Below are 288,358 nucleotides of genomic sequence, written 5' to 3' on the forward strand. Positions count from 1 at the left end.
AATCACGCGAGACACAGGAAGAGCAGTGAACTGAGACACTGGGAGCTTAAAACATAGACTTATTTAATTTTTTGCAGAAACATTTCTCATGTCGGGGCTTCAATACAAGACGGACATTATGAGCAGCATGGAGGTATTTGGATGTTTTTTGGTGTGTCTTTTTGGACGAAGAAAAGTGAGCACCATTCACAACCATTATATGGACAAATACTGCTGCGTGGACCCCCCCGTAACTCAGAGAAGCCTCGGATGACTCTGAAACTTCTCACAGCTCTTAGTCGACATGAGGGTGAGTAGATAATGAGTGAAATTTGAATTTTGGGTGAACTATCCCTTTAACCCTACAACCCTGAGAGAAGATTAGAAAATAACCAGCAGATATTGAAATGAACTAATGCTAAAATGTACTCTGGGTTGGCCACTGTATCAGCTTGGAGGTGGCTGCACCAGCTTCTCCACTTGAATTCCAATACAAGATATAAATACAGTAAATGATGCAAAGCCTGCGGAGCTGGTTCAGGCAGACAACTCAAGCTCAAGGGGGCAGTTGTCGGTCTGAGAAGTGAAGCTCACTTCCGCGTTTAAAAACTGCAATCCCCTCGGCTTCCTCTGGGGGCTGGTGTCAGAAGGGAGCATTCCCCATAGACCCCCATGTTAAAATCGCCGACTTTACATCCTCAATAAACATGATCAAAGCCTGGTACCATTATGTTTTTTGGTCTCAACCAATAGTTTCTACCCCCGCACACACTCTGAGGGGGGGGGATTTTTTAAAAACTCTACCGTTTTACTGTTATTAGGTTAAAATTCTGGCCAATTAGGGCGCGGAAACGTTGAGTGACAGGTCTGAGCAGCTCCGTGGACAGCTGCTTCGAGGCCAGTGGGCGGGTTCTCAGCCGGCCAATCCAACATGGCGCTGTTCAGGCCGCCATATTGGAGTCACAAAAACGACTCCCCACAACCAATGGGTGACGTCACGGACGCTACGTCCATTCTTTTTACAGTCTATGATCCAGCTGCGCCCATCCTGATCAGCCCTCCTCATCCAAATAGGGCGGGTTATTTAAACCCTCCAGTTTACCTGCTCATCCCTGGCTATGCTGCTGCCCATGAGGTTTTACAAACCCACCTCCTCCCCAGCATCCACCTGTGGGCTCTGTCTCTATGATCCCCTGCTTCATTCAGGGAAGGAATAACTGACGCCAAACCTGCTGCAGCCATGCTCAAGGATATGCTAACTATGCTGTGATTCAGCTTGCTATGCTTACACTCAATAAATGATTTGTTCTCATTTCAGAGTTGTCTGACTGAAAGCTCAAAGGTTTTTATCATAACAACATCCTCTGCCCTTAGACCCTCACGTCCACTGAGGAAAAACTCCCAAGAAAAAGTTGTAGAAACTTTTTCATAAGCCTTTTTTGGCTTCCACCTCTCCTGCACAACGTTTCATTTACAGTTTTTCTCAATTGCTAAAACACTAAACCCTGTTGTCTGAACCAAATGCTCAGTTGTCTGAACCCACTGATTGAACCAGTCTCTCTTTTGGCAAAACCATCAGCACTTTTCACCTGTTTAGACACATCTTACCAACACATTTTCACTGTGATGCACCTGTGTTGCAAAATGCTGAGCACAGGTGGCAAAAGTCAAACACAAGTAAAGCACAAGTTTCACCGGTTGAACACAACAACTCAAAATGGATAACACTTGTGTCCAATGATGTGAGGGAACAAATATAAACCAGTTCAGGATGAAGTCCTGTGGCCTGATCCAGTACAGAGAAATGATGCTGTGGCTGAGTTGTGCACTTCTCATTTCTATATTTTTGTACTTTATTTTTACGTAGGCTTACTGCATACAAGTACTAAATGCACAAGATTTCTGTTTGTTTTTGTATTGTACAAGTGCTACATGTAAATGCACAGGATTTCTGGTTTTTGTACTTTTTGTTTTACTATGTATAAGTGCTAAATGCACAGGTTTTTTGTTTTGCAAGAGGAGAAGATGAGAGACGACAGGGTGAAGGAAGAAAGGATGAGGGAGGGAGAGATGAACTGGGAAGAAAGAAGAAGGAAGGAAAAGGGGATGAAATGGACGTGGGGAGGGAAGGAGGAGGGTGAAAGAAAGGGAAGGAGAGAAGTGCTACAGTGTAAATGCACAGGTTTTTTGTTTTGCAACATGCATTTAGCTACAGTGAACGATAAACATTTATTTCTACAGCTTCATGTCCTGAGCGTTGTGTTTTCTATTTTTCTACGTAGTGTTTAGTGACTGCTCAGTAGTGTTTTTAATTTTGATTGTCTCGGGGCACGATTTGACAACAGAGTTCAGTTTGGAGCACAGATTGAACTGTTTTGAGGTGAAGGTTTGGTTTTGCAAGAGGTTTGTGTTCACAGTTTAGAGAAAAGGAGAGCAGCTTTCAAGAAATGCGTCTTAGCGATCGAGAAAAACTATTTTCATTGTTTATGCAGGTTATATAATGCGCAAATAAAAAGGTAAGTAAAGTAAGTAAGTTATTGCACAGAGCAGATATCATCCTCCTATTGTAATCTGAATACTAAATATTTGTTCATTACTAGTTTATTGTTATTTAAGCCAGTGGTTCCCAACCTGGGGGGCGGGACCCCCCTGGGGGGGCGCCAAAGATCCAGGGGGGTCGCGAAGCCCTCTTGATTTTAAGGGGTTTCATAATTTTAATGTAATTAAAATGTTAAATAATTGAGTAGGCTAAACATTTAATTCATATATGTGACAAAATCAACTAAATTCAAGGGCCACATTAAACATTTATTAGTGTATTTAAATAGATAAACAAATAAATGATAGGCCTATATCAATAGATGATTGAATATCAACAGTTTTAAAACATTAAATACATAATATACAGCAGGGCAATATCAGTCACAACAAATACTACTGATAATAGTATTTTTGGTTACAGAAGTTAATACATTTATAATTGATCAAAAAGCTAAGCTAGCAGCAAAAAAAAAAGAATAAAACTGCTGATCTTCCTATAAAGTTATGCAGGGAATGTCATCATCTGTAGCGAGTATGAGCTGACTGATTGAATTAATAAAAAAATACAAACACAATATTTCAGTTTAGCATTGGCTGATACATCAACTTGTTTAATCAAATAGGCCTACTGGCTAGCATGCTACATTATGTTCAGCATGCTTCTTTACTTGTACTTTTAAAAACACAAATGGTTTAAAAGTACAAGTTCTGAAGAAATATGTTGTAATCATACACAGGTTCTCCTGTTTGTTCCATGCTGTTATTAAATTACTGAAATATAATAAAGTATTTCATGTAAAAGAAGTTATGATGTTCCTTATTTTATTTTATTTTATTTTAATGGGGGGGGGTTACCAAAGTTTACAATGGTAAAAATATTGTCCCTTAAGAAAAAGGTTGGGAACCACTGATTTAAGCCATCTCCTTATAAGCAGCGGTTCCATTGAACAGGCTATACCTACTCCAGCTTTAAGAGAGAGAGGGTGAATGGGTGAGTGAGGTAATACAGAGAGAGAGAGAGAGAGAGAGGGAGAGAGAGGGAGAGAGAGAGAGAGAGAGGTTGCACATGTGAAAACAGAGAGGAAGTGAGTGGAGCAGCAGAGCTGAAACCAACGGACACCTCCTCCAGCAGCATCTGAACATGCAGCCACCACCCAGGAAGGTAAGACACACACACAGCTGACACTACAACTAATGCATGTTATGCACCGTGCTGCCACATAGAGATTTATTTATTAGTAAGGTTCAACTTCATCCACATCCTGCAAGAAGTGTTGAAATGAGTTGTGTTTCAGTGTGCGACGGCCCCCTATACACTCGATGTGCTGACATATACTCTATCTGTGAGAGACTGTCACTTTCAGCGAAACAGAACCGATCCGTCCAGTCAGATGTGAACTGAACTTTTCGTGCAGGTCATGTTAGTTAATAATGTTATTAATCATCTGACTTACTTGGATATTTCACTTTTAGATGGCAGGAGTGTGGCAGGAGCGTGGTGTGTTACACATATCTGAACTAGCCCAGTCAGTCAGAGTTAGACTTCATATCATCACTATCTCTGTTTTTCTCATGACATGACATGTGTCTGAGCTGCAGAAAGCTGATGGTTGTGAAACAGTTTAGAGAAGCTATAACCAGTGATGCTTCTCTAATGGTAACTGTTATATAATATATTGTATGATGATATTTAATCATTATACATTACAATAGGCCTATATAAGCTTTTCTATTCAAACATCATTAGTAACACACTGCAAAAACTCAAAATCTTTCCAAGAATATTTGTCTTATTTCTTGTCCAAATGTCTCATTTCTAGTCAAAACTAATCTCTTTCCACTTAAAATAAGACTCATCACCTAAAAATCAACTTGTTTTTAGATCATTTTCACTTGTTTCAAACTAATTTTCACTCGAAATAAGTAGAAAAATCTGCCAGTGAAGCAAGTTTTTTTGTGCTTGTAATAAGAAAGAAAAACTTGCTCCACTATCAGATTATTTCAAGTGAAAATATGCTTGAAAGATGTAAAAACTGTCTAAAAACAATCTACTTTTAATGTGATGAGTCTTATTTTAAGTAGAATGAGATTTGTTTTGACTGGAAGGAGACAAATATTCTTGGTAAGATTTTGAGTTTTTGCAGTGCATTAGAAATGACACCATGAAAGATATTTGGATCATAATACAGATGTTTTTAGTTTGAGGAGTTATTACATACTTTGCTTTCTGAGCACAACAGTTTTTAGCCTTAAAGGGATACATAGTTCAACATTTTTGGCAAATTGGCCTATTGCCATAACCCCTATAGTTTTAGGAGTAGGTTTGTTACCTTTAATTGTTGTAATAGCTGTTTTTAACGTTACGAGTTTGAGTTGTTTTCGAGGCAAATGCAGAGACTGCTTACTGAAAAACTGCCAAAAAACGGAAAGGTGCATCAGAGGTTTTGCATGAATTTCCCTCTAAAACAACTCTGTCTGGTAACGTTGTGTTATTATCTCATAGCGTGGTGAATGTGCAGGTCACAACTTGTCCACCAGAGCGTTTTGGAGAGTGAAATAGGTTTTACCTGAAAAAAAAATACACAGTTCCATTGTTCACTATAATATAATTTTTTCCAGCCCTTCAAAGTGCAGGAAAAACACAGTTTTTATTTGGACCGAACCAACTGCTGATCGGCGGGCGCTAACCCTGGGCGGAGGGATACGTGAGTTGGTTAGGTCCAAATAAAAACTGTGTTTTTCCTGCACTTTGAAGGGCTGGAAAAAATTATATTATAGTGAACAATGGAACTGTGTATTTTTTTTCAGGTAAAACCTCTTTTAGGCCGTGAAAATAGGCCGTTTCTTTGGGTCTGTTCACAACACTGTATGTTGTAAATCTCTGGGCAGGGCTATTATGGGCTGGCGTTGCTAACGGGAGGAGTGCAGAGAGTCTTCTACTGCAATTAAAGTACTTAGGGGCTATTTGTAGAGCATACAACCCCACTTTAAAAAAAATGCTACTATCCCTTTAAGCTGCATGACCTGTGTGTGTGTGTATGAGTTAGCGTGTGGAACTCAAACTCATGTCAGTGGTGTAGTTGACTGTGTAAATGTGACTGCGTGCAGGTGAAGGAGAGCCAGCAGGTGAAGCTGGTGTTCTCTGAGCAGCTCAGTAAGCTGCAAACCAAACACCATCAGGACACCGACCTGCTGGAGGAGATCAGGTAGCGCACTCTGTGTGTGTGAGATGCTCCCAGGGCCGTTGTATAGGGGAGAAAGGTGATGATAACTCTAGGGGCCCAGCGCCCAGTGGGGCCCATAAAAAACCCCAGTAGTCTAATCTTTGTATGACTGATTTATTCTGCGTAAGACCCTGACTAATACTCATAGTACACTGTAAAAACTCAACATCTTTCCAACAATTTTTGTCTTATTTCTTGTCCAAATGTCTCATTTCTAGTCAAAACTAATCTCTTTCCACTTAAAATAAGACTCATAACCTAAAAAATTAACTTGTTTTTAGATCATTTTCTCTTGTTTCAAACACATTTTCACTTGAAATAAGTAGAAAAATCTGCCAGTGAAAACATGTTTTTGTGCTTGTAATAAGAAAGAAAAACTTGCTCCACTATCAGATTTTTTCTACTTATTCCAAGTGAAAATCTGCTTGAAAGAAGTAAAAAGTGTCTAAAAACAAGCTACTTTTAATATGATGTGTCTTATTTTAAGTATAATGAGATTTGTTTTGACTAGAAATTACATTTTGACTAGAAATAAGACAAATATTCTTGCTAAGATACTTGAGTTTTTGTAATGTGTAATGCTGCATTAGCATCAAAACAAAGTAGGCTAAATAATACATGATAATACATACGTAGTCTAAGAAAAAAAAAACTGGAAAAGTTAGGGGGAGGGGCCCACCTTAATATTCTTTAAGGGGGCCCAGAATTCCTAGCAACGGCCCTGGATGCTCCACACCGACCGCTGCAGCCAGAGAGATCAATACAGAAATTGAGGATAAAAGCGTGTTATTAAGTTCCATGTGTGTTGTTGTGTTTTTGTGTTGTTGTGCTGTTGTGTTGTCCCTCAGGTCCTTCAGTAAGCAGCGGGCAGCTATAGAGAAGGAGTACGGTCAGGTGAGTGAACAGAATCTATTCTAGTCCACCCCATCAGTTCTGTTTCTGTCATTTTTTACTGGAAGTGCTGGTGGTGACGTAGCTATTGATCTGATCCCAGCTCAGCTCAGCGTCATGTGACTCTAACAGAGCTCTCTTTGCTCCGCTCTCATGAGATGATCCAAGTCTCCACCTTTTCAGGAAAGCTCTAGTTTTTGCACCATGGTGGAGAATGTGTTGTATGTGTGTGTGTGTGTGTGTGTGTGTGTGTGTGCATACCCAACTTCGTGGGAAATAACAACAAGGAGAGTGTGGTGTTTCCAAATGTGTACGGTGGCCCTGACAGCTCAGTGCACCACTGCATCTTGTATCAAAGCATAATTATGAAAACAAATAACATACTACCAGTAAATATTCAAGCATGTTTTTTTCTGGGAGAATTAAGGGGGATATAATCTGAGGGGGGAACTGAACCTAAAACATCTGTATGCACGGCACGCACAACTTTAAAAACCTTTTGCATTTCAATATGTGGAGTGAAACTGTGGAACAGACTATAGCGGAGGAGCTCAGACAATGTCCAACCATGGGCAGATTCAAACAGCGGTACAAACAGATGGTATTTACAAGGTACAGGGAAGAAGAGACAAACATTAAAGGGACAGTAGCATTTTTTTAAAGTGGGGTTGTATGATCTACAAATAGCCCCTAAGTAGCCTACTTTAATTGCAGTAGCCTGGGCCCACCCACTTGTACAACTGGCCCATCCAAAATGACAGGGTGAACATAACTTTAGTTAATCTAAGGTTTAATTATTTATTTATTTTTATTTCAGATAACTTTACCACAGGTTTAAATGTGTCAGCATCTGGTGATTTTCATAGTCTAATAAACGCGACTCATCTGAGTTCACCTCCGGTCGGTCAGGCAGCGGCCGTAGAAACCACTCGCCCTCTCGTTGTATTTCAGAGGAGAGGCACAGAGCCGCTCTGCCTCTTCTGGTGTGTGTGTGTGTGTGTGTGTGTGTGTGTGTGTTCTTACTTACTACGTTGTGAGGACCGGAAAGAGTTTTTAACCAACAGAGTGAGGACATTTTTGGGGAAGTGAGGACATTTTGGCCGGTCCTCACTTTTTCCAAGGGCTGTTTGAGGGTTAAGACTTTAGGTTATAATTATTATATTAGGTTAAGAGTAATGGTTAAGGTTAGGCATTTGTTTTGGATGGTTAAGGTTAGGGTAAGGGGCTGAGGAATATATTATGTCAATGAGTGTCCTCACAAAGATAGCATTACAAGGATGTGTGTGTGTGTGTGTGTGTGTGTGTGTGTGTGTGTGTGTGTGTGTGTGTGTGTGTGTGTGTGTGTGTGTGTGTGTGTGTGTGTGTGTGTGTGTGTCTGTGTGTGTGTCTGTGTGTGTGTGGGTGGCTGTTTACGCATGCGCAGTTTGTCCGCCAAGGGAGGCAGAGGCTACGCTGCCTCATTGCGTAACTCTACTGAGTGTGAGCAGCACGTACGTTCACGTTGCTTTCGTGAATTGTAAACAAACAGACGCCCCCTCGGTTTTAGCGTCCAGCAGTTTAGCGGCTAATTCAACAGCAGTGATGGAGGATAACTCTACCGGAGAGACTCAACAACTTAATGAGCTTCATATGAGGAATAAACGGCAGCTTTTACCTGACGGAGACGAACCATAGACTGTAAAAGAGACCGACGCCTGAGCTACGGTAGCTAACAGCTAGCAGCTAACAGCTAACAGCTAACAGTTAGCAGGTTTTACCTACTTTTTCCTCCCTCCCTCCCTCCCTTCCTTTCTTATACACGCACACACACGGCCCAGGTTGTCTGTCATATCTGTTGTAAACCTTGTAATAACAGCTTGTTGAGTGCAGTTAACGGTTTGAGTGTGGATTCATTGTTAACGTTTTGTTGTGTAATGTAGCCTAAGTGGTGTTGGTCCAATATGGCGTCCTGATGAGTTGGGTTTTAATAACAGCTGATAACGTGACTGTGTAGATGGCGTGGATTGTGATGAGAAGGTGTTGCACATACAGTATTTTAAGACTTCTCAGTGCAAACCATTGTGCAAAACCTGTTTGTTGTGACTTTTTATAAGATGATTTGCCGAATTCTTCTTCCATTCCTGTCTGCAGCCTTTTGTCTCAATGTTAAAGGGGAACTAAACCCCTCAGTTTTGGATGACGTGCTCTAAGCTTGAAATTCAAAAAATGCCTTGATTATGGGCGGGACTCCAGGAGCACTCTCCGATCCCCCCTCCCCCTTGCGCCCCATTCACACCCGCGAAATCACACAAAAGAGAAAAAAAAGTAATAAACACACATCGACACTTCTGCTAGCGCTAACGAGCTACTAACGAGCGACTCTAACAGCACTAGTAGCGCGGACACTACTAGGAGAGGACGCCAGAGCCGTGACACAGCATCTACAGCTGATCCGCCGGCTCGTTAGCGGCTCGTTAGCGCCGGCTGCGGCCGCACGATTCCCGTTCAGGCAGCTGTTAGCAGCCGTTAGCCGCAGCAGAGCAGCTAGAGTGCCTAGCAACCGTTAGCGGCAGGCAGCAGCCGGTGCTGATTGGTCGGGGAGCTGGTGGCCGGTGACGAAAGCTGCCTCCAAAACGTCATCTGCCTCCATCTCAGCCAATAGAAAAATTAGATTGTAATAGCCGTGTTTCAACCCATAGAGGGCAGTCACTCTACATTTTTACTACAAAATACACCAAATTGAAATATTTTGACTAAAATGTCAAAAGTTGGACCAGAATCAACTGACAACACTACCTTATACCCAAATACATTTGTTTTCAGCAGAAAAAAGTGGTTTAGGGGTTTAGTTCCTCTTTAACGATGGCAAAATGTCCAGATATTTTATTAGGCCTACTTTATGAAAATAAATGTCTGTGAGTTAAAAAGAAGTGGGCTACGCATTTCTGATTTGATTTGGCTTTTCGTGTATTTGGTTAAACACATATAAGTAACAGGAGAGACAGTGAGAGAGGGAGAGAGAGAGGTCCGCTGGGTGAGCTAGATTAACTTTTAACGGGAGAGAGAGCGGCGCACCGCGCTGTCAAAGCTCATCTCAGCAGAAATGGTGTGTGCTTTCAAGGCAATTTAGACACGAACGAGTCATTCAGGAATAATTTCCAACTCTATGTATGTTAGTGTTATTTTTTATTAAGTAGTGGCCCATCCAAAATTACTGTGGCCCGTCCAAAATTGAAATCCTGGCGCCGCGCCTGGCTCAAACTGTAGGTATATTAGACTATAACCTATTATATATTTCACTTTTATCACCGCTGAAAGAAGCAGGGTCATGGTTGTGACCTCAACCATGGTTGATGAGAGCAGAAATGTTGTTGTTGTAGTGAAAATGGGCGAGCTCGTGAACACGCGAATTCACACAAAATGGTCACGAGTCAAAAAGAGCGTCAAACCGCGTATCTCGCGTTTGGTCGCGCGTCAAAACTCGAGCGAAAAAAAAGCGTTCCTAGACTACAAGCCTACAAGCAATGAAATAGACGAAGACGCGATGGTCCCGTCGCCGAAAAAAAATCGTGTGTATTGCGTCGCAAAAAAAAAGTCGCGTCTAATCACGTCTTTTGCGTTACGGCCTTTTACACCGCGGACGTAACGAATAAACGGTTACGGTGGGAACGAATAACATAGAACAGGACCAGACGTGGCGTTGTTTCCTCTTTTCACCGACAGCTCCACTCTCCCTCACTTACACTAACTACTGTTATTGTTGAGGCAGAGAATTGGGATTTGTAGTTTTTGACCAATCGCAGGTTGTGCTCTTTCCCGCTCACACATGTATTTTTTTTTAGGGGCAAATGCGAGTGAAATGCTCGCCCATGGTGGGCATAAGAAAATTTAAGACCTAATTCAACAAATTTAAGACATTTTAAGACCTAAAATTTAGATTTTAAAATTTTAGACTTTTTAAGACCCCGCGGATACCCTGTTATTTCATATAAAAGTTTAAGTGCATACATATTTTATGATGCTGTGTATTATATATTATATATTTAAGACCATCTTAGAATTTTCTAATAAATTTAATACTTTTTAAGGCCTTAATTTTAGATACATGAATTTAAGACTTTTTAAGGATCCGCGGATACCCTGAGAAGTTGTGCGCTCGCAGCAGGACAGATAATCAGATGGATAATCGGTACAGTTAATAATTTCACTTAATGTGGCCATGAATAAATTAATTTCGATGTTTCGCCTGTTATTGTTGCCCAAACGCAAATCTTGAATAGGTCTCCACTGTTGCTTGTAGGCAGCCACAGCACTTAAAAAACCCACTGTAACCTATTTTCATACGCACACCAGCCTCGCTTTCAATAAAACACACACTCGCATTCCATAATTGCGATCAGTGAAATATATGAAAACAATAAGTAAGTAGTAACGTTCCCAACACTGGTTAGGAGTATGTCACATACAAAGCCCCAGTATGTTGTTGCATCAACAACAACAGTGTGTTGTGTGGTTGATGCATGTTTCAGGGTTGTGATGTGATGTGATTTGGTGACCTGTGTTTCAGGCTCTTCAGAGGTTAGCGGTTCAGTACCAGAAGAGGGACTGGCAGAGGGGCAACACGGATACTATCACGTCTGGGTAACTCCACACACACACACACACACACACACACACACACACACACACACACACACACACACACACACACACACACACACACACACACACACACACACACACACACACACACACACATACACACACATGCAGCTATCTCACACTGCAAAAACTCAAATATCTCACCAAGAATATTTGTCTTATTTCTAGTCAAAACTAATCTCATTCTACTTAAAATAAGACTCATCACATTAAAAAGCAGCTTGTTTTTAGACACTTTTTACTTCTTTCAAGCAGATTTTTACTTGAAATAAGTAGAAAAATCTGATAGTGGAGCAAGTTTTTCTTTCTTATTACGAGCACAAAAAACATGCTTTCACTGGCAGATTTTTCTACTTATTTCAAGTGAAAATTTATTTGAAACAAATGAAAATGATCTAAAAACAAGTTAACTTTTAGGTGACAAGTCTTATTTTAAGTGGAAAGAGATTAGTTTGGACTAGAAATGAGACATTTTGACCAGAAATAAGACAAATATTCTTGGAAAGATTTTGAGTTTTTGCAGTGTACCAGCTGTTGAGTTCCATTTGTGACGCGGATGTGCCCACTTGTGTCGTCTGAACATGGAATTACTCCTTCATGTCTGTTCTGCTTTGAACTGTAGGCCATGTCAGTACAGTCTTGACAAACATTCGGCCACATGTTCAGTTTTCATAGATAGTGCACATGTGCACACGTTTGGCACAAAGGAACCCCCATAGTTTCTGTTTCACTTCTTTCAGGCTGATTTCTGCATGTACAAAACATTTAACACAGTCTGCATTTCCATCAGGCATCTCAGCTAAACAGTTCATTTCATCCCCAAAACTGTTTCTCACAACATCATACATATCTCATAATTTGTTTTTGTTTTTGTTTTGTGTGTTTTATGGCAAGAATGTTGCTCAGGGACAGATTACTAGAATAATTAGATATTAAGTGAGGGGCAGGCAATATAAGATGTATCTTCTCCCTGCTCCCTTCCAACCAATGAAAGAAATGTTGTGATGGCATTGTCAAATTGTGAAATTGCTTTGGTTGGGATAGAAAGAAAGAAAGAAAGAAAGAAAGAAAGAAAGAAAGAAGCTCATTCATCCACAACACTAGCGAAAAGTCTCACTCAGGAAACAAACACTGTCACTCTTAGCACGCTGAACTACAAAATACTAGTGAGCATTACATAGAATACATTTTATATTTGAAGTTTGAATGATTATCTTTTTAGATAAATCAGTATTTTATTATAAAATACGATCTTTGCACTTTGAGTGTTCTAAATGATTGTAATAAGAATGAATCAGGAATGCAGCAATTGACTTCAAGAACATTTGTGACCCGTTCTATCAAAATGAGTCGGATGTCGCAACGTTCTATTTTTAGATAATCAGCTGATAACGTGGAAAACCCATAGAAAATCAAAAAAATTTTTTTACCCTAATTTCAAAGCAATGACATTCAAAAACAATCTCCCAAAGTTTCACAGTCCAGATAATTGAGAAAAGGCACGTAAATGATGATTAAAGTTGACTTGCAACTTAAACCCTCTGTAACTGTAACTGTTTTCTTGTCTGTAACAACATCTCTGTCCCGTCTGTCCGTCCTGGGTGAGGGATCCCTCCTCTGTTGCTCACTCTGAGGTTTCTCCGATTTTTCCCTGTTAAAAGGGTTTTCTATGGAGTTTTTCCTCAGTGGATGTGAGGGTCTAAGGACAGAGGATGTTGTTACGATGCCATGTAAAGCCCTTTGAGACAAACTGTTTGTAAAAACGGGCTATACAAATAAAATTGCCTTGCCTTGCCCTTGCCTTGCCTCTGAAAATGAGCGTTGCTTCGGTGCAAAACATGAAATATCTCCTGAACCGTTCATGATAGAGACGAGCTGTGAACTGCATCTGAATCGCGGGATTCTCCGCTTTCCGATGGTCATTGAATGGTGCCTCTATGACGAGAAGGGACAGGTACAGAAACAGATGCTAAACCGAACGTAGCATCGACGCTAACAGAGCGTAGCATCGATGCTAAACCGAACGTACACGCTTGCACATGTTTTACAAAATGTCAACAAAACATGACAACTTCTGAACCGTTTATGATAGAAACAAGCTGTAAAAAGCATCTGAATTGTGAGACTCCCTGCTTTCCGAGGGTCATTGAATGGTGCATCTATGACAACAAGGGGCCGTATAGGGTGTGTGTAATCACGTGGTACAGGAACAGATGCCAGAGTAACTGGTGAAAACATAACTGCAATTTTCTCAGGTTTTAGAACAGAATAAGAGAGTAGGAGATCGTAATTCAAATGGCCACATCTCGAAAACCATCAAATGTATGACTTTGACTAGGGTATCATTTTAAAGCTTATTTTCTAATCTTTCCATTGATACCAAAATCTCAACTTTGAAATTTGGGTCACTGTGACTCATTTTGATGGATCGGGTCACATTTATGTAAACATGATCTCTAGAATGATTCCTGCTAAATACAACAGGTTGTGTTCAGCCAGCCGTCAGCTAATGTTGCAGGGATGCCTACTCTTGTTCTTGCAAGTTGAGAGTTCACATTTTCATGTCACACATGTGCCTTTAATCCCCCCCCTGCCCACTACACCATACAATACAATACAATACAATACAATACAATACAATACAATACAATACAATACAATACATATTTATTTATATAGCACATTTAAAAATACAATCCAGGTTGTCCAAAGTGCTGTACAATAAAACACACAAGCAAAACTAGTGGCAATAAAACTAGATGGGATACAGATAGTAATACACAAGACACATAGTAATGTAGCTACAATAAAACATGCAATAAAACAAGTGAGTGAAGACATAAAACTAAAATGCCAAGGAAAAGAGATGAGTTTTTAAAAGAGATTTAAAGTGCTTGAGTGTTTGTGCAGTCCTAATATGCAGAGGTAGGCTGTGTGCGTGCCATAATGAGTATTGTGAAGGTGCATGGATTTGCACTGTTAGTTTCCACAGGTAATGCCCTTTGTTTTTCCAGGAGTGTGTTTTGTGTGTGGCGGTCGGTGGTGGATGCGACGGCTCAGACTGCTGCATCACGACTCGCCGCTGCAGAGGAGTATCGCCGCCTGACGGCTCAAGCCTTCAGGAGCTTCCGCAACGCAAAGGACATCCGAGCTAAGAGAGTGAGAGAACCACACAAACACACACAGGAAGTCGTCTTTGCAGCTCACCGCACTATGATGACATACAGTAACTACAAGTGTGTGTGTGTGTGTGTGTGTGTGTGTGTGTGTGTGTGTGTGTGTGTGTGTGTGTGTGTGTGTGTGGCAGGGCCTGGAGCAGCTGCAGAAGGTCCAGAGTGAGGTGGTGGACGCTCTGCGGGAGCTGCACACCATCAAGAAGACTTACCACCAACTCAGCCATATCGCCAATGTTGCCAGAGAGAAAGTTGCTGACACACAGGCCAGGTAGGTGTGTGTGTGTGTGTGTTAAAGGGATAATTCACCCAAAATTGAAATTTCACTCATTATCTCCTCCCCCTCATGTGGACTAAGGGCTGGGAGAAGAGTCCTCCGTGGCTTCTCTGAGTTACAGGGGGTCTCGGCGTAGCAGTGCATGTCCATATGACGGTTGCAAATGGATACCAACTGTCTTGGTAACAAAAAGACACACCAAAAAACATCCAGATACCTCCATGCTGCTCGTATGTAATGTCCGTCTTGTATTGAAGCCCCGAAATGCGAAATTGTCCCGAAAAAAATTAAACAAGTCTATTTTTCAAGCTTGTTTGTAGCGGAAGCTCCTCTTCCTGGTTCATCAAATTTGGACGAACCAGGGTCTGTCCTCTTCCCAGTTCGTCCAAATTTGACAAGACAAGACAGTTGGTATCCATTGACAACCGTCATATGGACATGCACTGCTACGCCGAGACCCCCTGTAACTCAGAGAAGCCACGGAGGACTCTGAAACTTCTCCCAGCCCTTAGTCCACATGAGGGGGAGGAGATAATGAGCGAAATTTCAATTTTGGGTGAGCTATCCCTTTAAAGAGAAACATCAGAAAACATCAGAAAAGGCTTAGTAATGTCTCTACATACATTTTGCATGTAGTAGCAATATTCATGTTGATTGTTGAAGAGTCTGATGAGTGAAATCACATGGAACTTAAAAGCACACACTGCAAAAACTCAAAATCTTACCAAGAACATTTGTCTTATTTCTAGTCAAAACTAATCTCTTTCCACTTAAAATAAGACTCATCACATTAAAAAGCAGCTTGTTTTTAGACACTTGTTACTTTTTTCAAGCATATTTTTACTTGAAATAAGTAGAAAAATCTGACAGTGGATCAAGTTTTTCTTTCTTATTACAAGCACAAAAAACTTGCTTTGACTGGCAGATTTTTCTACTTATTTCAAGTGAAAATTAGTTTGAAACAAGTGAAAATTATCTAAAAACAAGTTCATTTTTAGATGATGAGTCTTATTTTAAGTGGAAAGAGATTAGTTTGGACTAGAAATGAGACATTTGGACAAGAAATAAGACAAATATTCTTGGAAAGATTTTGAGTTTTTGCAGTGCACTGTTCTGAATTCATGATTTTCACAAAGATTTGAAGAACATATGATTACATAGGATTAAAATGTATATGATATGGGTCTAAAGGTCTCTCAGAAACAATAGCACCACTACACTCTGAATTATAAACGTTGTTCTTGATGGAAACCTGTGATGTGTCAGGTGTTGAAGCAGGAAACATGTGTATGTTTTACTTTTCAGAGCCAGAAAGAGTGAACATGGGATCTTCCACTTTAAAACTGGACTACAGAAGATGACCGCTAAGGTATGGAGCATCATATCATATCATATAGCACATTTGAGCAGTAAAATGAGGTGAACTGTGTGTGTGTGTGTGTGTGTGTGTGTGTGTGTGTGTGTGTGTGTGTGTGTGTGTGTGTGTGTGTGTGTGTGTGTGTGTGTGTATCTGTGTAGATGCATGTGTGTGTTTTTGCTGTGTTTTTGTATTACAGTTTTCTACGACCGCTATGAACCCATTTGTCAGTACTTGAAACACTTTTTCAAAACTTTTAACACCAGTGTAACTAAACACAGACACACATTTCCAAAATACAGTAGCCTAATACACTAACACAACTCACCAAATCTACCAAAAACACTGACACATGTTGTCTTCAACAGACACATGTAGTCAGTCACAGCACAGTGTCATAAAAACACTGACAACTGGTGGAACAACACAAACTCAATCACTTTACATGTGTCAGCTCTACTGTTTTACAATAGACAGGTTATTGTATTGATCATAAACTGATGTTTGTGCTGTAGTTTGTTCTGAACTCCTCTTCATTTTTTTTATTTGTTAGGCATGAATTTTGTTCCTTTTTTCTAACACTCAGTACAAAAAGTGAACGACCCATCTCAGAGCAGCTTTGAAGAATGTAAAGTTTATGAAAGAACAAGACAGGATTTGCAGTAAACACTCCTACTACTGTATTATAGTATTTGCAAATGAGAATGAGTAAGTAAAGAAAAAACAGTACAGTGGCCGTCATTCACTATTGCATGAGCGCAATCAACTGTTTTTCAAAAGCAATGGAACATAATACAGGTCATGAATTAGTTTCAGTCTACAATGTGAACTGCTGTTCACTTCAGCCTTTAGGTTTGGCTTTGAACATGAGGTTTTCTGATTTGACAAACAGTGTGAAAGTAATTGAAAATTTTTACCAGTTAACATCTACTGTTTTGGCCTTAGTTGAGCTTGTGTGTAAAAGAAGTTAAAACTAATTTTAAATGGGTTGAATGTATGTATTTGTGTCAAACAAACAAGAAATGTGTTTATTGTATATATGTTTTCTTGTTTTTATTGTTGTTAGTATATATTGCTTAGGTTTTTAGGATGAATTATTATTATTATTAACATTATTTTAAATGCTGCTATGGGTATCTGGGAATGCCTCAAATGGAAATTTTGTTGTATGATATACAATGACAATAAAGCATCTTAATCTATGCTGCCCTGCTAAGCCAGACCACAGTAACTACGCGAAAATTCCAAATTGAGTTTTTTGTGAAATTGAACTTGTCAATAAATGTTTTATCTTGTGTAAAATTTTTAGCGGTCAATTTTGCTCAGTTTTAGAGATATGAGGTATGAAAAATTGCAGTAACTACAAAATCACTCTTGAAACTGAGCCAGACCGCAGTAACTACAGTTACTGCACTCTGCCTCTTTTTCCCTGTACTTCAGCTGCAGTTACTGCGCTCTATTACACACCGCTAGCCTGTTACGGTAGCTAGCTAACATTAGCTTTGGCAGGTTAGCACAAGCACATAACACCTTAGCTAAACACTGGACATAAATGTTAGCTCACTAAAGTTTGTACTGTCAAATTATTAATCATTGTTGAGGTGGCCAAAGTTAGTAATTAAGTAATGAAAGCTGGAAGAAAACAACAACATTGTAGTTACTGCACTTTGCCTCAGCAGCTGTCTATCTGTCTAAGGAAACCTGGCACCAGAGCACAGTATCTGCTTTTTAGGGGTAAAATGTAAAATATGTGGTCATATATTTAATTGCATGAATATTACTTCATGAAAACCTGTCAAATCTGTGTATTTTCACTAATCTACCTACAACACATTTGGAAGACAAATCAAAAAACTTTAAAGCCATTTTTCTCAGTTTCACTGTTTGCGTAGTTACTGCGGTCTGGCTTAGTAGGGCAGAATAGCCCACAGGCTGATGTTGTGCTAATGTAACGGATGTGCACTCACTCACCCATAAAGGACGTGCTAACCAACTTGCCAAGCGGTTGTCAACCTCTTGGTGAAGCAGTTAGCATCGTCGAACCCCAGGGTAGGGTTTGAACCCCAACTAGGGCAGGCCGTGAGAAACACAACGCAGAGGGCCAGATAGATTACAAACATCGGCTACACTAACTGTGTGAAGAGTTTTGAAAAAGTGTTTTAAGTATTGAAAAAAGTGATTGTAAAAAAAAAAAAACTGTAACAGCTGTACAGCACACATTTAAACAGTGAAATGAGGTGACCTGTATGTGTGTGTGTGTGTGTGTGTGTGTGTGTGTGTGTGTATGTGTGTGTATGAGATGTGTGTTTTTGTGGTAGTGGCCTACAATTCTCTTATTTATCATGTGTGCAGCTCACAGCTCGGCTGAAAGAATGTGATGACCATTTGACTGAAGTTCGGAATGAATATCTCCTGTCTCTAGTGGCAGTGAATGCCCATCAGCAGCATTACTATACCAACAGCTTACCACACATCCTGGAGGTAACACACACACACACGCTGACCACATCATTTGCTGATGTCCTGTCTGTGGACAGTGTTTCTCTTTCTGGAGCGTCTTTGTAATTAAGTTGTGTTGTGTTCCACTTGTGTTAGTATTAAATGGTAAATGGTAAATGGTAAATGGACTTTATATAGCGCTTTTCTAGTCACTTGGACCACTCAAAGCGCTTTACAATATAATGGTCGCATTCACCCTTTCACACACATTCAGACAGCACTGTCCGCAGACAGGCTTGCGGTTAATGGACAACCCGCTCTACCTCCTGAGCCACAGCCGCCCTAAATCTCTGGGGTTGTATGATCTACAAATAGATCCAAACTCATTTCTGTTAGCATCATTGACTGCGTTTACATGCACTTCAGTACCCCGGTTTTAATCGGGTTTTTTAAGTACCCCGATTATTGATCAAATTCGGGGTATGGTGTTTACATGGACTTAGAGAAACCCGGTTATTCAGTATCCCTGTATACATGATAAATACAGTATCCTGGTTTCTGATTACTGCGTAGGCTATATGCGTGTTGTTTACAACAGGAAGCGCAACTACCAGGAAATATGCAGGTCAGAAAATTTACAAATTAAAAATGCTGCCATGTTATATAACTTAATAAAAGAAAGGTAAATTCAATGCAGACTGATCGGTTCATTGTAAAACATGCATTTATTGACGTAAAAGTGGTGATTTCTGTACACACGTGAGGCTACAGAGCCTCCAGGCAGCTGGCTGAGCAGCTTTCAGATATCGGGTACTGTGTTTACATGCTCCAGTATCCTGGTTTCTTTCGGAGTTCTCCAGGCAGCAAAATCGGGATATGAGCTTATCCCGATTTCTGGAATCGGGAAATGGTGTTTACATGCGCAAACACAAAAACGGGGTACTTAAAAAATCCGATTAAAATCGGGATACTGAAGTGCATGTAAACGCAGTCACTGTCTTAATGTTTAGAACAGAGGAAAGTCATCCTGACTCATCAGTTCCAAAGGGAGAGAAAGGTTGCATTTATCAAATTATCAGAAATAAATTGGCAGCATAGGAAACTTCAGGACAGGTAGTAAAAGTTGGGTTTAAAGGGATAGTAGCATTTTTTTTAAAAAGTGGGGTTGTATGATCTACAAATAGCCCCTAAGTACTTTAATTGCAGTAGAAGACTCTCTGCACTCCTCCCGTTAGCAACGCCAGCCCATAATAGCCCTGCCCAGAGATTTACAACATACAGTGTTTTGAACAGACCCAAAGAAACGGCCTATTTTCACGGCCTAAAAGAGGTTTTACCTGAAAAAAAATACACAGTTCCATTGTTCACTATAATATAATTTTTTCCAGCCCTTCAAAGTGCAGGAAAAATGCAGTTTTTATTTGGACCTAACCAACTCACGTATCCCTCCGCCCAGGGTTAGCGCCCGCCGATCAGCAGTTGGTTAGGTCCAAATAAAAACTGCATTTTCAGATCATACAACCCCACTTTAAAAAAAAAATGCTACTATCCCTTTAAGATTCACTTTTCTTGTTGAAGCTGGCTCAATTCCTAGCTTTCATGCCCCACCGCTCAACCCAGTGAGCTATACAGCCCCCCAGAGTTGATTTCCTAGTGGGAGGGGTAGTGCATGTACATTTACATTTTATTAGGGTACATCTGTACACATCTGTACAGTCAAATACTCACACCACCCTGCCCTGCCCTAACCTCTGTCTTCACAAAGCTGCTCTACAGGAACCATGTCCATCTCTCCTAACTGCTCTGACATTTGTCTTCCTCAGCAAATGGATGGAAATATTTATGATGATCTCAGAAGTCACTTCCTCCTTCTGTGTGGGACGGAGCTGAACACCTGCGTGTCCACACAGAAACTGTACAGCAACATATGGGACAGTGTAGCCAAGGTACGTGTGCAGAGACTCCTGTCTGGTGCTACTTACAGTATATAAATGTAAAATGAGTGACACATTTTCAAATACAGAGCCACTCGTGCTCAGATATTGTCTGCACTGCAAGAACTCAAAATCTTACCAAGAATATTTGTCTTATTTTTAGTCAAAATGTCATTTCTAGTCAAGACAAATCTCATTATACTTAAAATAAGACTCATCACATTAAAAAGTAGCTTTTTTTTAGACACTTTTTACTTCTTTCAAGCAGATTTTCAATCTGACAGTGGAGCAAGATTTTCTTCCTTATTACAAGGACAAAAACTTGCTTTCACTGGCAGATTTTTCTACTTATTTCAAGTGAAAATGAGTTTGAAACAAGTGAAAACTGTCTAAAAACAAGTTAATTTTTAGGTGATGAGTCTTATTTTAAGTGGAAGGAGATTAGTTTTGACTAGAAATGAGACATTTTGACAAGAAATAAGACAAATATTCTTGGAAAGATGTTGAGTTTTTGCAGTGTGACAATGTGCCTATAGGTCATGTATGCTGCAGATGATTATGACCCATGGTTATGTTTGGTTGTTGGGTGACATCGGGTGGTCGTAATGATTATGACAGGAGCAAATAGAAATGGCACAAGCCCCAGTAAAAATGAGCTTTGCCCAGCATAAATGTCACATAGGTGGTACACTTTAATGCTTAAAGGGATAGTTCAACATTTTGGCAAATTGGCCCATTGCCATAATCCCTATACAGTAGTCATAGCAGTAGGTTCGTTACCTTTATTTGTCGGTGTGAGCTACTTTTAGAACGGCCGAGCAGAGCGGCGAGCTGCTCAGGCTCATGGGATTTCTTGGTTTCCCTCATCAAACTCATCAAATACACAATCCAACAACTCCACAACGCTCTGGTGGACAAGTTGTGAGCTGCACATTTATTTATTTATTTATTTATTTAAAGGTTTAAAGATCAGGGACATTGCACATTAATAAAAACATTTAAACAAATGTAAACGTGGCAGAATTAGCCAAAAGGCTATTTTACATCTGTTGTCCCTGGACTGGTGTTAATACTCACCCTAAAAAAAAAAATGGTTTGATTATCATTCACCACGCTATGAGATAATAACAGAACGTTACCAGACAGAGTTGTTTTAGAGGTAAATTCATGCAAAACAGCTGATGCGTGTTGCCTTCAGGGACAGTTTTTCATCAACAGTCTCTGTATTTCCCTCTAAAACAACTCTGTGTGGTAACGTTGTGTTATTATCTCATAGCGTGGTGAATGTGCAGCTCACAACTTGTCCACCAGAGCGCTGTGGAGTTGTTGGATTGTGTATTTGATGAGTTTGATGAGGGAAACCAAGAAATCCCATGAGTCTCCGTAGCGTAGCTCTGAGCAGCTCACGGCTCTGCTCCACCGTTCTAAAAACAGCTTGCACCGACAATTAAAGGTAACGAACCTACTGCTATGACTATAGGGATTATGGCAATGGGCTAATTTGCCAAAATGTTGAACTATCCCTTTAAAGAAGAATAATAAGTTCAGACTGAGCTGTGCCCCAGTAGGACTCATAGTTGTTTTTGACACTGTTATGTCTGGGTCATCGTCATGCTGCAGAATAAATGTGGGACCGGTCAGAGGCTTCTCAGAATAAAATGCATGATGGATAAGAATGGAAACGTCTGAAGTGGTTAAAACTTTTGCACAGTACTGTATATCTTTTCCAAATCCTAACCAAGCCATGACCAGATTCCTTCTTTTAGACCTAAAATGTTAGGAAAATACACCCCCCGAGTTGAATTTGCCCGGAATTGTCCTTTAACAGTGATTGGCTGTTGTGTTGTCAGGTGACCAGAGAGAAAAACATCAAGCAGTTCCTACAAGAATCTGCTTCCTTCAGCAAAATGACCGACTTCACCTTCCAACCTGCTCCACATGACAAGGTGTGTGTCTGTGTGTGTGTGTGTGTGTGTGTGTGTGTGTGTGTGTGTGTGTGTGTGTGTGTGTGTGAGTGTTGTATTTCATAGTGAACCATTATTTAAAGGGATAGTTCACCCAAAAATTCAAATTTCACTCATTATCTACTCACCCTCATGTCGACTAAGAGCTGTGAGAATTTTCAGAGTCCTCCGTTCCTTCTCTGAGTTACGGGGGGGGGGGGTCCGCGCAGCAGTATTTGTCCATATAATGGCTGTCAATGGATACCAACTTTCTTCGTCCAAAAAGACACACCAAAAAACATCCAAATACCTCCATACTGCTCGTCTGTAATGTCCCTCTTGTATTGAAGCCCCGACATGAGAAATTGTTCCGCCGGTCAGTGCAAATCTCAACCCCGGACACAGGAAGAGCAGTGAACTGAGACACTGGGAGCTTCCGCTACAAACAAGCTTAAAATATAGACTTATTTAATTTTTTTCGACAATTCCTCATGTCGGGGCTTCAATACAAGAGGGACATTACAGACGAGCAGTATGGAGGTATTTGGATGTTTTTTGGTGTGTCTTTTTGGACGAAGAAAGTTGGTATCCATACACAAATACTGCTGCGCGGACCCCTCCGTAACTCAGAGAAGGAACGGAGGACTCTGAAAATTCTCACAGCTCTTAGTCGACATGAGGGTGAGTAGATAATGAGTGAAATTTGAATTTTGGGTGAACTATCCCTTTAAAGAAAACATAAACTTTTCATATCAACTTCTACCTCTGTGTACACACATTTCTGTTTCAGTCTGCTTTCACAGTCACAACACAACCAAAGCATAATGCAGTCACACACAGACAGTCTGATAGCTGCAGTGTGTGTGTGTGTGTGTGTGTGTGTGTGTGTGTGTGTGTGTGTGTGTGTGTGTGTGTGTGTGTGTGTGTGTGTGTGTGTGTGTGTGTGTGTGTGTGTGTGTGTGTGTGTGTGTGTGTGTGTGTGTGTAGGTGTGTTCTCTGCAGGAGGTGTGTTGTTCATCGGAGACCGACGGCTGTCTGGTTAAAGAGGCCAAAAAATGGGCAACGAAAGCAGCCAAAGACTTTAAGATCCTCACCCACGGAGAGAGGGTGAGACTGCTCAGAGTCACTTCCTGTTTACGTACATCACCCTGACAACCGTTTCATTTCATTATCAAGATGAGTGTTTGTGGCCTAAATATCCGTTATTTATTGACACTCTACATTATCTTCTTCTACGTTACTTCTTCACATGTAAAATTCTCAGCTGGACAATTCCTCCATCAGATATTTAGAGTGACATTACATTAACATAACTTAACATATTACATTAGCTACATTAAAGGGGACATATTATGGAAATATCACTTTTTGAAGGCTCTCTAACAAATATTTGGGTGTTTGTCTTAACCATTTTCAGACTCCCTATAGGTTGAAATCCATGTGGTTTTATGAACTGTTCCCTCAGTTGTCTTCCAATGATGTAACTAGTTTTTGAATCTGCATAACCCCACCCCTACTTGGTACCAGTAGAAGGGGCGGGGCAAGCAGTGGTTCATTAGCATTTAAAGGGACAGACACTAAGGCCCCGTCCAGACGAATCCGTTTTTTTCGAATCCGGATAACTACTTTATCGGATCGGCCTCGCGTCTACACGGATACGGCGTTTTCAGGGGGTGAAAACGATATTTTTTGAAAACGGGTCCCAGAGTGGGAAAATTTGAAAACGCCGCCCCAGCGTTTTCGTCTGGACGGCCAATACGGATTTATTCTGAAACGATGATGTCATACCCCCCACCTCTCTACCTGTAACCTGAGACACACACGCACACACACACACACCGCTACAGCAGCTACACACTATGGACGTAACAACAACAACGGCCGACTACCGTCGGGACGCTCAGACACTGCGCGCCTGTTTAATCATCACTGATCGTCATATTTGCTCTGACACGACTCCCTGTCAACATTTAATCCCATGTTTTAGTTTACGTAATACAGCGGGGACTTTTTCTTCTGTTGAATTTCAGCGGGGACTTCCCGTCTTCTCTGTCTTAAGTGTTTATGTTTGGCAGCGCTGCAGCGCCACACACACACACACACACGCCTCAGGAGGATGTACTACAGCGTTTTGGGTCGTTTTCAGTGGATCCGTGTGGACGCAGATATTTCTGAAAACGATGCCGTGTTTACGGAGATATTTTTCAAAACGATTAAGAAAAAGATCGGATTCGGTGAAGCCGCGTATTCGTCTGGACGGGGCCTGAAAGCAGAGAGGATGAAAAGAGCTGTGATGTTTCATCCTTGGGGGATTTTGACCAAAGTATGTGACAGACATGTCTTTAAGACACCTGGGGACTATTTTAATCTGTGGAAAGGAGCAGAATATGTCTCCTTTAAAGTTTATCAGATGAGACTGTTTAATCAGCAGTTCTTTAAGAGCAAAAATGATGTGCTGTGTCACATGAAGAGCTTTATGTGTTGTGTGTGTGTTTGTATGTGTGTGTGTGTGTGTGTGTGTGTCATTCCAGGCTCTGCAGATGTTGGAGAGTCGGCTCAAGCTGTTGTCAGGGGAGACGGAGCTCAGAGTTGAGCAGAAGATAGCAGAGGTGCAGGACAGTGTCCGGAAAGCCAGGGTATCATCATGTTTTCTACATTTTCCATCGTGTTTTCCTCCTCCTCTCATCTATAGATGAAAAATGTGTGATCACAAAAAAGTGTTTTTGAATGTCTCCATTCCCGTGTGGTATTGTGATTTCAGAAGCAAACCAAAACTTCACATTTTCTTAATTTATGCATACGGGCTTCACACATTGCTCCATGAAAAATGATACAAAATCGGCTTTCCTATGTGCCAGCACATCTTTACCACACATCACACCTGAAGACATGTGAAAATCACATGTGAGGTTTGTACTAGGGCCCGACCGATTTATCGGCGAGCCGATTAAATCGGCCGATTATAGCCCATTTGAGAATAATCGGTAATCGGCCAAAACTCGCCGATTGTCGCCGATATTTTCAGAAATAAAATGCAGGGAATAAGACTTGGTTTTACTTTGAAATTGTTCCCCCATTTAAAAAGATCCCCGACATTAGGCTATTTATCCTGTAGAGGGCGCATCCTCTCTCTCCACTATCCACTAACCACCTCACAGCAGAGTGACTGAGCAGGACATGCTTGCCTTTTCTTTTCTTTTTTGCCGCGGTCGGGTGAATTAATTAATGCTCGTGACTCCGGCCGTGTTGGGTCCGAGATTCAACAAGCTGGTCGGGTTTTACCGTAGGCTAATTACAGGCAGTATGCCCGTTTATCATAAATAATGAACACAGTACCTAGATGAGGTGGGTGAGTGACTGAGCTGACTGAGGTTGTAACACGGGGGGGAGGAGGGGCGGCGGTGCGGGTCTCTGACTGCAGCGGGACAATCATGTCTCTGCTCCGTGAGACTGTGAGACTGACCGCCTGTGGGACCGGGGCTCGCGGCAGCAACCGCTAATGGTTGAAAACAGCGGTGATACGTGCTTCCACGTCGGAGTCAACAAACCAGAAACGTCTCGAACAACATTGGAAAAAGTCGCTAAAAAAAAAAAAAAGAGAGAGAGAGAGAGCGAGAGAGAGAGAGAGAGAGAGAGAGAGAGAGAGAGAGACCACCGTGCCGTGTAAAAACAACAACAACAAAAAAGTGTCACGTGTCATGACTTCCTGTATCTGGCCCTTCAAATTAAAAGCCTACAGCCTTTCACAGTTGTTGTTGTTGCTTTTTCCTGCAACCAATTGACCAAGGAAATTTTGGCAGCCCTATATATTATATAATTTATGTAGATATATTACTTAAATTAATAACATTTTAAAACTTTATATAAAAAAAAATAATCGGCCGATTAATCGGTTATCGGATTTTTTTCCCCCTAATAATCGTAATCGGCATCGGGCCCAAAAAAAATCCATATCGGTCGGGCCCTAGTTTGTACATTTGAATTTCATCTTGTTTTTCTATAAAGGACAGACCCAGACCCAGTCCCCTCTGGACCCAGACCAATGACCTATAAAATGATACATTATTACATTTTGTCAGAGTGTTTCTATATCTTTTCAAGATTTGCAGCACTGGTAACATAACAATTCTCACCCAATCACTGTGACTAAAGACACAGAGGAGAGACAGGAGAAGTAATGGGGAAAAGGGGAAATTTCACTTTCTAAGTCAGTTTCTCTGAGTTTAAACATTTTGTTTTCAAAAACTGTCCGTTATGTATAGCCCCAGTATGTAACTTATTTGTCTTTTTATTTGCAAAAATCCAACATGTCTTTCATAAATCCGTATTTCACTGAAGTGGAATCACAGCCGCATACAGATGAAAGCTTTCTGGTTCCTTAGAATGAGTTGTTACAAGTCGTTACAAATACATAAGTGGGCGACGCACCGAACCGAGGCGGCCATGTTGCATCGTGACCGTAGGTAACCACGGAAACGGCCTGTTAAAACCGTCACCACTGTGTAGTGTGAGGAAGGACGGAGGCACTGGTGTTGCATTCAGGTGCATTCAGGCAGACGGCCGTAGACAAACCAACCGGATGTCATTTTACTCCACCAGAGAAAGACGGTAAAACAATACCACATCACCATGACAACATATTGTCAGGCCTGTATTGTTTTGCCTCGTGCTGGCGGACCACTTGTTTATCCTGTTACATGCAGCGTCTGTTGTCTGTCTGACGTCTGCCCCATTTCACCTGAATGCAACATAAAGAATACGTTCAGATATGCAACCGCACCGCTAGATGGGGGGAATTCCTACATATTATACCTTTAAAATATTACAAAAGGCATTTTAAGGTTTTTTCTTTCACATATAAACTTGCACAGAAACGTCTTTGTTCTGTGCACCTGTGTGTGTGTGTGTGTGTGTGTGTGTGTGTGTGTGTGTGTGTGTGTGTGTGTGTGTGTGTGTGTGTGTGTGTGTGTGTGTGTGTGTGTGTGTGTGTGTCCTGTCTCAGCTGAACAGGGTGAAGGCTGAGGCCCGTCTGGCTTTGCTCTCACTCCGAGTCACAGGAACTGACCTGTGGCTCCACGACGCCATGAACCAAGCAGAGGAGGAGCTGGAGAGAGAGAGGAGGCTCAGCGAGCAGAGGAGGTCCACCGAGGACTTCTCAGTATGCTGACACACACACACACACACACACACACACACACACAGGGCCGTTGTATAGGGGAGAAAGGTGATGATAACTCTAGGGGCCCAGCGCCCAGTGGGGCCCATAAAAAACCCCAGTAGTCTAATATTTGTATGACTGATTTATTCTGCGTAAGACCCTGACTAATACTCATAGTACACTGTAAAAACTCAACATCTTTCCAAGAATATTTGTCTTATGTCTTGTCCAAATGTCTCATTTCTAGTCAAAACTAATCTCTTTCCACTTAAAATAAGACTCATCGCCTAAAAATTAACTTGTTTTTAGATCATTTTCACTTATATTCACAATAAATAGAAAAATCTGCCAGTGAAAGTAAGTTTTTTGTGCTTGTAATAAGGAAGAAAAACTTGCTCCACTATCAGATTTTTTCTACTTATTCCAAGTGAAAATCTGCTTGAAAGAAGTAAAAAGTGTCTAAAAACAAGCTACTTTTAATATGATGTGTCTTATTTTAAGTAGAATGAGATTTGTTTTGACTAGAAATGACATTTTGACTAGAAATAAGACAAATATTCTTGGTAAGATACTTGAGTTTTTGCAGTGTAATGCTGCATTAGCATCAAAACAAAGAAGGCTAAATAAAAAACAATAATAGGTACATACGTAGTCTAAGAAAAAAAAAGGAAAAGTTAGGGGGAGGGGCCCACTTTAGTATTCTTTAAGGGGGCCCAGAATTCCTAGCAACGGCCCTGCACACACACACAACACATTCTGCCTGGCCTTTGCTTTGTTCCTCTGTGTTTACTGGGTTTGTTGTGTGTCTTCAGGAGGACGAGTTTGAGCTGACTGACTTTGAGGACTACAATGACGAGAATGGAGACATCTTCATAGACCCAGTGTCAGCCTCAGGAGTGTGTGTCTATCCTACAGCCTGCAGAGTCGTCTACAGCTATCAGGTGCTGCAAACTATATACTTATTGTATATAGTTATTATTGGTCATATTTGCAAAGTATTGGAGCTGAAAGAAGATGTACACTGCAAAAAATCTTACCAAGAATATTTGTCTTATTTTTAGTCAAAATGTCATTTCTAGTCAAAATAAATCTCATTATACTTAAAATAAGACTCATCACATTAAAAAGCAGCTTGTTTTTAGACACTTTTTCCTTCTTTCAAGCAGATTTTCACTTAAAATAATCTGACAGTGGAGCAAGTTTTTCTTCCTTATTACAAGCTCAAAAAAAACCTCTTTTCACTGGCAGATTTTTCTACTTATTTCAAGTAAAAATTTGTTTGAAACAAGTGAAAATGATCTAAAAACAAGTACATTTTTAGGTGATGAGTCTTATTTTAAGTGGAAAGAGATTAGTTTTGACTAGAAATGAGATACTTTGACAAGAAAGAAGACACATATTCTTGGAAAGATTTTGAGTTTTTGCAGTGTACTGAGACACTGGGTGTTGATAATAATAATAACAGGAGACAGTTGATACCTAAAGAGGAACTATGCAAGTCCGGTCTCTTCTCCGCCTTTTTTGCTAACCCTCCTCCTGCTCATGTGCATTTGTTTACAACGAAGCCGGGGAGAAATCAATCTATAGTGCGGTACATAACGTTATATCAGTCAATCAATCAATCAGGCTTTATTTGTATAGCACTTTTCATGCCCATGGCAGCTCAAAGTGCTTCACATGTTAAAAACAAGCAGTATAGGGGACACATATTGGGACGACATAGGGAACACATGTTAGAGAGACATACATAAATTCGCAAACACATACACATTCACACAATAATTATAGAACATTGGATTTTATCAGGGAAACGCTATCTAATACTCACTCATTTGCAGTGGGGAAAACACTAGATAAAATGAAGTAAAATAAATAAAATTGAGAAGAGGAGAAAGACACTAGGTAAAATGAAGTAAAATAGATAGAATGAGAAGATAAGAGAGATACTAGATAAAATGAGGTAAAATAGATTTTACGTTTAGGAAATGCGATTGAATTAATTTCAATAAAATGAAATTAACTTTCTATCTCATAATTATGACTTTTAATGTCATATTTTATATCCATCATGCTCTGTTCATGTTTTTATTTTATGTTTTTCCTTTTTCTTGTTTATTTTATTTACTTACGTAGTTGGGCTTACACATTTATGATCTGAATCTTGTGCATAGAGACACTTTAGGAGTAGATGAGACTGTGATCCAGCAGCACTGTTGATTAAAACTGTTGCTGTGTGTGTGTGTGTGTCGTAGTTGTGCTACTGCGCGCAATGGCACAGGCTGCACTTGTCAAATTTGTCCCGATTGCTTTTAAATCTCCCCCCACACGCTTGGCCACTTAATCCATGCTGCACACTACGTTCCGCCGGCAAAACGTCACCAAAGTGTGTGCGTAACCAAGCGCACTGAGCCAGGTGTGGAGGAATGGGACAGGCCCTTAGTCTGACCTGCTGGTGTGATCTGGTGTCATTTCCTTCAGGCCAGCCAATCGGATGAGCTGTCAATCAAGGAAGGGGAGGAGTTACAGGTGATTGAAGATGGAGACATGGAGGACTGGCTGAAGGTATCTGCTGCTTTGATCCTTGGTAGACTGTGTGTGTGTGTGTGTGTGTGTGTTTTCCAGTCTCACACCTGTGTGTCCATGGCTACGCAGGTGTGTAACGCCTGTGGACAGGTGGGCTACGTTCCTGAGCGTTACGTGCAGTTCCTGTGTCTACCAGCAGAGGAGGCTGCTCAGCTGGACGGCTCCTTCAGCTCCACGTCGTCCACTGGGAATAAAGAGAGGACAGGGGGCCGAGGTAAACAGTGTTAGAGAGAGAAAGAGACACTGCTGTACCAGAATATACATATATTTTATGAAATCAAGGCTTGTTTACAGTTATTAAAGGGATAGTTCAACATTTTGGCAAATTGGTGCATTGCCATAATCCCTATAGTCATAGCAGTAGGTTCGTTACCTTTAATTGTCGGTGTAAGCTATTTTTAGAACGGCGGAGCAGAGCCGTGAGCTGCTCAGAGCTACGCTACGGAGGCTCATTATGGGATTTCTTGGATTCCTTCATCAAACTCATCAAATACACAATCCAACAACTCCACAACGCTCTGGTGGACAAGTTGTGAGCTGCACATTCACCACGCTATGAGATAATAACACAACGTTACCACACAGAGTTGTTTTAGAGGGAAATTCATGCAAAACAGCTGATGCACGTTGCCTTCAGGGACAGTTTTTCATCAAGCAGTCTCTGCATTTCCCTCTAAAACAACTCTGTCTGGTAACGTTGTGTTATTATCTCATAGCGTGGTGAATGTGGGCCCCTCCCCCTAACTTTTCCTTTTTTTTTCTTAGACTACGTATGTATTATCGTTTTTTATTTAGCCTACTTTGTTTTGATGCTAATGCAGCATTACACTGCAAAAACTCAAGTATCTTAGCAAGAATATTTGTCTTATTTCTGGTCAAAATGTCATTTCTAGTCAAAACAAATCTCACATCATATTAAAAGTAGCTTGTTTTTAGATACTTTTTTACGCCTTTCAAGCAGATTTTCACTTGGAAAAAGTAGAAAAAATCTGATAGTGGAGCAAGTTTTTCTTCCTTATTACAAGCACAAAAAACTTACTTTCACTGGCAGATTTTTCTACTTATTTCAAGTCAAAATTAGTTTGAAACAAGTGAAAATTATCTAAAAACAAGTACATTTTTAGGTAAGAGATTAGTTTTGACTAGAAATGAGACATTTGGACAAGAAATAAGACAAATATTCTTGGAAAGATGTTGAGTTTTTACAGTGTACTATGAGTATTAGTCAGGGTCTTACACAGAATAAATCAGTCATACAAAGATTAGACTACTGGGGTTTTTTATGGGCCCCACTGGGCGCTGGGCCCCTAGAGTTATCATCACCTTTCTCCCCTAGACAACGGCCCTGATTACCACTCAGAAGTACACTAAAATCCCATAGCGGTTGACTCACACTTTGCAAAGTACAAAGTAAATAACACACCTTGTCTATGATACTCATGTGATTTAGATGTGATGTGTTTCAGGTCTAGCCAGAGCTCTGTACACCTACCAGGCCCAGAGTGCAGAGGAGCTGTCCTTCCAGGAGGGGGCGCTCATACACCTGCTCCGCTGTCAGCAAGGAGAGGTGCAGTAGATGTCTGTATCATGGATGTTTCTCACAATTTGAGTCCTAATTGTTGTTTTTTTTCTGTAATGGAAACAGGCAATAGTATACACAATGTATACAGTGACAGTACACTAACCAAAACAGACAAACAGAAAACAAAGGACAGAACAAACCTGACGACGTAATAAAACAGGACCAAAACAGGACAGAAAAAAAACAACAAAAAGGGATGTAAAACTACTAAAATTAAGTTAACAGCAACTACTTAATATACATTTACTCAAAAGTAAGTTTTTCCCATTTTTTTGTTATGCATTTCCACCTTATCTTGATTTGTTGCGATTATTATTTTCCAAAAGAAATTGGCGACACACTGTATTTCTAAAATAAACCAAGTTCAAAAATGTTTTTGTTTGGGTCTTAAATATAAATATTTTCCCCAAAAGAATGATCGTGTTTACAATCTGCTGTCCTAATTGTTTTAATAATTGGTTTTCTGGATGTGAACTTTGGACCTGGAGGTGAATATGGCTCAATAATGATATATACCCAGGGGGCTAAATCCCAGTTTTTTGGAAAACAGACACAGAGCGTTGTAAAAGGTTTTACAGCAGAAATGATATCTAGGAACTTCAAGGATTAAAACCTGGGTGGACAACCCGGTCAACTAGCTGCTGGAAAGCTACAGGGGCCAAAACCCCTTTCTGGGGTCATTTTGCTGGCGAAATGATGTAAATGCAAATATTTAGGTACTACAATGGCATAAATAGTCATACAACTATAAGATTTGGCAGAGAGTATCTTGACACATAGGGGGAGGCAGGAAAAAAAGATTCTGGGGTTTGTTGCAACTCAATTTTAAGATATCACCCTCAACATCCCAAAAAAGACAACAAAAAAAAGTACTGTTCGCCTGACAAATTCTCATGAAAATTATTATTTTTCAGCACTTTATGGAGAATATCTATGCTTAACATGTATATAGAAAACTTCCGTAATTCATAAGCTTCCATTTGAGTCCCAGATAGCCTTTCTATCTCCAAAGCCCCACTTGCTGTGGCCAACGGTCTTCTCTATCTGTCTGTTCACTTTGGGGAGACTAGAAATAGAATGGTTTCTGATCATGCCAGTTAACATGGAGTTTTTCACAATAGGTGTTGCATTGTTTGGAGACAGCCTGTAGCTTTCCAGTAGCTAGTAGAAAGGCTATCTTGGACTCAAATGGAAGCTTATGAATTAAGGAAGTTTTCTATATATATGTTAAACATAGATATTCTCCATAAAGTGCTGAAAAATCATAATTTTCATGAGAATTTGTCAGGCGAACAGTACTTTTTTTTGTCTTTTTTGGGATGTTGAGGGTTATATCTTAAAATTGAGTTGCAACAAACCCCAGAATCTTTTTTTCATGCCTCCCCCTATGTGTCAAGATACTCTCTGCCAAATGTTATAGTTGTATGACTATTTATGCCATTGTAGTACCTAAATATTTGCATTCATAGTTAGTTTAGTCTCACAGAGAATATCTATGACCCTTTGATTCTGACCTCACCTGTCAAACTCACAGCTGCTGTGTCACCGTACCCAGCAGCTCCACCACAGGTCAACGCTGTCAGGAGTAGATGGGTACGGGGTGTGGCTCTTCTCAGCTGTCAGTCACATCTCCACAGCCTTCATCAGAGAATGGAGTTTGCTGAGAAAGAGAGAAAACTCCAGTAGGTGTTTAGATGATTGAGAAGGAGCAGGGGGATTTATGAAGTCAGGATTTTCCTCTGATGTTTTCATGATGCTGTGAGACAAACTTTGTTTGTAAAAAAATGTCTATACAAATAAGATTTAAAAAGAAAATTGAAAGGCTCGCACACCACAGGGCTCCAAAATGCAGTCCATTTATTCACAGGAGAAGTGTAACGTTTCGAGCGACAACTGCTCTTCGTCAGACACACAGAATCCACATAGACGCCATCTTAAGTATCATGTGGTAGTCATGTGACAACTAGAAAACAGGAAGCAGATACCGGTACATACACGAAAACTAACATTTAGCATGGAAAAATGTTAGAAAGTGCTAAAGAAAAAATATATAACAGCATCCAATAGTAGTACAGAGTCCTGTTATATTTTAGTGTTTTTAAACATCAATAGAATTACTTCCTGAAAACACACACAAGTAAATAAACTGTGTTGTGTAAGTACACATGCGCCCATACCAATGAAAACACCATAGATGTAGGTCATACCAGCCGCAACGTAGAAATCTCATAACATTTTTCAAATACAATACATAGTAGGAAAGTAGGAAAAGTTTTCTATTTTCTTTTTTTTTCTTTTTAATTCTTGCCCGTCTTTGGCTCAGCACCTGCCCAAAGTTCTTGGCACGGATGTGTGTGTGTTTTTTTCTTTTTATTGATATACAAATAAGATTGCCTTGCCTTGCCTGTGCACCACGTTTCAGGTGGATGACGGTTTCTGGGAGGGAGAGCTGAACGGACGGACCGGGGTCTTCCCATCGCTGGTGGTGGAGCTGGTGCATGATGAAGGCAGAGAGGAGGAGGAGGAGAAGCAGGAGGAGGAGGAGGTGAAGGTCCAGCCCCTCCCCCTCCCCCTCCCCACCACAGCCACAGCCACGCCCCTCCTCTCCCCTCCTGTCCCAGCCCCCCCCTCTCCTGGCTGCAGCTCCCCACCCGCCTGCGTGGAGGACCGGCCTGCAGACAGCACAGCAGGTGAGACAGTTGTCCATCCATCAGAGCTGAGGTGCTCATCACTTGTTAAAGGGATAGTTCAACATTTTGGCAAATTGGCCCATTGCCATAATCCCTATAGTCATAGCAGTAGGTTTCCCTCATCAAACTCATCAAATACACAATCCAACAACTCCAAAAGGCTGTCGTGGACAAGTTGTGACCTGCACATTCACCACGCTATGAGATAATAACACAATGTCACCAGACAGAGTTGTTTTAGAGGGAAATACATGCAAAACCGCTGATGCGCGTTGCCTTCAGGGACAGTTTTTCATCAACAGTCTCTGAATTTCCCTCTAAAACAACTCTGTGTGGTAACGTTGTGTTATTATCTCATAGCGTGGTGAATGTGCAGGTCACAACTTGTCCACCAGAGCGTTGTGGAGTTGTCGGATTGTGTATTTGATGAGTTTGATGAGGGAAACCAAGAAATTCCATGAGCCTCCGTAGCGTAGCTCTGAGCAGCTCACGGCTCTGCTCCACCGTTCTAAAAATAGCTTGCACCGACAATTAAAGGTAACGAACCTACTGCTATGACTATAGGGATTATGGCAATGGGCCAATTTGCCAAAATGTTGAACTATCCCTTTAATAATGACTGACGGTGTGTGGTTGTGTCTCTGATCAGACGCTGGAGGAGGCAGCCACAAGTCTCCAGACCTCTGCAGCAGTCGACTGAGACCGGTATGTAACAGCAGCGTTTACTGTACAACACCCACTACAGGATGTGTGTGTTTGGTTAAAGGAATAGTTCACCCAAAATTGAAATTTCTCATTACTCAATATCTCCTCCCCCTCATGTGGACTAAGGGCTGGGAGAAGTTTCAGAGTCCTCCGTGGCTTCTCTGAGTTACAGGGGGTCTCGGCGTAGCAGTGCATGTCCATATAACGGTTGCAAATGGATACCAACTGTCTTCGTAACAAAAAGACACACCAAAAAACAAGTCCAAATCGCGCGAGATTTGGACGGACCAGGAAGAGGAGCTTCGAGAAGCTTCCACTACAAAACAAGCTTGAAATATAGACTTATTTAATTTTTTTCGGGACAATTTCGCATTTCAGGGCTTCAATACAAGACGGACATTACATAGGAGCAGCATGGAGGTATTTGGATGTTTTTTGGTGTGTCTTTTTGTTACGAAGACAATTGGTATCCATTTACAACCGTTATATGGACATGCACTGCTACGCCGAGACCCCCTGTAACTCAGAGAAGCCACGGAGGACTCTGAAACTTCTCCCAGCCCTTAGTCCACATGAGGGGGAGGAGATAATGAGATGAGGAATTTCAATTTTGGGTCAACTATCCCTTTAACACCTCTCTCTCTCTCCTCCATCTGTTCTGTTCCAGTGTCGAGCCCCTCCACCTCCTCCAGCTCAGAAGCCTTTACCTCAGCCCTGAGGCACCTTCATGCAGACACACACACACACACACACCTTAAAGGGGAATTGCTGTTTTTTTTTACAATCTGGACCTTATTTCTAGCATAAAATCCGATCATTTACTCACTCAGATAACTTTGGTGTCATTACAAGTCGTTCCAACGAAATGAGCTCCAGCCGAGAGCCGCGTATTTAAGCAATATATCACTCCAGGCCGTGGTCTATGCTCATTCTACCACTCTAAGGGGCGTTGTTAGAGTGGTATAATGAGCATATACCACGGCCTGGAGTGATATATTGCTTTTATAAAACGGTTACCAATAAAGGCAATATGAAAGAGGGATACGCAGTCAATTTCATGTAGTTTTATTCAACCAGAAATACATATTATCCAATAAAATAGCCTCACTGTGGAAAAACTAGTCCCACCTCTCCAGACGTTAGCTCCAAGTAGCTCTGCATCTGGTCTTTTCTTCTGTCACTTCTCAGTCCCCTCTACCATTGTTAACCCTCTGGAGGTGAACCCTTTAACACCTAAGCCTCAAATGTCCGCCTGGACCTTTTTTTTGCTTATTTAACTATAAAAGGCCCTGAGAATGTCCTGTGAGTAAGTGCTTTTGCCCCTTTTTTCAGAACACTTGGAACTTTCAATGTTAGGCAGTTATTTGTCATTCACTACATGTTAAAACAGTGTTTTAGCTGTTTTAAATGAAGAAAAACCAAAAAAACGGAATTTGATTTTACAGATTTACTCATAAAAAAAACAGTGAAATTGGACAGATTGAACAGATATTGCATATTAAAATTTAAATTATAACTATATAAAACATATTTACAACATTTCTTTTTTAGATTTTGAATCTCAATGTGTACAAACAGAAAAACATGATAACTATATACAGGCGTTTTTTCCCCCTCAACTCTCTCCTCACTTGCTGCCTTCACTTTTCAGTTTCCTGATGGAACAGCCAGTAACAGTTCCTGTCTGGCTGCAGACACAGGCCCACATTGCAGGCCTCGCACATCCAGGCAGCGCTCCTGTGGCACAGTCTGCACCAGAGTCCTGCACCGGGTCGGATCCCCGCGGGTATCCGACGGGTACCCCGCAAAAACGGTGTTCAACGGGTGGATAAGCTGTCTTGTGAAAATTCACGGGTCGGGCACGGGCGGAACTCAAATGAACGCGGGTGGGTACGCGGGTGTATGTGTCGGCCTACAGAGGAAAACTCAGCGCAGCTGCATGAACCAGCGTAGCAAATCTTTTTTTTTTTTATCACTCACGGCAACAACAGAGCAGCATCTTGATGTAAATAAACGATCTTTGGCCGCTCGTGTGACCGCTCACAGCTTTCCCTGGAGTTTAGCCTGTCATGGCTTGACTGCTCAGCTTCTGGGTAAAAGCTACAAACACACCGATGGGATCAATGTAAAGGCTGAAGTGTCCTGCTTTCATTAAAAAAAGAATTACGTCGCTATCATTCTCTGTTCTGGAAATAGCCGCGAAAGAGTACGGCTCCCCCCTCTCTCTTTTCTTTTCTTTTTTCTTTTTTCTAAAGAGTGCAGCTGTACCCCTGTTATCGCCGGTGATGACGGCGATCTAACGGGCAGCGGGTCTTAATGTTGACGGGCGGGTCGGATCCGGGTTGTATTCAGAAAAAATCACGGGTGACGGGTCGGGACACGGGCTTAAAAACCAACGGGTTGGGCGGGCGCGGGTTTCCAAAATTGGACCCGTGCAGGACTCTGGTCTGCAGCGGCGTCGCCCCATGCTGCCTTTCTGCGATTTAGACAGCCCGCTGCCTGTGGGTACAGGGAGGTGTCGCTGGCCTCGGGTCTTCTGAGGCTCGCGCTTCGGAGGAACTCCCAGGAGGTGGGCAGCAAGCTCCTCCTGGAAGCCCTGGCGTGTCAGGGGCTTCTGCTGCCTGCCAGATGAAAGCTCCTTGTGGATCACGAAGGAGTTGGTGACCGAGATGTCGACCATGTGCTGGAAAATGGCCGTGGTCCGCCTCCTGGTCTTATGGTGGACCGAGTTTGTGCTAATCATCTGGTCAGAGGCGTCCACACCCCCCATGTACCTGTTGTACTCTGTGACAGTGGTGGGGCGGGGGACAGGGATCTTCTGTTGTGGCCCTTCTCTTGCCTTGCACCAGCGCTGCACGGTGTCTCCACTGTAGACCGGGTGGATGGTGGAGCACAGGGAAACCTCGCGCGTGTCCATCCACTTCACGAACAGAAGATCCCTGTCCCTGATCCACCTGATGCTTCCACGCGGGGATTTTCTGGTGAGGCTGTTCTCCAGCGTAGTAGGGACCCCGACCCTTCCCTGCCTGTATGTCCCACAGGCTCCGAAGCCTGAAGAGGAGGGGACTGGTATAAGACAATGTACTCAGTCCCCAGGTACTCTTTCTTGACCAGTCCAGCCACAACGTCAAATGACAGCCCCTTCCCTGATGCCATGCTGGACTTGCCTGTGTAGAGGCTGAAGTCAAGTGTGTAGCCGTTGGAATCCGCAAGCACAACAAACTTCAGCCCCCACTTCGTTGGCTTGGCCTTCATATATTGCTTGATGTTAAGCCTGGCCTTAGTTGCAACCATCCTCTCATCAACTGCAAGGTGCTGTCTCGGATGGTAGATTGCCTTGCACCTCATGCTGGTGAACTCCATGAGAGGTCTGACCCGGTGGAGGCGGTCATAGTCTTCGGTGCCCTTCTTGTCATCATTCACCTGGTCTTTCGCTGGGTCACTCATATGAATATTCGACAACATGGCCATGAAGCGGTCTCGGGGCAGGATGGTGCCGGGGAATGGCACATGGAAAACAGTTTCCTTGCGCCAAAAGTCACTCATTTTTGGCAGACGCAGAACTGACATGTAGAGCAACATGGAAATATTTCACTCCAGAGGAACTTTCTCCCTTTCTCCAGATTTCTGGCTGCATTTTTGTTTGTGTTTTCACACAGTAGCTGGAAAACTTCAGCATCAAAAAAGTGGCCAAAAATTTCTGATGGGGATGGGTTTCCCACATTGAGGGGGGGCTGGACACCAGGGGTGCACTTGGGAGTGAACCTTAAGCCTGCCACACACATAAAGATTTTATAAATCTCAACCGATTTATTATCTGTGAGAGACCCCACACATGAAGATAAAAAATCTGTGATTGAACAGTTTTGATCGTATTGTGTGTGGTGTGCTGCGATATTCCAAACACAACACACCACACACATTAAGATTTTTCAGAATCTTGACCCTCTGGTCAGAAAACAATCCGGCATCAGCAGCGATACCAGGGGTGTCGTTGTAGCTACTCTTTCAGGTCTATTTCCGGAATGGACAATGAGAGCGACGTAATTTTTTTTTAATGAAAGCGGGACACTTCAGCCTTTACAACGATCCCATCTGTGTGTGTCTGTGTGTCTGTGGCTCCGGACACCGAGCAGTCAAGCGGCTGTCCAATAGGGAGCCGTGCTGTCACATGACAGTTTAAACATGGCTGCTGTATTGCTGGCTGTTGCCGGCTACGAGCGCTACTGTCTTTGCTATCGGCTATCAGGAAACCTCCCGTGTATGTGTGAATGTCTGTGTGAACCTCATGTAACACCAGGGCTGCACCGTGGCTCTCTGTGGGGTTGCCGGTGTTGTGTGGAGAAGTGGCTTGTTGCCGCGAGCAACATGCAGAGCTCGGCCAGCAGAGCTCTTCTCCGCACAACACCGGCTCTCCACACACAAGATGACTTTTGATTGAAACGGCCACCGAAGTCGGCCCCGATAATCGTAAATATTGAACATGTTTAATATTTACGATTATCGGCACCGAACGTTTTCCGAGCCGATTGTCGGGGGGATTTTGACTCTTAACACACCACACACTACAAGAGAATCTTATAAGATAATCTTAAGACCTTAAGATAATCGGGCGGTGTCTGTCCGTGGTCGGAAGGGGGAAAATCGGGGCAAAATCAGCCCGATTATCTTTATGTGTGTGGCAGGCTTTAGTGGCTGTGGGACTCCATCATCAGGCTCTGCCTCACTCTTCCATCGTGCTGGATGTGGTGAGCGACTACGGTCTCCAGCAGCATCCCCATGGCCTCTTCCTCTCTCTCTTCCTCTTCCTCTCTCCTCATTTGATGGCTGCTCCTCATCACAAGACAAACTGAAAGTAGTGGAGAAAAATATTCAGCTATCACACTCACTGTATAGTACAAATAAGGCATGGTACATGTGTAAATAAACACACACACACACACAAATCACGACATGAACTAGCCTACACTATGCTAAAAGAAAAGTCACCTAGCAAAAGATACTTCGTCATGCCCACAAATAAAGTAGAAATACACATACACTGTAATCGTACTGACTTAGGACATTGTTCTAAAAAAGACACCACACAATACAAGAGTTGATTTACACATATAATAACGGGACAAAGTAAAAACTAAATACTATCGATCTTCACTCTGGATGAATGAAGCTCTCTCATCCAGAAATTCAAGCGGTCTGACATTACCTTTCTTCTCCAGAAGTTGCTCCCTCAGCTCCATTGCTCTCCAATCCATCTCTGAACCTCAGAGGGAGGGTTATTACTCGTGAGGATCGTCTTCCATTCATGTTTTTGTTTATATTTCGCCGCTCTGCTCCTATCACTGCTGTTTGTTTACTTCTGCCAACTCTCTGCACCGTCTCTCTGTGTGTGTGCGGGGGAGGGAGACAAAGGGGCGGAGTCGCGGGCTTTCTGCAACAGCGGGAATGAGATTACTGTAATAACGACATGTTGGCTGTAAAGCGCAACCTCTCAGCTTTCAGAAGCCGACACGTTCGGGATAAAAGGGTTAAACATGTGAAGTCAACTACTTTAGTCCATTTTTTAACATCGTAAAAACATCAACTGTCTTTTGCTACGGACTGCAACAGTCCGTTGTCATGGATACATGACAACAACTTCCATTCATACCAGTCATACGTGCCTGACGCGGAGTGATAGCCTACGCTGTGATAAGGCTTTAGAATAGTAGCCGTGGTATATGCTCATTATACCACGGTTAACAACCAATCAGATCGCCGGATTTCACCTTTCCGTTTTATAAATCCGTATAATGGAGTCTACAGGGCAGCAGAATGCAGCCTCTAAATAACACATTATCTGCAGAGAAACTCGTTCATTTCACCAATATTTAGTTCTGATAGGCTAGTGCTATTCCCCTCTGAGTCCGGGGTTAGCTGTTATCAACATCCGGGGTCTGTAGGTTGACCTACTGACCTCTGACCTGGATGATGTCATCTCAGATTATGATAATGATTCCACTTCAGCATTCAGGTCCATTTTTATCTCAACTAGCCGGAGCTTTAGTGAGTCCAGGTTGAGGAGAGGAAGCCTGTGGAAGCTGAACTTCATCCAGCTGCTCATTTTGTTCTGACAAGTCGGAAACACGCAGAAACCAACCGTAGCATTAGCGGTAGCAACAAGCTCAGAGATGACATCATCCAGGTCAGAGGTCAGTAGGTCAACCTACAGACCCCGGATGTTGATAACAGCTAACCCCGGACTCAGAGGGGAATAGCACTAGCCTATCAGAACTAAATATTGGTGAAATGAAGGAGTTTCTCTGCAGATAATGTGTTATTTAGAGGCTGCATTCTGCTGCTCTGTAGACTCACATTATACGGATATACGCGCCTCTCAGCTGGAGCTCATTTCGGCGGACCGACTTGTAATGACACCAAAGTTATCTGGGTGAGTAAATAAATATTTTATGCTAGAAATAAGGTCCAGATTGTAAAAAAAAACAGCAATTCCCCTTTAATGTGTCATTGTTGTGCGGTATTTAAAAGGAGTGGTCAAACACACAGCAGAGACCAAGGTTAAATGGTGTGAGTTACTGAGACAGTATGAAGTATGAACAGATTCAGATTCAGTGTTGTCATTTTCTTTCAGCTGACACGACACTACTACTGAATAGAAAATATGAAAAAAATACAAAATGTACACTACAACCCTTCTGTATTTTACTGAGATGTCAGTGTGTTGATAAAATTGTTTCATTTTGAAATCTTCTCTGAATAAATGTTTAATCATTGTTCTTCAGTGTGATGGCGGACTGGAAACCGTTGTCTTACTATAGAATAAATGATGCTGCATCTGAATGCAGGAAGAAGAAGGAGAGGTCCTGTTTGGATTTATACACAGCACCACCTGTCAAACACACAGAGAAATATAGAGAGATGCTCATTGTAGTCAGTGTATCAGCTGCAGATGGTCTTAGTCAGCAGCTACACATGGGAATCAGTTTTATTAACCCATGACAGTACATTGCAAAAACTCAAAATCAATTATTTCTTGTGAAAATGTCTCATTTCTAGTCAAAACTAATCTCTTTCCACTTAAAATAAGACTCATTACCTAAAAATTAACTTGTTTTTAGATCATTTTCACTTGTTTCAAACTAATTTTCACTTGAAATACTGTAAGTAGAAAAATCTGCCAGTGAAAGCAAGTTTTTTTGTGCTTGTAATAAGAAAGAAAAACTTGCTCCACTATCTCCTATGATTTCAAGTTAATATATGCGAAATTGTTCCGCCGGTCAGTGCAAATCACGTGAGATTTGCACTGACACAGGAAGAGCAGTGAACTGAGACATTGGGAGCTTCCGCTACAAACAAGCTTGAAAAATAGACTTATTTAAATTTTTTCGGAACAATTTCTCATGTCGGGGGTTCAATACAAGAGGGACATTACAGACGAGCAGCATGGAGGTATTTGGATGTTTTTTGGTGTGTCTTTTTGGACGAAGAAAGTTGGTATCCATTGACAACCATTATATGTACAAATACTGCTGCGCGGCCCCCCCGTAACTCAGAGAAGGAACGGAGGACTCTGAAAATTCTCACAGCTTTTAGTCGACATGAGGGTGAGTAGATAATGAGTGAAATTTGAATTTTGGGTGAACTATCCCTTTAAGCCTCCAGATTGCAGAAAAAAAAAAACTTTCAATAAACACGTCCTTATTTATTTTGATGAAAATACAGTTCTAAGAAACCATAAGGAGCAACCACTGTCTCAAAGTGTCATTTTTAAAATAATAATAAAACAATTCACAGTAGCCTATTACTGTAATTTGTCTATTCAGTCAAACATTTACATTATTGACCTGCATGTTTGTATTTATAATAAATGACGGCATTCCACTGACTCTGGCTCAGTTTCCCAGGAAGTGATGCTGATCTCTGACCTGTGGCTGGTGGCTGATGCAGCTAGGACTCTCCCGGGCCCGAGGCTGGAATGTAAACCAGCGCAGGAAGGACTCAAAACAAATACAGATGCCATGGTTACAGTCTCCCTGCAGACACACAGCCAACTGTATGTACTTAGATTACATAGAAATGTTGCCCTCAGTGTGTGTGTGTGTGTGTGTGTGTGTGTGATATCATGACTGTAACCTCTGAGGGGACAGGCTGAGATCCAATGACAGTATAAAACATGAGGCTTGAGAGTGAGCTTTAAAAATCTTTTTAATGTTGTCATCAATCCAATGAACTTTAAGACAACCTCTTTGATGTTATACCAGGAACAGACTTTGTCCGGGGTTCATTTTCACCGTGTTCAGTAGAGATGCTCATGTCCCCATCATGCATCACACTAGACTAGACTGTTTAAGTACTGGTATGGTTTTGTAAGTTATTCATTTCATTTTATAAAATACAAGTGCTACTTTTTGATAGTGTTTGTGCACATATAGACAAAGTTCCTGTAGTAACTGTGTAGTGAATTACAGTTGGGGTTTTTTTTTTTTTAGGATGTTGAGATTCTTTAGTTTGACCTTTTTCACTTTGTCCCTCAGATGTATCTATATGGGGAAATATGAATTCAGTTGGTGCACAGTACAGTACCTGTGACTTATCCCACAATGCTATTATAGAGTCATGTCATGTCTTATATTTAATTTAAAAAACAAAACGAGAAGTATGACTTTGTGCAATGACTTTATCCCACACTGCAAAAACTCAAAATCTTTCCAAGAATATTTGTCTTATTTCCTGTCAAAATGTCTCATTTCTAGTCAAAACTCATCCCTTCCACTTAAAATAAGACTCATCACCTAAAAAAAGAACTTGTTTTTAGATCATTTTCACTTGTTTCAAACACATTTTCACTTGAAATAAGTAGAAAAATCTGCCAGTGAAAGGAAGTTTTTTGTGTTTGTAATAAGAAAGAAAAACCTGCCCCACTAACAGATTATTTTAAGTGAAAATCTGCTTGAAAGAAGGAAAAACTGTCTAAAAACAAGCTGCTTTTAATATGATGTGTCTTATTTTAAGTATAATGATATTTGTTCTGACTAGAAATGACATTTTGACTAAAAATAAGACAAATATTCTTGGTCATGTCATGTCTTATATTTAATTTAAAAAACAAAACAAGAAGTATGACTTTGTGCAATGACTTCTTCGACATTGAGTATGACTCAGCTTTAATCATGAACATGAGCAGTCAGACAAACATACAAGCTTTCAACAAAAAAAAACAACCTGACACACTCAACATAATCATCATCAGACTTTAAAAGAGTGGACAAACCTCTGCAGTCCACCACAGTCATTCACTGCAGAGTGAGCAGTCTTACCGGGCTCTACTGTTATTAAAGCATATAACACTCATCAGCTGATGGAGAAGCTCTGCAGATTAGACTTTAAAATACCCCATTATACTTGAAAATACACATCAGATTTTAAAATGCATGATTTATAAGTTTCACAGCTTGAGTTGGATGAACAGCCGGTGTTTCACAGTCTCCTGCCACACAGAGACAGAGCATGAGCAGAGAGAGGTGGTGTTAAAGGGAAAGTAGCATTTTTTTTTAAAGTGGGGTTGTATGATCTACAAATAGCCCCTAAGTACTTTAATTGCAGTAGAAGACTCTCTGCACTCCTCCCGGTAGCAACGCCAGCCCATAATAGCCCTGCCCAGAGATTTACAACATACAGTGTTGTGAACAGACCCAAAGAAACGGCCTATTTTCACGGCCTAAAAGAGGTTTTACCTGAAAAAAAATTCACAGTTCCATTGTATAATATCATTTTTATATAATTATATATTTGATATAATTTTTTCCAGCCCTTCAAAGTGCAGGAAAAACACAGTTTTTATTTGGACCTAACCAACTGCTGATCGGCGGGCGCTAACCCTGGGCGGAGGGATACATGAGTTGGTTAGGTCCAAATAAAAACTGTGTTTTTCCTGCACTTTGAAGGGCTGGAAAAAATTATATTATAGTGAACAATGGAACTGTGTATTTTTTTTCAGGTAAAACCTCTTTTAGGCCGTGAAAATAGGCCGTTTCTTTGGGTCCGTTCACAACACTGTATGTTGTAAATCTCTGGGCAGGGCTATTATGGGCTGGCGTTGCTAACGGGAGGAGTGCAGAGAGTCTTCTACTGCAATTAAAGTACTTAGGGGCTATTTGGAGATCATACAACCACACTTTAAAAAAAAATGCTACTATCCCTTTAAGAACAACATGAATATATGAATGAATATGTATCAATATCACAACTGCACTAAACTGATAAGACAGTCTGTCTGGGCTGAGCTGGTTGTGTAGTGTATTACCCAGTGGAAGCACCTGATTACATTAGTACAAGAACTTATTCTACTGATATTATGTGTATTAACAGAGCAGTTAAAACAGCTGGTGGGAACCAGAGAGGGATGTAGCACTGAGCTCCTACGGTGGCCCTGAGGACTCAATACACTGCAGGAGTACTACAAATGGCGAATATATCCATTCCAAGTGCATCCCACACTGCAAAAACTCAAAATCTTTCCAAGAATATTTGTCTTATTTCTTGTCAAAATGTCTCATTTCTAGTCAAAACTAATCTCTTTCCACTTAAAATAAGACTCATCACCTAAAAAAGAACTTGTTTTTAGATCATTTTCACTTGTTTCACTTGAAATAAGTAGAAAAATCTGCCAGTGAAAGGAAGTTTTTTGTGTTTGTAATAAGAAAGAAAAACTTGCCCCACTAACAGATTATTTTAAGTGAAAATCTGCTTGAAAGAAGGAAAAAGTGTCTAAAAACAAGCTACTTTTAATATGATGTGTCTTATTTTAAGTACAATGATATTTTGTTTTGACTAGAAATTACATTTTGACTAAAAATAAGACAAATATTCTTGGTAAGATATTTGATATTTTGCAGTGCAGCCAGCCTGTTTATTCACTGGAAACACTTCTGTTGTGTTGTACATGTAAGTATTATAGTATTAGCAACAACACGTGGAGTCAAACTCATGAGGGTTGTATGTGTTTTGTCTGTGTGGAGCTGAGAGCCACCGTATCACTCTCACAGTAGAAGCAAAATGAAGCACACACTGTCACCAGAAAGAGAGTGAGGAGAATTACAAATTAAATGACAAATGTTTGATACAGATGTAAACACACTGAACTGCAAGTTGTCAGTCGTAAGCTGGGAAAATGACACATTTACATGCAGCAAACACGTTAAAACGGATCATTTTAGTCATCCTTTTATTTCCTGCAATCGAAACGTGAAAACAAAATGAAACAGTGATTGTGGCCTATTGTTTTACCACTGATGTGCTTATACTAAACACACTGGTGAGGGAGGTGAAGACCTGCCATCAGGGTCAGGGGTTAGCTCCTTTAATCAGCTGCCTGAGAATCTGAACATGAAGCTAACTGATGCTACAACACAGAGGAGGCTAGAGAAGATACGATTGTGCATGACTCATCTTTAATGTTTTCTCACCGGAGTTATAATTCCTTGTGTCAGCTAAACAAAACAAATAAATACAAACTAATAATTTGCCATTTTAGTCTACTTGCCAGCCCATAGGGCCCCATTGTGAACCCGGAAATGTTGAGTACCCCAAAGTTTTATGTTAGAAATAGATAGTATGGGTCCCCAGTATTCAGAAACTGCCGGATGCTAATTTATATATATTGGGCAATTAGCATAACTGACATAATTAGAATAAATTAGCATAATTGCCTATATGGGCAATATTTCAACAAAATTGACTTGGCTGATCTGGGCAATATTGGAGTGGTTTTAGGGGTTATTGATGATGCTGAATCCATTTCTGACATTTTCAAAATTCAAAATGGCTGTCTAAACCGGAAGTGACCAGATTTTAACCGCCAGTGGGCCGATTTTGATGGATTTCAAAATCTGGTCACTTCCGGTTTAGACAGCCATTTTGAATTTTGAAAATGTCAGAAATGGATTCAGCATCATCAATAACCCCTAAAACCACACTAATATTGCCCAGATCAGCCAAGTCAATTTTGTTGAAATATTGCCCACATAGGCAATTATGCTAATTTATGTCAATTATGCTAATTGTCCAATATATATAAGTTTGCATCCAGCAGTTTCTGAATACTGGGGACCCATACTATCTATTTCTAACATAAAACTTTGGGGTACTCAACATTTCCGGGTACTTATTGTTGGCAAGTAGACTATTTGCACAAACCTTTGCAAACAACTGCAGTGTGGGGTTAGATTAGATATAATCACTGAACTGGTATATTTTTTTGGTCCAGCTGCTGTGAAGTGTCTTTATGCCTCTAGTGTTCATATTAATTGACAATCAGGATGATCAATAGGTGAGATTAAAGATGAGATCTGATGGTACAAACCTCAGTGCATCATAAAACTATAAACACTCATTATTTTTAGTGCAGCAGTAAATGAATGATCACACAGCTCAAATGTAATCAGTCCAAACCTACGTAGGTGTTCACTAATAAGCAACTATGGACTATTGGTTGACCACTGGTCATCTACCAATTATCAATATTTTACTACATTTAAAAAATACATTGTGCATAATGTTTTTTCAATAACAATATATTCCTTCATCTTACCCTGAAATGTGCCTTCAGATAATGGCTGTTATTGTTACTGTCTTACAATGAAGTAAAGCTTTATCCATTTTAAATAGCAAAATATTTTTGAATGACATAGTGTTGGGACTACTGAGACTGTGACTGAGGATGTGGCTGAAGAAGCAGCTGGTTCTTCAGTGTGTCCCAGACCTGTGAGTGTGGTCTGAATGATCAGAACCTTAAAGGGGAATTGCCGTTTTTTACAATCTGGACCTTATTTCTAGCATAAAATACGATATAATAATACATTTACTCACCCAGATAACTTTGGTGTCATTACAAGTCGTTCCGATGAAATTATCTCCAGCCGAGAGCCGCGTATATCCGTATAATGCGAGTCTACAGGCAGCCTCTAAATAACACATTATCTGCAGAGAAACTCCTTCATTTCACCAATATTTTGTTACACACTAAAAAATGTTGGGTTATCTCTGTAACCCAATTTATGAGTTATTGGTGTTGAGTTAAATTTTTGGGTTTTTCCAGAGTTTAACCCATTTTCAGGGTTAGAGGGCTATGAATTTAACCCAATTCCTGGGTTGTGCAAGTAATTGGGTTATTTTTCAGTGAGTAACCCATTTGTTGGGTTGGGTTGGGTAATTCTGTGACTTAACCGGCTGGTTCATTTGAAAAATGCTGTCCGCGCACTACAACATTGGGTTATTTTTAACCCAACTATTGGGTCGAGCAAGTGCTTTATACACGACCCAATAGTTGGGTTAAAAATAACCCAACGTTGTAGTTAGCATAACCCAACTCTTGGGTTGAATATTCAACTTGGGTTAATTTTTAACCCAACTGTTTTTAGTGTGTATGAAAGGCTAGTGCTATTCCCCTCTGAGTCCGGGGTTAGCTGTTATCAACATCCGGGGTCTGTAGGTTGACCTACTGACCTCTGACCTGGATGATGTCATCTCTGAGCGCCGCCCGGCTCATTCTGATAATAATCATTCCGCTTCGGCATTCGGGTCCATTTTTGTCTCAACTAGCCGGAGCTTTAGTGAGTCCAGGTTGAGGAGAGGAAGCCTGTGGAAGCTGAACTTCATCCAGCTGCTCATTTTGTTCTGACAAGTCAGAAACACGCAGAAACCAACCATAGCATTAGTGGTAGCAACAAGCTCAGAGATGACATCATCCAGGTCAGAGGTCAGTAGGTCAACCTACAGACCCCGGATGTTGATAACAGCTAACCCCGGACTCAGAGGGGAATAGCACTAGCCTATCAGAACTAAATATTGGTGAAATGAAGGAGTTTCTCTGCAGATAATGTGTTATTTAGAGGCTGCATTCTGCATTCAGTTATCTGGGTGAGTAAATTATTGTATTTTATGCTAGAAATAAGGTCCAGATTGTAAAAAAAAAAACGCCAATTCCCCTTTAAATGTGTCCTCACTGCGCCCTGCTGCATTTACACCTGAGCTCAGGGCTGACCTTGTGATCACATCACCTGAGACAGATGCTAACAGCAGGTCTGAACAGGGATTATAGTCAACCTGATGGTGGAGATGGAGGAATCAGCAGGATTCGTCTTCTGGGAAGCTAAAATTGCCAGTGGAGATGTTTTACCCCCAGAGCAGTGGACAGCTAAACATGACATGAGTAGGGATGTCACGATTAAAATTTTTCTTGGTACGATTATTGTCAGAGAAATAATCACGATGTTAGTTACAATTATCACGATTATTATTCTAACTAATTTCACGACACTATGAATGTGTAAAATCAAATATAGTCCAAATATAACTACATTACTCATTGTTTACACAAAATATTTCAAGTGTCTATTAATATATGACCAATTATTAACCCCCCAGGGGAAGCGTTTGAAATATTCAGGTAATAAACTGTCATCTATACCAAATAAAGCGTTTATTTTAATCGTTTTTTGTTTTGTTTTGGGGGTTTTTTAAAATACAAATGGCACACTAACATTTAAATTCCTACCAATTCAATGTTACGTTAAATAAATGGACCAGTTTCTGTGCATTTACCTTTGCTTTGGCGCCACATCTGCCGATAAGGTTCCAACATCAAATTTTTGTGAAAGTAACGGTATTTAGGAATCTTTACGATTAATTAATTGTGGCGTTTAATACCGCGATTAATTGTGAAAACAAGTAATCGTGACATCCCTAGACATGAGGTGTGTGTAATAATAGGTGTGTGTAATTTGTGTTTAAATGGATCAGAGACCAGAGTTGTGGTCAGTCAGTCGTTGAACCAGCCAGTTAGTGCCAGTGCGATATATTCACAGCTGTGGTTAAATACAAAGACAACGTTTCCATCATTTTCTCATATAATAGTCCAGTTTGAAAATGTGGGCACTGCAAAAACTCTACATCTTTCCAAGAATATTTGTCTTATTTCTTGTCCAAATGTCTCATTTCTTGTCAAAACTAATCTCTTTCCACTTAAAATAAGACTCATCACCTAAAAATTCACTTGTTTTTAGATAATTTCCACCAAATTTTCACTTGAAATAAGTAGAAAAATCTGCCAGTGAAAGTAAGTTTTTTGTGCTTTCTTAATAAGAAAGAAAAACTTGCTCCACTGTCAGATTTTTCTACTTATTTCAAGTGAAAATCTGCTTGAAAGAAGTAAAAAGTGTCTAAAAACAAGCTGCTTTTAATGTGATGAGTCTTATTTTAAGTAGAATGAGATTTATTTTGACTAGAAATAAGACAAATATTCTCGGTATGATTTTGAATTTTTGCAGTGGGAGAGTTCATTTCTCAGTCTGAAGTACGGACTATCTCCTTTTCCTCCTCCTCCTCCTCCTCCTTCTCCTCCGTCCTTCGCTCTCCTTCCTCTTCCTCCGTCACTTTGCAGTCTCTAATGTCTTCCATTTGCACCATGTCCTCCTTGTCTGCTGCAGCGGCGCTCTCTGCCCTCGGAGTAACTTGGACCGGACTAACTCGGTCTTTTCTCTCGTCCTCCACCGCCACCATAGTGGAGACAGAGAACTCTCTCTTGCTGTCGGGACTGGCCTTGACGATGGTCATGCTGCTCACTCTGCCCTCTACGGGTGAGGAGGGGGACAGCGGGCCGGAGGGGGACACGGGTAAGCTGCTCAGTCTGTCTTTATTAGAGAGCTGATCAGAGGGAGAGGACAGGGCAGACCCTTTAGACCCCTCGCTGGGTGAGACTGCGGGTGTTTTAAGGATGCCTTTCCTCTTCACCTCCGCTGTCGTGGTTCTCTTCTCTCCCTGTGGTGGACTTGAAACCACTGTGGACATCCCAGACATCACACTTCCTGACTCCAAAGTCAGCTGAGGTGAACTTCTGAGGGACAGCAGGTGTTGGTCAGCTGGAGAAGCAGCGAGACTTTGAGACCTGGTGTCAAGTTTGGGACTAGGACTAAGAGCAGCAGGGGAGCGAGTTTGTAACGGACTGGCAGTTTTTGACGACGGGACTGGGACGGTGGATTGGACGATGGACGCCGCTCGGCCTGATGGGAGTTTGGGGCTCGGAGTGGGAGTGGGAGTGAGGCCACGGGAGGAGGAAGAGGAAGCGGCCTCTGATGGGATGGGAGAGGTTTTTAACGAAGAAGATGGAGACTTCGGGCTCTTCATTTGGAACGAAGACGACGGAGAAGAAGACGAATCTAAACTTATTAAAGCCAGGCTAGCACCACCAAAACTAGGGTCCAGGTCTGAGCTGGAGCTGGGGTTGGGGTTGGGGTCTGGGTTGGGGTTGGGGTTGGGGGGGGTCTGGATGACGGGAACATCTGCAGCAGAGCAGGATGGAGCAGCGGGAGCAGCAGGAGAGAAACCGGGAAGGGAACCGCCGGGCACGGGGGGGAAGATCGGTGTGGAGGTCTGCTGAGGTTCTGGATCAAAAGCCTCCATTATTAAGACTTCTTGATCCCCGACATGTGGGAGCGAGCTGGGGGGGGCGGTGAGGGCAGTGGAAGGGGCCGCTGCAGTCCCAGGGGATCCTTCAGGACCAGGACCAGGACTAGAAGAAGCATGGGTCTGTTTCTCGTAGCCTGCTGCTGCTGTCGTCTTCTTGGGCTCATCAGGTCTCGGTGAAGCGGACTTTAACTGGCTCTTTGAGGGTTCGGTCTCGGGTCTAAAACCACGTTCAGATGTCTCGGTCTGAACCCGTTCCTCTGGCACCACGGGCGGCGGCTTCTGGATAGAGAACTTGACCCCCCCTCCCCCGGTGGTGGTCTCCCTTATCGCCCCCTCTACTGCTCTAACGCCGACCGGGTCGCTGCCCCGCCTCAGACCAAATATGGTCATGCTCTTCCTCCGTTTCCCCACCACGGGCGGGGCGGCGACCCCGTTGGCGTTCTCCGTGGGGGGTCGTACGTCCTTGAACATGCTCCTCAGGTTGTACCCGCCCCCCCCCTCCTTAGTCTGGTCCTCGCTGTCCTGTGATTGGTCCAGCTGGTCTGAGCTGACCATTGGGTTGGGACTTCCTCCTCCAGGCGGTTTCTTATCGGTGTGAGTCACCCGAAACCTGGAGAACACAGGAGGAGACACAGAGGATTCAACATAGCTTTCGTATCCCAGCAGCATGCTCTGTAGGGGGGTTGTTTAAAGCAATGGTTCTTAAAGGGATAGTTCACCCAAAATTGAAATTTCTGGGAGAAGTGTCAGAGTCCTCCGTGGCTTCTCTGAGTTACAGGGGGTCTCGGCGTAGCAGTGCATGTCCATATAACGGTTGCAAATGGATACCAACTGTCTTGGTAACAAAAAGACACACCAAAAAACATCCAAATACCTCCATGCTGCTTGTATGTGATGTCGAACTAGGGTCTGTCCTCTTCCCAGTTCGTCCAAATTTGACGAAACGGGAAGAGGAGCTTCGAGAAGCTTCCGCTACAAAACAAGCTTGAAATATAGACTTGTTTGATTTTTTTCGGGACAATTTCGCATTTCGGGGCTTCAATATAAGACGGACATTACATACGAGCAGCATGGAGGTATTTGGATGTTTTTTGGTGTGTCTTTTTGTTACGAAGACAGTTGGTATCCATTTGCAACCGTTATATGGAAATTTAAATTTTGGGTGAACTATCCCTTTAAAGTGGGGTCAAGTTGTCCTTGAGAAGGTTCAAGGGGGTCCCCAACTTTTCCTTGAAATTTTACCCCTTTTTTTCTAGAATTTGAAAACGTTATTGTTTTTTTTAGTTTTTTTTTTTTTAGAAATGTTACCACTTTTTGTAGAATTTTTTTAAAAACCTTTTTTATTTTTTTATTTTTTTAAGTATATTTTTTGCCTTTTATTTCATAGCACATAGTAGAGATAGACAGGAAAGGGGGAGGCAGAGAGAGGGGGAATGACATGCAGGAAAGGTCTGCCCAACGCAGAATTCAAACTGGGAACGCCTGCATTGAGGACTGTAGCCTCTACATGGGGCAGCTGCACCACGCACCGCCCCTATTTATTTATTTTTTTAAATTTAAACATTTTTGGAGAAACTGTGCCACTTTTTTTCCAGAAATATCTCTACAATATTTCCCACCATTGGCCCTAATTTGAAGTAACATTCTTCAGTCCACAAATTTGTGCATTGCTGGTGTTTGCTTCAACATTTTGTCCAATGGGGGTCCATGGTCTAATAATTTGTGTCAGTTTATTGGTCCTTGATGTAAAAAGTGTGAGAAGCGCTGGTTTAAACTGGTTCTGCTCTTACCGGCCCACAGAGAACACGGTCTGTTCTCCAGGTCTGAGTTTGGACCGGGGGGTCCGGCTCTGTCTGCGGCCCTTCTTAGACCGGACCTGAGCACAGAGGTGGCAGGAGGTGAGGTCAGCGCCGGAGTGGACGGTGTGATGATGAGGAGGAACACCACCAATAGACTCCTTACGCAACCTGGAAGTGCACATTATCATCATCATCATCATCATCATCGTTATAGCACAAATACTGCAGATTCTCAAGGTTTCACCGTGACAATTTGAACTAATAGTCTACTTGCCAGCCCATAGGGCCCCATCGTGAACCCGGAAATGTTGAGTACCCCAAAGTTTTATGTTAGAAATAGATAGTATGGGTCCCCAGTATTCAGAAACTGCCGGATGCTAACTTATATATATTGGGCAATTAGCATAACAGACATAATTAGCATAAATTAGCATAATTGCCTATATGGGCAATATTTCAACAAAATTGACTTGGCTGATCTGGGCAATATTGGAGTGGTTTTTAGGGGCTATTGATGATGCTGAATCCATTTCTGACGTTTTCAAAATTCAAAATGGCTGTCTAAACCGGAAGTGACCAGATTTTAACCGCCAGTGGGACGATTTTGATGGATTTCAAAATCTGGTCACTTCCGGTTTAGACAGCCATTTTGAAAATGTCAGAAATGGATTCAGCATCATCAATAACCCCTAAAACCACTCCATTATTGCCCAGATCAGCCAAGCAGTTGTTGAAATATTGCCCATAGCAATTATGCTAATTTATGCTAATTATGTCAATTATGCTAATTGTTCACTATATACAAGTTAGCATCCGGCAGTTTCTGAATACTGGGGACCCATTCTATCTATTTCTAACATAAAACTTTGGGGTACTCAACATTTCCGGGTACACATTGTAGACTATAACCCTTTACATGGAAATGTACATGGCCTCACATGTAATCCCATAGGTTTTGTATGCAATCTCAACTGTGTCACATGAAATCTCATAGGTTTCACATTCAAATCTTCAAATTTACCTGGGGTCATGACGCACACAGATATTGCGGCTTCCCAACATCTCATTGAAGGCTTCCATGTTAGCTGGAGGAGAGCAACACAACTGACATTAGAGCCACTCATCTGTGAACTGCACAAACTCATGTACACACTGATCTCATCTGATTCAGCTAACAGTGATATCAAACACAGAAGCAGGACAATAAACCACAACATGAGAGCATGTGCCACCTAACCTGACCTAAATTAAACAATTAACATGAACAGAAATCCTAAAGACTGTTCCTCGCAAAATGGGAGAAAGAACTAAATATAGAAATATCAGAGGAGGACTGGCGTTCTATGTGGAGTGCACAGCGTTCATCTACAAGTTCAAAGAAGTGGAGAATATTTGGCTGGAAGAACTTGATTCGTTTTTTCATTACACCTCTTATAAAAAGCAAATTCTCTCAATCACAAGAACAGTGCGGAGACATGAACGCAGATCATTCCCATATATTTTGGCTATGCCCAAAAATTCAAAGATCCTGGGATACACAATCCCTAACAATGTGACGGTCCTCTATTTCTGTGTCCTAAATGAAAATGTGGTTATTAAAAAAGACTGGTAGCTGTGTAAAATACTGTTGATGGCTTGTAAAAAAAAAAGTTATAACAAAATGCTGGTACAAAAAAGAACCTCCAAGCTTTAACCAATGGATGGACAAAGTGAAGGAAATGTGTTTAATGGAAAAGATGACTTCCTCTCTCCGATCTAGAGGAGCAACCAGGAAATGGCAGAAATGGAACTGCTTTTATCAAAACAATTGAGGATGCTACACACGAACAAGTAAAGACACTGGACATTATATATAGTAGGTCTTTCAACTGAGGAGCCCCCATGTTTTCGTTTGTGTTTTTGTTTTATTGTCTTGACAGTCTGTTGTCAACTTGTTTTTCTCTGAAAATACTAAATAAAAAGTATTAAAAAAAAGAAGACTGTTCAGCCTCTTTATATTATCACCTTCATTTTCAATGATGCACTTGAGGATCTGCTCCACTGTGTCCTGGTTCTCCTCATCCTCATCTGAAAAGCAAAGAGAAACAAATCCAAGTCTTATATATGATATAGACTACCACCGAGCAGCCAGGTGAGAGAGCTGGTGCACCCGTTGAAGATTTCTAAACTGATGAATAATGTTGAAATCAGTAGAAACAGAAGAGGAAGCGCTGCAGCAGCTGCTGTTTATTACAGAAACCACAACATCCTCTCAGCCAAATATGACAAAACCCCAGTTACAGTCAAAGGTCTGGGTTGTTGTTGTTAACTAACCCACTCAGATATTCCAACCAGATGGTTCCTGTCATCCACCACTCTGCACGATTCTTTTGCTCATATGATTATTTTTAACACAGCAGCCTGTTTCCTACACTGAGAGCTATTTGCCTTCATATAATGTAGATGGAATGAAACTGTTGCTCTTCCTCCAGACTGTCAATGAAACTTGCACTACACTGCAAAAACTCAACATCTTTCCAAGAATATTTGTCTTATTTCTTGTCCAAATGTCTCATTTCTAGTCAAAACTAATCTCTTTCCACTTGAAATAAGACTCATCACCTAAAAATTAACTTGTTTTTAGATCATTTTCACTTGTTTCAAACTAATTTTCACTTGAAATAAGTAGAAAAATCTGCCAGTGAAAGGAAGTTTTTTGTGCTTGTAATAAGAAAGAAAAACTTGATCCACTATCAGATTATTTTAAGTGAAAATATGCTTGAGAGACGTAAAAAGTGTCTAAAAACAAGCTACTTTTTATGTGATGAGTCTTATTTTAAGTATAATGAGATTTGTTTTGACTAGAAATTGCATTTTGACTAGAAATAAGACAAATATTCTTGCTAAGATTTTGAGTTTTTGCAGTGTACACTTCTTGTTTCTGTTTTTGTTCTATAATAGTGTCATGTTAATTGTCTTTTCTAGTAGTTTTTATGTCTGTTGGTTTCTGTTGGATACATGTGTTTGTTGTATGTGTTTTTTTCCTGCTTTTATGAATGATGTTGTTATGTTCTTGTGTTCATTTTAACGGCTTTTAACACCTTGCCAGGAGGACTACAGTCTGAAACTAGCCGTTGGCTAACACTGGCACCTTTACATTTTATTATGTTCATTGATGTGCATTGTCCTCCTTAGATCTTTCATCCCTGTTCTTCTAGTGTTTCCTCGTGCTTGTGTTCTGATTTGATTTATTTATTAAGTTAAAACAGTGCAAGGAGGGAACGAAGCCTGGAAGGTTTGTACAAAGTTCCACTCCCATCATCGAAGAATTACATGGAACTCAAGATAAACAATGAGTTCTGTGCCTGTGGTTTGCTGTAGCTTGAGTTGTATGTAGCTACACGCCAGTCCCTCTGTGGCTGTTTGTGTTGGAGGACTAATGCTGCATTCAAGACAACTCGGAAGTCGGAAAAAAAACGAGCTCCGAGTTGTAAAAAATGAATTGAACGGCGTCGAACTCGGAAATTACAGGTCGGGAACTCGGGTATCATATCAGAGCTCTGACTTTCCGACTTTACGTCACGACAACATCAAAACATGGCGTCATGCCCTCGTCTTAAACGGTTAGAATTTAGACATTTTTATTTATTTGTTGAGGTTTTAATGCATATTTTTGTGTATTATTGCAGTAGCCTAGATGAAATACGTTTATATTAAGCTGTGATTGTTGTATGGTGTGAAATTGTGTTCCTGGTATGTGAGGGAAATAAGGTTTAACTGTTATCAAGGCTGTAACATTATATGTGCACTCATCTGCAGCGTCTCCTCTCCTCCAAAATAAACATCATTTACTGCTGCAGTGATTTTTCCTGTTCAGCGATGAGCCACAATAATACACCAAACTTCCTTCAGGTATCCATGTTTTTTCTCTTCCGAGTTCCTGCAGCGCGAACGCAATGACGTCGGAAGTCGGAAATTTTCGAGTTGGGAATCCTGACCTCCGAGTTGTTGTGAACGCAGCATTAGCATCGGGCTGATACCTCACTAAACACTGGATGACATCACCAGGGTTGTAATTCTATATCAAAGTTCTCCAGAGGTGGACCAGGGTTTAGATAGGTGACCACAGGCTGATTATCACCCTGAAACCATAGTGAACTGGGATATTCTTGTTTCTGAACCCACCGTCTGTATTTTCTCCGAGCTTCTCCTCCTCCTGCTCGTCGTCGTCCATGTCTCCGGTCCGGCAGCGGTAGCCCTTCTTCTTCAGCAGGTGACAGAAGAGGAAGCCCAACAGTCCGGTGATGAAGAAGAGGAAGACCACCACGAAGATCATATAGGGTGGAGGATGATCCCCCACCCCGGAGGCATCTAATTCAGTCATAGTGTGGCTTTAACCTGAGATAAAGAGACAGTTAGCCTTCATTAATGCATGAGGGCAAGGGACTGTCATTGTTATGTTCAATGTTTATGAGTAATGTTCATTTGTTATCTTAGTCGTGACTTAGGAGTTCAGATATTAGAAAGCTGCATGTCAAACAGTTAAAACAGGTGTCAAACTGATAAAAATGAACATTACTCATAAACATTGAACATAACAGTGACAGTCCCTTGCTCTCATGAGAAATGGACATGAATTCAGAAATTTGTAACAATTTTGTAAATTTTTATAGGGTAATGCACACACTGTTTGAAAAAAAGAAAAATAATAATGGTGCGTTCCAGGCAACCCGTAACTCGTATTTTTCCGACCTGTTCCTATGGTTACCCGTTAGAACGTAGGGTGACATCAGGTAAATTGGGCCATCAGGTAAAATGAGCCAGTTAAGGTTTGAGCCTCCTAGCTTTTTAAGTTTTAACAGGCAATGGCTGTAAATGATTTCAAATTGTTGCTACAACTGTACTTGAAAAAAAACAATTGATTTGAGTCTCTGGTTGCTGTTGTGGATGGGACAGTGCTTTATATCCAGCCTGCTGAGGAGAAGTGTGCGAAAAGTGGCCTGGCAAACACATTTCACTTGAAACTGATAAGGTTGATAACTCCGTAAAAAAACAGATCTACAATAAAAAATGTGATTTATAATACACATTGTGATTCCCCCCATTGGATAGAATGCAAAATTCTTGCTAAGCTTACTTATTTTTAATTTAAATGCATTTTTTGTGGGTGGCTCAATTTACCTTAATGCATCATGGTAAATTGAGCCATGCATTTCAGCTAAAATGGGCCACATACAAAACACAGTCTCACACTGAAGTTACACAGAAATTGAAGGTGCAAAACATGTTCAAAGTTAGATATATATCCAAGGTTGGTCAGTGCCACTCATGGTGCCATTAGCACTGTGGGGGAAAAAATGGCATCTATAATGCCACACACACACATACACACACAGTAAAAGAGCCTATAACATAGTCAGTTAACAAAGAGCATATCAACAACATGATCATGTAATTTTAAAATGCATTTTAAGATTAAAAAATGTCTTCAACCTCTTATGTATTCACTGTTAATGTTAAGTTTAGTGTTGTAGTTTAGTAGTAGTGTCAATTAATTATTAAAATTTTAATGATTTCTGCTAAAATTACTGTGTTGTTCTCTCTTGGCCCATTTTACCTGAACATTCATCGTACCTCGAGAGGGAACATCCCGATACTTTAACTCTCATAATTCCAAAATAATTATACTTTTTAATTTTTTTTTCACACAGAAACATTTAAGAGACCTATGTCGATTTTTAAAAATATCAATGGATTTCATGCATAGCGTTTTTGATGGTCTTATTGATTGTTTACCAAAAAGTGGCCCATTTTACCTGACTTCACCCTACAGTCAAACTCGTAACTTCCCACCTGTGAACTGGTACTAGATCGATCTACTCCCAGTTCCCAGTTCGTAACTTGTAACTTGCCTGGAACGCTACAAACTCGTAACTGGTGACTTGAAGTCGTGACTTACGGGTTAAAAAGCCTGCCTGGAACGCACCATAAGTTGTCTATCTTGGTTGCCTAGCAACGGATATTGTTATTTTTTGTAAAGTATGTGTGTGTATATGAATGTGAAGCATTACTATAAAGTATTTTGAACTGTGTGTCTGGCTGGTTATATAATAGTATATATGGCTATATAAATGCAGTTCATTTACCATTTTTGCATTAGAATGAATGGAGGTCAAAATGACTTCTTGGAGGTAAAATCACTCTTTTTTTCGTTCTCTTTTGTACTAGAATCATGAAAACGCATAAGATGATGTAGAACACACTTTTAGGAAAAGTCATCGACTGGGAGACATAGGGTTTTTACACAAACAGAGTTACATGCATTTTAAGAAGCGAGAGAGGTCAAAATGACCTCACGGCGGTTCTAGTGTTAACACCTTTCTCCACATGCATCTCCACTGGCCACTTGTGATCAGATCTAACGTTCTGCATGTCAGATAAACAGGTATGATGTAGGCTATGTTGTTTGTGAGAGGGAGGGGAGGGGGGCAGTGTGCAGAGCTGTCTGTATGTCGTCAACTTGTACTCAGACTTGCACTAAGCCATTAGCTACAAACGTGCACTCAGACTGGAATATGAAGTGAAGCGCTCCGTGTTGCAGCTTTACATCATCACAACAACATGAGCATTGATGGATATTTCCAACCACAGCCCGAGGAAACACCATGAAGCCGTCGCCCTGTAGGCTCAGCACCCACAGGCAGCCAGACCTGGCAGTAGGTAGACAGGGAGCTCAGCATTTAGACCCCCGGGACCAAAGACATGTAGGCCCTGGAGACATGGACTGGAGTGTCACCTCGCTGGCAGAAGGGGAGGAACAGGTGTGAGATACAGTTGGGCTCCCCTCCACACACAGAAAGGCCTCTGGAACTATAATCCTGGAGAAGGAATGGACTCTTGGGGGACTTCATTTAAGTCTAGACTTAAAGCAGAAGTAAGTGATCCGGTCATTTTGGCTAATGCTGCGTTCCAGGCAGGCTTTTGAAACCGTAAATTACAGCTTCAAGTCACGACTTACAACTTTGTAGCGTTCCAGGCAACCCACTCGTGTTTTTCCGACCTGTTTTAGCTGTGAAAGTCACTATAACGGCCACTCGTAACTTCTGACCCGTGAACTCGTACCAGATCGAACTGGTACCACTTCACAGGTCGGAAAAACACCAGTTACGAGTTGCCTTGAACGCACCATAACAGTCCTCGTCCCTACGTCACCACATTCACGGCGTCCCTTGGCTGCACACACAGCCCTTTATGCCGTTCTCTCTCCTCATTGGATAAAGGTTGTAGGATACAAGGAAAGTTTTCTCCTGGGCTCAGAGCAGAGCAGAGTGACTGACAGACCCGTGTTTCAGACCAAACACTCTGTAGAAGTGATTGCTGTCGGAAGATAGAACTATTTAAGACTTATATTAACACAAATATATCACTTACTTCTGCTTCCTTTATGACAGGGCTTTTAGTTAGGGCTGGTTCAGGTTCAGGTAGCTCTGAACCATTTTATAGCTACGCTGCTATAGGCTTAGACTGCTGGGGGACACATCTGCTTACACAGAGCCCTCTCCTTTCCCCTCCTCTCCTCTCCTCTCCTCTCTTCTCTTCTCTTCTCTTCTCTTCTCTTCTCTTCTCTTCTCTTCTCTTCTCTTCTCTTCTCTTCTCTTCTCTTCTCTTCTCTTCGCTTCTCTCTTCTCAGTACATCTTTGAACTGTCATTTTCTGTTGCACTATGTAGTTTGGCCTTGGTGTCTTTCACTCTCTCCGTGTTTCCATAGATCCACCGGAGCTCCATCTCTCTGCACCAGCCGCTGCCTGCATCGCCCCCTACCCCCCCTTTTCCCCTGCTGTTACAGTTTTTCTCGATTGCTAAGACACATTTCTCGAAAGCTTCTCTCATTTTCTCTAAACTGTGAACACAAACCCCAATTTTCAAGCTACATTCACAAAACCTCAGACTCCTCTTGCAAAACCAAACTTTCACCTCAAAACAGTTCAATCTGTGCCCAAAACTGAACTATGTTGTCAAGTCGTGCCCCAAGTCTAGTACAGTATGTATATTCCCTCACATCACTGGACACAAGTGTGATCAATGTTGAGTTGTTGTGTTCAACCGGTGAAACTTGTGCTTTAGTTGTGTTTGACTTTTGCCACCTGTGCTCAGCATTTTGCAACACAGGTGCATCACAATGAAAATGTGTTGCTAAGTTGTGTCTAAACAGGTGAAAAGTGCTGATGGTTTTGCCAAAAGAGAGACTGGTTCAATCAGTGGGTTCAGACAACTGAGCGTTTGGTTCAGACAACAGGGTTTAGTGTTTTAGCAATTGAGAAAAACTGTAAACCGGCCTGCCCTCCCTTCCCATGAACCAGTCTGCCATTCAGTCCTCCCATTGAGCTGGTCTGCTCTCCCTGCCTCCTTGCCAACATTTCCATGTTTCCCTCATTCTGTGACATAAACTGTAAACTGTTTTCTTGTCTGTAACAACATCTCTGTCCCGTCTGTCCGTCCTGGGTGAGGGATCCCTCCTCTGTTGCTCACCCTGAGGTTTCTCCTGGTTTTCCCTGTTAAAAGGGTTTTCTATGGAGTTTTTCCTCAGTGGATGTGAGGGTCTAAGGACAGAGGATGTTGTTGTGATGCCATGTAAAGCCCTTTCAGACAAACTGTTGGTAAAAACGGGCTATACAAATAAAATGGCCTTGCCTTCAGTGCCCATGTGGACAATGATGGAGAAACCTGTAGGGGTGTGACTGGGAGAACTGGGCTCCCTGGTCTGAACCAGAGAGGAGCTTTGTTATGGACTTCTGTGTTAGTCACAGTCTGTCAATAACAAACACCATGTGCAAACATAAGGAGGCTCATAAGTGGACTTGGTACCGACCCCCCTCCACTCAACACCTTACACCTACAACAACTAGACAGCTACGTTTGGCTGCAGCTGATGCTGCCTATACACCAGAGAAATGCCCCCCTCCAGTGGTTATATTTATCACTGCTCTGAAATGCATTCATATGTTTTGTCTCAGAGGAAAAACTGAATTCCTTTTTTTAACCTTCCCTCTACATAATGGTTGGTTGGTACACATTAATCTGAACGACGGCAGTAGCCTATTATTGTGAAGAACAAAATCATAACACTGAGACAGTCAGAGACAGTTTAAAGGGATAGTTCAACATTTTTGGCAGATTGGCCCATTGCCATAATCCCTATAGTCATACTAGTAGGTTTGTTACCTTTAATTGTCGGTGCAAGCTATTTTTAGAACGGCGGAGCAGAGCCGTGAGCTGCTCAGAGCTACGCTACAGAGGCACATGGGATTTCTTGGTTTCCCTCATCAAACTCATCAAATACACAATCCAACAACTCCACAACGCTCTGGTGGACAAGTTGTGACCTGCACATTCACCACGCTATGAGATAATAACACAACGTTACCACACAGAGTTGTTGTAGAGGTAAATACATGCAAAACCGCTGATGCACGTTGCCTTCAGGGACAGTTTTTCAGCAAGCAGTCTCTGTATTTACCCTGTATTTACCTCGAAAACGGCTCTGTTTCGTAACGTTGTGTTATTATCTCATAGCGTGGTGAATGTGCAGCTCACAACTTGTCCACCAGAGCGTTGTGGAGTTGTTGGATTGTGTATTTGATGAGTTTGATGAGGGAAACCAAGAAATTCCTTTAGCCTCCGACCGTAGTATACTTATAATGGACCTGAGTCTGTAATAAAAGATTATCTATCTATCTATAGCTCTGAGCAGCTCACGGCTCTGCTCCGCCGTTCTAAAAATAGCTTGCACCGACAATTAAAGCTAACGAACCTACTGCTATGACTATAGGGATTATGGTGATGGGCCAATTTGCCAAAATGTTGAACTATCCCTTTAACACCTGAAATCTTCAACAGAATACTGTAAAATATGACTGAGAGTTTGACTCCTTTATACCGGCTCAGTGACTCATACTGTGTACATGCACATGCACACACATGTAGCCATGAGGCCAATACATTATCATTGCCAAATGCATAATTATATTCTGCATCATGAATAATCAAATCAAAAATAATAAATCTGAGATTCCTCATAAACAACAATCACAACAAGCGCACAAATAACAAACAAATGAGACAAAAATCTTATAAATGCTTAATATCGCCTTATCTTCAATAAAAGATTACGTAAAGATTCAGGTGACATTAAAGCTTTGACATTAAGGTTTTTCATGCCATATGCTCATTATCCAATCAGAACATTACCCAACCAGTTTGTCTCGTTTGATATTTGGGGGCCTGAGCACTAAAATGTGAGCACCCTATTGAAACTGAATTATTTTGGAGCCTAAACACATTCAAAAACAAACTTTGCACACATGTCAGTGCTGCGGAACATTTGCATGTGATAGGAGTCTGGTGCATGGGCAGGGCAAAGTGGCTGTAGAGCTATAGAGGCCCCCTCCCACCCCTCCCACCCCATACTGTCCTATAGGCATGACCTTGGTGGACAAAATGCATCATTGTTACATATATAACATGTCAAGATGCACAAAAAGACTTTTGCAACCTTCCACTGGGAAGTTAGTTGGCCATTGTCTTTCATTTTAGCTTTGATTCTGTGATTGAAGGATGTAGTTGTTTAACATCTGTTCGTGGTTGTCTTTTTTTTTTTTAACTTTACACATCTTCATTGTTGTTTTGTGTTTGTGGCCAGTTTTTATCTTAAAGGGATAGTAGCATTTTTTTTAAAGTGGGGTTGTATGATCTCCAAATAGCCCCTAAGTACTTTAATTGCAGTAGAAGACTCTCTGCACTCCTCCCGTTAGCAACGCCAGCCCATAAAAACTGTGTTTTTCCTGCACTTTGAAGGGCTGGAAAAAATTATATTATAGCGAACAATGGAACTGTGTATTTATTTTCAGGTAAAACCTCTTTTAGGCCGTGAAAATAGGCCGTTTCTTTGGGTCTGTTCACAACACTGTATGTTGTAAATCTCTGGGCAGGGCTATTATGGGCTGGCGTTGCTAACGGGAGGAGTGCAGAGAGTCTTCTACTGCAATTAAAGTACTTAGGGGCTATTTGTAGATCATACAACCCCACTTTAAAAAAAATGCTACTATCCCTTTAAGATCATTTAATTAAAAAAAAAAAAAAAAGCTTCCAAACTAATCAGCAAGACAGGATCAACAACATGCCCACGACTAAATCCTGGAGAATGACTGCACCATATAGCCTACCCCACACCCCAAACATGAACACAGCTACAGGTAGCTAGCTGAGCTGTAGTATGTAGTTAGCTGATAACTTTTCATTAGTTGCTGCTCTCTGTTACCACTGGTTTTTACATCAACAGTTCACCTCTTTTGGCCAGTGACAGTAGTTTGCAGCAGGGACCATTAGAGTTTAGCTTCAGGTTCATTTTTTTAATAACATACAACAGTATATCTACTATTATATCAGAGGTAGAGAATCATTATTTGCATTTTTTTATTCTCCTTTTTTGTAATAATAACCATCAGACACTGACCATGCATGTACCTGTGCGGCTAATTTTATATCTAAGACCTGCTTTACTGTAATGTGTGCATACAAGTTCATACTGTAGATTCAAGTAATTATACTCCACTTAATGCATGAGTCTTCCATCATTAACTCTGTATGAACACCTCTGTGTGTGTGTGTGTGTGTGTGTGTGTGTGTGTGTGTGTGTGTGTGTGTGTGTGTGTGTGTGTGTGTGTGTGTGTGTGTGTGTGTGTGGTCCTTACCTGTGTCCTGTCATCAGTAAACCTGTCCACCAACACGTCTGAAGGCTGCAGTCAGAGCAAACGGAGGAGCTGTTGAGATGTAGATGATAAACAATGTGAAAATGTGCGTGTTGGATAAGAGGCTCGACACACACCGAGTGGGCCCCCCTTCTTGGCCCCCTCTTGGCCCCCCCTTCTTGGCCCCACCTCTTCTGTCTATCTCTGGGCCGGGAGGGGGAGGGGGGGGGCACAAGTCAATGTCACTCTGCTCTTCCTCATTAAATGAAGAAATACACATGAATCTGTGATCCTGCAGGAGGCTATAAATATGATTCAGGCAAATACACACACATACACACACACACACACACACACACACACACACACACACCACACACACACACACACACACACACACAGCTACCAAGCTAACATTTAGCTGCTTATCAGCTCGGCCCTTACAGTGGCTTATCAGCATCACAGCTCACACACACACATGAGTGTGTACACTTACACATGCACATGCATGTGCGCAATTTGCGCATGCGCGCACACACACACACACACAGACTTCTACAAAGTCTAAGTTTGTGAGAACACTCTTCCCTCCCTAACCCTGATCTTAAAGGGATAGTATCATTTTTTTAAAGTGGGGTTGTATGATCTACAAATAGCCCCTAAGTACTTTAATTGCAGTAGAAGACTCTCTGTACTCCTCCCGTTAGCAACGCCAGCCCATAATAGCCCTGCCCAGAGATTTACAACATACAGTGTTGTGAATGGACCCAAAGAAACGGCCTATTTTCACGGCCTAAAAGAGGTTTTACCTGAAATATTCATATATATTTACATCATTGGCACTTTACATCACAATATTCTTATTTCATGCACACCTGCAGTAGTAGTATTTATATTATTTATACTATTATTATCTATATAATATTTTTACACCATAGTCACTTTACCTATCAATACTTTTATATCAGGCCACCTTATATCCTTACATCCTCAGTACTTGTTTTGCACATTGCCTGGTTGAAGGTTGATTTGTTTTATTGTTTATTGTGTCTAGATTTTCTCTCTGTTCAGTTGTGTTGTGTTTTTTTGTTTTTTAGCCCTCTCTACTGTCTTTTCTTAACTAAATTTCCCCGTTGTGGGATGAATAATGTACTAATCTAATCTAATCTAATCTAACATGGGATGGAATGCATGGTGACTGATTGAGCTGACTGAGCCACACTCTGGTCATTAGTGGAACTGCAGCTTTTGTCAATGGTTGGTTGTGCATCCCCCAGCGCCAAACACTAAACAGCTCATTGTTATTAACAATCATTGTGACTTCCAGTATTATATTTTGGATAATAATTCACAGAGTTATTCAGCTCTGCATCAGCTGGAGAAGTGACAACGATGATTTATGCATTAAGGCATTTAGGCATTGGCCTCTCTCTGTGTACTCCAGTTTCCTCCACAGTCCAAAGACATGCTCATGTGATAGATGTGATAGAGTGGTGACCTGTCCAGGGTGCACCCCTCTATCGCCCTGTGTCAGCTGGGATGTGCTCCAGACCCCTCATGAGCCTGTGTGGAGAGCCAATGAAAGAATAGATATTATAAGGCCTTGACCTCATGCTGTAAAGGACATTGAGGTAACGCAGGTCTTGACTTTTCATGAGCTTTTACATTTTTAATAGGGTTGTCACGATTCTCCAAATCCTCGATTCGATTTGATTTTCGATTTTAGGGTCACGATTCGATTCAATTCTCGATTTTTTTTCTTTCTCTTACAGCACAGAGGCCTATGCCATTTTCAGACTAGTCTAGTCTACGATCATTGGTTTTATTCATCAAATTTTGTACAGTAAATCTTATTTTAAAAGATGGGCTACATACAGCCTAAGTGATGCAATTTCCATAATGTATCACATCAGGCACTAATGGTCACATTTAAATAATTTATTTACAATATAAAGGTAACAACAAAATAAATGAGAGGTCACAGAGGGTGCATGCCATCAAGTGAGTGACTCTTTTTGGTTACAGCAGTGCACTACTTTTAAAATGACAATGTGCAACAAAACAAAATAAATAAATAAAAAATATGTCCAAAGTCATGGAACAATTAGAGCCTTAACCAGCGTCGGCCATTTGGCCCCAAATTTTACCAAGAAAGCCCCCAAAAATCATGATCCAGGGGCAAAAATTGCCCCCAAGGTTTCGAAACAATTAAAATACATTTATATCTGTACATTATCAGAATTTTATTTTCATTAAATCACCGTCGCGTCTTATTCTCCTGATGTCGGCTTAATGTAATGTAAACGAGATTGCGCTGATACGGAGAGTAATGTGACAGACAGCGGGGCAGAGCTGCAGCTGCAGCTGCCGTGCTGTGATTGGACCTGACCAGATCTCCCGAAAGCCCCCGCAAATAATACATCCACAAAAAGTTAAGTGACAAGTTGCACCTTTTCGTCGGGGATCGTCGATCCTCTCTTTGACTCCGATGCTCGAGACCATGACGTAATCTTGATCGATTTCGATAAAAAATCTAAATCGTGACACCCCTAATTTTTAACATTCTAACTCATGCAGTATGTCCAGAAGGTTCATGATGAAGGAAGGACAGTACAGACACTGCGGTTGATTGGTCTATTTCAGGCTCTCACCACCTAACCACTGCTGTGGACAGATGCCACAGTGTCACAGCTCCTTTAACCGTGAGCAGAACCTTCACTGGGTTGTTTTAACCTCAGCTTCACTGTCACATCATTCGCCTGATGTTGATGTGTAAACATTGTGCTGCTGTCGTATCACTGCACTGCACTGCACCTCCTGGAATAACATGTCAGAACAACATTCACTGGCTAAAGGGATAGTTCAACATTTTGGCAAATTGGCCCATTGCCATAATCCCTATAGTCATAGCAGTAGGTTCATTACCTTTAATTGTCGGTGCAAGCTATTTTTAGAACGGCGGAGCAGAGCCGTGAGCTGCTCAGAGCTACGCTACGGAGGCTCATTATGGGATTTCTTGGTTTCCCTCATCAAACTCATCAAATACACAATCCAAAAACTCCACAACGCTCTGGTGGACAAGTTGTGAGCTGCACATTCACCACGCTATGAGATAATAACACAACGTTACCACACAGAGTTGTTTTAGAGGGAAATACAGAGACTGTTGATGAAAAACTGTCCCTGAAGGCAACGTGCATCAGCGGTTTTGCATGAATTTCCCTCTAAAACAACTCTGTGTGGTAACGTTGTGTTATTATCTCATAGCGTGGTGAATGTGCAGCTCACAACTTGTCCACCAGAGCGTTGTGGAGTTTTTGGATTGTGTATTTGATGAGTTTGATGAGAGAAACCAAGAAATCCCATAATGAGCCTCCGTAGCGTAGCCCTGAGCAGCTCACGGCTCTGCTCCGCCGTTCTAAAAATAGCTTGCACCGACAATTAAAGGTAACGAACCTACTGCTATGACTACAGGGATTATGGCAATGGGCCAATTTGCCAAAAATGTTGAACTATCTCTTTAATGCCTTTAAATAACCCTGCAGTCATACTCAATCATAGTAAAACTATTTCCTGTTTTCTTTGAGAGGGTAAGGGGTCAGGCTCTCATTCACACACACACACCCAAGTGTACACACACATGCGTGCACTTGTACAGCAAATACACATGCACAGAACTTGTCAACTTTGCTCTTTGCAAAACATGATGTGCAGCTGAGCAACATAATAAACAGTGCAACATAAAACTAGCCTCTATTGTCCTGCACAACATTGCTACCAAGTGCCCAGTGTAAAAAAAAGTTTTACTATTTGACTATTTTTATATCATAGTTTTTGGATAAAGGTATGACAATCCAACTAAAAGTGAAAAACGTTCAATTCAAGACTGGATAATGTCATGTAACAACTTGGATCATGGCTCTCCATAGAAAAGAGTGGAGTTCAGGACATAGTTAAAACCACCACATATAGTCTTCTGCAGGCTGAAGCAGGGCCGTTGTATAGGGGAGAAAGGTGATGATAATTCTAGGGGCCCAGCGCCCAGTGGGGCCCATAAAAAACCCCAGTAGTCTAATCTTTGTATGACTGATTTATTCTGCATAAGACCCTGACTAATACTCATAGTACACTGTAAAAACTCAACATCTTTCCAAGAATATTTGTCTTATTTCTTGTCCAAATGTCTAATTTCTAGTCAAAACTAATCTCTTTCCACTTAAAATAAGACTCATTACCTAAAAATGAACTTGTTTTTAGATCATTTTCACTCGTTTCAAACAAATTTTCACTTGAAATAAGTAGAAAAATCTGCCAGTGAAAGCATGTTTTTTGTGCTTGTAATAAGAAAGAAAAACTTGCTCCACTATCAGATTTTTTCTACTTATTCCAAGTGAAAATCTGCTTGAAATAAGTAAAAAAAAGTGTCTGAAAACAAGCTACTTTTAATATGATGTGTCTTATTTTAAGTATAATGAGATTTGTTTTGACTAGAAATTACATTTTGACTAGAAATAAGACAAATATTCTTGGTAAGATACTTGAGTTTTTGCAGTGTAATGCTGCTTTAGCATCAAAACAAAGAAGGCTAAATAAAAAATGATAATACATACGTAGTCTAAGAAAAAAAAAGGAAAAGTTAGGGGGAGGGGCCCACTTTAGTATTCTTCCAGAATTCCTAGCAACAGCCCTGGCTGAAGATAGATATAAATGAGCTTCCATGCAATATGTAAACTCAATACAGCCCTATATGCCTCTGATATGTTGTTGTATTATATTTGTTTCTAATGCGCTGCAGTGCATGACAGCCTGAAAACTACAGTGAGTGAAAAGTGCAGACACCTGCAGACAGACACGGTCTCCCGCTTTGTCCTTTAAACACACTGAGCTACAAGAGGCAAGGCAGCCGAGAGAAGCAGAGAGATGACTCAGCATCATCATGACCTCAACACAAACTCCTCCCTGTGACGTGTGTGTGCGTGCAGCGTGCCTGCTGCTTTAAGACTGCAGTAGTGTGTTGTCTCATAAAAAATAAAGAGTGAGTGAGATGCAGTGAGGTGGGAGGGGGAGGTGTGCAGTGGTGTGGCGAGGTCTGGAGCAGAAGATCATTATGAAATGAATGAAGTCGATGCAGATTAGACATCAACACTGTCCAACTGACAGCTGCTACACAATGATGCATGTCCCTTCCTCTGTCCACACAGGACAGCTGCTGTTCTCTCACCTAGCAGGACAGTAGCTTCTGCTGTAGACCTTGTAGTCCTTTTGAAAAGCTGGTTTGTTACATTATCTGGCAAGTTGCAGTTTGACAAATGTCCCAAAGACTTAAAGGGATATTCCGGCGTAAGTTTAACCCATGGTCCAACGCACCGTAACACCGAGTTAGACCCCCCCTCGAGAGATGAAGTCTGCTAACCGCTAGCTTCTCTAGTTGTAGCAGTGGCGTGCACGGGGCTAAAGTGCCCCCTGGGAGCCAAAACGCGCGTTAAAGTGCCCTCATGGCAGCGAAAACGTGTGCTAAAGTGCCCTCTAGGAGCCAAAACGTGTGATAAAGTGCCCTCTAGGAGCCAAAACGTGTGCTAAAGTGCCCTCTAGGAGCCAAAACGTGTGCTAAAGTGCCCTCTTGGAAGCCAAAACACGTGTTAAAGTGCCCTCTTGGGAGCCAAAACGTGTGCTAAAGTGCCCTCTAGGAGCCAAAACACGTGTTAAAGTGCCCTCTTGGGAGCCAAAACACGTGTTAAAGTGCTCTCTAGTAGCCAAAACGTGTGCTAAAGTGCTCTCTTGGGAGCCAAAACACATGTTAAAACAGGCCAAATAGACGTTTTTTAGTCTTAAGGTATTGATATTATAAAACAGGCCGAATCGACAAATCAATTTTTTTTTTCGGCGGCCTGTGGTCGCCGGCCAAACGCACCATGTCGCTACAGTCTCACTCTTGTCAGCCCTGAAAGTGCCCTCTAGGAGCCACATCTAGGACCCAAAACATGCGCTAAAGTGCCCTCTTGGGAGCCAAAACACGTGTTAAAACAGGCCAAATCGACGTTAAAAAAGGCCAAACACACACTCTAGTCATTTTCTGAAACTTGGCAGCCCTGAAAGTGTCCTCTAGGAGCCAAAACGCGTGCTAAAGTGGCCTCTTAAGTGGCGAGGACGCACTATTATGTGCCCTTTTTTTTTCCTTTTCGCCCCTGCCCTTCAAAAAGTCTTTGCACGCCACTGAGTTGTAGCAACTTGGGCAATGACCGCACCATAACAAACAGCGCAGGATACAGATCCACTATCCACCGATCAAAAAGCCACTTATAGCCACAAATAATGCTCAGAACAGCACCAAACGTTACCAACAGTACAAACAGGGTCTGGTGGTCACTGCCTGTCGGTGGCCACTGAAACCAGATGTTTGTGCTGAAACCAGATGTCTGTGCTGCCAGTCGGCCTCGGTGTGTGTTGTCAGTGCCTTGACTCTGTGCTGGACATGGAAAGTTGCTGCATAACGTAACGTTATAACTGGAGCAGAGTGGGTGAGTTGTTTTCGTCTCTTTTCAATAGAAACCAGGCTAAGCTAACAGATGTTTGATGCCTCGTATTATGGGCTGGGACCCTGTTTGTACTGTTGATAACGTTTGGTGCTGTTCTGAGCATTATTTGAGGCTATAAGTGGCTTTTTGATCGGTGGCTAGTGGATCCGTATACTGCGCTGTTTGTTATGGTGCGGTCATTGCCCAAGTTGCTACAACTAGAGAAGCTAGCGGTTAGCAGACTTCATCTCTCGAGGGGGGGTCTAACTCGGTGTTACGGTGCGTTGGACCATGGGTTAAATTTACGCCGGAATATCCCTTTAATGCATGGATAAAAGATATATTCAACATGGGACAAATATGGTAGTCAGATTATTAGATTTTTTAAATACAGAATGACAAAGCCTATTTCAAAATAAAATATTTCAGAAATGACTTTTGAATGTTATCCACATTCATGATGTATAAATTTCACTGCTATGTTGATGACACCAAACTACTGAATTCTTGCCGTTCCCACCAGACAACTCCACTGTCTCTAAGTAGATCTCAGCCTGTTTCTCTGATATATCCAGGTGGATGAAGGAAAGGAAGCACCTTCTACACCTCTCAAAGACTGGACTCTAGCTGTCCTGACCAGTGTCTCTCCATCATATATATTGAAACCCATCAAGTCTCTCTTCAAAAAGATAGTTAAGATTCTGGACAGGAAAATTTTTATGGATGTTTGCCTCATTTTCAAAGTTTTAAATGCACTCACCCCCCCCCCCTCCACCACCACTGAATAAATTCATTCAGAAAAAAAATAATGAAGGACGAAGAACCAGAGCCTTAACAAGAGGTGATTGTAATGTACCGAGGCGTAGAACAACATTTTGTCAAATGGTTGTTTCTGTAAGAGGAACACAGTCCTGGAACAAGTTACCACCACACATCAGAAACTGTGACAACTACTTACTCTTTAAAAAAAATCTCAAACATTGGTTAATTAAGCAATATTACCCGAGAGGGTGTGCTTTAACGTCATTTGAGTGCTCAAATTACGTTAAAGCACACCCTCTCGGGTAATATTGCGATTATACAACAATTACCAACAAAATAAAGCGTATAATTAAATAAATATTCATGTTGATGGACGTTTTGCTCTCAAAATTTAAAGTTTTTTGCGAGTGTGCTTCCCGTTCCCATGGAAATAAATGGGGTCTGACTATTCACTATATGAATTGCAATCTTGTTACTGCTGTATAAAAAGCCAAAATGTAATGGTCAATACATATTTTGCTTGAATGGCTTTGGAAACCTGTGTGTCACACTGCACATTGTGTTTATGCATAGTGCATACACATCATTTATATATGTGGCACACGGACACGAGCCTAACAAGTAAAAGTCACTCTCACCTTGCGATTTCTGAATCTGCTCCTTCTACTTAAAGGGATAGTTCACCCAAAATTGAAATTTCCTTCTGCCTTCTCTGAGTTAGGGGGGGGGGGTCCGTGCAGCAGTATTTGTCCATATAATGGTTGTGAATGGATACCACTTTTCTTCGTCCAAAAAGACACACCAAAAAACATCCAAATACCTCCATACTGCTCGTCTGTAATGTCCCTCTGGTATTGAAGCCCCGACATGAGAAATTGTTCCGCCGGTCAGTGCAAATCACGAGAGATTTGCACTGACACAGGAAGAGCAGTGAACTGAGACACTGGGAGCTTCCGCTACAAAACAAGCTGAAAATATAGATATTTAATTTTTTTCTGAACAATTTCTCATGTCGGGGCTTCAATACAAGAGGGACATTACAGACGAGCAGCATGGAGGTATTTGGATGTTTTTTGGTGTGTCTTTTTGGATGAAGAAAAGTGGTATCCATTCACAACCATTATATGGACAAATACTGCTGTGCGGACCCCCCCGGTGCGGAGATGAGGATGAGTAGATAATGAGTGAAATTTGAAACTCTCCTAGTCCTCCTCCTGTACTGAACCTTTAGTGATGTCCATCGCTGCAGGGCCCAGGGCTTGCTTTGGATAAAAGCGTTAGACAGATTCTGGGAATTTTCAAAGTTGGAAATTTTCCATGGGAATTAACGGGAATATATGGGAATAAATCCAAAATTTACAAAATTCAAGGTTGGCCCTTAACATGGAACTTAAATATAGTAGTTGGGGGAAATATATTGTAGCATAATCTTGGCTAAAACAACCAGATTTAATGCAAGTACTTGAATATCTATGTTATGCCTCAATCACATGCAGCAAAATCTGTTGAAATGTCATGTTTTTTATAGGGCTGACCCAAAAAAATCGAAGCTTCGAAGCTTCGTTCGTTGCCATGGTAATCGATCATGAAGTCCGTGATCGATTGTTTTTTTGTTTTTTTTCTTTTTTTCTTTTTGACACCAGTTCTCATCGGTAATTGTTACATTAAAATGAGTAGGCTACTTGGCACCTGCCTGATTTTGGAAATATGCAGTGTTTGTTTACCATTACTTTCATTATTTCCGCTACGATTTTCCGCCCCTTTGCAACCCTAGACAGATATGAATGCAAATATAAAGAAGCATCTAGTAACCTCCAAGAGTGTAAGAGTGTATTGTACCTCATAATTAAACTGGCTTTTTTCACTGTTGACAGTTTGAACCAAATCCTCCACTGTTGTGACTGGCATCAAAATTGACATTTAGCTACTGTAATAGTTTTTCCCCACACAGTCTTTTTCTTTTTTTTTTTCTTTTTTTACAGTTAAACTCCTATTCACTGTTGACTTATCTGCATGCCTGATAGGTCTACAAGGAAGTGACTTTATGAGCATTTAAGGGGAAACTTGAAAAGATGCAGTAGCCTAACAGCTGTAGAATCTGATATTCTAAAGTGTTTATCTTCACCAACTAACTTCAACCATTTCCTCTAAAAGATGAAGAAAAGTATGAAATAAAATGACCATTTGCATATCGGCCAATACTGATGATTTGCAAAATCAAATCCCTCACAATATGACGTTGTAAGATAACACCATGTTAGAAGTCTGTTCACTCTATAGCCTTCAGCCACACTGTTTCTTATCATATCAGTGCTGTAAGTCTATGATTCACTAATCCATTTGACTTGATGGAGCTCCTGTCTGTGGTGTATTAAATACTCAGGCAGTCAGAAATCTTCAGGGGCTCAAATCAACAGAGTGTGAGTGAGTGTGTCTTTGTGGTTTTCTGGCTTCTTTTTGCTTATAGTTTCCTCTCAGTGTGGTCGGAGAATAAACCGTAGCATTATTATCATTTCTGTCCTTATCCACTTGCACACTCAGAGTGACAGAGTGATATTAATTTCACTGTTTTCCTGATACAGTCTTAAAGATGTGGTTGGATGTAAGCCTACAGATGAATTATGGGGAAATGTGCATATAGATACATGATGCACAGGCTAATATGTAGCCTATACAGTCGCTAGTGTTCATATGTTTTAGGTAATATTTTGTGAGATGAACAGACTAGATTAATTCATAGAAGTGCAGCCTCTGCTTGTTTTTCTGTTTTACAGCACTACATGATAAATGTTTGACTAACTTCCCATGGGAAGGCTGGGAACTCCCGAACTGCAGTTTTCCCTCGACTAAAGCTCTTGTCTAGGCTACTCTGGGCCACATTAGTAGCTACAGGACAGGAAACATCCCTGACCATGACAACTGTGATACCCACAGTCTCGACCAAGGTCATTAAAGGCCTCGTGCTGTCAGCCACACCAACCGGTTCATCTGAACTTGATGCCTACGCTGGGGAAAATGAAGCAGACACAGGGCCGTTGCTAGGAATTCTGGGCCCCCTTAAAGAATACTAAAGTGGGCCCCTCCCCCTAACTTTTCCTTTTTTTTTTCTTAGACTACGAATGTATCATTGTTTTTTATTTAGCCTTCTTTGTTTTGATGCTAATGCAGCATTACACTGCAAAAACTCAAGTATCTTAGCAAGAATATTTGTCTTATTTCTAGTCAAAATGTCATTTCTAGTCAAAACAAATCTCATTATTATACTTAAAATAAGACACATCATATTAAAAGTAGCTTGTTTTTAGACACTTTTTACTTCTTTCAAGCAGATTTTCACTTGGAATAAGTAGAAAAAATCTGATAGTGGAGCAAGTTTTTCTTCCTTATTACAAACACAAAAAACTTACTTTCACTGGCAGATTTTTCTATTTATTGTGAATTTAAGTGAAAATGTATCTAAAAACAAGTTAATTTTTAGGTAATGAGTCTTATTTTAAGTGGAAAGAGATTAGTTTTGACTAGAAATGAGACATTTGGACAAGAAATAAGACAAATATTCTTGGAAAGATGTTGAGTTTTTACAGTGTACTATGAGTATTAGTCAGGGTCTTACGCGGAATAAATCAGTCATACAAAGATTAGACTACTGGGGTTTTTTATGGGCCCCACTGGGCGCTGGGCCCCTACAGTTATCATCACCTTTCTCCCCTATACAACGGCCCTGCCTATAGTTTAATGGAATGTAGCCTATTTTAACTTGGACTTGGCTGAAAACAGTGGATATGTTTCTATTAATGTCTGAAGTTAATTAAACAACACTACAATAAGGCGGTGTAAAATGTAAAATAACTTCTCCTTATACAGGCTCTTAGAATAATAACCTGGGTCGTGTTCATTCAGCTGCGCCCCTGTAGACCAGAGTGTGTCAGGTAGCAGCCTGTAGGCTATAGGCCATCAGGTCTGTGTCTGTCCCATCATCAGCTGCTGAAGCGCTGATTCACTGCATCGTCCTCCACACCCAGCCAGTAGCTATAACATCATCATCTTCATCATCTTCAGCCCCTACACTAGGCTAGCAGCTACTTAGTACAGCGACCACACCGCACAGCACAGCACACCACACCGCAGCGCTCCTCGTCCTTGATCCACGTCCTTTAAACTCACTCTGAAACCGTCTATGAAGGTTAAAGCCTCACTATAGAAATAGCGAATCCACACACACACACACACACACACACACACACACACACACACACACACACACACACACACACACACACACACACACGGAACTACAAACATCTGGGCGGGCACTCACCTTCAGTCCCGCAGGAACAGGGCTGGGTCCTCCGCGGTGGTCCCGCTGCTGCTGCTGCTGGGATGCTGCTGCTGCTGCTGCTGCTGCTCCATCTCTTGATCCGGCTGCAGCTCAGCTCAGCTCAGGCCGGGCAGGAGGATCAGGACCAGGAGGACCAGGATGCGGCTGTGAGCTGAGAGGAGAGGAGAGGAGAGGAGAAGAGGACAGGCTGACAGGAAGCAGGCGCATCGCTCTCTCCGCTCTCTGCTCCCGCTGCAGCAACTTTGACTTTAACCTGTGTGTGTCTACCCAGAGAGTCAGCTGACCGGCGCCACCGGCTTCACTTGGAAACACTGCAAATGCTTTCATCTATAACTAGGCTATAGGCAGTGGTGTATAGCCTACCCACTGAAAATACATATATTTCAGTAGCCTATAGGCTACCCTACAACAAAACTATCTAACTAAAGTAGCCTATAGCCTAATGTCAATGGTTCTCAGGAGGGTTGACAGGGTTAAAGGGAGTCCCCAACTTTTTTCAGTTCAGTTTTTCAGAAATTTGTATCACTTTTTAAATTATTGTTTGATTATTATTATTATTAGGCCTATTATTATTTTTATTTTTTATTTTTTTAAAGACATTTTTACAACTTTTCCTAGAATTTTTTTGAGATTTATTTTCAGTTCAGTTCAAATTCAGTTTCAGTTTCCACTTTTTTGGAGAAATTGTAGGCTACCACTTTTTTCTAGAAATGTTTCAACTTTTTTGGAGAAATTGTAGGCTACCACTTTTTTCTAGAAATGTTTTAACTTTTTTGGAGAAATTGTAGGCTACCACTTTTTTCTAGTTCTGTTTCAACTGTTTTGGAGAAATTGTACCACTTTTTTCCAGAAATTTCTCTGTCGTAAGTAAAAGAAAATGTTATGTCAAAATGTAAAAAGCAAAAGAAAAGATTATGATGAAGATCTAACTAAAGTAGCCTAGCCTAATGTCAATGGTTCTCAGGAGGGTTGACAGGGTTAAAGGGAGTCCCCAACTTTTTTCAGTTCAGTTTTTCAGAAATTTTTATCACTTTTTAAATTATTGTTTGATTATTATTATTTATTAGGCCTATTATTTTTTTATTTTATTTTTACAACTTTTCCTAGAATTTTTTTGAGAATTTTTTTCAGTTCAGTTTCCACTTTTTTGGAGAAATTGTAGGCTACCACTTTTTTTTTTTTTAAGTATATTTTTTTGGCTTTTTATGCCTTTATTTGATAGCCACAGTAGAGATAGACAGGAAAGGGGGAGGCAGAGAGAGGGGGAATGACATGCAGGAAAGGTCTGCCCGACGCAGGATTCGAACCGAGTCAGGCTGCATTGAGGACTATAGCCTCTTCATGGGGCGGCCGCCTTAACCACTGCGCCACGCACAGCCCCGGCTACCACTTTTTTCTAGAAATGTTTCCACTTTTTTGGAGAAATTGTAGGCTAGCCTACCATTTTTTTCTAGAAATGATTCAACTTTTTTCCAGAAATTTCTCTGTCATAAGTAAAAGAAAAAATGTAAAAAATGCCAAAATGTAAAAAGCAAAAGAAAAGAAAAGATTATGATGAAGATTTTATTCTGTGGGTATTGGGGGCGGGACTATATAAGCTTTTGCTTCTCCCGCTTTCCCTTTCGGCCATGTGTATTGTATTATTTGAACTAAGATGTTGTGTGATGATGGTGATGATTTAATTGACATGCCCGAAATAAACAAATAAATAAATATAATCTTTAAAAAAAAATGTAGGCCTATGCCTAATTTAGACGTAGGCTACATTGATTGTTTGTGTATTTCTAGCGTTTGCTTCAAATTTTGTCCAATGGGGGTCCGTGGTCTAATTTGTGTCAATTTGGGGCTTGACTAGTGATACAAGTATGAACAGATTACCCACCTAAAAGCAGTAGCCTATAGCCTACCCACTACAAAAAATTAGACTACACCACTGTCTATATTGGCTACAGTACATATATAGCCTATATTTTTTTCTCTAGCTTGCCTTTCACTTTTTCTACAAGACAAAAGTCTTTCATGTGAAGCTGTGTTCCACCAGGATAATATATTTTTATTTTAAATTAGTTGTTAAAATGCAGCAGTTGATTTGCAGTAGGAGCTACACCTCTGCCTTTCCTTAAATGTCCTCCTAGCTGTCCTCATGTTTTGTATGCTGTGAGTAACAAGATTTCAGGAGTAGAGTCATCTGAAATGGGTTGAGGACATCGATTCCTTTTAGACAAATGGTCCAGCAAATCATTCAGTCAGATAAGAGCGTCCAGGCTGAGACCTGGCTGAGACGCTGCTTCAGTCTGTCACCACTGTGTGGCTGTGCCAACTCAGTATAGCCTGTCCCTTTCCACAACAACCCAATTGGCCACTAATTTAATGCCTAGAGTTCCACCTAGTTGCCTTTAGCCCTGGTCACCTGACTTATTAATTGGCCTTTCTTCATTTGATCAACACCTACTACCAACTATTTCTTATTGTAGAGTCATAAACACTTGGAATTTTCACAGAAAATACAAGACACCAACTGAGGCATTAATGCCAACTAATAAGCTTTATTTTAAAACCAGGTGCTCCTCTCACCCCTCCAGGTTACCGGTTTGTTGAGCTACAGCTCTTAGCTCCATATGCAGAGATCCTCTTGGCTGTGTGGTTGGCCTAATAATGTGATATTTTCAAACAGTCGTGCTAGATTAACATGTCTTCACTCTGGTAATAAAAATATTATTTTTCTTATCCTCAACACTTCCTAGCTCTCAGACGGTTACACAACAAATAAGGCTGAACAGAAGGTCATAAATGGTCATATCAGGTGATTTTGTTGCAGGCCTTACTACACCATTTATTAATGTGCAATAAAGTGCATGTATTTTTAAGATGATCATTATCATCATAATACCACAAGTAGCCTATTGATTCTTTTTCATCATTTACCTTATTTGTTCAATTTTACTGATGCGGTCTGAAGTGGCCGTTTAATTTTGAAAAGCCGAACCGGAAGTGTTCTGACCAGGTAGCTAACAGCTAGCCCGGCTGCAGTTGCTTCAACAACACAACAGCTGTTGAATTATCTGTGTTTTTCTGGATGTGTCGAGGTTGACACGTTGGTGTCTAGCTGTCAGGTGGTTAACTAGAGTTGGAGCCCAGCTCAAACGAAGGCAGGCAGCTTCAAACTAAAACTGTCCTGACGTTTATCTGCTTGTTAAATTCGTAGCCTCGCCCACCAGCTAACGCTAACAGCTAGCAGCTAGCAGCTAGCAGCTAGCCTTATGAGACAAGCTCTCCGTCAAGACCAGTTTGGGAGCAAGAACTAGCACAATTACCAGTTCACCTAAAGTAATGCAGCTGAGGTATGTTACTGTCTTATCTATTAATCAGTTTTTACAGTTAATGTAGCTGTGTTGCGGATTTAATGGCAATGCTAACAGGCTGCAGCAATGCTAGTAACGGTAGTCGAGTGAGGTTATCTTACTTCCGCTTTCGTCTATATGTCTTTACACAGCTAGAGAAAATATTAATTATCTCCCGCTTATGGGATGCATGACAGTTTGTTATATTGACAAAAACAAAAAAAAACGTATCTGTGCAAAGGCATTTGGAAAAAAATCTCCACGTAGCTAAGTGATAACGTGTTAGTACGAGAAACAAGTGTCACTGCTGGCTGCTAATTAGCTTCAGTGCTCAGCTGGTGCTAACTGCTAACCTCACAGTCTTGTGACTTGTTGTTTATGTCAGGTCAGGTGCTGTGGAAACAGCAACAGCACAATATAATATAACATCGGATCTCTAAACGTTGCAGCGATTTCTACAAATGATTACAGCTTAACACATTTTACATTGTAAATTAAGTGAATCAGGGAGAATAACTTTAACAAATGTTGAGAGATTATTTTTGAACCGACTTCTTGAGCTAAACTGCTGTTGTTGGTGTTGTTGTTTTTTTTACATCGTCGATAATAGACTAATGATCTGCCTTTCCCTAAGGTGCAGATTGATCTCAAATATATGTTTTCAAAATCAAAATAGTTAGTCCGCATTTCTATAAGCAAGTTTTGTAGTTTTGATTGCTTTATCAGTCATTTCAATATAGAGCCCATTTGATTGGAATAATCTCCCTCCTTCTTTGCGTTATATTACCTCTTTTCATTGTTTCAGGAGGTCACTATATTTATATCTTAAAACAAATTGCTCATGTTTTTAGTGAATTACTTAATTGATTCATTCATTCATTGTTATTCTTTCTTTCTCCATTTTGTTATTTCGTTATTCCTACTATGTTATTGAATATTTCTATTCTGTTTGTTAAATTTATGGGGGTAGCGGTGGTATGTGGGAGTGTGTGAGCAGGATGTCTGTATTTGTTGTATTGTTATTGTTATGTATGTCTACAATGTAATGTAGTGTATTCATGGGTTGCAGTGACGTCACGTCGAAGGGACCGCCGCCATATTTGTGTCCGATTTGACAGGTCTCCCCATATGACAGCATGCAAACCGCAGGATGGAAATGACAGTTTCTTAACAAAATGACCGGGTTTCATACATCCTGTCTGGATTTATATCTCTATAACAACAGACAAACTCTATATTATCCCACTTATTACACAGTTTATGAATTAATTAATTAATTTGAGACGTAATGTTGATCAAAGTCCTTAGTCCGGTCACTTCTCCACTGTTTGCTCCTCCCCCTCCTCCTGTCGACTAGTGTGTAGTTGTTTTCAACGAGCTTTTGATAATCACTCAGTAGATTGATGAATTATCATGTAAATGTTACGATGTGCGCATTTATGTCGTCCTGTCTGTCATAAGAGATTACGATACGGCACTAGTGTCACGGACTCGCGGCGGCACAGACACAGCTGGTCACAGCTGTGACACTGCGCTGGTCCGTCCGCTCTGTCCGCTCTGATCGCAGGTTTGATTCCAGCAGCGGTGAGGGAGGCAGAGAGCCTCCACTCTCCCTCTAACAAGCTACAAGTCATTTTTCTAACATCACAATTAGTCTGAAGCTGGTAAAACTGAAACACAAGGTAAACATCCTTGATAGTTCTTCTGCCCTGCTCTGCTGATCAGAGCGGCGTCCCTAGCAACGACCCGTTTTACTTAGCAACGGTCTGTTATACAGAAATAAAAGACCCTAAATGCAGAATCAATGAGTAATTAATAAGAAAGTAATCAAAATGCAGAATTCAATATATCCATGTTATTAAAAATGCTGCCACTGATAGACTACCTGCAGTCAACCATTTATTCCGCCTATAACTTTACGTCTTTTGGGATGGAATAAAACTGCAGTCCGGGTTTTTTTTGGCGACTGCTATCACAGTCAACAGCACAATATAATCCTGGCATCTTTCAAATAATGTCAATTTTCGGTCTCTTGCTGATTTCCTCCTATACTACTCCACTTGTTCTGGTAACGTGACGCTGTGATCTGTGCCCAGATCGCCCTGATTCGGACACAAATATGGCGGCGCAGAAACACAGTGACGTCATGTGAATCTAATGAATTGTTGATGTTGTGTGTTCTATATATATGTTTGTTCAGGGACCCCCTTGAAAATGAGTTGCTACATCTCAAGGGGCTATCCTTTAAAGCAGATATCAGTGGAATGTTTTTGTTAATGTAAGTCCTAAATAGTCCTATTTTCCGTCAGCAATCACTTACATGAAGTATTTCAGCCTAAACACGAGTCTCTCCGTCACTCTGCTCTGCTGTAACCCGAGGAGAAAATTTTCCTTGTGGGATACAAGTGTTATCCAATGAGGGGAGAGAACGGCATGAAGGGCTGTGTGTGCAGCCAAGGGATGCGCGTGAATGTGGTGACGTAGCACGAGGACCAATTGATGCCTGACAAGGGCGGGGGCAAGGGGGCAGTTGTTGGTCTGAGAAGTGAAGCTCACTTCCGCGTTCAAAAAACTGCAATCCCCTCGGATTCCTCTGGGGGCTGGTGTCAGAAGGGAGCATTCCCCATAGACCCCCATGTTAAAATCGCCGACTTTACATCCTCAGTAAACATGTTAAAAGCCTGGTGTCAGAACGTTTTTTCGTCTCAATCGATAGTTTCTACCCCCGCACACACTCTGAGGGGGGTGAATTTTTTTTTAACTCTACCGTTTTACTGTTATTAGGTTAAAATTCTGGCCAATTAGGGCGCGGAAACGTTGAGTGACAGGTCCGAGCAGCTCCGTGGGCAGCTGCTTCGAGGCCAGTGGGCGGGGTCTCGGCCGGCCAATCCAACATGGCGCTGTTCAGGCCGCCATATTTGAGTCACAAAAACGACTCCCCAAAACCAATGGGTGACGTCACGGACGCTACGTCCATTCTTTTTACAGTCTATGGGCGGGGGCTGCTAACTCATGGTGCGTTCAAGGAAACTCGTACTTTGTGTTTTTCCTTCCTGTGAAGTCATACCAGTTCGATCTGGTACGAGTTCACGGGTCGGAAGTTACGAGTGGCCGTTATAGGGAACTTTCACAGACAACAGGACGGTAAAAACACGAGCTACGGGTTACCTGGAACGCTACCAAGTCGTAGTTGTGACTTGAAGCTGTAACTTACGGTTTCAAAAGCCTGCCTTGAACACAGCATTAGCCGAAACGGCCGTGCCACTGATATCTGCTTTAATACATTCAAATACATCCTGACAAAATTATCTAGTCTTTGCCCCTAAAATTTGAGACGGTGCAAGTAAATTTTTCATCTACTTGCACACGTGCAACCAGTCCAGTATATTGTATTTTTTTTTAGACATTGGTGAAACGTGGAAGGGGCAACTCAAAGAATCTGGAATCTGTCATTCCAGGTGGCAGGAAAATGTGTGTGAGGATCATGAATAAAAAGAAAATGTAAATATGATTGTACATTTTCTGCTTGCGCCCCTAACATTTTAAAGGGATAGTAGCATTTTTTAAAAGTGGGGTTGTATGCTCTACAAATAGCCCCTAAGTACTTTAATTGCAGTAGAAGACTCTCTGCACTCCTCCCGTTAGCAACACTAGCCCATAATAGCCCTGCCCAGAGATTTACAACATACAGTGTTGTGAATGGACCCAAAGAAACGGCCTATTTTCGCGGCCTAAAAGAGGTTTTACCTGAAAAAAAATACACAGTTCCATTGTTCGCTGCCCCTCAAAGTGCAGGAAAACACAGTTTTTATTTGGACCTAACCAACTCACGTATCCCTCCGCCCAGGGTTAGCGCCCGCCGATCAGCAGTTGGTTAGGTCCAAATAAAAACTGTGTTTTTCCTGCACTTTGAAGGGCTGGAAAAAATTATATTATAGCGAACAATGGAGCTGTGTATTTTTTTTTCAGGTAAAACCTCTTTTAGGCCGTGAAAATAGGCCGTTTCTTTGGGTCTGTTCACAACACTGTATGTTGTAAATCTCTGGGCAGGGCTATTATGGGCTGGCGTTGCTAACGGGAGGAGTGCAGAGAGTCTTCTACTGCAATTAATGTACTTAGGGGCTATTTGTAGATCATACAACCCCACTTTTAAAAAAATGCTACTATCCCTTTAAATGGAGGCATTTTGCCCCTAAAATTTGAGACGGTGTGCAACATGTGCAACCAATATATTGTATTTTTTTTAGGGCTGTCAAACGATTAATTTTTTTAATCGCGATTAATCGCATTTTTTCCATAGTTAACTCGCGATTAATCTCTATTAAAAATATTAGGCTATATATGGCGCTTTGGACTTTCAACACTCCAAAGTGTTATAATCTCTAGACAAACAACTTTTAGACCAGACCTAGTAGGCCTACCTAATCATAACACATGATGCATGAAACTGGCACAGAATTGAAACGAATTGCATCCAGTGGAAATTGCCCTTTACTTTGCTACGTCTCTGCCTGGCCATGTGCATTTGTTGACAAGCGATGCCGTCAAAAAAATCAATACATCGCCACGTGCATTTGTTGACAACCGATGTCAAAAAAATCAATACATGGCCATGTGCATTTGTTGACAACAAAGCCGTCAAAAAATCAATGGATAGAGCTGTGGATATATGTTAGACTGTGTATATTTGTGTAGCAACCAACTTGAAGGTGCCTTACCGCCACCTACTGGACTGGAGGTCCCACACTCCAGTCCTCCAGTCCAGCAGACAGAGGACAAAATGGGCCGCGATTAACCGCGATTAAAAAATTTAATCGCGTTAATTTTTTTAATTAATCTAATCGCGATTAACGCGTTAACTCTGACAGCCCTAATTTTTTTTAAACAATGGTGAAACGTGGAAGGGGCAACTCAAAGAATCTGAAATCTGTCATTACAGGTGTCAGGGAAATGTGTGTGAGGATCATGAATTAAAAGAAAAACCCTGAAACCCTGGAGCTTTTTAAATCACTTTTAAAGACTCACCTCTTTTCTCTGGCCTTCAACTCACCCTGACACCCTGGCTTTTTATGTTTATCTTTTAGTATAGCTTTTATTTGTTTTATCTTATCTTAGTAACTGTTTTTACTGCCCTATTTTACTGCTAATCTATGTTTGATGATTTATGTAGTTTTATTTATATTGCTAGCACCTGTACGTTGTGCAGCACTTTGGGCAACTAAGGTTGTTTTTAAATGTGCTATAGAAATAAACTTTGAGTTGAGTTGAGAAAATTTGAATATGATTGTAAATGCTCTGCTTGCACCTCTAACATTTTAAGTTAGGGGGCCACTGTGCTCCTAGTGAATAAAGTCAGTCAGGATAGCCCTGATAGGATATTTAAAGGGGTAACTTCTGCTCTAAAACCAGTGAGACAACACATGAGCCTTTCTTGACTTTCACACATGCAGGAAATCAATGTGTTACTCATTTGATCCCGTTGCCTCTGTCCTGACTGATGATGTTGCTCCGTCTTTGCTCTGTCTTGTGCTGTGCAGGGGTGTCCGTTGTTGTTGAACCATGATGGCAGGTTCCCAGTGGGAACTTCCCCCGGAGCTATGTTGCCGGCCAATGGCCTTTGTGGCTCTGACCGGTCTGGATGTGGTGTACAACGCTGTTCACCGAGCCATCTGGGATGCCTTCTGCGCTAACCGTCGAGCAGATAGAGTACCCATCTCTTTCAAGGTGCTCCCAGGAGACCACGAGTACCCCAAGTGTCGCACCAAGGTGAGTGGAGTAGAGATGTCACAATTACTCGTCTTCACAGTTAATCGTGGTATTAAAAGCCACAATTAATTAATTAATCGTAAAGATTCCTAAATACCGTCACTTCCCAAAAAAGATGATGTCGGAACCATATCGGTGCACCAAAATAAAGGTAAATGCTTAGATACTGGTCCATTTAACTAACGTAACACTGAATTGTAGGAAATTAAATGTTAGCCTGTCAAACAAAAAACGATTAAAATAAACGTAAACATTTGGTATAGATGACAATTTATTTCAAACACTTACCCTGGGGGATTAATAATTGGTCCTATATTAATAGATACATTAAATATTTAGTGTAAACAATGAGTAATGTAATTATATTTGGACTATTTTTGATTTTACACATTCATAGTGTTGTGAAATTGATAAATGCATAATACACTGCAAAAACTCAAAATCTTTCCAAGAATATTTGTCTTATTTCTTGTCAAAATGTCTCATTTCTAGTCAAAACGAATCTCTTTCCACTAAAAATTAACTTGTTTTTAGATAATTTTCACATGTTTCAAACAAATTTTCACTTGAAATAAGTAGAAAAATCTGTAAAAAAAAGTGTCTAAAAACAAGCTACTTTTTAATGTATAAACGATGTATGTGTATGTATATGTATAAATATACATATTTTAGGTATAATGAGATTTGTTTTGACTAGATATAAGACAAATATTCTTGTTAAGATTTTGAGTTTTTGCAGTGTAATCGTGATAATCGTAACACCGTGATTATTAATCTGACAATAATCGCACCAAGAAGATGTATAATCGTGACATCCCTAGAGTGGAGGATAGAGAGAGTGCATCAGATGTTCAGTACAGTACAAAAAGCAGTAAGGATAGTAAATAATGTTGGCTTTTATGATCATACCAATGTATTATTTATAAGGTCAAAAGCACTTAAATGCATGGACTTGGTAGACCAGAAAGCAGCGTTAGCCATGTACAAATCCAGAAATAACCTGCTTCCTTCCAACATACAGTCCATGTTCAGAGAGAGAGAGGGGGGGTTACGCCCTCAGAAACAAACTAAACTGGAAACAGCCCGTCTACAATACAGTTATGAAAAAGCAGGTGCATTTCTGTTTGTGACTAAAATACAGTAAGAATGTTCTAATATTTAAAATAAAGGTACAAAGACATGATGATAGCTAAATACACACTCTTCAGTAACCAAGCAATGGAGAGCATTGAGTATTATAATTATCACTACTTAAAGAAAAGATAGATGTATGTATGTTTGTAGCTATGTATGTGAATGTATAATAGACCTATTCATGTATGTGTGTGTAGGTGTATATGAGATACATATGTTTGTACGTAGGTGTGTATGAATTGAATTGAATTTATATTTATTTACGTGTCGTGCACCAATTAAGGCGCCCAGCCTATCAGGGCTTAGCTACAAGACACATTATCATCATAATTAGACACCAAACAAGATCATCAGAGCACAGACAAAACAAAACAAAAACCACATGGAATTCACATAAATAATTCACTTTTTCTTTTTGACCAGGCAGTTTTTATGAAAGTAGCTCTAGTAAAGACTTCTTTTCTGAAGAACCATTCCAACTTTACCTCATCATCAACCCAAAACAACTCAGGTTTCACATTTTGCATTTTCTGAAACAAAAACTGCCTGGCTTCATCATATAACGGACAATGAAACACAAAATGCAGTTCATCCTCAATTACATTTAAATTTAAATTTAATGTATATGCTTCTTGGTTTGATTGATATGTAAGAAAAGGGGGGGCTATATATAAGCTGAGGCTTCTGCCCCTACCCTTTGGTTGTGACCAGAGTTTATACTCTTGGAATGACCAATAAAAAAAAATCATGCATTTATTATGTCAGTGATACAGTCAAAGGTCAAAGGTCAAAGGTCTCTTTATTGTCATACAACACATGTTAAAAACATGGGATGAACAAAATTGCGATGCCCTGGTCCCGTGCCAGCCCACTAAGATAAATAAAAATAAATAGAAGTACAATAAATAAAAAACTGTCTATAATAAATGCTGTCTTTTCCCTGAGTGTTTGGTAACAGATGTGTCCTCTGTGTGTCCTTCTCCCAGCGAACGTCCTATGAGTGGTACATCCCCAAAGGCATCCTGAAGACAGGCTGGATGAACAAACATCTGAACCTGGTACCTGCTCTGGTGGTTCTCTTCTATGAGCTGGACTGGGACGACCCGCAGTGGAAGGAGAAGCAGTCTGAATGTGCCACGAAAGTAGAGATAGTCAGGTGGGTTTTGAGTGAGAGAGCCAATAACTTTGCAGCACACTTCACAGTTTCATTGCCCTGGGAAACCTTGTCCATTTCCACTCAGTAACTTTAAATAAATGGCAGGTCATGTTGCTTTGATGGAAGACTACGGTGTGTTTTCAAACCTTGTTCATGGAGTTTGTACTGAAAGCTTTCCTGAGAGCCATCATAGCTGGAATAAACAGACTGGGTTATAGTATATACACCCGATGCTCTTCTATAAGAAAGACAACCACAGTGACTTTTATCTGCAGTTTTGTATCTGTTTGTCTTCAGGACCAGTCTTCAGGGCAGAAACACCAAGGTGGCTGTGGTTCTAATCCAGAAGAAAACTCCCCTGCCTCCAGGTAAAGCCTTAAAGGGATAGTATCTTTTTTTTAAAAGTGGGGTTGTATGATCTACAAATAGCCCCTAAGTCAGGGGTCTTCAACGTTTTCCAGGCCAAGGACCCCCAAACTGATGGAGAGATGGAGCGGGGACCCCCTACTTATATATATATTGTATAATTGTGTTTTATATTTAACTGGTCCTGTAGTGCCATACAGGGCCGTTGTCCTGTATAGGGGAAAAAGGTGATGATAATTCTAGGGCCCCAGCACCCAGTAGGGCCCACAAAAACCCCAGTAGTCTAATCTTTGTATGACTGAATTATTCTGCATAAGACCCTGACTAATACTCATAGTAATGCTGCATTAGCATCAAAACAAAGTAGGCTAAATAAAAAATGATAATACAAACGTAGTCTATGAAAAAAAGTGGAAAAGTCAGGGGGCAGGGGCCCACTTTAGTATTCTTTAAGGGGGCCCAGAATTCCTAGCAACGGCCCTGTTGCCATATGCTAAAAGTACCATATTCTGGACTATAAATCACGCTTTTTTTTAGGAGTTTGGCTGGTCATGGGACTCCTATATTTCAAAGGGACTTACATAAAAAATATATGCCATGTCATCTATGATCACAACCTAACCAACTGCTGATCGGCGGCGCTAACCCTGGGCGGAGGGATACGTGAGTTGGTTAGGTCCAAATAAAAACTGTGTTTTTCCTGCACTTTGAAGGGCTGGAAAAAATTATATTATAGTGAACAATGGAACTGTGTTTTTTTTTTCAGGTAAAACCTCTTTTAGGCCGTGAAAATAGGCCGTTTCTTTGGGTCTGTTCACAACACTGTATGTTGTAAATCTCTGGGCTGGGCTATTATGCAGGGATGCAAACAGCGCGCCGAAAAGCGAAACTCGCTTTTTTCATGACCAATTAGGTGACTTGTGTGAATCGTTCAGATCCGAAGAGTTTTTGTTTTGAGGGGGGGGGGGGTCTCAGTGTCTCAGCTGGGGTCAGTAAAATGTTTCTCTAACAGGCTGACAGTGACAATCACGTGAAACTGAGGCGAACTCATTCATGGTCTCTGATTATACTGATAACAGCCGACCTCCAATGTAGAGCGCTCGTTAAAGCGGCGCGTATCCGCGTGCAGTCGGTGCCACGGCGACGCCGTTTTTTTCCCCCCATGCATGTCCGTGGAGTGGAGCTGTGCGCCGCAGACATGCACGGTTCCCTACGTTGCTGTGTCAGGCAGGTGTTCCCACGGAGCTCTGCCCCGTTTAAGAGGTGAAGGAAGCCCTGAGTGGAAAGACGTCGCCTCCTAGATTGTGTTCAATTAAAGTGAAACTAACACATTATATATCTGTCCATTACACACTGAATGAAACATCCCATGTCTTTATTTATTCAATTTATTTTAATAGTAATAATTATGACTAACATTCAGTGAAGACCTAAAATTCAGTATCTCCAAAATGGAAATATTGCAAAGGATTTTTCTTTTTTTTTTTTTTAAGCATTTTTAATATAGAAATGTTGGCCTTCTGAAAACTATGTCCATCTATATGCACTCAATACTTGGTTGGGGTTGAATTACTGGAAATTGACTTTTCCATGATATTATAATGTAATAATTTGTTAATGGTGAGCACCCCCCCCCCCCCCCCCCACCAGACAATTCCTCTCTTTTTTGGTCCTGACCCGTTTGCATCCCTGATTATGGGCTGGCGTTGCTAACGGGAGGAGTGCAGAGGGTCTTCTACTGCAATTAAAGTACCTAGGGGCTATTTGTAGAAAAAATGCTACTATCCCTTTAAACTAGACTGCATGTTTGCTGCGTCTGCTCCTGGTTTCTTTGCCATGCTAAACCATCAGTGCTCTCTCTTCCACAGGAGAGGACCTGGTTGCTTCAGAGAGAGCATCAGCCCTTTGTAATGCTTGTGATCTGTCTGGCAAGAGTCTGTTTGTGCTGCCTCACACCGACCACCTGGTGGGCTACATTATAAGGTAATATTCAACCAACTAAATACAACATGGTTCCCAATGGGGCAGTAAGACGGGGATATAGGCCTGGTACTTTAACTCCACTGGTTCCACTGAGACGTCTGTCTGTTGCCCTCCAGGTTGGAGAATGCCTTCTACGAACACGCTCAGACATACTACTACACCGAGATCCGTCGCGTCAAGTCGCACAAGGAGTTCCTTAACAAGACGACACATCAGGTAGGTAGTGTGCAATACAGCTACACATTCTGACTAAACCTATGCTAATCAATCAATGCAGCATAACCCACGTTGTACAAATCATCTAAGCATGAAAAACCAAACTGTGACATGTCTGATCCCTCTCTGTGTTCCCAGCTGCTGTTCGTCAGGCACCAGTTTAAAATCGCTTTCTTCAGTGAGCTGAAACAGGACACGCAGAACGCTCTCAAGTGAGTGAGGCCACAGATTCAGGAGTTCTTTCATTCTGCTGACGTTTTGCTCTCATCTCCTCCTTGTAGGACCATAGACAGTAGTAGTTTTCAGCCAGCTTTCAGGGGACCTGTAAAGAAAAGGTTGGGGCAAATGAAAACCATGAAGCAGTGAGACAGTGAATAGAGGATTAGAAAATCTTCACAAATGTGCCGTGCCGTGCCAAACCGTACCACCGCTGCACTAGTGGAAAAGCAGCATTAGTTCCTCCAATATTAGGCTGTCTTTACACTGCACGGTTCAAGTGGCCCAATCTGATAAACACCAGATTTCAGGTTTTCCTACCGGCAAAAACTGAACCGAGCCGATAAGAAATCAAGAGAGGAAAAACAAACAATGTACACAAATGTGTCCAAGAGGCTGTCCGACGGAGGATCGAACGGTGGTACAACTGTCACCGTCGCTGTCAGCTGCTCATCTCACAGCAGCTCCGCTCCACGCAGCCACTTCACTAACTTTATTTAGCAAGGACAGACGTTCACTTCGTAAGTGACGTGTTGGATATGAACTCTGAACACCAGACTCACCTTCATTTAAAAATATTATGGAATCATAACGTGACAATCTCCTGTATTAAAAAAAAATCACTAGTTTATTTCCAGCGAGTTGTTTCATGCAAGCACAGCAGGTGTAAATGCAGATTATCAGATATGGGTCACTTCTGATAGAACATGTAAATAAAAAAATCAGATATAGGCAACAAATCAGAATTGGGCATCAAGGCCTGCAGTGTAAAGACAACCTTAGAGATGGGAATCGAGAAGCAGTTCCAGTTGAGAGTCTCATTCAATCCATCAACATTATTTTTCATTTTTGCTTATCAGTTACCTTATGTAAGCCTTCCACTTCCCATGCCTCGCAGAACAATGCCATTATAACAATAACGTACTCCACAAAGTCGAGACAGAAGTGGTCCAAATGGTAGCCTAGTTTCACACAAAATGACACTATCGGTGCAATTTGCAATGTCTGTGGCTCTACGATCTGTTACTAACTGCTCCATTCACTGAAGGAGGATGAGCGGGTCTGTGAGGAGCAGTAACTCACTGTAACTCACTCAACTGAGTGAAATTTTTAGCAGTGGCACTGGCAATATATCAGACCACCTGAATGGCTGTAGAAGAAACACTGTGTCAGTCCATCATTACATTACACTGCAGCATCCGTTCCAGTTAGTGACAGAGTCAGAGAGACAGACCAGTGCCCAGTGGGGGAGGGCAAAGGGAAACCAAATAACCATAATAAAATTAGCCTTGTAGACATTGAAAACCTGTATAGGCCTAATTCTTTCTACACAGAAAACCCACAGGAATCAATAAAGAATTGCATCGATACTCAGAAAAATGTATCATGTAGTATACTATAGTTGGAAAAACTAAAACGCATAATTTGTATACTGTTCTACTGAATTTGGGTTGCAAATACATTTATTTTCATAATGTCAGATTTTTTGCCATGATCAGTCCCCAATAGTGTATGAAACAAGCTGCACTGAAAACTGATTTATTCCTGTTATTAACAGGTCTTTTTTATTTATTCATTTTCCAGACAAAATGCAACCAATGTTTTCTTCTACCACAACTTATCACATTGTCAAAGTGTTAGAGAGGTAGACATAAAAATAATAATAATCATAAACCAGTTCTTAAGTATGAGCTTACACATGTGGGTGTTTATTTCCACAGGTATTACAGAACTGCATACAGTCTTGTCCATGAGCTTCGAGCCCATGAGACCAACATGTTGGAGATTAAAACTATGGCTGGGTTCATCAACTATAAGGTATGTTTCTGGACTCACTGGGTGTGACAGTACAATACTGTCTTATATACTTAAGCAGATGTTTTAAAAGGGTTTGTCTACCTTGATCACTGATTTAATTCTCCACCTTTAAATACACAAAGTAACCCTTAATGTTATGGAGCGGACATGTGTATTCTGGGTAGTGCAGTAACCTCTACATGTCCATTCAGTGATGTCTGTCCAGACTTTGTACTGAGAGGTTGAATGAACCACAGTTCTTAGTTGTCACTGAGAATAAACAAGCAAAAATGTAACTACAGTATATAACACTTATCCTTTTGTCTTTCTCTCCTTTTTTTCTGTCTCTTCAGATCTGTCGTCTGTGTTTCCAGCACAACACTCCCTTGGATGCCATAGCTCAGTTCAGGAAGCACATTGACCTGTGTAAAAAGAAGATCGGCAGTGCTGAGCTGGCTTTTGAGCACGCTGCATGGATGTCTAAACAGTAAGATACACAGACGGTCATCTCACTATATATAGATTCATACCTGTGTTCATTCATGAATCACATGAGTATGATGAAGATCTGTGCACATATTTTTTTTTGCACAAACCAATTTCTGTCTTGTTGACAGTGAGCACAGGTCATGTTCTAAACCACCACTTAGATTACTATTAGTTTCCTCTGTACTGTTTGGAGGAATTAAAGAGGATGAAAAACCCACTGAGCCCTTTATTAGGGACAGCTGTACACCTGCTTATTTGTGCAGATATCCAGTCAGTCTGTTGGCATGGAGTGACCACTCTACAACTGTGTACTGCTGAGTGTCAGAGTGAAGAACACATCCAAACTTAACGTGGATGAACAACAACAATAACAGAAGCATGTCAGGTTCAGTGACTACGGCTGTCTTTATACTGCACGGTTCAAGTGGCCCAATTCCGATTTTTTCCTCTCAAGTGGCTCAGATCGGATCTGTAACATGAATGTGTAAACGGGACAAATGCGCATTGAATCGGATGTTGTCAGATCAGATTCAGGCCCCGTTATATGTGGAAATGAATCAATGCCAATGCGTCTGCAGTCTAAACAGACAGATCGGATCTTTCCTGGCAATGTGCGTGTCATACGTCATCAATGATAATATTGTAAAGCACTTTGAGTGGTCCAAGTGACTAGAAAAGCGCTATATAGGGTTGCAAAATTCCGGAACTTTTCAAAGTTGGAAACTTTCCATGGGAATTTATGGGAATTAATGGGAATATATGGGAATAAACAGGAATAAATCCGAAATTTACAAAATTGAAGGTTGGCCCTTAACAGGGAACTTAAATATAGTTGGGGGAAATATATTGTAGCATAATCCTGGCTAAAACAACCAGATTTAATGCAAGTACACTTGAATATCTAGGCTATTCCTCAATCACATGCACACAGCACACTGCTTACTTTTTTTTATTTGGGGGGGGGGGTATTTTACTAAACATTCATATGTTTTTGTTGTTCAGGAAAATAATTGATTGTTCATACAAAGTTCTGCTCACAAATAAATCAGTTGAAATGTTTTTTAATTGTATTATTTTGCATGGATGTCTGCTTATGACAAAACTAAATATTTGCATTTATGTTTCAGATATGATACAGTTTGTTTAAATGACCCCCAATTTCCAGTTAATTCCCAATAATTCCCATAAATTCCCATAATTCCCATGGCAAGTTTCCAATTTGGAATATTTCCAAAATTCCCCAGTTTAACTTCCCATGGAAAGTTTCTGGAAATTTTCTGGAAATTTACTGGAAATTTTCCGCCCTTTGCAACCCTAGCGCTATATAAGTGCAAGTCCATTTACCATTTAACCTCTGTAGCCTGTGATTGACACGTGGGGCTGACCTGGACTACCGTGGCCAGCTGTGGCCAGCTGTGGCCAGCTGTGGTCAGCAGTGTTTCATTTTTGTGGTGTCCGCGCGTCTGTTTTTCCCCCCTCACTAGTTCTTGTTTCCATATAGGCCTACAATAACATTCATTTCTATGCGGATCGATACGAGGGCAAGCGAGGGAGTGTGAAAAAAGAGAGCGCGCAAGGTTAAAAACCAGATTTCACGTTTTCCTATCGGTACAAACTGAACCGAGCCGATAAGAAATCAAGAGAGGAAAAACAAACAATGTACACAAATGTGTCCAAGAGGTTGTCCCGTCCTCACTACGTGAGCGACGGAGGATCGAATGGTGGCACAACGTTACTGTTACTGTCAGCTGCTCATCTCACAGCAGCTCCGCTCCACGCAGCCACTTCACTAACTTTATTTTATAACGTTCACTTTGTAAGTGACGTGTTGGATATAAACTCTGAACACCAGACTCACCTTCGTTTAAAAATATTATGGAATCATAACATGACAATCTCCTGTATTAAAATAAAAATCACTAGTTTATTTCCAGCGGGTTGTTTCGTGCAGGCACAGCAGGTGTAAATGCAGATATCAGATATGGGTCACTTCTGATAGAACATGTAAATAGACCGTCAAAAAAATCGGATATAGGCAACAAATCGCAATTGGGCATCAAGGCCTGCAGTGTAAAGACAGCCGTACATCATGATAGACCACGTGTCTCCACTTTCTCCCACTGCATAAGAATGAAGCCAAAACATCCCAGACATGTACAAAGCCAACTTGCACTGGTGATGAAGCATACTGTAGGTAGGACGTATCAACTCTCCGATATTTCCTCACTCATGCCCCCCCCCCCCCCCCCCCCCGTCTCCTCCTCTGTCAGGTTTCAGTCTTTTGGGGAGTTGTTTGATGAAGCCATCAAACTGGGTCTGACAGCCATCCAGACCCAGAACCCGGGTTTCTACTACCAGCAGGCGGCCTGCTACAGCCAGGAGAGGAAGCAGATGGCTCAGCAGCTCTGTCAGGTGAGGAAAAAACAGACACGGAGCGTTGTAAAAGGTTTGACAGCAGAAATGATATCTAGGAACTTCAAGGATTAAAACCTGGGTGGACAACCTGGTCAACTAGCTGCTGGAAAGCTACAGGGGCCAAAACCCCTTTCTGGGGTCATTTTGCTGGCGAAATGATGTAAATGCAAATATTTAGGTACTACAATGACATAAATAGTCATACAACTATAAAATTTGGCAGAGAGTATCTTGACACCTAGGGGGAGGCAGGAAAAAAAGATTCTGGGGTTTGTTGCAACTCAATTTTAAGATGTTCGCCAAGATGTTCGCCTCTCATGAAAATTATTATTTTTCAGCACTTTATGGAGAATATCTATGCTTAACATGTATATGCTTCCATTTGAGTCCAAAGCCGTGTTTCCACTGCAGGAGTTCCTGGTAAAGGGAGGGGGTAGGAACTTCTACAGGAACCGTCCTCTCACTCGGCCCTCTCAGTGGCCGTGTTTCCACTGCAGAGTAGGACCCCGCGGCCACGTCATGAGTTTCGATCGCTGCTTAATCGCTGTGCGACAGTTTCGACCGTGACGTCACCCAGGCAGGTCACAAGCACATGCACAAAAATCATAACAACAACGGAGAAGAAGGATGGAAGGAGCTGAGGCGGTAGGCGCGTTTCTGGTTTGTGTGTTTGTGCGCATGGCGGTTGATTGTAATCCTGCTTGAGTTTTTTTTTTTTTTTTTTTAACTTTTCACGGCATTGTTTCACGGCGTGATGGATCCCCAGTGTGTCGAAGTGCGCTGATATTTTCATTTCGCCGCGATGACTCAAACCCCCTCTGAATCTCCTCGGTGCCGTAGACTGCATCAATGTCTGCACCTCATCGTCGGCCCATTTGTGTACATCTTCCTGCTGTTTCCTTGTTGTTTACAGCGGTGTCTGCTGGGCTAATGCCCCTTCTGCTCCCCCTTTTTAAAATGCCGGTTGTTTTGGTGCTTTCTGGTAGCGTCAGAGCCTAGCTGCTCTAGCTTTAGCCAATCAGTGCCGGGTTAACCTCGAGCCCCACCCAGGAGCTTTTCAGGGCCCAACGGAGTACCTACCCTGGAGTAGGTTCTCCGTTGGCCCCCGTAAAAGTTCCTGTAAATGGCCCTGTGGGGGAGGTTCCTGCAGTGGAAACACGCACCAACGGGGCTGGCCCCGTAAAATTACCCCCAAGTTCCTGCAGTGGAAACGCGCCTCAAGATAGCCTTTCTACCAGCTACTGGAAAGCTACAGGCTGTCTCCAAACAATGCAACACCTATTGTGAAAAACTCCATGTTAACTGACATGATCAGAAACCATTCTATTTCTGGTCTCCCCAAAGTGAACAGATAGATAGAGAAGACCGTCGGCCACAGCAAGTGGGGCTTTTGAGATAGAAAGGCTATCATGGACTCAAATGGAAGCTTATGAATTAAGGAAATTTTCTATATACATGTTAGGCATAGATATTCTCCATAAAGTGCTGAAAAATAATAATTTTCATGAGAATTTGTCAGGCAAACAGTACTTTTTTTTGTCTTTTTTGGGATGTTGAGGGTGATATCTTAAAATCGAGTCGCAACAAACCCCAGAATCTTTTTTTCCTGCCTCCCCCTATGTGTCAAGATACTCTCTGCCAAATCTTATAGTTGTATGACTATTTATGCCATTGTAGTACCTAAATATTTGCATTTACATAATTTCACCAGCAAAATGTTAATATTTACCACTTTAAGACTGACATGGAGGACAGATACTTTTTTAAAACACAAACTGAATGACGAAGCCAATGATCTCTGGTTCTAGACTGGAGCGGGCTACCCCTCCCCCGACCCACTGGACACCCAGAGTGGAGGACTGGACTTCTATGGGCAGAGACCGTGGAGACAAGGACACCAGAGTATGTTTGATTGTCTTTTTCTTTTCTTTTTTTCCCTCTTTTTTTTTTTTTTTGAGGAGGAAGGAAGTAGGGGAGGAAGAAGGGAAAGGAGAAGAGGAAGGAAGGGAAAGGAAAGGAAAGGAAGAAGAAAGGGAAATCAAATCAAGCAGCTTCTCTCTTTTTACTCTTTTGTGATTGCTTATTTCTTTTATTAATAAATAACAAATTGTACATTTTAAATATTTGTTGTAACAGGGTAGGCGTAATAAGCTGCTTCAGCCTTTTCGGTCCAAATTTTCTTTTTCTGTTTACTTATTATTTACTCTGATTGATGTTATTTTTCTTTATTTACTTTTTTCTTTCTGGTTTGTTACTTTTCTTTTAATGACATGTATTGGCCGAAATAAACTAAACTAAACTAAAAAAAAACAACAACTAAAGAGTAGGAGCAGCATAGATTCTCTGTCTAGTGAAGGAGGAGCGGTTCTTCTCAGCATCATGAGCAGCATGGAGTCACATTAGGAATGTCTGAGTAAGACCTTTTGCTCTTTGTGCTTCAGGTATTGATCCTCCAGATGCAGAGAAGGAGAAGACTGGGATTCTGGCCTTGCAGATTAAAGAGAGAGATGTCCCTCATTCTGTAAGTTCACACACCCAATAAACACACAGCTTTCATTGTTCCACTGCTCAAAGGCAGAACAGGGTTCTTACGGGTCCTTAAAAAGTCTTAAAAGTCATTGAATTCATTAATCTAAAAACAAGGCCTTAATTGGCATTAAAATGTCTTAAATCAATTTTTCAAAAGTCTTAAAAATGTTAACACATGGTAAGTGGGATTTTATGGTTGTAATTGGTCTCAAATCTCAAAATAATTGGTAACATTTTGACATAGAGAAGTTAGTGGCGGCCGTCAACTCTAAATCTCTCACCGCCACCAGCTCCAGAGTCAGTGTTTTCTTTTGTTTTTCTGGACTTTTTATACATTTATTTAGAAAGGACAGCTGGAAAGAGACACAATCCAATGTTCATGTAGCAGTCACTTTACCTTGGATCACAGAGGAAAGTGGGTAAAATTGTCCCTAACCCTATGTAATTGATGTGGTGTTTTTTTCTTTTCTTTTTTCTGCATTTGTGTTTATTATGAAGTCGGTCTTAAATTTCATTTCAAGTGGCTTTAAAAAAGTCTTAAAAAGTCTTAAATTTAACTTGGCTTAAGCTGTAGGAACCCTGCAGAAGTCACCAAAACTATTACAACTAACATGTGTACCATGAATTTGAGCCCACTCTGGGTCATAAAATCAGTGTAATAACTCATCTATCAGACGATGTAGGCCAAACTTTGTGCAAAATTCTATTTTTGATTAAATCCGGGATGAAAGTGTGTTTTTTTTTTTCACATTGGATAATGCAGGCGCACGGATTATACGTCAGCCTGCTCACGATTCACCAAACGTCTGAGACACACACACCGAGCTCGGCCTCAAGCTTTGAATACCCCGCCCGCTTGATAACGACCAATCAAATTCGTTTTCTCGGTGCGACAAACAGGACAAACGGCCATTTCTGTACACCTTTATAATAATATTCTGTTAATTGGTGATGCCAAAGTCAAAGGTTTTGCTGCTGGTACCAATGGTGATAATAGATGCTACTTATCTTCCACATTGAGATTCTAAATATTAGTAGTCAGGCAACAAACCCAGCCCAGAGTGTGTAGTACAACTGTGTTCATTCTGACAGGAAAGATTGATCAGTGAGGTGATGTGTTTTTCTCCTGTGAAATGGTTTAAACAATGTTCCAAGCACCAGATGGAAAAAAAAAAGAAGTAGCAAATGACGGAGAAAAAGGAGCTGTTGCATCGGTTCGACCAACGTAATATCGTTCCATTCATTCATCTCCACATAGTAGTGCTCTTTCGCCGTTATTGATGTTCACAGACACAGCCGAGCGCGCATCCATGACAGTAGTACACCCCCCCGCCACAGTCTCCGCACAAACCTGTGGGAAACACTAACTGGGTCTCCAATCCAATCCAATCCAATTTTTTGAATTGAAATTTGTTTATTTCGGTCATACAACACCAACATCAAAATCAACCATTTTGTGTGAGCAGTTTAGCCAAAACATATTATACACAATTGCAAACACACACACACACACAAAAAAGAAAATATCATACAGTGACTGAAAAGGGAATAGGCTGAAGCCCGAGGCTTATATTTGCCTATCCTTTACACTCTATGAAATCAAATTACCTAGAATGTCAGCAGTCCAAAATAATAAGATGAAAGTAATCATTACTGTATTTTATAATTTTTCATTATTTTACATTTCAAGGCTTTCTTAAAACTCAACAAAGAACTACATGTCTTCAACTCATCACTGAGCTTATTCCACATTTTAACTCCCAAGACTGAAACACATTTGTATTTTATATTAGTTCTCACTTTACACATTTCAAAAATCAATAACCCTCTTAAATTATAGTTTCCTTTTTTTCTTAATTTAAATAACTGAAGGATTCAAACTGGAAGGCTGTTGTTCTTTACTCGAAAAATGATTTCCATTGTCTTTATGAACACAATATCTGAAAATTTTAATGCATTAGATCTTAAAAATAGTGGCTTGGTAGGTTTTATTTATATAGCACGATTTAAACGAACACAAGGTTTCCAAAGTGCTGCACAACAAGATAAAAATACAATAAGTAACACAACAGAAGCACAATAAAACAATGGACTTCCAAATGTATCGAATTTAAGAGCGGATTTTGTGAAAATGCGCAAAACGCGAAGGCGAATGTATGCCCGTTTCCATTCATTATTGTTTTGCAACTATTGGGAGAGGAGGAGTGCGCCGTGAGATTACGTCATAAGAGAGCGTGAATGTATCCATGACAACAGTTGACACTCAGCTGACTAAAATACGCTGACTAACGCTGACTAATCCACACACCCCCCCCAATGTGTAAAAACTTGTATGTGCATTTACTGCCTTTTTTTTTTTTGAATTTCCGGCGTTTCCATCCAAGTATTTATTCGCAATTTTTGAAAATGCGAATAAAAAAAGGTGGATGGAAACGCAACTACTGGTGTCGGTCCTGCGACTGTAATGTATTAAAACCCGATGGTCTTTCTGCTCCTACAGGAACTGATAATAGCACTGCTCAGTAACGCTGTGGCCCAGTTTAAGAAGTACAAGTGTCCCCGGATGAAGAGTCACCTCAGTGAGTATCGCCGTGCTCTCCTCATCTCTCTGCAGAGCCTTTAATGCTTCCAGTGCAGCTCATCTACAACAAAGAGAGAGAGGGATGATGACATGTACAGTACAGGCCAAAAGTTTGGACACACCTTCTCATTCAATGTGTTTCCTTTATTCTCACTGAAGGCACCAAAACTATGAATGAACACATGTGGAATTAACAAAAAAGTGTGAAATAACTGAAAACACGTCTTTTCTTCTTTGTCACCACCAATTCTAGTTTCTTCACAGTAGCCCCCCTTTGCTCTGATTACTGCTTTGCACACTCTTGGCATTCTCTTGATGAGCTTCAAGAGGTGAACCTGACCTGAAAATGGTTTTCACTTCACAGGTGGTGTTGCCTTGTCAGGGTTCATTAGTGGAATTTCAGTGAGTATGGCTGTTTTCCAAACCGCATACTACCGTACTGCCTACTACATACTGCGTTATATGTACTGTATACTGCATACTGAATGTGGGATTCAGTATACTACTTCAGCAGACCGACACCGTTATCATCGCAGTATGCAGTATACGAGTTTCCCAGAATGCATTTCACAGCAACCGGTAGCAGTAGCTGTAAACAGGCTAAAAGCTGTTTTATTTCCCGCTCTAGCGCTGTAATTATGTAACTTTATTAAGTTTTAATATTTTTTCATGCGAGAAAGTAACTGTTACGATCCCAAATATACGGCCAGTTGATCCAAATGACGGCTGTTTAGAAGTTTGCTCCGATGTTTTTCGGAGAAGTGAAGCTCTGCAGCGACCGGGACATCACAGAGGCAGCAGCCGGTCTGGAGAGCTGCTCGGCCGGCCAACCTCCGTCCTCATCCCGGGGGAGAAAACCATCGCTAATTAACTTACCCGCAGATTTTTAGAGGTTTACCACCGGCTGGTTAAGTTATTTTTAGGAGATAAATGTTGGTCTCATTAATGAAATCTCAATTGTGGCAGTAGCATTAGTTTGTTTGAATGTAAAGTGAAGCTTCCTGTGTGTAAGCAGCGCTGCCTCGGGGCTCTGGAGCCTAATGTTATGTACAGAAATCACCACATTTACAAAAGATTAATAAATATTTTACAATGAACCGATCAGTCTGCATTAAGTTTTATTTTATTAAACTATAGTTACGGTACACGGCTACACTACCGTCTTTGGTTACGCTCTGGTTACGGTTAGGACGTCAGGGGAGCATTGCATTGTGGGATACAGTACGCGATGTAGACTGGTCAGATGCATACTGGAGATATTTTCCGAATCAGTACGACATCCGGGAACTTTTCGCATACTGCAGATTTTGCTTTTGTTCGCATACTGCATACTACATACTACATTTTGGCCAAATCAGTACGTACTAGCAGTATAGTATGTGGTTTCGAATACAGCCAATCTCCAATGTAAATAGTCATGAAAATAAAGGAAATGCATTGAGTGTGTCCAAACTTTTGGCCTGTACTGTATTTTTTGGCATCCCAGCAGTGAATGCTGTGGGATCCCTGTTGTTCTATTCTTTCTTGTTATGCAGCAAAAACTACAAGAGCAAAAACTCACAAAAATGAGTAGAAATGGGATTGACCACAGAGGTGGTAGTGGCCAGTTCATTATGCACAGACTTTGTGGTCATCTAGATGGTTAAATAATATGATGGATCTCTGGTTTCAGTGGTGCAGATGGGAGAGGAGTACTACCACGCTAAAGACTACACCAAAGCCCTGAAGTAAGAAAAACACTCTTCTCAACTTTGTGGACATGTTTAGAGGAACACCAGTGTCATAATCTCTGACTACAGTTACTGCTAACTCTGTGTAGTTAATTAACCAGTCTGTTTAGTAGTAGTTTAATTCAAAATTTCAAACTTTAACAAAATCATAGATTCATTACAGTGGAATATTTCAAGCTTTTTTTGTGTATGTTTATATCTCTTTTGAAAATCTAAGATCCACTATCTAAGAATATGTGAATATATTTTTTTGAGTTTGATTAAATTACCGTCTTTCTAAATTACATCCTTACTGTATAAATCCCAGATATTTCTTTGTTGTGCAAAGTAGTGAAACTTTCTTTTTGTGTATGACATTAGGCTGCTGGACTATGTGATGTGTGACTATCGAACAGAGCGTTGGTGGGGGCTCCTGACAGCCATACTGACCACAGCTCTGCGCTGTGCTTATCTCATGGCCAGTGTTAAAGACTACATTATATACTGCATGGAGCTCCTAGGCAGAGGTAAGCAACAATACAAGGCTACATTCAAACACTTGAGCCATCGCTGAACCCCCCTAACTGTCCTCCACCTGCTTTAGGTCCACCTCTGCAGTATTCTCAGTTCGTTTAAATTGAAATGCTCATTGACTTACATGACCTTATACGACCCGGTGCAGTGGTTCTCAAACTTTTTCACATCAAGGACCCTAAATTGACACGAATTAGACCACGGAGCAAACACCATTTGTTCCGAGACTGAATAAAGTTTTCTACATTCAAATTAGGGCCAATGGCGTGGATTTTTGGAAATATTATGGAGACATTTCTGGAAAAAAGTGGTACAATTTCTCCAAAAACCTTCAAACATTTTCTAGGAAGAAGTGGTAAAATTCTCCCCAAAAAAAAGGAAAAAAAAAAAAACTAACAAAAAAAGTTTAAAATTTTCTAGAAAAGAGTGGTAACATTTCTAAAAAAAAAAGTTTTAAAAAAAAGTTTTAAAAAAATCTAGAAAAAGTGGTAAAATTCTCAAAAAAATAAGTTTAAAGAAATCTAATATATATATATTCTCAAAGAAAAAAAAGTTTAACAATTCTAGAAAAATTGGTAAAATTTCAAGAAAAAGTTGGGGACCCTCTTCAACCCTCTCAAGGACCCCTGGGGGTCCCCGGACCCCACGTTGAGAACCACTGACCTAGTGTGACCTTATGTCCCAGGTGTGATAACAACAACAGAAAATAATTGTTTTGTTTATTGTGAAAAATATTCATTTTTTGATAGTCTTAATTTTTCGATTTTCAAAACTGTACAGCTCCACAAATGAAATTTAAGAAGTCAAAACCCATGCACAACAGCAGTTAGTTAGGGTTAACCTACAAATCTTTTGCCATATCTAATCTGTCTAATTTCAGAATAATAGTATGATTTTGTGGCTGTTGTGCTGTATGCTACACAGACCTATAAGACCTACACAGACTTTGAAGTGACTGTGCTGCTAGAACACATCATCACATGATTTGCTATCTCAGTCTGTGTGACCACTAACAGATCGTATGTATCCATTACACAACTGGAGAATCAGAATGGATAGCTGGTTAGTAAACTCAAATTGAAATTTATTTAGCACCATATCATGCAGAAGCAGTTCAGAATGCTTTACATAGAGATAGGACAACATATTACATTTATTTTTATTAGTAACGGGAAGAGTCTAGGCCTCTGTATGGGAATGGATGTGGACCACGAGTGAGATAATGTTGAGAGCCACTGATACACACCTTTAAATTGTTAACTGGAGGAACCATGTCTGCTGCTGCTGTAGATCTGCTGGACAATGACTCATCACATGAAGTTCTGTTCTAACCCTGTTAAAGGGATAATTCACCCAAAATTCCCCAAAATTGCACTCATTATCTCCCCCCCCTCATGTGGACTAAGGGCTGGGAGAAGTTTCAGAGTCCTCCGTGGCTTCTCTGAGTTACAGGGGGTCTCGGCGTAGCAGTGCATGTCCATATAACGGTTGCAAATGGATACCAACTGTCTTCGTAACAAAAAGACACACCAAAAAACATCCAAATACCTCCATGCTGCTCGTATGTAATGTCCGTCTTGTATTGAAGCCCCGACATGAGAAATTAAAATTAAATAAGTCTATATTTTAAGCTTGTTTTGTAGCGGAAGCTCCCAGCACTGCTCTTCCTGGTCCGTCCAAATCTCGCACGATTTGCATCGACACCCAGTTCACGGTTCCGCAAATTGCGCGAGATTCCGGCAGAGCAACACTGACAATCTTAAAATATAGACTTATTAAATTTTTTTTGGAACAATTTCTCATGTCGGGGCTTCAATACAAGAGGGACATTACATACGAGCAGCATGGAGGTATTTGGATGTTTTTTGGTGTGTCTTTTTGGACGAAGAAAAGTGAGCTCCGTTTGCAACCGTCATATGGACATTAGGGGTGGGAGAAAAAATCGATTCACATAAATATCGCAATATCTTTTTTGACGATTTTTAAATCGATTTTTTTTTCAAAAATCGATTTTTTTTTTTGAAAAAACATTTTTTTTTTTTAAATTTTAAAATATTGTGCAATGTGCATTTGTTAGCCTTTTTTACATACAGAGAGTCCAGGTTTTGAAAAGGGTTTAAGTTCACTTTATAATGGAGTATGTTAATTTCTAGGCTCCTACAGTATATGTGTGCAGATAAATGTTAAAAATGCTAAAGACTAAAAATAGAGAGAATCGGCAATATCGTAGAATCGCAATTTAAATCGAATCGCCATCCAAAAAATCGTAGAAGAATCAAATCGGGAGAAAAGCATATTGTCCCAGCCCTAATGGACATGCACTGCTACGCCGAGACCCCCTGTAACTCAGAGAAGCCACAGAGGACTCTGAAACTTCTCCCAGCCCTTAGTCCACATGAGGGGGAGGAGATAATGAGGGACATTTTAATTTTGGGTGAACTATCCCTTTAAATACAATTAGCATGTATCACGTGTCCTCCAAGTATTTGACAATTGACTATATTGCAACTTTCCTGTCCATTAGCCATCACTGGGAAACAGCCCAATGTAATAATGATATCTTTATGTTGTCTTGTAGCTTCAACGCTGAAGGAGGATCAGAAGGGGAGGATCGAGAAGAACCTCATCAAAGTCCTGACGGTGAGAAGATAAAACATGTGTTCAGTTGGTCATAAAATACATGAGGTTAATTCAGGGTATCCGCGGGGTCTTGAAAAGTATTAAAAGGTGATAAATCAATTTTGGGAAAAGTAAGACCCTTAAAAAGTATTAAAAAGTCTTTTCATGACTTTATAAAGTCTTAAATTTTCAAGGTATTTTTTCTGAATTAGCTGTCCAAGAGTTTGAGTCTTAAAAAACACTGTGAAAAGTGTGTGAATTTATTCATTTTATTAAAAACCAAAGATGAACATAAAACGGTACATAAAAAAGAAAAGAAGATTGTTGTTTTTGTTTTTTGAGAGTGGAGCAATGTTTTTTGATAAACTTTGCCTTTGATTTATTATCCTAGCCTATTTTGAATTCTGTTGTATCATAGTGGTCTATAGTCTTTATCACAAACTAAAACTGTTACGTTAAAAGTGCCACTGATGTAAATGGTTACAGCTTGAAGTGGCGGGGGGTATTGAAAAATATTGAGAAGGTCTTGGAAAAAGTCTTGAAAAGGTTTTAAAATTAACTTCAAGATTCCTGTACAGTATAAACCCTGTAATTAAAACCAATCTAGGCAACACAACACAGCCGAGATGAGGCTGAATCTGCAGATGTTGTATAATATGCTCGTTGTCTCCTATTGTGAATTAAAATGTGTTTCCTCTCCTCTGTCAGAACGAGGTTCCCGACCCCGAGCCCGACTGCGATCTGGCTTCAGTCACTGCAGCCCGGTCTCTGTGGAACGACCGCGTGTCTTTAGCCGGATCAAACGAGTTCACCATAGAAGTACAGGACTACATCCCTTTTAGTAAGTATTCACACACTCACTCAAAGAAACAAACTGTTCACATTCTTGTAGGGGTGGGCGATATGGGAAAAATATCATATCACGATTTTTTTAAAATAAAGTCACGATTTCGATTATATCACCATCTTAAATCGAAAAAAAGAAAAACAGACAATTTAGGCCAAAGAACCTTTCTAAGCAGATTTTAATCTAAATAGTTGCAGTTTTGCCAACATTCGTAAACATAGTACTAAAAGATAAACAACTAAAGTAAAGTGCACTCTTGCAACATGAAAGGTAGCTTTCAATAAACATGAAAGTAAAATATCAATGAAGACATTACTGCTTTATTCAACACATTCATTTTAACAGGATTTAAGTAGGCGGCTGTAAACACTAAATAGCTGATTGAAAAGGGTCAAATAAAAATGCAAGCTAAAGTAAAAACTGTGGTTATCTCTTTTAGCAAACTTTGCAAAGGACCTTTGTTTGCACTTTGTCATTTGGGGAAAAGCGACTGTAAAAAAGCTGAACCAATTCCATATAGGCTACAGCGTTTCCCACAGGATTTTAAGGTGGGGGTCGGGGGGTCGGACTATCCGACAGGGGGTGGGGGGTAATTGGAACACTGTACAATTAGCGCGATATACTACTGTAGCGCATCAGCATAGAACTGCAATTCATAGAATGACGATCCCTACGATCTCTTCACTTTGGCAGATCATCTACACGCTCTAATCCTTCACGATCTAATATCGTCATATCGCCCACCCCTACATTCTTGTGTAAATTTCACAGTTGTGTATGTATCAAGTTTGGAAAAGATAACTAGGGTGTGTGTCTTCTTTCCTGTCTTACCTCCGCCCCCAGTCCAGTGTAAGGCCAAGTTCTGCGCTCCCAGTTTCCATGTCGACCAGCCCATCCAGCTCCAAGTCTTCCTCCGAGCTGACTGTCCTCACCCCGTGTCTCTGAACAAGCTGTCCATCAGCCTCAGTAACCAGGTACACACACTCACACTAGGGGTTGCACAGACTAGTCGACTTCACTGCTCCACAATGACGTTTTGAGCTTGACGTCGACTAGTCGCTGATCATGTGACAGTACGAGAGTAGCGGCTTGAAACAACAGCTGAGTGCGCTGAATGAAAAAAATACAAGTGCCGTTGTCAAGCTGGATAGAACCAGATCGTACCAGACAGGAAGTCGGGCACAGAAAAGGCGAGAGAATCCGGTCAATTTTCAAAATAAAATAAAATGATGATTAAGTTTGCTTGTCCGTCTATAAATATTTGTCAGTTGCGTCTGCACAAAGACACACATCCATCCATACAGCGCTAGAGACAGACCTGTGTGTGTGTGTGAAAAAAAAAAACTCCGCTCATATCGACAGCACAACAACAACCAACAACAGCAGCAACCAACCAGGAAAAACAAAAAGTGTGAGTGAAACTGTGAGTGAGCAGGACTGTGATGGTGACGAGGCCTGTGTGTCGTTTTCCTCTCTAACTGTTTAACGAACAGTAGCTACAGTACTATCTTTTGCACTTGTATAGGAGTGTATGTTACAAAAAAACAAACTGATTTACAGTTTGTTGTTTATAAAGCTGCTGTTCTGTGGACTCATTTCTGTGCATGAGCGTCAGTCAGTGAATACAGATTGTTGCAGAGCATTTCCCTCCTCCTGTGATTTTAGTTATGATGGGAAAAATATGAATGACTTCATCAGCGACTAGTCGACGTCGACTCGACTTTCATAACGTTAGAGTCGACTTTAAAAAATCTGAAGTCATGCAACCCCTAACAAACACGAGTCAGTACACACCCAGGCCCTGGAACTGGAACTGGAAGTGGTAACAAAATGATCATGTGTGTGTGTGTGTGTGTAGGAGTACAACCAGTGGTGTGTGGTGGAGTCGTCGGCGCAGGAGAGCATGACCTTGTTGCCAGGGGTAACCAAATGCTACAACTTTAGCTTCGTAGCAAAGACTGAAGACGTTGGCAAGAAGATTGAGGTAGGTGTGTGTGTGTGTGTGAGACAGAGAGAGAGAGAGAGAGATAATTTCTCCCTGTGTTTGTGTGTCCAGATTATTCAAATATTTTTATTGATTTTCACATTATAGAGGGAAAGCAAAAAATAAATAAATGAAGTATACAAATAACAATAATGCAATAGATAATAATAGTAATGCTGATAATTGAAAATTAATGAAAAATCAGGAGAATAAAACAGATGTTACTCTGAAGTAGTCATATAAACACGCATATATATATGTATGCATACACATAACTACAGAGTAATGTATAGACACAGAAACATAAAAATAACGACCCCAGATAATGCAGTCAATGGGTTGGGACTGATAACTTTATTACACATGTATGAAAATGTATCAAATATATTTGTCCAAAATAGATCTAGTTTCGGGCAAAACCAAAACATGTGACTGAGGCTAGCTGGGTCTTGCCTGCATCTGATGCAAGTTGGGTCTAAGCCAGGGTAGAGTTTGGCTAGCTTACTCGCAGATAAATGTAGCCTGTGCAGTATGGAGCCATTTCCCTGACATTAAACGTTTGCATTGAAAACAGAATGTGGCATTGTAATAAAAGTTGTATTGACACTGAAACAAGTATTGGCATTGAAAAATGTTGGAACACAGGCATAAAAAATACAATATTTTATTTGGATTTAAAAAAAAATATATTATCATGTAGTTTTCAATGTCAGTCTTCAGATTTCTTCTTCATGTCCATCTTTTTCAGTGTGTTTTTTTACACTGCATTTTCCCCCCAGTCTCACTGGTTTTCAGTTTCAATTTTTATTTTTTTTCTGTTTCAATGTTCTTTTTTTCAAAGCCAAGTTACTGTCAGGGTTTTGGCGTGGAGGGGGGGGGTCTGAGGGGAGGGGCTAGGGACGCATGGAGAAGAAATCTGAAGACTGACACTGAAAATTACATGATAATATATTTTTAAAAAATCTAAATAAAATATTGTATTTTTTATGCCTGTGTTCCAACATTTTTCAATGTCGATACTTGTTTCAGTGTCAATATAACTTTTATTACAATGCCAAATTGTATTTTCAATGCCAAAAATTTTTATTACAATGCCAAATTCTGTTTTCAATGCCAACTTTTAATGTCAGGGAAATAGCTCCATAGTGCAGAACCTTAAATTGCAGCAGCCCATGCCGGATACAAATTGAGGAAGAGTGTACCAATGTAATTGCTGCATGCCAGTTTACGTCTGAAATGGTGGTTGTGTGTGTGTCCAGATGACAGGTATTGAGTTGATGCTGGGCCGGGACAACGGCCGCTGTGTGTTTCTGAGCTGGAGAGGGGCGGGTGGAGATGCAGCCTCTACCCATGAGGCCTTGCAGGCCAGCAGGTCGTCACGCCGCTGGGGCCGAGGCGTGGACACGCAGCCCGATCTGGACTGGGACGGCCTGATCATGCAGCACAGCACCATGTGAGGCCTGGTCCAGACACATCACATCACCTCCCGGCAGTGTTGTTGTCGTTAACGATGACTAGGGTTGCAAAGGGGCGGAAAATTTCCAGTAAATTTCCAGAAACTTTCCATGGGAAGTTAAGCTGGGGAGTTTTGGAAATATTCCAAATTGGAAACGTTCCATGGGAATTATTGGGAATTTATGGCAATAATTGGGAATTTATGGGGATTAACTGGAAATTGGGGGTAATTTAAACAAACTATCATATCCAAACATAAATGTAAATATATAGTTTTGTCATAAGCAGACAGCCATGCAATACGATTAAAAAACATGACATTTCAACAGATTTATTTGTGAGTAGAACTTTTATCAAGTTTTAATTCTTGTATGAACAATCACTTCTTTTACTGAACAACAAAAACATGAATAGTGAGTAAAATATTACTTACTTGTTTGTTTTAGCCAAGATTATGCTACAATATATTTTCCCCAACTATATTTAAGTTCCCTGTTCCCAACCTTCAATTTAGTAAATTTCGTCTTTTTTTCCGTTTATTCCCATTTATTCCCATAAATTCCCGTTAATTCCCATAAATTCCCGTTAATTCCCATGGAAAGTTTCCAACTTTGGAAATTCCTGGAATTTTGCAACCCTAACAATGACAAAATATTTCGTTGACACCCCTTTTTTTTCATGCCGATAACGAGACGGTGACGAGATAAACATCATGGCTCTCTGATGACGAAAACATGACGAGACGTGTGTGAGTTTTCGTTGACGAGACGAGAACGGACGTAAATGTTAGTGGCAGCAGGGCTGTGATCGCCTCTAAATTTCATATTGTGGATTGTCGTCATTACTCTAAGCTTCACACGATTTAGCTAACGTCACTCTAACGTCACTCGATGAGAAGATACATGGACGTATTTTAAATATAATCCAGCAGAAATGCACTACTGTTACCACTTTATCTGTGTGTAGGCTAATGCATAATCCATAGACCAGAAAGTATTTGCCATTGGGTGGAAACATTATGAGTAAAACTATTCCTTTATTGAATTAATTTGTTAAAAGACTTTCTTTTTTTTCTTTTTTTTACTAAAACTGACTAAAACCTTTTTGAGTTTTCGTCGACTAAAACTAGACTAAAACTATCACATATAGAAATGACTAAAATTGACCAAACTAATAAGTATTTTCGTCAAAAAGACTAAGACTAAATCTAAAATGCCTGTTCCGCTTACATCATCGCTGCCCTGCTGTCACCGGTGTGAGATGTTGATGTGTTTTTGTGTCTTTGTGTGTTCAGGATCATCTCCAGAGTCCCAAAGATCTCCGTTCAGCTGAGTCACCAGCCTCCTGCCCTCAACAATGAGATGTACTGGATCAACCTCACTGTCCAATCACACGAGGAGAGTGTGGCCAAAGACGTCAAACTGACAGCTGGCCTCAAACCAGGTACACTGATAGAAGCACAGCTACCCAAACAATGTCAGATCTTTAAGGCCCCCACATAGTTTGGCGGAGCCTCCACAGACGTCCACGTGGACTCGAAGTGGACGTCCACTCAAAGTAGGGCTGTCAATGAATATTCTAAATTCAAATATATATTTGAATATAAAAAAAACCCAGAGATTCGAATGTGAAAATTGATATTCGAATATTAAATAAACCATAGGAAAAAAATGAGGGGGGGAACTCTCTTTTTTCTCTCCTTTCATCAGCTCCAAACTCACTCTTCTGCACTGCGATTAGCTACGAACCACGACGTGGTTTTCAACACAGCTGTCATTTAACTCATATGTCAGAATAACAAAAGTGGGGGGCGGAGGGGCGGGGGAGTCCTGGCCGAAGTTGATACAAAGTATAGCAGTTTACATCCGCCCCGGAGTAAAAAAACCTATAGCCTACTAGTTACGTATGTCTTGTATTAGTTTGTAGTCCAGTCATTTTATGAAAAAAGGTTGAACAAATTGCAACAGAAGCAAACTCATCTGATTTTGTATCCTCAACATGTCCTGAGTGAGGGAAAAAAAGCCCAGAAGAATCCCATTAGGGGAAAGTTTAGAAAAAGACCCAAATATATCCCATTTATACTCCTATTAATTATTTTTCTCACGTGAATAGGGTACATTTTTAACCTTTAGATATCTCCATGAAAATTACTGAGTTGATTATAACCTGTACAAGTCTTCATATCTCACTTCATACTTACCAAAATAATGAGGTTTATCAGATTGAACTAATACTTTCAGGGCATTAGCAGTTAGGGATGTCACGATTACTTGTTTTCACAATTAATCGTGGTATTAAACGCCACAATTAATTGATCGTAAAGATTCCTAAATACCGTTACTTTCTGAAAAAGATTATGTTGGAACCATATCAGCAGATGTGGCGCCAAAGTAAAGGTAAATGCACAGATACTGGTCCATTTATCTAAAGTAACACTGAATTAGTAGGAATTTAAATGATAGTGTGTCATTTGTATTGTGAAAAAATCATTTAATATAGGTGACAATTAATGACACTTCCCCCAGTGGATTAATAACTGGTCCTATATTAAGAGATTAGTCATGTAATTATATTTTGACTATATTTGATTTTACACATTCATAGTGTTGTGAAATTTATTGATGCTTATAAAACGTAAAGGTGAAATCCGGCGATCTGATTGGTTGTTAACCGTGGTATAATGAGCATATACCACGGCTACTATTCTAAAGCCTTATCACAGCGTAGGCTATCACTCCGCGTCAGGCACGTATGACTGGTATGAATGGAAGTTGTTGTCATGTATCCATGACAACGGACTGTTGCAGTCCGTAGCAAAAGACAGTTGATGTTTTTACGATGTTAAAAAACGGACTAAAGTAGTTGAATCCACATGTTTAAGGTGAACTTTAACCTCTGGGGAGGGTTAACAATGGTAGAGGGGACTGAGCAGTGACTTTCATCTGAAAAAAAGCGGAGGAAAAGACGAGATGCAGAGCTAACTAGGAGCTAACGTCTGGAGAGGTGGGACTATTTTTTTCACAGTGAGGCTATTTTATTGGATAATATGTATTTCTGGTTGAATAAAACTACATGAAATTGATTGCGTATCCCTCTTTCATTTTGCCTTTATTGGTAACCGTTTTATAAAAGCAATATATCACTCCAGTCCGTGGTATATGCTCATTATACCACTCTAAGGGGGTTGTCGTCCCTCCGCTTCCGTCGGGCCGAACAACGCCCCTTAGCCGTGGTATAATGAGCATATACCACGGACTGGAGTGATATATTGCTTAAATAATAATCGTGATAATCGTAACACCGTGATTATTTCTCTGACAATAATCGTACCAAGAAAATCTATAATCGTGACATCCCTATTAGCAGTATTAACAGTGTTTAACATAACTACTGTATATAATATAGGCTGTTAGTGTGGTGGTTCCAGATGTAGGGCATGACATCAGTGACAGGATGTGATTTCATGTTGGTCTTGTCTTGTGTTCAGGCCAGGATGCTAATCTCAGCCAGACCACACACGTGACCCTGGACGGCTCAACGGTGTGTGATGACAGTGCACCTGCTCTGCTGCCCGACGTCCTGCTGGGAGACCTGAAACCAGGCCAGAAGGTACACACACACACACACACACACAATCATTGTTCTTCTGACACTTGTATACAACCAGGGGCGGACTGGCCCCAAAAAAAAGAAGCCCGAATCATATTCTCGCCACGAACCCGGCTCGAACCAGCGCATGCTCACTTATTAGCAGAGCCGGCCGAAGGCATAAGCGAACTAAGCCCCTGCTTGGGGCCCCGTGCCATTGGGGGGCCCCCAAAGGGCAAGTTACTTTACTGATGGCCACTTTACTTTACGTTATAGTCCACTTTTCATTAAAGCGCCGCCCACTTTCAGACATGGCCCCCAGACAAAGCCCATTTATTGCAAGTGCCAACAAGTAGCCTAGGTAACAACACAGTTAACTTACTGTAAATTTAAACATACAACATTACAAATAAGGATTGCACATTTGCTCCTTCTGAAAATTACCTGAGACCAAAGAATATAAAATATCAAGCCAAACAGGTTAACAATATAACATTTCTAAAAAAATAAATGTAAATAATACAATTATACACACAAGACTTGGCATGAAAAACAAATGATGTTTTCTATTATTAAAATTCTGATTAAAAATTGGGTGAGGTCTTTATTTAGGCAGAGTTTTTGCCTCAAGCTATTTTTGTAATCAAGTTAATCGAGTAACTCGATGAATCGTTTCAGCCCTAATATTTACCTTTTATTTCATTTTTACCATCATTAAACAGCTTTGGACTAATTGTGATGTTAGATAAACCACTTGTAACTTGTTACAGAGAGAGTGGAGGCTCTTTCTACATCTCGTCTCAGTGAAAAACGCGTCCCCCTGTAAACCTGTAATCTCTTGTTTATGACAGATAACGACTAGACATTGTAACATGTATGTAATAATCCATCAATCCACTGATTGATTGATTATGAAAGGCTTTGCTGAAAACAAATTCTCCGGACTTGCAGATTCGCTAAATGATGCAATTTATAAATCGATAAAAGTCCTATTTTGATCAACATTATGTTTCAAATTAATTATTTTACTCGTAAACCCCAACAGGATGTATGGAACCCCTCCTGTCGGGGTTTATTGCTCCATAACAATTAAACATTATGCCTTACTTAAATTGATATCCACTGTTCTTCTGCCGTCCGTCATGGCCGTCATATTTTGCGCGAGTGGAACACGACGTCACGTGCAAAGGGTCAATAGTCTCAGAGAGAGAGAGAAACACTGCTGTAAAAATGTCATTATTGTGAATGGATAGGGCCAGACAGCGCTCAGTAGCATTAACCAACATTAACAGTCTGCCCCTGTGTACAACGCAGCATTTCATGTACTCTACCTGTATTAATGTGCCCACAGTCAGGGCCGTTGCTAGGAATTCTGGGCCCCCTTAAAGAATACTAAAGTGGGCCCCTCCCCCCTAACTTTTCCTTTTTTTTTTCTTAGACTACGTATGTATTATCGTTTTTTATTTAGCCTACTTTGTTTTGATGCTAATGCAGCATTACACTGCAAAAACTCAAGTATCTTAGCAAGAATATTTGTCTTATTTCTAGTCAAAATGTCATTTCTAGTCAAAACAAATCTCATTATACTTAAAATAAGACACATCATATTAAAAGTAGCTTGTTTTTAGACACTTTTTACTTCTTTCAAGCTGATTTTCACTTGGAATAAGTAGAATAAATCTGATAGTGGAACAAGTTTTTCTTCCTTATTACAAGCACAAAAAACTTACTTTCACTGGCAGATTTTTCTACTTATTGTGAATTTAAGTGAAAATGATCTAAAAACAAGTTAATTTTTAGGTAATGAGTCTTATTTTAAGTGGAAAGAGATTAGTTTTGACTAGAAATGAGACATTTGGACAAGAAATAAGACAAATATTCTTGGAAAGATGTTGAGTTTTTACAGTGTACTATGAGTATTAGTCAGGGTCTTACGCAGAATAAATCAGTCATACAAAGATTAGACTACTGGGGTTTTTTATGGGCCCCACTGGGCGCTGGGCCCCTAGAGTTATCATCACCTTTCTCCCCTATACGGCCCTGCCCACAGTACAAAGTTGCAACTCATTTTGTGTGTGTGTGTGTGTGTGTGTGTGTGTGTGTGTGCTTGTGTCTAGCTGGAGAAAAGTGTGTATGTGAAGTGTGTGTCGACCGGGCCGAGGGTGTTCCTGTTCCACGTGGCCTACAGCATCGACACCACCGTGGAAGGACGACAGATTGTCTGCAAATGTCACAAGGTAGTAGAAGTTTTGTTTGTGTTTGTCATAACTCACAAAGTCATACCCATGGTAACATAGAACAACAGAGATTTATTGAATCCAAAAGGCCGATAGTTGACCTCTGTGTGACATCATGCTCCATAAACACTCTAGTGGTAATTCAGTGAGACTGTTGTGACTCCTGCAGCTCGTTTGTTTGTTTGGCAGCACTTCTCTCACCCGCTCCTCTCTTCTTGCTCTGTTCTCTTCCAGGATGAGACTGCTGCAATAGAGACAGTCGTCCCGTTTGAGGTGTCTGTCAAGTTTGTGTCCACCAAGGTGAGTTGTTGTCAGAGGTGGGTAGAGTAGCCAAAAACTGTACTCAAGTAAGAGTATAGTTACTTTAAACATTTACTTGAGTAAGAGTAGAAAGTACTTGGTGAAAAAGCTACTCAAGTACTGAGTAACTGCTGAGTAACCTCTGATTTGTTCGTTTAATGATCAGCGCGTAAATGTAGGCCTAATCAAATACACAAAAATATAATAGCAATGACAAAATTCAGATAGCTTATTGCTAAATAAAAACATTTAACAACTAAGTCAATAGCCTAAATGACATTTTTTTTTACAAAGTAACATAAATTAAGACAAATTCAGCCACAATAACTTACATAGGCCTATCTATGAAAGATCTATGAACTGTCCATAAGCTCTTTGTGTGGGTGTTTGTCTGTGTGACCCCGTGTGTGTGTGTGTGTGTGTGTGTGTGTGGGCGTTTCTCAAATTTGGCAAACGTCGCGAGTGGCTACATCTAATTGGTGAAACGCAGTCATGTGACAGAGGCTCGGACGTATCTCCATTAAAACATAAACAAACAATTTGCACACTGGATCGATAAGAAAAAGTAGCGAGTAGCGACCGGAATGTAGCTCAATGTAACGGAGTAAAAGTACCGCTTCTTGTGAAGAAATATACTCAAGTAAAAGTAACAAGTATGCTGCATTGAAACTACTCTTAGAAGTACAATTTATCCAAAAAGTTACTCAAGTAAATGTAATGGAGTAAATGTAGCGCGTTACTACCCACCTCTGGTTGTTGTCAGCATTTCTTCAGCTTTGTCCCTCAGAAGGAATGGACGGGACAAAGCAGGGGAATGTGGAAAATGTTCAGATTGCTGGTGTTGGTGTGTGCCAGTGGAACACAGTGAGTTTAACATACATACGTTTCTGGGTATGTGTGTGATTCCAGTTTGAGCCTCTGGACCGAGTAGCAGTGGACATTCCCTTCCTGTTGATGACGGACGTCTTCTCCTCGTCTCCCTGGCCTCTGGTGTTGGCCTCGTCCTCTCTGCAGCTCCTCACCATGACCAGCAACAACACCGCACCGCTGCAGTCCCAGCTGCAGGAAGGTACACAGCACTTTGACTTCATTATTATTATTAGTTTATTTAGGGGACATTGTGCAATGACATTAATCATTTACAGAAAATGAGAAGATGGTTGCACCAGATTTAGCTCACAGCTAATTTCCATCTGCAGTCCCAACATGTAACATATAACAAACAGACAAGAAACACAGACCACAAACTACTATACAAGACTGATACACAAATAGACAGTAGACAGCACATAGACAATACAAAAACAACCGTTTCCACATCTAAAAAGACCAGATCAAATGCAACACACCTGAGAGAGGTGTACCCTATCCTATATGATCAATGGAGAGAAAAGCTAAGTCTTACAAGATACAGAATATATATAAAACATTTTAGAGTTCCATAGTTCATATTCCATAAGGTTTTAAGATAATTTCATGGATTGGGTGCATTGAGAAATACAAAAAAAATACTACAAAACCTTTTACTGTCATACTGGTACCATGACTACAACAGCTGTGTGTGTGTGTGTGTGTGTGTGTGTGTGTGTGTGTGTGTGTGTGTGTGTGTGTGTGTGTGTGTGTGTGTGTGTGTGTGTGTGTGTGTGTGTGTGTGTGTGTGTGTGTGTGTGTGTGTGTGTGTGTGTGTGTGTGTGTGTGTGTGTGTGTGTGTGTGTGTGTGTGTGTGTGTGTGTGTGTGTGTTCAGTGGTTTTGCAGACGGGGGAATGTGCCAGTGAGTGTTTCTGTCTGCGATGTCCACCACTGACCAACAGCAACACCACAGTGGCTACAGGACAGTACTTGATATCATGGAGGAGGTATGCAAACTGTACAGTGCTGTTGAATGTTTTGTTTCAATTCAATCAAAAAAAAGAAAAGACAGAAAAGTAGGTATAAAAAATCAAAATCAAAAATACATAAAAATCAATCTGAATATATTTCATGGATGCGCATCGCTAGAAACGCATCAAACACGTTAACGCATATAAGACAGCATCACCCTGATATGTTAAAGACAAAGACAAGTTGTGTGCAACAACTTGTCCCATTGCTGCTTTTAAGCCTCCTGACATGAACACAGACACCAGAAACATCACCAAAGCACCTGGCATCTAACCTAAATGAACTGTATAAACCAACGTTTCTTGTTTTGTTTTTATGATAGTTGTCAGTTGTCAAGTGCAAGTTTTTTTCCTCTAGAATTAATGAATTTAGTATTTCTTTTTTTACTTTTATAACACAAGATGGTTTTTAGTTTTACGGTAACACCCCTACAAACTAGTCGTTATATTTTATTGTTGGGGTGACAGCCACATCTCTATTTGTTCTGTATTTTACTAAAGCAAATTGATCGTACTCCAAAAGTCACACAGTAGAATTAGTCATTTGAATCCAGTAGAGGTCACCAGATTGACCTGCATCTTGTGTTCACTAGTTGATTAAACCAAAGTCTTGTTTTCTCCTTGGATTGGTGTTGCCAGGAAGCCGTCCAGTGCCGACAGTCCTCTCATCCAGACCATAGTCACTCTACCTCATGTCATCCTGGAGCCTGTTCCCCTCTACATCCACGCTGGTCAGTATCTTCACATCACACATCTAAAGGAGAATAGAATAGTCAGTGTTTCTTTTTTTAATAATCAGATTTCATTTTATTTTCTGAATTTACAACAATGCTCAACTAAGCATACATCATCAAGTATTGGTCTGAGCTAGGGGAGAAAGTGAATAATCACAATTCAAATAAAGTAGAATATGAAAAGAAAAGATTAAAACAAGTTTAAAGGGAAAAAAAAGGGGGGGGGGGGGGTGCAAAAAGCAACAGCACTTGTACCCTTTTAGGAAATATTTCTTCCTCATCGGTCTGCTCAGTCGCGTCTTTCTAAGCCAATGTTTCCCCTCTGGATATGGATTTCACTTAGATCCTTAGGCAAGTAATCCATTAGAGGCCGCCATATATCCTTAAAAGTGTCATTATTTCCTTTTAATTTGGCACTTAGTCTTTCCATAGGAAAAACTCTAAAAATTTCTTTGTACCACTGAGTTACAGTGGGCGGTTTTTCACTAATGCAATTAAATAATATACATTTCCTGGCCAAAAATAAAAGTATATTGAGTAATATTGATCTTTTCACATCCATAACTCTATTCAAAGGTGGCAGCCCCAATAGAAATTGGCCCGGATCTTTACATATGCTGTGTTTAAATATTGCAGTCACTTCCTTAGATACACATACGTAACCCGAACTTTGATATTTTTGGACAGCTCCAGAAGCAGTGTATATATGTCCCACTTGTTAACTTACATTTAAGGCATAATGGTGATCTATTAGGGATATTCAGTGTTTCTATACATTTCACCTTTACCAGTCAGTTGTTTTATGTGTGATGATCTATGTCTGCTGTAGATTTGCCATCGTTTGGTCGGGTCAGAGAGTCTCTTCCAGTCCGTTACCACATAGAGAACAGGACCGCTCTGGTGCAGGAGGTGGAGATGGCCGTCGAACCTTCTGATGCCTTCATGTTCTCTGGACTCAAACAGGTACAGCTGTGCTTTCTGTAAAGTGGCAGTAGACGATAGAAGAGCAAAGACTTTCATTTTACACAATTTAGGCCCGATCCTTTTGGAAATGAGAACATCATCAGGGAGATTAGAAATTCATCATGAATACAATAATTACAATATTCCATTTTGGACATCACGCAAGCCTTATGCTGCACTCACATGGAATCAGACAGATGGCCACAGCCCCGCCTACTTCCCATTATAGCACACCTGGGGCCGTATTCACAAAGAATCTTAAGGTTAAAAGTAGCTCCTAAGGGCCGAATTTAGGAGCAACTCCTAAAAAAAGTGGGCGTGTCAGTCTTAAATTTAGGACTCCTTTTTGTCGGTGTTTTTTTTTTTTTTTGGGTCATCACCAACATTTTCGCTATAAAACGGGAGTAGTGACGGTGACGGACTGTCTAATATAGGCGTCACAACGGTCGGACCGAGGTAACTGCGACTGCTACGATGCAGTCGTGCTGATGTGAGCCAAAAATATTTTTAAAAGGTTGGTGGGTACGCTAGACACACACATCAGTTAGTAGTAATAGCTCATGTGATAAGGCTGCTCCCCCAGTAAACCAAACTTATTGTTAGTCTGGGTTCAAATCCTGCTATAGGCCACAAATGTGGGTAATGCATTTTCTTTTCTCATCATTATTATGATCACCATATAATATTAGGGCTGTCAACGAATGTGAAAATTAATATTAAAATGTGGGAAGAAAAAAAAACCAGCGGCTGCTTTGCGAGTGGACGCACTGACCCTCATTGCATTTGCACAGCGTCACACTGCAGAAAGTGAGACGCGACAAAAACTGTAGCAGAAAGATGCAGATGGCAGAGAGAAAGACAGAAAGTTCAGAGCCCAACTCGGCAGCAGAGAGAGTGGTGTGGACTCGAAGCAATCTGAAAAGCCCCGTCGCACCTGACGGCAAGAAAAAAAAAAAAAAGTGGAGCGGAGCGGCCGGCGGCGAGGAGGAGGAGAAGGAGGAGGGAGGGAGGGGAGGGGAGGGGAGGGGGGGCGCCGCCGGCACTCAACAACCAATCACCGTGTTGAGCGCCTCGAATTCGTGCACGAGAATTGACGTAATCCATAGCAACGGGGCGTCACCAGGGGCGTGACTCTTAGTTTGCTCTTAGTGATTTATCCTTAGTAAGAGTAGGTCTCAGCGGCTTTGTGAATAGCTTTTAAGAAAAAACTCCTACGTAAAAACTTTTAGTGCGAGTTAGGAGCACTCCTAGCGGTAAGATAAAAGGCTTTGTGAATACGGCCCCTGATTTGCAGCAATAGCCCTGCCAACTTTCCGTTAAGTCCCACCCACTTCCCCCCATTATAGAAGACAGTAATCCTACGTCACGTAAAAGGCCACGCCCCCTCGCCGGTGAAAACAAAGACAAGAAGTCCTCAGTGTGTTCCATAGGCGCTAATACAAAAAAACCACAATGCCAAAGAGTTGTTGTGTGGTATATTGTTCGTTTAACAACTTAAAAAAAACCTAACTTAACTCATTGAGTGCCAACCACGTAATTTCTCGTTTTTCGTTCCCATGCGTTGAGTGCCAAAAACGAAATTTTTCGTTTTTTGCTTTTTTTTAAAATTATGAAAATAGACACTTTAATACACATTATATGTAAATTTGGGGACTCTACGACGAGGAGAACTGAAATAGATGACGATCAAAGTCACATGACAGCTCATGATCTGGAAGTTTTTATCATAACTCAGCTTCTGCAAACGGAGTTCTGCATGCAGATGCAGCGCAGCTGCGCCGCTGCTGCTCCGCTCTCACCCGCGAGGCTGCAGCAGCTGGGAGCTGAACCAGGAAGCTCTCAGCCCACTGTCCCGCCCGGTCTTCATCTGGAGCAACACCGTGTCCTCCCCAAAGTCCTCCCGCGGTAAAATCTGATGGTCTCTGGACCAAAGCAGACCGGCACCACCGACCCGTACCACAGACGGACCGCGACCACCGGCGGGACCGGTGTTCGCGAGCCGCTGTGGCCGGCAGAGCCTCACGTTCCGCGGCGAGAGGCTGTGACACGGCACGGTGCGTCTGTGTTATTGCTGTTTAGTGGCGCCCCCCCCGCCCCCGATGGTGGTTTTGTGAATAGAACAACAATTGTTGTATATATTTATCTTATACGAGCCCTTTGATCCAGAAATGCGAGTGTCAGAAGAGCGACAGACACAAACAGCGCACCTTTCATAAAAGACGCTCTATCTCCTTTTCTAGAAAAAAAGGAGGGATTTTGGTGAAACCCAGCCATGTTTAGCTTGACTTTTCTCAGGAACGGAGGCACGTAGAAACAAACGGTTTGTGGCCATTTGAAGGATAAAGTTAAACCTTTCAAATGAGCTACAGTATGTGTTGGTGGCAATAATATAGAATACACTATGGCTCTAAAATAAAAAGTCAAATATGGTCTAATTTGCCGGTACACTTGACTAAAACTTTGGAAAGGAGCGCGGCACTCAATGAGTTAAGATTTTCCCTACTCCCCTTAACTCATTGAGTGCCGCGCTCCTTTCCAAAGTTTTAGTCAAGTGTACCGGCAAATTAGACCATATTTGACTTTTTATTTTAGAGCCATAGTGTATTCTATATTATTGCCACCAACACATACTGTAGCTCATTTGAAAGGTTTAACTTTATCCTTCAAATGGCCACAAACCGTTTGTTTCTACGTGCCTCCGTTCCTGAGAAAAGTCAAGCTAAACATGGCTGGGTTTCACCAAAATCCCTCCTTTTTTTCTAGAAAAGGAGATAGAGCGTCTTTTCTGAAAGGTGCGCTGTTTGTGTCTGTCGCTCTTCTCACACTCGCATTTCTGGATCAAAGGGCTCGTATAAGATAAATATACACAACAATTGTTGTTCTATTCACAAAACCACCATCGGGGGCGGGGGGGGCGCCACTAAACAGCAATAACACAGACGCACCGTGCCGTGTCACAGCCTCTCGCCGCGGAACGTGAGGCTCTGCCGGCCACAGCGGCTCGGGAACACCGGTCCCGCCGGTGGTCACGGTCCTTCTGTGGTACGGGTCGGTGGTGCCGGTCTGCTTTGGTCCAGAGACCATCAGATTTTTACCGCGGGAGGACTTTGGGGAGGACACGGTGTTGCTCCAGATGAAGACCGGGCGAGACAGTGGGCTGAGAGCTTCCTGGTTCAGCTCCCAGCTGCTGCAGCCTCGCGGGTGAGAGCGGAGCAGCAGCGGAGCAGCTGCTGCATCTGCATGCAGAACTCCGTTTGCAGAAGCTGAGTTATGATAAAAACTTCCAGATCATGAGCTGTCATGTGACTTTGATCGTCATCTATTTCAGTTCTCCTCGTCGTAGAGTCCCCAAATTTACATATAATGTGTATTAAAGTGTCTATTTTCATAATTTAAAAAAAAAGCAAAAAAAGAAAAATTTCGTTTTTGGCACTCAACGCATGGGAACGAAAAACGAGAAATTACGTGGTTGGCACTCAATGAGTTAAGAGAGTGGGACAGGAAGAGATTTATGGCTTCAGGCCTTTTAGCAGTAGCCCCGCCCACTTTCCGTTATAACCCCGCCCAGTTCCGGGTATAGCCCACTTTCTGTTACAACTCCTCCCACTTTCCCGTTATGACCGGCCCACTTTTAGGTATATCCACGCTCACTTCCCTTTATAGATTTTACGGCGAACAACAAAAAACAAAGTGAATATTGCGACTGCTGCTGCTGTTTTGTGACGTGGCTCTAGTATTGAACGCTGCTCTCTGATTGGTCCATGGCTGCACAGGTGCGTCTGCGTATCCTCCCCGGCTCGGAGCAGCAGATGCTGTATAACTACTACCCTCTGATGGCCGGCTACCAAACACTGCCCCAGCTCAACATCAGCCTGCCCCGCTGCCCGGCCTCTAACACACACACACTACGACGCTTCCTGCCACAACGCATCTTTGTCAAGGTAACACACACACACACACACACACACAGAAAGGCATCAGAAAGGGTCAGACTGAAGTTTGTGTTTTGTTTCTCTTCAGCCTCAGGGTCGACAGCCGGACGACGAGTCGATCGCTGCAGCTTGACGAGAACACAGACTGTGGATATGAGAAAAGAAAGCAGCGTTGTGTAACTCGTTCTAGTTGTACGATTCCTTACAGATGACAACATTAATTAACATTATTTGTTTTACATTGTTCTGGAAACCATTTGTGGACCATCGTCTGTTTGTTTGTAGTGTTTCTGTTCAGAGTGAATGATGTGAGCAGGAGGCACTATGAGGTTCATGTAACAACACAAATCTTGTGTGAACTGAATGGACATGTGGGTAGAGTGTAATACATTAAAAACGGATGTGATGAAGGCTGAATTAAAGTGAAGTGACAGATTGTCTGTGATTTATTGACATTATACACAGATGTTTCAGTGGAAAGATGGCGTCACACAAATCCAAACAATGGAGGTTAGCAATCACAACATTTCTTTGGTACTTATTACTCTTACTTGAATACATTTCCAGGACAAATATTTTTTACTTTTACTCGAGTTAATTTCTAGGAAGGCTGAAAAGTACTCGTTACTTTCAGGTCTGCTCTTTTTTTTCTCTCTTTTTCCTAAAATCCTATTGGACACAAGCTGTGTTTGTCAAAGAAGGAAACCCTAACCCCTAAAAGCAGCACATCAGGTGGTTTCAAAGAGTTAATTTTCAGAAACAAGAGTTAAAAGCTCCTTAAATTCATTTAGAAACAATTATAGTAATTCATTGATGTGAAAAATAAGAAATTTACTCTTACTTAAAGTAAATCTAAAAGCATGTACTTTTGGATACTTAAGTATAGTATAAGGGTTTCTGCAGGTACCAGCAAATCTAATTTAATGCTTTTTAATGCCATTTCAAACATTTTTAATGCCTGTGACTGCAAATACTATACGTGTGTGCGTACATACACTTACCTATATACACATACACACACCCAATTACTTGGTTCTGCATGTTTATCGTGCCCCGACTGCAATTTTCTGGCCTATCACAGATTTTTAAAAAGCCTGACCTGCCGATTCCGATTTTTGCCGATAGCGATAGATAAAAAAAAAGAAAAAGAAAGAGTCAACAGTAGCCTGCCAGCACCTAAAAATATTAATTTAGGAAATTCTCCATTTCTTCACCCACGTTTAATTTTACTGTAGATTAACTGTAATCCCCCTATTTTTCTGCTCTTTGTCCTCTATAGGGATGTAATGATATCAAGATCTCACTGTATGAATCAATCTATTTTTTATCTATTTTTTAATGCCTTTGAGAATCGAATTTAATTCCTTTTAATGCCATTTAAGGCCTTAATTTCAGCAAAATATATTTGATGACTTATAATGCTTTTTAATGACCCACGGAAACCCTGCTTTAAAAGCAAGTACTTTTTTACTCTTACTGGAGTAACACGTCGACTGAGCTACTTTTACTTGTAACAGAGTAAATTTTGACCAGTAGTATTTGTACTCTTACTCAAATACTGGGGTGGAGTACTCTGTCCAAGTAGAGCAGACACCACCAGGCTGGCCACGACACTTTGACTTTGTCTTTAATACAGCAAGTGTGACACCTGAATTCATCCATTATTGCTACTGGTCAGCACAGGTGTCGCTCCGTAACCATGGTAACACAGGTCTTACAGTAGGTCAGTCAGGCTTCATTTTTGTTAAACTTGGTTAAGACTGGACCAACATTATAGAACAGGTGGACTGGATCAAAATTATACAGATTTTAAAATCCCTTTTTGCTATTCAGGATCACCTGGTAATCCTTCTTACTTTTGGACCAGTCTGATCCAGATAAGATTGGTACCAAATCCAGTTTATGACACACTGAAGGCTACTAGGTCTGTAAACAGCAGGTAGATCATCAGCAGCATTATTAATATTGTTTATTTTACCAGTTTGAAATTTATTTAATTAAAGCACATTTTGTTCCTGAAAACCACCTTGAATCCACCGGCTGCTGGGATCAGAATAATCCTGATTTTTTTTGGATCAAAGTTATCCTGATCCTACTAAAAGGTTTTGAACAACACAAACTGAGAGTTTGATCCAGATTAAAACCAAGAATACATGATTTTATCCGATCTCAAAATCCATTTTTGGTTTTGAACAACCCAAACTCAAACTCCAACAACCCATTTTCAAGATTTGATCTAATCCATTGTCCAAAATCTGATTAGGTTACCTTGACAACTGGTCACAAGTGTGTGAGCTGTGATCAACCTTCAACCATTTTACTAGGTTATACATCTTTGTACTTGTACACATAGTATATGGTATATCTGTTTTTTTGGGGCATTGGTATTGTATTAAATAGAATTATTGTAGGCCTATTGTTTGAACTGTTCTCTAAAAGCAATAGTGGACTAAAATTATAGATTTGGAATAAATCCATTGTAAGAATGAAATTAAAAACTATATAACATCCCTAAAGGTGTTATCGGAGGAAAACCAGTCCATAAATGAGTTGTATGAAACAATGTCAGAGTCTCTTGCTCTTTGAGTTTACAGTCCTATGTTCTTAAACACGCTCGATGCACTATGTTGAAATGTCAACCCCTGAAATTATTATTTTAATTTTATTTTCTTTTATTTGACCTGTTTGATATGTTATAAGCTTGTACTGTTTTAAATGCAAGCAAATGTTTTTTCCTCAAATGAGTTCAAATTGGAATGTATGACATTGTGAATTTGAAATAAAGCTTTGACAAAAAAAAAAAAAAAAAAACCTACGTTCCGGCCCACTGGCCAATCAGACACAACTCTCGGTGAGCCACTCTCGTAACTATCGCGATAGTTCGTTTGAACTGCATTAAACCAAAGTGGCGGTCAGTTATGGTTGTGTGTTGACGGAAGACTTTTCACCACAGACGAGGTAAAATGATTCATTCGTTGACATTATCCGCTTTATAATGATAGAAAATGTCTAGAAGCTGCTGTGTGTTGCTACTTCTAAGTCACTAGAAGGAACATTCAACTGTCAGCGGCTCTGAAGCGTCAGTAACGTCGACGGTGACGGTGACGGTTAGTTAGTTAGTTAACGTTAGTCTGTTGATGTTGTTGTCGGCCGGGGCGGCTGGGGGGGCTCTGGGTCTGGGGCTGGGGCTGGTGGACGTCTCAGTGATTTATCCACAGGAGACAGTGTTCTCCAACAACATATCACGCTTCTGTACATCCATGTCTCATACCGTGATGCTCCTGTCCCCGGTGGGAGACGCCTGAGGTTCGGCAGTTCACTGACACCGGTCCGTTTAACGTTACAGCCGTTGAGTCACTGAAGTCCAGCCAGCCCAGTAGCCCACACGTTGTTTTAAGGTGCGCGCATATACGGCACATTACGGCAAGAGCCAGAAAGTGCCCGTAAAATGAAAGCAACGCCCCCGAAACGTCTGATGTTGCATTTCAAAATAAAAGCCAGCCTTTCAAAATAAAAGCCTTTAACACTGCATTTATGTACATTTACAGTATCATTAAAAAAAAAACTGCTAGTTACTACTGTACCATTCCACTCCAGACTGATAGTACTCGACCTCAGGATAACACCCAGTAAAAATCAGACCAATCTGATGTGGAATTTCAGAATAAAAGCCCTCTGAACTTTAATATTTTTAAGAGCTTTGTGTACATTTACAGTATCATTTAATTCAACATCAGATCGCCCTGATTTTTTCTGGGTGTCATCTTCAGGTCGAGTACTATCAGTCTGAAGTGGAATGGTACAGTAATAACTAGTAGTTTAAAAAAAAATGATACTGTAAATATACATAAAATACTTAAAAATATGCAAGTTCAGTGGGCTCTTATTCTGAAATTCCACATCAGATTGGTCTGATTTTTTTCTGGGTATCATCTTCAGGTCGAGTACTATCAGTCTGAAGTGGAATGGTACAGTAATAACTAGCAGTTTTTCTTAAAATAATACTGTAAATGTACACAAAATACTTCAAAAACATTAAAGTTCAGAGGGCTTTTATTCTGAAATTCCACATCAGATTGGTCTGATTATTTCTGGGTGTTATCCTGAGGTCGAGTACTATCAGTCTGGAGTGGAATGGTACAGTAATAACTAGCAGTTTTTCTTAAAATAATACTTTAAATGTACACAAATGCAGTGTTAAAGGCTTTTATTTTGAAATGCAACATCAGACGTTTCGGGGGCGTTGCTTTCATTTTACGGGCACTTTCTGGCTCTTGCCGTAATGTGCCGTATATGCGCGCACCTTAAAACAACGTGTGGGCTGCCTTGACCAAGGATTTCAAAGTGTGGGCTGGCTGGACTTCAGTGTTGAGTCTGTTTGTGGGACCTCCATTAACCTAACGTTAACACCTATTGAACCGACACTGGTGTGAGAGCTCATAAGTATGAGCTTACAAGCAACTGAGAAGAGATACTATTTTAAAACACAATACAAATGTTGATTGTTTAAACAACAAACAAACAACTGTCTTTGAAAGCAGTAACTTAGTTCATACAAAGTGTAAAGTCTGGTCATGTTGTGAGTGACAGTAATAGCTACTACTGACTATCTGTCAGAATAAGAGCCCAACTCAAATGGAATTTGTATGGTCAATACTGATATTAAAGCACAGTTTGACTGCCTTCACATTGTTGTCATTGCACTGTCTCAAATTTTAGGGGCAAAACTTCATGCCTGATCATTGAAGGAAAGTCTGTATCCCTGTCCAGGCTCCGTGCTGACACCTCTGACCACCACTGATGCATAGATGCAGTTGTTAGAAGTGGTCTGCATTGAGGGTTGTAGGCTAACAGTTGTTAACCTTGTGTGGTTGGTTGCCACAACAAACCACACAAATGAATAGCAGTGGGCAGTGGGCAGTCTGTCTGCACACACACAACCTCATGCACACCCTCTGATGTTGAACTGTGTCAGACTCACAGACTCACAGAGGTCCAAATAAAAACTGTGTTTTTCCTGCACTTTGAAGGGCTGGAAAAAATTATATTATAGCGAACAATGGAACTGTGTATTTTTTTCCAGGTAAAACCTCTTTTAGGCCGTGAAAATAGGCCGTTTCTTTGGGTCTGTTCACGACACTGTATGTTGTAAATCTCTGGGCAGGGCTATTATGGGCTGGCGTTGCTAACGGGAGGAGTGCAGAGTCTTCTACTGCAATTAAAGTACTTAGGGGCTATTTGGAGATCATACAACCACACTTTAAAAAAAATGCTACTATCCCTTTAAGGCTGCAACAAACGATTATTTTCATTATCGATAAATCCGTCATTAATTTGAACGATTAATCAATTAGTTGTTTGGTCAATAAAATGTTGAGAAATATCAATCAGTGTTTACTGTTTCTCAAACCACCAGATGACGTCCTCAAATGTCTTGTTTCGTCCACAAACCAAACAGAGACTCAGTTTATTGTCATAAAGGAACAAAGAAACCAGAAATATTCACATTTAAGAAGCTGCCTGCAATCAGAGAATTTGGACTTTTTATTCTTAAAAAACGACTCAAACCAATTATTTGATTATCAAAATAGTTGACGATTAATTTAACAATCGATTATTGTTCGATTAATTGATTAATCTGATTCATTTTGAGGGACCTCGCATAGCACACCATTCCACCAATAAGCAGTATGAAGCTGCTGCATGTGGGTACAGTGTTGGATAGGGATGTCACGATTACTTGTTTTCACAATTAATCGTGGTATTAAACGCCACAATTAATTAATCGTAAAGATTCCTAAATACCGTCACTTTCACAAAAAGATGATGTTAGAACCATATCAACAGATGTGCAGCAAAAATAAAGGTAAATGCACAGATACTGGTCCATTTAACTAACATAACATTGAATTGGTAGGAATTTAAATGTTAGCGTGTCATTTTTAATAAAAAAAAAAACTAAACTAAACAAAAAACGATAAAAATAAACGTAAACAATTGGTATAGATGACAATTTATGACCTGAATATTTCAAACATTTCACCTGGGGATTAAGAATTGGTCATATATTAATAGGATACTTGAAATATTTTGTGTAAACAATGAGTAATGTAGTTATATTTTGACTATATAAGTACATTTTTACACATTCATAGTGTTGTGAAATTAATTAATGCATAATAATCGTGATAATCGTAATACTGTGATTATTTCTCTGACAATAAATGTACCAAGAAAATGTATAATGGTGACATCCCTAGTGTTGGATATGTAGTGAGGCAGGCTGCAGTCAACATGGTGCTTGAATCATGAAGCAGATTTCACTAACGCCTTCCCTGAAAACAAAGTCATCTATAATGCTAGATTAACACTGATACTGTCAAATGTTTGAAAGATAAAAGACCAAAAAGCTCAATATTGAATTGTGACACTGAAATATTTTCTGACTTAATTTTTTGATACAGAAAAAAACAAAAAAAAATTAAATAGGCTACAGAAAGATTTCTTCTTTTTTTTTCAAATAATTATTTGCTGAACTTAAACTTTGTGATCCACTGTTGGTGTTGGCAAGTTTTTATTCAGCCATGCTTACCCTTGTTCATTTTACATCAACAGAACAGTTGTACAGTTACAATATGTTGGGAAGTTGCAATAAATACAATGCAATATGAACTATCCCTTTCCTTTTCCCTCCAGATGTCGGCCGAGGAGCAGATCCAGCGGCTGCAGAGGCAGCTGAAGGAGAGGGAGGAGCAGGTCCAGCAGGCGGCTCAGGCCGGTTTAGACCTGCTCAACCAGCACATGGAGCTGCAGAGCAGACTGGACGAGCAGAGAATAGAGATGACCAATGCACTTGAGGTATGACTCAGCTGACACAAAGCACAGCCCGAGTCACACATTTTCACTCTGACTTGTAGACAGGGTATCCGCGGGTTCTTGAAAAGTATTAAAAGGTGATAAGTCAATTTTTGGAAAATTAAGACCCTTAAAAAGTATTAAAAAGTCTTTTCACGACATTATAAAGTCTTAAATTTTGAAGGTATCCGAGTAGCGAAATGGTACTCGGATACCGCCCAAGCCAAGCGAATACTCGGGTACTCGGATATCGGCTACAGCCCTACAAGAAACAAAAACTTTTTTATAAACTTTGCCTTTGATTTATTATCCCAGCCTATTTTGAATAATCATCATAGCGGTCTAGTCTTTATCACAAACTAAAACTGTTAAGTTAAAAGTGCCACTGATGTAAATGGTTACAGCTTGAAGTGGCGGTGAGGTCTTGAAAAATATTGATAAGGTCTTGAAAAAGTCTTAAAAAGGTGTTAGAATTAACTTCAAGATTCCTGTATAAACCCTTGTAGAGCAATTACCATGCAAAAATGTTCTGTTCCTGGGTTTAAAGGGATAGTTGAACATTTTGGCAAATTGCTCCATTGCCCTTTAATTGTCGGTGCAAGCTATTTTTAGAACGGCGGGGCAGAGCCGTGAGCTGCTCAGAGCTACGCTACTAATGGAGGCTCATGGGATTTCTTGGTTTCCCCTCATTAATCTCATCAAATACACAATCCAACAACTCCACAACGCTCTGGTGGACAAGTTGTGAGCTGCACATTCACCACGCTATGAGATAATAAGAAATCCCATAATGAGCCTCCGTAGCGTAGCTCTGAGCAACTCACCGCTCTGCTCCACCGTTCTAAAAACAGCTTGCTCCGACAATTAAAGGTAACAAACCTACTGCTAAGACTATAGGGATTATGGCAATGGGCCAATTTGCCAAAATGTCGAACTATCCTTTTAAGATATGAAATTCTGAGTCAACAGTCTATGTAAGAACTACTTCTTCAGGATAAAACTTCTCATGATCAGATCTGTGGATTGTCCAGACAGACTAGAGCTTTAAACTACCAGCAGAACTGAGATCAGCCCCAACTGTAAGCACTTTTAAATCCAGGTTAAAAACATTTCTCTTTTCACGTGCTTATAGCTGAGAACTTAAAACTTTATCTTTTTTTTTTCTTTTACTTTTATTTGCTCTTGCTTTTAACTCTGTTTTTAGTGTTTTGTTTGTTTTTATTCTGTCTTATGCTTCTTTTTTTAATGTTTTGTCTTTATGTAAAGCACATTGAGTTGCCTTGGTATGAAATGCGCTATATAAATAAAGATGCCTTGCCTTGCCTTAAACCACCTGTCCTGGTGTCCCCTCACAGGCCCTGGAACAGGAGAAGTACTCGCTGCAGAAAGAAGTGCAGCTGAAGACGCGGATGCTGGAGTCACTGCAGTCGGACCGTGAGTGTGTGAAGAGCCAGCAGAGGCAGCAGCTGCAGGAGCAGCAGGAACATCTGGAGAGGAGCCACAGCACGGCTCTCAGTGAGCTCCACAACAAGGTCGACTCTCCTGGGCTCTACTGGCTTCTACTGTGCTAGAAACAAACCTAACAGTGCTGTCTTAAAGGGATAGTAGCATTTTTTTTTTAAAGTAATCGTTCAAATTAATGACGGATTAATCGATAATGAAAATAATCGTTTGTTGCAGCCTTAAAGGGATAGTATCATTTTTTTTTAAAGTGGGGTTGTATGATCTACAAATAGCCCCTAAGTACTTTAATTGCAGTAGAAGACTCTCTGCACTCCTCCCGTTAGCAACGCCAGCCCATAATAGCCCTGCCCAGAGATTTACAACATACAGTGTTGTGAACAGACCCAAAGAAACGGCCTATTTTCACGGCCTAAAAGAGGTTTTACCTGGAAAAAAATACACAGTTCCATTGTTCGCTATAATATAATTTTTTCCAGCCCTTCAAAGTTCAGGAAAAACACAGTTTTTATTTGGACCTAACCAACTGCTGATCGGTGGGTGCTAACCCTGGGCGGAGGGATACGTGAGTTGGTTAGGTCCAAATAAAAACTGTGTTTTTCCTGCACTTTGAGGGGCTGGAAAAAATTATATTATAGTGAACAATGGAACTGTGTATTTTTTTTCAGGTAAAACCTCTTTTAGGCCGTGAAAATAGGCCGTTTCTTTGGGTCTGTTCACAACACTGTATGTTGTAAATCTCTGGGCAGGGCTATTATGGGCTGGCGTTGCTAACGGGAGGAGTGCAGAGAGTCTTCTACTGCAATTAAAGTACTTAGGGGCTATTTGGAGATCATACAACCCCACTTTTAAAAAAAATGCTACTATCCCTTTAATAAGGTAAAATAATCATGTGATGTGTTTGCTCTCAGATGCTCAGGTTGCAGTCGGCTCTGGATGAATCTGAGCTCAGGGAGAAGCAGCTGAAACACAAACTGGAGGTGCAGACGGAAACGCTGAATAACAAAATGGAAGAGCTGCAAGCGCTGAACGAACACACACAAGTATCCATGACGTCTGAGGTGATCGAGGTGCAGTTGAAGATTGCGGATCTGGAGAGCATTAAGGTAGGGGACTAAATAACTGTTCATCTGGCACATGGGAGATGGACTGGACTATACTATACTTGGTACATTCACCCATCAGGTGGAGCCTGAGCAGCCAGGATCTAGGACAGTGTTACTCATTGCGCGGCTCGCGAGCCACATGCGGCTCGTCAAGCTATAATTGGTGGCTCGCTTGGTAGCTTCCTATGTAACACAGCCAATACATTTTTTCAAATGTGCTACATAAACCAGGGTTCTTACACATCCTTAAAAAATCTTAAAAAGCATTGAATTCATTCATCTAAAAACAAGGCCTTAATTGGCATTAAAATGTCTTAAATCAATTTTTCAAAAGTCTTAAAAATGTTAACACTTGGTAAGTGATATTTTATGGTTGTAATTAGTCTCAAATCTCAAAATAATTGGTAACATTCAGACATAGAGAAGTTAGTGGCGGCCGTCAACTCTAAATTTCTCACCGCCTCCAGCTCCCGAGTCAGTGTTTTTTTTTTTTTTTCAGACTTTTTATGCATTTATTTAGAAAGGACAGCTGGAAAGAGACACAATCCAATGTTCATGTAGCAGTCACTTTACCTTGGATCACATAGGAAAGTGGGTTAAATTGTCCCTATAACCCTATGTAATTGATGTGGGGTTTTTCTTTTTTTTTCTGCATTTGTGTTTATTATGAAGTCAGTCTTAAATTTAATTTCAAGTGGCTTTAAAAAAGTCTTAAAAAGTCTTAAATTTAACTTGGCTTAAGATGTAGGAACCCTGATAAACATACAACACTGCACTACAAAAACGCAAACATCCGAATCTACTTCTCCCTTCACCCAAATAATGAAGGTGAAAGGAAGTATTTTAAGCCTTAATGGTGATCCCTAAAGGGGGCATTGTCAAACCTGGCAACGCAGCCGGCAGGCCATGTGGCATTGTTTACAACACTTGACTGCAGCGCACGTTTGCAGGCAGGCTACGTATAGCTCCGCTAGCCAGCGTGATGGACCGTTTTAACAAGAAAAAGGACAAAAACCAGCACGAAGACACCAGAAAGGGGATGAAGGCAAACGGTGTAGGCTACCCAGTAAGAAACGAAAAAATAGGAAGCACAAGATGAGCACAGAAAATTTCAAGACAAGTGGGCAGACAAATTTTTATTTGTTCGGCATGAACCCTCTGTGTTTAATATGCAACAAACCCTCACTGTGATTGACAACAAACTACATTAAGAAAGTCAAGGACATGCATGGCCAGCTTCCCCTCATCCCAGTATTAAGGTAAATATGGTCTAAAATGAAAATGTATTGGCTGTGTTGTTTCTTTTTTGGTGGGATGTCCAATTTATATGTAGAAATGCACATTTGCAAAAGTGACTTAGTATGTTGTCGCAAAAGTGGCTCTCCCCTTGATTTTGCACTGCCAATGTAGGATCGAGGATCGACCCACCATCTTTTGGGTGCATGGCCTGCTCTGCCTCCTGAGCCCTGGGACACCTGCTTTCCTCCCAGCAGCAGCAGATAACACGTAGCCTCTGTGTGACAGGTGGAGCTGGAGCAGACGCTGCAGGAGAGTCAGTACAGAGAGCAGCAGCTGGAGCTGACCACCAGCAGCCTGCAGCGGCAGCTGGAGCAAACCACAGAGGAGAAGGAGGACAGGGAGAAAGAGGCCGTCAACTGCTTCAATTCCTTAGAGGTAAATCTGTACAAGAAGAAATACATGCTAGTTTTTTTTTATTGAAGTATCTTCAAAATACAAACATTAAAGGCACATTGGTAATAGATAAATGCACAGTGCTGAATCAGATATCTTGATCAATTAAGAACAAAAAGAAAAAGAAAAGAGAACGTGAAGGTCTCAGTCCACAATAGTAAATAAGTCCAGCAAAGAAAATAACCGTAGGGCATCAATCAATCAATCAATCAATTTGTTTATTTCGGGCATGTCAATTTAAATCATCATCATCACACTTTATCTTAGTTCAAATAATACAATACACATGGCCGAAAGGGAAAGCGGGAGAAGCAAAAGCTTATCTAGTCCTGCCCCCATTACCCACAGAATAAAAATCTTTATCATAATCTTTTCTTTTGCTTTCTTCTTTTTTTTCTTTACATTTTGATATAACATTCTTTTACTTTTGACATAACATGTTGGCAGCAGGTAGTATACAGAGCTGAAGTTTAGCTCTAGACAGTACATACAGATTACGTGTGTGTTTGCACATGTGTCCATATTTGTCCGTCATGAGTGAACAACAGTCTCATCTTGTAGCCTGGCATTTTTGCTTTTCATGTAATGCAAAGATTTTTTTATACATTCTGAGTTTGTTTATCCATCCATTGAAGTGGGGTTTCACTTTGAGGTCTTACATCTGTTGATGAAATGTTTTCCAAGGGAAATTAAAATGTTCACCAAAAAGTCCAAGTTCTTTTCCTTTAACTGTAGTCCAACCTTGATTGACATCCAATTTAATGGGGGCAAAATAATGTGTTTAGATAACAGCCAGTTTTGAAATGAAGTCCAAAATTGTACAACATAGTCGCATTCAAAAAAAAAAAAGTTCTACTGTTTCGATATCATTCTCACAAAAACCACACATACCTATTATTATCCAAATTAAATCTAGTATGTAGGAAGTGGTTTGATGGATAAATGTCATTCAGTATTTTAAATGTGATCTCTTTTGTTTTCTGAGGGACAGGATAAGACAAATATCACTTTCTTTTTCTTTTTTTTTTATACTTATATTTTTTATTAGTTTTTATTTCAGGAATAGTCAAACATGACAATATCACAGTACATTCAAATGAGAAATAACATAGCCAGGCAATTGGGTCACTTGAGGGCAATCAACAAATACATTTTTTGTTCTACTCAGTTCAAACAGTACGTGTCCCTTGGAAAGTATCTGGCGGTTATACTCCACATCAAACAGAGCATTAGCAAGACAATAAAACAAAAGTAGAAAGGAGGGGGAGGTCACGAAGGACCCTCCTCGTTCGTCAAGAACGGCATCCGTTTTTCCCATCTTGCGTAGCACAGGTCTCTTTTTAGCCTGAGCAGGAAGGTTAGTCTCTCCATCTGGTGAATTTCTTTGATAACCTCTAACCAGTTAGAGGTTGTGGGTGGGTCTGACTGCAGCCACTTACGGGTAATAGATTTTTTTGCTGCTGCAGACATTATTCTTAAGAGGTATTTATCATTTTCTGCCATCCCGTCAGGTAAATCACTTAAAGGGATAGTTCACCCTAGAATGATATTTCGCTCATTATCTACTCACCCTCATGTGGACTAAGGGCTGGGAGAAGTTTCAGAGTCCTCCGTCCCTTCTCTGAGTTACAGGGGGTCTCGGCGTAGCAGTGCATGTCCATATAACGGTTGTAAAGGGACACCAGAGCTCTTCGTAAAAAAACACACACAAAAAAACATCCAAATACCTCCATGATGCTCGTATGTAATGTCCGTCTTGTGCTGAAGCCCCAAATTGCGTAATTGTCCCGAAAAAAATTAAATAAGTCTATATTTTAAGCTTGTTTGTAGCGGAAGCTTCTCGAAGCTCCTCTTCCTGGTCCGTCCAAATCTCGCGTGATTTGCGCCGGCGTCAGTGCGGTTACTGCGAATCACGCGAGATTTGGACGGACCAGGAAGAGGAGCTTCGAGAAGCTTCTGCTACAAACAAGCTTGAAATATAGACTTATTTAATTTTTTTCGGGACAATTACGCAATTTGGGGCTTCAGCACAAGACGGACATTACATACGAGCAGCATGGAGGTATTTGGATGTTTTTTTGTGTGTGTTTTTTTACGAAGAGCTCTGGTGTCCCTTTGCAACCGTCATATGGACATGCACTGCTACGCCGAGACCCCCTGTAACTCAGAGAAGCCACGGAGGACTCTGAAACTTCTTCCAGCCCTTAGTCCACATGAGGGTGAGTAGATAATGAGCGAAATATCATTCTAGGGTGAACTATCCCTTTAAAAAAAGAGTTGTAAATGGTAGAGGAATCTGTTGTCCCAGTATCTGTTGTATGGTTTTCACAATATCGTCCCAAAAAGGCCATAGTCCTGGGCAACTCCAAAAGATGTGATAGTGGTTTGCCTCGTCATTTCCACATTTCCTCCAGCATGTGTGAACCGTTGTTACTGAGTAAAATATCACTTTCTAATCGTTCTTGCTTCCACAACATTGTAATCTTTCAAAATATATTTTCTTTTTAGTTGACAAGGGTAATACTGTTCAGTTAAGATATTTCTAAAAAATACATGGTAGTGGTGTCTAGATCTTCTCCTTGTTTCTGTTTCATGCTCATCATGTTGTGTATCTGTCACTCCGCAGAAATCCCGCGAGGTGAACCGGGACCTTCAGGTGCAGTTGGACCAGGCTCTGCAGCAGGCCCAGGACCCCAACAGCAAAGGGAACTCCCTGTTTGCTGAGGTAGATACTAGACACACTGTCATGCATCAACATTTTTTGGGATGCAAGGTAAAGAAACGACAGGCAGAAACCACCAGTATGCATCTGTATCTGTTTCAGCTGGAGGATAAACGTGTCGCGATGGAGAGACAGCTGATCAGCATGAAGGTCCAGTGTCAGTCCCTGCAGAAGCAACATGCCTTCAGCAAGCAGCAGCTGCAGCGCATGAAGGTACCGAGTGTCACAGAGAAGAACTGGGGTCCGTTTCAGAAAAGCAGGCTCAACAAAACTCTGAGTCAAATCCCGAGCTCAGGGTTGATTGAGCCTGAGCTGGAAAATTCTGAGTTTTCGGTTTCGGAACAGCTGATTAGTTCAATCAACCCAGAGTATGTTGAGTCCGAGGGAGGCGTGAATTTCACTCCGACCCAACTGGAGAGTTTAATGACGGTGCATATGGAGTATGAACACATTGAAAAACATCAGATTCAGCCGAAACCGCGTGAGCTGACGTGGGGAAAAGAGTGCAGTGTGTTCTCTAAAGCAGCGGTTCTCAACGTGGGGTCCGGGGACCCCTAGGGGTCCTTGAGAGATTTGAAGGGGGTCCCCGATTTTTTCTTGAAACTTTACCACTTTTTCTAGATTTTTTTTTTTTTACTTTTTGTTTTAGAATTGTTACCGCTTTTTTCTAGAAAATTTTTACTTTTTTATTTTGAACATTTTTTACGAGAAATTTTACCACTTTTTTCTAGAAGTTTTTTTTTTATTTTACCACTTTTTCTAGATTTTTTAAAAACGTTTTTGTTTTAGAAATTTTACCACTTTTTCTAGAAAATTTTTACATTTTTATTTTGAACATTTTTTACGAGAAATTTTACAACTTTTTTCTAGAGGAAGTTTTTCTTTTTAAATTTTACCACTTTTTCTAGATTTTTTTTTACACTTTTTTGTTTTAGAAATTTTACTGCTTTTTTCTATAATTTTTTTATTTTATTTTATTTTTAATTTTTACCACTTCTTCCTAGAAATGTTTAAATGTTTGTGGAGAAATTGGACCACTTTTTTCCAGAAATTTCTCTCTAATATTTCCAAAAATTCACACCATTGGCCCTAATTTAAAAGTATAAAAAAGTAATGTTCTTCAGTTTCAGAACAAATATTTGTGTATTTCTGGTGTTTACTTCCAAATTTGGTCCAATGGGGGTCCGTGGTCTAATTTGTCTCAATTTAGGGGTCCTTGATGTACAAAAGGTTGAGAACCACTGCTCTAAAGAACTCTGACAATGGGACAAAAACACATTGACGGAGGAGAAAATGCCGTGTTGTTACGTAGCTCACTCGCTAGCGCATGTGCCTTTCACGCAGTCAGCCCGTGTTCGAACCCAAGGTATAACCATGGACTCTGGTTGGCAATGCATTTTCTCATGATTATATAAAAAACTGGCCTATGTGGTTGTGAAATCTGAGGCCTCTTAAAAACGTCCATTTTAATTTGATAGCTCTATTGGTTTGTTCAGCCATACTTCAAATCAAACAGTAGCCTAAGACATTTAGTTTACTTCATTCTTGTATTATTTGGCGATCGGTTCATTTAATTGATGAATAGTTGGACACCGAGGAGGTTTGCTTCACAGCACATGTTAGCGTAGCGACTGACTCAGCATTACGCTGATCCTGCTCTCTGAAACGGAAAACTCTGAGTTTCCCTCATCTCACACTGCAAAAACTCAAAATCTTTCCAAGAATATTTGTCTTATTTCTAGTCAAAATGTCTGGTTTCTAGTCAAAACTAATCTCTTTCACTTAAAATAAGACTCATCACCTAAAAATTTACTTGTTTTTAGATAATTTTCACTTGTTTCCAACTAATTTTCACTTGAAATAAGTAGAAAAATCTGCCAGTGAAAGCAAGTTTTTTGTGCTTGTAATAAGAAAGACAAACTTGCTCCACTATCAGATTTTTTTTTTTAGGTGAAAATAGGCTTGAAAGTTGTAAAAAGTGTCTAAAAACAAGTTACTTTTTAAATGTGATGAGTCTTTTTAAGTAGAATGAGATTTGTTTTGACTAGAAATAAGACAAATATTCTTGATAAGATTTTGAGTTTTTGCAGTGCAGGCTCAACATACTCAGAGTTTCCACTAATCTCGCTTTCTGAAACGGACCCCTGGACATGTGCAATCCTTACACACACACAGGTGCTGTGGTTTGTTCATAACTGAGTGTTAAATGGTGCCGGTCTAGGTTCAGATCGCCACCCTGATGCAGCTGCAGGGCTCCCGGGCCGACCCGGCTCAGCTGGAGAGACTCCAGTCCATGCTGTCAGAGAGGAACGCAGAGATCCAGAATCTGATGAGTAAACTACAGAGACTGGAGAAGGTGGAGGTGAGAACTGATTCACCTTTTTTTTTTCTCATAAAACAAACAAGCAAATAAAATTCCAAATCATAGTCTACTTGCCAACAATGAGTACCCGGAAATGTTGAGTACGCCACAGTTTTATGTTAGAAATATATAGTATGGGTCCCCAGTATTCAGAAACTGCCGGATACTAACTTATATTTATACCATGGTCTGGGTGAATCCTCGATTCTGATTGGCTGCTGGGTGTCCATTAAAAAGTGATAATGGACACCCATAAAGATGTTCCGGTAAAATAGCCTGATTACGTTCTAAATATTACTGCGCTGGCTCAAACGCTTGTTAGTAACCACGGCAACGGACACTCGGACCAAAACAACTTTTTTTCAGCGCATCACAGCGCTGGAGTCTGTAAACACACCAGCGGTAAGAAGCACTGGCCGTCTGAAAAACTTTGTGTCACGTAACATTTAAGCCGTCACCTCACCTCCCTTCACTGATCAACTACCAGGCTGTGGCAGAGTCACTGGCTGTAACGTTACGCTGCGGTCACAGTGTCCCTCTTTTTTTCTCTTTTATCGCTGACGAGTTTATTAAATAGTCCGCTCGGCTCAGCCGCTTAAAGAAGTATGATTTTAACGGTAAAAACAACATTTTAACGGTAAAAGCAACATTCAATTACAAGTAATTGATTTAATATGTATTTATCTCGTAAGTGACCATGGTATAAGCGGGATAATGCCCTTCGAGGTGTCCGATTATCAGAGATTAATGGACTTCGCAGAAGCAACCGTCCTCTGCTTCGCGTCGGACGGTTCACGTCTCCGCGTCGTCCATTAATTTCTGATAATGGACACCTCGTCGGGCATTATCCCTTACATATTGGGCAATTAGCATAATTGACATAATTAGCATAAATTAGCATAATTGCTTATATGGGCAATATTTCAACAAAATTGACTTGGCTGATCTGGGCAATATTGGAGTGGTTTTAGGGGTTATTGATGATGCTGAATCCATTTCTGACATTTTCAAAATTCGAAATGGCTGTCTAAACCGGAAGTGACTAGATTTTGAAATCCATCAAAATCGGCCCACTGGTGGTTAAAATCTGGTCACTTCCGGTTTAGCCATTTTTAATTTTGAAAACGTCAGAAATGGATTCAGCATCATCAATAACCCCTAAAACCACTCCAATATTGCCCAGATCAGCCAAGTCAATTTTGTTGAAATATTGCCCATATAGGCAATTATGCTAATTTATGCTAATTGTGTCAATTATGCTAATTGTCCAATATAAGTATATAAGTTAGCATCCGGCAGTTTCTGAATACTGGGGACCCATACTATATATTTCTAACATAAAACTTTGGGGTACTCAACATTTCCGGGTTCACAATGGGGCCCTATGGGCTGGCAAGTCGACTATCAAGCTATCTGCTCTGTGGAAGACGGACGTAGCCTCTGTGTCTAACGTTTTCTGAAGAGCCGTTTTGAGTGGACCATCCCATCATCAAACTCCCAGCTGATACAGAAACGGTCAAAGAGGACAATACAGATGATTATCACACTGTAGAACAACTACTATTATGTCTGTCTGTGTCTGTGTAGATGTTACTGAAGTCTCAGCCGGCCAATCCAGTTCCAGCAGAGAGCAGCGAGGGCCAAGATGAAACCTACTACACCGACCTGCTCAAGATGAAGCTCAACAACACTGTGTGAGTAACGTTAAGCCGTGTCATTCACAGAAACACACCTTCAGTCTGACACAGGCAGGCAGATCAACATCACACACTTCTACATCCTCACTGACTGATGCTACACTGCTCAGTGTTAAAGGGATAGTAGCAGTTTTTTAAAAGTGGGGTTGTATGATCTACAAATAGCCCCTAAGTACTTTAATGGGCTCTATGCACAGCTCCACCACTTCCTGAATTTAACGCCTGGTTCACACCGGACGCCGAAGCGCCGCGACGCGGAGCGGCCGCGGAAATCGCGCGCGAGCCGCGTCCCTCCAGTTCACACCAGACGCTGATTTCTCCGCGGCGGTCGCGAGCGCCTCTGCTCCTCAGCTGTTGTTTACTCACATTCAGAGCTGTGTTTTTTACATCATGGATAAGTAAATAACCTCATATAATTATAACACCGTGTGCTGTGGGTCAAACAACTCCCTGTACTTCACTTCCAAGATTAATTTCACGTCCTCCTTCACTTTACAACAACTCGTCTCTGCCTCTCTCTCTCTCTCTCTTTCTCTCTCTCTTTCCCTGTTTGTTTGTGTGTTTTGACCCCCCCGCCCCCCTGCAGCCAGCCCACTCCGTGTCTCCCTATCCTGTGTGTGTGTGTTTTCATCTCTCTTGTTCTCTGTTGAGTCTGACAAATATAAATACGGTCGCATTTGTCAATCGCTGTATTTTATTTTGAAAAGTGCTTTATTTTGAAAATTGACCGGATTCTCTCGTTGTTTCATGTGTGACTTCCTGCCAAGATTGACGCGATTGCTCGCGGCTCGCGCACAAAATAGAACAGACGCCGAAACGATAAATGCACGGCGCGAGCAATCGCGGCGCTTTGCGGCGCGTCGCGTCTGGTCTGAACTACACAACCTGTTAACTTGGCCGCCGAAGGGACGCGGTCTCCGTTCCGCGGCTATTCGCGGCGCTTCGGCGTCCGGTGTGAACCCGGCGTAAGGCAGGTCCTTCATTTCCTGTCTTACATTATTGGACAAACTGATTAATCCAGGTGTGTCTGAGTAGTCACAATGGTCAGACACACCTGGATGAATCAGTTTGGCACCTTGGCATGATGGTGAGTAGAAAATTGGTGAAAATTGGTGAATTATCGATTTTGGGAGAAGTATCCCTTTAATGTGTGTGTTTGAGGTTGTTTGTAATTTCAGGGTGAATTCTAAAAAGTATTGTCAATTAATTAAAAATGTTAAAGCCTTTTTTTTTTTTTGGTAAAGTCTTGTCAAAAAAGCCCAATTATATCCACCATGAATACAATTGTGAAAGCAAAAAAAGGGGAAAACATCCAAGAGGGGGAGTACTTTTTATAGACAGTCTGTATGCATGGGCTCTTTGGTTCAGAGAAAGTCAGTGTGTGTGTGTGTGTGTGTGTGTGTGTGTCCATCCTCAGCAAGGATGCAGAACGTATGGGAGATGAGCTGTCCCTGCAGAGGATGAAGTCCCTGTCGGAGAGTCAGAGAGCTCTGGAACTGGAGAGGAAACTCTTCTCATCTGAACGGCTGCTCAAACAGGCGAGTGCTCTGACCGTCAGCCAGGCTTCCTTCCTTCCTTTTTTTATTAGACTACGTATGTATTATCATTTGCATTACACTGCAAAAACTCAAGTATCTTACCAAGAATATTTGTCTTATTTCTAGTCAAAATGTAATTTCTAGTCAAAACAAATCTCATTCTACTTAAAATAAGACACATCATATTAAAAGTAGCTTGTTTTTAGACACTTTTTACTCCTTTCAAGCAGATTTTCACTTGGAATAAGTAGAAAAAATCTGATAGTGGAACAAGTTTTTCTTCCTTATTACAAACACAAAAAACATGCTTTCACTGGCAGATTTTTCTACTTATTTCAAGTGAAAATTTGTTTGAAACAAGTGAAAATGATCTAAAAACAAGTTAATTTTTTAGGTTATGAGTCTTATTTTAAGCGGAAAGAGATTAGTTTTGACTAGAAATGAGACATTTGGACAAGAAATAAGACAAATATTCTTAGAAAGATGTTGAGTTTTTACAGTGTACTATGAGTATCAGTCAGGGTCTTACACAGAATAAATCAGTCATACAAAGATTAGACTACTGGGGTTTTTTATGGGCCCCACTGGGCGCTGGGCCCCTAGAGTTATCATCACCTTTCTCCCCTATACAACGGCCCTGCTGCTGACTGTTGTTGAGTCTGTTGCCTCTCTCTGGTCTCTTCTTACTGCGTGTCTGTTGAACAGTTTCTTTGTGTGTGTCTATCTACGTCTGCTGCAGGCTCAGAGCGACAAGATCAAGCTCCAGCTCAGAGTAGAGGAGCTGCAGCACAAGTATGAACCCAGAGGTCAGTAGATAATTAACACTAGAGCCACATGTATCATCATCATATGGCAAGCAGATTTAACATTTAAAAGCTAAGTTTGACTCTCCAGAATTAACATTGTAGATATCAACAACGTCTTTCTGACTAGTCGTAATTAATTACATTTTGAATAGTCAGATTTTTTATTCAAGATATCTGTCATTCAGTTTTGCCGAGTCAAAAAGAACATTTCAGATATCCACAACTACGTTCTTCCTAGGACAAATGACGTCACTTTTGCCGTTCATGTGTATGGGGTTTGTCATTACAGATCTCTACAATTCAGTTGCAGATATCCGCTATGTGAATTACAGATATCTGTAACTGAATTACCACTAGTACGAATTCCAGTTTGAGATATCTTCAATTTGATTCTGACTAGTCATAATTCCAGTTCAAGATATCTTTAATTCACCTCAATTAAAGATATCTAACACGTCCCTTTTCGGATATCTTAAATTAAGTTTTGACTAGGCGAAATGACGTTGTAGATATCTCAAACTGGAATTCGTACTAGTTGTAATTCAGTTACAGATATCCGTTTAATAATAATTCACATAGCGGATATCTGCAACGTCATTTCGCCTAGTCAAAACTTAATTTAAGATATCTGAAAAGGTGACATGTAGATATCTTTAATTGAGGTGAATTAAAGATATCTTAAACTGGAATTATGACTAGTCAGAATCGAATTGTAGATATCTCAAACTGGAATTCGTACTAGTCGTAATTCAGTTACAGATATCTGTAATTCACATGGCGGATATCTGCAACTGAACTGTAGATATCTGTAATGACAAACCCCATACACATGAACGGCAAAAATGACGTCATTTGTCCTAGAAAGAACGTAGCTGTGGATCTGAAATGACAATTGTGGATAGGAAGAATGTAGTTGCAGATATCTGAAATGTTCTTTTTGACTCGGCAAAACTGAATTACAGATATCTGCAACACATATCCAGTCTGGCTTTTAAATAAATGTTAAAATGGCTTGTTGCCATAATCTCAGGACATTTAGAGTCAGTGTACCGACTGAACCAGGATTACTCTCTCTGCAGATGCCAAGAAGAATCCGATACTGAAAAGAAAGAAAGAAAAACTTCCTGTGGACATCACACACTCTACTTCTGAGGACACTGCTGCCCCTAACAAGGAGGAGCAGGCTGTTGCCACGGAGATGGACGTCAAGCATAATCAGACGGCGGCCCCCGAGGCTGACGCTCCTTCTACAGGGAAGGCACTGAGCTCCACGCAAGGTGTGTGTGTGTGTGTGTGTGTGTGTGTGTGATCGTTACATTCCAACATGAACACAGAGCTGAGTGGTGTGAGGATCGTTAATGACGCCTGTGTGTGTGTGTGTGTGTGTGTGTGTGTGTGTGTGTGTGTGTGTGTGTGTGTCAGGCTCAGAGCTGGCTGGGCCGGGGAGGCCAGCTAAGTGTGTGAAGATCAGTGAAGAGGAGCCGGCTGTGATCCCCAACCCCAGGTCAGTACTCACAGCACAGACACACACTGTGGATTCATAGTTGTTTTAGCAGTGAGGTTTTTCTTCTGTAGCTTCCTGTCCTGATAGCTGCTGTTACTGCACAAGCAGAGCATCATCATTTCCCTCCCTAGGCAGCAACAATCTGCTGTCATCATTATCAAGGTCACTGCTGCCTTTATTTGATTTTATTTTATTTTTTGGAATTTGTTCATATTTCCTTTTACAATGCATTTTATAAAAAAAAACTTGTTGTGTTATTATAATAATACAATTAATCAAGTACATCTTGATATAAAAAGAAAAAAACGGGAGAGAGAACAACCATTAGACAGAGGGCCTGTCCCATTCCTCCACACTTGGCTCAGTGCGCTTGGTTACCACACTTTGGTGACGTTTTGCCGGCGGAACGTATATTTGCATATAGTGTGCAGCATGGATTAAGTGGCCAAGCGTGTGGGGGGAGATTTAAAAGCAATCGGGACACACTTGACAAGTGCAGCCTGTGCCGTTGCACACAGCACACTAGCACAACTACTACACACACACACACACACAGCAACAGTTTTAATAACCAGTGCTGCTGGATCAGTCTCATCTCCTCCTAAAGTGTCTCTATGCGCAAGATTCACATCATAAATGTGTAAACCCAACTCTGTAAGTAAATAAAACAAACAAGAAAAACGAAAATATAAAAACATGAACAGAGCATGATGATGGATATAAAATATGACATTAAAAGGTCATAATTATGAGATTAATTCAATCACATTTCCTAAACGTGACTTGTGGCTCTGGGTGACGGCGGACTTCACCGTGGTGCATTGTGGGATTTATACTTGGCCAAACACCGCTGGGATGCGGTCTGACCATAAGTGTGGGTAAAGTGCAAATCAAGCTGCTGCACTTTCGGTCGTTGGAGAAACGGGACACACTGAACACTGACACTAAGAACATGAACGCACACGCCAAGTGGCCAAGTGTGTAAGTGTGATAGAGTGTGCATATTGGGACAGGCCCTGAGAATCAACAATCAGTTTAGATCAACAAGATCTATTCTCAGGGCACCCGCCCCATGTGTTGAGGCTATAGTCCTCACTGCAGGCGGCCCCAGTTCGATTCCCGCGCCCATTTCCTGTCTCTTTCAACTGTCCTATCAAATAAGGGCATGAAAAGCCAAAAATATACTTAAAAAAACAACAAAAAAACAAGATCTATTGGACACTGTGCTAACTGCAGCTACCTGTACTTAATCATTTGCAAAGATGTACAAAGACATTTGCAATTTGATGAAATGAATGAGAAATACAGTTCTGTTGTGAACATTTGCTGAGTGGTTTGGAGGTTTGTCCATGTTGTTTGGAGAATGTCATTTCTGTTTCAGAAAATGAGCCAAACCAGTGGAGAAAACCTGTAAATACTGTACATCATTCCTACTGTAGCTACTCTGATGTTAAGAATGAACCACTCTGCAACTTTGACAGCTGATAACTAGCTTCATAGCACAGGCTGCAGCGTGACAAAAGATACATTTGAACAGTTTGTGTTGACTAAGATTAAAGGGATAGTAGCATTTTTTTTAAAGTGGGGTTGTATGATCTACAAATAGCCCCTAAGTACTTTAATTGCAGTAGAAGACTCTCTGCACTCCTCCCGTTAGCAACGCCAGCCCATAATAGCCCTGCCCAGAGAACTCACGTATCCCTCCGCCCAGGGTTAGCGCCCGCCGATCAGCAGTTGGTTAGGTCCAAATAAAAACTGTGTTTTTCCTGCACTTTGAAGGGCTGGAAAAAATTATATTATAGCGAACAATGGAACTGTGTATTTTTTTTTCACGTAAAACCTCTTTTAGGCCGTGAAAATAGGCCGTTTCTTTGGGTCTGTTCACAACACTGTATGTTGTAAATCTCTGGGCAGGGCTATTATGGGCTGGCGTTGCTAACGGGAGGAGTGCAGAGAGTCTTCTACTGCAATTAAAGTACTTGGGGGCTATTTGTAGATCATACAACCCCACTTTAAAAAAAATGCTACTATCCCTTTAACTAAATGTATATTTATTTGTAGCAAACAAAACACAATAATCAGATCATTAGTATAGCTGACTGCAGTATGTTTATACATTTGGTGTGTGTGTGTGTTGGTCCTTGAAGCTCTCCTGTGACGGACTGTAAAGAGAAGTTGACGGAGGCGAACCAGCCGGAGAACAAACGGGAGGAGAGAGGGAGGAAGGCCAGAGCGGTGGAGATGATCCATGTCCGCTCCAAAGGCAGCAGCATGGAGAGCCAGTGTGCCCAGCAGTAGGCCTCATCTGCAGCACAGCCATGCTCTTTATCTGTACACTGCAAAAACCCAAACTCTTACCAAGAACATTTGTCTTATTTCTAGTCAAAACAAATCTCACTCTACTTAAAATAAGACTCATCACATAAAAAGCAGCTTGTTTTTAGACACTTTTTTACTTATTTCAAGCCTATTTTCACTTGAAATAAGTAGAAAAATCTGATAGTGGAACAAGTTTTTCTTTCTTATTACAAGCACAAAAAACTTGCTTTCACTGGCAGATTTTTCTACTTATTTCAAGTGAAAATTAGTTTGAAACAAGTGAAAATGATGTAAAAATAAGATTATTTTTAGGTGATGAGTCTTATTTTAAGTGGAAAGGGATTAGTTTTGACTAGAAATAAGACAAATATTCTTGGAAAGATTTTGAGTTTTTGCAGTGTATGCTGCTAGGACCTCTGATAGGCTTTATTTTCATTCATGTGTTTACACTTACTGTTGTCTTCTTATTTCACTGTATTATTGCATCTAACACAAAATAAAATATAAAACGATACATGAACATATGAAACAGCGTTTGTTTAATTGTATGCATATTAATATGTTTTCCCTTTTTACTGTGGCAGCAGTTGTTTTATCTCAAAGATCAGTATCATGTGTAACTTGACTACACTTTATCTGTGCGTCCAGTCCTCGTGAAGACAACATCTCAGGAAAAGCTTTAGCCACTTTCTTCAACTCACTTGGACTGGAAATTGATCAGAATTTGATTGTGGAAGGTGAAGTTACTATAACCTCACAAATCATGTTTATAACCAAAATTTCAGAATTCACACTAATGATGACAATTAAAGACAAATATTAGTCAAATAAATGATGCAACTGTGACTCTAGTAGGTGAGGTTGTGACTTGATTGGCTCCTTTCAGTCCGTTTCATACAATATACATTGTTTTCAGGTGAGACACTACAGGCAAAAACATAGGTATTTCATGCACTGATCAGTTTTGAGATTGTGGGCTATTATTATGTCTTCTTTCAGAAAAGTGGAAAGAAATGGTAGAAAATCCACATTAAGGTTTTTATTTCACTTCATTTTGTCTCAGTAGATTTCAACACATAAAGACAGAGGGGTTTGTTGATATATCATTCACAGCCTGATTTATAAAACATTTTATTCCTAAAAACATGGGGAGTTTCGTTTTTTTTTTTCGGGCTGGTGACAGTATTTTCTCATTTACAGAGTGATAAAAAGAGATAACCTAAATCCTCTCTGTACAAACTTCTGACTCTAATATGTCAACAAAATAAAAGAAGAATTTTGAAAGTAGCTTTATCCATTTTTCAGATTTCTGTTCTCAGGGTATCCGCGGGGTCTTGAAAAGTATTAAAAGGTGATAAATCAATTTTGGGAAAAGTAAGACCCTTAAAAAGTATTAAAAAGTCTTTTCTTGACTTTATAAAGTCTTAAATTTTGAAGGTATTTTTTTCTGAATTAGCTGTCCAAGAGTTTGAGTCCTAAAAACATTGTAAAAGTGTGTGAATTTATTCATTTTATCATAAAAACAAAGATGAACCGCTACATAAAAAAGAAAAGAAGATTGTTGTTTTTGTTTTTTGAGAGTGGAGCAATGTTTTTTATTTTTTATTTTTATTTTTTTATAAACTTTGCCTTTGATTTATTATCCCAGCCTATTTTGAATTCTGTTGTATCATAGTGGTCTATAGTCTTTATCACAAACTAAAACTGTTCAGTTAAAAGTGCCACTGATGTAAATGGTTACAGCTTGAAGTGGCCGTGAGGTATTGAAAAATATTGAAAAGGTCTTGAAAAAGTCTTAAAAAGGTTTTAAAATTAACTTCAAGATTCCTGTACAGTATATACCCTGGTTCTGGAAATCCAAATTAGTGCATATTTAATTAGATATTGCCTAATTTACATATTTAAACATATTTCATGGTCATATCTGTTAGTTTAAAATTTTACTTAGTGTCTCACCTTGAACAGTAGATGAATTGTAAGTTACCTTCCATGTACCTCATGCTCATACCCTGTGCCTCATACAACTTGACAATTATTTGCGTCTCCGGACCAGCAGGTGGCGGTAGTGAGACGCTTCTGATTGGTACATTTATACAGTCTATGATTGGTCCACGTCAGAGCGCGTAATGAGACATGCTGCTTCTGATTGGTCCGCGTCAGAGAGCGTAGTGGACGGTGACGGAAGGAAGGAAGCCTGAAAGCAAAATGTTCGAGAGGAGAGCCGTCTGGTCCGTTTGAGAGCAGCATGGATCTATTATTATTATAAAACATCTGGATCTATTATTATAATATAAAACATCTGGATCTATTATTATAATATAAAACATCCGTGTTAGTGACTGAGTGACGATTTCTAATCTGCACACGAGTCAGCGCCTGTCTGACGTCATGAAACAGACAGGTGAGTGTTGTCAAAAGTAAGAAACAGAAAGAAACTGTATGTCATAAACTTGATAATAATAATATTAGGGAAATATGACATACACAAAGCTAAATGTAGTCACTGTAAACCTCTAAACCCTGTGTTGTGGCATCCCAAAGGGAAACGGAACAGTACATGCAAAGTATCTGTGACTCGAATAATAATAATAAAGCTATGAAAACATAGATAGATGATTTGTGCTCTTTATTCTCTGTGTTTATTTAATAGCCTATAGCCTATAGCCTACAGCCTGGCTGTTGTTCAATTGTTTGTTTGAAGATACAGCTAATGGCTCACTTTGAGTTGTTGCTATTAACATATGGTGGTGTAGCCTGGTCCGGTGTGTGTGTGTGTGTGTGTCTCCAGGGCCGGCTCTAGGATGTTGGTGGCCCCTAAACAAGGTTTTTGTTTGTGGCCCTGCACTCTAAGCACAAACACCAAATCACTGGTTAAAACTGAATACAGACGTGTTTATGCCCTCTGAGGTTTGAGGCCATTTTCTCCACTTTTACATATTTTCTTAAATGTATCTTTTTAAGATACTTGCAGATGTAACAATACTCAAGTGTTTTATGTCTAAACATTAGAACCTCCGCTGTAAGCACACTGAGGCCAGTTTGTCCTAGAACACTGTAGAAAGAAATAATTTAGGACAAATGCTGGAAATCTGAGGTCTGCTTTTTGAAACATTTCAAATCCCTTGTGAAAACACTCCTTCAGTCATGAGAATGAACTGTTTTGGTGCTTGAAATAGGATATGAATACAGTAATAGATAAGTGGAGAAAACAAGTCTAAAATGACATTTTGTCAGATTGTTTTTTGAGCACAAATGTTGTCATTCTGCCGTTCTATTTTCACCAAATGTCTCAAATGTGAGATAAAAGAAGCTGAATATTGACTTCACATTACATATAAAGCTCATAGCTGCACGTGCAGACCTCAGGATGTTTAAATGACTTGATGAACCCCGGTACCTTTCTGATCATGTGGCCCCCCACCTAACGGCTGTGGCCCTAAACAACCACATAGAGGGTTTATACCAGGGGCCGGTCCTGTGTGTGTGTGTGTGTGAAAGTGTCTGTGCACCAGGACAGAGGACAGCTGCGCTCACTCAGGTGTCCTCTCGCTTGTCCCCTTGTGTTTCAGTCTCCATGACGACGATGAGCTCCAGCTGGACCAGAGGATCTTCTTCCCCCAGCTGCATCACTCTGGTCCTGGTCCTGATGCTGCTCTGCCTCCACATCAGCATCAGCAGCGGTCAGGGTCACAGGGTGAGTGACCGGCTCATCTCTGAATGAACACATGAGCAGTAGACTTCAAGTCATGATGCAAAGCTCCCTTTGGCATGGAAGTACCTTAGGGTCATACAAATAAATCTATCCTAAGACACAAGTGAGATCACACTTTGTATCCGAAATAAACACGTTTTTAAAATGTCTTTTTTTAATTGAGAAAACGCATGTTAAAAGCACATTACATTTTGGGTCCCGACCACCAGTTGAGAACCACTGATGTAGTGTATAACCTCTCTGTGTGTGTGAACAGTAGCAGGTAGCAGAGAAAACCACATGAAACAGTGATTTTCTTCTTGTGGCTCCACAGTCTGAGGCTGCCTTGACTGTAGTGGAAGACACAGAGGGAGGAGGAGGAGGAGGAGGAGGAGGAGGAGGAGGAGGAGGAGGAGGAGGAGATGAAGAGGAGCAGCTAGATCTAGAGGTGGTCCAACCCACAGACCGATGGCAAACACTGAAACCAGGTAATGTAGTGCAGTGGTTCCCAACCTTTTTTGGCCCCATTTTTGGATGTAGGTACTATCTAATTTGTGAATTAATTCTTTGTAACAAGGGGTAGACAATATAAGTTCGCTTCTTTCTTCGCTTCTTTCTGCCCCCTTTCATTCAAGAGTTACAGTATTGTCACTGTTTATTTTTGTTTTTTGTTTTTATGCTTGATAAATGAATGAATGAAATAAATAAATAAACTAAACTAAATTTTTACATCACAAATTTCTGGTGACCCCGCGTCGCGATCACGGCCGTCAATCAAGATGCGCCAGCTCAGATATTTTTATATGCTGCATCACTGTATTTGAACTGGATTTATATTTGAGAAAAGTGAAAGTAGAATAGAATACAGTTGTTGAAGAAGATTGTGTGTGTGCTGTTTTTAATCATCATTTTAAAAAGAATAATAATTAGAAAAAAGAAACGCGTCGAAGCGTCCTGTTTGGCCCGTAACACAATAAAGGCATTTTAAAACTTTGATACAAGATGAGTGCCTTGGTTTTTTCTCTTTTTTCTACTGACCCAGCCCTTCACCAAAGAGCACCATCTTAACAAAAGAAACTCATAGTTCCAGGCAGCAATCCTGGTCTCCGGCTTTTTAAAAGAATAATAATTAGTTAAAAAATATATTTTTATCAGTCTTTTTTTTTTTTTTTCAATTACTAGACATTTCAGGCGACCCCATTTGAATTCCCGGCGACCCCACGTGGGGTCCCGACTAGGGATGTCACGATTACTTGTTTTCACAATTAATCGTGGTATTAAACGCCACAATTATTTAATCGTAAAGATTCCTAAATACCGTCACTTTCACAAAAATTTGATGTTGGAACCTTATAGATACTGGTCCATTTAACTGACGTAACACTGAATTGGTAGGAATTTAAATGTTAGCGTGTCATTTTTAATTAAAAAAAAGCAAAACAAAACAAAAAATGATTAAAATAAACGTTAACATTTGGTATAGATGACAATTTATGACCCGAATATTTCAAACACTTCCCCTGGGGATTAATAATTGGTGATATATTAATAGATACTTGACATAATTGTGTAAAAAATGTGTAATGTAATTATATTTTGACTATATTTGATTTTACACATTCATAGTGTTGTGAAATTAATTAATGCATAATAATCGTGATAATCGTAACATCGTGATTATTTCTCTGACAATAATCGTACCAATATAATTTATAATCGTGACATCCCTAGTCCCGACCCCAAGGTTGAGAAACACTGATACGTATAGTGGATGCTGTGCTGACAGTAGGTTACAGAGTGTCTGTTGTAGACTGAGCTGTGACCTTTGACCTTTGACCTGGCCGTGTGTGTGTGTGTGTGTGTGTCCTCAGACCAGGCCGTCCCTGCAGGTTCTCATGTCAGACTCAACCTGCAGACGGGTCAAAGGGAGGTCAGACTGGGGGAGGAGCAGCTCAAATACTGGACCCAGGAGCACAGGTAGGTAGGCTACCACTACACTACACGCAGCAGAGAGCTTGTTGTTGTTGATGTGTGGTTTAGGAGCTATGAAAAATGGTTTTATTGGTGTGAAATTCTCAGAATTCTAAATTGGTCGCTCCCACACCTTCAGCTTTGTTGCGCATTCAATGAATGCACAATCCTTACAAGTTGTACCTCGTTGGAAAGGTGACTAATCAGGCTTTCAATCAGTCTAAAAGACAGCACCAACCGGAGTTATTAAAAGGGAGAAATTATCGACTGAAAAAACATTTCCGAACTTTTTTTGAGTAATTTATACAAAAATACTACTTGGAGTTCATTTTTCTCTGAGAAAGAGTGGTTTTATCATCTCGGTTACCTTTTCTTTTGATTCCTGGTGTCAATATTATCAGGAAAAAGTGTGTTAATTTGTCTTTGTATGATGTCTGGTTTAGGAGTTATGAAAATTGGCGTTTTCGACATAAATTCAAAATGGCCCCAAAAAACACCCATGGGACATTAGTTGACCTGGGCAACAAGCAAAAATCTTAAGTAGACATCTTAAGGACCGACTGACCCATGTTCAACTGCTGTTCACATGGAACCCTTCTCCACTTCGGCCTTCAAAGTTCTCGTGTGAATATTTGCTACTACCACCAAGAAAAAAACCACCTAAAAACCCATGTTTCAAAAATGTTTGTCTCGGGGACATTGGGGCCCCTCCTTCCTACTAGACTATGTCCCCTGTTGGCTGAGCTCACAGTGTTGTATGAGCAGTAGGGCTGTCAATCCTCCCCTCAAATCATATTCAAATTTCTAATGCTTCTTATGTTAAATATTCAAAAGTTGATTCCATTTTTTTTTTGATTATATCATTATAATTAGGCCTACGTCCCGTCCACTAGAGGGCACTCCAACCAAATCTGTTATGTAGCATTTGCAACAAGTTTTACCAAATCAGTACAAAACTTCATGAAGGGAAATTGAAATGTTATAAGGCCAGATACATATAGATATGGCCAGAAATGTATAATAAATATATAAATAGATAAGATATAAAGTGCTTAAAGGGATAGTTCACCCAAAATTAAAATTTCACTCATTATCTACTCACCCTCATGTCAACTAGGGTGAAGCCCCGACATGAGAAATTGTTCCGAGAAAAAAAAAAAAAAGTCTATATTTTAAGCTTGTTTGTAGCGGAAGCTCCCAGTGTCTCAGTTCACTGCTCTTCCTGTGTCAGTGCAAATCTTGCGTGATTTGCACTGACACAGGAACAATTTCTCATGTTGGGGCTCCAATACAAGAGGGACATTACAGACAAGCAGTATGGAGGTATTTGGATGTTTTTTGGTGTGTCTTTTTGGACGAAGAAAGTTGGTATCCATTGACAACCATACACAAATACTGCTGCGTGGACCCCCCCGTAACTCAGAGAAGGAACGGGGGAATAATATTGTTATTATTCTTTTTTTTTTTCTTTTACAAATAGGTGCCAGGGCAAACGCACGCTATAGAAAGGCGTTTGTCTGTTTTGGACTTTGATTTGCGTCGTTTCCACACTTGAATCTTCTCATTTAAAAAAAAAAATTGAATTCTATTTGAATAGCGAAGTTTGTTTTGACAGCCCTAATGAGTCTGTCTGTCTGTCTGTCTGTCTGTCTGTCTGTCTGTCTGTCTGTCTGTCTGTCTGTCTGTCTGTCTGTCTGTCCCAGGGACTCCCAGGAAGCAGCAGAGTCCCTCTTCAGTCCTGATGAACTGAAACAGGCCATGAAGAAGATCAAGGAGGACATGAAGCCGGTGAGCTGAGACCCAGACCAGTGTCCATCTGAGACAAACACACACATCACACTAACACACGGTCTCTCTCCTGTGTGTGTAGGACGACGCTGCTGCTGCTGTGGCCTCTAAGTTCCGCCCTCTAGAGGAGTTAAAGAGAGACTTGTCTCAGCTGGAGCTGCTGGTGGAGACAGATGTTCAGGTACACACACACTGCCTGACGTCAGCTGCTCTGATGCCGTACATCTACTAACACTTTGTTTCTCAAATGGGTCTCAAATGATGTATCCCCTTTTTTATCCCATTGCTTTTATTCATTCTTAACTTGGAGGAATTTTTGCTCTTGGTGTTTTTAATTCTTTTTTAGTTTCATGTTTTTTACTTCTTATATTTATTTCATGAACTGCAGCACTTTCTGTCGAGCCGAAGCTGTCTCTTGTTTTATGTGTATGTGTTCTTTTTAAATGTCCTGTTTCTGATTTGATTGTTCGTTTTCTGTTGCTTGTTTAACTCTCGACTGCAAAACTAGTTTACCCTTGGGTATCAATAAAGTAACCTGAACCCTGAACCTGGGGGTACTTGAAAGCACTCCAGGGGGTACGTGAGATTTTAAAAATATATATAATTAAAAAAATATTAATTCAATATTACCAACTCACGTATCCCTCCGCCCAGGGTTAGCGCCCGCCGATCAGCAGTTGGTTAGGTCCAAATAAAAACTGTGTTTTTCCTGCACTTTGAAGGGCTGGAAAAAATTATATTATAGCGAACAATGGAACTGTGTATTTTTTTTCAGGTAAAACCTCTTTTAGGCCGTGAAAATAGGCCGTTTCTTTGGGTCTGTTCACAACACTGTATGTTGTAAATCTCTGGGCAGGGCTATTATGGGCTGGCGTTGCTAACGGGAGGAGTGCAGAGAGTCTTCTACTGCAATTAAAGTACTTGGGGGCTATTTGGAGATCATACAACCACACTTTAAAAAAAAATGCTACTATCTCTTTAAGCGCAGGCTTTATTCACAACACCCTCACTGCTTTAGCGTCAGGGTTTTTTCAGCTGGTCCCAGTCGCAGCAGTTCATTACTCAGTGGAAGCTGATCTGAGTCCAGCACAGGTGCTGATCGGCTGTGGCTGCAGCTATGTGGAACCTAACATACATGTCACTGTGTGGTGTTGTTGTGTAGTAACATGTCACTGTGTGGTGTTGTTGTGTTGTTGTGTAGATAATGAAGCGTCTGCTGGAGCAGTTCAACAGCAGCAACACCACGGCAGAGCAGAGAGTCAGCATCCTCCTGGAGCTGGAGTACATGGTTCACCAGGTAACACAACACACACAACACACACACACACACACACACACACACACACACACAGTGACACACGTAAAGACTGGCACAGGCCCGGCCCCTGGCATAAACCCTCTATGTGGTTGTTTAGGGCCACAGCCGTTAGGTGGGGGGCCACATGATCAGAAAGGTACCGGGGTTCATCAAGTCATTTAAACATCCTGAGGTCTGCACGTGCAGCTATGAGCTTTATATGTAATGTGAAGTCAATATTCAGCTTCTTTTATCTCACATTTGAGACATTTGGTGAAAATAGAACGGCAGAATGACAACATTTGTGCTCAAAAAACAATCTTACAAAATGTCATTTTAGACTTGTTTTCTACACGTATCTATTACTGTATTCATATCCTATTTCAAGCACCAAAACAGTTCATTCTCATGACTGAAGGAGTGTTTTCACAAGGGATTTGACATGTTTCAAAAAGCAGACCTCAAATTTCCAGCATTTGTCCTAAATTATTTCTTTCTACAGTGTTCTAGGACAAACTGGCCTCAGTGTGCTTACAGCGGAGGTTCTAATATTTAGACATAAAACACTTGAGTATTGTTACATCTGCAAGTATCTTAAAAAGATACATTTAAGAAAATATGTAAAAGTGGAGAAAATGGCCTCAAACCTCAGAGGGATAAACACGTCTGTATTCAGTTTTAACCAGTGATTTGGTGTTTGTGCTTAGAGTGCAGGGCCACAAACAAAAACCTTGTTTAGGGGGCCACCAACATCCTAGGGCCGGCCCTGGACTGGCACATCCACACTGAGTAACTTGTGTGTGTGTGTGTGTTAGGTGGACAATGCTCAGACTCTGTGCTCCATGGGGGGTCTCCAGGTGATCCTCGGTGGTCTGAACAGCTCTGATGTCCGACTGCAGGAGAACTCTGCCTTCGTCCTGGGATCAGCTCTGTCCAGGTACAAACACTGTTGACACATCCACATGACGGCTGATCACTGGGCTAACTTCTGTTAGCCTGTCTATGGAGTTTTACATTATATGTTAGCATTAAGCTAGCAGACTTTATGCTTAGTTGTGATGCTGGCTAACATCTAAACATCTCTGACAATATGTTGCCTCAAATACATTGTTGACTTAACTTAGAACAGATGTAGACATCCTTGTTAAGTTTATCCAGGTTTAGTTGGTGTTGTGGTCTACTGCATAACTTTATCCAGAGCAGACACTTCTCTTGGTTGAGATGTGGCTTGGGAAAAAAAAAAAAAAAAAAAATCCCCCCCCGTGGCCCCCAGCCTCTCAGGATACCTAGTGTCAGAGTTGCATGTGCCCCATGAACACCGTTTGACCATTTTAAACTTAAAATGTCAAGAAAAAACATATAAAAACATATGAAAACTGACTAACTGCAATGCATTTCAATGGACGTGGAAGCAGAGAATGTCCGAGTGTATGGGCTAGCTATGCGCACTGTGATTGGCTCATCGCGTTTGGGGGCGTGGCTTAGCCATAGGTCAAATATATACAGAAATACAAGAACACACTTCTCCCATCCAAAGGGACAAGCAGAAAAAAAAAAGAAATTCATAGACATTGTATCATTGACAAAAAACAATCAAAACAAACACACACACAAAAAAATGATAATAAACAAAAACAAAACTTAAGGTGTGTGTGAGAGAACAATCATGTGGTTTTCAGTAATTATAAATGACATATAGGACAAAACCTCATGTTAGTTCCAGCAGGGTTGTAATAGAAGGTTGCCATGATGATGAGGCTGTCGTAGAGCCAGTCTAATCTGGTCTAGCTTCAGGAGTTGTAGTGTATCTCTAACAATGTTTCTAGGAGGGCAGGGCAGCTCCTGGAAGATGACCGTCCTCACGCTGACTACCAAACATGAAACATGGCCCTGAGAGGCTTCGGGTTCATTGTTGGTCTTTTAAAGGGACAACTAAACGAGGAGTTTTGGAAAAGCGAAATGTTTTCAAATTCTTTGACCGGTGCAAGACAGACTCATGTTTTCATTCATCAAGAATTAAAGTCAGAGGTTGGAAGACGATCACATACCGTCGTAGTTCCCACCATAAACGGAGATTCGGCGGCGTTATTCTCATGACTCGCCACGAAACCGAAAGTAAAGAAACGCTGGTCGGCTCGCCCAGCATTTCCACCACCACTAATAATAACAAAATTCCTACCTGTCCTACCTGTCCCACCTGTCCTCCCTGTCCTCCCTGTCCTACCTGTCCCACCTGTCCTACCTGTCCTCCCTGTCCTACCTGTCCCACCTGTCCTACCTGTCCTACCTGTCCTACCTGTCCTGCAGTAACCCGGAGGTGCAGGTGAAAGCTGTGGAGAGTGGAGCTCTGCAGACGCTGCTGACCGTGCTGGCCACCGTTGAGCCGCTCAGAGTGAAGAAGAAGGTAGTCAGTCACACCCTCTGACATCCCAGTCCAGGAGGACAGACCCACTCATAGATATATATACTGACTAGATGCTGTGTTCCTAGGCAACTCTATTGAGTGGAATGCGTCAACGCGGCCGCCATCTTGGTCAGGGGGAAGCCGTGTCTACTTCCTGCACTAGTCAACAGAGGCAGACGTCTATCAACCATTAAAGGGATAGTATCATTTTTTAAAAGTGGGGTTGTATGATCTCCAAATAGCCCCTAAGTACTTTAATTGCAGTAGAAGACTCTCTGCACTCCTCCCGTTAGCAACGCCAGCCCATAATAGCCCTGCCCAGAGATTTACAACATACAGTGTTGTGAACAGACCCAAAGAAACGGCCTATTTTCACGGCCTAAAAGAGTTTTTACCTGAAAAAAAAAATACACAGTTCCATTGTTCGCTATAATATAATTTTTTCCAGCCCTTCAAAGTGCAGGAAAAACACAGTTTTTATTTGGACCTAACCAACTGCTGATCGGCGGGCGCTAACCCTGGGCGGAGGGATACGTGAGTTGGTTAGGTTACACACCCACATGCATAAATACACTGCAAAAACTCAAAATCTTTCCAAGAATATTTGTCTTATTTCTTGTCAAAATGTCTCATTTCTAGTCAAAACTAATCTAATTCTACTTAAAATAAGACTCATCACATAAAAAGTAGCTTGTTTTTAGACACTTTTTACTTATTTCAAGCAGATTTTCACCTGAAATAAGTAAAAAAAAATCTGCCAGTGAAAGTAAGTTTTTTGTGCTTGTAATAAGAAAGAAAAACTTGATCCACTGTCAGATTTTTCTACTTATTTCAAGTGAAAATCTGCTTGAAAGAAGTAAAAAAGTGTCTAAAAACAAGCTACTTTTTATGTGATGAGTCTTATTTTAAGTAGAATTAGATTAGTTTTGAGTAGAAATGACATTTTGACTAGAAATAAGACAAATATTCTTGGTAAGATTTTGAGTTTTTGCAGTGTACACTGAAATTTGTTCTACAAGGGTCCGACCGGGCCTGACTGCTGGTCAGACGTATATTATGTCTATGGTTAGAAACCCCGTATCAAGATGGCGGCACTATTGACGTACACTGAGAAGCAGAAGGCGGCATCTAGTCAGTATATATATATCTATGTGACCCACTCAGCTGACCACTAACGTCCTCTAACGGGACTGTCCCTGCCCCCCCCCCCCCCCCCCTCTCAGGTGCTGTTTGCCGTGGCCTCACTCCTACGTCACTTCCCCTACGCACAGAGCAACTTCCTGTCACACGGCGGGCTGACGGTCCTATCAGAGCTGTTCCAGGCGGATCGAGGCAGAGTTCTGGGAACACGCATCGTCACCATGTTATACGACATGATCAGTGAGAAGGTACAAGACAAAACCTCTTCAGGACTCTAACGCTGAGATGTATATGGGTCATTATCAAAATACGGTGATTTTCCAAGTCAAAAAAGTCAAAGGGACAACGAGGAGTTGTGTTTTCACTAGGGCCGGGACTCGATTAAAAAAATTAATCTAATTAATCAGAGGCTTTGTAATTAATTAATCGCAATTAATCGCATATAAATATTTGACCTGAGCACAGTGAGAAGCATTTTTTTTTTCACATGGATTTTAGTAAACCGTTGAATGACTGAATACATAAGCTTAAGCAACAAAACATTGTTTTTTTTCAAGGTGGTACTTAACCAAGACCAACAGACTAGGGATGCAAATTATCGATTAATGAATTAATGGATATTTGATACATACAGATTAAATGGTCTTTCCTTCCAATACACTATGATGATTACTGTAGTATTTAACCAGGCTACTTAAATCACAGTAGCATAAACTGATTTGTTGAACTCAGCCTGATGTAAACATTAATAAAACTCAGTAACCCAGTGGTTCCCAAACTTTCTCTGCTGGGCCCCCCTTTGGCTGATAAGAAAATTTCCACGCCCCCCCCGCCCCCCTTACTAATAACAACAAAATAACGATAGAGACAAAACGATATATTTATCAAAAATGGAGCCATTAACAAGTGGTAACGGAGATTCATCCACATTAATATGAGACTTTTTTATTGTCGCGGAATTTTTCGTTCTGCCGACGGAGAAACTCCTCGTTGTCCCTTTTTAAAAATTTTAATTCAGTTTTCACAAATGTAATTTAGTGGGAACTATTTATTAGCATGTTGACCATGTTACCAACTATAATGGACAACTAGAATATTTTTCTTTTTTTTTCATCTATCAAACGTATTTAGTTTTTTGTTTTCTGTCAGTATCACCAATGACAAATATCTATAAAAGGCTAATTACACAAAATAGTGTCCAAGCTAGCTCAAAGCCAGCATGAGTCAGCACCTTAAAATCTATAAATTATACTCATTAAACTGTTTTTTTTCCATAAAAATATTTCATTATAGCGCAAATCAAAGTAACACCAATGACACAAAAAAAGAACCACATTGAAAAATGACATTTTAATGTGAAATATCTTACTTTTTACTCATGAAAGAGACACACACAATGTATAGTCTTAAATGGCTCTTTTTCTTCTTTTTCTTTCTGACCTTGGGAGTTCTTTTACATATTCTTAACCTTTCAAAATAATGGTCTGTGATACCAGTAACACCAGTGACACCAAATCCAAGGACAGATATTCTTTTAAAAACATTTTTATTATTAAATAGCCAATTTAGATTTAATTTTATTCATTTATTAAGCCCAGTGTTTGCCCATTATTGACCACTTTTTTTTTTTTTTAAACAAAAAAGAGGAAATATTTTTACACTGTCCAATACCGTTGAACCATGGCAGTGGGACAAGTGTTTTTTTTTAGATACAAAGGAAATTAAAACTGAAAAAAATAAAATAAAACAGTAAATATATAAACTGAAATTATCATCATCATTTAAAATGGTATTGAATTACATAATTTTGGTTTAAAGGGATAGTAGCATTTTTTTTAAAGTGGGGTTGTATGATCTCCAAATAGCCCCTAAGTACTTTAATTGCAGTAGAAGACTCTCTGCACTCCTCCCGTTAGCAACGCCAGCCCATAATAGCCCTGCCCAGAGATTTACAACATACAGTGTTGTGAACAGACCCAAAGAAACGGCCTATTTTCACGGCCTAAAAGAGGTTTTACCTGAAAAAAAAAACACAGTTCCATTGTTCACTATAATATAATTTTTTCCAGCCCTTCAAAGTGCAGGAAAAACACAGTTTTTATTTGGACATAACCAACTGCTGATCGGCGGGCGCTAACCCTGGGCGGAGGGATACGTGAGTTGGTTAGGTCCAAATAAAAACTGTGTTTTTCCTGCACTTTGAAGGGCTGGAAAAAATTATATTATAGTGAACAATGGAACTGTGTATTTTTTTTCAGGTAAAACCTCTTTTAGGCCGTGAAAATAGGCCGTTTCTTTGGGTCTGTTCACAACACTGTATGTTGTAAATCTCTGGGCAGGGCTATTATGGGCTGGCGTTGCTAACGGGAGGAGTGCAGAGAGTCTTCTACTGTAATTAAAGTACTTAGGGGCTATTTGTAGATCATACAACCCCACTTTAAAAAAATGATACTATCCCTTTAATGTGGATGATTTTTTTTAATTTTCAAGCAATTGTGTGTCTGGAAAATGCAGGGACATGTTTTTCACCGTATTTTGAGAATGACCCGTACACTGATCCTGACGCTGGTCTGGTCTGGTGTTGCTAGGAGCTGATCTCTCAGGAGGGTCTGGACCTGGTCCACGACGCCTCGCATGTGGAGCGAGTGCGGCAGTACTCTGAGGTTTCCCTGGACCGGGAGCTGATGGAGAAGGGCTGGTGCAGTCTGGTCCCACAGCTGCTGGAGTCCACAGAGCACGACTACAGAGAGAAGGTGAGAGAAAGGCTGATAATTATTAAAGGGATATTTCAACATTTTGGCAAATTGTTAAGGTGCTGACTCGTGCTGGACTCCCAAAGAAACGGCCTATTTTCGCGGCCTAAAAGAGGTTTTACCTGAAAAAAAAATACACAGTTCCATTGTTCACTATAATATAATTTTTTCCAGCCCTTCAAAGTGCAGGAAAAACACAGTTTTTATTTGGACCTAACCAACTCACGTATCCCTCCGCCCAGGGTTAGCGCCCGCCGATCAGCAGTTGGTTAGGTCCAAATAAAAACTGTGTTTTTCCTGCACTTTGAAGGGCTGGAAAAAATTATATTATAGTGAACAATGGAACTGTGTATTTTTTTTTCAGGTAAAACCTCTTTTAGGCCGTGAAAATAGGCCGTTTCTTTGGGTCTGTTCACAACACTGTATGTTGTAAATCTCTGGGCAGGGCTATTATGGGCTGGCGTTGCTAACGGGAGGAGTGCAGAGAGTCTTCTACTGCAATTAAAGTACTTAGGGGCTATTTGTAGATCATACAACCCCACTTTAAAAAAAATGCTACTATCCCTTTAAAGGTAATGAACCTACCCCTAAAACTATAGGGATTATAGCGATAGGTGAATTTGCCAAAATGTTGAAATATGGCTTTAACACAGATTCTAATCAGCTGCAGTGCTACGGGAACAGTTTTCACTCATCTCATCCTGACTGCTGCTGCTGTTTGTCTCTCAGGCTCTTCGGGCTCTGTTGGCCATGGCCCCGATGTGCTCGGACCGGTACCGCTCCGACAGGTCTCTGCTGGACTCTCTGGTGCTGCTCCGAGACCAGTACCAGGACATGGTCCAGTCGGAGATGATTCTGGGAGAGGAGAACAGCTACTTCATAGAGATGGTTGAACTTATAGATGCACTGCAAATCAAAATGAGAAGAAAATGACCAGAGGAGTGACCACAGTGTGCAAGAGGAGAGCACAGACAGGGCCGTTGTATAGGGGAGAAAGGTGATGATAATTCTAGAAAAAACCCCAGTAGTCTAATCTTTGTATGACTGATTTATTCTGTGTAAGACCCTGACTAATACTCATAGTACACTGTAAAAACTCAACATCTTTCCAAGAATATTTGTCTTATGTCTTGTCCAAATGTCTCATTTCTAGTCAAAACTAATCTCTTTCCACTTAAAATAAGACTCATTACCTAAAAATTAACTTGTTTTTAGATCATTTTCACTTGTTTCAAACTAATTTTCACATGAAATAAGTAGAAAAATCTGCCAGTGAAAACATGTTTTTGTGTTTGTAATAAGGAAGAAAAACTTGTTCCACTATCAGATTTTTTCTACTTATTCCAAGTGAAAATCTGCTTGAAAGAAGTAAAACGTGTCTAAAAACAAGCTACTTTTAATATGATGTGTCTTATTTTAAGTAGAATGAGATTTGTTTTGACTAGAAATAAGACAAATATTCTTGGTAAGACACTTGAGTTTTTGCAGTGTAATGCTGCATTAGCATCAAAACAAGGTAGGCTAAATAAAAAATGATAATACATACGTAGTCTAAGAAAAAAAACTGGAAAAGTTAGGGGGAGGGGCCCACTTTAGTATTCTTTAAGGGGGCCCAGAATTCCTAGCAACGGCCCTGTGCACAGACTGACTGATGGACTGTGGACATGCAACAACCACAGAGGGACAAACCCCTCGGGACGAGAGGGAGACGTGGACTCATCAAGGCAAAGCCCAGGTTTAATTTATAAGATAAAGGAGGCCTCGGAAGTCTTGAATGTGCCTCAACTAAAAGGAATTAAGCCGTTTTAATACTTAATAACTCCTCGTGTCAAAATGGCTGCTCTGAAAACAGAGGGCTCTGTTGTAAAATATTTTATTTTGTTGTGATAATTTAAAAATAAATTTATATTAAAGTGATGTTTAGTCTTTTGGAGTATGAGGCTGAGGAGGAGAGGGGTGATTTTGGCATTGAAAAAAACAATTATGACACTTTTTTTAATTTTTATTATTGGAATGGTTGAACTGGACTGAAAAACAGTTCCACTGGAAAATAAAATACAGGAATTAATCAAAAATTACTGAGCATTTTATTTAGGGTAGGTTTACTACTTTTCCTACCAAGATGTTTCAATGATGATGTGAAAAAAGCGCAATGAATGATGAATGTTTCATGGTCTGTGACACTTCCCAGCAACAAGAGGAACATTTACAATAATGCACAACGTTTTCATCTCTCAGTCTTTTAACTGAATATTTTACTTTTGATATCAACAAACACTGTCTAGAGATAATTTAGGGATGAGTTTTAAGAGTGACCGTCCCTGACATAGCTATAATATCATTCAATTTCAGGAAAAATAAATTACAGAATTTAATTTTGGTCTTAACCTGACTTTCAGAAGACCTTAATTATGTCACTTCCAGCAGAACATGTCACTGGTGGGATGTTCCAAAACTTTTAGAGTGTAGAATGTGTTTGGGTAAAACAGCACTGAGTGAAAACCTGGGGACGGGACTAAAATGTGAATTTTAACCAAAATATAATTAAGTTTTAATTAAAACAATGTTATATAAGTGTAGATATAATATAAAGTCACACTAATATGCAAAAAAAAATGAGATTTTAGAAGGATTTTATTCATTATGCATTGTGGTAAACTATAGCGTTTGGCTCTGGGGACATGCAACAAAAGCTATGTTTCAGTGATTTGAAAGCCTCTTTATAGTAATTAAAAATGATATATCTTTAATTTCTACAGTGATTCATGTGTATGGTGCTTTGTTTATTAATTAAATGCAATTTATATTATATTATTACATGTTTTTATACATTTAATATGCTGGGGACAGAAATGGCACTCTTTTGGTGGAATCGCCCTACAGCTTTTATTCTGACAGGGCCCAACCCGGAAGTACGCACGGACCCGGAAGTACGTACGCGGAACCGGAAGTAAGTGTGTGGTTTCAGGAAGCTGGTGAGATGTAAACAACAGGACACAACACAACAGCGGCTGGGACATGAATGAAGAAAGACTCAGACGGAAAACATTTCTAGACGTGTTTGTTTAATAACAGGCTGGTAGCTGGTGAGTAGTGCGCCTGTTTGGCTACAGTTATTAACATATTAGTTGAGTTAATTAATACTTTAACCCTGTAAGTTATGTCAGAGAACTCTCCTCATAACGTGATAATGTTAATGTGATGACAATGAAGCAGCGACTCTGTTATCTGCAGCCAGGGGTTTTATTGATCTCTTTAACCCTCTATGGTCCGCTGCATTATGATGCCAGTGGGGAAAAAATGTTTGGAGTGTTTTTATGTCTCAAAATAGACTAAATAAACATAATCTAAAGACATTTTTAAAAATTATTTATTTTTGGAAGTTTTTGGGGATTTGTTTCCTGTAGGCAACATTGTACTATTACGGTTCATCATCTACTGTATTAGAAACACCGACCAGTCTCTGTAGACTTTCACCTTCACTGGCCTCATCCTCATCCTCATTCTCATCTTCCTCATCATCATCATAATAGCCTGATGTTTACTTTACTGCATCCAAAATCACATTTATTAAGGATAAAAAACTAAATTATGATGAATTATATGTTTTTGAACATTATATTTACACCTAAACACACACTACCATAGTCTCATAATGCGATATTGATTCCATAATGGTCCACTGTTGCCTAATGGTACGTTGTTGCTTTTGGGCAACAGGTGCATTTTAACAAGTTTCCATTATTTAATAAGTAAATAAATTGCATGGAACTATTAAAAATTAAACTTTACTAATCTATTAGTGTAAATCTATTTTTTTCCAGATGAAAAAGGGCCAGGAAGTTACTGTATGTTTTCAGACCGTTTTAGTGGAGCAAAATGGCAAACCTGTTTCCTTTGAAAAAGTCTGCAAAAAGGGTTTCAGTGGCTTCTTGAAAGTCATGTGATAAATTAAAGCATTGTTATTGGTTCTCTAAGGTCTCCTCTCTTTTTTAAAGTATTACAGCATTAAATGGGATGAATTGTGGAGATGTGACAGGCCAAGAAGTGGTATGTTGCCTGAGGGCAACATGGTACCATAGAGGGTTAAGACAGTCATCAGAGTGTAATTATGTCATGTAGGACAGACAGCATGGTGTAGTTGGCTTGTAAACTGACACATACCGGTAGGCTATCAAGTGTTTTGACAATAGGTGAACATCTTCACAACCTAAAACAGCCGCAGGGTGATGCTCTGTTAACGGTGCACTTTGCATTGCCCAGGTTCAGGTTTAGCTACCTCAGAGATTAAATAAAGTAACTTTTTTAAAAGCCATACATTGAAGGATCCATGTGTCTATGGATTATAAAACACAAAAAAACAAACCAATAGAAATCTTTTTTTTGAATTTTTTGCTTAGGCGTAGATGGCAGCCAAAATTGTGTGTCAGGCTAACCAGAAAAAGAAAAAAAAACTTGCAAATTGCAGTTAACCTCATTGTTTAAGTTGTTAATACAATAATATTCCTCACTTGGGGAAAAAAATCAATTATTTATGAAATACAACTTTTTTTTATCATGTCCCCAAGTTTTGTTCAACCCCATAACAGCATAGCCTACTAATTCCCCGTTTTAAAAATAATGGTTCAGTTCAACATCCTCAGCATTGAAGAAGTGACATCACTCAAGTCTTTAGAAGAACAAACTGTTAAGAAAAGAAAGTGTTAGCATCTTTTCTTACATACAATATATTTCATATTTTTATTGTGAGATTGACATCGTCAAGCTCAGCCTCTCAACTCCATTATAAGTAAATGATAATGTTTAGGAAAAAACAAACAATAGTGTTGAAAAGTATTATAATTTCATGATTTCCTAAAGTAATGTGATGCTACATGCCTTGTATGCCTGTAACAAGAAACACTGTTAGAGGATTCAGTCATTGTTACAGGGTTAAAAGTTTATTATTTTTTATTTTTTTAGTCAGACAACCCAAATTGCACCAAATTCAGAGAATCAGCCACTATCTTAATTTCTGTTTTCCCCAGGACCTTTTCAGATAGGAACACTTGTTTGTCATTGTCCCTTTAACTCCCCCCACATGATACACACTCTCTCTTCATTGGTAGGATTTTGTCATTGTGTGTCTATAATAATAATAATAATAATACACTTTATTTAGCACCTTTCAAAACACAGTTACAAAGTGCTTTATAGAGAGAAGTAAAAATAACACAGTCATCAAAAACATAAAACCAAAAACCTGATCTGCTTTATGGAGTGAGTGAGATAAAACAGTCAGGATAAAAGCATAAAACCACAATCAGCAGTATTGATAATAAAACAAATAGAATAAATGAAATAAAATAAAAAACAATAAAGGTGGCAAAAAACGGAGCGTTTTGTCTAACTTCCTGTCAGCCGATGGAGTTAGCAGTCCCCGCCCTCGTCCCTACGTCACCACATTCAGGCGCATCCCTTGGCTGCACACACAGAGAGGACTGCCCCTTTATGCCGTTCTCTCTCCTCATTGGATAAAGGTTGTAGGATACAAGGAAAGTTTTCTCCTCGGCTTACAGCAGAGCAGAGTGACTGACAGACCCGTGTTTCAGACCAAACACTCTATAGAAGTGATTGCTGTCGGAAGATACAACTATTTAAGACTTAGATTAACATAAATATTCTGCTTACTTCTGCTTTAAAGATGTTGTTTTTATGTTCCATGAAGTGAAGTGTTTTTTTTTTCTCTGAGTAGTGATGGAGCTGTCTCAGAGGGAGCGGCTGTCTGAGCTGGTGGAGGAGCTGACCACGTCGGGACAGCCTCAGCTCCACCAGGACAAGATGAAGGAAATCAAGAAGATCTGCAAGTATGTTCCCCACCCACACAGAGAGCTTAAAGGGATAGTTCAACATTTTGGCAAATTGGCCCATTGCCATAATCCCTATAGTCATAGCAGTAGGTTCGCTACCTTTAATTGTCGGTGCAAGCTATTTTTAGAACGGCGGAGCAGAGCCGCGAGCTGCTCAGAGCTACGCTACGGAGGCTCATTATGGGATTTCTTGGTTTCCCTCATCAAATACACAATCCAACAACTCCACAACGCTCTGGTGGACAAGTTGTGAGCTGCACATTCACCACGCTATGAGATAATAACACAACGTTACCACACAGAGTTGTTTTAGAGGGAAATACAGAGACTGCTTGCTGATAAACTGTCCCTGAAGGCAACGCGCATCAGCGGTTTTGCATGAATTTCCCTCTAAAACAACTCTGTGTGGTAACGTTGTGTTATTATCTCATAGCGTGGTGAATGTGCAGCTCACAACTTGTCCACCAGAGCGTTGTGGAGTTGTTGGATTGTGTATTTGATGAGTTTGATGAGAGAAACCAAGAAATCCCATAATGAGCCTCCGTAGCGTAGCTCTGAGCAGCTCGCCGCTCTGCTCCGCCGTTCTAAAAATAGCTTGCACCGACAATTAAAGGTAATAAACCTACTGCTATGACTATAGGGATTATGGCAATGGGCCAATTTGCCAAAATGTTGAACTATCCCTTTAACTGGACAGAGACTGCTGAGGTGGACTGAGAGCAGGATCGATCTTTTTAAACATATCTGGACAAATTATCTGTCAACAAAAAATGAAAAATTGAAATAAATGAGAATAATATGAAACTACTTGAAGCCACTGCAGCTAACAATATAAAATAGTGGTGAGAGAGAAGTATTATATAAGACAGTGTTATACCAGACAGCACTGATCCACCTTGGTGTTCCTGCACTGCAAAAACTCAACATCTTTCCAAGAATATTTGTCTTATTTCTTGTCAAAATGTCTCATTTCTAGTCAAAACTAATCTCTTTCCACCTAAAATAAGACTCATCACCTAAAAATGAACTTGTTTTTAGATCATTTTTACTTGTTTCAAACTAATTTTCACTTGAAATAAGTAGAAAAATCTGCCAGTGAAAGCATGTTTTTTGTGCTTGTAATAAGAAAGAAAAACTTGCTCCACTATCAGATTTTTCTACTTATTTCAAGTGAAAATCTGCTTGAAAAAAGTAAAAAGTGTCTAAAAACAAGCTACTTTTTGTGTGTGGAGTCTTATTTTAGGTAGAATGAGATTTGTTTTGACTGGAAATGACATTTTGCCTAGAAATAGGCCAAATATTCTTGGTAAGATTTTGAGTTTTTGCAGTGTGATAACCTGACACATTATAAACAAGGATATTAATCATGTGTTTGAAAACCTTTATATAGATAGATTTCTGTATAAACCTCCTGTACGGTGCTGATGCTGGTTCTGACCCCCCCCTCCCTCCCTCAGAGTGTCTAACGACTGCGTAGACCACCTGTACCACCTGGTCATGTCCCAGCTCAACCAGGAGCACTCAGAGATCAGACTGTCGGCCTTCCAGATCGCCAGCGAGCTCTTCTCCAGATCGCACCACTTCAGGACGCTGCTGGTCGACAACTTCCAGGTAAACACACCACAACTGACTAGGGATGTCACGATTACTTGTTTTCACAATTAATCGCGGTATTAATCGCCACAATTAATTAATCGTAAAGATTCCTAAATACCGTCACTTCCCAAATAAGATGATGTTGGAACCCAGATGTGCGCAAAAATAAAGGTGAATGCACCGATACTGGTCCATTTATTTAACGTAGCATTGAATCGGTAGGAATTTAAATGTTAGTGTGTCATTTGTATTAAAAAAAAACAAAAAATGATTAAAATAAATGTAAACATTTGGTATAGATAACAATTTATGACCTGAATATTTCAAACATTTCCCCTGGGGGGCTAATAATTGGTCATATATTCATAGATATTTGAAATATTTTGTGTAAACAGTGAGTAATGTAATTATATTTTGACTATATTTGATTTTACACATTCATAGTGTTGTGAAATTAATTAGCCTAATGCATAATAATCGTGATAATCGTAACATCGTGATTATTTCTCTGACAATAATCGTACCAAGAAAATTAGTAATCGTGACATCCCTACAACTGACCTATGACAGGTGTTTAAAGGTCCAGTGTGCCATAATTGTCAAGGTTTATTGGCTAAATCTGAATATACTACCTATGAATTGTATCAGTGTATAATCGCTATAAAATAAAATGTGTTTGGTTTTCGTAGCCTTATAATTCTTCTTTTATATATATATATATATATGTAGGGGTTTGAGCTTTAGAGAGTGTCGCCATCTTGCGCCGCCATGTTTGTACGGCAGCCTGAATGGAAAATCCAGCCAACCAGAGAAGAGATTTCGCGTTCATAAATAAACCAAAGAAAGAAGAAGGAGGAGGAAACAGCAGACATATTGTAAGATGGTTTAGATCTTCACCTCATCGCTCCATGCTCCTGAAATACTCGTCTCAGTCGTAGCAAACATGTTTTTTTGTCCTCGGAGGCCACCGTCACTTTGCCGACGGGAGGGGGGAGTGCGAATGAGTGAGCGCTGCAATCTAGAATCTGAACACTAGATAAATAACGGTTTTACCCCCATTTTACACACTGGACCTTTTAAAGGGATAGTAGCATTTTTTTTAAAGTGGGGTTGTATGATCTACAAATAGCCCCTAAATACCTTAATTGCAGTAGAAGACTCTCTACACTCCTCCCGTTAGCAACGCCAGCCCATAATAGCCCTGCCCAGAGATTTACAACATACAGTGTTGTGAACAGACCCAAAGAAACGGCCTATTTTAAAACCTAAAAGAGGTTTTACCTGATAAAAAAAATACACAGTTCCATTGTTCGCTATAATATAATTTTTTCCAGCCCCTCAAAGTGCAGGAAAAACTCAGTTTTTATTTGGACCTAACCAACTCACGTATCCCTCCGCCCAGGGTTAGCGCCCGCCGATCAGCAGTTGGTTAGCTCCAAATAAAAACTGTGTTTTTCCTGCACTTTGAAGGGCTGGAAAAAATTATATTATAGCGAACAATGGAACTGTGTATTTTTTTTTTCAGGTAAAACCTCTTTTAGGCCGTGAAAATAGGCCGTTTCTTTGGGTCCATTCACAACACTGTATGTTGTAAATCTCTGGGCAGGGCTATTATGGGCTGGCGTTGCTAACGGGAGGAGTGCAGAGAGTCTTCTACTGCAATTAAAGTACTTAGGGGCTATTTGTAGATCATACAACCCCACTTTTAAAAAAAATGCTACTATCCCTTTAAGTTATCATGTCCAGTCATTAAATTGCAGCTGAGTTGTGGATCTGAAGCTCTGACTGAGTTCAACAGAGCTTTAATGTGTGAGAAATGCTCCTCCTGCAGGACTTCCTGGAGCTGACAGTGGAGACCGACTCAGACCAGCCGCTCCCCCCGCCTAAAGAAGTAGCCAGGAAGCTGAGGTCACTGGCCATCCAGACCGTCCAGTCGTGGCAGAGCTCTTATGGGACGGCATATAAGAAGTTGGCTCTTGGCTACCACTTCCTCAAACAAGTTAAAAAGGTGAGATGAGATACGACTGAATGAGGCCGAAGCAAAACATCCACCTGTTGTTTCAGGTCTCCTCCCTATTTAACCTAAAATAACTTCAGCTATAATAACATGATTTTAAAGTTCCTTTCCAGATACATGTTCAACTCCTCTGTTATGATTAATATTTTAGTTCAACGTGGTTTTCACAGTCAAAAAGTGACAATAAATCAAATTCATCCTTACTTCCTGATTGAGAAATGTGACACAGGCCTTGATCCCCGCTAGTCTGCTGAGAATTCATTATAGGATCAAATATTAAAGCAGACATGAAGGTCCTGTCTTAAGGGAAGCGTATTGCATTCACTTGGAAAAAAAAACAACTAATTTTCTTCCAAGTAATTTATTTTCTGGTTTGTTTTTTTGAATATTTATTTTCTGTTTTTCTAACAAATTCTTTCCACTGTTTTTGGAGTAATTTTTTTCCCCTGTTTTTCGTGGTACTTTTTTTCCTCATGTTTCTCGGAGTGTATAGAGCGTCTCTAAGGACTGATTTCAGAACAAAGGTGACCTTCCAAAACGGATTCAATTGCATGATATGCAAGGCGATTTTCACTATGTTCCCTGTAAATTCAGATTGATATTGAAAGGAGACTACCTGTCATTACAGAAGACCACCTCAGAGAGTCTCACAAAATATCAGAGCGGTCTGATGTGTAGCAGCTTTATTTTGAAACCAGTCCTTACGTTACCTGCATGCAGGGCCGTTGCTAGGAATTCTGGGCCCCCTTAAAGAATACTAAAGTGGGCCCCTCCCCCTAACTTTTCCTTTTTTTTTTTCTTAGACTACGTATGTATTATCGTTTTTTATTTAGCCTACTTTGTTTTGATGCTAATGCAGCATTACACTGCAAAAACTCAAGTATCTTAGCAAGAATATTTGTCTTATTTCTAGTCAAAATGTCATTTCTAGTCAAAACAAATCTCATTATACTTAAAATAAGACACATCATATTAAAAGTAGCTTGTTTTTAGACACTTTTTACTTCTTTCAAGCATATTTTCACTTGGAATAAGTAGAAAAAATCTGATAGTGGAGCAAGTTTTTCTTCCTTATTACAAGCACAAAAAACTTTCTTTCACTGGCAGATTTTTCTATTTATTGTGAATTTAAGTGAAAATGATCTAAAAACAAGTTAATTTTTAGGTAATGAGTCTTATTTTAAGTGGAAAGAGATTAGTTTTGACTAGAAATGAGACATTTGGACAAGAAATAAGACAAATATTCTTGGAAAGATGTTGAGTTTTTACAGTGTACTATGAGTATTAGTCAGGGTCTTACACAGAATAAATCAGTCATACAAAGATTAGACTACTGGGGTTTTTTATGGGCCCCACTGGGCGCTGGGCCCCTAGAGTTATCATCACCTTTCTCCCCTATACAACGGCCCTGCCTGCAGGTGGGAGCTTCTCACGGGATTTTGACATCTTGTTAAGTCATATAAAAAAAAAAAAATTACTCCGAAAAACAGGAGGAAAAACAAATAGACAGAAAAATTGAAAATAATTAGTCGAAAAATTGCCAACGCTATGAGGTGAAGGCCAGTCTTCTCTGCATTAAACCAATACTTCCTGTCTGCATGAACAGTGCTTCCCATGTTGAGTTCCATGTTGTGATGTGAGCCGTGTCCGTGTGGTCAGGTGGACTTCCAGGATGCCGAGGCCCGGACGGTGGCGGAGCGGCGGAGAGAGGAGGAGAGACAGAGGAAGATGGAGAGGATATATAAGGAGAGGGTGGAGGCAGCCTGCAGAGAAATGGAGGGTAAACACCACATCTGTGATCATCAGATACATTTATGCTAAACTGAGGCTTCTCCATGATTCTGTCATCTATTAAAGGGATAGTAGCATTTTTTTTTTTTAAAGTGGGGTTGTGTGATCTACAAATAGCCCCTAAGTACTTTAATTGCAGTAGAAGACTCTCTGCACTCCTCCCGTTAGCAACGCCAGCCCATAATAGCCCTGCCCAGAGATTTACAACATACAGTGTTGTGAACAGACCCAAAGAAACGGCCTATTTTCACGGCCTAAAAGAGGTTTTACCTGAAACAAAAAATACAGTTAGTTCCATTGTTCGCTATAATATAATTTTTTCCAGCCCTTCAAAGTGCAGGAAAAACACAGTTTTTATTTGGATCTAACCAACTCACGTATCCCTCCGCCCAGGGTTAGCGCCCGCCGATCAGCAGTTGGTTAGGTCCAAATAAAAACTGTGTTTTTCCTGCACTTTGAAGCTGGAAAAATATATAATTATATAAAAATGATATTATACAATGGAACTGTGAATTTTTTTTCAGGTAAAACCTCTTTTAGGCCGTGAAAATAGGCCGTTTCTTTGGGTCTGTTCACAACACTGTATGTTGTAAATCTCTGGGCAGGGCTATTATGGGCTGGCGTTGCTAACGGGAGGAGTGCAGAGAGTCTTCTACTGCAATTAAAGTACTTAGGGGCTATTTGTAGATCATACAACCACACTTTAAAAAAAATGCTACTATCCCTTTAAGACCAGACAGTTAAAACATGTGCTGATGGTCCAGGTATTGTGGACCTTAGAGGAACAGGATGAGGGTCCTGGTGTTACAGTGATATGAAAATGATAGACCATGAAGTCACTGTGTTGTTGGTTAAAGTGTAACAGCATCATTATTTACTTCAAAGATTAAATTCTTCATGTTTATGGATACACAACAACTTTTTAGTTTTAACCCTCTATGGTACCATGTTGCCCTCAGGCAACAAACCACTTTCTGGCCTGTCACATCTCCACAATTCATCCCATTTAATGCTGTAATACTTTAAAAAAGAGAGGAGACCTTAGAGAACCAATAACAATGCTTTAATTTATCACATGACTTTCAAGAAGCCACTGAAACCCTTTTTGCAGACTTTTTCAAAGGAAACAGGTTTGCCATTTTGCTCCACTAAAACGGTCTGAAAACATCCAGTAACTTCCTGGCCCTTTTTTCATCTGGAAAAAAATATATTTACACCAATAGATTAGTAAAGTTTAATTTTTAATAGTTCCATTCAATTTATTTACTTATTAAATAATGGAAACTTGTTAAAATGCACCTGTTGCCCCAAAGCAACAACGTACCATTATAGAAAATTGCAACGTTGCCTTGAGGCGACAGTGGACCATTATGGAATCAATATTACATTATGAGACTATGGTAGTGTGTGTTTAGGTGTAAATATAATGTTCAAAAACATATAATTCATCATAATTTAGTTTTTTATCCTTAATAAATGTGATTTTGGATGCAGTAAAGTAAACATCAGGCTATTATGATGATGATGAGGAAGATGAGAATGAGAATGTGGATGAGGATGAGGATGAGGCCAGTGAAGGTGAAAGTCTACAGAGACTGGTCGGTGTTTCTAATACAGTAGATGATGAACCGTAATGGTACAATGTCGCCTACAGGCAACACATCCCAAAAACTTCCAAAAATAAATAATTTTTAAAAATTTCTTTAGATAATGTTTATTTAGTCTATTTTGAGACATAAAAACACTCCAAACATTTTTTTCCCCACTGGCATCATAATGCAGCGGACCATAATGCAATTTCATTTTCACATATTTAAAGTTCAAACACTTTCCACAAGACTTCTGATATAGTAAATCATGTGTGTTTGTCAGAGTCCCAGCAGGAGATTGAGGCCACGCTGACGGAGATGGAGTCGTGCATGAAGCTGCTTTTCCCTGAGTTTGGCCTCTCAGGCTCAAACAGCACAGCCCCAAACCGCAGACCAGCCAACCGCCGTCCTGCAGATGACGAACAGCCCTGCTGCAGCAGAGACCTGGGGGACGACAGGAGAGAGGGAGAGGGAGAGGGAGAGGGGAGCGGCGGGGAAGAAAACACCAGCTGTGGCACAGAAAAGAAGGAAGATGAGAAAGAGAAAGAAATGTCGGAGAAGAGGGGAGGAAAGAGAAGAGAAGACAGAGAAGAGGGAAAGGGGAAGAAGGGGAAGGGGAAGAAGGAGAAAGGTTTTGAAGATGACAGGGAGGAGGATGAGGACAAAGAGAGGAGGAGAGATGGAGAAGAGAAGGGGGAAGGACAGGAGAAGAGAGAGCAGGAAGAAGGTGAAGAGGGAAGTAGTGAAGAAGAGGAGGAGGAGGAGGAGGAGGAGGAGGAGTGTATTGATGAAGACTTATTCATCAGGAACTCGGGGCTCATCTCTCACGCCTACAATCTGGACCTGAACCTCAGTCCTGGTGAGTGGAGCAGCTACACACACAGATACACACTATGATCACTATTAGGAACTTCATTAAAGGGATAGTTCACCCAAAATTGAAATTTCATTATCTCATTATATCTCCTCCCCCTCATGTGGACTAAGGGCTGGGAGAAGTTTCAGAGTCCTCCGTGGCTTCTCTGAGTTACAGGGGGTCTCGGCGTAGCAGTGCATGTCCATATGACGGTTGCAAATGGATACCAACTGTCTTCGTAACAAAAAGACACACCAAAAAACATCCAAAAAACATCCAAATACCTCCATGCTGCTCGTATGTAATGTCCGTCTCGTATTGAAGCCTAGAAATGCGAAATTGTCCAGAAAAAAATTAAATAAGTCTATATTTCTAGCTTGTTTGTAGCGGAAGCTTCTCGAAGCTCCTCTTCCCGGTTCGTCAAATTTGGACGAACCAGGAGGAGGAGCTTCCACTACAAACAAGCTAGAAATATAGATTTATTTAATTTTTTTTTTCGGACAATTTTCGCATTTCGGGGCTTCAATCAGGGCCGTTGCTAGGAATTCTGGGCCCCCTGAAGTGGGCCCCTGCCCCCTGACTTTTCCCCTTTTTTTCATAGACTACCTACCTATGTATTATCATTTCTTATTTAGCCTACTTTGTTTTGATGCTAATGCAGCATTACTACGTATGATCAGTCAGGGTCTTATGCAGAATAATTCAGTCATACAAAGATTAGACTACTGGGGTTTTTGTGGCCCTACTGGGCGCTGGGCCCCTAGAGTTATCATCACCTTTCTCCCCTATACAACGGCCCTGGCTTCAATACAAGAGGGACATTACATACGAGCAGCATGGAGGTATCTGGATGTTTTTTGGTGTGTCTTTTTGTTATGAAGACAGTTGGTATCCATTTGCAACCGTTATATGGACATGCACTGACTCTGAAACTTCTCCCAGCCCTCAGTCCACATGAGGGGGAGGAGATAATGAGTGAAATTTCAATTTTGGGTGAACTATCCCTCTAACGCTCTGTAGTTCCTCAGGTCATGGATCCACTACAGTACATGCTGGAGACTTGACTGACTGATCACATCACACTGACACTTACTCATGTGACATATCTGAGTGACAGACACCTCATGGTTTTGTAGGTCAGAGCTGCTCAGACTTCAGCTCTGTACTAGTGCAGACACAGAAGTCTCTCTGTGGGCGGCATTAGTGGCGTGTTGGAGAGCAGCATGCACACACACACATATGGGGCCGTTCAGATGTAACGTGTAGACGTGCGTCATGTGTGTTCACAACCAAAGTGAAGCCGTAGCGGAGGCAGACGGTGCGTCACGACTGTTTTTACAGTTTTTCTCGATTCCTAAGACACATTTCTCGAAAGCTTCTCTCCTTTTCTCTAAACTGTGAACACAAACCCCAATTTTCAAGCTACATTCACAAAACCTCAGACTCTTCTTGCAAAACCAAACTTTCACCTCAAAACAGTTCAATCTGGTGCCCAAAACTGAACTATGTTGTCAGATCGTGCCCCGAGTCAATCAGAATTAAAACCACTACTGAGCAGTCACTAAACACTACATAGAAAAATAGAAAACACAACGCTCAGCACATTAAGCTGTAGAAATAAATGTTTATTGTTCACTGTAGCTAAATGCATGTTGCAAAACAAAAAACCTGTGCATTTACACTGTAGCACTTCTCTCCTTCCCTTTCTTTCACCCTCCTCCTTCCCTCCCCACGTCCATTTCATCCCCTTTTCCTTCCTTCTTCTTTTGTCTTCCCAGTTCATCCCTCCCTCCCTCCCTCATCCTCTCTTCCTTCACCCTGTCGTCTCTCATCTTCTCCTCTTGCAAAACAAAAAACCTGTGCATTTAGCACTTATACATAGTAAAAAAGAAAAGAAGTACAAAAACCAGAAATCCTGTGCATTTTACACGTAGTACTTGTACAATACAAAAACAAACAGAAATCTTGTGCCTTTAGTACTTGTATGCAGTAAACCTACGTAAAAATAAAGTACAAAAATATAGAAATGAGAAGTGCAGTAACTCAGCCACAGCATCATTTCTCTGTACTGGATCAGACCACAGGACTTCATCCTCAACTGGTTTATATTTGTTCCCTCACATCATTAGACACAAGTGTGATCAATTTTGAGTTGTTGTGTTCAACCGGTGAAACTTGTGCTTTAGTTGTGTTTGACTTTTGCCACCTGTGCTCAGCATTATGCAACACAGGTGCATCACAATGAAAATGTGTTGGTGAGTTGTTAAAGTCTAAACAGGTGAAAAGTGCTGATGGTTTTGCCAAAAGAAGAGACTGATTCAATCAGTGGGTTCAGGAAACTGAGAATTTGGTTCAGACAACAGAGTTTAGTGTTTTAGCAATTGAGAAAAACTGTAATGCATGTCTGCATGTCCAAAATCTCAACTTTTTGGGAGGCAGCAAGCGAACTGCATGTCATGTGATAAGAACCGACCAATCAGCTCTGCTTCTCCTACAGCGACGTGCTACCAGCTCTCAGTGCTGGTCGATGTTGTATCAAATCCCGGTTCCCTGTCCAGCTGTTCCTCTCCTACTGTTTCCCATGGAGCTCTGTCCCCAGATGTAGAATGTGTTTTATAGAAGATAAAACACACATTTCAGCACCACTGACTTGTATCATCAGAACAGACGTGTCCTGTGATTCATATTTAATAGAGGAGGGACAATACCTGACAGTAATCATTTCAGTTATCAGTATGGTAGAGGCTAAAAACAGACTATTTCCATGAAGAGTGAGAAACACTGTGTAAAGAATTAATATATATTATAAAACATGAGTAGTTCTCTGCCATTTTCATTTTGTAACAGTAGCTCTCAGAGGAAAAAAGGTTGGAGACCCCTGATTTAGACCCCTTTAGGCTCTTAAACCAGTGCTCGTCCGTACTGACCCAAGTGTCCTGAAGCTGCGACATGAAAAAGTTGTTTGGAAAAAATGAATTTGATCTGTGTTTTTAGCCTTGTTGTGGCAGTAGCTCCCAGTGGCTCTGTTGTAGATTTGCTGCGAGATGTTCTTCCGTGTTTACATCAAACATCCAATGGTTTACAACGATGAGCGAACATCTCGCAGCAAATCTCGCGCATGTGCACAAACATCAACCACTGGGAGCTACTGCTACAACAACAACTCCAAACCCTTCTTTGGCATGACAGTGAGTAGAAAATTGGTGAATTATCGATTTTGGGTGAAGTATCCCTTTAAGTGCAGAACTTTGTGATACTTGTGCAAACCACTTTTGAGGATAATCAGACTCCTAGACTGCTAAATCTGATTTAAATACAGTAAAATGTTGTAGAACTCTTCACCAGGGATGAGACTTGTTTTTATTAGCCAGCTGTATCAGTAAAATGTTTATTTGTCTTTCCTTTAATTCCGTTTTCCTCTTTCAGGTTTGCATTTGCAGGAGACAGAAGATAATGAGGCAGTGGTTTCCACGGTAATAGACCTCCACAAACTGATAACAACCAAACATCTACCAACCGTGCAGGGCTGGGTTCAGGTCAGTGACCGCACGGAGCTCCCATCTGTTACTATGGTACCAAATGTTCACGTGGAGGCATGTGGTGGGTAGAACAGTCTGAACAGTAAAACACTGATACACTGAAATAATAAATAATACTGTATCAATAATGTTTTTTTACTCACAATATATATATATTATTAGTTTATTTAGGGGACATTGTGCAATGACATTAATCATTTACTGAAAATGAAAAGATGGTTGCACCAGATTTAGCTCACAGCTCATTTCCATCTGCAGTCCCAACATGTAACATATAACAAACAGACAAGAAAACACAGACCACAAACTACTATACAAGAGTGATACACAAATAGACAGTACACAGCACATAGACAATACAAAAACAACAGTTTCCACATCTAAAAAGACCAAAGTGCAACACACCTGAGAGAGGTGTACCCTATCCTATATGATCAATGGAGAGAAAAGCTAAGTCTTACAAGATACAAATATACATAAAACATTTTAGAGTTCCACAATTCATATTCCATAAGATTTTAAGATAATTCCACGGATTGGGTGCATTGAGAAATACTAAGATACATTTTTTTAAGAGACTAACAGTAACAAGTGCCCTGCTTTTAAACATGCTGGCAACTTTGGTTCTCCAGAAGCCATTGTTTTAAAGGGACAACGAGGAGTTTTGTTAAAGTGAAGTGTTTTCTCACTACATTTATGAGCCTCCGCACCGTGAAATTCTTTGACCGGCGCAAGACAGACTCATGTTTTCATTCATCAAGAATTAAAGTCAGAGGTTGGAAGACGATCACATACCGTCGTAGTTCCCACCATAAACGGAGATTCGGCGGCGTTATTCTCATGACTCGCCACGAAACTGAAAGTAAAGAAACGCTGGTCGGCTCGCCCAGCATTTCCACCACCACTAATAATAACAAAATAACCATAGAGACAAAACCATAGATTTATCTACAATGGACCATTAACAAGTGGTAACGGAGATTCATCCACATTAATATGAGACTTTTTATAACCAAATAGAAACTCCTCGTTGTCCCTTTAGATAATGAGAGAAATTTAAATAGTTTGATCTGCTTTTCAGGGTTTCAGGCAGCTTGTTCCATTCTTTGATGGCTGTCCATGAAAAGACAGATTGTGCAAAGGAGGAGTGTCGCATGGGAACAGGGCCGTTGCAGGGCCCCCCTTAAAGAATGCTAAAGTGGGCCCCTCCCCCTAACTTTTCCTTTTTTTTTCTTAGACTACGTATGTATTATCATTTTTTATTTAGCCTTCTTTGTTTTGATGCTAATGCAGCATTACACTGCAAAAACTCAAGTATCTTAGCAAGAATATTTGTCTTATTTCTAGTCAAAATGTCATTTCTAGTCAAAACAAATCTCATTATACTTAAAATAAGACACATCATATTAAAAGTAGCTTGTTTTTAGACACTTTTTACTTCTTTCAAGCAGATTTTCACTTGGAATAAGTAGAAAAAATCTGATAGTGGAGCAAGTTTTTCTTTCTTATTACAAGCACAAAAAACTTACTTTCACTGGCAGATTTTTCTATTTATTGTGAATTTAAGTGAAAATTATCTAAAATTTTTAGGTAATGAGTCTTATTTTAAGTGGAAAGAGATTAGTTTTGACTAGAAATGAGACATTTGGACAAGAAATAAGACAAATATTCTTGGAAAGATGTAGAGTTTTTACAGTGTACTATGAGTATTAGTCAGGGTCTTACACAGAATAAATCAGTCATACAAAGATTAGACTACTGGGGATAATGCAGTCACCCCTGGATACCGATCTTGAGACTCTAATTGTCGACTCGGAGCGGAGCTGTACAAAATTTTTCAGAGGGGGAGGGGCTGCGTTGTGTATTATCTTGTGAACCAGTCGAATATCACAGAATTTGATTAGGTTGTCAAAACTCAAGAGCTTATATTTAGAGAGTATTATATGTTGCAGTGATGGTAATACCGTGGTTTCCTGCCTGTAGAGTGATCTTACAGTGTTTAACACAGTTTTATTTGCCTGTGACCAAGATTATTGATATACAATACTGGATGTAGGATAGAATCATCGCATTTAAATATGTCTTAGCAGCATCTGTTGTCAACGAGTGTCTAATATGGCGAAAATTGGCAATATTACATTTTAAAATACGACACATGTTTTTAGTATGCTTTTATCGTATTGTTGTACACTGGGGGAGGGGGGGGCAAGGGGGGCAGTCGCCCCCCCTAAAGTGCCCCCGGGAGCCAAAACACGCCTTAAAGTGCCCTCTTGGAAGCCAAAACGCATGCTAAAGTGACCTCATGGGGGCCAAAACGTGTGCTAAAGTGCCCTCTAAAAGCCAAAACGTGTGCTAAAGTGCCCTCTTGGAGCCAAAACATGTGCTAAAGTGCCCTCTAAAAGCCAAAACGTGTGCTAAAGTGCCCTCTTGGAGCCAAAACATGTGCTAAAGTGCCCTCTTGGAGCCAAAACGTGTGCTAAAGTGCCCTCTAAAAGCCAAAACGTGTGCTAAAGTGCCCTCTAAAAGCCAAAACGTGTGCTAAAGTGCCCTCTTGGAGCCAAAACGTGTGCTAAAGTACCTTCTAAAAGCCAAAACGCGTGCTAAAGTGACCTTTAAAAGCCAAAACGCGTGCTAAAGTGCCCTTTAAAGGCCAAAAAGCGTGCTAAAGTGCCCTCTAAAAGCCAAAACGTGTGCTAAAGTGCCCTCTTGGAGCCAAAACGTGTGCTAAAGTGCCCTCTTCAGTGGTGAGGACGCGCTATATGTGTGCCCTTTTTTTCGCCCCTGCCGTTCAAAAAGTCTGTGCACGCCACTGCTGCTAACCAATGTGTGTGTGTGTGTGTGTGTGTCCAGGTGTTCACTAAGGCCGGAGCAGACCAGCAGCTACTGAGGAGAGCGCTGGACCTGAAGAGTTCTCTGGAAGCTGCACTGCAGAAACACAAAGAGCTTCACATCGACTACAAGACCAGGCGGCGGCGCAGAGTGGTGAGTTCCTCTCGGTTCCACAGCTCAGGGGAGAGTTTGGTCCCAGTTGAAACAACCAGTGGTAACACAACTGTAGGTTTTCAAACAGGTTCATAAAGGCAAAGCACCTCCTGTATCCCTCGGCTGACTGTCTGAAATGAATAGCACAGACATGTTGTATTTGATGGGTTTAAAACGACACGACAGACATATCACTGTAATCAGCTGTTACCAAAGTGCTCTGAAATGATAAACTCTTCCTGTGTGGACAAAGAGATGTACAGGCCAAAAGTTTGGACACACTCAATGCATTTCCTTTATTTTCATGACTATTTACATTGTAGATTCTCACTGAAATTCCACTAATGAACCTGACAAGGCAACACTGACACCTGTGAAGTGAAAACCATGTTCAGGTCAGGTTGAAGGTTCACCTCTTGAAGCTCATCAAGAGAATGCCAAGAGTGTGCAAAGCAGTAATCAGAGCAAAGGGGGGCTACTTTGAAGAAACTAGAACTGGTGGGGGCAGAGATAGATAGAAGAGGAGGAGGAAGAAAAGAAGAAAGAGAAGACAAAGAAGAAAAGACATGTTTTCAGTTATTTCACACTGTTTTGTTAAAGCAGTTATCAGTGGCACGGCCGTTTCGGCTAATGCTGTGTTCAAGGCAGGCTTTTGAAACCGTAAGTTACAGCTTCAAGTCACAACTACGACTTGGTAGCGTTCCAGGTAACCCGTAGCTCGTGTTTTTACCGTCCTGTTGTCTGTGAAAGTTCCCTATAACGGCCACTCGTAACTTCCGACCCGTGAACTCGTACCAGATCGAACTGGTATGACTTCACAGGAAGGAAAAACACAAAGTACGAGTTTCCTTGAACGCACCATGAGTTAGCAGCCCCCGCCCTTGTCAGGCATCAATTGGTCCTCGTGCTACGTCACCACATTCACGCGCATCCCTTGGCTGCACACACAGCCCTTCATGCCGTTCTCTCCCCTCATTGGATAACACTTGTATCCCACAAGGAAAATTTTCTCCTCGGGTTACAGCAGAGCAGAGTGACGGAGAGACTCGTGTTTAGGCTGAAATACTTCATGTAAGTGATTGCTGACGGAAAATAGGACTATTTAGGACTTATATTAACAAAAACATTCCACTGATATCTGCTTTAATTCCACATGTGTTCATTCATAGTTTTGGTGCCTTCAGTGAGAATAAAGGAAACACATTGAATAAGAAGGTGTGTCCAAACTTTTGGCCTGGACTGTATATTGTCCCTGTTGTCACAGCCTAGTGTTGCATAAAGCTTCAGCATTTCAACTCTAACGGATGAACTATCATCTGTTCATGTCACAACAATACAGCACTAGATAGGCTATAGGACAGGAGTCTGTGCTGTGTTTGGACACTCTTTTCTATACTGTCTTAAAGGTCCAGTGTGTAATAATTGGCGAAGTTTATTGGCAAAATCTGAATATACTACCCGTGAATATATATAAGTGTATAATCGCTATAAAATAACATTTGTTCGGTATTCATAGCCTTATAATTCTTCTTGTATACATATAGCAAGGGTCTTGCTTTAGAGAGTGTCGCCATCTTGCGCTGCCATGTTTGTACGGCAGTCCAAATCATAGGCGGCCTTACCTATGTTTCAACCGTTTCAATTGAAACGGGCCCCAGCCACCAGGGGGGCCCCCAGCTGCCAGCCACCAAGTAAAAGACAGTACAATAATTCATAGGTTTCACCTTATATACACACACACACACACACACACAAACAGCTCTGTCCACCATGCGGTCACACACTCGACCCCTGATCCGCTCTACAACCACTGATGCGCGTGTCATGCCACACCGCGACGGTAATCGCTCCTAATTAATAATACGGCAGGAAATATCAATAACAACGTAGGCTTACCTTTGAAAACGGCCCGCAAACTATCAATAGACCCTCGTTTTCCTTCTCCCAGTATTATTCCTTTTCTCTTAGCGTTTCTAATGTCCTTTTGTTTTTCCTGCTTTCCTCCTGACGTGCGCCCAGTTGCGTAACCTGATGATTGACGTCTGTCAATCACTTTCCTCCTCTTTCCTTTTTTTCCTCGGGTTAAAATGCCTCCAAACAGGCGATCTATGAGTACGTCCTAACTTAACAGAGAAATAAAACACAGCCAGAGCACAACTAAAATGTGATATTATTGGCAGCTTATTTACAGATTGTAATAATGGAGGAGACAGCTGTCTGTCTGCTGCTCCAGCACCGCAGCACCGACAGGATCAGCGCCTGTAGACGTCTGTCTGTCCGCATGTCTCGTCCTTTCCTTGTCTGTGGTCGTGGTGCTGAAATAACGCGGAGCACTTTGCTCTCATTACTTTTGTTGCCAATTTAAATTCAGAATATTGTTAAAGCCTGTAGGTTTTGACTGTGTTAAGATTCCTGTTCATGTCTGAAAATGTACATAATGATTTTGCTTTTTGATGAAAACCAACTTCAGTCCTCGTTTTTTCTGTTAAGTCCTGGTTTCTTGCCCTGATAGTGATTTTAACACTTAATGTGTTGTGCGTACCTGGGATGCATGGATAGTGCGTTTACTGCGTCCTTTCAGGGTTTAAAGCATCAGCGACACATGGGCACATAGCTGGAAAATCATTTTATGTTTAACAGGGTAGGGCCTCATATGAAATATTGAAACGGGCCCCCAGATGTCTAAAGCGGCGTTCACACCGAACGCGATAGACGCGAATATAATCGCGCCAGACGCTTCATTTGCGCCGCTTGGTCATTTTGGATCATTCGCGTCCATCGCCTCATTCGCGCTAGACGCTCCGCCCGTTAATTTGAAAACCGGTCTCAACCCGCTCTCTTTCCACGTCAATCGTGGCTGATATCACCACTGTTGCTGCACTGTACTACTGCTGTACAAGTCTCAGAAACACCAGAAAACCACCGCCGTCCTGTCTGGGTTCACTGTGTGTGTGTGTGTGTGTGTGTGTGTGTGTTTTTTTTTTTTGTCCACTCTGTGTAGAAGACGGCAGCGGTGCCCACACACAGCTCATATACAATCAGCTTCTCCTTCATGTTGTTCTGAGTGTAAACAACCGTACAGAGAAGTGACGTCGTCGGCTTGAACTCGTCGCTGATTGGATGTCACGGCGCGATGCCGCCTGAAAAGTTCAATATTTTCAACTTTATTCGCGCCGCTCTAGACGCTCCAGACGCACTGCTTCATTCGCGCCGCGTCTCATCGCACCAGACGCTCCATTCGCGCCGCCTCCGCCTGAATCGCGTGTCATCGCGCCATTTACATTAATTTTCAATGTAGAGTTGCCGCTCCATTCGCGTCTATCGCGTTCGGTGTGAACGCCGCTTAAGGCTGCCACTGGTCCAAATGGAAAAGACTCATATCACCACATTGTCATATCATATGTCAGAGGAATTGTGTAGCTTCGAAAGAACCCGGCTCCTTTCAGAGGTTTTTGGATTTAAATCTGAGGTCAGATGAAGTCATGTAGAGTTGAATGTGTTTCATGAGTTTTTTAAACACCCTCAGAGAGAAGGAAGTGCTATGTAGCTACATGTGTTTCCATGTCAGTAGTTAGTTGCTGTTAGTATGGAACAAGGCCAGCAGGGGGCAGCAGCCTACAGCACATCACAGGTTGAGCAACATGGCTACAACACACAGACTATGAAGCTGGACTGGGTCTTTATTATTCAATCAAAGAAAACAAAAACATTTTCAATCAAAGAAAAAAAGTGTTTGAATGCATGCTTTTTTTTTTTTTAATCCTAACCCTTTCTGAAAATATTTTTTTTGATTGAAGTGATATTGTTTGGGGATTGAATAATAAAGACACAAATGTCCTATCCATACTATGGCCCAAACACAAAAAAGATTACTTCAAGAAATATATTTTCACTCACTTCAATCAAAAAAACTTTTCAATCAAAGAAAAAAAAGGTGTTCAAATGCAATTTTTCATTCAAACACTTTTTTTCTTTGATTGAAAATGTTTTTTTTTTTGTTTTAAAATATATTTTTTGATTGAATAATAATTTGACACGCCTCTGTACTGTGATGGAGCATTTATAACTGTCTATATTGACTCCATCAGCCTGGACAGGCAGACCACACACACGTCTGATTGGTTTGTTCTAAGTGAATATTTCTCTAGTGGAGCAACACTGAAGCACACGTCAGAGCAAATGACAGTCTTTTATTGTGGAAAAATCAAATATACGAGGAAATCCTAAACTGGATCTTTGTCAGCTACAGAAGATTCAAACAGACTTAACCCACTCCATAGGAATGGATGTGTGGCCACTTCCACATCCGGGTGTCACATTGTACATTCCTGCAGTGTCTTCAGACAGCGAGACCCTTCACTACCTCACCTAAACCCCTTTGTGTAGTGGCACAGTTTCATTTTATTGGACAAAACCAGTCAGTAATCCATCCTGGCAGAGAGTAGACACATGTTTGCAAATGTCTTAGCCCTCTATGGTACCATGTTGACCTCAGGCAACATACCACTTTCTGGCCTGTCACATCTCCACAATTCATCCCATTTAATGCTGTAATACTTTAAAAAAGAGAGGAGACCTTAGAGAACCAATAACAATGCTTTAATTTATCACATGACTTTCAAGAAGCCACTGAAACCCTTTTTTGCAGACTTTTTCAAAGGAAACAGGTTTGCCATTTTGCTCCACTAAAACGGTCTGAAAACATACAGTAACTTCCTGGCCCTTTTTCATCTGGAAAAAAATATATTTACACTAATAGATTAGTAAAGTTTAATTTTTAATAGTTCCATTCAATTTATTTACTTACTAAATAATGGAAACTTGTTAAAATGCACCTGTTGCCCGAAAGCAACAACGTACCATTATAGAAAATTGCAATGTTGCCTTGAGGCGACAGTGGACCATTATGGAATCAATATTGCATTATGAGACTATGGTAGTGTGTGTTTAGGTGTAAATATAATGTTCAAAAACATATAATTCATCATAATTTTGTTTTTTATCCTTAATAAATGTGATTTTGGATGCAATCCCAAAAACTTCCAAAAATAAATAATTTTTAAAAATGTCTTTAGATTATGTTTATTTAGTCTATTTTGAGACATAAAAACACTCCAAACATTTTTTCCCCCACTGGCATCATAATGCAGCGTACCATAGAGGGTTAAAATTGAAAACCATCTCTCATCCGCGCCATCTAGTGACCACAGATACAACTGCATCCCATTCCACAACATACACTTTGAAATGAACCTCTGAAATACACGTTTGCGCAAAAAAAAACAACATGTCGGCCATGTCACTTCATATAGTGTGTTAGTGAGGCTAACGTAATGTAGCTACACCATCTGCAATGCATGCCCAAAATGATCAGTGCAGCCATGTCGCATAATGCATCAGACACAAAGAGAAAAAAAAAAGCTGGAGTGCAAAGGGGGAGAATGTACACATTTATTCACTTTAAAGGGATAGTTCACCCAAAATTCAAATTTCACTCATTATCTCCTCCCCCTCATGTGGACTAAGGGCTGGGAGAAGTTTCAGAGTCCTCCGTTCCTTCTTTGAGTTACAGGGGGTCTCGACGTAGCAGTGCATGTCCATATAACGGTTGTCAATGGATACCAACTTTCTTCGTAACAAAAAGACACACCAAAAAACATCCAAATACCTCCATGCTGCTCGTCTGTAATGTCCCTCTTGTATTGAAGCCCCGACATGAGAAATTGTTCCGCCGGTCAGTGCAAATCACGTGAGATTTCCGCTACAAACAAGCTTAAAACATAGACTTATTTAATTTTTTTCCGAACAGTTTCTCATGTCGGGGCTTCAATACAAGAGGGACATTACAGACGAGCAGCATGGAGGTATTTGGATGTTTTTTGGTGTGTCTTTTTGTTTGGACGAAGAAAGTTGGTATCCATTGACGACCATTATACTGCTGTGCCCCCGTAACTCAGAGAAGGGACGGAGGACTCTGATAATGAGTGAAATTTGAATTTTGGGTGAACTATCCCTTTAATACTACTACTAATGCGGCCCATGCAGGCCTCCACATAACAGCTGATATGTCTGTATCAAGCTCAGCGTTGTCACTCAGCTGCTTGTTTGAGCTCCAGACCAGACAGACCACCCCGCTGGCGTCTCGTGAAAGTTACTTTACTGCTAATTAGAGGAAACACCGGTGCTGAGATATAATATATATTTATATTATATATATTTAAGTGATGCTTTGCTTTGTGTAATTCTCATGATGCCGAGGCTCAGAACAAAGAGAATCCAGAGGCATCTCCAGCAGGCTGCGGCGGCTTCCACTTTTATTAAAGGACCAATGAAAAGGGGGGGCTGCTTTATGAGTTGGAAAAAAAAAAAAAGGACATAAAAGTTGTAGCGTGTAAATCCATCTTTAGCCGAACAGACTAGAGCAGCGGAGTGACAGTGACAGAGCGCCGGGCGTCTCGCTCTGCGTGGTTATCACTGTCAGGGACCAGTTTGCTGCACCAGCAGGCCCAGCACTGCGATAACCACACAACTTACAGCCCCTTTATCATAATTAGCTTTTCCTTTTTAGCCCTAAAAGGCCTTCCATTACCGGGTCTCTCTTCTCTCTCTATCGGGCTGCTTACACACCGATTGGTTTGTGTCTCAACAGGCCTAGTCTGAAGAAAGTCTGAGAATAGGAGGACAGTGTGGAAGATAGAGAGGGGAGAAAACATCCACGTTTTAGAGCTGTGTTGGAAATAGAAATGCACAGGGGTGTTTTTATTCATTGTTCAGTCTGTGGCTCTCAATATACCTACAGCTCTGGAAAAAATGAAGAGACCACTTTCACAAATGTTTCTTAAAAGCATCTCTACATGTATTCAATTTCAATTTCAATTCAATTTATTTGAGGTGGGACAGTGCAAGTTCATGAACGAAACATAAAATCGTAAACAAGCCGGATTGTAGCCACAGGCTAATTTCCATCCGTTGTCCCATACATAGATGTTCCCTGGTACAAAATACAATAAATAAAAACAAAAGCATGTTATAAAATAGCAGCATTCAGTTTACAGTACAATAGATAATAATAATAATACAGATTCGGTGCCGTAGTACGACAGTAGTACAAAAGTGCAACCGTGTCATGGGATAAAGTGCTTAAAAGGTCCTGGTAGTAATGTCTAATTGAGCTGTGTTAGGTCTAAGGATATAAATTGATCACTTGTACTGCTAGAATAACTAAAAGTTATATAATAATATAAGAGCTAATAATATTGAATACACATATGTATGATACGTATGACAGTCATTCTTCTCTTCTCTTTTTTAAACACCAACACAAACACAACTGATTCTACTTAATGAGACTCTGATGAGATCATCACCTGAATCTTATTTTATATAAAAACCACTGCTGGGATTAAACATTGACATTATCCCACAAAAACTGGTTTATAAACTTTTCCTGAGTTAAAATATTCTTGCTGTGTTGTTTAGGAATAAATATGAACATGTTTTCTTTGCATTATTATTATTATTATTATTATTATCATTCAAGGTCTGAAAAGACTTGATATTTCTGTTATTTAGACTACAGTAGTTTAGTCATTAGCCAATAAAAGCTCTAAATGACAATATTTTTTTTTTTCAATTTTGGGAGAAATGTTGTCGGTAGTTGATAGAATAAAACAAAATAAAATTATTTAATTTTACTCAAACACATAGCTATAAATAGTAAAACTTGAGACCATTTTGGGAGTGGTCTCTTCATTTTTTCCATAGCTGTATAAATACTTGGTGTGTCAGTCTGACCAATCCTAGAGATGACACCTGTGCGGGTTGCACTTTGACGATGTTGTGGGTAAAAATCTCAGTGTTAAAGGGATAGTTCACTCAAAATTGAAAACTCATTATCTCCTCCCCCTCATGTGGACTAAGAGCTGGGAGAAGTTTCAGAGTCCTCCGTGGCTTCTCTGAGTTACAGGGGGTCTCGGCGTAGCAGTGCATGTCCATATGACGGTTGCAAATGGATACCAACTGTCTTCGTAACAAAAAGACACACCAAAAAACATCCAAATACCTCCATGCTGCTCGTATGTAATGTCCGTCTTGTATTGAAGCCCCGAAATGCGAAATTGTTCGGAAAAAAATTAAATAAGTCGATTTTTCAAGCTTGTTTGTAGCGGAAGCTCCTCTTCCTGGTCCGTCCAAATCTGAAAAATTTGCGCCGACGTCAGACGAGCAGCATGGAGGTATCTGGATGTTTTTTGGTGTGTCTTTTTGTTACGAAGACAGTTGGTATCCATTTGCAACCGTCATATGGACATGCACTGCTACGCCGAGACCCCCTGTAACTCAGAGAAGCCACGGAGGACTCTGAAACTTCTCCTTTAGCCCTTAGTCCACATGAGGGGGAGGAGATAATGAGTGAAATTTCAATTTTGGGTGAACTATCCCTTTAATGTTCAGGCTGAATTGAGTGTTTTTGACACTTGTGGCTAATCAAAGCCACTGTAGATTTCATTTCGATCTTTATTTGTTCCTTTCATGAAAGTGTACAGTACAATACACTATGATGATAGACACAGACATTGATGATGCTGAATCCATTTCTGACATTTTCAAAATTCAAAATGGCTGTCTAAACCGGAAGTGACCAGATTTTAACCACCAGTGGGCCGATTTTGATGGATTTCAAAATCTGGTCACTTCCGGTTTAGACAGCCATTTTGGATTTTGAAAATGTCAGAAATGGATTCAGCATCATCAATAACCCCTAAAACCACTCCAATATTGCCCAGATCAGCCAAGTCAATTTTGTTGAAATATTGCCCATACAGGCAAATTATGCTAATTTATGCTAATTATGTCTGTTATGCTAATTGTCAAATATATATAAGTTAGCATCCGGCAGTTTCTGAATACTGGGGACCCATACTATATATTTCTAACATAAAACTTTGGGGTACTCAACATTTCCGGGTACTCATTGTTGGCAAGTAGACTATAAGGTGATCTGATCAACTACATTCAGCCACATGAATGATTCCAACTGCTCTTTTCTGCACTAAACATAATGTATGTGTTACCCCACAGTTCTACACAATCAAAAATCTAAATCTAAAATAAGGCAGTATAATTGAACAGCACAATATTCTTGTTGTATTTATCTGGTGAACCTGTTTCTCATGACTACATCTGGAGAAGCAGAACCAGAGTTCAGAATATTTATTTAGTTATTTTATTGGGTTAAACTTATCCATTTAAAAGATGAAGTGATGTGTGCACCAGATTTAGCAGCAGAAGCCACTTTGACTTTCCATCTGATGTCCTCACATAAAACAAAGGACCGACAACTTAGAACAGCATCACACAATGTACAATATCCTAATAGAAGGACAGAAATACTATTTATCAGGTATAAAAATCTGATTCTGGACATATTCAGTATAGTAGCAACAAATCACAGTTCACTCAGCAGATCCTTTGACTTTTGTCACCGGATGGATGGAGTTCCCTTAGTGTCTCAGTGACAGTTGATTTCTGGTGTTTGGAGTGAGATGTGGTTGTTGTAAAACAAATAAAATTCAGTTCTCTATGGCATGATTATTGGAAATGATTAAAATTGTAACATGAACTAAAATACAATATCCAGATCGTCACATTTTCAAAAAGGTAAAACGTGGGGGGAAAGGACCAGTCTACTACAGATCATATAGTCTAGAATATGTTTTTTGAAATCCTGACTCATACAGTACAAAGTGTGAAAAAAGAAAATCACAATATGATTTTCAGCTCTAGTTTGCAGTGTTGTGATATAGTATTTAGTGGAACTTTCTTCTGTCTTCGATCAAGTGGGAGCTTTCTGTTTCTGCAACTTTTAAATATAGTTTCTTCAAGCATGCTGCTGTAGGAATATCCAGCCCCGATGAATCTGTCTGGAGCAGTTTTCAATCCGGCCCCGTGACTGGAGAAACCTGTATGAATCTGTGCAGAGCTGCTGACAGAAAGCATAGGCGTGTGTTTATAGAAGGATGAGACGTGCAGACTTATTAGAACATATCTATTTTTAAGAGTGTATTCAGTCACTCTGGGCTCCATTCAAACAGGCCCAGGCCTTGTTTACTGCTGATAACCCATCTTATCACCGCACAATGGATGTGGCCGCCTGTTTCTCACTGGAGATAAACAAAGAAAGACTATCCCTCTATTTCTCTCCTCTAACACTCCCTCTTTTGTACTCTGTCTCTCTCTCCCATATGTTTTTTCTCTTGCACTAGTTGTCTTTATTTCTCTCCTTCATTCTCTTTACACTCAATTATTCCCTCATTAATGCATGTGGTGCATAAAACAATAGAAATGTGGATATTAAAGGAGTGGAATAAAACAGAAGTATCCTCCACAGTTAAGAGGATTTGAAGCTTATTGAGGTCCGAGTACAAAGGTAGGTAGATGTCCATGTCTTCATTGATTAGCAGCTCTAGGTTCTATATTACTACTGTGACGGTATCAAAGCCTCAGACCACAGAGAGACTCAGCCTTAAAGAGAAACTATGCAGGATTTGGAGCTTAAATATGCTACATTTAGGCATAGTTCAACATTTTTGGCAAATTCGCCTATGCCATAATCCCTAGAGTCATAGGGGTCGGTTAAAAGAATAGTAGCATTATTTTAAAGTGGGGTTGTATGATCTACAAATAGCCCCTAAGTACTTTAATTGCAATAGAAGACTCTCTGCACTCCTCCCGTTAGCAACGCCAGCCCATAATAGCCCTGCCCAGAGATTTACAACATGCAGTGTTGTGAATGGACCCAAAGAAACGGCCTATTTTCACGGCCTAAAAGAGGTTTTACCTGAAAAAAAATACACAGTTCCATTGTTCGCTATAATATAATTTTTTCCAGCCCTTCAAAGTGCAGGAAAAACACAGTTTTTATTTGGACCTAACCAACTCACGTATCCCTCCGCCCAGGGTTAGCGCCCGCCGATCAGCAGTTGGTTAGGTCCAAATAAAAACTGTGTTTTTCCTGCACTTTGAAGGGCTGGAAAAAATTATATTATAGCGAACAATGGAACTGTGTATTTTTTTTCAGGTAAAACCTCTTTTAGGCCATGAAAATAGGCCGTTTCTTTGGGTCTGTTCACAACACTGTATGTTGTAAATGTCTGGGCAGGGCTATTATGGGCTGGCGTTGCTAACGGGAGGAGTGCAGAGAGTCTTCTACTGCAATTAAAGTACTTAGGGGCTATTTAGAGATCATACAACCCCACTTTAAAAAAAATGCTACTATCCCTTTAATTACCTCTAATTGTCGGTGCATGTTGTTTTGAGATCGGCGGGGCAGAGACGCTAGCTGCTCAGCGAACACAATCCAACAACTCCAAAACGCTCTCATGAATAAGTTGTGACCTGCACATTCACCACGCTATGAAATGATAATGTAACATGAGACAAAGTTGTTTTTGAGGCAAAAGCGTAGCCGGAACTACATTCCAGACACGGCTTGCTGGGCGGAGTGATCTCAAAAACACAAGAAGTTCTGAGTATCTGCTTCATGTGTCGTAATGTTACGTGACATTGACCTTGTTCGAGTGTAATGGCACAGAATACATGATCGTACAATAAAGATTGGTCGTCCCAAAAATTATTATTATTTTTTTTTATTAAAAAATAAATACAAATAAATTCTCATATGAGAATTGATTTTTAAAAATTGCCAGCAAAAAATCACGATTAATATAAAAATCGATTTTTTGGCCCAGCCCTAGTTTCCATACCTTCAGATTAATCACAGTTTATCACAGAGTTTGTGTCTTAAAACATTTAAAAGGCACACAGACAGACACACATGTTTTCAGACAGGTCGTGTCCTCCCTGAGGGTAATCTGGGCCTGCATGGCGCTAGGTGAGAATGTATAATAATGCTGTATAATAAGCGTTTTAAACACAGATTGAGACAGGGAGGCTGGGGGGGGGGGGGTGAACTAGATAGTTGAGAATAAGCTCATTGACAGGGAAAGGTTGGGAAAGCTGTGGACTGGCTAATAGACCTGCCACGCTAGGTTAGTGAAATAAAGATGTCACCTTATACATCATATAAGCTGACTGCTCCCCAGGGACGAAGGGCGCGTCTCAGTGTGAGGGTGGGGGGGGTGGAGCGGTATAATGGGGTGAAGCAGCAGAGGAAAGGCTGTGGTGGAGGGAGGGGGGGGGTTGGGAGGAGAGGAGAGGAAAGCTTTTTTGTCATTAGTCTGGGCTCCCTGGGGACCGGGGTGTGTAGTAATGAATAGCGGTGCAAGGTGGTAATAGAGATTTGGGATGTTGTGGCGAATCAAGCTGTGAATAGGTCAGAGTCCCGTGGAAGCTCGAGGCCTAATTAGTTTGTAAATATGTTGGAATCAATCAGAGGCAGCTGACCCGCCGTTACAACGCTGTTTCTGAAAATAATAATGTCGTCTTCAGCGGGGCGGTGACGGAGGCTCACACAAAACCAGAACTCCTCCAAATCCTCCATCCACAACCTGCATCCAAGTTGGTTTCCAAAAAGCTTGATAGATAAGGCAAGGCAAGGCAATTTTATTTGTATAGCCCGTTTTTACAAACAGTTTGTCTCAAAGGGCTTTACATCCCATCATAACAACATCCTCTGTCCTTAGACCCTCACATCCACTGAAGAAAAACTCCATGGAAAACCCTTTTAACAGGGAAAACCAGGAGAAAGCTCAGGGTGAGCAACAATAGATAACTGCTGCAGCTGGAGCTCCTTTCACGAAGACAGCTGATACAAGACCACAACTACAGTTTTTCCAACCTTTGGTCTTTGACATTACTTAAAGGGATAGTAGCAATTTTTTTTTAAAGTGGGGTTGTATGATCTACAAATAGCCCCTAAGTACTTTAATTGCAGTAGAAGACTCTCTGCACTCCTCCCGTTAGCAACGCCAGCCCATAATAGCCCTGCCCAGAGATTTACAACATACAGTGTTGTGAACAGACCCAAAGAAACGGCCTATTTTCACGGCCTAAAAGAAGTTTTACCTGAAAAAAATACACAGTTCCATTGTTCACTATAATATAATTTTTTCCAGCCCTTCAAAGTGCAGGAAAAACTCAGTTTTTATTTGGACCTAACCAACTGCTGATTGGCGGGCGCTAATCCTGGGCGGAGGGATACGTGAGTTGGTTAGGTCCAAATAAAAACTATGTTTTTCCTGCACTTTGAAGGGCTGGAAAAAATTATATTATAGTGAACAATGGAACTGTGTATTTTTTTTCGGGTAAAACCTCTTTTAGGCCGTGAAAATAGGCCGTTTCTTTGGGTCTGTTCACAACACTGTATGTTGTAAATCTCTGGGCAGGGCTATTATGGGCTGGCGTTGCTAACGGGAGGAGTGCAGAGAGTCTTCTACTGCAATTAAAGTACTTAGGGGCTATTTCTAGATCATACAACCCCACTTTAAAAAAATGCTACTATCCCTTTAATGACCCACCCCCCTCTATTAGATAGAATAGAATAGAATCCTTTATTGTCAACATCAACATTGTCACCAACATTCACTGTGAAAATCAGTTTTAGCAGCTCCACATGGCAGCAAGACAGTAAGCAGTAAAAACACAACACATAAATAAAAAAAACAGTATAAAACAATGATATAGATTAGGGATGTCACAATTACTTGTTTTCACAATTAATCGCGGTATTAAATGCCACAATTAATTGATCGCAAAGATTCCTAAATACCGTCACTTTAAAAAAAAAAGGTCGGGCAGACCTTTCCTGCATGTCATTCCCCCTCTCTCTGCCTCCCCCTTTCCTGCATCTATCTCTACTGTGCACTATCAAATAAAGGCAAAAGGCCAAAAAAATATATACTTAAAAAAAAAAGATTAAAATGAACTTAAACATTTGGTATCGATGACACTTCCCCTGGCGGATTAATAATTGGTCATATTTGAATAGATATATTTTATGTATATTTTAACTATATTTGATTTTACACATTCATAGTGTTGTGAAAGTAATTAATGCATAATAATCGTGATAATCGTAACACCGTGATTATTTCTCTGGCAATAATCGTACCAAGAAAATCTGTAATCGTGACGTCCCTAATATAGATAGATGAAGTGAACCTTTACCCTGAAGCTCCACCTGTTCAGGAGGAAATGAGCCAAGTCAGAGGTCACATCTGTCAGTCCAGCTCTTTGCTTTCTGACGTTGGCTGTGTTAAGAGACAGTGGACAGGAACACACAGGACAAACCCACACAGACATTGTGATCTGTAGAAGAACACACTGTGTTGGCTGTAGCGTTGTTGGACATGAGATGTTTTCTGAGTCCCTGATGACATGTCATGGTTGTTGTTCTGTCCCCATCTTCTCACATGGTAAATGTTGCCTAAAAGAAGCCGTTCGGGAGATTTAATACAACCAACAGTGTCCAACACCGGTCAGCAACACACAAATAAACAATGTATCACATGGATCAATACAATAAAAACACCATTAATACTTATCACTCATGAACACATGTCCTGCAAACTGTGAAGTCAGTGAGCCAGGAGCCCTGAAGGAGTCTTTGTTGGTCTCTGTAGATAAATGGACGTTGAGATGTTAATGACTTCATATCAACGACCTCATCAACCACATGATGTCAGACTGGAGCGGTCTGCAACTATCTGGTTCTTGCAGCATCTCTACATGTCTGGGATTAAAAGCAGGACCTGGATTAAAGTCCACCTTTTTCATTTAAAGTTATTAGGGCTCCACCAATATGGATTTTTTTGGGGGCTGATGCTGTTGTCAATATTATGGAATAAAAAAAATCCAATAATTGATATATTGGCAGATTAAATTTTTACATTAAAAAATAAAATAAAACAAAAAGCTGTTTTTGATCCTTTAAATATAGTTTAAAGCAGAAGTAAGCGATATGTTTGTGTTAATATAAGTCTTAAATAGTTGTATCTTCCGACAGCAATCACTTCTATAGAGTGTTTGGTCTGAAACACGGGTCTGTCAGTCACTCTGCTCTGCTCTGAGCCCAGGAGAAAACTTTCCTTGTATCCTACAACCTTTATCCAATGAGGAGAGAGAACGGCATAAAGGGGCAGTCCTCTCTGTGTGTGCAGCCAAGGGATGCGCCTGAATGTGGTGACGTAGGGACGAGGACCAATAGATCCATGACGAGGGCGGGGGCTGCTAACTCCATCTGCTGAAATGCGAAATTGTCCCGAAAAAAATTAAATAAGTCTACAAAACAAGCTTGAAATATAGACTTACTTAATTTTTTTCGGGACAATTTTATCATTTCGGGGCTTCAATACAAGACGGACATTACATACGAGCAGCATGGAGGTATCTGGATGTTTTTTGGTGTGTCTTTTTGTTATGAAGACAGTTGGTATCCATTTGCAACCGTTATATGGACATGCACTGCTACGCCGAGACCCCCTGTAACTCAGAGAAGCCACGGAGGACTCTGAAACTTCTCCCAGCCCTTAGTCCACATGAGGGGGAGGAGATCATGAGGGAAATTTACAATTTTGGGTGAACTATCCCTTTAAGATACGGCGGTATACCTTATTACCGTAGAGTATTACCGCCCAATCCTGGAGAAGCTTATTTTAAGGATGCACCAAGGATCATTCTAGACTCGGTGTGTTAAACTCTGTGTGTGTGTGTGTGTGTGTGTGTGTGGTTGATGTGTGACAGTCTGGACGGTGAGTGTGTGTTTATAAAAGCATGTGTGCATAACATTTCCATTAAGCTAATTGTTCCTCTCTGTGATAATGGCGGTGCTTCAGACGCTCACTTTTCCAAGAAGACATTTTCCATTTCAGCCCTAAACACAGAGTGAAATCATCTAGTGTGTGTGTGTGTGTGTGTGTGTGTGTGTGTGTGTGTGTGTAGCCAGGTGGAGAGCTATATTAACTTGTCAGGGCAGACAATGGAGACATCTTTAAAGGTTTTTTCACCTCCGTGTGTTCTCCCCTCCCCTGCTCTCCTCCTATATAAGTGAGTGAGTGTGTGTGATGGTTAGCACGCCCCTCCCCTCTCTCTGCCATACACCTGACTTATGGCTGTGCAGTAATAATTTGCCAGACCTTGGCAGGCTGAGTGTGCATTAGCATATAAATAGCAGATGCACTGAGTGCCCATCACAGTCGACTACATTTAATTTTTGGTTTATAAGATTGAATGGGTTTTTAAATGCAGTGCCATCAAACTTGCCAAGAGACAAATGAAGTCAGGGGAGCAGTTGTCTGAGGCGGGGCCCTCACATCATTTTTATAAAGGCTAGGAGTCTTATTTCAGGGGGGAGTAGGGGGGCGGTGGAGGCTTTAGAGCCCGGAGAGAAGCACAGACACCTGTGGAAACGGCACAAACCAAACTTTTTCCCTCTGGTTGACACTTTTATTTGGACTCTGCCCTGCAGAAGATGCATTACACCAAAAGAAAGTTGACATCCAAACATTATTATCCTTAATAGGCAGTGGTCCTCTCTCCTGTGTTGGCTGTTGTTGGACAGTCTGAGATGATGGATGGTGTTGGATGTTGTTGGCGTCCATAAAGATGCAGATATTCGGGCATTTAGATGATTGCACAGTGCTCTTCCTACTGGTCTGCTGGACTCATGAAGCAGGCAACTGGAGAACTGCAGCGCAGGACTTAGAATAAGGAAGAGAGATGATATTATCCTGATTACAGCTTCCCTCCACTGGCTCCCGTTATCTTGTTAATAGATTTGAAGTTCCCTGGACTTGTTTTTAAAGCTCTTAATGGTTTGGGACTGGCCTACATTGGAAACTTTCTTATTTGTGTTATGTGAAAGGTGCTTTACAAATAAATGTTACTATTGTTATCATTAGTAGTTGAAATAGAAATTATTGGAAAATGTTTGTTTGTTACATGCAGGTCAATGGCAGATGAATGGAAACAGACATGAACAAACCAGTTTGTGTGAAGGTTTTTATACTATTAATCAGATAGATATACTGTAGTAAACATGAGATGAATCATATGTACATAGGACCTGACGACGGTGTGCATGAACTGAAATAATTGTAGTGAATAATAGTAAGTGTTGTATGTTAGTCTTGTTGTAATTTGTGACAGGGGTGGAACTTATGTACAAGCCAATCGGCTTTGTTCCCTCCTTGCACCATTGATGTGTGCTAATAAATAAACCTAAACCTAAAATAGTGAACCCATGTACCCAGGGGGCAAAATCCCAGTTTTTTGGAAAACAGACACGGAGCGTTGTAAAAGGTTTGACAGCAGAAATGATATCTAGGAACTTCAAGGATTAAAACCTGGGTGGACAACCTGGTCAACTAGCTGCTGGAAAGCTACAGGGGACAAAACCCCTTTCTGGGGTCATTTTGCTGGTGAAATGATGTAAATGCAAATATTTAGGTACTACAATGGCATAAATAGTCATACAACTATAAGATTTGGCAGAGAGTATCTTGACACATAGGGGGAGGCATGAAAAAAAGATTCTGGGGTTTGTTGCAACTCAATTTTAAGATATCACCCTCAACATCCCAAAAAAGACAAAAAAAAAGTACTGTTCGCCTGACAAATTCTCATGAAAATGATTATTTTTCAGCACTTTATGGAGAATATCTATGTTTAACATGAATATAGAAAACTTCCTTAATTCATAAGCTTCCATTTGAGTCCAAGATAGCCTTTCTATCTCCAAAGCCCCACTTGCTGTGGCCAACGGTCTTCTCTATCTATCTGTTCACTTTGGGGAGACCAGAAATACAATGGTTTCTGATCAGGTCAGTTAACATGGAGTTTTTCACAATAGGTGTTGCATTGTTTGGAGACAGCCTGTAGCTTTCCAGTAGCTAGTAGAAAGGCTATCTGGGACTCAAATGGAAGCTTATGAATTAAGGAAGTTTTCTATATACATGTTAGGCATAGATATTCTCCATAAAGTGCTGAAAAATAATCATTTTCATGAGAATTTGTCAGGTGAACAGTAGTTTTTTTTGGGTCTTTTTTGGGATGTTGAGGGTGATATCTTAAAATTGAGTTGCAACAAACCCCAGAATCTTTTTTTCATGCCTCCCCCTATGTGTCAAGATACTCTCTGCCAAATCTTATAGTTGTATGACTATTTATGCCATTGTAGTACCTAAATATTTTCATTTACATAATTTCGCCAGCAAAATGACCCAAGAAAGGGGTTTTGGCCCCTGTAGCTTTCCATACATATAGATACCTAGGAGAGGAACTGGACAGGTCCATTCTTATTCTCATCCTCATTTGTATTGTTGTTGTGGGCATATGAATCTCCCCTAGGGGATGAATATTTTATACATTCATAGATCCACAGTGGAGCCAACAGATCGGTGCTGTGTGCTTGTTGTTCCAGCCTTTAGCAGCATCCCATATTTTATGCTTTGCCATTACAGTAACACATAGCCCTGCTTTACTTAAACAACTTTTTTATTTATTCTGCTCTGTTCAGGAACTATTTTATTTCTATCTGTGCAGGTTTTTAATGTTGAAGTTGGCGATATTTGTTTTGTCTCATTCCTATTACAGTGACACATGGCCCTGCTTCTCTGAGACCATCACTTCTAATTTGTCTGCTAAATCTTGAGTTTCATTTAAAGAAGCAGTTTTTATCTCCTGCGGGTGACTCTGTGTGATTTTCTCCTCGAGAGTAAACTAAAGCTCTGTTTAAATGCAAAGCAGCCCCCCCAATGCAGCCATGTGGGGGAATAGAGGCCATTTTTTAGCCATGATCCCCGTCAGCAAAATGTTTCTGGAGGAAAGCTAATTCTGCTGTGAGACTTACAGCTCTGCCAGGCCGGCAGACAGCACTCGATGCTATCAGGATTAAATTAAGGTGAATTAGAGACAAAGCAGCAGGAAGAGGGGAAAAAGGGATGATGTTAGGGCAGGATTTTCCTCCAGCTGGGTGATCACTTCTTAGTCTGAGGTCATTGATCAGAGCAGAATAAACCAGGCAGGATTAAAGCAGACAAGCACAAAACCTATAGTCTATATCTGTGTGAATGTGAGTGTGTGTGTGTGTACGTGTGCTGAGTGTGAATCCATTGTACTGTGAGGATAAATATGTGCAGTAGAGGAGTCAGGTGATGGAGAAAGTTTGCTGTTGAAAATGTTTCTCCTCAGGATGAGCAACATCTGGATTCAGAGGAACATCTGTAAGAGCAGCTCTGCTTCACATATACTGTAGCTATAACCTCGAATCTACAGTCATTTTAGATTAGATTAGATTTATACATGTGATATAACTGCACCATTTATACAAAAACTACACAAAATTAACTCACTTAAAGGGATAGTTCAACATTTTGGCAAATTGGCCCATTGCCATAATCCCTATAGTCATAGCAGTAGGTTCGTTACCTTTATTTGTCGGTGCAAGCTATTTTTAGAACGGTGGAGCAGAGCGGCGAGCTGCTCAGAGCTACGCTACGGAGGCTCATTATGGGATTTCTTGGTTTCCCTCATCAAACTCATCAAATACACAATCCAACAACTCCACAACGCTCTACCACACAGAGTTGTTTTAGAGGGAAATTCATGCAAAACAGCTGATGCATGTTGCCTTCAGGGACAGTTTTTCATCAACAGTCTCTGTATTTCCCTCTAAAACAACTCTGTGTGGTAACGTTGTGTTATTATCTCATAGCGTGGTGAATGTTCAGGTCACAACTTGTCCACCAGAGCGTTGTGGAGTTGTTGGATTGTGTATTTGATGAGTTTGATGAGGGAAACCAAGACAACAGGAAAAAGCTTGCACACTGATCAAAAATGGGAATGTCCACCAGAGAGATTGACGGATGCAGAAAACGTTTAATGGTCCATCAAAAATAGGACGGATAGATGAATATGAGTCTGGGAAGACATATGAATAAGCCTAAAGAGAATCTAACTTAAGTCATTCCACTGTCCAGAAAAAACAAACAAACAACTGGTGAACATTCAAAGCAACCATCTACACGACCAGGTCGAGCCGTGCTAGTAAGTTCACTGCGAGAAGTTCATGAAGTCTCCAAGCTGTTTGGATAGTTGATGTCAGAGTACACACATCTCCCATAAGACACACTGCACGAGCTGTGCAAGGAGGAATCATCAGAGTAAGACTGAAGACTGCCAGAGACCACCTAGACCAAAACCTGGCCTTTAAAAAAAAAAATGTGCTCGTATGGACAGATGCACAGATGAATCTAGAATTAAATTATTTGAGCTTAGTAACAGGGGAGCGTGCCTATGTTCCCACAGCCCTATGTTCCCACTGGACTCTCTCTACCTATCTGGACTCTAATCTATCTGGCCTGTCTAGCTTCTACCTGGTCTTTTTACTAAACTTAACCAACTCCTTTCTTCATTGCCTAAACCCAACCAATGGTGGGACCAAAGGGCTGTGGGAACATAGGGCCTAATTTTCTCTGACAACAAAAGTTAGAAATGAGGGAACATAGGGCTGTGGGAACATAGGAATGACCCCAGTAAAACAGAGGACATGTTTGGCGTAAACCAAATGCAGCATTTATACCTATACCTACCTTTATTCCGTATGGAGCTTTAACACAAACATCTACCTTTATTCCGTATGGAGCTTTAATACAAACATCTACCTTTATACGGTATGGAGCTTTAACACAAACATCTACCTTTATACCGTATGGAGCTTTAATACAAACATCTACCTTTATACTGTATGGAGCTTTAACACAAACATCTACCTTTATACCGTATGGAGCTTTAACACAAACATCTACCTTTATACCGTATGGAGCTTTAACAAACATCTACCTTTATACCGTATGGAGCTTTAACAAACATCTACCTTTATACCGTATGGAGCTTTAACAAACATCTACCTTTATACTGTATGGAGCTTTAACACAAACATCTACCTTTATACCGTATGGAGCTTTAACACAAACATCTACCTTTATACTGTATGGAGCTTTAATAACATCTACCTTTATACCGTATGGAGCTTTAATAACATCTACCTTTATACCGTATGGAGCTTTAACACAAACATCTACCTTTATACGGTATGGAGCTTTAACACAAACATCTACCTTTATACCGTATGGAGCTTTAATACAAACATCTACCTTTATACCGTATGGAGCTTTAATAACATCTACCTTTATACTGTATGGAGCTTTAACACAAACATCTACCTTTATACTGTATGGAGCTTTAATAACATCTACCTTTATACCGTATGGAGCTTTAACACAAACATCTACCTTTATACTGTATGGAGCTTTAATACAATCATCTACCTTTATACTGTATGGAGCTTTAACACAAACATCTACCTTTATACTGTATGGAGCTTTAATACAAACATCTACCTTTATACCGTATGGAGCTTTTTAAATATCTGAGCAGTAAGTTAGCAGGTGTGCTAACAGGTTGTAATTATTTGTTAAAAACATGTTATTGTTAATGTAGGAGTGAAGGGTTTGCGTTTTGTTTGCCTAACATGAAATATCAGATCCCATCATCTTCAGATTTTATGAATGAAGTCTATAGTTTCTCTCTGAGTCCACCTGTCTGCTCTTTGCCTTTGTCTTTAATGACAACTAATTAGGCATTAATTGTTTAGCTGCTGGTTAACAGAATAGTGGCATTCGTATTATGAGGTGTTTTAATTGCGTGTGTGTGTGTGTGTGTGTGTGTGTGAGAGAGAGAGACAGAGTGGGAGGGGGCTGAGCAATGTTCACTGACTGTCCTGTGTGTGTGAACATCTTTCATTAATCATCTAAGGACTCTGCCTTCGTAAACTAATTCTAACATTTTAATGGGCTTCATCAGCAGGAACACAGCAGCCTCCTATCACACACACACACACACACACACACACACACACACACACACACACACACACACACACACACATAGGTATTACACACTAATGAAAAGAGGCCTTGGGGAATAAGAGGTTAGCTTAACGTTAGGTTTTACTGCTCCTCATAACGCTAATCACTGTGATCATTATGCTGAACTGGACTGGAGAGTGTGTGTGTGTGTGTGTGTGTGTGTGTGTGTGTGTGTGTGTGTGTGTGTGTGTGTGTGTGTGTGTGTGTGTGTCATCATTTCCATAAGCACATTTGTATGTATGACCCCCGTGTGTATAGGAGTGTTGTGTTCTGCATTGTAGCCCAGGCAGTGGCTAACAGCCTGACTGGGAAATTAAAAACCATAAATTCTGCTTAGCGTTGATAGTAGCTCAACAAATGCACACACACACACACACACACACACACACACACACACACACACACAGCCATCCCTATCTCCCTTAAGCCAAGGAGAGAGAAGGACTGACATAGAAGGTGAGTTTAACTACTCTTCTCCTCAGTCTGAGTGTTAGACTTTAACAGATGAGCTGATGTGATACGTGAACCATCGGGATTTATTTGGATTCATGCATACACGACACATTCATTTGAATTATGAAATTGTCTTAAAATAGATCAAGCCTTTATCAAAGTCACAACACAATCTATTAAAACTACTAACACTAAAGTCTGAAGCCAGTCCTGAGGATCAGTTCTGTAACTGATCCAGGATGATGAGTACATGACCCAGTCCCTCCATCACTGGCCTCCTGTGTTTTGGCAAATTGGCCCATTGCCATAATCCCTACAGTCATAGCAGTAGGTTCGTTACCTTTATTTGTTGGTGCAAGCTGTTTTTAGAACGGCGGAGCAGAGCCGTGAGCTGCTCAGACCTACGCTACGGAGGCTCATTATGGGATTTCTTGGAACGTTACGAGACAGTCGAGAGTTGTTTTCGAGGTAAATGCAGACACTGCTTGCTGAAAAACTGTCCCTGAAGGCAACGCGCATCAGCTGTTTTGCATGAATTGACCTCTGGCTAAGCCCCGCCCCCTCCACTCACTCGGACAAACAGTCAACATCCGGTGACAGTTGCTATGGCAACAGCTGTCACAGTAGGAGACATTTCACAGGAGGCAACTGATGATTTATGGAGACTGAAAGATTAAATATCATCTGGAAGTCACCAAAACTTCACTTAGCTTTACTGCTATGGCTGCTGATAGCGACGGGCTAATTTCTGTTAGCCTGTCTATGGAGTTTTACATTATACGTTAGCATTAAGCTAGCGGGCTTTATGCTTAGTTGTGATACTGGCTAACATCCAAACATCTCTGACAATATGTTGCCTCAAATACGTTGTTGACTTAACTTAGAACAGATGTAGACATCCTTGTTAAGTTTATCCAGGTTTAGTTGGTGTTGTGGTCTACTGCATAACTTTATCCAGAGCAGACACTTCTCTCGGTTGAGATGTGGCTTGGGAAAAGGTTAAAAAAAAATCCCCCCCGTGGCCCCCAGCCTCTCAGGATACCTAGTGTCAGAGTTGCATGTACCCCATGAACACCGTTTGACCATTTTAAACTTAAAATGTCAAGAAAAAACATATAAAAACAACTGAAAACTGACTAACTGCAATGCATTTCAATGGACGTGGAAGCAGAGAATGTCCGAGTGTATGGGCTAGCTATGCACACTGTGATTGGCTCATTGCGTTTGGGGGCGTGGCTTAGCCATAGGTCAATTTGCCTCTAAAACAACTCTGTGTGGTAACGTTGTGTTATTATCTCATAGCGTGGTGAATGTGCAGGTCACAACTTGTCCACCAGAGCGTTGTGGAGTTGTTGGATTGTGTATTTGATGAGTTTGATGATGAGGGAAACCAAGAAATCCCATAATGAGCCTCTGTAGCGTAGCTATGAGCAGCTCGCCGCTCTGCTCCGCCATTCTAAAAATAGCTTGCCTTGCACCGACAATTAAAGGTAGCGAACCTACTGCTGTGACTATAGGGATTATGGCAATGGGCCAATTTGCCAAAATGTTGAACTATCCCTTTAAGACAGCTGGACTCCACACTGACTCCATCTCAGGCCACCACAGAGATTTGTGGCTGACCAATAAATATGAAAAAAGTTGTATTATAATATTATATGTTCTTTGATTCATTATATTATTTATATACTATATTTTTTAAGCGTGTGTGCAATTATTACAAGATGAAGAGGGGGGGTCGTATTCAGAACAGAAGGCTTGACCAGATTAAACTTCCCACAGAAGGAGACAACACACAGTCTGTCATTTAATACCATGTTTTATTAAAGTAGAGTAAACCATGTAGACAGGTGTGCTATATAGGTCCAACACTGAGACATTAATCAGTGGTTTATAGTCCAGTCATTTTAAGACAAAAAAGGGGGTCAACGTTGAACAAATTGCAACAGAAGCAAACTCAACTGATTTTGTATCCTCAACATGTCCTGAGTGAGGGAAAAAAAGCCCAGAAGAATCCCATTAGGGGAAAGTTTAGAAAAAGACCCAAATATATCCCATTTATACGCCTATTATTATTTTTCTCATGTGAATAGGGTAAAATTTTTAACCTTTAGATATCTCCATGAAAATTACTGAGTTGATTACTTACATTAAGACAAACAAAAAATGTATTACAAGTTTTGTGAAATTCTTTGTTAACATGAGCAAATTTGCATAAATTTGCATAAATTCCACCGTTTTGACGGCACATGTATATACAGCGGGGAAAATAAGTATTGAACACGTCAACATTTTTCTCAGAAAATATATTTCTAATAGAGCTATTGACATGAAATTTTCACCAGATGTCGGCATCAACCCAAGTAATGCACACATACAAAGAAATCCGAACATTAATGTCCATAAATTAAGTTATGTGTAATAAAGTGAAATGACACAGGGAATAAGTATTGAACACATGAAGAAAAGGAGGGGCAAAAAGGTATGGAAAGACAAGAAAGCAGCTGGAGTTTGTCAGTATTTAGAATGTAATCCTGTCTCCTATCAGTGCAAAGTCATATCTGCTGGTTTAGTCCTGATTGATGCCTTTTAAAAAGGTTTCTCACCACCAAGGTGTCAGACAAGAAGTATTGCATGATAGGTAATAGCAAAGAGCTGTCTAAGAGCTGTCTAAAGACCTACGCAACCAAAGATTTCAGACAGAAGAGACAAAACAATAATCAGAAGGGTTCCCTAACAGTCCAGGACACTGGTGGAGAGCTTCAGAAAGACCTGGAATCAGCAGGTACAGTTGTTCCAGAGAAAACAATAAGTAATGCACTCAACCACCATGGCCTCCATGTCTTGCATGGTGTGCGTGCATGGAGGCCATGGTGGTGGTACCAGCTTGAAAATTGGAATGAGTGACAAGAAATCACTTAAAATTCAAGATGACTGCAATTTTTCAAGAATCCGTCGCTGCAGGAAGCACTATTTTACATGGTAGCCTAAGCGCCCTAGCTCATTAAAGCTACAGTTGGTAAGCTGACGAAAGTGAAAGTAAACTCCGTGACTTGGTCTGAAATTTCAAGACAATACACAGGTCCCTTTATGAACCGATGGAGTCAACTCATTCCAGTTGTCATGCTGGTACCACCACAGCACCTTTATATACATGTGCCGTCAAAACGGTGGAATTTATGCAAATTTATGCAAATTTGCTCATGTTAACAAAGAATTTCAAAAGACTTGTAATACATTTTTTGTTTGTCTTAATGTAAGTAATCAACTCAGTAATTTTCATGGAGATATTTAAAGGTTAAAAATGTTACCCTATTCAGGTGAGAAAAATAATGAATAGGTGTATGAATGGGATATGTTTGGGTCTTTTTCCTAAACTTTCCCCTAATGGGATTCTTCAGGGCTTTTTTTCCCTCACTCAGGACATGTTGAGGAAACAAAATCAGTTGAGTTTGCTTCTGTTGCAATTTGTTCAACCTTTTTTCATCAGATGACTGGACTATTATTGTTTATTATTAATTCTTCCGTTGGATCCATCCACACTGGTCCTACACACCTGCCTCAGTCAGGACAGAGATGTGGAACATTCCTCTCTTTCTTTTTTGATGTAACAACATCAAACACCACATTTTCCCTCATTTTTCCTTCCTCAGATGAAGGCTTCTTCAGACGGAGAGGAGGATGAGGACGACGACGACGATGATGATTTTGATGAGGTTCCAGAGAAAGAGGGATACGAGCCCCACATTCCTGAACATCTCCGAGCAGAGTATGGTGAGTCCGGGTCAGCCCAGACCCACAGACATCTGGATCAACAGTCTGGTTAAGCTACAAAGGAAAGACCTAATCTGTTAAGATGCATACACACACTCTACAAACAAACACACAGTCAGTTCTAAGAGGCGGCCTTCAGCAGCAGGTCAAGTTCCTCTTCTCAGCTGCTTTATTTGGAATCCACGCCCGTTGCTGTCTGTCATAGACTCTCTCCTCTCTGTGTGAAAGGAGCAGAGGTGGGAGAAAGTCCCTATGTTGCAAGTCCAAGTAGAGTCTCAAGTCTTTGCTCTCAAGTCACAAGTCAAGTCCAAGTCCTAAGATTTTTTTTTCGAGTCCCAACCAAGTCCTAAGATTTTTGTTTCGAGTCCCAAACAAATCGATTATAATTAATGATACATAAAGATCATGACCACACCTTGCTTCTTTATTGGTTACATTCAATTTCACTTCACATTCTGCGGAGACGGTGACTCAGGATCGTCGTGTTCCCCCACACACAAGCCGACTTTTGATCCAAATGGTCACAATTGTTGGGGCCAACAATCGTAAATATTGAACATGTTTAATATTTACGATTGTCGCCGCCGACTGTTTTACGGGTCGATTGTCAGGAGAATTTAAATCTTAAAACACCACACACTACAGGAGAATCTCATAAAATAATCTCAAGAGCCAAGATAATCGGGCGATTTTTGTCTTTGGTCAGAAGGGGGAAAATCGGGGCAAAATCAGCCAGATTATCTTTATGTGTGGTAGACATTAGTGTGTTGGCATTAATTATACAGCCAAGACTGATAACAGGACTGGGTTCTATAGGAATGTCTCTGGCTGGCTGCTACAGTAACATTGATGGGACACTTTTTATTTTAATATTTGTGCTGCATGTGACTTGACTTGAATTCAAGTCTTTCCTCTCAAGTCCAAGTAGAGTCTCAAGTCTTTGGCATCAAGTCCCAAGCGAGTCCAAGTCTTTTTTTGATTTGATCAAGCAAGTCTTAAGTCATCAAAATCGGGACTCGAGTCCAAGTCAAGTCTCAAGTCTCGAGTCCAAGTCCACACCTCTGGAAAGGAGTTAGCAGACCTGGGGTCAGTCAGTGAGACCAGATTGGAGGTTTCGGTCAGACACACTTTGACTCACAGAAACATCATCTGTGTTTGAATTCTTTTTATTTTTTAGTTTAGTTTATTTAGATCCCCATTAGCTTTTGCCACAGAGCAGCAGCAGCAGCAGCAGCAGCAGCAGCAGCAGCAGCAGCTTTTCTTCCTGGGGTCTTTTCATCGTAATAAATGACAAATACAAACCATTAACACACAACACATTAATACATAAAACATAAAAATACATACAGAAAACACATACTCAATACAAAAACAAAACATCCAAGACAAACACTTAACATATGTTACCCGCTCCTACATTGAATCACTACACAACAAGGATACCAGGACCCAATTTACAAATATAGGCTATTAATGGTCAAAATTGCGATCAAAATAATAATCTCTTAGTTTCATTTTAAAACTAACCATGTTTCTTTGTTGTATAACATAATTTGGATGGGCATTCCACTCCTTCATAGCTCTATATAAGACTGTACCTTGAGAGAGTGCCCTGCCTTTATTTTTTCATTCAGCCCCACAAAACACTTTCAACATCCCGGCCCACTCAACTGTCCCCACTCACACCTACAAACAAAAAAAGAAGGAAAATACTAAATATCAATTCAGTGACAGAATTCTTAAATGCTTGTACAGCTGAGTATACAAAGGTTACTACCCTGGTTATATTTTTCCAAGGGAAGAAATTGAGCTGTAAGATCCAGGAACATATGAAATGTTGGTGGTAATTCATTTTTCCATAAATAACAATAATCTACATTTCTTTGAGTCTAAATGGCTCAAGTTGATAAGATAAGATCATTTAGTAAGTAAACATGAGGGGATAACTCAAATTCAAGCCCTAAAACAGATTTTGTAAATAAGTGAATCAGATTCCAGAAACTATTTAATTTATCGCACAGCCAGAACATGTGCATGAATGTTCCCTCTTTAATTCTACACCTTAAACAATGTGGGTCAGATACAATTTATGAATGAATTTACAATTTGTTTCTTTGATTTTTTGCTCATAAATGGGAAGTGTGTTCGTTCGCAGATGTTCTGGCAAACGTTTTCATCCAGCTCTGGGTGAGGGATCCCTCCTCTGTTGCTCACCCTGAGCTTTCTCCTGGTTTTCCCTGTTAAAAGGGTTTTCCATGGAGTTTTTCCTCAGTGGATGTGAGGGTCTAAGGACAGAGGATGTTGTTATGATGCCATGTAAAGCCCTTTGAGACAAACTGTTGGTAAAAAAGAAATGGGCTATACAAATAAAATCGCCTTGCCTTGCTTTGCCAGCTTTATTGCAATGTCTGTCTCCCAATTTTTTAAGTAAGGTAGGGAAACTTGAGTGGCATCCTTTCATTAAGGTATCGTCTAACTGAGTTTCTTCCAATCCAGACACTTCAAAGTTGATCTTTTTTAGAGCTGCAACAATTAATCGATTAATCGAACAATAATCGATTACTAAATTAATCGTCAACTATTTTGATAATCGAATAATCGTTTTGAGTAGTTTTTTTGAAGAAAAAAAGTCAAAATTTTCTGATTTCAGCTTCTTAAATGTGAATATTTCTGGTTTCTTTGTTCCTTTATGACAATTAGCTGAATATCTCTTTGGTTTGTGGACAAAACAAGACATTTGAGGACGTCGTCTTGTGGTTTGGGAAACACTGATTGACATTTTTCAACATTTTTTAACATTTTATTGGCCAAACAACTAATCGATTAATCGTTTAAATAATCGACAGATTAATCGATAATGAAAATAATCGTTAGTTGCAGCCCTAATCTTTTTGTCATCAGTGAGTGAATGTAGGAAGCTCTGGATTTGCATATACTTCAAAAAAATCAGAGTTGGGAATGTTATATTCTGCTTTTAGCTCAAGGAATGATTTTAGTTTTTTTCTGAAATAAATCTTTAAACTGTGTTATCCCCGGGTGTGAGAAACAACAATGAGCTGAGCCTTTCAATGGAGACTGATTGTGTCTTTTTCCTGTGTATCTCTGATGGATATTGTCCTGTCAACACATTTGCTACACATGCTTGTCTGCTCTAGTACTGTTCCTGGTATGGATCATGTCTGGCCTGCAGGCAGCACAGCAGCAGGTCAGGGGTTAAATGTCCAGGTCATTAACCACCATGTTATTGCTGCGTCAGCTCCACGGCAACGTGTTTATTGTAAATATCAGATGGATATGAATCCTATTGATATGATTTCCAGGCTGCAGGCGGCCGAGGACGGCGCTGCTCCGTCAGCCACATTCACACCCCGCACCGTCACTCACACACACACTCAGATGTGAAGTTTATGTGTGTGTTTATTTGTCTATGTTAAAGGGATAGTAGCATTTTTTTTAAAGTGGGGTTGTATGATCTACAAATAGCCCCTAAGTACTTTAATTGCAGTAGAAGACTCTCTGCACTCCTCCCGTTAGCAACGCCAGGCCATAATAGCCCTGCCCAGAGATTTACAACATACAGTGTTGTGAACAGACCCAAAGAAACGGCCTATTTTCACGGCCTAAAAGAGGTTTTACCTGAAAAACAAATACACAGTTCCATTGTTCGCTATAATATAATTTTTTCCAGCCCTTCAAAGTGCAGGAAAAACACAGTTTTTATTTGGACCTAACCAACTGCTGATCGGCGGGCGCTAACCCTGGGCGGAGGGATACGTGAGTTGGTTAGGTCCAAATAAAAACTGTGTTTTTCCTGCACTTTGAGGGGCTGGAAAAAATTATATTATAGTGAACAATGGAACTGTGTATTTTTTTCCAGGTAAAACCTCTTTTAGGCCGTGAAAATAGGCCGTTTCTTTGGGTCTGTTCACAACACTGTATGTTGTAAATCTCTGGGCAGGGCTATTATGGGCTGGCGTTGCTAACGGGAGGAGTGCAGAGAGTCTTCTACTGCAATTAAAGTACTTAGGGGCTATTTGTAGATCATACAACCCCACTTTAAAAAAAATGCTACTATCCCTTTAATGACACCGTAACACCACAACATGCTGGCTGTGCTGTTATTGCTGGGTCAGCCATGTTGTTGTCGTTGTTGTGTTGCTCGCCAACAGCCCACTGAGTGATTCTATTCACACTGAGCCTCTTCTTTACCTGGGAGACCCCCCCCCCCCCTCCCTCCATTACTAATCAATTAGACACAAAAGTAATTAGATTGTATCTGATGGGTCCAAAACAGCTGTGTGTGTGTCAGGGTGATTAGTGGGCTAGACCATTACCATCGACAGGGACCATACCAAATTAACAATATAACCTCTGTAATGAGCCCCCATTAGCCCCACACCACATTTAACCCTCCCATCTCCCACACACACACTGAGGGTGGGGTGTTGGGGTGGGGGGGGGTTAATGGCACACAAAGCTAAATAGGCAGATAATACAAGCATAGGGCTGCTTCAAAACTACTAACTAGCTGCAGAGCTCCTACTAGCCTTCTCTGCTCCAGCTGTGAGCAGTGAACACACACATCCACACCAACATCTCGTCTCTGATTAACTCATTACAAACCCTGAAGGAAGAGGTCAGAGCTGTTATTGGCTCATTAGCTGACCAATTACAATTCAAGGCTCTAGAGCTGGCCGATAAATTGATTTTATTGATTAAAAATGAAAATTGAGTTTCACTTTAACTTGGGCCTGGCCCGTTGAAATGATATTTTTGTATATACCAGCACTTTGTGTATTATGTTTAATATGTGTACGAGTAACTGCTGCACAATCAGTGCTAATGGATGATTGTTTACTGATTGGGGCTGATACATAGCAGGTGTGTGAGTAGTACTCTTAACATCTGAGGAAGAGATGGCAGCTCGAAACCTCATGGGTATTTAATACATTTTTTGCACTGGAGCCATATGGTGTTAGTCGCGAGCACAGCCGTGTTCCTGTGGTTGAGAGGCCCAATTGGACAGAAAATGTGCGTTTAGGAATATATCGTATTCGTGTAGTCCAGGCCTTAGAGTGGCCAGAGAACCCAGAGTGCATGTCTTTGGACTGTGGGGAGTTGGGGAACCCATGCAACTTCCACCCAGAACAGGCCCAGGCCTGCACACTAAAAAATGTTGGGTTATCTCTGTATCTCGATTTCTGAGTTATTGGTGTTGAGTTAAATTTTTGGGTTGTTTTTCCAGAGTGTAACCCATTTTCAGGGTTATAGAGCTATGAATTTAACCCAATTCCTGGGTTGTGCAAGTAATTGGTTGGGTAATTCTGTGACTTAACCGGCTGGTTCATTTGAAAAATGCTGTCCGCACACTACAACATTGGGTTATTTTTAACCCAACTATTGGGTCGAGCAAGTGCTTTATACACGACCCAATAGTTGGGTTAAAAATAACCCAATGTTGTAATTAGCATAACCCAACTCTTGGGTTGAATATTCAACCCAAAAGTTGGGTCAAAAAGATTAACCCAACCCATTGGGTTAAAATAACCAAAAAAAGGGGGTTGTCCTTATTATTAGTTAATTTTTAACCCAACTGTTTTTAGTGTGTGGGTCCCAGAACCATGGGAATCTTCTGCTGAGGCAACAGTGCTAACCGCTGCACCGCTGCACCACTGTGCCATGCAGCCACAGCACAATGTGCAGCTGTGAAATGTGATGCCATGCAGTCAGGAAAGTGTCACCATCTGCTCCATCAGTTCCAGATGAAGAAGTGAGGAGCTACTCGACGCTAGTGAGGTGTTCCTAATAAAGTGCTTGGCGAGTGTATATCTCTTCCCTTCTCCTCTTTCCTCCCCTCTGTCCTGTTCTGTCATTCTGATTATCAGTCGTCTTATCCCCATTTCTGCTGTCAGGACACTATCTCTCTCTCTCTCTCAAATTAACATTTTAATTACAGGCCCTGCTTAACCCCCAGAAAATCAATACCTCTTTCCACCTTTCCTCTCTCTTCGCTCTCTCTCCCCTGAACCCTCCTTTCTCTTTTTTCTTCTCCTTGTCTTTGAACCCCTGCCACCTTCCACCCGCCCATTTTCCACATCCGTACACCGCAGTCAGACACCTACAGCTGCACCGCTTTCCTCCCATTGATCAGTGTGTCGTAGCGTCTGTGAAATCCAGACCAACCTCTGCCATTTCCCTGGTTTGTAATGAGCAGGTTGAGTGTGTGTGTCATCATGTGACAGTCAGAGATGGAGGCGTGATAGATGGAGGAGGAGCCAAGGTTCATATCAGCCCTTTAACCATAACCAGGGTTTTTAATGCTGCTTTCAGGTGGCCCTCCGTACTGAAAATAACCACCATTTTTTGTGTTTTTTTCATCCCTTATTTATTAAGTATGTAGTTTAAAGGGACAACGAGGAGTTTTGGAAAAGCGAAGTGTTTCCACACTACATTTATGAGCCTCCGCACCGTGAAATTCTTTGACCGGCGCAAGACAGACTCATGTTTTCATTCATCAAGAATTAAAGTCAGAGGACGATCACATACCGTCGTAGTTCCCACCATAAACGGAGATTCATACGGCGGCGTTATTCTCATGACTCGCCACGAAACCGAAAGTAAAGAAACGCTGGTCGGCTCGCCCAGCATTTCCACCATTAATTAAAATAACAAAATAACCATAGAGACAAAACCATAGATTTATCTAAAATGGACCATTAACAAGTGGTAACGGAGATTCATCCACATTCATATGAGACTTTTTTTATAACCAAATAGAAACTCCTCGTTGTCCCTTTAAATAAATGCACATGTGAATTTATTTTCCCATCTTGAATATTTAAAGGGATAGTTCACCCAAAATTGAAATTTCTCATCTCATTATCTACCCACCCTCATGTGGACTAAGGGCTGGGAGAAGTTTCAGAGTCCTCCGTGGCTTCTCTGAGTTACAGGGGGTCTCGGCGTAGCAGTGCATGTCCATATAACGGTTGCAAATGGATACCAACTGTCTTCGTAACAAAAAGACCAGTGTTGGGTATAGTTACTTTTGAAAGTAGTTAATTAAGTTACAACGTTACCATCAGTTAAAAGTAATCAGTTACGTTACTGCGTTACCTATGAATAAAAGTAACGCGTTAGAGTACTCATGCGTTACCAAAAATTAAAAGCCTTTTGCAGCGCCTCGCACATGCTGCAACTTAACAGACAGACACACAGCCTCTTTTAAATGCACTGAGTCCTGACGAATAGTCATCCAACCAAATTAACTCTACAGGATAACAATAACAGGAAAGACAGTCAGAAATATGCAACATAGCGTGTTTTTTTTTTTTTTTTGATCGCAGAACTGATCAAAATTCAGGAGTTGCCGTGAATCCCTCTCAGCGGCTTCACTGCTCGATCTGTCTGTCAGTTTGAATGGAGGACTCACGTGTGGAGAGGAGGGAGGCTGGCGAGACGTGAACGTCCTGCCTTGTGTGTAATAAAAGTTTTTTAAAAATGCGGTTAAATGTACTGGTATCACACTGCTGCTACGGCAGCTATGGAGTAGAGATCCGGGCTGGACCGGGGGAGAACTGAGCTGCCGCTCGCCAAGAGGGAGCTGCTGAAAGCAGCAAGCACTGAGAGCCGGCCCGGGCTGCTTGTTGCTGCTGGAGAAGCAGCTCCGTACGTGGAGCTGATTCATGGGCCCTTAAATTGGATGTGGATTTTTTTTGCGGTCGATAGAAGCTTATCACCACCGCAGAGTGTTTTTACCGTTATGTTCTTGTCCTTTTCGCCGGCGAATTGAAACGCACACACACAGGCAACGTAGGTCGGCAGGACACAGACGCATCACAGCGCTGCGCCTCGGCTGACACATCCGCAGGTTGCACAGTAGTCTGTCTGACAGAAAGCAGGCTGCAGTCGGGATTTTCCTTTCCTTATCCGGCGAAAAGTAACGGATTACTTTTTTAAAAAAATAACTAAGTTACTGATTGCTCAACTCACGAAACTAACGCGTTACGTTACACGTTACTCGAAAAAAGTAATTAAAGTACTCTAACGCGTTACTTTGTAACGCGTTACCCACAACACTGAAAAAGACACACCAAAAAACATCCAAATACCTCCATGCTGCTCGTATGTAATGTCCGTCTTGTATTGAAGCCCTGAAATGCGAAATTGTCCCGAAAAAAATTAAATAAGTCTATGTTTAAGCTTGTTTTGTAGCGGAAGCTTCTCTTCCTGGTTTGTCAAATTTGGACGAACCAGGGTCCCTCCTCTTCCCAGTTCGTCCAAATTTGACGAAGAGGAGCTTCGAGAAGCTGACTGAATTTCCTTCGGGATAAATAAAGTATCTATCTATCTATCTATCTATCTATCTATCTATCTATCTATCTATCTATCTATCTATCTATCTATCTATCTATCTATCTATCTATCTATCTATCTATCTATCTATCTATCTATCTATCTATCTGAAAGGGCTATCTCAGTTATTCAAACAGTTATCAATGGCTGAAAACTTCTAGTTTATGGAAATATCAAAAAATGAAAATGTCAAAATCCCACCATGTGAAGGGTTTTCCCAGGCCACCACACATAATATGGTAATGCTCTTTCTTTATGTTGGCATTGAGGTCTTTTGGATCCATGCACACATGTGGATCGCCATTGTTTCTGGATTTTCATGGGATTAACCCATTCTGCTGTCTTCCAGTCCTTCCTGCTGTAGCTTGTCCAGTGATGGTGCTGGAACATGAACAACAGGCTGTGCGCTCTGTTTTAGCTGTATCTTGAAGGTGAAAGTTAGGCCCTTGAAAGATGTCTGGATACTGGTTCACTTATGCTTCCACATTAGGTGCGTTTCCATAACCCCTTGAAATGCGCAAAACCTAAATATCGAAATTAAAAACTGGTAATGGAAACACCTACATTTCGAAAAAAAACTCTCAAATATCGCTAAAAAGTTTTTACGCTCTCATGAGGTGGTTTTTGAGACGTATCGATACAAACGTGTATCGCAAAAGTGTAATGGAAACACTTTTTTTGCTTTTCTACACGTCACTGGAGTTGTGTGTGTCCACGCTGTGCTGGTTTATGTAACTTGAGGGGACAAATGAACCACATGTTTGTTGTCATGCATTGCTGACCTGGGCATCGTTTCTCAATAAATTAGAAGCGAGCGGAAATAATGAAAGTAATGGCAAACAAACACTGCATATCTCCAAAATCAGGCAGGTTTCCTACTCATTTTAATGTAACAATTGCCGATGAGAACCGGTGTCAAAAAGGGAAAAAGGAGGAAAAAAAAATTTGATCATGGACTTTCATGATCGATTACCATGGTAACGAACGAAGCTTCGAAGCTTCAAATTTTTTGGGTTAGCCCTACAAAATACTTTTCAATGGAAACACCCGCAAATGGCAATTGCACTTTTTTCGAAGTTTCAGAAATATCGCTTTTATTTTGCGAAAATCATCTGTAATGGAAACGCAGCTAGGCTACTGTTGAATGCATTTCTGTTGCTGAGGTTCCCTCTCTCAGCCAGACCCGGTCTTTGTCATGTTTTTTTGTCACCTAGCAGTGGCTTGTGTGTGTCCCTCTGGAACAGCTGCAAACATACGGCTGTGATCCTTCCCTTTTATCCTCACTTTAAGTCTGCATTTGCCTTTTGTGTCAGTGGGTTGTCCATTCACCTTCAGGGCCCTGACGTCATTCATGCTCACTGACCAAATTAGCCATCAGCCCTGTATCCTGCTTCAAAGTGCTGACAACTCCATTCACAAGCAATGCCTCTGTCCACTCGTCCCGTTCCACTAGTCACACTTACTGTAGTGTTTCCTTCTCTGTAGGCTTGGATTCCTCCTGTGCCACCGTGCCCACAAAGCTGTTACAGAGAGAAACCATTCACTTGGTGGGTCTATACCTTTAGTGAAGCATTGCTTTGCAAGGTGACTTTGTCCTTTAGTTGCAGGCTTTTCCATAAGCTGGGCATTGTTGGAGTGCAGGTCTCGTGCCATACCATTTACACTGACATATTTGCTATATATAGAACATGGCTGTTGCTCCTCAGAACTGCGTCAGACTGGAGCTAGTGAAGGCATAGTAGGCTACTGCCTGACAGGTGGAAGATAGGACCCATGTGTTTTTGTTGGTTTCACTTCCACAACTGTCATCGGTAATCAGCTGTGTGTGTGTTACTAGAGAGAAGCTTGTCCTATCACGGTGAGACAAATGGATGATGTGACCATTTATGGTGTGAACAGGCTTGGGGAGTAACGGATTACATGTAACTGTAATCCGTTACAGTACGGGGAAAGAACACGTAATCAGATAAAAACGGGGATTACAGGTATAATACTCAGAAAATTAGAATATCGTGAAAAAGTTCATTCATTTAAGTAATTCAACTTCAGTGTTTCCCCCAGAATTTCAGAATCCCCAAATTTGTTAGTTAAGGTGGTGTCTGTCTGACCTGTAGACGGGGAGGGCGGGGGGCGCGGATCTATTGACGGGGGGGGGGGCTGGAGCGGATCGATCGTCGGGGGAGGGACGCACCGCGCCGTGCCGTATTAAGTTTCGCTTTCAACACGCGCTGCTGTTATGCATGCGCGCTTCTCTGTGGTGTGTAAGAGGATGCGGCCATAGTCCGACGGGGGGGGGGGGGGGGGGGGCGGCGGGGGCGGCGAAGGCGAATATCGCTACATTTTTTATTTTTTTTAAGACGTTAGTTTAGGCGGCAGCTCTTTGTTGTTAAGGCGGCCGCCTTAACAGGAAAGCGCTGCGGGAAACCCTGAACTTAAAAGGTGAAATGAATATATTATTTAGACTCATAACAGGCATTGCAAGATATTTCAAGCTTTTATTTGTTAGAATTTTGATTATTATGGCTTACAGCTTATGAAAACCCCAATCAAAAAATTAGAATATCGTGAAAAAGTTCAATGTTGTAGCTCAAATTGTCACAGCCTCGTCAGCCAATTAATCCAAAACACCTGCAAAGGGTTCCTGAGCCTTTAAAAGCTCTCTGTCTGGTTCAGTACAGTTCGCAATCATGGGGAAGTGAATTAACTTTTTCACGATATTCTAATTTTCTGAGTATTACCTGTACTTGGCAGGATTACATTTTTAAAATCAACCATAGCAGGCTATAGAGCAGACAGATGCACACAAGCCAACACGTGAAACGAGTCGACCACCCGTGTAGCCTTCATCTGTGTGTGTCCCAGTTTCCACACACCGCTCCGTCTCAGCTGTGGGTTAGCTCCGAGTCCGACTGTCGGATCAAAGCACAACCAGCCATGGGTGCAGATCTCGGGGGGGGCGGGGGGGACATGTCCCCCCCAATTTCTGAAAAACATGAATTGTCCCCCCCAATAAAAATACCCTAAACTATTCAAAATTTAACAAATGTATTTTCAGACTTCACATTCTTCACATCTAAAAAGAAATTATTGAAATGGTGGAACAAATAATGTTTGACAAAAATATTTCTGACTCCACATCCCACCTCTGGTCTCCTCCACTACGATGCAGATGAACGGGGAGTTTCTCACACAGATGACATCAGCAGGCTTTTAAAAAACAACCCCCTCAATCTTATGGCTTCATATTTTGATATTCATCCATATCAATTAATCGTGCATAAAGTTCCCTACACTGGGGGAAAAGGAAGATGGTGAGAAGAACTGGGGATCTGGGAGGGTCGGTGGGAGGCGAAAGATTATGTAGTAGACATTACATGTCCGAGACCCTTTAAATTATAATTTACTAATATAACAGCAGTGATACTCGCTGTTGGCTGTTTAGGACAAATAAACAAGAAAGGTAAGCACAATAAATGATTCCCTGTGCAGTACTTTTTGAATGATATGCCGAGACTTTGCAGAGTTGTGATTTATGGCGGCATGGTATGAGTTCTATATGGGTAAAAAAAAAAAAAATCACCTTTGTGTCCCCCCCAATCCTGGCATCGGACCTACACCCCTGCAACCAGCTGATTAACAGCCGTGTGTAAAGTGAAAATAAAATGTAAACAACAGATCAATTTGCCTTTCTGAGCTCGATTTTTTTTTTTTTACTTTCGTTTATGTTCCTGCACAACGGATGTTTTGTATCATAAAGTGTTGTGGTTTTCACCTCCACAACTATTTATTCTTTCTAACCGGTGACTCGTGGTTTGTGCCGGTGCCAGTGATTAATGTTGACAAAGTGATGATTTTACAGTCGGGAGTTTATACACTGTCTTATATTTTGAAATTTACCGGATGCTCTGTGCGTTTGATTTTCGGTTTGAAACGATCTAATCTATGTGGATTGATGTGTGACGTTCTTTATTTGCATGTTTGGTATTGAAGTAATCCAAAAGTAACTAAAGTATTCCGTTACATTACCTCAATTTTGTCATAGGCTACTTAGAGTACGTTACTGATTACATTTTTTAACAGGTAATTTGTAATTGTACTGGAATACATTTTTAAAGTAACCCTCCCAACCCTGGGTGTGAATGACCTGTTTAATAGAGCTGTAACATTAGCATTAGCATTAGCATTAGCAGTTGTTTTCAGTCTAGAACAGAGGTGAGTTCACCATCAAAGCTTGCATTATTACTTCTAAGTTATAAGCCACATCAAGAGTTAGAATGTAAGTGAAATTAGAGAATGTGTCTAAGTGTAAATGCATGTACGTGAGAGAAAAATAGATATTATGAAAAATGAAAAATGAAAAAATAGAAAAATAGATATTATGTATGACAAGTATACATGCATGTGAAAGGAGAATGAATGTGAGTGAGAATGAGAATATGTGTATGAGGAAGGAGAATGAGGCCAGAATGAATTATGTCTTGTACTAAACAGCTAGGTCTCAAGGGCAGATTGATTGATTGATTAATTGATTAATTGATTGATTGATTGATTGATACATAAACGCAACAAAAACAAATGAATGAAGAATGAATTGTCAAGAGACAATCACCAGCAAATGCACCTTAAAGGGATAGTTCACCCAAAATTCAAATTTTTTACTCATTATCTCCTCCCCCTCATGTGGACTAATATAAGGGCTGGGAGAAGTTTCAGAGTCCTCCGTGGCTTCTCTGAGTTACAGGGGGTCTTGGCGTAGCAGTGCATGTCCATATGACGGTTGCAAATGGATACCAACTGTCTTGGTAACAAAAAGACACACCAAAAAACATCCAAATACCTCCATGCTGCTCGTATGTAATGTCTAGGGCTGACCCGATTATCATATTTTGATAATAGAAGCTTCGCGGACATAAAATCGATTTTAATCGAAGCTTCGGCGGCCGGCAGGGTGCGCGATCGTAACGTCTGACTGCATATCTCCAAAATCAGGCAGGTTTCCAGGATGCCAAGTCGCCTACTCATTTTAATGTAACAATTACAGATGAGAACCGGTGTCAAAAAGGGAAAAAGGAGGGAAAAAAAAAATCAATTACAGACTTTCATGATCGATTACCATGGCAACGAACGAAGCTTCGAAGCTTTGAATTTTTTGGGTTAGCCCTAGTAATGTCCGTCTTGTATTGAAGCCCCGACATGAGAAATTGTTCAGAAAAAAATTAAATAAGTCTATGTTTTAAGCTTGTTTTGTAGCGGAAGCTCCCAGTGTTGCTCTGCCAGAATCTCGCGTGATGTGCGGAGCCGTGAACTAGGTGTCGATGCAAATCGTGCGAGATTTGGACGGACCAGGAAGAGCAGTGCTGGGAGCTTCCGCTACAAACAAGCTTAAAACATAGACTTATTTAATTTTTTTCGGGACAATTTCGCATTTCGGGGCTTCAATACAAGACGGACATTACATACGAGCAGCATGGAGGTATTTGGATGTTTTTTGGTGTGTCTTTTTGTTACGAAGACAGTTGGTATCCATTTGCAACCGTTATATGGACATGCACTGCTACGCCGAGACCCCCTGTAACTCAGAGAAGCCACGGAGGACTCTGAAACTTCTCCCAGCCCTTAGTCCACATGAGGGGGAGGAGATAGATGAGTGAAATTAGAATTTTGGGTGAACTATCCCTTTAACAGAAACCAGGCTGAGGTTCAGAAACTTGCAGGTGGATAATTTGAACGCATTTTCGATTGTTAACCAATTATCCTAACTAACTCTAAATGCCTAGTCCTGCACATTTAACCCCCCCGTTGTCATAACGATGATGACGCTGGACCGTGATGTGTCGTTGTGGACATCATCATAAACCAATTAGGCTTTTCATCAAAAAGACTCGTACTGGTTGAATTTCACTGGACTGTGGCAGGTCACATCTAATTATGTGTGGGATCAGTTCACAGCTTAGTGCTCCCTTTGATCTTACACACACACACACACACACACACACACACACACACACACACACACACACACACACACACACACACACACACAGCCTGTTCCTGTGTGCCCTACTTCCTGATAGAACTATGCATATTAAGAGACAGACAGGGCAGCCTGACTGGACTGGACTCAGGGCCGGCCCTAGGATGTTGGTGGCCCCCTAAACAAGGTTTTTGTTTGTGGCCCTGCACTCTAAGCACAAACACCAAATCACTGGTTAAAACTGAATACAGACGTGTTTATGCCCTCTGAGGTTTGAGGACATTTTCTAGACTTTTACATATTTTTTTAAATGTATCTTTTTAAGATACTTGCAGATGTAACAATACTCAAGTGTTTTATGTCTAAATATTAGAACCTCCGCTGTAAGCACACTGAGGCCAGTTTGTCCTAGAACACTGTAGAAAGAAATAATTTAGGACAAATGCTGGAAATTTGAGGTCTGCTTTTTGAAACATGTCAAATCCCTTGTGAAAACACTCCTTCAGTCATGAGAATGAACTGTTTTGGTGCTTGAAATAGGATATGAATACAGTAATAGATACGTGTAGAAAACAAGTCTAAAATGACATTTTGTAAGATTGTTTTTTGAGCACAAATGTTGTCATTCTGCCGTTCTATTTTCACCAAATGTCTCAAATGTGAGATAAAAGAAGCTGAATATTGACTTCACATTACATATAAAGCTCATAGCTGCACGTGCAGACCTCAGGATGTTTAAATGACTTGATGAACCCCGGTACCTTTCTGATCATGTGGCCCCCCACCTAACGGCTGTGGCCCTAAACAACCACATAGAGGGTTTATACCAGGGGCCGGGCCTGAGTCTGAACTGTGTCATGAGGATTTGGCACAACACAAAGTCTGCAGTCTGATCTGAACTCCGTCTGTGTCTGTGTTCTCAGGGCTCGATCCATCTCCATCCACCTCAGCAGCACCTGTTACCAAGACCCCCCCTCCTGCTAAGAGACCAGCAGCAGCCCCTCCCCCTCAGCCTTCCTCCTCCTCCTCCTCCTCTTCCTCCAGGCGTCTGAAGCGACTCACAGAAGAGGAGCAAGACCCAACATGTGCAGCTGCAACCCTGAGGGTCCTCAAACAGAACCTGTCTCTGCCTGCAGGGGCCAGGTAACAAGTCCTCCTGTTTCACTGAGGTAAAGGAGCAGTTTACTGTGTAGTAGAGCTGGGCCGATACGCTTTTGTGCCGCTTCGATTCTCCAACGATTTTTGGGTCCCGATTCGATTTAAATTGCGATTCTGATTAAACAAGTATTGCGATTCGATTTTTACCATGTATTGCGATTTTATTTTTCAATTATTGTGATTTTCTTTCCTTAAACAAGAGCAGGTTGAACCAAACACTTGATAATACATCACAAGTCATATTTCCAAAAAACAATACACACGACATCACATCAGTTTGTCTGTTGTGTTCGTTTGTTCACATAGATATCTGTGAACAAACCAACACAACAGGCCGGTTTGACTTTGTCGAGTGTAATGGCACAGAATACATGATCGTACAATAAAGATTGGTCGTCCCAAAAAAAAAAAATAGAATTAAAAAATAAATAAATTAAATTAAATTAAAATTAAATTTTTAAAAAATCGAAAAAAAATCGCCAGAAAAAAAATCGCGATTAATATAAAAATCGATTTTTTGGCCCAGCCCTACTGTGTAGGTGCACTCCTCTAGTCCTCTGTGTCCCTGAGACACAGTCCCCCAGACAGGAAGTGAAGCAGGAATCCACCTCCATGCTTTGAGCTTGTCTTTCAGAATGGGGGATCAGGTGATGTTAAAGGGATACGCCAACATTTTTTTTTTCGTGTCTTGCCTCACTCCCGAGTCCATGACCAGCAGATAGACACCATCCTTTCGACTGTGCATGCAGTAACAAGGGAGATAGAGCCGTATCGCCTGTAATTAGCTTAGCTCAAACACTGGAAGTGTATGGGTAGTGTTAGCCTGCCTCCACCTAAAGTCATCAGAGAAACTCTTCAACAACTCTAAACGGACCGATCTTCGTCTTAGAGCTGACAAAACTCTCCGGTAAGGCATCTTGAGCGGTCAAATGCCGCTAACGGGACGAGATCGGTCAAAACGGAGGGTTCAAGCAAAGACGCTTTATTTTGGTTCAAGCTAGCTACACCGAGGGTAGGTTAGCTTCCTGTTTCAAAGTAAAAGCACAAATTCTATCGTCATGGTTTTCTGTATGTAAAGGGCAACGGGTGTTTTATTTTGTGAAAGTAACTAGAAGTGCGTTGGTCACAACGGCTAGCTTGAGTAGCGCCGAATTTGTCCGAACAAAATTGTAAACAGCTGGTATTTAGACAAATTAACGACACACTGCTGATCTAAACGGCTACTTTCTCACCTAAACATGTTTGAAATGTGGATAAAGTGATATATTTACAGAGTTTAGAGCTAAAATGAAATCAGCTTCTGACTGCTGATTTCAGGTGGAGGCAGGCTAACACTACCTATACACTTCCAGTGTTTGAGCTAAGCTAATTACGGGCGATACGGCTCTATCTCCCTCGTTACTGCACGCACAGTCGAAAGGATGGTGTCTATCTGCTGGTCATGGACTCGGGAGTGAGGCAAGGCACGAAAAAAAAAAAGTTGGCGTATCCCTTTAAATGAACTTGATAATCATTATGTAATCACCTGGCTCATCCAAGTGAGACTGGGTCTGGTGGAGCATATGAAGGACAGCATCATCCACTGCATGATGTTCCTGCTAGATAATGGTGGCATTAGAGCAGTGGTTCTCAACCTTTTGTACATCAAGGACCCCAAAATTGACACAAATTAGACCACGGACCCCCATTGGACCAAATTTAGCAGTAAACACCAGAAATACACAAATATTTGTTCTGAGACTGAAGAACATTACTTTTTTATACTTTTAAATTAGGGCCAATGGCGTGATTTTTTTGGAAATATTATAGAGAAATTTCTGGAAAAAAAAGTGGTCCAATTTCTCCAAAAACATTTAAACATTTCTAGGAAGAAGTGGTAAAAATTCTAAAAAAAAAAGTAAAAATTTTCTCCAAAAACAAAGTGGTAGAATTTCTCGTAAAAAATGTTCAAAATAAAAATAAAAAAGTAAAAATTTTCTAGAAAAAAGTGGTAAACTTTCTAAAACAAAAAAGTTATTTAAAAATCTAGAAAAAGTGGTAAAATTTCTCGTAAAAAATGTTCAAAATAAAAATAAAAAAGTAAAGATTTTCTAGAAAAAGGTGGAAAAATATCTAAAACAAAAAAGTTTTTTAAAAATCTAGAAAAAGTGGTAAAATTTCTCATAAAAAATGTTCAAAATAAAAATAAAAAAGTAAAAATTTTCTAGAAAAAAGTGGTAAAATTTCTAAAACAAAAAACGTAAAAAAAAAAAAAATCTAGAAAAAGTGGTAAAGTTTCAAGAAAAAATCGGGGACCCCCTTCAAATCTCTCAAAGACCCCTAGACCCCACGTTGAGAACCACTGCATCTCTCTGCATCCAATGTACATGACCCAAGTCCTCTGCTCATCATGGTCAGTCATTTAACCATCAGGTGTTTCTGTAAACCCCCCCAGCAGCAGCAGCAGCAGCTCCACTGGTCCCAGTTCATCTCAGTCAGCTTCAGATCAGAGGCCTGTTGATGCTCCGGTGGTCCCGTTTGGTTTGGACCTGTACTACTGGGGCCAGGAGCAGCCCAACGCTGGCAAGATTGTCAAGTAAGAACAACACACACACACACACACACATGATTTAAGTATTCCCCTATTTTTTATGAACAGTCTACACTGCCATTTGAGAGTTAAAGTTTTTATATTTAAAGGGGACATATTATGGAAATACCACTTTTTGAAGGCTATATAGGTGTTTGTTTTGGCTTCTGGCCCCTAAAATGTGAGAATTGATGAAAAAAATCTGTAATTTTCAGACTCCCTAGGTTGAAATCTATGTGGTTTTACGAACTGTTCCCTCCCCACCCCTACCTGGTAGCAGTAGAAGGGGCGGGGCAAGCAGTGGTTCATTTGCATTTAAAGGGACAGACACTGAAACCAGCCGTTCTGAACAGGGCTGTTTAGAGAGGATGAAAAGAGCTGTGATGTTTGATCCTTGGGGGATTTTGACCAAAGCATGTCACATACAGTACATGTCTTTAAAGGAGAATTCCGGCCATTTTTGACCTCTAACTCGTTGTCCTGATGGTCACCCAGTGTTGGGGGGAGCAAAAAAGGCGACTAAAATTGATGCAGGCAAACCAGAGTTACAGCGCTACTCGGCGCTAGGGATAGCGACAACGCTAAACCACAACAAACACTCAAAAAACAATCAAATTTCACAAAAATAAACGGTGGAGCAGTGCAGTGGTAATGTCCATAATATCTCCGACCGTTTATTTTTGTAAAGAAATCATCACAACAAGGAAAAAGTGTTTGTTTCTGTGGCGGGGAGAGCAGGCGCTCTGTGATCGGAGTTCGGCTGTCTGAGGTGAGTGACTACATGCAAAAACACAAAGTTTATATATAAGGTCTGGACTTTTTGGCCAAGACCCAGAGGTCTCGTAATTGGCTTTAGAGGCTTCTCGAAGATTCGGCTTTTTGACACTGTATCTTTTTTGTAATAAACCATTTTTTACCATCTACAAAGAAGACGTGTCAGAGTGGTCATCTTTTCATCAGCATCGACATCAAAATATACCACAATACTGTTCACTATATGAGTTCAGTGGTGTCTCTAAGGATGTACCAGAGATATTTGATTGTTTTTTGGGTGTTTGTTGTGGTTGAAAAAATTGCCCCCATAGGTTAGCGTTGTGGCTAGCGCTAGCGCCGTCTAGCTATGGTGTAACTCTGGTTTGCCTGCATCAATTTTAGTCGCGTTTTTTGCTCCCCCCAACACTGGGTGACCATCAGGACAACTATTTAGGGGTCAAACATGACCGAAATTCTCCTTTAAGACGCATGGGAACTATTTTAATTTGTAGAAAAGCATAATATGTCTCCTTTAATCCAGTCAGACAGAAGTGAAACGGGTCAGGACATGTGGAGGTGGATCAAGTGGACACTGTGTTTGCTCTTCCTGCAGGGCGGCCTCTCAGCATCAGTTCTGGGTTCCCTGTGAGGTGGAGGAGGAGGTGCAGAACGAGCAGCTGCTGGCGGAGAGCAAGAGCAGGTACATCTCCTTCCCTGGAAGCTTCGTTCCCGTCAGCCATCACTGCAGAGCTCCGCTCGGCCACGGGAAGCTGTGTCAGAGGCAGGACCGGCTCAAGGTAACAGACACAAGGACATCTGGACACTGTTCCCTCTAAGGTGTTTTACTGCTCCTCCTCTTTGCCCAGAAGACAAAAAAAGTTGCACACTCAAACATCCCCGACTAGTTTACTGTTTATTTCTCCCTAATGTGGCTTCGAATTGTGAAATTTATGACCTTAACCGTGGTCTGTAGTGCAACTACTTTTGCTTTAGAATTATTATTACTGTTCATATCAAGAATGCTTCTGGGACAAGAGTTGATGACACCAACTTGATGTTAGTTATTTTTTTTATATTGTTCATATGGCAATACATGACACAAAATCTATTTTGCCAAAACAATATTGTATTTTGTTATCATTAACTGTAACTGGAGTAGCCTAGGTCAAAATAATCTGTTATTAAAGCAGAAGTAAGCGATCCGGTGGTTTTGGCTAATGCTGTGTTCCAGGCAGGCTTTTGAAACCGTAAATTACAGCTTCAAGTCACAACTTACGACTTTGTAGTGTTCCAGGCAACCCACTCGTGTTTCTCCGACCTGTTTTACCTGTGAAAGTCACTATAACGGCCACTCGTAACTTCTGACCCGTGAACTCGTACCAGATCGAACTGGTACCACTTCACGGTCGGAAAAACACGAGTTACGGGTTGCCTTGAACGCACCATAACGTCTTGTCAGCCGATGGAGTTAGCAGCCCCCGCCCTCGTCATGGATCTATTGGTCCTCGTCCCTACGTCACCACATTCAGGCGCATCCCTTGGCTGCACACACAGAGAGGACTGCCCCTTTATGCCGTTCTCTCTCCTCATTGGATAAAACTTGTAGGATACAAGGAAAGTTTTCTCCTGGGCTCAGAGCAGAGCAGAGTGACTGACAGACCCGTGTTTCAGACCAAACACTCTATAGAAGTGATTGCTGTCGGAAGATACAACTATTTAAGACTTAGATTAACACAAACATTCACCTTACTTCTGCTTTAATCATTATAGTAACAGCCAATTGTATTGATATTTGGAGTTGGAGAGGTGAGGCCATAGCACCAGCATGTGGACGTACTGTGTGTTCGCTTAAGCTGTCGCTCACAGTCGCTCAAGCAGGTCATCAGGGGAGTTGAATTTCTGCTCAGGAGTTTTGAAAATTAGAGGGAACATTGCATCTGGACTGCCTGTGTGTGTTTGTGTGTGTGTGTGTGTTGGGGTGTGTGTGTGTGTCTGAACTGTGACTCTGTTTCCCCCCAGTGTCCTTTCCACGGCCCCATCGTTCCTCGAGACCAGGAGGGTCGACCCAGCAGGCAGGAGGACCGACTGAGGGAGCAGCAGGAGGAGTGGAGACGGAGGGAGGAGCAGCCAGGTGGGGAGCAGCACACACACACACACACACACACACACACACACACACACACACACAGTACCACCTGTAGGCGAGACATCAGGTGTGATGATTTGGACTCTAAACACTGGCGTGTCCATGGTGACCAGTTTGTTCAAACACACATGCAAAGTCAACAAAGTCATAACTTCATAAAAAACACAAGGAATACAACAAATCAATAATCAATTCAATTTCAGCAATAAAGCACAACAGAATTTAAAGGGATAGTTCAGCCAAAATTGAAATTTCACTCATTATCTCCTCCCCCTCATGTGGACTAAGGGCTGGGAGAAGTTTCAGAGTCCTCCGTGGCTTCTCTGAGTTACAGGGGGTCTCGGCGTAGCAGTGCATGTCCATATGACGGTTGAGAACGGAGCTCAGTGGCGCAAAAAGTGGGTATGCACTATATGTAGCGCATAGGGGCGTCGCACTAGAGGGGGCGCCAAAGAGATGGGGGAGAAATTATTTTCGGCATTTTCTGTACAGCCCTACACTCACAAACAAAACCTATTTTAAATTGTGTATTTCTTCGAGGGTATTCTTGTATTAGAGGTTCAGAGGCTGTAGTCTGGACTGTAGAGCAGAGAAAGCTGCTCAGCTTTAATATATAATAATTTAAATATGGCTGGATGATCAATTACAAATTAAACTGTGGTTTGACAAATTCAAACACATTTATTGATGATTTAATTTAAAGGAGCCACTGTAGCCTATAAGATCATGTGTAAGATTAAATTCAGTGTTAAAGGCGCCCAGGCAGGCAATTTTGAAGTAAGACGTAATCCAATAAGTATTCAGAATACATTACTTTGAGTAATCCAAATATTACCGATAACAGATTTTGTAATCAGTAATCTGTAGGGGAATACATTTTACAAGTAATCCTCCCAACATTGATTGTATATAATAAAATAACACAAATAATATAATATATTCTTGAGAAATTTGAATTTTGGGTGAACTATCACTTTAAGAGAAAAGAAAGAGATTAAAGAATTATACAAAGATTATTTAATAGATATATGAAAAAGAATTAAAAGAGGAAGGTAAAGTACAAAAATACTATATAACCAGACCGAGTCAAGACCAAGACCAAGACCAAGAGAGTCCACATGTCAACTAGCAGCCTGCAGTGTCTCGTGAGCCACCAACTGTGTGTGTGTGTGTGTGTGTGTGTGTGTGTGTGTGTGGTTGTGGTTGTGTGTGTGTCCATGGCATGCAGTCCAGTGAGTTATGAAATAGCATCTTTTGTTACCAACAGCACTATTGATCCACAATCTCACATAGACACACACACATCACACACAGACACACAGAAATCAGTGTGACAGTGATGGAGCTCCTTCATCCTTCACCTGCAGCACTCACACACACACAGCTGGTGTTAAAGAGATAGTAGCATTTTTTTTTAAGTGGGGTTGTATGATCTACAAATAGCCCCTAAGTACTTTAATTGCAGTAGAAGACTCTCTGCACTCCTCCCGTTAGCAACGCCAGCCCATAATAGCCCTGCCCAGAGATTTACAACATACAGTGTTGTGAACAGACCCAAAGAAACGGCCTATTTTCACGGCCTAAAAGAGGTTTTACCTGAAAAAAAATACACAGTTCCATTGTTCGCTATAATATAATTTTTTCCAGCCCTTCAAAGTGCAGGAAAAACACAGTTTTTATTTGGACCTAACCAACTCACGTATCCCTCCGCCCAGGGTTAGCGCCCGCCGATCAGCAGTTGGTTAGGTCCAAATAAAAACTGTGTTTTTCCTGCACTTTGAAGGGCTGGAAAAAATTATATTATAGCGAACAATGGAACTGTGTATTTTTTTTCCAGGTAAAACCTCTTTTAGGCCGTGAAAAGAGGCCTTTTCTTTGGGTCTGTTCACAACACTGTATGTTGTAAATCTCTGGGCAGGGCTATTATGGGCTGGCGTTGCTAACGGGAGGAGTGCAGAGAGTCTTCTACTGTAAAAAAAAAATGCTACTATCCCTTTAAGTCTTTTAGTTTCACTAGACATGTTGACTGGAGTATTGCCAGTAAGTAAAGAGCATTAAATCTCACGTTCATGGGAACATTCTGTGTGTTTTGTGGGCGATCTACTACAAGTAATTGTCCAAATGAGGACAGGTGCAGACAGCAGTAGGCCTATGTAAATGAGAGTATTGTGGGATGTCATCAGTTGGAGAGTTTGGCAGCATGGCCACAAGTGCAAAGTGAAATGTGATCAGATGGAGATTAGGTATCTGTGGAATACAAACACCTCAATCCCAGCAAAGAAAGAAACATGGAGATGAACTGTGAGAGAGTAAAAGCAGATATGAAGCAAAGGACAGAAGAAGACACGTCTTCTAATAAAACCCTGGCATGTGGACATTAAAGGGACAACCAGGAGTTTTGGAAAAGCGAGTGTGTTTTCACACTACATTCACTACGTTATTTTGTTATCTTAATTAATGGTGTAAATGCTGGGCGAGCCGACCAGCGTTTCTTTACTTTCGGTTTCGTGGCGAGTCATGAGAATAACGCCGCCGAATCTCCGTTTATGGTGGGAACTACGACGGTATGTGATCGTCTTCCAACCTCTGACTTTAATTCTTGATGAATGAAAACATGAGTCTGTCTTGCACCGGTCAAAGAATTTCACGGTGCGGAGGCTCATAAATGTAGTGTGGAAACACTTCGCTTTTCCAAAACTCCTCGTTGTCCCTTTAAATCAGTTAGGGTGAGGGATTATTTTCATTCATTGCACTCAGCTGTTGTTTCAAGCAGCTCTTCTCTTGTACTGTCACATGATCAACGACTAGTCGACGTCAAGCTCAAAACGTCACTGTGGAGCAGTAAAGTCGACTAATCGACTAGTCTGTGTAACCCCTAGTGTGGACGCTGAGTGTGTAGACTTAGTATTAGTATTAGTATTAGTATTAGTATTTTTATTTAGCACATAGAAGATGTATAAAACAGCATATTAAAAAGTGGAACGACAACAACAAAAGACATGCAAAGTATACAGTAGATAAAGCAAATGTGCCGGAGAAACCAAAAAAACCCCTAAGGGCTTGTCAAGTGGTCCTCCAAAAGATAAACATTCAACATACATTTAATTTACAGAATGAAAAAACTACATAAAACAATTAAAAAAAGAGAAAATCAATATTGTGTGAAAATTCAAGATAAACATTTGACATACATTTGTTAAGATAAGCATTCAACATAAATTTATAAAGATAAACATTCAACATAAATTCAGTTTACAGTCATGTGAAAAACAAAAGTGATGTAAAAAGTATGTGGAATTATGCATTGCTCAACTGGGCCAATAGAAAGTGAATTGTTTGTTTCTTAAATGAATTTATGCTTGTGCAGTTTCTAAGGTGGATCGGTAATGCATTCCAAAGATGCGGACCTCTAAATCTGATTGAGAACTGAGAGAAAGTAGACTTAAAAAAAAAAAAAAAAAGTGAGGACACTGTGGGGACACTAAGTGTGGACACTTGGACACTAAGTGTGGACACCGTGGGGACACTGAGTGGACGTGTGGCTCCCTGACAGGACTGACACTAGTGTGTGCTGGGTTGCCTCAGAGTTTATGCAGCACACTGGGCTCACTGACAGAGATACACTACACTCTGCTTTACTGACACACACACACACACACACACACACACACACACACACACACACACACACACACACACACACACACACACACATCATTGTACTTCTATCTTTGTGAGGACACTCATTGACAGAATGTATTCCCTAGCCCCTTACCCTAACCTTAACCATCACTCTGAACCTACCAGTCCCAGCCTGGTCAGATGCTACATGAACTGATGAAGCCTCTTGGATGAGAGGGTGAAACGTCTTCCTAGACAAATAACCAAGTCCAGTTGCGTTCGGTTTAAATTTCCTTGAGATAACTATGACCTGGACAAATGAGAATATTCACAGGCTTTTTACTCTTAACCTAACTTCAACCTAATTATAAAACGGAAAGGTGAAATCCTGCGATCTGATTGGTTGTTAACCGTGGTATATTGATATTGGCTACTATTCTAAAACCTTATCACAGCGTAAGCTATCACTCCGCGTCAGGCACGTATGACTGGTATGAATGGAAGTTGTTGTCGTGTATCCATGACAACGGACTGTTGCAGTCCGTAGCAAAAGACAGCTGATGTTTTTACGATGTTAAAAAACGGACTAAAGTAGTGTAATTGACATGTTTAAGGTGAACTTTCACCTCCAGAGGGTTAACAATGGTAGAGGGGACTGAGCAGTGACAGAGGAAAAGACCAGATGCAGAGCTACTAGGAGCTAACGTCTGGAGACAAGGGACTAGTTTTTCTACAGTGAGGTTATTTTATTGGATAATATGTATTTCTGGTTGAATAAAACTACATGAAATTGATTGCGTATTCCTCTTTCATATTGTCATTATTGGTAACCGTTTTATAAAAGCAATATATCACTCCAGTCCGTGGTCTATGCTCATTCTACCACTCTAAGGGGGAACAACGGCCCTTAGAGTGGTAGAATGAGCAGAGACCACGGACTGGAGTGATATATTGCTTAAATATAACCTAAAGTCTTAACCCTCAAACAGCCCTTAGAAAAAGTGAGGACCGGCCAAAATGTCCTCACTCTGTTGGTTAAAAACTCTTGGTCCTCACAACGTAGTAAGTACAAGAACACACACACACACACACACACACACACTGTGCTTACTGATGCGAAGCTGAGAGACATCTGAACAAACCAAAAACCCTAGATGCCTTCGTGGATGTGTGTGTGTGTGTGTGTGGCCTGGCCCCTGCGCAGACAAACACACACACACACACACACACACACACACACACACAGACACAGACACACACACAGACACACACAGACCCAGCTGGAGGGCTAAGAGGTGTTGACAGAGAGGAGAGCCCTGCTGCTGCAGATTAAATTCACAAGACCATCTCTCTCTCTCTCTCTCTCTCTCTGGAGCTTCTCCTCTTTTTTCTTTTCTTTCATCTCCTTGTTTTCTTTCTCAAACTCCTAAGATCACAACAGAGTAATAGACACACACACACACACACACACACACAATGTAAAGGCAGCTGCTCTTCTTTAGCAGTAATGATTCTCCTAAATACACCAGCTGCTTTTCAATTACTGCTGATCTGTGTGTGTGTGTGTGTGTGTGTGTGTGTGTGTGTGTGTGTGTGTGTGTGTGTGTGTGTAATGAGGGATAGTTGAAGGTCCAGTCAGACCCAGGGTCAGCCCGGCTGATTAATAACCCCTCACACACACACACACACACGAAGCAGGGGTCAGTGTTTTGACAGACTTCAGTCCCGTCACCATCACAGTGTAATTACTTTGCATTACCACAGCTTTATCACTAATTCCCCCCTCGGCTCGTCATTAAGCAGAGTGTGTGTGTGTGTGTTGTGTGTGTGTGTGTGTGTGTGTGTGTGTGTTCGTCCGGTCCGCTTTCGTCGTTACTTCACATCACACACACTTTTACTTTATCACACAGAGTATATATATATATGGCATCGCGCTTTTCATTAAGAGCAGAAGTGGATTCAGATGAGTGTGTTTCTGTAGCACCGTTTCTCTCATCATCTGCATTTACACTCAGTCCAGTTACTTTTCATGTGAGAGTGTGAGTGTGTAACTGCAGCAGACAGAGAGAGGGATCAGTCAGTAATACTGTGAACTGTAGATCCCAATAGATCTTACATTGTACAACATATGAAGAGGAAAAGCCCGCCATGGCTACTGAGATTCTCCATAGTTAAAGCAGATATCAGCTTCACGGCCGTTTCGGCTAATGCTGTGTTCAAGGCAGGCTTTTGAAACCGTAAGTTACAGCTTCAAGTCAGGCATCAGTTGGTCCTCGTGCTACGTCACCACATTCACGCGCATCCCTTGGCTGCACACACAGCCCTTCATGCCGTTCTCTCCCCTCATTGGATAACACTTGTATCCCACAAGGAAAATTTTCTCCTCGGGTTACAGCAGAGCAGAGTGACGGAGAGACTCGTGTTTAGGCTGAAATACTTCATGTAAGTGATTGCTGACGGAAAATAGGACTATTTAGGACTTATATTAACAAAAACATTCCACTGATATCTGCTTTAAAGGTTATTTCAGTCTCTACTGAGATGTTTTCAATTGCACTGGACTGGACTGTTAAAGGACAATTCCAGGCGAATTCAACTCGGGGCTGTATTTTCATATCATTTTAGGTCTAAAAGAATGAATCTGAAGATTTTCAGTTTAATGTCTCCTGTTTTGTGGTAGTTGTGTCTGTCCCCGCGTCGCCACGGCAGCAATGAATGGGAGTGGATGTAAGTTCTGCTGTTTAGGCTGTTTCCATCCCTCAAAGCCACAGACAGCGTCAGATGGAGACTCAAACATGCAGCCAGAAGTTTATTTACTTCAACAAGCCCAGGGTATCCGCGGGGTCTTTAAAAGTATTAAAAGGTGATAAATCAATTTTGGGAAAATTAAGACCCTTAAAAAGTATTAAAAAGTCTTTTCACAACTTTATAAAGTCTTACATTTTGAATTTTGAGGGTATTTTTTCTGAATTAGCTGTCCAAGAGTTTGAGTCCTAAAAAACATTGTGAAAGTGTGTGAATTTATTAATTTTATTAAAAAACAAAGATGAACCGGTACACATTGAGAGTGGAGCAATGTTTTTTTTTTATAAACTCTGCCTTTGATTATCCTTGAAATCTGTGATAAAGACTATAAACCACTATGATACAAGTTAAACTAAAACCTAAAAGTGTCACTGATGTAAATGGTTACAGCTTGAAGTGGCGGTGAGGTATTAAAACATATTGAGAAGGTCTTGAAAAAGTCTTAAAAAAGTTTTAAAATTAACTTCAAGATTCCTGTATAAACCCTGAAGCCGACATGTTTGTAAAACTACAGGTGCAGTAGGAGCTCCCGTTTGTGTCATAAACACAGGAATATCAACTCTTTACTTGCTTCAAGTGTACATTTTTTTCCACAGACAGCGTCAGGTGGCCACTCAAACATGCGCCGAGAAGTTTTTTTTTACTTGAAGCAAGTAAAGAGTTGATATTCCTGTGTTTATGACACAAACGGTAGCTTTTCCCACTGCACCTGAACACACCGCGCACGGCAACTGGGTCTCGCGAGACTCTGGGAGACTTTGAATTAGATCTAGTTTTACAAACATGTCGGCTTGTTGAAGTAAATAAACTTCTGGGTGCATGTTTGAGTCTCCATCTGACGCTGTCTGTGGCTTTGAGGGATGGAAACAGCCTAAACAGCAGAACTTACATCCACTCCCATTCATTGCTGCCGTGGCGATGCGGGGACAGACACAACTACCACAAAACAGGAGACATTAAACTGAAAATCTTCAGATTCCTTCTTTTAGACCTAAAATGTTAGGAACATACACCCCAGAGTTGAATTCGCCTGGAATTTTTAACTTCTTTACTTTGCAATTTGGTGATCTGTGATCATCATTGACCAGTCGGCCTAGTGAGCCATCTTCTTGTGAGGCATCGATGCTATATTTGAACAAGTTAACATACCTCAGTTTTTGAGAGTTTGAGTGTGAGATAGATAGATAGATAGATAGATAGATAGATAGATAGATAGATAGATAGATAGATAGATAGATAGATAGATAGATAGATAGATAGATAGATAGATAGTGGTTTTTACCAGAAGATAGATAGATAGATAGATAGATAGACTTTATTGTTGCCCGGATCAAGCGGATGAAAATGGATGGATGGATGGACTTTATTGTTGTCATTGCACAAGCACAACGAAAATAGTCGCAATCCCAGGTGCAAAAGAATAAATACAGCAGCAATAGACAATACATTATAACTATAACAACAGAAAGTCTGCAGGAAAGAAAAGAGGTAAATACAGAGACTGTTGATGAAAAACTGTCCCTGAAGGCAACACGTATCAGTGGTTTTGCATGAATTTCCCTCTAAAACAACTCTGTGTGGTAACGTTGTGTTATTATCTCATAGCGTGGTGAATGTGCAGCTCACAACTTGTCCACCAGAGCGTTGTGGAGTTGTTGGATTGTGTATTTGATGAGTTTGATGAGGGAAACCAAGAAATCCCATAATGAGCCTCCGTAGCGTAGCTCTGAGCAGCTCACGGCTCTGCTCCGCCGTTCTAAACATAGCTTGCACTGACAATTAAAGGTAACGAACCTACTGCTATAATGACTATAGGGGTTATGGTGATGGGCTAATTGCTGTCCCTTTAAGTCTTTGTCATAGTTTCCCAGTCTTGCACCCAGCTGTGAATGAAGTCTTGGCTGTGTGTTGCAGACTGGCGTGATGCAGACCTGATGCGAGACATCGAGGCAGCGACCGGAGAGAACCTGGGCTCTGACAGAGTGCGTAAGAAAGGAAAAGGAAAAGGGAAGAAGAAGAAGTTCCCAAACCTCAGCGACCTCAAACAGAGCTCCAACACGTCCCGCTCCCGGCTGGAGAGGAAAGTCTTCAACAAGTACGTTCACCGGCTCATCACGACACAGCACCGATGACTGGAAGACTTCCTGTTACCACACAGAGCGATGATGAGCTGTCTATCACCTGTGTCTGCGTATCATTTTGCAGTTTCAGGGTTTCTACAGCTTAAGCCAAGTTACATTTAAGACTTTTTAAGACTTTTTTAAAGCCACTTGAAATGAAATTTAAGACCGACTTCATAATAAACACAAATGCAGAAAAAAAGAAGAAAAAAAACACCACATCTATTACATAGGGTTAGGGACAATTGTACCCACTTTCCTCTGTGATCCAAGGTAAAGTGACTGCTACATGAACATTGGATTGTGTCTCTTTCCAGCTCCTTTCTAAATAAATGTATAAAAAGTCCAGAAAAACAAAAGAAAACACTGACTCTGGAGCTGGTGGCGGTGAGAGATTTAGAGTTGACGGCCACTAACTTCTCTATGTCAAAATGTTACCAATTATTTAGAGATTTGAGACTAATTACAACCATAAAATCCCACTTACCATGTGTTAACATTTTTAAGACATTTGAAAAATTGATTCAAGACATTTTAATGCCAATTAAGGCCTTGTTTTTAGATGAATGAATTCAATGCCTTAAGACTTTTTAAGGATCCGTAAGAACCCTGGGTTTGTGTGCAGAAAGATGTCAACATTAATGTTTTTTTTCAATTTCTTTTTTTTAAAATTATTTCCTCACAACCACTTTTACAATATTAATTCAGCAACCATTTGGACAATTCATTCTACAAGTGGTATTAGTAGACAAACAATCGTCTTTTGTTTTTGTTTTTTTAGATTTATATATACACATGTAAAAAAAATAAATCAGAAAACCAAAATTTTAGAATATTTAAAGGGACAACGAGGAGTTTTGTTAAAGTGAAGTGTTTTCTCACTACATTTATGAGCCTCCGCACCGTGAAATTCTTTGACCGGCGCAAGACAGACTCATGTTTTCATTCATCAAGAATTAAAGTCAGAGGTTGGAAGACGATCACATACCGTCGTAGTTCCCACCATAAACGGAGATTCAGCTACGTTATTCTCATGACTCGCCACGAAACTGAAAGTAAAGAAACGCTGGTCGGCTCGCCCAGCATTTCCACCACCACTAATAATAACAAAATAACCATAGAGACAAAACCATAGATTTATCTAAAATGGAGCCGTTAACAAGTGGTAACGGAGATTCATCCACATTAATATGAGACTTTTTTTATAACCAAATAGAAACTCCTCGTTGTCCCTTTAAGAAGAAAAAAAAAAGAGAAAAAAGAAAAAGAAATCAAAAACAACGGCAACCATAAAGAATAAAAAACACGCCAAACAAACAAAGAAAAAAGACAAATACTAATGTTTTTCTGTGTGTGTGTGTGTGTGTGTGTCTCCAGGAGCACCATGCGCAGAGTGGCTCAGGTGATGAGTAAAGCCGACAGCAGGAAACACGACAAGTTCTCCAACCAGTTCAACTACGCCCTGAACTGACCTGAGATCAGCAGGTGGACTGAGATGTGACAACCTGATGTCTGAACACTACGTACATGTGTGTGTGTGTTTGATCGGTTTCTTTAAGCTTTGGAAGTAACAGGACCGATTGACTGATTATTGATTATCGATCACTGATCAAATGTGTGCTGAGACATGATGATAGAGATTCTTCATGAGCAGCTCCTCACACACTGTTGATGCCTAAATGAATGATGTATATATCTGATGTATAGACCACATGGTTCAGCACCAGACCCTTTGGAAGTCTCCACTTTTCATTTTTATGACTACCTCCATTTCTGCTCCTTTTTATGTGATTTTGAATGTTTATGTGATTTTGAAAAGATTTTGACATGATGTGTGTGTGTGTGTGTGATGATAAGTGTAAATCAACATCAGAGATTTGTACCAGAAGTAAATTCAGTCTTTTTCTTAAGTCTCATTTGTTTCTTGTGCTCCATCATTTCAAGATTAAAGGACAATTCCGGGCAAATTCAACAGGGGGTGTATTTTCCTATCATTTTAGGTCTAAAAGAAGGAATCTGAAGATTTTCTGTTTAATCGCTCCTGTTTTGCGGTAGTTGTGTCTGTCCCCGCATCGCCACGGCAGCAATGAATGGGAGCGGATGTAAGTTCTGCTGTTTAGGCTGTTTCCATCCCTCAAAGCCACAGACAGCGTCAGATGGAGACTCAAACATGCAGCCAGAAGTTTATTTACTTCAACAAGCCGACATGTTTGTAAAACTAGATCTAATTCAAAGTCTCCCAGAGTCTCGTGCGAGACCCAGTTGCCGTGCTCGGTGTGTTCAGGTGCAGTGGGAAAAGCTACCGTTTGTGTCATAAACACAGGAATATCAACTCTTGACTTGCTTCAAGTAAAAAAAACTTCTCGGTGCATGTTTGAGTCGCCACCTGACGCTGTCTGTGGAAAAAAATGTAGACTTGAAGCAAGTAAAGAGTTGATATTCCTGTGTTTATGACACAAACGGGAGCTTTTCCTACTGCACCTGAACACACCGAGCGGCAACTTGGGTCTCGCGAGACTCTGGGAGACTTTGAATTAGATCTAGTTTTACAAACATGTCGGCTTGTTGAAGTAAATAAACTTCTGGCTGCATGTTTGAGTCTCCATCTGACGCTGTCTGTGGCTTTGAGGGATGGAAACAGCCTAAACAGCAGAACTTACATCCGCTCCCATTCATTGCTGCCGTGGCGACGCGGGGACAGACACAACTACCGCAAAACAGGAGACATTAAACTGAAAATCTTCAGATTCCTTCTTTTAGACCTAAAATGTTAGGAAAATACAGCCCCCAGTTGAATTTGCCTGGAATTGTCCTTTAAGTATTATTAGTATTGAGTACCCGGGTACATCAAGTCAGTACTGGAGTACTTTGAGTAAGTGAAATGTGGCTCCTGTGTATATATTGTATACTGTAAATCCATGCCAATGATCCGATATTGTCCACACCAGATTCATCTGGAAAACAGCTAAAAAGCAGTTACTGATGATGGTCTCATTCTGAACTCATCCTCATCAACTTATCATATATCGTATGACCAAAATAAACCATTCAGTCAGTCAGTCAGTCAGTCAGTCAGTCACCTACTTTCTACTACAAGATGCACTAAAACCCATGTCCTACAACTTTTTAAAGATCTATTTTCAGCTCTTAATACAGTGACACTACAAATTGTCAACTGCTCCCTCCAGTTTTCTGTTTTTTACCTCAATGTTCTGAAAACTGTTGTCAGAAAGCTAGTGGAAAACACATTATCCATTAATAATCCAGATCCATTCACCATGACTAACTACAGACCAATCCCAAATTTCATATTTCTCAGCAAAATCTTTGAAAAAGTTGTATTTTAAAAAAATAATTAAATACCTACCAAACCAAAATTACAAATTGTATGTTTTTCGTTCTGGCTTGACAGAAACTGCCCCTGTTAAAATGTACACTAACATGGACTCTGCAGCGTCTGAATCCCAGTGCTGTTAGGTCTCAGTGCTGCATTTAACACTGTCCATTCTGAGACAGACCAGATTCACGGGCTTATCTGCTCTACCACCTCTACCTCTCTGCTTGACAGGGATTTCCATTTGATACAGTTGCTGTGAGCTGAGAGGTTCCACAGGGCTCAGTCCTCGATCCACTCCTTTTACTGCTTCCACCTCAACATAGCTTTCAAATATACTAAATACTAACTAAAATAATAACTACGAGGATAATACACGATTCTGGGTCTCTCTCTGTCTGAATACAGTAACTACTAATCCACAAAAACCCAACAGAGAGCAAGCAGGTTCTTAAAGGGATAGTTCAACATTCTGGCAAATTAGCAAAGTAGTTAGGCGCAAGTAGTACTGAGTATTTGCTTCGTGTGTCATAATGTTACATAATTATACGTTATCATATCATAGCGTGGTGAATGTGCAGGTCACAACTTGTCCACCAGAGCGTTTTGGAGTTGTTGGATTGTGTATTTGATGAGTTTGATGAGGGACAGGGGACCTATTCACCTCCATTTTGCTAGCTGAGCAGCTAACGTCTCTGCCCCGCTGATCTCAGAACAACATCCACTACCTATCCCTATGACTATAGGGATTATGGTGATAGGCGAATTCTCCAAAATGTTGAACTATCCCTTTAAATCCCTGTGTTAGCTTTCTATACATGCCAGAAATCACTTTTAAAAAACCACAAAAAAAACCAATTTAAAGCACTGATTTGTTTTATTTCTATTTACCTGTCACATGCATAATCTACACCTTTTCTCTATGTAATTTACACATTCTAATCTGTTTATAATTTCATGAATGCATACATTTATCTACTTAGGTTGTTATTTATTTATTTGTCTGTTTATTCTATGACATATTTGTGTTATATATGTGTTGTTTTAGATGTACGGTTGTTGTGAAGCACATGCTTTCTGCAGACTGTACGAGTACAGCGCGTTCGTTTCAGAGAAGCTTGATCGAGAATTCTTAACCCTCTATGGTACCATGTTGCCCTCAGGCAACATACCACTTTCTGGCCTGTCACATCTCCACAATTCATCCCATTTAATGCTGTAATACTTTAAAAAAGAGAGGAGACCTTAGAGAACCAATAACAATGCTTTAATTTATCACATGACTTTCAAGAAGCCACTGAAACCCTTTTTGCAGACTTTTTCAAAGGAAACAGGTTTGCCATTTTGCTCCACTAAAACGGTCTGAAAACATACAGTAACTTCCTGGCCCTTTTTCATCTGGAAAAAAATATATTTACACTAATAGATTAGTAAAGTTTAATTTTTAATAGTTCCATGCAATTTATTTACTTATTAAATAATGGAAACTTGTTAAAATGCACCTGTTGCCCCAAAGCAACAACGTACCATTATAGAAAATTGCAACGTTGCCTTGAGGCGACAGTGGACCATTATGGAATCAGAATTGCATTATGAGACTATGGTAGTGTGTGTTTAGGTGTAAATATAATGTTCAAAAACATATCATTCATCATAATTTAGTTTTTTATCCTTAATAAATGTGATTTTGGATGCAGTAAAGTAAACATCAGGCTATTATGATGATGATGAGGAAGATGAGAATGAGAATGAGGATGAGGATGAGGCCAGTGAAGGTGAAAGTCTACAGAGACTGGTCGGTGTTTCTAATACAGTAGATGATGAACCGTAATAGTACAATGTTGCCTACAGTCAACAAATCCCCAAAAACTTCCAAAAATAAATCATTTTTAAAAGTTTCTTTAGATTATGTTTATTTAGTCTATTTTGAGACATAAAAACACTCCAAACATTTTTTCCCCCACTGGCATCATAATGCAGCGGACCATAGGGGGTTAAAAATGACACAGTAGCACCTCAGACCAGCAGGTGAACCGATCTGTCAGGTTCACATGTTGTGAAAGACTGTGAAGTTGAGGTTTGCTCAGTCAGCCTGAGACATCACTGCTGCTGTGTCTCACTGGAACTGACACTGAACTGAATCTGTATTTCACTTCACAACACTCGGCTGAAATGAGTTGAAATAATGAACTCTCGTCTCAACTGATAATGATAATGATAATGAGATGATCCTTTTCATTAATCCTGACATTGATCAGGATGAAGATGACGAGTCCTCTGTCTGTGGGTCTCATTTATGTTGTGACAGCATTATGGGGACGATTCATGCAACATTTTAAATACTAAATCAGTGTTTTTCAACCTTGGGGTCGGGACCCCATGTGGAGTCGCCTGGAATTTAAATGGGGTCGCCTAAAATGTCAAGTAATTGATTTTAAAAAATGACTGATAAAAATATTTCTTTTAACAAATTATTTTTTAAAATTATGATTAAAAACACCAAACACAACAGTATTCTATACTTTCACTTTATCGAATATAAATTGAGTTAAAAAAAAATGCAGCATCTAAAAATATCTGAGCTTGCGCATGTTGATTGACGGGGTCGGCCAAAATTTGTGATGTCACAAGCCAAAAAAGGTTGGGAACCACTGTACTAGATAGAAAGTATTTATTCACATCAACAGCTAAAAAAAAAAAAAAAAGAATAAATAAAATGCTTAAATTGTGTTCTGTTCTAAACAAAACTCCATAATTTTTTGGATTAGTTTTACTTCAGAAATTAATAGTACTAGATTTTTACTGTTAAAAAAAAAGATATTTTCATAATACTATGCTTATTGTAACAAAAGTGTTGAAATTCTTCCATTCAAGTGAATATTGTGGGCTTTTGTAACTTGCTGTATGTAGGTTTGTAGTGTGATTTTATAGCAGCTTTATGTTCGGTATTAATATCGACGCCTCAGTCCACACATTCCACATTCCTCTGAAATTAGCTTTTTTTTTTTTTTTTTTTTGAAACACAGAATGGCTCACAGCTCTGTTTCCACCAGAGCTCCAGAGAGGCCTGAGAGACCAGCTGCTGGAAAATACTGAAAACACTGAAACAAAAGCAAAGAGAAAATACGGTGCATTTTGTGCAGAGCTGAAAGAAAAAACCAAAACCAAAACCACTTCCAGGTTGTTGTGACTGAAATAAGCTCACTGGGTTGTTTCATTGTTTAATTCCCATCATTTTAATATCAAAGACAATCATATGATCTGAGGATTCAATACATCCAAGGAGTTTTTCTGGAAACTGTCAACAAATTCAATAAATAACAGAAGAGGTCCATGTGAAAACAACCACAGCTGGAGATACAACAGTACTGACAATAGATCAAGCCATTCCTTAAGTCATAAATAAACATTCAATATTCATACAGACTTTTTTTTTCAAATCAAAGAAATCAGCTATCGGTCTAAGTACAGTAGTTTTAAAACAGCATTCAGAAGAGCTACAAGTAGATTTATGTACAGGTTCTGTTCATATTCACATTCTATCAAAATAATCCATTCAAATTAAAGCCTCCAAATATTGGTAGTAAAAAGAGCAGAGCTGGCAGTCTGTCTCTGAGGGGGGTGTGTGTGTGTGTGTGTGTGTGTGTGTGTGTGTGTGTGCGTTCCGATCGCCCTCTAGTTCCCTGCGCAGTCGACTACACAGGGTTAAACGTGCCGCCATGTTCAGTGTGGTTGCAAACCGCTCATAGTAGGCTACACTGTAAAAACTCAACATCTTTCCAAGAATATTTGTCTTATTTATTGTCCAAATGTATCATTTCTAGTCAAAGCTAATCTCTTTCCACTTAAAATAAGACTCATAACCTAAAAATTAACTTGTTTTTAGATCATTTTCCACTTGTTTCAAACAAATTTTCACTTGAAATAAGTAGAAAAATCTGCCAGTGAAAGTAAGTTTTTTGTGCTTGTAATAAGGAAGAAAAACTTGTTTCACTATCAGATTTTTTCTACTTATTCCAAGTGAAAATCTGCTTGAAAGAAGTAAAAAGTGTCTAAAAACAAGCTACTTTTAATATGATGTGTCTTATTTTAAGTATAATGAGATTTGTTTTGACTAGAAATGACATTTTGACTAGAAATAAGACAAATATTCTTGGTAAGATACTTGAGTTTTTGCAGTGTAATGCTGCATTAGCATCAAAACAAAGTAGGCTAAATAAAAAACGATAATACATACGTAGTCTAAGAAAAAAAACTGGAAAAGTTAGGGGGAGGGGCCCACTTTAGTATTCTTTAAGGGGGCCCAGAATTCCTAGCAACGGCCCTGCACTTCGCCCAGTTCACCGGATGTTGACAACCGATATTACCCATCAGTCATTGCACTCCGGCGTAAGCTTTGTTTACGTGCGTTACGTAAATTGGCAGGGCTAACGGTTAGCTACCTGTTTAACTTTAATAACTCAGTGACTCAATAAACGCTCCATGAAAAAATATTTTCTCCAGCGGATATCTGAGTTCCAACATGACTGAGCTAACTGGAGTAGTTTCATGTCGTGTCCCACAACGGGAGGGTTTTAACAGCTGACATCCTGCTGTTAGCTTAGCTACCGCTGTTAGCTTAGCTACCGTTAGCTGTCCCTGTCAGCTGAGCCACTGATGCTTTCTACACACCCTGATGCCCCAAAACTGAATAAATACCACGCATACATAGCAACACAAAACTGCTTTGCTTGTGCACACAGAAATAGTAATGTTTCTTCAATCATTTCAGATTTGTCTAAACCAGTGGTTCTCAACTGGTGGGTCGGGACCCAAAAGTGGGTCTAGACCCGTTCTGGATGGGTCGCAGACAGCTGGTCAAAAAAGTAAATAATATTTAATGCACATCTGATGTTGGACATGTCTTTTATTTTGAAAAATAACTTATTTTGAAAGGCACGAGACACGTGAACACATGCAGTTGTAATGCTCCTCCTCAGTTCCTTATTATTTGCTCCATTTGCTCTGAATGCAAAGATATCCGTTTCTTATTAATGTGGCCTGAATGCAGTGAATCTTGTTTTGTTTTGTGGGTCTTTATTTTGTGCAATTTGATATTTATTCACTTTAGTGAACATGCTCTGAATGCAGAGATGCATTAGAAGTCAAATATATCGTTTTGTTGGTCTCCATTTTGTGCAGTTTGATATTATTTTATTCACTTCCGTACATGCAGTTGTCATGGTAACTCCTCAGTTTCATTCATGTGCCCTGAAATGCACTTTGCTCAATAAAGAGCTAAATGAGTTTTTAAAGGCTTAAAAAAAAAAAAATTCTTGGTTTGAATCCTATAAAAGTGGGTCACGACTTAATGACCATGTGACAATGTGGAGCCCAGAGTGAGACCAGTAGAGAACCCCTGATCTAAACGGTGATAGTGGCGTGAAACATTTTGAAACTTAAAAACTTTATTTTTAAACTCGACCGGAAACAGCAGTGAGTGACGTTGCAGGGTGTTCCGATTGGTGTTATATCGGTGAAGTGAAGTTCCCTACGGCAGATTCCCTGTGCAGGGAGCAGCAGCAGGGAGTAGGGGGCTCAGACTGTCCAAGTTAAACTGGATCGGAACGCAGCTTCTTCCCTCCGTGTGTGTGTGTGTGTGTGTCTAGAGGTGTGTGTGTGTGTGTGTGTGTGTGTGTCTAGAGGTGTGTGTGTGTGTGTGTGTGTCTAGAGGTGTGTGTGTGTGTGTGTCTAGAGGTGTGTGCTGTAGAAGGCGGGGGCAGCGTAGCTCTGCGTCCCCAGCATGAAGGGGGACAGGACGTGGCTGGCGGTGAGGAAGGGCAGCTGCACCAGGCTGCCGGCGGGGGGGTGGTGGTGGCCGCCGTAGCCCGCGTGCATGGCCAGGTGGCCGCTGACCGGAGGGGAGGGGCTGAGAGGGCTGAGGCCCCCCAGGCCCCCCCCTCCCCCGCCCCCCACGCCCCCCGACCCCCCTCCGGTGGGGGCCGAGGTGTCCGCGCCGGGGTTCTGCTTCTTCCACTTGGTGCGGCGGTTCTGGAACCAGATCTTGACCTGCGTCTCGGTGAGCGACAGCGACAGCGCCAGGTTGAGGCGCTCGCACACCGACAGGTAGCGCGTGGACTTGAACTTGTTCTCCAGCGCCACCAGCTGCTCGTAGGTGAAGGCAGTCCGCGCCCTGCGGGGCTTCCCCGACTTGGAGTCTGAGCCCGAGCGCTTCCTCTTGGGCTTGGCGGCCCCCCCGGCCCCCCCGGCCCCCGCCCCGTTGGTCTGGCCCGTCGACCCCGCGCCGGGGCTCTTGGTGTCTCTGGAAGGGTCCGGGTGGCCCAGCTGGCCCGCGTCCCGGTCTCCGTTGCCGGGCAACAGCAGGGCCGAGCTGCTCTCCTCGCTGCTGTAGGGGCCGTCCGGGGCGTCTGACTCGGGGGTCCCGGGTCGGTGGTAGTCGTCCTCGTCCGGACTTCTGTACACGAAGCCTTCCTCTGGAAACACACAACAACAACACAGCAGGTTACACACACAGGGTTCCTACGCAATGGAAAAGTATGGAATTTGATTTTATACATTTCCAGGTCTGGAAAAGTATGGAATGTGGAAATGATTGTATTTATCTTAATGCTTATCTGCACACAAAGAAATGATGGGTTGTTTTTTCAACCCAACTGCTAGATTGAGCCTGTTGGTTAATGTAATTGGGTTATTTTCATTGAATTGGGTATTCTGAGAACACACTTCTAGGTTATTTCTGTTGGGAATGGAGTTATTAGCTGTTGAGTTGTAATTTCTATAATGTTGTGTTGGTTTGTTTTGGACTACCCAACACATTGGGTTGACGTTCGGTGGGAGGAGTTTCCTAGCAGTGTGTTTGTGAATATAAGTTTAGGTTATTTCTGTTAAATATATAATAATTGTTGTATTAAGGGAATCAACCCAATTTGTTGGGTTATATTTAACCCAGTGTGTGTTCTGTCCAATATTTAACCAGCGCTGGGTTGGGAAATTACCCAAATTGGGTTGTTTTTAACCCAACATTTTTAAGAGTGTGGGTTTGGTCTTATCTGAAGTTATCTGGGTTAATTATTTTTGTATGCGCTATTGTACCTATAGCTACAATCTCCTGGAAATGATTTGGTTACAATACATAATGGCATTCAGAATAATGAAAACAAATGATTAATTGCATGATTTTGTTTATATAATGCACAACTATTTACTCAGTGTCACAAATTATTTGCATTTTTTTTTACAGAGATGTCTGGAAACTCGGGTCTGGAAAAAGTATGGAATTTGGAAATTTCAAATGTGTAGGAACCCTGGAAGGGAGGACCCTCAGTCCAGGGCCGTAACCATGGAATCAACATTGGGGGGGGGGGGGGCAAATGCACATGGCTGAGAGGAGCGTAACCAAAACAGCGGAAAAGCGAGCGGACTTCCACAGTTCCCTACTGTCTTTCTGTGTAAATATCTCATGTTTCAACATGAAAACCTGAGGCTTATATTCAAGTGCGGCCTATATGTATTTTCTTTTAAAATTTAGCTGGTGCTGCTGCCAGGGCCGTTGTATAGGGGAGAAAGGTGATGATAACTCTAGGGGCCCAGCGCCCAGTGGGGCCCATAAAAAACCCCAGTAGTCTAATCTTTGTATGACTGATTTATTCTGCATAAGACCCTGACTAATACTCATAGTACACTGTAAAAACTCAACATCTTTCCAAGAATATTTGTCTTATTTCTTGTCCAAATGTCTCATTTCTAGTCAAAACTAATCTCTTTCCACTTAAAATAAGACTCTATTAAAAATGAACTTGTTTTTAGATAATTTTCACTTGTTTCAAACTAATTTTCACTTGAAATAAGTAGAAAAATCTGCCAGTGAAAGCAAGTTTTTTGTGCTTGTAATAAGGAAGAAAAACTTGTTCCACTATCAGATTTTTTCTACTTATTCCAAGTGAAAATATGCTTGAAAGAAGTAAAAAGTGTCTAAAAACAAGCTACTTTTAATATGATGTGTCTTATTTTAAGTAGAATGATATTTGTTTTGACTAGAAATTACATTTCGACTAGAAATAAGACAAATATTCTTTTTGCAGTGTAATGCTGCATTAGCATCAAAACAAGGTAGGCTAAATAAAAAATGATAATACATATGTAGTGTAAGAAAAAAAACTGTAAAAGTTAGGGGGAGGGGCCCACTTTAGTATTCTTTAAGGGGGCCCAGAATTCCTAGCAACGGCCCTGGGTGCTGCTTATATTCAGGTGCGCTCTAAAGACCGGAAAGTACGGTAAATTCGCTTACACATGGGATACTTTTTTATTTGTTAATTTTTATTTTTTAATCAGATAGCTATATATTGGGGGGGACATTTTGAGCATATCTGAATATTGGGGGGGGGGTGGGGGTGGTCCCCCCCTATGTATATGGTAATTACGGCCTTGCCTCAGTCCCTATGCAGACACAACTGATCCACTGAGCCAGGGAAAAAAAATCTTTAATTTTTTTTTTTTAATTAACCACCATAAGAGATGAGATTTTAAAACTTCGTCTTAGAATAAAATATAAAATCACAAGAAAATATTTAGCAAAACTTTTTTTTTTACGGTTTATTAGACCTACATACATTAATTGAAATAAGGTTGTGAGGCCCAGTGAGTGTGAAGCTGCAGGCCCGCTGCCGTTAATACTAAATAGAAAAAATCAAATATGGAAAAAAAAGAGCGCAGTAAAAATGGAATAAAAATAATTTTCGTTTTAACTGGTCGAACTCGTTTTTGTTTTTTTAACATGGACACAAAACGAACCAGATTGTACAGGACAAGAAAGACAAAGCTCCAACTCAAACACCGCGCTGCGTTTCTACTGCAGCTTCCTCCAGTCACAGCGCTGCTCACAAAGGAACATTTGCTCCTAAAAGTTATATACATTAAATTAAAACTTCGCACACACACTTTAATTTCATGTTATATAGCTTCAAAATGCTGCTGTTATTTATAGGATGTAACAGATCCGAGTCTCACTGAGTTTTATTTTAAACCAAAAGAAAAAAACCGAGCTGATCCAGGTTCAGCTCATTTCAAACATTTACAGCTTCTGTTCTGTTTTCTTTCAGCCCGAGACTGCAACACGTGTTCGACTAACAGGAAGCATATGGGCTTCATATAAATGTTTGTTTCTATATGAGATGATTTTACTGCTCTACATTTTCACTTCTTTTTATTAAAAAAATAATAAAATAACCAGAGCTGCATGACGCTCAGACGGGCTTTTATTTTGAAATTTGTGAAGAAATAAGAAGACATAACAATAAGTAAGTAGACCTTCATTAAACAGGAAGCAGGTCTAATGGGTCACACACACACACACACACACTGACACGTTAATAACTGGGAATTTTTAAATCCTCCAGAATAATAAAGTAGTGTCATTGCAGCGGGATTTAACGAGGCCGCGGCAGAAAGAAAAAGCAGAATGAATGAAACATCTAAACGGTCCAATCAAGTGTGAACGAACACGAATTCAATCCAGATCGATATGGTAGAAGGAAAAAGTCCTTGTTGTTGTGGTTGATGATGACTTGTGGTGGATGAGGGGGGGTCAGTTCCCTCTCCGTTCAATTCCACAAACACACACAGTTTTTGTTTCAGAAAATGCAAAATGTGAAACCTGAGTTGTTTTGGGTTGATGATGATGAGGTAAAGTTGGAATAGTTACTATTATATAGCTACTTTCTTTTATTTTTTAAAAAGTGCCTGAATGGTCAAAAAGAAAAAGTGAATTATTGATGTGAATTCATGTGGTTTCTGTTTCTGTTTCTGTTAGGTTTGGTTTGGTCTGCGCTCTGATGATTTAGTTTGGTGTCTAAATTAAATATGATGATAATGTGTCTTGTAGCTGAGCCCTGATATGTATTTATTCATTTTCTTACATGTAACTAGCAGACTTGCACACAGCTGCCAACTCTCCTTCTTTCCTGGTTTCTCTGTTATGTTATGTTATGTTATGTGTGTGTTTGTGCTGTTATGTGTTTGTGTTTGTGCTATGAGCATGTGGTGTGCGAGCCACCAAATGGAATTGCCCTTTAAGGGATAAATAAAGTCGTTTTGAATCTTGAATCTTTGAATCTTATAGGCTGCCTGGGGCCATGGGCGCCTTAACTGGTGCACGACACGTCAATAAATATAAATTCATTCATAAATTCATTCATTCACACACATTTCAGATTAAAAGTCAGTGTAAATCCGCGGCTGGCTGTCGGTGGGTCGGTATAGACTTACTGCTCGGGTATTCCTCCGCGCCGTAGCAGCCTTTCTCCAGACCTCCTCCTCCTCCTCCTCCTCCTCCTCCTCCTCCTCCTCTCCGGTTCTCTGCTCCGTAGCCGCTCGGCTCGCGCTCTCCCCGGTGGCCCGCGTGCTGCTGCTGCTGGGCTCTCCGGTGGCTCGTGAACTTGTTGGGGTCCAGGATGTCCAGCACGGAGAAGGATGTGGTCCGGTGCCCGGTGGGGCCCTGGCAACGACACACCGGGACTCATCACTCACTGTTCAGTATTATTATTATTATTACACATTTATTATTAGGCTATTATTATTTATAATAATAATCATAATATTATTATTATTAGGCTATTATTATTTTACACTCAGCAGCTTCTTCCCGCCAGTTGAACAGCTGAGTGAAGTAGCTACACGGCTGAGGTCTGAGCTGTGTTTTAAAAATGAGTCATGGCCTGTATTTATTTATTAGTATTATTATCAATATCAATATATTATTATTATTATTATTATTATTAGGCTACTATGCCATTATTATCATTATTGTTATTATTATATGCTTTTGTCATTTCTATTTTTTCTAGTCATCTAATAATAGCCTACTAATAACAACAGCAATTATAATAATAATAATAATAATAATTACAGCAGCAACAACATATTATTAAACAATTATAAAAATCGTTGTTATAAATAAGACACACCATAAAAATAATAATAAAGAACCCGGTCACATAGCCTAGTGTTTCCTTGGAACAAACTCACACAGCAACAACACACATTGTGTCTGTCTGTGTTTACACTCGTCAGATGAGACAAAGAGGAAATCAGATATATTTTCCTCTTCATAGCATCTCTGCTGAACGATGTATTTAAATGTTATAAAACCCAAATGTATGTTTCCATAAATCCCTCCCACTCATCTCTATCTGTGTGACCCGGTCACCGCGTGTCCTTCAGGTTTGTGTGGAGCGGAGGAGTCGGTGGTCTGGTCCCGGTGCAGCAGCAGATAAAGGTTCAGAGAGGAGCTGATAGGATCGTTCATGTATTGATGAGGCCGCTGTAAAGGAATAATCCCACTCTCTCCACGGAGGAATTCTGTGTGTCTGCCAGTAATCCGGGGCCACGGGCCCATTAACACAAGCACACAGCGCAGCGGCCCCTCACTAACACACACTAACACACACTAACACACACTAACACACACTAACACACACTAACAACAACTCCTCTTATTCTATAGGAAACATTACAAAACTGCTTTAGTCTTTTTCATTATCGCTAAGGACCGAAACGCTTGGTTTGATTTTTAAATTACAACAAATCTACTCTTGTTAACATTTCCATGTTTCCCACATTCTGTGTCATAATAAACTATAAACTGTTTTCTTGTCTGTAACAACATCTCTGTCACATCTGCCCGTCCTGGATGAGGGATCCCTCCTCTGTTTCTCCTGGTTTTCCCTGTTTAAAGGGTTTTCTATGGAGTTTTTCCTCCGTGGATGTGAGGGTCTAAGGACAGAGGATGTTGTTATGATGGGATGTAAAGCCCTTTGAGACAAACTGTTTGTAAAAACGGGCTATACAAATAAAATTGCCTTGCCTTCACATAATTTTCCTTCAGATAATTGATTGGTGATTTCATTTAGAAGACAGATCAAATGTCAGATTAAATTAGTTTATAAATTAAACTGGAATTCTCCTGTTTTCTTTCTCAGAATAAAGTTTCACTCTGAGTTCAGTTTGACTCCGCGCGGGAACAAATAAATAAACAGCTATGTTTCCCTCTGTTGTTTCTCCTGGTTTTCCCTGTTAAAAGGGTTTTCTATGGAGTTTTTCCTCAGTGGATGTGAGGGTCTAAGGACAGAGGATGTTGTTATGATGGGATGTAAAGCCCTTTGAGACAAACTGGTGGTAAAAACGGGCTATACCCAGAGGAAAGCAGAATCCAAGAAGAGATCTCATCGTTGTTTCTTTTATTTCTCCTAAATGAGCTACAGTATATTTGATACTAAGGTGAGACCAAAGGCTTTTTCTCCTGCTGCTCAACTTCAACTCAGGAGAAACAAGCACATATATAACCTCATGCTTGATCAAAACAAGAGATCTCCATATGATCTAAAATAAGTCTCATTTAAGTCTCCTTAACATGAGACCATACGAGACTACAAAATAACAAATAAAACTGCCTTGCCTATGTCTAGTTCAGAGGCCCGGACCATCACCGGACCAACACCGGACCAAGACCGGACCAAGACCAGGCCGTATACGTGGCATAAATGAGTCTACATGACAACAATACAGCATCATCAAACTCTCTAATCCTCTGTAAATTCAGACCGGGTCTGTGCTCTGGTCCTGTCTCTCTGTCAGCTTTCTGTCCTGGACCTTAGACCTGCTGCATGCTCTAGCTCTAGTTCTGGACTAGACTGTACCTGCTGTGGCGGCGCCAGCACCGGGTGGTTGTTGCTCGGAGGTTCGGTGTGGTTGTCCTCGGTGTCCTGAGCAGCGTCTCTGTCTCTGTCTCTGGCCGCGGCCACTGCGGTGTTAGAGAAGAGCCGCTTGTCCCCGTCCAGCAGCAGCTCCCCGGCGCTGTCCGGGCCTAAAACCACCACGGTCTGGACCCCCTCCCGGTCCCCGGACTGGGTCGTCGTGTCAGCAGCCTGCACCGGCCCCCCTCCCCCCGCCGCCGCTGCTCTGTCCCGGCATATCACCACGGTCTGGACCCCGTCCGTCCCAGGCCCCGGTCCCGGTCCCGGTCCCGGTCCCGCTCTGTCCCGGTTCATCTCTTAATTCACTCCGCTCCTTCTTCTTCCCATAAAGCGACAAGGAAAGATGATCCGGATTAAAAAAATGAATGTGAACAGAAGAGAAAAGAAAAGTTTCCTCCGCCTGACGCGCGTTATTACGCACACACACACAACAGGGGCCGGTCAGCATCCAGTGGGGGGGTTTGTGTGGTGGGGGGGTAGGAGGGGGGGTAGGTCAGGTTATCAGCCCCTTCTTCAAGTCTCCCATCGGTCAGCAGCAGAGTCTGGACTCGGTCCCCGTTGTTAAAAGTTTCAACTTGTTTGTTCTCTCCGGTTCATCCTCGGTCCGCTGTGATCTACCGCGCAGCGCAGCGAACACACACACACACCTACACACACCTACACACACTCTCACACACACTTTCTTCTGAGCCCCGCGCGCTCCGTCTACTCGTCCGTCTGCCTGATCACCGGTGGGTAGGTGCGCGCGCTCTGACAGGAGTTAAAGGCGGGATGGGATATGATGGGATGGATCAGATCTGCGGGTTAATGGTTAAAGCAGCGCTCTTCTCTTCTCTTCTCTTCTCTTCTCTTCTCTCTGCTGTGTCTCTCTCTCTCTGTCCCCATTAGTTAAGTGAAGACCCCCGTCCCCCCCCTCTCTCTCTCTCTCTCTTCTCCTCTGTCCCCTTCATCCCTCCCTCCTCTCTCTCTCTCTCTCTCTCTCTCTCTCTCTCTCTCTCTCTCTCCTGCCTGCAGCTCTAAACTCCTTTTTTGGTCTTTAGGCGGCCCCTCGAGGACCCTCTATCACACACACTCACATAATGTGTGTGTGTGTGTGTGTGTGTGTGTGTGTATCCCTTCCTCTCTTATTTATGCGTTCCTATTCAACTATACAGCTTGTAATTGGCTACAAATTAATCCCACTTCCCACTAATAGTCTATTATCTCGCGGGGTGCATGCGCGCTCTGCACGGGCAGGAGGAGAAACAGACAGTATAGAGAGAGAGCGTGCATGTGAGGCGCGCTCCCTATAATAATAATAATAATAATAATAATAAAGTTTATTTATATAGCACCTCAGAAAGATGATCAAAGTGCTTTACAGAAAAAAAATGACATGTGACAAGGATAACAAAAGCAATAAGAGAACACAAATGATAAAATGCAAAAGTTACTCAATATTAAAAGCCTGTCTGAATAAATGAGTTTGAAGATGTGATTTTAAAAAAAATAGCCAGGTTTATACAGTATTTGTGCACGTGTCTGAGGGGTCGGGGGGGCCAGCAGGGTTCAGGTCTGCTCTGCATCCAACAGGACTCTTATCTGGGATGCAGATTCCCCTCCTCAAAACTCAATTACGGGCTGAATAAAGCCGGTAATGTCCCCGCTGCAGTGAAATATTGATTCCTAATCCTTGGCAGTCATTACTATGCCAGAAAATAATAGACCACAGAATTGGATTTTGATTTAACACATGACGTGTTTATTCTAATGCTGGGACTTTTAAAGGGGATAGTTCACCCAAAATTCAAATTTCACTCATTATCTAGCTATATACTCACCCTCATGTCGACTAATAAGAGCTGTGAGAATTTTCGTCCGTGCAGCAGTATTTGTCCATATAATGGTTGTCAATGGATACCAACTTTCTTCGTAACAAAAAGACACACCAAAAAACATCCAAATACCTCCATGCTGCTCTTCTGTAATGTCCCTCTTGTATTTGAAGCCCCGACATGAGAAATTTTCCACCGGTCAGTGTAAATCACGCGAGATTTGCACCGACACAGGAAGAGCAGTGAACTGAGACACTGGGAGCTTCCGCTACAAAACAAGCTTAAAATATAGACTTATTTAATTTTTTTCGGGACATTTTCACATTTCGGGGCTTCAATACAAGACGGACATTACAGACGAGCAGCATGGAGGTATCTGGATGTTTTTTGGTGTGTCTTTTTGTTACGAAGAAAGTTGGTATCCATTGACAACCATTATATGGACAAATACTGCTGCACGGACCCCCCCATAACTCAGAGAAGGAACGAAGGACTCTGAAAATTCTCACAGCTCTTATTAGTCGACATGAGGGTGAGTAGATAATAGGCTAATGAGTGAAATTTGAATTTTGGGTGAACTATCCCCTTTAATATTCAGTTGCGTCTCTTTGTGGGAGCAGAGCAGAGCAGAGCAGAGCGGTGGTGGCGGCGGGACATCTCCCTCCCTGTCTGTCTGTCCTCCTCCCGGCCTGATACACAAGGTCAGCTCCATGTAATTGCTTTGCTCAATGATCCTTAGGGGGGGCGAAATTAAAAGTTGAGCAAAATAATGACTGAAACAATGAGACATGATTAGCCAATCAGAGAGAAGAGGCCATTACCTTACCAGCAGCACCCCCTTTTGATCTACTTCCTGTGTCTGCTTGGAGACTTTATGGCTTATTATTTTAAAACAGTCAGTGTGTAGTATTATTAACTTTATGTGAATATCGCAGCAGCAGCAGCGATGCAGTTTTCACCTTGGGAAAATATTAGCATTCTGTATAAGAAGTGGAGGAAACTATAAAGCAGAGGCAAAAAAAACACACACAGGGAGACAAGAAGAGGACGTCATGGAGGAGAGAGGAGAGGAGGAGAGAGGAGAGGAGAGGAGAGGAGGAGAGAGGAGAGGAGAGGAGAGGAGCATCAGTCAGGTGAGTGAGGAGGAAGAGGAAGAGGAGGAGTGTTACTATGACGTGTGCGTTTAGTCACCGGAAATCCTGATCCAGAGAAATTAAATACATGCAGCCTAACGCGCAGCATTTTGAAGCTATAAAAACAACAAAGTAATAATAATTATAATAATAATAATGAGAGGAATAATAATACATGCTAATTATGACAACCAAACACATGGATAGGGTACCTATGTCTTAAATAACAAATGGAATAAAATAGAATAAATAAATAAATAAATGAAAACACTGAAAATCCTATGATAGTCTATGATAATTATATGGCGCGCGTATATTTTAAGGGTTGTAGGCTTTTAAAATCGATAATTTCACGATAATTTTACGATCTGCAACCCCCCCCCCCCCCCCCCCAACACACACACACACACACACACACACAGTGACAGTTCCCACGTACCAGCAGCAGCAGCCTCCCTCTCCCCCTCTTCTCTTCTCCCTGTGCGCGTGTGTGCGTGTAAAAGTGGTGAGCGTGCGTGTGTGTGTGTTTTGTGTCTGTAATTATTCTAATGAAGGTTAACGAGCTCTGCTCAACCTCCTCTTTATTAAATTAATCTCAGCCAGTAATGAATCATAATTACTATAATTAGCAGCTCGAGCTGCCTGATGTCTCAGCGGCGGCGAGTCAGAGCTGATGATGATGATACTGAGGCCTTCATCACACCGGCACAGCCTTTGACTATTATTATTATTATCATTATTATTATTATTATTATTATTATTATTATTATTATTATTGTTATTACTTTGTTTTTTTCAATGTGGCTCCTTTCATATTTAATACATCTATAATTCTAACAGGACACGTGTACACTCTTAAAAATGTTGGGTTAAAAACAACCCAATTTGGGTAGTTTCCCAACCCAGCGCTGGTTAAATATTGGACAGAAGACACACTGGGTTAAATATAACCCAACAAATTGGGTTGATTCCCTTAATACAACAATTATTATATATTTAACAGAAATAACCTAAACTTATATTCACAAACACACTGCTAGGAAACTCCTCCCACCGAACGTCAACCCAATGTGTTGGGTAGTCCAAAACAAACCAACACAACATCATAGAAATTACAACTCAACAGCTAATAACTCCATTCCCAACAGAAATAACCTAGAGTTGTGTTCTCAGAATACCCAATTCAATGAAAATAACCCAATTACATTAACCAACAGGCTCAACCTAGCAGTTGGGTTGAAAAAACAACCCAGCATTTCTTTGTGTGTAATGACATAATTATTTTTAGATGGTTCCATGATCATATTTCAGATCTTACATGTCTGTGCTCCACTCTGAGCTCATAGCATCATAATGATTATGGGTGATATGATGCATCAACACAGCTACAGTAATAAATACTATGTAGGTTTCCTATATGATCCAGTGTCTCACAGTCAAAATATTGTTTCTATAGTTGGTTTTACAGTCAATTTTCTACATGTAAAAATACTGGAATCAGATGAGAGCACATGGTCTTTGTTCATTCATTCATTCATTCATTAGATGTACAGTAGGGCGACCTAACACACAGGTGAAATAATTGTGTTGCGCTACAGAGATGATCCTACAAAAGAAGTGAGTGTGAATTTGTCTGTTTTTGAAGGTAAAAGAAAATACAAAAAAAAAACAAAAAAAACAAAAGAAGAATGATTTTTTGATGGGATGTTTAGCTTTAGAAGTTGAACTAATTCTTTCCTGTGGGGCTGTTTTCATGTCCCTCCCTGCCTCCGTGCTGTGGGGTTTGTGTCTTTTCAAGGTGTTTTAGATTAGCCCCCTCCTCTTCCCCATTACAGGAGTAATAGATCCCCATCCTCCACTCACACACACTTGACCCACCCACCCACGCACACACACACACACACACACACACACACGCGCGGCCCCACTACAATACATATCCACAGTTCGACACTCAAGATAGCATCTGACCTGAAGAATTAATTAAATATGATAGCTGATTAAAAATAGCATAACTAATAGTGTAATATCTCAAGCTGTCGTCTTTAATAGTCAACATTGTGTGTGTGCGTCTTATCTGCTGCAGACAGACGCTCTCACTATTGATTCCTGTTCATTTCAGTTGTCAGGCACAGACCACTCAGCTCATCTGGAATCATTACACTCCACTGCCTGTCTGTCTCTCTCTCTGTCTCTCTGCCTGTCTTTCCCTCCTAATGTCTCTTTCTGTGTCCGTCTGAGTCCCTGTCTGGGTCTGTGTCTCTGTCTCTCTCTTTATGGCTCTCTCTCCAGGGCCGGTCCTAGGATGTTGGTGGCCCCCTAAACAAGGTTTTTGTTTGTGGCCCTGCACTCTAAGCACAAACACCAAATCACTGGTTAAAACTGAATACAGACGTGTTTATGCCCTCTGAGGTTTGAGGACATTTTCTCCACTTTTACATATTTTCTTAAATGTATCTTTTTAAGATACTTGCAGATGTAACAATACTCAAGTGTTTTATGTCTAAATATTAGAACCTCCGCTGTAAGCACACTGAGGCCAGTTTGTCCTAGAACACTGTAGAAAGAAATAATTTAGGACAAATGCTGGAAATTTGAGGTCTGCTTTTTGAAACATGTCCAATCCCTTGTGAAAACACTCCTTCAGTCATGAGAATGAACTGTTTTGGTGCTTGAAATAGGATATGAATACAGTAATAGATACGTGTAGAAAACAAGTCTAAAATGACATTTTGTCAGATTGTTTTTTGAGCACAAATGTTGTCATTCTGCCGTTCTATTTTCACCAAATGTCTCAAATGTGAGATAAAAGAAGCTGAATATTGACTTCACATTACATATAAAGCTCATAGCTGCACGTGCAGACCTCAGGATGTTTAAATGACTTGATGAACCCCGGTACCTTTCTGATCATGTGGCCCCCCACCTAACGGCTGTGGCCCTAAACACCCACATAGAGGGTTTATGCCAGGGGCCGACCCTGTGTCTGTCTGTCTGTCTCTCTGTCTGTTTCTCTCTGTACCTACCTGTCTGTTTCTGACATTCTGTCTCTTCTCTCTTTTTTACTTTTATATCAAATTCAAATGTCTGTCTTGGTGTGAACCGACGCGTCATTGCCGGTGATTCAGATGGTTTCAGACCTCGGCATGTTTTAGTCATTAACTGAGAGCAGCTTTATTAGCACTTAGACGACACAGCATCATTCCACTGATACAGTCAACCAGCCTGGTGCATCTTGGTCCCCTGAGCTCCACTGTCTTCAGTGAGTGTTGACATCTGTCCGCAATCCGAGAGTATGTGTCACTGATGCGAGCTGACATAGCCAAAACTCGGGAGGAAATCGAGAGAAATGGCGACGAAAACCGCAGAGAATGAGTAAAAAGAAGAATTGGCACGAAAAGGGCTCCCACATCATCCCACCATCCCAACAAATAATCAGTACACTGGACTTTTGCTCTCTGTCAATTGGACCATCGTGTGACTTTGTGACTTTTGTGACATGCCTGGCAACAAGAAGAGACTGTTGTTCGCTCATGACGGAAAAAAAATTTTTTGGACACATGTGCAGACACACACGTAATCCTTATGCTCTATCTAGAGCTGGACTTCAATTTCTTCAACTCTACATACTGCCTAACGCTGCAACACATTATGTCAAAATGTCAAATGTTGAAAAAAAAAAAGAGAAAAAAGTGAGAAATGTCATGTTAAAAAAAAAAAAAAAAAAAAAAAATGTTATGTCAAATTGTTAAATTTTGAAAATACTGGAAGAATGTTATGTCAAAAATGTAACATGCAGAAAAAATGAATATGTGAGTATTGGGGGCGGGACTAGATAAGCTTTTGCTTCTCCCGCTTTCCCTTTCGGTCATGTGTATTGTATTAATTGGATTGAGATGATGTGTGATGATGATGACTAATTGACATGCCCGAAATGAACCAAATAAATAAATAAAAACATCCCTGAGTCAACGGTCTGTTATACAGAAATAACAAACCGTAGTGAGCAGAACCAGAGTGCAGCATTCAATAGAGCTGTGTAATAACATGTATTTGTTGTCATTAAGAGGTTTATATCCTGCAGCATATACGTATTATTCTATACGATTATCATAACTGAACAGATAAGGGGTTTATTTGACAACAATAAAAGTACAAAGTGCTAATGTTAAAATGTACTTGTAATGTTCCCTGCCTTTCAGAAAATGCGTGAACAGAGTGGCAACTGTAAAGTTTCATTCTACAATACATCTTTAGCTCAGATGGATTTTTCAGTGAGAAGAGCTCAATCCCTGAGTATTCTTCCTATCTTTGCTGTAAATACTTTTCAAATATGTATTTTTGTTCATCAATCCATTCACGTTCAAGTTACTTCCAATCTGTATTTCAGTTCAATTCCCAGATTCATAATTTCAATAATCTTCATCCCACTGTTTTCAACTCTACTTTCTCTCAGTTCTCAATTAGATTTAGAGGTCCACACTTTTGGAATTCATTACCAATCCACCTTAGAAACTGCACAAGCATAAATTCATTTAAGAAACAAATTGCCCAGTTGAGCAACGCATAAACCACATATTTACTTTTCATCACCACACAGCATTGCTTTTCTCTCTGTCTCTTTTCTAATTGTTTTATGTTGTTCTTCACATTACTGTAAATTAAATGTATGTTGAATGTTTATATAGGAGGACCACTGGACAAGCCCTTAGGGTTCTTTTGGTTTCTCCTGCACATTTGCTTTATCTCCTGTATACATTGTATGTTTTTTTGTCTGTTGTTCTACTTTTAAATATGCGGTTATCTATATTTTTCATGTGCTAATAATAAATACAAAAAATGTCCCCTCATCACTATGAACATAAATCTGTAAAAGAAGCAGACACACACGAAGAGCTTTATATTTTCCCTAAAATGTCGCCTATCTCATATTACGTATGATTTTGTGTGCGTGTGTGTGTGTGTGTGTGTGTGTGTGTGTGTGGCTGGGGGTTTGCCCTGTGCTGACCCTGAGGTTAGGGTGAAGCAGTGGAGCCAGATGAGTTTTTATTGGTGGAAGTCACAGCTCAGTGACTCTCTCTCTCTCTCCGCTTTTCTCTCCCTCTGTGTGTGTGTGTGTGTGTGTAATGTAACTGCAGTAAGAATGAGCTGAAACGAACTCTAACTTCACAGTTTGATGCACTCTTAAAAATGTTGGGTTAAAAACAACCCAATTTGGGTAGTTTCCCAACCCAGCGCTGGTTAAATATTGGACAGAACACACACTGGGTTAAATATAACCCAACAAATTGGGTTGATTCCCTTAATACAACAATTATTATATATTTAACAGAAATAACCTAAACTTATATTCACAAACACACTGCTAGGAAACTCCTCCCACCGAACGTCAACCCAATGTGTTGGGTAGTCCAAAACAAACCAACACAACATTATAGAAATTACAACTCAACAGCTAATAACTCCATTCCCAACAGAAATAACCTAGAGTTGTGTTCTCAGAATACCCAATTCAATGAAAATAACCCAATTACATTAACCAACAGGCTCAACCTAGCAGTTGGGTTGAAAAAACAACCCAGCATTTCTTTGTGTGTGTGATCAGGTCAGACCTGAAGCTTTCATTCATTTAGAATACATTGAAAACAATGTGTATCCCATCAGTACAGTAGCTACTAACTAGAAAAAGAAACTAAAATTGTTCTGCAAAACCTTTAGATGAGATGAAATATTGATAAAAACATGCAGTGGAAAACTCCTTGCTCTGAGTTCCTCCTATGATAAAGAAGTGGAGTCATCAATCAACCCCAGCCCACCCTAAACTGAATGTGTGTGTGTGTGTTGTTTGTGTGTGTGTGTTGGGCCTATGATAGACTGGTGACCGGTCCAGGGTCCTCACCCCGTGTCAGCTGGGATCAGACCACCAGTACTAATGTATTCAGTAATATGGAGCATATACTTAGTCATAAAAACTGAACCGTTTGTGTGAAATTTTTATTTAACATTATTTTTATTTTTATTTTTAAAAGTCATCTATAGTTATTTTAAAAAGCCATCTATATATATGTTGTTTATACTCTGTATTTCCATTTATGCTGGGTTGTTTTTTCAACCCAACTGCTAGGTTGAGCCTGTTTGTTGGTTAATTTAATTGGGTTATTTTCATTGAATTGGGTATTCTGAGAACACAATTCTAGGTTATTTCTGTTGGGAATGGAGTTATTAGCTGTTGAGTTGTAATTTCTATAATGTTGTGTTCGTTTGTTTTGGACTACCCAACACATTGGGTTGACGTTCGGTGGGAGGAGTTTCCTAGCAGTGTGTTTGTGAATATAAGTTTAGGTTATTTCTGTTAAATATATAATAATTGTTGTATTAAGGGAATCAACCCAATTTGTTGGGTTATATTTAACCCAGTGTGTGTTCTGTCCAATATTTAACCAGCGCTGGGTTGGGAAACTACCCAAATTGGGTTGTTTTTAACCCAACATTTTTAAGAGTGTGCATGTGTCTTTATTGGATTATTTGGTTTTTGATTATGTTCCTCATGGTGAGGATTTCACATAAGTCCTTTCGGGTTTCATACCTCTCCCTCGCACATCCCAGTCATAATAATTGTTTATATTATTTAAAATGATATGTTTGTGCAAAATAATAATAATTAAAAAAAACAAAAAAAAAACTCACCACGACCTTTGACCTTTGATTGATCACCAAAATCGAAGCCAAATTTGAAGATGTCACATCGAGGTGTCCATGGGAACAGACAGATAAACGTCCTCAACGTGAGGTTTCAGGTGAGACTCACCACAGGGAGGTTTCATCAGCAGGTTCGCTCTAAAAAAGCATTGTATATTCATATGATGTCCTTGTTCACACAACAACCTCACTGACTCCACTGATTGGCTGCCATCATTTCCTGCTTTATGGCAGCCTGATAGTTCATAAATATTGATCTGCTGCTCATCTGTATGTGTGTGTGTTGTCATATATATAATTGATCCCACACAGCTAAATAAATTGTGCCTTTCTTCTGGTCCAGTGTTCTCCCATTCCCACAGCCCCGGTCAGGCCCATGGACACACACACACACACACACACACACACAGGAGGACTGTGTGATACTGCTTCACCATCTGGACTCACTGTACACACAGGGAACGAGTCGATATGTCCGTCAATACTGAAGGATAACAGTTGGACTGGTTCAGACCAAGGACATGCAGCTTTCTAGGGTTGTGATTATTAACTCATGTGTACATGTGATTCTTTGTGTAAAACCCATGTCCATAAAGAAAGATATGTGTGTGTCTTTAGATTGTAGTTAATATATATATACTTAAAAAAATTGAATCTTAAAGGGATAGTTCACCCAAAATTGAAATTTCAGAGTTATCCGTGGCTTCTCTGAGTTACAGGGGGTCTCGGCGTAGCAGTGCATGTCCATATAACGGTTGCAAATGGATACCAACTGTCTTTGTAACAAAAAGACACACCAAAAAACATCCAAATACCCTCCATGCTGCTCGTATGTAATGTCCGTCTTGTATTGAAGCCCCGAAATGCGAAATTGTCCCGAAAAAAATGAAATAAGTCTATATTTCAAGCTTGTTTGTAGCGGAAGCTTCTCAAAGCTCCTCTTCCCAGTTCATCAAATTTGGACGAACTTGGGAAGAGGAGCTTCGAGAAGCTTCCGCTACAAAACAAGCTTGAAATATAGACTTATTTAATTTTTTTCGGGACAATTTCGCATTTCGGGGCTTCAATACAAGACGGACATTAGGGGAGAGCGGGGTAAGTAGTGCCAATTTTTACTTAAACTGCCTTTAAAGCAAGGGGATTATAATAATGCCCCCAACTAATATATGTACATATAGTTTAGGATGTTGTGCATCCCTGGGAACAATCACTTTGAATCTTAAATCAACCGTTTCAGAAATATAGCTTTAGAAAAAAAATAAAAATTCTGGCACAACTTGCCCCCGGTGCGGGGTAAGTTGTGCCATTAGAGAGAATACACTGGGGTAAATTGTGCCATTGATAATTGAAGTAAAACAGATAATTTTAATCTCACAAATGTTAATGCTATATAAAAGCAAGACATTCAATACAAAATTAAAGCCAGAAGCGGCGATGATCGGGCCCTCGCTTGTCCCCATGTAGTCGCGGGGGCCTGAGGCACGCTGGGGGCTGTGGTGCAAAGAAACGCCATGTTTTGTTCATCCACCAGGCTACGAGACAACCAGACTGGGCAGGTGTGTTCAGGGGCGGTCCCTCATCACACATGTTAAGTTTCAAGCAAATCCGTGCCCACTGCCATGTTTCTCCTATACACAGACAGCACTGCCACTGGCACAACTTAACCCAGGCCCTTTGGCACAAATTACCCCAAGCCCAGCATTTTGAGAAAAAAGGATTCCCCAGCTGTTTTGAGCTGGCATCATGCTAACTGTATAGACTCATGGTGTAGCTTAATAAAGCACTAAAACATGTGTTAACTGTTTTCAAAGTTATCTATAATTGTTCAAACATGGCAATCAAAAAACCTTGATCATAGAAATTTTACTTTGGAGGGCAAAAACTTGTTTTTTGAACATAAATGTGCTTTCCTCTCAAGCCATGTGTCTCCCTTCTTGATAGGATGAGTGAAATGGATGCCCCTTCAAAAATATGTGGTCACATAACCAACTTCCTCTATGGTTTTCTAGATAACAGGGGTGGAACTACTTGCCCCATGGCACAAATTACCTCACTCTCCCTACATACGAGCAGCATGGAGGTATTTGGATATTTTTTGGTGTGTCTTTTTGTTACAAAGACAGTTGGTAACCGTTATATGGACATGCACTGCTACGCCGAGACCCGAGAAATTTCAATTTTGAGTGAACTATCCCTTTAAAAAATTGAATCTTAAAGGTGTACAGAAAAGAAAAATGAATTGGATTCCACTCTGGGTCATAAAATTAGTGTAATAACTCATCTATCAGACGATGGAGGCCAAACTTTGTGCAAAATTCTATTTTTGAGTAAATCTGGGATGAAAGTGGGGTATTTTTTTTTTCACAGTGGATAATGCAGGCGCACCGATTATGCGTCACGATTCATCTGCCACTGATATTGGATCCGTCATCCGTCAATCAAATGTCTGAGACACACACACACACACGGAGCTCGGTTTCGCCCCAAACACTGAATATCCCGCCCGCTCGATAACGACCAATCAAATTTGTTTTCCTTACTCGGGTAAACTCGTGCTGCAACTCGTGGAAACTCATATAAAAGGAGGCGCGACAAACAGGACAAACGGCCATTTCTGAACACCTTTAAGTGAAATAACCATAACATAATTTGAACATTGTTGAATCACAAAAAAAATTAAGTTCATACAAAAACAAATGAGTCGTTTAATCAAAAATGAACCTCACTTAAAGCAGAAGTAAGTGATATGTTTGTGTTAATATAAGTCTTAAATAGTTGTATCTTTCGACAGCAATCACTTCTATAGAGTGTTTGGTCTGAAACACGGGTCTGTCAGTCAGTGGCGCCGCCAGGATTCAATTTCAATGTACGCACAGAAACGGCAAATAGGCTGCAACAATTTTTTTTTTCGGGGGGGGGGGGGGGTCGCTGTGCCCATCATGCCACGTAGCAATGGGACTTGTCATAATATACTGCACAACTGAAAATATTGTTGCGACCCCGCAGTAATGTTGTTGTGATGTTTAAGTTGTGTGATTCCTGACTGACTGTGAATGTGTACGGGCAGGTAGGGTATGGTTGGATGAGAAGCTGAGGGGCCGGGGTGAGTGTGAGGAAGACAGTGTGTGTAGGTGAGTGAGGAGGAGCAGAGGAAAAAGTGAGAGAGCTGTCAGATAAGTTTGTGTTATGTTGTTGTAGTTACGTCGGGTCGGACGCTACAATATCAATAACAACATGTGCTTAACATCGACGTCGGACGCGAAATAGCCGCGGAGCGGAGCCAGTTTCCTTTCGGTGCCGTTAACCGACTGTGCCAGATGCGCCAGAGCGCGCACCTCTGTGCCAGGCTCGCGCTCTGCAGCGGTTTGTGTTGATTCATCTTAACAGAGCGCGTGAGAGATTAACACACACAGGCTACACACATACGGGTTACACATACCCACAGACACACAGCTGATGGGCCGAGGCTCCCCCAGTGGGGGCTCAACCTGGAATCGGCACTTATGAGTCCATAATCGCGGTGCAGACGAGTGAGTTTGGAGCTAGAGAGGAGAGACCTTCATTATCGCTGCTCTGCTGCGTGTTTGTGATCGTGGGTTTGGATCTCTCTTTTTTTTTTTTAAATGCCTGGAAAAGGCTCAACTGTCTTTTTGACATTTCTATACTGGACCGGGCGTAATCATCACATAGCGGTAGTGTAATAGGCGCCAGAAATCAAAAAGAGACAGATGACATGATGTAAACGACAATCACTGGCTTTTACGTTAGGCTTCCACTGATTGGTTTAACAATCAATGAACTCAGCACGTTCAGTCTGTTACAAACAACAAGCGTCTTTATCACACCCGCTCAAAATAAACAAAATTGCTTCTTTTTTTTTCCACCTATGAAAAAAATTGTACGCACAGTGCGTACAGGATTCCGGCTGGCGGCGCCACTGCTGTCAGTCACTCTGCTCTGCTCTGAGCCCAGGAGAAAACTTTCCTTGTATCCTACAACCTTTATCCAATGAGGAGAGAGAACGGCATAAAGGGGCAGTCCTCTCTGTGTGTGCAGCCAAGGGATGCGCCTGAATGTGGTGACGTAGGGACGAGGGCGGGGACTGCTAACTCCAAACAGGTTGGAGAAACACGAGTGGGTTGCCTGGAACGCTACAAAGTCGTAAGTTGTGACTTGAAGCTGTAATTTACGGTTTCAAAAGCCTGCCTGGAACGCAGCATTAGCCAAAACGACCGGATCGCTTACTTCTGCTTTAATCTACATAAATTGCATTATGCAAAAAGTTGCCTGGATTTTTTTTTGAAGTCGATACTTTATTTTCTTCATCGTTACTGTACGTTTGATTTCCTTCAGCAGGAAGACGTCAGAGGGATGGAAATGTTCCCGTAAAATAGACGCTGCATGTTTCTGCATTAGAGCTGAAGCCATTTGAGCTGATCATCTGTTTAGTAATAAAAACCTTTATGAGCTGTCTGCATCTGCACTGTAACCACACAGTAAACACTCAGCTCACTGTGCTGCTGCTGCTGCTGCTGCTGCTGCTGCTGGACTCGAGTGCATTAAACACCATGAAGATGATTGTCAGAGAGAGTCAGTGCAGCTTTAAAGAGCTCAGACCTCAGATCAGCTTCAGGTCTCTGTGGCTAAAACAGTTCAACACACAACAACATGTTATTCTCAGAGTGGCTCCAACACAGTAGCAATGATATCTTCACTGCACACTCCTTTAGTGTGTGTGTGTGTGTGTGTGTGTGTGTGTGTGTGTGTGTGTGTCAGTAAAGTGTATTTTATTGGAGTTAACACTAAGGTCAAATAAAGCAGATTTATTTCTATGGATTACAAGCACTCTGCCAGCCAGTCCATAAAACAGAAACCAATCACAGATACACACACACACACACACGCACGCACGCACGCACACACACACACACACACACGCACGCACACACACACACACACAGGGGCGATGGAGTCATAGCTGGCCACTTGACAACATTTATAAGGACATAGAGGGAAATCTGCTCCACACCAGAGTCCACTCACCCTCCTTCACCTAATGAAACTGGGAGCTGTTGCTTGTAGCCACACATCCAGGGCCGGCCCTAGGATTTTGGTGGCCCCCCTAAACAAGATTTTTGTTTGTGGCCCTGCACTCTAAGCGCAAACACCAAATCACTGGTTAAAACTGAATACAGACGTGTTAGAGGTAATGATAGATAATGATATTTGTCTCGGTCCATATGAAGGGCAGTGGATGAGTGTGAGTGGTTGAGCAGGTGCATGCAAGTGCAAGTTTCATCAAACAATCAATCAGTCATAGAACCATGGTTACCATATGAGTCCATTATCTTCCTTATTGTGGTGGCTTGAATCTGTCTGTGTTTTTTCATGGACACAGAAAAGCAAATGAAAAACTTTAGTGTAAAAAAACATAAAAAATTAAAGGGATAGTTCACCGAAAATTGAAATGTCACTCATTATCTCCTCCCCCTCATGTGGACTAAGGGCTGGGAGAAGTTTCAGAGTCCTCCGTGGCTTCTCTGAGTTACAGGGGGTCTCGGCGTAGCAGTGCATGTCCATATAACGGTTGCAAATGGATACCAACTGTCTTCGTAACAAAAAGACACACCAAAAAACATCCAAATACCTCCATGCTGCTTGTATGTAATGTCCGTCTTGTATTGAAGCCCCGAAATGTGAAATTGTCCCAAAAAAAAATTAAATAAGTCTATATTTCCCTGGGAAGAGGCCAGACCCTGGTTTGTCCAAATTTGACGAACCGGGAAGAGGAGCTTCGAGAAGCTTCCGCTACAAAACAAGCTTGAAATATAGACTTATTTAATTTTTTTCGGGACAATTTCGCATTTCGGGGCTTCAATACAAGACGGACATTACATACGAGCAGCATGGAGGTATTTGGATGTTTTTTGGTGTGTCTTTTTGTTACGAAGACAGTTGGTATCCATTTGCAACCGTTATATGGACAAATTTCAATTTTGGGTGAACTATCCCTTTAAGTCTTGTGGCATAAACACAGGAAACGGTTTCATTAAAGCAGTGCCACCTGACCAGATGATCTAACACAGGGAATCAGGCTGTGCTTTTGGTTTGAAAGTAATAAGCTAATTAGTGATTTTTAAATATACAACCAAATGCTGACTTCACCGGAAACATGGCGTACATTCTCGTCTGCTCATTTCATGTCCCCATTGTCATTAGCTGTCATGTCTCTGTCGCATCCAATCAGAGTGAAGAAAGGCTCACTCTCCTCTTAATTAGGAGAGGATGTTCAATCTGAGGAGCTGCTGCCTGGATAATTAAGTCATATTCTTTGACAATTATAATGTCAGATTACACAGTCGAGTCCCCACTTACACTCTGAGTCTCTGTAATCAACAGGAGATAAAAACACTGTGATACTTCACCTTCACCCCTGTGATACCTAGATGTTCAACCTCATACAGGAACGATGACAACATCGTTAAAGGGATAGTTCACCGAAAATTGAAATTTCACTCATTATCTCCTCCCCCTCATGTGGACTAAGGGCTGGGAGAAGTTTCAGAGTCCTCCGTGGCTTCTCTGAGTTACAGGGGGTCTCGGCGTAGCAGTGCATGTCCATATGACGGTTGCAAATGGATACCAACTGTCTTCGTAACAAAAAGACACACCAAAAAACATCCAAATACCTCCATGCTGCTCATATGTAATGTCCGTCTTGTATTGAAGCCCCGGAATGCGAAATTGTCCCGAAAAAAATTTAATAAGTCTATATTTCAAGCTTGTTTTGTAGCGGAAGCTTCTCGAAGCTCCTCTTCCCGTTTCGTCAAATTTGGATGAACTGGGAAGAGGACAGACCCTGGTTCGTCCAAATTTGACGAACCGGGAAGAGGAGCTTCGAGAAGCTTCCGCTACAAAACAAGCTTGAAATATAGACTTATTTAATTTTTTTCGGGACAATTTCGCATTTCGGGGCTTCAATACAAGACAGACATTACATACGAGCAGCATGGAGGTGTTTGGATGTTTTTTGGTGTGTCTTTTTGTTACGAAGACAGTTGGTGTCCCTTTGCAACCGTTATATGGACATGCACTGCTACGCCGAGACCCCCTGTAACTCAGAGAAGCCACGGAGGACTCTGAAACTTCTCCCAGCCCTTAGTCCACATGAGGGGGAGGAGATAATGAGTGACATTTCAATTTTGGGTGAACTATCCCTTTAAGAATCAGCACAACAGTTCAGAACATCCCACTGTACCGTCATTCTGCTGAGCTGTTGTTTCTCCTGCTGTGCAATGTGCTGCATGGTCTCCACTCTGCACTACATACTGTTTGCGTTATGTTTAAAATGCATGGATCAAACATGACATCCAGTTGTTAACTATGAGAGAACAGGAAGAAGAACAATGTTCTGGCATCATAGAGTGTGTGAGCAGTCTCTCTGTGCCATTTAAAGGGACATTGTGTAACTTCTCCTGTTATCTATTCACGAAAATCTATTATTTTGTTCAAAAGTCTGTTTTTCATTAATCAGTAATCCCCCCCATCAACAAACTGAAGTGTTCCTTTCAGCACTGAATGAGCCGTTCATATCATTCATACTGTATATACATCGTGCATTCACCTGCAGTCGGGCAGACGGCCGTCGGTAACAAACCAGATGTCATTTTAGTCACAGAAGTCCAGAGAAAGCCGGTAAAACAATACCACATCGCCATGACAACATATTGTCAGTTGTATTGTTTTGCCTCGTGCTGACGGACCACTTGTTTACATAGAGGCTTGTTTATGCCGTTACGTGCAGCAGCTGTCGTCCGTCTGCCGTCTGCCCAATTTCACGTGAATGCAGCATGAAAAGTTGAGTTGCTTGCGATCTACAACCGCACCACTAGATGGGAGGAATTCCTACACAATGTCCCTTTAAAAGCAGACAAGTGCACAGACAGGACTCGGGTGCTGCTGGAATACCTGCCTCTTTGGCCTCTGACTGGATATGTGGCCTTTTGCAAGAGGTTTTTCTTTTTCTTATCTTAGATGGTCATGCTTTTGAATGCATTTGTTGATACATGCAGTAAGCTAAATGAAATCATAGCTCTGGATGAAAGGACTGAAGAACATGGTTGAATGTGAGATCGATCGAATCTGAGATAGCTCATTTGTAACAGTCAGCTGTTAGCTATGATTGTAGTTCACTTCATGTTCACTTCAACTTTAGTGTTCACACACACAGGGATTCTACAGACCAGATGCAGAACACACCCAAAGCATCCAGAGCGTCCAGGAAGCTGGCAGCCATGCATTTTAAAAATGGACGTCGGTGTCCAAGGACGTCCGGCGGCGTCGGTGGCTTTATGCAAATGAAAAGCATTGTCGCTGAAGCAGCAGCAGCCAATTGCAGACTGGGATTCCCAAGGTGGGAGGAACTGAAAAAGGAAAAAAAGAAGAGGGAAAGAGAAGACGAAGATGGAGGAAAAGCTCATAATTGTTGTGGTGATGTCTCTTTATTCATATACAGAGTATAATGCATAATGCACAGTGAAACATGCAGTCAGGGTTTGAAATTAACTTTTTGACCTACTAGCCAAGTGGCTAGTAGGTCAAAAAAGTTACTCGCCAGACAGATTTTTTACTAGCCAAAACCAACAAGTTCCTATAGTTCCACTATTGTATTTCGACGTCACTAGTTATATAGCAGTCATAGTAGTACCATATAACAGTCATCCTGTTCTTCTCAATCAATTGTGCTCTGTAGACGATGACCTTTCAACTTTTCTGGAATAACAGTAGTTTATGTGGCGGCCTGCCACAGGCTCTCACAGAATTTTTTTTTTTTTTTTTTGACGACTTTCTTTAATAGAAGCAATTTCACAGGTAGCAACATGACAGTACAACGTAGAGATTCTTCCGTTTTTTCCCCAGTTTTTTATCCCTCCCACAATCCCACCCCACTCAAAGAAGAACAGTATAATAATCATTTTTAAACAGTGCTTCACCAACTGCCATGCACATACACACACAGACACGGGCGCATGGACAGTCGGCACTTTGCCGCTCGTAAATGCGCTATATCGCGCTGATTGTACAGTGTTCAAATACCACCCCGTCCGTCCGTCCGTCGGATAGTCCGACCACCGACTCGGGCGTGCTAACAGCTACCAGCTACCAGCTAACAGCTAACAGCTACCAGCCACCAGCTACCAGCTGTGCTACAGCAGCTGACTGAGCCTTTTGGAGCCGCGGCTCGGCTCACGTTAACTGGGCTCGGTGCGTTCCTCTCGGTCAGCTGTGAAGCAGCAGTCTGATAAGCATGATGTCCGTCACGTGTCCCGTTGTGACGTTGTCAGGTGACTATAAGCTTATAATACACTGGGGGAAACCCTGGAAACAGATTGGGAGTCTCTTTTTTTCTAGTTCGCCAAGTGGCGAGACAGTTAAAAATCTGTCTCGCCACAGAGGAATCTGGGTCGCAAATGGCGAGTGGCGACCGCTAATTTCAAGCCCTGCATGCAGTATATCTAATCTACTAGTATATGGTCATCCTTGTAAAGTGCACGGCCAGTTAGCCTAGATGGACGCATGGCTTCCTTTTGAATACTAAATGCTGTCAGACATGTTTGGGCTTGTACCACTGCACTGTGGGGGGGGCTACAGGTAATTACTGTAGTATTTTCTGCACAATATTTGTTTTATGATTGATGGTGAAAGGGTGTCCTTTTTTAGCTGTCCCCCAAAATGTCTGTGCACGGCCCTGTTAAAAGTTAACTTCTGAGGCTTGAGAGGGGACAAACAGTTTGTAGCTATTAAAGCAGGAATTAGTTGTGTTGCTGCCAGTTGATGTGAATGGGAGTATAAACCTGCTGGAGCCAAATAAGAAACAGAGAAAATCCTGTTTAAGAATAGACCAGAGATCGACAGATCACTTCCTCTTAAGCCACTGAATTAAACTGATAGCCATCGGTGTTGGCACATACTGAATAACGGACTAAATAACTCTCTCTCTCTGTCTCTCTCTCTCTCTCTCTCTCACACACACACACACACACACACACACACACACACAGTCTTCATTGTAAATTGTATAGTAGATTTTTCATATGTTAAATTGAGTCACTCTCAAGTAAATAAAGACAAATGTTGGAGTGGTGGCTGGTCAATAGAGGGCGCTAGGGCGATGCCATGTCCCAAATAAGGCTATATAAGTGTATATGTAGCCTACTGTTTTTTAATGACCAATGGAAGGATGAATTCAATAAAATGTTAACCTGCAATAAAATGTACATTTGATTACAATTGTGTTTAGTCATGTGTTTCCTCGTGCGCAGTTTGCTCCTCTCAATAGAAGTGATTGTACTGGGAGTTGTGAATGCTGAAGTGACACCGTGTCAGTATCCCTCCTGTTTCTGACACAAAAACTCAGGTTTTTCACATGAAACAATGTTTTTCTATTCTATATTTTAATGAAGTCTTTTTGTTTTTAAAAGGAGGAGATCTCCCCAACATTCCCCAACTCTGCTCCTGCTCACTCTCTCTCTCTTTCCATCTGTGCGTGAGTGTTCACATGACAATCTTGTTTTTCTGGACTTGACCTGCTTTGGATATTTACATAATTGTAATGGATGAGGATTTTTGCAGAGCTTGTATCATGTCTTGGGCAGACTTAACATTTTCAGTGTCCATATCTATACTTAATCAATGTTTTCAAGAGCTGAGTGAGAAAATAACAGTGAGAAAATTATGTAATTTCAACTAGTGACCTTACAGTGAGAAAAAACGTTAAAGGGATAGTAGCATTTTTTTTAAAGTGGGGTTGTATGATCTACAAATAGCCCCTAAGTACTTTAATTGCAGTAGAAGACTCTCTGCACTCCTCCCGTTAGCAACGCCAGCCCATAATAGACCTGCCCAGAGATTTACAACATACAGTGTTGTGAACAGACCCAAAGAAATGGCCTATTTTCACGGCCTAAAAGAGATTTTACCTGAAAAAAATACACAGTTCCATTGTTCGCTATAATATAATTTTTTCCAGCCCCTCAAAGTGCAGGAAAAACACAGTTTTTATTTGGACCTAACCAACTCACGTATCCCTCCGCCCAGGGTTAGCGCCCGCTGATCAGCAGTTGGTTAGGAGTGCAGAGAGTCTTCTACTGCAATTAAAGTACTTATGGGCTATTTGTAGATCATACAACCCCACTTTAAAAAAAACGCTACTATCCCTTTAAGGCTCTGGTCACATGATATATGCACATACAGTATATAATAACATTCACTAGAACCAAAACATAACCATACTCTAGAATTCACAGAAACATACACACACAGAAATACAATACATGTGTATTAGACCAATATCCATCATTCATTCATTGGGTTTAACCAAAAACTTTTTCAGTGTAGTGTCACAACTCATTTGCAGGCTTTTCTGAGGCTCTGTGCACAGAGGATCCCAGTCCTGTGGAAACATCATGTCTTGTTCCAGTACCTATAGGGTCAATAAACCACCTGACACGAATGACCACAGACTGATGGTCCTCACAGCTGACATGATGACAACCCTGGAGCAGCTTCTCCTCCATAGGTTCAACATGCACTAGACCCCTCCACACAGAGAAAAATAGGGGTACAGAAGGGGGACATTTCTGTACTTAAAGGTACAGTTCTGTCCTACTGTAGCCTATAGGGCCAATTATTGTACTCTAGAGTACCTATGTGTACCTTTTGGGGGTATAAAAGGCACATAAATGTTCCAGAATGGCAAAAGGTACATATATGTACTCCTAAGGTACAGGTATTTACCCCCTAAAGGTACATTATCAGAGACAGTGTGTTAGAAAAAATTAGTAGCTTAAGTAGGAGTCTGGTAACCTATGAGGCGACTATTAATATGATTTAACATAGGGATAATAATTAAACATTCAATTAGTAATTATTTTTTAAATATATGTAACGGAGGTCCGCAGGTGTGCCCCAGTCATGAGGTACCAGTAAGGAGAAGGTCTTGGCGAAGCGGTTAGCATGGTCGCCTCCGGTGCGGGAGGTCGCAGAGCAAACACACACACCGGTTACATATATACCCAGTAAGTACAATGTACTTGTATAAGTACAATTATAAGTACAAGTAGTACAAGTATATATTGTACAAGTACAATTGTGCTCCTAGCATCCAAAGGGTAGCTATAATAAAACCCTTTAGATGCTTGTACTTAAACTGGTACATTTTGAAAAGGTACAAAAATGTACCGGCACCAATGGGTACAAAATGTTCTCTAAAAAAGGTTAAAGGCCTGGAGCGACAAGGGTTTGTACCCTTTTGAATACATTTCCGTACTTCTATTTTTCTCTGTGCAGCTTATCTAGCAGGAACATCATGCAGTGGATGATGTTGTCCTTCATATGCTCCACCAGGCCCAGTCTCACTTGGATGAGCCAGGTGATTACATAAGGATTATCAAGTTCATTTAACATCATCTGATCCCCCATTCTGAAAGACAAGCTCAAAGCTCAAAGCTCAAAGCTCAAAGCATGGAGCTGGATTCCTGCTTCACTTCCTGGACTGGGGTCTGATAAGATGACCACAGTAGGCTACATCAAGCTGGGTGACTGTGTGGCAGGAACAGTGAGAAGCACAGAGGACTGTTCATGCGTATACATCAATACAACTCTTGCCACATCCAGAAATAATCAGATGACACAGCTATTGTGGTGTGTAGGCTACATGGAATGGGCAGGAAGAGGAGTTGAACTGGTCTCTAAGGAGGCTCAGGTCCTTTGTGTCCTGGTCTGCGTCCTGTCTTGTTCTGAAAGTCCTCGTGTCTTGGTGTCACTTCGTTGTTCCCTGTTTTATTTTGAAGTTCCTGTCTTGATTAGCTGATGTGTCTCACCTGATGTGTCTTTCCTTGTGTATTTAACCTCAGTGTCTCCCTTTGTCTTGGTTGAGTTGTCTGCATTAACACCCTAGCTGTGTTAGAAATCATCCACTCACTCACTCACTCCCATTCGTGCACTACATCATGTAGGCTACACAATGTAGTGAACGACGGGAGGAGAATTCAGACACTAGACGGTCATTTTCTGGACGTGGTTGCATCAGCAGGTGCTCCAGGTGTTAGCCTACTGCTGTGACGTTAGCAGGCGCGCCGAGAATCATGTAGCTAAACAAACTGGACACATAAAAATAAAATAAGAAAAACCGGACACTTGGGGGACCATTTTGGGATGTGATTCTGTGTGGTTGTGTTTCTCAGACAATAAACTGTTGAAATATCGGAAGTTTGGTTTGGTCGACTACTGTTGTCCAGACTGTGAGCTGTAACGGCTCTGTGGCTATTAGCTTAGCTCGTTAGCTGGTATTTACTTCATATTCTACTACAGTTTCTTTATCAGATTGATTTAATGCTGCCTGTTAATGTTCGGATGCTGCTGCCCAACTCCTGCTCCTCGGCCAAACGGAGCGAAGGCAAATACGTCTGAGGAGTTCATTGGTAAATAACCTAAAGAAATCGTAGCTAACATGCTAATTAGCTTCCTCTTCTTCTCCGGCAAAACACGACCGCATTGCATTGTGGGATACGGGAGTAGAAAGTAGTGTACATCGCTTGTTCACTCAATTTTGCGGTGCATTGTGGGTGTTTTCTCGTCCACTAGTGGATGAAATCAATTGCAGAGAATTCGAACAGCACTACAAAATGGCGAACACACTATATAGCCTAGTTAGTGCACTACATCCGTGATAGGGGGAGATTTACAACACAGCTCCTGTGTTGCTGAGAGTCATCTGTCTTCTTGTGCTTGAGTTTTTGCATTTTGAAGTAAGTTTGTTGTCAATAAATCCCTCCGTACCTGTGCAGAGTCTGCGTTTTGGGTTCGTCTACAAACTTTCAACATGATGCAGTAAAATGCTGCTCATGTTTGATCATTCAGTAGCGACCAGTGTTTTATTCTGCAGCATGTCTGACCTGACCTCAACACAAGGAAGCTCTGCAGGGTTACAACTTTATCTGATTCAAGCATCAAAATAGAAAAACATGATGATGGTAATTGGTAATAAAATGAAGATTCACCAATCACAATACAAAAAAAGCTACTTATTATTGTATAATTACATGTAAATACAATGAAACTGCAATTGAATCCCTTAAGCTTTTGTCAGGACAACATTTTGCAGGCTGTTCCTCAATTTATTATCATTGTGAGGACATTACAAGAACATGCTGTAAGTGCACACACACACACACACACACACACACACACACACACACACACACACACACACACACACACACACACACACACACACACACACACACACGCACACGTTGAGTAGCCTATAACATCAGAGCTGGAGGCAGAGAAATGTTGCATGTGTGCAGTGGCAGAAAAAAAAAAGCAAAGAAAGCAAATAGTGTTATCAGTAATTTAACAGCAGGCTGATATGGCCTATTGATCTGTCCACTGGAATCTTTTATCTCCACAACACAATGTATCCACTCTGCTGTTTATGACCCCCCCTCACCCCCGTCCCACCACCACTCCACCATCACACACACAAATATGAACAGGCTCTCACGACGGCAATGTATAGGCTACACAACCTGTCTGTAGTGCTGAACTGTGTCTTTGTTTCTGCCACTAGGGAGCCATCGCAGTGGGAAATGTCCAAATGTTACACAAAGGCCCCTTAACCTGTAAAGTCAGCATCAGTTTAAATAGATCAGCTAAATACATGATATATGTTTAACCTCTTCATGCAGAGGCCATTTTTGGCAATTTCCGCCTGTTTTTGTATCACTGCAATTAAAGCTTTATAACTACAGAAGTACTAATCCCACAACTATGGTTTATGGCTTAAATGAAAGAAAACCTTTGTCCCTTTACATCTATATCTATAAAATATTGAATTGAGTCATTCCATAAAAAACTTGGGCTTCTGAAAATACAATTAAAAAAAAAAAAAACGAGTTTGAAATTTTTGGTGAAAAGGTGATATATCAAAATCCTAATTATAAAACAGGTTGAATTTTACATATATGGTTCACACACTCCCTGTCCACATTTGTACCAAATTCTAGGTTGATATGTAAAACTACTGAGGTTTCACACAATTTTCTCCCATATGTATTGTGTGGGGCCTTTATTTACCATAGCTGCAGAAGGTAACAGGTGTTTAATTGTAATTCCCACTGATGTTGAGAGGCGTTTGGATGTGACAAAGCTTCAGTTTTATCTCCCCCTGTTTGCTTTGTTAAAGGGATAGTTCAACATTTTGGCAAATTGGCCCATTGCCATAATCCCTATAGTCATAGCAGTAGGTTCGTTACCTTTAATTGTCGGTGCAAGCTATTTTTAGAACGGCGGAGCAGAGCCGTGAGCTGCTCAGAGCTATGCTATGCAGAGGCTTCTTGGTTTCCCTCATCAAACTCATCAAATACACAATCCAACAACTCCACAACGCTCTGGTGGACAAGTTGTGACCTGAACATTCACCACGCTATGAGATAATAACACAACGTTACCAGACAGAGTTGTTTTAGAGGGAAATACAGAGACTGCTTGATGAAAAACTGTCCCTGAAGGTAACGCGGTTCAGCGTTTTTGCATGAATTTCCCTCTAAAACAACTCTGTGTGGTAACGTTGTGTTATTATCTCATAGCGTGGTGAATGTGCAGCTCACAACTTGTCCACCAGAGTGTTTTGGAGTTGTTGGATTGTGTATTTGATGAGTTTGATGAGAGAAACCAAGAAATCCCATGAGCCTATTCCGCTATTCTAAAAATAGCTTACACCGACAAATAAAGGTAACGAACCTACTGCTATGACTATAGGGATTATGGCAATGGGCCAATTTGCCAAAATGTTGAACTATCCCTTTAAAGAAGCTGCACTGTGCTGTTGATACAAACTAAACACTTCCTGTAATCTTTTCAAATTACATTGGCACATACCCTCCATTTTCCTTAGGGCTTTTATTGTGAAACATTACAACTGTGTCCATCTTTATTCACAGTCTGTGATTTAAGCAGAAGCGGCTCAGGTTGCAGAAGTGGGTAGTTTATTGCCCCACTAACATTATCTTGAGGAGCACGAACACTCATGCTTCCTGTGAGTTAATATGTATGTGGATCTGTGTGTCAGTGGCTCTGCTGTTCATCACATCCCTCTGAAAGCGCTCCAGGTGATATCACTCACTTCTGCTGCAGTTGTGCTGTGGGATTCTTCATCCACACACAGACACACACACTTTCCTCTCTCTGCTCTCTTTGTCCTTTCTATTTATCAAACAACAAATGTTGTGGTTAAACTGGCCAATAAATCCATGTTCATCAAGCAATGTGCAACAATTATAGTATCTCCTTTATGGCAGCCCGTTGCCACTAGGTTGTTGCAAGTCTTTTGTTAATTAAGATCACCCCATTAAGACACTAATTAACAATTAGCATAAACATAATTAGTAAAAGCTGACATTTGGTGTGCACCATTGTTGAAATAATTTCTAGAAATTGCCCTCAGAGAGGTTTTTGTCAGAGGGGGATAATGGCAGCAGTTTGTCACACATACACACACACACACACACACACACACACACCAAGCTGGCTGGCTGGCTAATTTTCACGGTGTGTGAGAGACAGAGAGGGAAAGAGGGGAAATGGAGGAAGTGAAACATTCTTCTCCTGCTAATAAGAGACCCCCCCCCCCCCTCTACCTGCCATCCACTCCTTTATGAGAACTCAGTAAACTCATTCACTTGTTGTCGTGTGTCTTTGGACTGCTGCTCCAGGGCCGTTGTACAGGGGAGAAAGGTGATGATAACTCTAGGGGCCCAGCGCCCAGTGGGGCCCATAAAAAACCCCAGTAGTCTAATCTTTGTATGACTGATTTATTCTGCGCAAGACCCTGACTGATACAGTACCTATAGTACACTGTAAAAACTCAACATCTTTCCAAGAATATTTGTCTTATTTCTTATCCAAATGTCTCATTTCTAGTCAAAACTAATCTCTTTCCATTTAAAATAAGACTCATTACCTAAAAATTAACTTGTTTTTAGATCATTTTCACTTAAATTCACAATAAATAGAAAAATCTGCCAGTGAAAGTAAGTTTTTTGTGCTTGTAATAAGGAAGAAAAACTTGCTCCACTATCAGATTTTTTCTACTTATTCCAAGTGAAAATCAGCTTGAAAGAAGTAAAAAGTGTCTAAAAACAAGCTACTTTTAATATGATGTGTCTTATTTTAAGTATAATGATATTTGTTTTGACTAGAAATGACATTTTGACTAGAAATAAGACAAATATTCTTGGTAAGATACCTGAGTTACCTAAGTGTAATGCTGCATTAGCATCAAAACAAGGTAGGCTAAATAAAAAATGATAATACATACGTAGTCTAAGAAAAAAAACTGGAAAAGTTAGGGGGAGGGGCCCACTTTAGTATTCTTTAAGGGGGCCCAGAATTCCTAGCAACGGCCCTGGCTCCTTCCACAGGTGTTCAATAGGATTTAGAGCAGTCTAATAGAAGGCCACTTCAGAACAGTCCAGTACCCTGTTGGAGGACCCCTGACCTGCCACTCAGACCGGGGTTTCTAACACTGGGCAGCACATTTAGCTCCAGAATGCCTTGATAGCCTTGAGATTTTGTTGAACCCTGCACAGATTCAAGACTTTGTACTGACCCTGATCCATGTTTCACAGTAGGTCCAATGTTCTCTTCTTTATGCTTCATTTTTGTATCTGTGATGTGACTTAACAAAAAGCTTCAGTTTTGGATTAAAAAGCTCCACTTTTGTCTCATCTGTCCACAAAGCTTCTAGGAGAACATCTGGTACTTTACTTTTGTCAGTTTCAAGTTATTTCAGTGACAATTGTGTTTTTTGTTGTTGTTGTTTAACACAAGGGAACCCTAACCCCTAACCCTAACCAACAATTTTGTCCATGTCAGTAATACTTCAAATTACTCACATTTGAATTCAATAAGTCATGATGCTTGGTGTCGTATTACCTGGCAACGTGCCGTGGAGTCATTGAGACTTTGGGGTGGGACGCTGGGCCACACTGGAATAAAGTTTTGATCTGCATCTTGCATTGAACTGTACAAACCCTGGTATCAACCCATGGTATCGGGCAGGTTTTGTGCGATTACCTTGAGTTAGTTTCTTTCTTTTTTCCCCAGCTTGAGTAGTTGAGTTATTTATTTTCATTTAAATACAATTATATATTTTCTGTAAGTTATCTTTATAGCAATTTTGTGTTTTCATTATTTGTGTTTTTCTAATACATGGTACCTATTTAAAGCAACTGTCCTGTCTCTGTGTGTTGTTTCCATTCCTCCATTTCCTTCCTGAGCCGAATTTAAAATCTTCTGTTGGACCTAATAGCCTAATAATCATTTAATCTGTACATTCATATATGCTACAAATGACACATGTTAGGGACAGCCATATTAAACAAACAAACAAACAGACAAAATGTTATTGCTCAAGCATAAACCAAATGAATTTTATATGTTTAATATATATTTTTTAACGTTATTATGTGACAATGCAAAGTCAAGTTTATGAATATAATATTTTTGATTACTTTACTCTGAAGGAGATGTTCAAAAGTCTGGGTTGGGGACAAGCCCAAAACATAGACATTCTGCCATAATTGGACTTTCAAAAGAATATGGGTCAAAGAGGCAGACACTCTAACTACATTTAAATCTAGACTTAAGACCTTCCTTTATGACAGGGCTTTTAGTTAGGGCTGGTTCAGGTAGCTCTGAACCATTTTATAGCTACGCTGCTATAGGCTTAGACTGCTGGGGACACATCTGGTTACATGGAGCCCTCTCCTCTCCTCTCCTCTCCTCTCCTCTCCTCTCCTCTCCTCTCCTCTCCTCTCCTCTCCTCTCCTCTCCTCTCCTCTCCTCCCCTTTCCTCCTGCTATAGACTGCTGGGGGACACATCTGGTTACATGGAGCCCTCTCCTTTCCTTTCCTTTCCTCTCCTTTCCTTTCCTTTCCTTTCCTTTCCTCCTGCTATAAACTGCTGGGGGACACATCTGGTTACATGGAGCCCTCTCCTCTCCTCTCCTCTCCTCTCCTCTCCTTTCCTTTCCTTTCCTTTCCTTTCCTTTCCTTTCCTCCTGCTATAGACTGCTGGGGGACACATCTGGTTACATGGAGCCCTTTCCTTTCCTTTCCTTTCCTCTCCTCTCCTCTCCTCTCCTCTCCTCTCCTCTCCTCTCCTCTCCTCTCCTCTCCTCTCCTCTCCTCTCCTCTCCTCTCCTCTCCTCTCCTCTCCTCTCCTCTCCTCTCCTCTCCTCTCTTGTACATTTGGAATTGTCATTATCTTTATCTGTTGCACTATGTAGTTTGGCCTTGGTGTCTCTCACTCTCTCTGTGTTTCCACAGATCCACCGGAGCTCCATCTCTCTGCGACGACCGCTGCCTGCACCGCCATCGTGAGGGTCTAAGGGCAGAGGATGTTGTTGTGATGCCATGTAAAGACCTTTGAGACAAACTGTTTGTAAAAACGGGCTATACAAATAAAATTGCCTTGCCTTGCCTATGGATGAGAACACCTATGAAGACCCCTACAGTATATGTTTCATATGTTTCCCCATCTTCACTGTTCCTTTTGCTTTGCATGGAGAGATGTGTTGCTGTTGCCGTGCTTTCTTCTATTAACTGCAGAGAACGGTGTAAAAATGCATCACTCCCAGTGTGTCTCAGGACTGTTATCACACAGACACACAGCTGCCTGCAGGAAACATTCACTTACAATTCTGCTGCTGATGCAAAATGGTGCGAATGAGAGGAAAGTCTTTGTCTAAACAACCGCCAGAGCTGGCTAAAGCCCTCAAAGTGAAGAGCAGTAGAGTGATCCTGACACCCCCCCACCACCACCATCCAATGCCCCCCTCTCCCACACACACACACACACACCCTCATGCGTGCATGCACACAAACGCGTACATGAGCACACACACCCACAGCCTTTCTCTCTCTAGTAGTGTTGTGGTTGACAGAGTTATATGTGATGAATTGTGTGTCTCTTCCAGATTTCTCAAAGTTAATTTTCTAAAGACTGCTGCCCACTGAAGAGTAGAGGAGATGATAGCAGACTGGTCAGTGTGTGTGTGTGTGTGTGTGTGTGTGTGTGTGTGTGTGTGTGTGTTACACCGACAACCATCCCACAGAAACATTTACTGTAGGTCTGGATGAGATGTGTGTGTGTGTGTGTGTGTCTGCATGTGTGTGTTGCACTGACTACCATCCCACAGAAACATTTACTGTAGAACTGGCTGAGGTGTGTATTTATGTGTGTGTGTGTGTGTGTGTGTGTGTGTGTGTTGCCGTCTTCAGAGGCTGTGATGAATGTGTCCTGTGTGCTGGTGTGTTTCAGCCACTCTGGCTGTGTGTGATGGATGGATAGAAAGCATCTGCTAATATATGGGATGGGACTAAACACTGCTACACTGCTATCACCTACACCCATCCTGCTATTAACACACCAGCTACACACACACAGAGCAAAAGGCCACCGCACACAGCTGTTTGTGCTCAACAGACAATAGTACTTCGATCTGTTTACCTACAGATGTGAATGACCCAGTGTTACATTGTGTTGGTGGAAGGGGGGATTTCCCTCCTCTCATGGTGGAGGTGCTGTTTAATTAGGATGTAGAGCTCCTGTATGACTCCATCCACAACTGCCAGGTGTGATTATGGTGTATGCTTCAGGTGGAACTGGCCTTTTCACATTGGATTGATACAGTAGCTGCTGCAAAAACCCCAAATCTTTGTCGTATTTCTTGTCAAAATGTCTAATTTCTAGTCAAATCACCTAAAAATGAACTTGTTTTGAGATCATTTTCATTTGTTTCAAACTAATTTTCACTTGAAACAAGTCTGCCAGTGAAAGCAAGTTTTTCGTGCTTGTAATAAGAAAGAAAAATTTGATCCACTGTCAGATTTTTCTACTTAATTCAAGTGAAAATCTGCTTGAAAGAAGTAAAAAGTGTCTAAAAACAATCAGCTTTTTATGTGATGAGTCTTATTTTACGTATAATGAGATTTGTTTTGACTAGAAATGACATTTTGACGAGAAATAAGACAAATTTTCTTGGTAAGATTTTGAGTTTTTGCAGTGTGGTGTTAATGTTTGGATATCAGCGTTTAAACACTGTAAAAACACGTCAGTCAATTTTAGTAAATTTGTGATTTTGTTTCATTTCTAGATAAAATACATTACTCCACCGTTAAATACTCTTACAATGAGTTTATAACAGAAACATACTGTACTTTATAAAACAGTCAGTACTGTAATTTTTGCATCTATTTTTGTAAGTACAACTCCGCTGTTAATCTTTACCTTGTGCTGATGACAGATAGATGGGTTCAAGACCCAACAAGGGAGTTGATGATAACACATCAAAATACCAAATGGTCTTTGTTAAACAAATATAAAAATATCTTAGAGTCATAGTAGATGATGTTTGACAAATACATATCAGAATTTTACCTCAAAAACTGATTTTTCTTTTTACTGTGGTTTCAAATCTCTCTGCACGACAGTGAATGGCTTAATGACTCAATTTGTGAAGCCACTGTTGAATGCCACTTGTCAATTAGCTCAGTGCGATAGACAATGGTCTTTGGTTTCAGATGTTGTGGTTTCAAGCCTCAACTGGTGCAAAGTGAACATTATAAGGTCAACTGTCCTGTCTTCCTGTTCTCCTGTTTGTTGCTCAGAATTGCCTAAATTTGCCAAAAAATAGCCCGGACCCGACCCATTGCTGCGCACACTGTAAAAACTCAACATCTTTCCAAGAATATTTGTCTTATTTCTTGTCCAAATGTCGAATTTCTAGTCAAAACTAATCTCTTTCCACTTAAAATAAGACTCATAACCTAAACATTAACTTGTTTTTAGATCATTTTCACTTGTTTCAAACTAATTTTCCCTTGAAATAAGTAGAAAAATCTGCCAGTGAAAACATGTTTTTTGTGCTTGTAATAAGGAAGAAAAACTTGCTCCACTATCAGATTTTTTCTACTTATTCCAAGTGAAAATCTGCTTGAAATAAGTAAAAAGTATCTAAAAACAAGCTACTTTTAATATGATGTGTCTTATTTTAAGTATAATGAGATTTGTTTTTACTAGAAATGACATTTGGACTAGAAATAAGACAAATATTCTTGGTAAGATACTTGAGTTTTTGCAGTGCAGCAGCTATAATTATTTACAGTTCTCTATATACCATCCACACACCTGTGTAAATGAGGTATATTTCTGCACAATACACAGCTATCGTCATCAGCACAATATAAACTAACCAGTGTTAATTAGCAATTACTGTAGAACCTAATTTTGCTGATGGTGTGATTTAGCAAATCACATCAGCCACATCCCTATAACAATCACAGCCAAACTTGCAATTGATAAATGAACCTGTTCAACAAAGGGCTGTGTGGCAGCTGGGATGTGCTGCTGTATGTGTATTGTATTGTATAGGCAGCACTGTAAGAATGTAACTCACTGTTGGTGGCTTGTTATGCCACACAAAAGGTTTTTTTGTGTTTATCTTGGAGCAAATCTCCAGGTCAACAAGGTCCCTGTGACCTTCTACACCTTCCTCCATCCTCCCCCCCCCGCGACCCCGTCACCCCTGTCACCCTGCCAGCCTAACAAAGACTTCACTACACAATAAGGAGCTTTATTAACACTGACACTCCCAGGTTTGGATTTAAAGTGCACAGAGGTGTTTTTGTTGTCTAGATGCCTGATGTGTTTAACCGTGTCCCCGTGTGAAGCAGCAGCAGCAGCGTGCGGCGGCTTCGCAGGCTTCTGCTGTGAAATCTGAAGATAGTTGTGTGTGTGGTTGTGTGTCATGTTGCTGCTGCGTCGTCGTAGCTGAACCTTCAGTGTCAGTCTGAGGAGACTATTGATTTTAATTAGTGTCTGCCCACAGGGAGCTGGCTGATGATTGGAGAAGAATAGGATGTCCTCAAAACTATGATAAAAATCACTCACACACACACACACACACACACACACACACACACACACGGAGCTAATTATTAGGTTTAATCAGCAGTGGAACGGCTGTGGGTGCTGTCCAAGGTGCTTAGAGGTGGAAAGAATCACAGTGAGACAGACGGAGGTTTTTCATCCAAATGCAAAGACAATTTTAACCAGAATTCAAAATTCAAAATTCAAAACACTCCAGACGGGGTGTAGAGGAGGATTTATATAGCTACATTTATATTTTTTTGAACAATTATTTCTTTTTTAAATAATATATTAGAAAAAAAACATTTTCATTATTCATTTCATTTCAATTCATCCACTGTCTATTCCACACAGGGAGAACATGCAGACTCCATACATTAAAGCAGAAGTAAGCGATCCGGTGGTTTTGGCTAATGCTGCGTTCCAGGCAGGCTTTTGAAACCGTAAATTACAGCTTCAAGTCACGACTTACGACTTTGTAGCGTTCCAGGCAACCCACTCGTGTTTCTCCGACCTGTTTTACCGGTGAAAGTCACTATAACGGCCACTCGTAACTTCTGACCCGTGAACTCGTACCAGATCGAACTGGTACCACTTCACAGGTCGGAAAAACACCAGTTACGGGCTGCCTTGAACGCACCATAACGTCTTGTCAGCAGATGGAGTTAGCAGCCCCCGCCCTCGTCATGGATCTATTGGTCCTCGTCCCTGCACACACAGCCCTTTATGCTGTTCTCTCTCCTCATTGGATAAAGGTTGTAGGATACAAGGAAAGTTTTCTCCTGGGCTCAGAGCAGAGCAGAGTGACTGACAGACCCGTGTTTCAGACCAAACACTCTATAGAAGTGATTGCTGTCGGAAGATAGAACTATTTAAGACTTATATTAACACAAAAATATCGTTTACTTCTGCTTTAATACATCAACAAATACATACATACACGTGACATGAATAACTGAGGAACTCAGACTTGTGACATCACTGTTGTAGTGATGAAATTGGACAACTGTAGTAGTAGCCACCAGAGGTCTGAGATGACCTGTAGACCTGTAGCACCCAGGCCAAGCTCAAACCGGGCTCATCCCTATGTTCCCCACTTTGTATGGGACAGGGGAACATGGGACCCTATTTTAGAAAAAGGGTTCTATGTTCCCCGCTTTTCCCCAAAAGGACCCGGGGAACATGCAATTTTTGGTCCCATA

The 288,358-nt window shown here is 40.8% G+C and overlaps 7 protein-coding genes across 13 annotated transcripts; 5 read left to right on the top strand and 2 right to left on the bottom strand.

The window, feature by feature from the left end:
• Positions 1-3,629: 3,629 nt before the first annotated feature.
• Positions 3,630-35,887, top strand: LOC146980384 (F-BAR and double SH3 domains protein 1-like). Its single transcript, XM_085788791.1, has 20 exons — positions 3,630-3,682; positions 5,629-5,726; positions 6,593-6,638; positions 11,182-11,255; positions 14,291-14,435; positions 14,584-14,720; positions 16,032-16,095; positions 18,436-18,564; positions 20,346-20,468; positions 22,307-22,402; positions 23,387-23,506; positions 24,931-25,035; positions 27,402-27,557; positions 28,370-28,498; positions 30,036-30,119; positions 30,210-30,354; positions 31,607-31,707; positions 34,145-34,412; positions 35,062-35,117; positions 35,785-35,887. The coding sequence occupies exons 1-20, from the start codon at positions 3,662-3,664 to the stop codon at positions 35,833-35,835; spliced, it is 2,148 nt and encodes a 715-aa protein (XP_085644917.1). The 5' UTR covers positions 3,630-3,661; the 3' UTR covers positions 35,836-35,887.
• A 14,572-nt stretch (positions 35,888-50,459) lies between these two features.
• Positions 50,460-65,237, bottom strand: rell2 (RELT like 2). Its single transcript, XM_085788888.1, has 7 exons — positions 65,110-65,237; positions 57,545-57,757; positions 55,385-55,447; positions 54,402-54,465; positions 53,372-53,548; positions 50,945-52,191; positions 50,460-50,911 (listed from the first exon to the last, which is right to left on the bottom strand). The coding sequence occupies exons 2-7, from the start codon at positions 57,741-57,743 to the stop codon at positions 50,460-50,462; spliced, it is 2,202 nt and encodes a 733-aa protein (XP_085645014.1). The 5' UTR covers positions 57,744-57,757; positions 65,110-65,237.
• Positions 65,238-79,709: 14,472 nt separating this feature from the next.
• Positions 79,710-123,641, top strand: trappc11 (trafficking protein particle complex subunit 11). Its single transcript, XM_085788608.1, has 30 exons — positions 79,710-80,063; positions 85,601-85,829; positions 87,950-88,119; positions 88,417-88,487; positions 90,354-90,468; positions 90,585-90,684; positions 90,823-90,896; positions 92,622-92,718; positions 93,051-93,184; positions 95,457-95,598; positions 97,410-97,503; positions 98,043-98,122; positions 100,631-100,709; positions 102,384-102,438; positions 102,802-102,947; positions 105,533-105,594; positions 106,282-106,414; positions 107,264-107,394; positions 108,279-108,404; positions 109,664-109,857; positions 111,154-111,302; positions 113,347-113,468; positions 115,565-115,684; positions 115,919-115,984; positions 116,894-117,053; positions 117,730-117,841; positions 118,505-118,596; positions 119,429-119,562; positions 123,336-123,503; positions 123,583-123,641. The coding sequence occupies exons 2-30, from the start codon at positions 85,623-85,625 to the stop codon at positions 123,625-123,627; spliced, it is 3,378 nt and encodes a 1,125-aa protein (XP_085644734.1). The 5' UTR covers positions 79,710-80,063; positions 85,601-85,622; the 3' UTR covers positions 123,628-123,641.
• Positions 123,642-126,427: 2,786 nt separating this feature from the next.
• Positions 126,428-147,568, top strand: spdl1 (spindle apparatus coiled-coil protein 1). Its single transcript, XM_085788611.1, has 14 exons — positions 126,428-126,452; positions 130,191-130,352; positions 131,705-131,881; positions 132,722-132,916; positions 134,441-134,590; positions 137,235-137,333; positions 137,433-137,543; positions 139,552-139,692; positions 141,280-141,386; positions 142,807-142,927; positions 143,667-143,733; positions 144,813-145,010; positions 145,156-145,237; positions 147,385-147,568. The coding sequence occupies exons 2-14, from the start codon at positions 130,191-130,193 to the stop codon at positions 147,533-147,535; spliced, it is 1,761 nt and encodes a 586-aa protein (XP_085644737.1). The 5' UTR covers positions 126,428-126,452; the 3' UTR covers positions 147,536-147,568.
• A 3,557-nt stretch (positions 147,569-151,125) lies between these two features.
• On the top strand, positions 151,126-163,589 carry sil1 (SIL1 nucleotide exchange factor). The gene is made up of 11 exons (XM_085788613.1): positions 151,126-151,250; positions 151,582-151,735; positions 153,119-153,224; positions 154,922-155,006; positions 155,089-155,187; positions 156,208-156,303; positions 157,119-157,240; positions 158,611-158,707; positions 159,931-160,095; positions 162,436-162,600; positions 163,330-163,589. The coding sequence occupies exons 1-11, from the start codon at positions 151,131-151,133 to the stop codon at positions 163,531-163,533; spliced, it is 1,413 nt and encodes a 470-aa protein (XP_085644739.1). The 5' UTR covers positions 151,126-151,130; the 3' UTR covers positions 163,534-163,589.
• A 1,980-nt stretch (positions 163,590-165,569) lies between these two features.
• uvssa (UV-stimulated scaffold protein A) lies at positions 165,570-240,216 on the top strand. Of its 7 annotated transcripts, XM_085788626.1 has the most exons (15): positions 165,570-165,686; positions 168,335-168,446; positions 169,907-170,060; positions 171,877-172,053; positions 173,722-173,842; positions 175,726-176,301; positions 179,725-179,834; positions 182,688-182,819; positions 208,810-208,930; positions 224,183-224,402; positions 226,852-226,992; positions 228,353-228,536; positions 229,759-229,870; positions 238,226-238,406; positions 239,809-240,216. In XM_085788626.1, the coding sequence occupies exons 2-15, from the start codon at positions 168,337-168,339 to the stop codon at positions 239,900-239,902; spliced, it is 2,433 nt and encodes an 810-aa protein (XP_085644752.1). In that variant the 5' UTR covers positions 165,570-165,686; positions 168,335-168,336; the 3' UTR covers positions 239,903-240,216. The 7 variants fall into 7 exon arrangements, with proteins under 7 accessions (XP_085644752.1, XP_085644751.1, XP_085644754.1 ...); XM_085788625.1 differs by lacking the exon at positions 165,570-165,686 and having other exon boundaries at positions 168,317-168,446; XM_085788628.1 differs by lacking the exon at positions 165,570-165,686 and having other exon boundaries at positions 168,317-168,446; positions 226,855-226,992.
• A 7,271-nt stretch (positions 240,217-247,487) lies between these two features.
• On the bottom strand, positions 247,488-254,808 carry nkx1-2b (NK1 homeobox 2b). Its single transcript, XM_085788792.1, has 3 exons — positions 254,458-254,808; positions 252,029-252,257; positions 247,488-248,238 (listed from the first exon to the last, which is right to left on the bottom strand). Exons 1-3 carry the CDS (start codon positions 254,806-254,808, stop codon positions 247,496-247,498), a joined length of 1,323 nt encoding a protein of 440 aa, XP_085644918.1. The 3' UTR covers positions 247,488-247,495.
• Between the last annotated feature and the right edge of the window lie 33,550 nt (positions 254,809-288,358).

This window comes from Trachurus japonicus, chromosome 10, assembly GCF_045865225.1.
Source record: "Trachurus japonicus isolate A0001 chromosome 10, Traja_1.0".
NCBI lineage: Eukaryota > Metazoa > Chordata > Actinopteri > Carangiformes > Carangidae > Trachurus > Trachurus japonicus.

Coding starts and splice junctions, on each gene's coding strand:
- LOC146980384 (XM_085788791.1), top strand. CDS start 3,662: ATGCAGCCACCACCCAGGAAG. Junction 30,120..30,209: donor ACATGGAGGACTGGCTGAAG/GTATCTGCTGCT, acceptor ATGGCTACGCAG/GTGTGTAACGCCTGTGGACA. Junction 34,413..35,061: donor GCCTGCAGACAGCACAGCAG/GTGAGACAGTTG, acceptor GTCTCTGATCAG/ACGCTGGAGGAGGCAGCCAC.
- rell2 (XM_085788888.1), bottom strand. CDS start 57,743: ATGACTGAATTAGATGCCTCCGGGGTGGGGGATCATCCTCCACCCTAT. Junction 54,466..55,384: donor GTGCATCATTGAAAATGAAG/GTGATAATATAA, acceptor GCTCTCCTCCAG/CTAACATGGAAGCCTTCAAT. Junction 50,912..50,944: donor GATGTCCACAGTGGTTTCAA/GTCCACCACAGG, acceptor GAACCACGACAG/CGGAGGTGAAGAGGAAAGGC.
- trappc11 (XM_085788608.1), top strand. CDS start 85,623: ATGATGGCAGGTTCCCAGTGGGAACTTCCCCCGGAGCTATGTTGCCGG. Junction 105,595..106,281: donor ACCTCATCAAAGTCCTGACG/GTGAGAAGATAA, acceptor CTCCTCTGTCAG/AACGAGGTTCCCGACCCCGA. Junction 115,685..115,918: donor TTGTCTGCAAATGTCACAAG/GTAGTAGAAGTT, acceptor GTTCTCTTCCAG/GATGAGACTGCTGCAATAGA.
- spdl1 (XM_085788611.1), top strand. CDS start 130,191: ATGTCGGCCGAGGAGCAGATCCAGCGGCTGCAGAGGCAGCTGAAGGAG. Junction 131,882..132,721: donor TCAGTGAGCTCCACAACAAG/GTCGACTCTCCT, acceptor GTTTGCTCTCAG/ATGCTCAGGTTGCAGTCGGC. Junction 141,387..142,806: donor ATGAAGCTCAACAACACTGT/GTGAGTAACGTT, acceptor GTCCATCCTCAG/CAAGGATGCAGAACGTATGG.
- sil1 (XM_085788613.1), top strand. CDS start 151,131: ATGACGACGATGAGCTCCAGCTGGACCAGAGGATCTTCTTCCCCCAGC. Junction 155,007..155,088: donor TCAAGGAGGACATGAAGCCG/GTGAGCTGAGAC, acceptor CTGTGTGTGTAG/GACGACGCTGCTGCTGCTGT. Junction 162,601..163,329: donor AGCACGACTACAGAGAGAAG/GTGAGAGAAAGG, acceptor TTTGTCTCTCAG/GCTCTTCGGGCTCTGTTGGC.
- uvssa (XM_085788626.1), top strand. CDS start 168,337: ATGGAGCTGTCTCAGAGGGAGCGGCTGTCTGAGCTGGTGGAGGAGCTG. Junction 168,447..169,906: donor GAAATCAAGAAGATCTGCAA/GTATGTTCCCCA, acceptor TCCCTCCCTCAG/AGTGTCTAACGACTGCGTAG. Junction 226,993..228,352: donor AACGCTGGCAAGATTGTCAA/GTAAGAACAACA, acceptor CTCTTCCTGCAG/GGCGGCCTCTCAGCATCAGT.
- nkx1-2b (XM_085788792.1), bottom strand. CDS start 254,808: ATGAACCGGGACAGAGCGGGACCGGGACCGGGACCGGGACCGGGGCCT. Junction 252,258..254,457: donor TGCTGGCGCCGCCACAGCAG/GTACAGTCTAGT, acceptor TGTCGTTGCCAG/GGCCCCACCGGGCACCGGAC. Junction 248,239..252,028: donor CGCGGAGGAATACCCGAGCA/GTAAGTCTATAC, acceptor GTGTGTTTCCAG/AGGAAGGCTTCGTGTACAGA.